The sequence below is a fragment of the Oenanthe melanoleuca genome, chromosome Z, assembly GCF_029582105.1.
Source record: "Oenanthe melanoleuca isolate GR-GAL-2019-014 chromosome Z, OMel1.0, whole genome shotgun sequence".
In the NCBI taxonomy this organism is placed as follows: domain Eukaryota; kingdom Metazoa; phylum Chordata; class Aves; order Passeriformes; family Muscicapidae; genus Oenanthe; species Oenanthe melanoleuca.
This window is the reverse complement of record NC_079362.1, coordinates 49251846-49540203: the sequence shown is the minus strand read 5'-3', so window position 1 is coordinate 49540203 and position 288358 is coordinate 49251846. Positions and strand designations below refer to the sequence as shown.

Below are 288358 nucleotides of genomic sequence, written 5' to 3'. Positions count from 1 at the left end.
TCAACCCTCAGCACATCAGGACAAACAATTTTGTTTGTGTGTCTGGAAATACAGTTTTGATTCTGTATAATGCACTAAACATCTGCAAGATACATCTAGATCAAAATATGAATTTTGATTATTTACTCTTTTTTTTTAATATAATGAAAGTGGGGAAAAAAGGGAAGAAAATCACAGCCGTACTTGTTTGTTTGTGTGGCAGCATTCAGAAGGAACCTGAAGCAGTATGGCTTCATAGAGAGATTCATAAAAGTATTTGTATTTAGGAACACATCTAAACATTCAGAATATGATTGGGAAACAATTTCTACTGCAGAATGTTTCTGAGCATTGATTATAAAAATCTACTTAATAATTCATGCCGCAAAGTTTATTATCCACTATTTTCACTTGATTTTTGGGACATAATTAATCTACATAATAAATTTTCAAAGAACACATCCACAGTGAATCAGGGAGCGACTAGGAAATTATATTTCTGTTTTTTGAAAATGTGTTTGTCAGGTTGTTAGTAAAAATACTGTTTTGCTTTGCAACAGTGTCAAGATCTTGCTCTAGACTTTTCTAAGCAATGATGTATGAATTCAAAGTGAAGAGCTATTTTGAAAGATCTGGCTTTTTCCATGCTATGTAGAGCATCTTAGAAGAACAGGGTATTAGACAAGGCACAGGCTTCTTAACAGTTTCTTACTCAACAAGAGGGTGAGGGGGTCTGGTGTAAAGCTGCACCACTAGAGGCTGGATGTGGCAGCTGTCTAAAAAGGTTTTCTTAGTGTTAGTTTAAAGTACAAATAAAGAATGAACATCTGTTTCAGTTTGCAGAGTTAAATAAGCATTGTTAGCAGATTTTTTTTAAAACTTGAAATTTACAGTAAGAAGTAAAAGGGAGTATTAAGAGCCAAGGAGAAGGATATTGCAGAATTCTATTACCCTTCTTTTCCCTTCCCATTCTCACAAATTTTTACGGAAAAGAGTAATTTTGGTCAGAAATTGTTGAATAGCTCTTGAAACATTGTAAGGAAAATATAAGAAATTACCAAAATTGTCACTTGTCTGACTGACACATGGAGTGAAAACTTAATCATATTTATGCTCATGGCATTTTTATCACTGAATCACTTTCAAAGAAAGAGCTGCTATGAAAAAACTTATGAAACTTCTCTTTTCACACCTTTCCAGAATTCAGTGAAGTCTCTCACTGATTTCCTCTGCCTTATGTCTTCTCCAGACAATAACAATGCTACTAATTAATATACTATTTGAATTGTTATTGCCAAGTCATAGGCATATAAATATAAAAAGGTACATTGTTTGCATTACACATAATGTAATTCTTGGTTTCATGCATTTTTATCCTCTGTTCCAAAGTCTGTGTTTTGGAGCACTGCTTTTGTGCCCGTTGTAGAGAAGAATGAAGTGACTCATTTGTATCCCACAGGGAGCTGGACTAAGAAAATATCAAGATTCACAGAACCTCAGGTCTGTGCAAACATTTGCCTCGCTTTATGATGGCTATAAGCTTTTTTGGGCTCTACAAGCATAAATCTCCCTGACTTTTTTTTTTTATTCATGTAGGTTTTGGTTTGAGGATGGTGGGGTTGTTTGGTTGTTTGTTTTGTTGTTAGTTTTGGTGAAGTTTTAGGTTCTTTCTTTTGTTTTGCTCACAGAATTTGTTTGGTTTATTCTGTATACCTCTGAAGACTAAATTCTTCCAATTTTACTTGTGAAAGCATTCCATCATGGTATATCCCTTTCTCCACTGATCTCTTCTCATTCCTCCTGTTATATCCACAGTCTTTGTTCTATTGGACAAGGTGGAAGAACTGTCCCCAGTATGCTGCACTGGGGCTTTGAGTTGCTATATTATTTCACTTCTCTGTTCCCTGTATGTACACTGAATCCCTCTGCAGGCTGTCCCCCTGGCCACTCACTCGGAAAACTTCCTCTCTTTTTTCCACTGGTCACTGCTCTGCCTCACTACAGGGATTTTCATCCAGGGTTTCTGAAATGGAAAAGTGAAGAGACAGATTGGATTTCTTCTAAATCTGCCCTAGTAGTTCATGCTGTGGAAACAAAGCATTGTCCTCATCTTTTCCATCTCAGAGGTCTCCTGAAAGGCTTGCCATCCTGAAAAGTAATGGTCTTCTGGCTGAATCCTCTGAGTTTTAAAGTGGAGCAAGAAAGGAAACTGAGCTGAACTCTCAAAAACAAAGTTTCTTGCTGATTGGCACTAACATGTATGCAGCTTTAAAACTGGTAGAATATTATGCTACTAAATGGACAATGAGCACATTCTTATAAAGTCCTAAGTCTTGATATAAAGCTCCAGTCATATGAAATTGAAAGACTTTATTCTTTTAGGACTTATGTTAAGGAAGCCAACCTAATGTTGTGTTTGCATATCAATACTGTGGGAGTTTCTGTCATTAACTTTCCACTGGTGAAAACCCTTCCAGCATTTCATCATGTAAGGTGTCTACCATTGCTACTGCAAAGACCATCTCCAACACGAAGACAAAGTTAGCTTAAGAGAAGGAGCTTAGAAGACTAGATAATACTTTTTATCTTGCTTTTCAATGAAGCAATGTGGGGAATAAAACTCACAAAAATATAGAAGCACACTACGAGAGTCTTTGTGTCAGGATAGAAGGTCGGGAACAAAACTCAAGCGCTCTGTATATGTTAAAAGTTACAGTTGCAGTTTATTATAAGAGAGCCCTTCTAAGAGCTGCCTGGCACAGCCCAGAGTCAGACAAAAAGAGATAAAAGGAGGGAGAGAAAGAGTAACGGGATAAAAGGGTGGTGGGGTAATAGGAGGGAGGTAAGAGAGGGGTAAGAAGAGAGAGTAAAGAGAGTAAGAGGGAGAAGAGAGTGATTTCCCGTTTACAATACAATAAATCTTCTTCCATGATGAATATTCTAGTTTCCACTAACCAATGTAGTACAAAATACAAATTCTATAGCATTTACATACCGCCTATAGGAATCCTTATATTAACATAGTGTGTTACATTTTAAACTCTAAAAACTGCTCTTTGGACCTTTGGGCTTGCTCTCTGGCAGAGGGCATTGTTCTATCAAGAGAGGATTACCTTCAGTGGGTCATCCTATTGTTTCATGGTTATTCAGTAACTAAGGCTTGGTATCTCAAACACAGCTTTCATTTCAATTTCGTTCATGGTTTCTATATTCCCAGCATCTGAGCATTCATATTTGTAAGATTTTCCTGTTTCATCTTTCCCAACACACACAATTGAAGAAACTAATGTAACTGTGTTACTGTTTAAATTATCTGTTTATATTTAAAATGTTTAAAGCTATTTTTAAATATTTTTATTTAGCCCACTAGAATTTTATAGAGGATAAGAAAAAAAAAATCCCAGCCTTTGCCAGAATATTTTGCAGCACTGGCTTATATAACAAAACAAGAAACACAGATGCTAAGCATAGTAGTTCAGTAGTTCTATCTCAGCCACCCTTCTCATGACAATCCACTTCTTCTGGTGTTACTGCAACTGCTAGCCAAATATTAAACTCAAACAGCTCTGTGTGGGGGCTTGTTAGTTTCACTTTTGAGAGTAAGCTGAACAGTGGCAGTTCCAAGTAGAAGCCGTTCCCTTTACAATTTTTTCAATTTACTTCCTCTGCCATTTACGGAATGGTAATTTCTCCATGCATCAGTAGAATATTTATTTCTGTTGCCTGCTGCAGCACCTCTTAAACACAAACTGGCTTCTGTTGAAACAATTTCTGGTAACCAAAAATATCTGTCTGGGTTTTTTGGTAGCTCTAGGCTTTCTGTCTATGGCTGACTCAATTCTGTAGCAGCAGAGGAAGCAGAACAGAAGACATTCAAAACCAGGAGGGTTGGACACCTGTGACTCATCTCAGAGGACTGGGTTTCCTCCACATCTCTGTGTTGGAGCCAGTCCCAGGGCTGCAGGGTATTATTGCAGCTTCTCTGGTTCTGGGAATGCCAGATTCAACACTGCTCAGCATTGAGTGAAAACCATGACAGATAGCTGGCTTTCCTTCATTTCTGTGGGTGAGAGCTAGTTCTACTCTTTGCAGCAATTAGATAAACACATCTAATTGCTTTGGTCCTTCACATGAAAGGTATCTTGGGAATGACACACTCTGAAGCTACTTCCTGAGAGGATCAAGTTAAATCCTGTTTCTGCCTGAGGTGCAGCTACCTTGACGATATCTTTTATAACCTAAGCTTTGAGGAAGTTAATGGCAAGTGATAAGTATGCTTTGCCCTAGGGAGAGCTTTTGTGCTTTATTTTGTATGTGTGCCTCAGTGTCAGAGAATACTTACTGGAATTGCTTATCTAAAATCTTCCTCCTCCAAGAAAAGGAGTTTGTGGAAGCTATTTCTAGATTCTTAAATGCTCTCCCAGAGAGCTACAATATGTAGTTTATTTCCATTACGCTATAAAGAGTGGAACAAGATATCAATGTTTTCAAATTTAATAGTTGCTGGGTGCTTTTTTTTAATATGGGAAATTAAAAGAGCTGAATTTGATTTATTGTTTTAATTACAAAGAAAGATCTTTAACTGATCTGACTGGAATTCAAAAACAAGGGAGGAGAAGAAAAGAGCAATTTGACATGGGCTTGATGTTGTTTGTACAAATATAACTACAAAGCAATAGTGAAAATTGTAGTTAAATTATATAGAGTGTGATCCCACAATTAATTAATGAAAGCTGTCTTACCAAAGCAGTTGGCTGTGGGACAGGCCTCTCTCAGAATTGCCTCTTGGCTGCTTTGAGGAAGTCCATAGCAGGGTATCTTTTTCAATTCAGATTAGGAATTTACTTCTTTATGAGGACTCTATACTACTGTTAGTTTTAACTGAAATTGGCCAAAAGATTCAAAAGCAAAACAGCTATGTGAAGGATGCCTAATAATTTATTTTAACAAAAAAAAAATTAATGTTACAGTCTTGCTGGTGTGCATATTCCATACCAACACTGATATCTAGTGTTTTCTGAAGTAACTTTTTCAGAAATATTGGATAAAGCAAAGGGTCTCATGTTTATTTTCATTTGAGCAACAATTACTTAGCACATTTGAAGAATCAGCAGACTGCATATTTTTATAATTATATTTCAGACTGGAATAGGTTTCTGATTTTAAACTCTGCTCATCCTTTTCCAGGATTGTGAATCAAAACACAACTTGCTGCTACTGTGTACTATCAATCAGAAGTAAAACTGAGTAGAAACAAAAGTGAAATTCAGTGTCTTTGCTTCATTATGAAATATTAAGATGAGAATACCATGTGGAAAAATTAACAAACAAATTTTTCACTTTGAGTTTACTGTAATCAGTTTAGAGACTTTTAGAATCAGTTCATAAAAGTTGCTTGTTTGTATATTTGTGTGTGTATATTAAAGTTTCTTGCTCTTACAGAATCATAGAACAGTTTGGGTTTGAAGAGACATTAAAAGTCATCTAGTTCTAATGCCCCTGTCATAGGTAGGGACATCTTTCACTAAACCAGGTGCTCAGAGTCCCATCCAACTTGACCTTGAACCCTTCCAGGGATGGACCATCTTCAGTTTCTCTGGGAAATCTCTTCCAGCACCTCAGTATTCTCATAGTAATGAATTTCTTGTTAATATCTAATCTAAACCTACTTTCTTCAGTTTAAAGCCATTTTGTCCTGTCACTATATGCCCATGTAAAAAGTCTCTTTCTAGTCTTCCTGTATGACTCCTTTACAGGAAAGTTGCTAAAACTGGAAGGCTGCTATAAAGTCTCCCTCAAGACTTCTTCTTGAAGCCTTCTCTTCTCCATGTGAAACACAAGAACTCTCTCTAAGATCTCTGGTGATTCATGTGAGTACAGTAGGCAGTTAGGAGAATGTGCAAGATACACTTGGTTCAGTTTCATATCATAGATTTCTGTATTGCATCCAAGTAGCTTAGTAATTGTATCTTAAATGTGTTTCAAAATTTAAAAAAAAAAAAAAAAAATTAAATATCAGAAAGGTTGAGTTCTCAAGTGAAGAAATTCAAAACACTTCAACAGTTGACCATAACAGGATTTTTGTTACCCCATTATGTTGTCTTTTTGTCCTTTTAGTTTCTAGCTGTATCATAGTCACATCCTGCAGATTAAATTACACAACAGATTAAATAACACAAAAAACCCTCCTAACCGAACAGGATGAAATGCTACTGATGGAAATGAATTTACATAAACATTAACTTTTGAGGCTTCCTGACTTTCTCAGAGAGATAACTGCTGCCAAACAAGCTCAGGAAGGTTAATTTTCCATAATAATGCACGGTAAAACAATATAGACAGAGCTGCAGTCCTTTGCATTTAAAATCAGATATTATTAATCAGTATATGATTAGCTTCTAGAAATACTAATTTTAAAAATCCATAACAGATGTTCTCATCTAAATCTCCATTCATGTATTGAGATATAAGAAAGAATTCTAATGGATGTACACACATGTGAAAACACTATTCAAAGAACAATCTTACTTTCCACAAATTGATGCCAGGTCATTACGCAGTCATGGACACTGTACACAATGAAGTCCTGGAGAAGGTATTCCCATGAACTGGGCTGGCAACCTATAATTATGCATTAGAGTATTTCTGGTCAATTTCTGAGTCTCTTTAAATATCTGGAAACTCCAAGAATGAATAGAGAAATACTAGTTCGTGTATATAAGGTAAGCAGGCTGTTTGCCATATTTGACTAGAGTAAAAGAGGCTGAGGTGATTTTGCTTTGATTTTTCAAAAGAATAAGCAGACCCTGGTCACTCCAAAATCTGTTTTGAGAGGTTTTCAATCTAGTAGACTTCCCTATTCCCATGGGATTTTCAAAGACAATTTATTTGTCATAAGTTATTTTCCCAGTGATAGGTAGAGGTGAGAAGGCACTTTATTATGAATATGAATAAACTTTATATAACAGTAGAACCGAAAACCTTTTGAATTCAGTGATCCCGGCCAGATACCTGGTATCTACCAAAGGTTCTCTAACACTTTCCTTCACACCTGGGATAGAAAATACAGTGAAAGGCTCACAATTTGAGATAAAGTCAGGAAGAGGTCACAAACCAATTACCATCTCAGGCAAAACAGACTGAATTTGGTCATTAGTTGAATTTATTACCCAGAAAATCAGATCAGGATAATTAGAAGTAAAACAAATCCTAAAAACACTTCCCCCCACCTGTTCTCTTTCCTAGCTTTTCTTAATCCTGCAGTGGTGCAGGCAGAAGGGGAATGGGGGTCAGTTCATCATGCATTTTTTTCTCCCAGTGCTCAGGGAGAGGAGTGTTTCCCATGCTCCAGCATGTCTCCCACATCTTTCCAGCATGTCTCCCTATAAATTTCTCCAGTGTGAGCTTATCTCACAGGCAACAACAGTTCTCCATGAACTGCTGCAATGTGTGTCACTCTTCCACAGGTATAATCCATGAGGCGCAGCCTGCTCCAGTGTGGGATTGCACAGGGTCACAAGTCCTACCAGAAAACTCCAGTGGGCTCCTCCCTCCCTGCATCTGCAGGACCCTGCCAGGACCTGCTCCAGCACAGATGTCCCATGGAGTCACAGCCTTTTTTGGGCATCCAACTGCTCTGCTGTGGGTCTCCTTCACAGGCTGCAGGTGGATATCTGCATCCATGTGGTCCTTCATGGGCTGCAGGAGCACAGCTGCCTCACCGTGGGCTCTAGGGGAATCCCAGCTGCAGTGTTTGGAGCACCTTGTGCCTCCCCTTTCACTGACCTTGCTGTCTGCAGAGCAAGACTCTGATCTATTCTCCTTCTGCTCTTCTCTGGCTGCAATTACATCTGCCCAATAACTTTTTTTCCTTCTTAAATATGTTATCAAAAGTCGTTGCCAGCATTTCTGATTGGCCCAGCACGGCGAGCAGCATGTTTTTCTTGAGTACGTCTGAGCTGGCTCTACCAGACATGGAGGAAGCTTCCAGCATATTCTGACAGAAGCCAGTAGCTGGCCCACTACCAAAACCTGGCCATGCAAACCCAAGACAAATTTGCATGTTATTACATTTAGATACCAGTTAAGCACAGAAGATACCCTGCTTTAAAGATGAAAGGGAAACCAAAGCAAAACAGAACCTATGCAAGCAGAAGTTGATTAGGAAAGAAAGTGTTACTTGTTGGAGACCTGGCATACTGATATACTCTTGAAGCATTTGCATTGCCATCACTAGGACTTTTGACAGCAGAGCCCATAACAAACACTGCAAGTTATCTTCAGTGTCTATGCTTGAAGGTTTTCCTTCAACTTCAGGCTGAAGTTTTATTAATTTTGTTTTATTTCACTCTGTTAGCAGATTTTGAGTAGAAATTCAGACTTATTGACCCTTTTCCTCATTGTGTGATACTAGTGTACCTAAATGTTTACTAAGTAAAAAAGTCACAGAGTGACAGCAAATTTGTGATTCCCTGTAATACCACTTATACCAAGCCATTTCCCGTCAGTAGACTGCATCTCAAAAATTTATTTTTAAGTTCTACAGTTAAACCAATTGCTTGCACTTACTTGCCTGCCTGCTTTTTCCAGATACAAAACTGTTGGCTGCACGCGAGGTTTTATCCTCTAATAAGAGAAGAGCACATGTTCCTTAAAAGGAAATCCCATGCTGCTGCTCCGTTGTGACTCAACTAACTTGGCAAGAAATGAATTTACTCCATTTCCATATCAGATCCACAACAACCTGTGCTGAGCCACATGGATGAAAGTGTTCAAGGGATTGCAACATTTAATAGAGCCACAAGCAGTATGGAGATCAGTGCAGGCCTTACTACTCACATGAGGCAATTAGCTTCATTAAACAATAAATAAACAAATAATTTAATCTTTGCAGAAAATCTATCAGAAACTATTGAAATCCACAAAAATGGAACAATTCAATTTCAAAGGTGCAGATGAAAATCTCATGCACTACATGTGGTTGACTTGTGCATATGCTACCATATGTCCATATGCTACCAATATTGGTAAGAAATACAGCAATACTGCTATACAATCCTTTTTTCAATGCCACTGGACATCTGGCACACCCATCCCTCATACAAACCTAGAATCTGTCTGGCAGAGCATTATTCCTGATCATTGTGGGCTACAAAGCAGCCTCTCTTGTCTTCTCCCTGTGTCATTTGGAGAGAATACCAGAGAGCTGGTGGAAAATGAAAGCTTAACCAGTTCCTGGAAACTTCAGGGAAAGGAAATGGCAGTTTTGGACACACAGGGAGCATTACCTGATTCCGTTCCTCTGGTTTATAGAAGTCACTGGCACTGCATTAGTCACTGTAATCTCTGAATGCTTTTTAGTTGCTCAGCAATTGAACTACTGCCGGTTCTTGTGAGGCTTTTTCCATGTTTGTTTCGGTTTTAAAACATTTTCTTCCTATGGGATTGCTGTGTAATGCAGCATTGCACCTGATCAAGAACACAGCGAGCTGTTGGAAAAGGAACTGACAAAGAAGTGCATCTTCCACCAGGAGCAGCAATGAGGGCACAATTTAGTGTCTGGAGAAGTGCCTTTTAAATTCTTACATGCTCCAAAAACCATCTTTGCAGAAACACACAAAAGGTATTTTTAGGAACTTTCTACTGTCTCTCAGAGGAATAGGTATCAAATGGATGTCTCAAAGGGGACAATCTTGCGCTTGCTGTTGAGGCCTTGGTTGTTGAAGCAAGAATTGGCTTCTTTTCCTAAGTTGTATTTTCCCAAAGGGATGAAATAAAGCGTGTCTTTTTGCAAGCCGAGTCATACACAAACCTGTACCTAAATACAGGTACTTTTTCTTCCATTCTCCTCCACGAAGGAGGTAAACATTCATATGATTTCAGGAAAAAGGTTTCAGAGAATGACGATAAAAAATCAAAGCATTTCCTTCAATGTTGCCGTGGAAGGATTACAGAGCGGCAAGAAAACGCAGCAACAAGGCACTCTCTTGCTTGGTGCAGAAAAGAGCAAGAGCAATTTATTAAAAGAAGCCATTGCCTTAAATAAGGCAGTTCGTGCAAAACAAAATACAGACAAATCATTGGTCAGAGAAGGAGACACCTCTTCTCCCTGGCTTTCTCAGGGATCTTGCAGGTGTTTGTCTCTGCTATGATTCTTTGTCTTATGTTTACAATAGAGAAAAAGTCTCCAGCCTGGGAAAAATCCTGGCTGGAGCTGGGAAAGTTTCATGGCCTGAGAAAAGGACTTAGAACTTAAGAAAAAGACCTGGCAGATTTTGCCTAGGCCTTCAGCAGTGTCCACACTTTAAGACCATTCTTTGTGCCATATATTTAAAGGAAAAGCATGGCTTTTTAACCAAAACATGTTTTTCTCCAAGGCAGGGCCTATCATACAAAGAAAAGGAGAAAAAACATTACAACATATGTACTTAGTAAACCCTACGCATTTTACATCCTACTACAAAAGTAGAAAGAAAAGAGAAATACATGCAGTCTCACTTCCTAGATTTGACTAAAATAAGTAGCTTCCTTAGTGTTTTGCAAAGAATTCCTGACTTCTGAACAGAGAATATACTTCGATTTTAATTTCAGCTGAATATGATAAATCAAAGGATGACTACAAGATTTTTTCAAGGAACTACTACAGAACTATTCCTGTAATTTTCAGTTTTTTGAACATGAAAATGAAACAAAGTCTATTTCCTGGCCAGCACACTAATCTTGGAATTTGGAAAACAGAAGTAATCAAGTAAATAAAATTAAGCCTTTTGTACAGATGGCAAGTTTGTAACTTGCTTTGAGAAGCTAACTAAATTTGAAGCTGCTACACCACTTATAGAAATAATGTTTTGTGTATAATTAGTGGTATTTTTATCCATTATTTGGGAATATGTTTACTGAGTTTATTGCTTAGCACCCATGTTTTTGGATTCTATGTTATGCCTGTGTTACTACACCCTACACATGATATTCACACACCCTACATATGGGTATTCATTTACTGTGAATATGCAAAATGAAATTTGAGAACAATACAGAGATAAACAGACTTAACTCCCAGCCACAGGCTGACACATGTGTCCAAGCAAATTAACATGCAAATGTATGGACACTGTATGATCACTTAGCAAAGAAAAAGGGAAGAGGGGTGCTTAAGTGGTAGGTAGATGCAAACCTACCTAGGTAGATGTTCACAGCTTTTGAGTGCAGATGCCTTTTAAATGATATGTTGAGAATTGATGTAGTATTAAGAACTCTAATGAAAGTAATGAACAATGTTGAACAGATTAGTGAGAAAGGGTATTTCATAGGACAATGCTGTTTCTTGCTATGTCATACTAAAACATATTTAATTATTATAGAAGACAAATAAAAATGTCAGGTATCATTAGATAAGCTGTAATGTTTGGAGTACAAACACAGATTGGGCTTTCAAAATTGATGCAAGTGATGGTGTGCTTTATCACTCCAGAGGCTGAGAAATTTTGCAGGTCCAACTACACCTGACCCTGACAAACTACTCAAACTTAACAATATAAGGATTTGTCATCTATTTCAGTAGAATTCTTTGCATTTGCAGCAGTCTGTCCACAGAAATCTTGATAAGCAGAATCTTACTTTATGTAGTGTACACAACCAATGTAGTACACTACTCTCCTTATCTTTGAATAGTCTGGATATCAGTGGCATATCAGGTAGTTATGTTTGGGAGGCATCAGAATATTTTTATTTTGGAGTTTCTTTCATTTCTCTACTTGAAAGAAGTTTCCAGTGTCACTGCAGCATGTTTGCAGGAGTTTTCTCCACTGTAGAGACATTAAACATGAAACACAAATTATTGGAGGATGTAATACTGCAGAAACTTTCTTTTGAGATGAAGGACCAGATATTATAAAAAAAAACATGCTGTAATTGTCTTTATTTTAAAATCACCAGGTGTTCTTTACACTTCACATTCAATAGAAACAAAACAATGTACCCACTGATATATTACCTAGTTCTGAAATGGCTTAGATTTTGTGAGATGATCTTATAGGACATGACACCTGTGATATGATGTTATAGCACTCTTCTTTTCTGAGCAAAAAACCATGTGTCACATCATAGAAATGACAGTGAAGTGACAAAGAAAGATTGTCCTTAAAGAATTACATTTTGACAGTACTATATTGCTAGGTGACAATGTTTTGCAAGCATTAATGTCATGAGCATGAGCCCATTAGCAGTCTGAGACTCATCATCCATCAAACTTTTACATGGCTTTTTAGTTCTTCCCTGTCCCAACTTGTGTTTCTCCTTTGTCTAAAAGACAACCCAGTTCCTGAGCTTTCTGGTGAAGCATTTTTACTCGGCACAGACAAGAAAACAAGGAACAAACTCATCACACAGGAAGTGACAAGAAAGTGTGCATTTCACAAGTCAGAACTGGGACAGAACTAGCACACACTTTGCTTAAAAAACAACCGTAGATTTTTTCTTTCAGCTAACACACTCACTACTGTGCAGCCAGACCGCAGCAAAGACGCACTGCTTGTTTACCGCGGCTGAACAAGGCCAGGTCTATTCCTCACACTCGCCGGTCCGGTGCCCTTTGGCTCACCGCGGTCCGGCTCTCACTCAGCGGCTCCTACAGAGACGGTGAGGGCGAGAAGCCCTGGCCGCCCGCACCGACTGTGGAGCAGGCAGCGGGGGCAAAGAGCAGCGCTCGCCTGCTCGGCTGCGGTTCCGCTTCTCGCACCGGCAAAACCCTGCTGCCCTCTCTAGTGCCGACGGAGCCTGACAGAACTCCACATGAGTTTCGATCACGCTCTCAAGCACGTACGTGACTGCTGGGGATGGTACTGTAGTAGGGCCAAGAGCTGGACTCGGCGATCCATGTGTGCCTCTTGCCCATTCCAACTCAGAGCACGCTGTGATTTTGTGACGAGGGGCTGTCGCCTCCACGGGAGAGCCGCCGTGCCGCGCCTGCCCTGCGGCCGCACGGGGTCCCCGCGGCCCGAGGCACAGCCCGCCCGGCCCGGCCCGGCGCAGGGAGCCCGCTCCGAGCGGCCGCGCCTCGCCGGGCAGCGCGGCGGGACCCGCCCCGCCCGCAGCCGCGCGATGACGTGAGCGGGGGAGCGCCGCCCAGCCGGAGGCAGCGGCAGGAGCGCGGGTCGGCGCGGAGCTGCCGCCGCGTCCCCGGCCGGCGCCGCCGTGCATGGGGAGGGAGCGGGCGGGACGCTGCCTGCGCGCCGCGCTGCACGGCCGCCGCCGCGGTGAGTGGGGGGGGCACTGCCCGGCCGGCGGTGGGGCCCAGGGGGCGGCCGGGGGGCGGCTGCAGCGCCGTGTCCCGCGCCCCGTCCCGGGGCGGGGGCTCTCCCCGGCGGGCGGGGGCGGGGGCGGGCGGCCCTGCCGCCGGGCGCTGCGAGCGGGGCACCGCGCTGGCTTCCTCCCCTCCGTCGGCAGAGCTCCCGGGGGGGCGGGCCGGGCCGACCTGGCGGCGGGGAAGCTGAAGTGTGGCTGCCGCGCCTCTTCGGTGGAGGTGCTGTGTGTTGCGGGAGAACTTCCTCTCGAATACTTATTTGTGCCGTTAAAAATTCTCTTCGCAGGAGGGCGAGCAGTCACGAAAAACCGCATCTGTGGTTTTTCTCTATATGTCTCTATTGAATTTGCTTCTGCGTGGGGAAATGTTCCGTTAGGTGTGGGTTGTGAATTAATGGATGCAGTTAGTTTTCGCATGATAATTATTTCTTATAAGAAAAGAATTTCTGATAAAACTTCTAAGTGTTTTGTTTTGGTTTTTTTTTTGTTTTGTTTTGTTTGTTTGTTTTTTGCGACTGACGTCTAATTAGAACGTGATTGTGGCATTGTCTTCAAATTTTTCACTTCTGCAGTCAGTGACAGGTGAGAAAATAACGTATTCCTTTGGTCATTTGTAAATCTGTTTTATGCTGAGAATTGTTGACTGTATTCCTTTTAGTTGCTGTACAGAAGGAAACTTAATTGGGGAGGTTGTAATGGCTATTAACAATTTTGAGTGTGATTTTGCACTTGAGATTATTTGCTTCGTGATCAGTATTTCTGACATCTTAGCTCTGTAAAGCTTACTAATTTATTATCTACTTCTTCATTTGCTCTATTGCTAGTTAAAAGTAATGTGTATGTAACAAGGTGAGAGAAAAGTATTTCTTAAGTTTCTATTCTATGGAAAATCAGTATTGATAGAAGACTATTAGAGAGATTCTGTGCACACTTAAAGGTATTTTGGATCAGTTATGGATTAACTTTCTCTTCCTTCCGTGCATCTCAGTCTTCTTCGTAACTGATACAATGCTAATACGGTTGTCATGTTCTTTGGGCATGCCCGTTTTTCTTCCCTTTTTAGGGTATGTGGCAGTAATTTGAGGATTCAGTAGGAATATAGTAGCCACTACTGTCTTGTGCTTGATGAGAATGCATCCAGAGTAACTTATGTGGTGTAAATCTAGACTTTTGAACTAAGCAACTTCAGTATTACTCAGTATTAAATAACAGGGATTTGAAGCAATGGTGTACTTTGCATAGAAACCTAAATTTGACCTATTTACAGATTTTCATTTTTTGTAAGTGCCAACGACAGCAACATGGGCAAGGATTATTTGCTGCTGGGAGGGGAAGTTGTAATGAGCAAGAAGTACATGGAATGCAGAAAATGGTCCAACATCCTTTTTGGTTGAATCAGACTGGTTGGAACTGCAGAATGGAAAATGAAAGAAGGCTGCTACCACTTTTTACTTGTAGCTGTTCAAAATTATGTTAGGCTAATAAAAAGTTGAAATCACTGTAGAATAACTATTTCCAAATTATGTGGTGGTAATGTTATACATGACCACAGAATAGTACTAAAGTGAATATTACTGCCATTTTGTACTAAGAGAGGCATCATCTTCCTGAAGTTAGGTAAAAAGGAGTTGCTGAATGAAGCTGTTGCTTTGCCATTGGTCCCTTTTTATCTCAGCTTTGGGACATTTTTACAGTAAATAATTTTTTTACAAAAAATTTTTTTACAGGAAGTAGTTTTTTACAAAAAGCTAAGTGACGATGTTTGCAGTTACAAGAAATAAACTGAGATCTCATCTGAAAGAGCCTTAAAAGAGAAATAAACAAAATTCAGAAATGTAGCAGTTTTAAACAGAGACAGTAATTAAATGGCGTTAATTATGAATATAAGAGTATCAAAAGTTACAAAGCTTGCAGTTAAAAGGCAGTTAAGTTTTAACTAATTAAAGTTAACTTTTTTAACTAATTAAAAAGCAGAACTGAGAGTGCAATGATAAGTATATGTTCTAAAAATGGTGTTCTTAAAAAAAAAAAAAAGAATGGAGGAAGGCAACGAAAATCTGGTGGCTTTTTTTAGAAAAGTAACTGGAACTTTTAAGTAGGAAGTTGAATTAGATGACCTCCTTGGTGCCTTTCAACCCAATTTATCCTATCCTAGTGCTCCTGTTCTGTTACAGGCTAGCGTTTTTCTTGTAACACACCTGCTACTTTTTACCTAGGCTTGCATGCAAATGTTATCACTGTGATTAGGCAAGTAGACAATTATATTATTTCATTTGACTTCCTAGAGCTGCTGTTTCAAAGCCTCTGACACTGGCCCTGCAGTGATTTTGGTGGGTTCTTTACATATTCATATGTCCCATGGGGTTCTTAGCATGAGCCCAGTAAGATGACTAATGTGAGTAATAAATACTAGCATGATTTGAGTCAACATTTGAACTCATGCTTACGTTTGTATTTTTTTAACTAGTTTTGGTTGCAAATTTCTTCATCAAAAGGTGAATGAGGAGCGCTCTTGAATTTCTGTATATGAGATTTTCAAAATCATCCTGCAAGATAGATCTGTCTTTATGCGGATGTGAAAAACTGTACAAAAATGTGAATATACAAAGAAGGTTCTTTGTGGTAGTTCTGCTGGAGGAACTGTAATTCAGTTTTATTTGCCGTGTACAAATAGATGCTTTCTGCTGCATTCTGTGCTCATCTACAGAGTAGATTGTATGTCTCACTTAAATTGATTGTGTGCATCGCAGTGACAGCTACAAAGTGCAATTGTAAGGTGGGTTGTCACTGTCAGTTGCAGCCTGTAAGATGCTCAAAGAAAAAGAGTGATGCCTCTCTCAAAACGTCAGGCTCTGTGGGTTCTGCAGTACTGGAGGCAGAGAGGTCTGGTTCACATGGACAGTGATAACCTCCATGTATTATGTAGAATGACTTGCCTAGAGGGTAATTGTCCATCTAATTTTGATTATGTAGTTACTGTTTCACACAGTCAAAGCTGAATCTTTAAATCTGATTTGTAGAGGGAAAAAAAAGAAGAGTCCAATCTGGTGCAGGCAACTATTGATTTAAAATCAATAGAAACGTTGTCTTCTTCTGAGGTGAGTTGTCTCTGCATCTATCTTTGACAATGACTTCCACAATAGTATTACATGGTTCCTTTTGTTGTTGGTAGATTGCTTTTTAATCATGGTTGCACATTTCCTTTTATTAGGAAGGGAGGTGTTAGCTCTTGGTGCTTTGATTTTCTTCTGGTTTTGTGTGGTGTTTTTTTTGCAGGGGTGGGGGAAGGGGGGTATATGTGTGTATTTTCTTTTTTCTTAGAGTCTTTAGTATTTGTTCATAGCTCATACAAATCTATTAACTGATTCTGTTTATGTGTGGTTTTTGCAATGTCATGAAATACAATATTCCAAGTGAATTGAGAATGATTTCAATACCTTTCCTCTTTTCATCAGAACACTTTTTCTTGTCTTGCATGTGCCTGTATTAAGCAGAGATTCTGTTGAGCTGCACATCCTGTGAGTGGTTGTTTTGTTTATCTGCTTACATTTGTCTTAAAAAGTAATGTCACGTGGGAATAACTGCAAGTTATTCTTTCAGGGACTTATTATTTTATGTTTGTTGACATCAGATGTTATCTGTCTCCTGGTTTTTTTTGCTTGGCTAGCTCTCAGTTTTGATCCTGCTCAAGTCTCATGTAAGCCGGTTATCACCAAAGTTGTTTTTAGGCTAGGACTTTGAAAGTGCTTATGTGCTTGCATAAATATATACGGTGTGGTATTTCTTGCTCTGCATGCAGCCTCATGTGGGATCTTTTCTGATATTTACCCCAGTTCTTGATCTATGTGTTGTTCATGGTGTAGGTTTTTTTATCGACAGTTCAGTGGAGCTGATTTTAGCTGGTATTACCTTTATCATTCTGCTTATGTGTTTGAGCAGCTGCAGTAGATTTCAGGACTTAAGAAAGTGTTTTACAGATGTTTTAAGAAAATTGATTTATTATACATGTTCAAAGTGTTGTGTTTAAAGTTATTTGCATGTGTAATTAAAATTTTAAAAATGCTTCTTTATGTGACTTCATTGATCTCAAGGATTTATTTTTTGTTGTGTTTAGTGAGACTAGTTATCTGTTTAAATGAGTTTTTTAGATGTTTTTGCACAGTCTATATCATCCTGTTCACCATAAATAATGCAAGAATTTTGTGGGTTTTTTTGGTGGGTGGATAATATCTCAGAGGAATAGTGTTGGTATACCTGTCTAGTATGCTTTAAATGAGTATTTTCCATCTCTGACATCCATTAGTCTTGTTTGACTACAAGAATTTTATAGTTATGATGAAAATGTTCATCAGTATTCAGTGTGTCATAACACTGGTTACAGCTTGGATTTCTAGTACTGTCAGGTATTTTTAAAGTAAGAAACCCTTTGCCTTCTAAATATACAGTACATTTGGTACCTGTATTATCAAACAGTTTTTAGAGGCCTCAGTTATTCAAGTGCATTTAGACTGGGAGGCCTTTTAATTTCAGCATGAAATTATGGGATTACTTGCATGGATTCATCTATGGAGATACGGCTGCAGGTGGTGTTTGACTTATGTATTAGGTAAATTTGGCTGGGAGACTCATGCAAGAACATTTGAGGACAAAGAGAATTGAACACAAGCATCAGTTCCTAATGAAAGAGGGGTTTATAAACCATAGAGAGGGAATTATAAACCATGAAGTCACAGAGATCTAAGAATAAGGTGGAGTTGTAGTTCCACTATGGGTATTAACTGTTCTCTTAGCCTTTCTTTGTTCTCAAGACTTTTCTTTCCTTAGCCTCTCACAAGCACCGGAATTTGCTGCTCCCTCGGTTGTGTAAATATAGCAGCTTCTTGTAGGGCTGTGCTGTAAACTGTATCACAAGTCACCTAAGTTAAAATTAATTTTTTGTTTCATTTGGAACAAGTGGCATGAGGGAAAGGGAATGGACAGGATAACTTCTTAAGCTGGTTTGCAATGTTAGAGAAAATGTTGTGTAATCACATCCTGGATAACCCCAAAGATGGACTGAGCTACAAAAGAAATGTTGGGTTCCCAGTGGCATCGGAGGGCACTGGATTGCACAAGACCCAGATCCTCAGCTGTGGGCAGTAAAGCATGTGCCAATCCAACAGCTGGCCCAAAAGACAGACTTTGGAACTACTCTAACAACTGTGTAAATAGGTGCATGGTTATCTTTTAATTGCCCTATACCTGGGTCTTAATAAACCTTTGTAACTATGCTCTCTGTCAGGGAGCTTGTGAAAATGTACTTCTGCTGGCTTTTCTCTTGACCTGGTTTCTTCAGTTAAAGGTGATTTCGAGGTAGTTGGCTAACGTTAGGGAATTCTATTCCTATGCATCTTCCCTAAAATTGGAGCCTAGCACATTAAAACCATGTTTTGGACATTGAGAGGATGATGGATGTGTACTGAATTTCTGCGAGTATTTCATAAGCATGCTTGCAGAAGTTGGGGATAGGCATATTTGACTTAAGTTTGTGACAACAAGAATGCAAAACCTAGTAAAACATACAGGTGCTATGCAAAGTGGATGTGAAATGACCTGGAGTCTTCACTTTTCATTGTTATGCATTGGCAGATCTAAAAGCAGTGTGATGAAAATAGGTGTGCATCAAAGTGGAGAATAAATAAACGAGGGGATTTATTTGGTTGAGGTTTAATGAGATTACACCAGTATCACTCAGAAACAAATTAATTTAAGCTATGTTTGCAATATAGTTGTATGTGTGATTGTAACACACATGGGTGTACCTAAACTTGCTCACATTTCAGCAGCTGGAAGCCACACCAGCTTAAACAATAAAGGACACTGAAAGTTTCACATGGCGTTTGCTATCCAGCTGGTTCACATGTATTAACAGTGTTTAGAAGGATATCTTTAGACTGCAGCACCCTTAAGCCGTGCCATAATTTTCTTGGGCTTTGATAATTTTTCCAGGTTTCTTTCTAAAGAGCTCTGCCACTTGCTGAAGTTGCTATTTTATTGTCCTGATTTCAGCCGGGACAGAGTTAATTTTTCTGCAGTAGCTGCGGGAGGGTGGAGCCTGGAGCCGTGTGGCAGTGTCTAGATTGTTATTCTATACCATGCACTTCATCCTGTCAGAACTAGGGTAATCTCACTTCTGGAAAGAAGGGTGTTGCTTCAGGTCAAGAAGTAGTGTGGTAGGCAGAGGGAATCTGGGACTTTTGGGGAGTGTTTTGCATGTAAATCACCCTCTTTTCTACATTTTTATTATTAATGCTCTTGCTGTTACTGTCCATTTTCTTATCTCATTGCTGTTTCCAGTAAATTGTTCTTATGTCAACCTGCAATCTCTGCCTTTTGTTTCTTTCAGTGGAGCAGGGACATGGGAGGGAGCAGCAAGGGTTTCTTTTTAGTGGGAGGAACAAGTTGGGAATTCCATTTGTAAATACCATGATACTTCATGCCAGTGAACTCTCAAAGCTGAATTTTAAATTCACTTTGGAATGTGCAAATGTTTTTACTTTGTTTTTTGAAAAAGATTGTAGTATTTGTCAGTTTTTCTGGTGGTTTGGTGAGTTTGACACATACATTTTTCTAGCTCTTGAACCCGAGGTAAAAATTTTTGGGTAGGTTGATAATACATCTTGTCTCTTATTGTAGTTTAAGTTGTTATGCTGTGATGTGATTGTGCAGTTGTTATGAATGTAGTGCAGTTATATATTTTAGTCAGACTTTTTAGAAGGATATTTGAAGTTTGTCATGATTTGTTATTACGGCACATTAACTGCATGCCATAATATGCTAGAAGGCACTGACTGGTTTCTTATCCTTCAAGCAGTCTTGTGGACTGCTCAACCACATTCTATGAAAGGCCTTTGAGCAGCTTCATATTTAGATATTTTGAAATAATTTATGGAAATACAGGAAAGCATTAGTGTTGAACAGCATATAGGGCACTTGGTGTTTTGTGTTAATTTGTCAAACTACTTTGCTCCCTCTCTAACATCTGTGGTATGTCTTGGATAAGAAACTCAGTACTTTTTTGAGTTGATGCAATGTAGCTGAAGTGTTCGTAAGTGAGAATGTCTAAGGGGAAGTCACCTTGAGTGCACTTTATCATGCAGTTAATGGGTGAAATATCTTTGAAGCCAGGAAAAGTGATAGTCCCCTTTCATGCTCAGGAGACACACAGAATGAAAACAAGAGCATGTCATCCCTGATCTTCAGTGGACAGGCAGCTAATAAATATGAAAAGGATTTCTTTAAATTCTTGTTTGTTTTTAAAGAAAACTTTGGAGGTTATAGTAACAACTCTGCTAAAGCCTAAAATTAGTCAAATAATGTAACTTTTAGTTGAAGACAGATATTGTATGTATAGAACCACAGAATAGTTTAGTGAAGAGGGGACCTCGGTTGGTTTCTGTTTTGAAGTTTGCATAAAGCAGGGTCAGTAAGGAGGTCATAACAGATATGAAAGCTGTATCCAGACAGGTCATAAAAGTCTTCAAGGATGGAGACAACACATCCACCGCTGGGCCATATTCTGGGTATCAAACTTTCTCTTTATATGTTTTCTGAACATTTTGTGTTTCAACTTGCTCCTGTCTCTTGTCCTGCGAATGGAGGACAAGAGCTTGGCTCCATCTTCTGAATAACTTCCGTGCTGGTACTGGGAACTGCTGTTAGGCTCCCCCAGTCTCCTCCAGGCAGAATAGAGCCTGTTTCCCAGTCTGTCCTCATAGGGTCTGTGCTACAGCCTCCACCTGTGTTGGTGGCCTCTGCTGGGAACTTATTCCTGTTTGCCAGTGTTTTTTTCTGTGTTAGGGCAGTGGAATAGAACCTAGACTCAAATTTAAATTCAGCTAAGATCTGAATGTTGGCAGATTTCTAAATAAAAGCCAGGACAGTAGGTGGCCAGAGACTTTTTAACAACCAAACTGGGAATATATTCTTCCCCCATTTTGTGTAAAAATAACCATGTGATGATGAACTATGATTGCTTTAAATCCTTAAAGGATATTGTGACTAGAAACAGGTTGTTCAGCTCATGTAATTGACTGAGCTTTCATTTTTTAATGAACTGCACAGTTTGAAAATATGTTTTGTTAAATTTATTTGGTTACATAACATTTCTTTGGAAGTATTGCATTTAATAATGTCAACTGTAGTTTTTTCCAAGAATTTCCTATGTTTTTATTACATTTTGATTCTAGAAATGCAGTATGCCAATGTAAGTTAAAAATTACTATAGTTGAAAATTATAGCCATTGTGCTTTTTGACATAAGGTAATTAACTAAAATTCCAAGTCTAGATTGAACTCATTAAGTTCCATATCTTCTTACATAAAAATGCACCATAATGTGTCTTATTTAGTAAAGAACATTAGTGCAGGGAACTACTCTGCTCCTTGAGTGATTAAACACGTGGAACAACAGTTTAAAAAGTAAACGTGCAACATAAGTGGTTTATGTTAAATGTTCTCTTTAATTTCCATCATAACTTAAATATATTTTTAGTTTGAATAAATAAATGTCTGGCCTTTAGATTGCTGAGTTCTTAATTATACCTTATATGCATATAACACATGTATTCCTATTTGGCAGTTTGTGGGTTTGTGGTGGGTTTTTTTATTTTGGTTTGGGATTTTTTTGCCTTTTTTGTTTTTTGTTTCGTTTCGTTTGTTTTCTTTTAATTTTCTGTTTGAGTCTCTAAGATTCATGGACTGTTAAACCAGCTGGAACTTTTGCAGTGTTATGGTCTTTTGTTTGAATGTCTTCTAGAACTGGTTACAAGGGTGTGCCAGTCAATTTGGTTCTTTCATCAAGCTGGAATCCTGAGTGCAAGTTCACAAATCAAGTTTTAGCCTTTCTTAACAACTTCTCTGTGATCTTGTTGCATACTAATACAGTTAATTGTGGAATGTAGGTTTCTTCCCTTAAGGAACATAAATATATCATGGATCAGTATGCCATTTTTTTGCATTACTTAATGATCTCTACATTTTTAATAGACATTTATTAAACAAATAAGTTTAATAAGAGCTTGTACTAGTGGTATTGTGCCTGAAATTCTTCAGTTCCTTACTAAGGTTTGCTCTTGTACGTGAGGAGCTAAGTATATATGTAATGTTAGAACACTTGCCTTCTGTGTCCACTTCTTTTTGGTTTATATTGCTTAAAGTTCAAATATTGGTTAAAGTCCACATTCCTGAATCTTTTCTTATTACAATGGCCTAAATTATTAGGCTTTCTGGATTATAAAATATTAAGAGGAAAGAAAAGATTTTTAAGAAATCCCGTTGTTAAGCAAAATAACATCTTAATTACTTCCCCTGTTAGACAGAGTCAGTAAACATGCATGAATTATCACTATGGTGTTATTGGTTGAAACAGTATTTTGCTTATTTCTGGTTAAGAGGAAAATCTAGTTTTTCATCTAACAATTCTTTATAATACATGACGGTGATTCTAGAATACTTACCCGTTGTTTGATACAGTATCTTTCTCATCTAGACAACTTCCAATTACTCACTGAGCCTTTGGAGGAAGAAAGTAAGCAAGCAAAACTGCTGCACATCCTTTTGCTGTCAGGGAAGTAAAATGGTAAATCATTGTCACTGATGACACTTACAGGAGAAGAAAGAGAAACAAAGGGAAGAAAGTATTAAAGCCTTCCTGGCAAAAACACAAGATGCAGCAAAGGGGTTAAATGGGCTTGTAGACTCATTTGGTAAGCTTACACAGCAAGTGTAAGTGTAGGGAAAAAGGTTTAGTTAAATTGTTAATTTGAACTTTCTTATATGAATGATACTGCACCACAAACAAGATAACTATTTGGAACTTAAAAATAGAAGGAGACGATCTTAGTCAAAGACACTGGAATATAATATATATAGAAAATATTTATAAGACTATAAGTATAATATAACATTGTTTCTAAATGGTTATATTTCTCGTGTTATTAGAAAAGGAATTTTTCTAGTTTAACACACTAGCAAAAATACTTCTGCATTCCTTTCTTGGAGTAATGAAGCATGAATTTACAGACAGAAGCAGGAACTCAGTAGGATTCTGGGAATAATATGGGCTTAAAGTAAGGAGGGAGCAGGAATGTAAACGGCTTTGTCTCATCATCACTCCTGATGCCTCTCTGTTCATTACCTTACTATCTCTTTACTCTTTTTCTGAACTTTTGTCTCATATTCATCCACCTCTCTCCTGTCAAGGCTTTGTTGTTTTCTTTCCTTTCTTCTTCTGGTCCCACTAATAAAACAGCCATTAGCTGTTCTGCTCTGAATCAAGTAGGTTTTAAGATTGCTTTCTGATCTTGACAGTAGTCAATGTCTGACCCACTTGGAATCCAACTTCATGGCCCAAATCTTGCCAAGTGTTTTGTCTTTCATTTCACATTGCTGAAACAACCTTTTGTCTTTCTGGATCAGTTGTCCTCAGATTTACTATTGCCAACTCCTGGTCAAGTTTTGAGTGCCTCTGGAAAGAAAATGGGAAGAAAATAGGATAATCAAAAAGCACTTTACATCACATTAAATATTATTAGATTTGAAAGCTGGGCTAAACTATATTAAAATTATCTGTGGGGCTGGAAAACTGATTTTCAGTTGGAGGAGAACTGTTGCTGGTTTTGAAGAAGAAATTAGTTTTGATTTGTTAGTGGAAAAAACAATTTGCTTGTGAGAAGCAGGTTGTGGAAAGACTCAGTTCTGTAAGCGTCAGTGGGTAAGAATGTGTTATTTTGATTAGAATTTCTCTTGAAGTGTGAGGAAGGAGAAGTATCGATATTTTGACTGGAAGGAAAACAGAAACTGGCAGGTTGCCAGTGGATGAGAACTGATGTTTGGTCTGAATATAAGGATGATGATAGGAAGACAAAATGTATTACAAATGAGGGAAAGAATATATAGGTGGTAGGTAATTAAGAAGGTTCAAGAAACCCTGAAATTAGTTCTGTTGGTTAGAGCATGATGCTGAAAATGCTGACCTTGTGGGTTCAATCCCCACACAGGCCATTCACTTAGGATGTGGGCTCAGTGATCCCTGTGGGTCCTTTTCGACTTAGAGTGCTTAGTGATTCTTAAAGTTGTAAGTGTCCTTGCTTCTTTGACTGTGAAGTGTCACAAAAGTGAACTGAATATTCTGTGAAGGTGTGGGTACATGAGTGGCTCTGTATGGAAATACAGACAGGTGCAAGTCCTTGTGTCTTTTTAACTTTAACTGCTACTATGCATGTTTAATTATTCCAGCAGTAGTAACTGTTGGAAAGTACTGTGTGATGTCAAATTTCAGTGAGGCTGCTGTGTTGAGAGTGGAGATATCCTTTGTGATAAGACTTTGGAAATGTTCTTTTATAACCTGAGTGTAGACAACTGATGTAGGACAAGATTGATTCTGGTAGGTGTTTGAAGCAGGCATTCATGCTATCTGCAAGTGTTTTGCTCGGTTTCGATTCACCATGGTTAAGATTCACCATAGAAACACTGGCTGTATGTGAGCATTAAAGATTTTATAATTTAAACTAAGATTTTCTCTAAATTTTTCTCTAGAAAATGCTGTATCTTACATGTGTAATCTTACACATTCCTTTCTTCTTTTTCTTTATAGTTTCTTTACAGAGGAATAAGCAGGAATATGTATTTCAGATTGTAGTCCTTTAATTTTTTAGGCCATGTGATCAAATAAAGTAGCAGCTTAATAAACCTTTTATTTATGACACCTCCATCTACTAACACAGATGTTGTACAGGATTGGTTTTGCAATTACAGTTTGTGATCTCTTATTTCCTGTTTGTTCCTGCATACTTTTATTTGAAAGTTTTATTTTACCTGTGTAATGGATGAGGCCCTTTTGAAGTCATAATTAAAATATTGGATCATGATACCTATTCACTAGGTGAATTGCTACATAATATAACTGTTCGTTACTGAAATAAATTACACTGCTGTAAATACAATGTTTACTTTAAATGTTACATGATTCTGTTGTTTTTATGAAAGGGAATCTTTAATAAGTATCATTGCATACATACATAACATTAGTTCTATATTTTAAATTATGACATGCCTCTGTTTCATGGAATGTTGGAGACAGTTCTCGGTGATGATTAGAATTTCATCATCTTTCAGAATGTAATAGAACATTTCAAATGTGTGATGGCTAATGCTACTGTTTCTGCTAGTTTCAAAACATTTATTGAAAAGTACTCTTGGTGTTCAGCAAGTAGATCATCAAAATTCTACTGTTGGACTAGTTCACACAAAGTCTGGCTTTAGCAAATCACATTATCTCATGATTACAGCCATACTTAAAGTGTTAAATTGTGTGTACAAGTAATAAAAGAAATGGCAGATCAGCTGTGGATTACACAGACTATGTTGGAGTGTCAGTTTGGTAATTTGTTTATATTTTCATTTTTGTTCTTGTAACCTGAAAATCCTCATTGATTTAAGAACATCATGTTTATTGTCAAGACTACTATGATAACTAGAACATTTATTTGGAACAGATGCATGATATCTAGACTTGATAACAGCAACACATTGTTTGACATCTGCAATGCTGTGTTTCTTTCACACAAAAAAACAGAAGATAAAAACCCTTATGTATTTTTTAGCTCACTAATAGGGCTGGAACTAATGAAACTGGTAATCTAAACCTAATCACAGACAGAAATGAAGGAACTTGCAGTACACGAGTAAGAAAAAATTGGCATGATTACGTTACTTTTCTAGAACCCTTTTCTAGATATAAAGAAAAAATTGGCATGATTACATGAAAATTACTTTTCTAGAACCTTTTTCTAGATATATTTCTTTGCATGTTCTAGGTTTTATATAAATTTTAAACTTGTTTCCCCATTAGAAGTCACTCTTTGAGTGTTGCCCGTTTGCTGATAATCCTGTCTTTTAAAGTTCAGTTGTCACATAAATAGCCTGATCAATAATTTCTACTTGCAGTGGTTTATTTAAAATTACCAACTTGAGAGCCGTTACACAAGAAGACACTGCAGATTATCAACTCTGAGAGCAACTTGCATGCTCTTGAGTGATAAAGAAATGAAATACCAGGGAGACATGGCTCTTTTGTCTTCTACCAAGAGGAAAAGAACCTCAAACCTCTCAAAGAGGCAGAACAAGTTCCTTTGAGAAGCCAAGCTGCTAGGAAATTAAGGAGAAAATAGGAAATGGAGAATGGCCTGAATAAACAAAGGAAAAAGAGCTTAAAGTGGGGAACTTTTACAAAATACAGAATAGAGCAGGGATACAGAGTAAAGTAGAAAGAAGAAAGGTGAGTTTCTTTTTCTCCTTCTTTTTTTTCTTTTTATCTTTTTCAGGGGAGGGAGAGGATTATGATGTACAAAAGAGAAGGGAGGACTAAAACCAGAAAAAAAATTGAAGAGAATTTAGCTGCCAGCATAATTATAGTACTGCTAGACTAAATGCTCAGCTTGAGAAGCATTTAGAGGTTTTGCAGGACCAGTACAAGCAATGTATTTGCATTTGTGTGGTAAAGGGAAAGGTATTTAACCACTTGCCCAAGTCAAGCTAATGCATTGAAAAAGCTCCTGAAATGAAGGACCAGTGAGGGGGCCCTCAGTAGCTGAGCAAAGGCAGTACAGAAAGGACTGATTAGAGAGCAACTATAGCTCTAGAAAGGCAGCTGGACTGCATGTAGGATCTCTTTGGATTTGCAAAAGAAATAAGATGTAATGATATTTCACGTGGTTTGGTCATAGTGAAAGACACCCTTGTTTCAATGACATGTCCATTCACCAGGATGTGGGCTCTGGTATGTGGAGCCTTTGACTGCCTAGCTGGTACCTCCTGTGTTAGTGAATTGGCAAAAGTTTCCTACCCAATCTAGTGGTTAGTCACAAACACATAAGAGCAGAGTGAAAAGGAAGACAACCATGCAAGTGTTTCTGTGTTTGCTTGGTTATAGAGTAGAATCGCTGATATGGTGAGGTAGACAGCATTAATAGGAAGGAGTTTGACAAGGCTGGGATGAGAAGGTCTGTGGAACCTTACTGTCACTCTTACCAGCACCTCCTACAAACAAGAGGATTGAGCTCCTTGAGCAGAAAACACTGAGGAGAGAGACGGGTTAAAAGTTTGGAGTACTGATACTTTCTTCTGTGTCAAAGACCTAGCAGATACATCCTTGAAGGGCTTCACAAGATGGGATTTTCAGTGCTGCAGTGATCCTCTTTTGACTGGATTGAAGGACAACTGAGTTAACTGAAGTCCATAGATGAAGAATGCCAGTAGGTTTTTATTGGTCACTGTTTTATTTCTAGTGCTTCTGCTGCAGTGAGGAGTAGGCATTAAACTGGCAACATCATCGCATCTAGTAACTCAGTATTGTTACAGTACTTGAAGCAATTTGAAGAAATACTTGTAGAGATACAACATATAGGTAGCTTTCATCAAAGCAAGGAGTCTGTTATTTGATTACATTCACTATAAAATAAGGTCCCTAAAATACTAAGAATGAAAGAATAGTCATAACTGCAAATGTTCTTACAGCCATTGGAGTGGTTTGTAAGGAAATGTTTTGAAGTGCTTGTAAAGAGGATCTGCATCTGGTTTTTTTTTTTTTTTTTTTTTTTGGTTCCTGTATATTGAAAAATAACCAGACCTATATGCACCTATACAGCTATATGCAAAAGATTCTATATTGTCACTAGAAAGCTGGTTTCTGCTCTTTTGGGATTCAAGCTGAAATTTACATTAGGCTAATATGAATAAATCAAGTCAACAATCAAGCATGTAAACTCCCACATCTTACTGAGCTGCAGCTTGTTTAATTTGATTTTTTTTTTCTGTGAGGATTCAAATACTGTTTCAGTTCTTGGGCTCTCAGTCAAAGCCTTGTGAAAACAGCAAAATTTATTTGAATTAATATGAATTAAACCCTTTTCATTTTTCATGTGGACATGATACAAATTTGAGTAATATGTGACTTGGGTAGTAGCTTAATAAATTGAAGCAGGTTTTGTGTGTATTATCTTTTTATTTAGCTTGATTTCTGAGTTATTCCTGAGTTAAATAGGTTACTGAAACATCATTGTTCTAGATAAAATAGCAGATGGAGCATTTTGGAGGCTGCCACCATTTAGCACCCACTGGATTTGTTACTTTGGCAACATTTCTGTGTAGCAGGTCCTGTTTATTGTTAAAACCTTGAAGTTCTTTGTCTAAGTATAACGAGCTTCTATGTCCCAGAACTCTCCTGCAATGTAAGCTGAATGTTGAAGAGGTATGGGAAAACTCCCATATCCATTTCCACTCAAAACTTCTAAAGGTAACAGAAGACTAGGGGCTGGAGGACAGAATGAAAAAGGTTATAGTCCTTGCTTGTACCATTGGCAGACTGGGTTGCAGAGACATACTTTATTGTCTAAGGGAAGAAAAACCTTTAATCTCCAAACATTTTGCGATTAGTAACATCTCTTCCATGCTAAAATGGGTTCTCTGAATTTTTTTTTTTTTTTTGTCTAATTGACATTGCTTGCTGGTTGATGTCATCCCACAATGTATCCTGGTTAAAAAAAAAAAAAAAATCCTTTTCAGAAAAAGACTATTTATTTCCAGAAATGATTTTGCATCTGTGTGTTAGGTTTTTTTCCCCATGTACAGATTGAATTTATTGGTCACTGATGTTACTTGGAGTAAAATATTACTTTCTCTCTTGTAGTCTAGCAAACACCCTTCAAGTTTGAGGAAAGGGGTTCTTTCATTTTAAAGTTTGGTCTGCGCTGCTTGGAAAAAAAAAATTATGTTAGCTCAGAGAAGGTTTAAAACGGAACCAGCTACCTTGTGTTTGTTTTTGTTTCACAGCAAAGTTACTATATAAAAGTAGAATTTTGTGTTGCTGTTCCTTCTTTCATATGCAAGCCTTGCAATTGTTTTGCAGACTTATGCAAGTTATAAGCTGTTCCAGCAAGTTTAGTGATTGTGTCAAATACGTACAAATTAACAGAGACAGCAAGTGCTTATGAATGGTAGCTTTATTCTTTAATGTAGTCCCAAATTTTTGCTGTTGTTAAGCATTCTTATGTTTGTAGTTTGTTGTCTAGATAGTCTTTAATTAGAATAATCCTAAATAAATGCAGATACTGTAAAACTGTATGATCTTTGTTTGGATTTCAGCCAGGTTGTATGTAAGGTCCCTACCCATGGAGACTGAGTCCTTTATGTATTTGAAGTATATAAGTAAAATAGAATGTGCATAATGCTTATTATATGTGTGTATGTATAAAGAACACGTAATCTGTTCCATATATGCAGGTAGTGTTTATAAGATAAGCTTACTGGTCAATTACCTTGAAAATTCATATTCAATTCAGCTCTCACTATACCAGGAGTTACTGTGATTACTGCTTTTCAGGGCATGCTAATTATTTCCTAAGTGTAGCCTGCATTTTTCTTGAGCTTTTAACTTAACATTGATATCACTGAAATATATGTTTTTTTAGAAAGAAAGTTCTGTTTGAAAGGCTTCTATCTAATTTTGTCTGATTTTGCATTCCAGTTCAAGCTTCTTAATACTAGATCATTCCAACTGGCATGCTGGAAAAAGCACAGTGAAGTACCGCCAAAGATGAATGCAGTGGGAGTACACAATATGCTGTGGGCTGAGGGAATTGTGTATTTTCATTTGGAGAATCTAAGGAGACATCTGTTTATTGTCTTCAACTACCTGATGGGAGGCTATAAAAATTATGCAGCTGGACTTTTGGTTTTTTTTTTGAAGGTACAGGGTGTTTGGGTGAGAGAAAACAAACACAAGAAGCATGGGAAATTTTTGTTAGGTATTAAGGAAATCTTTTTCAGCAGGAGGACGGTCAAACACTGGAACAAGCTGTTCAGAGAGGTTGTGAAATACCCACCTCTGAACGTGGTAAAAATTTTGCTAGACAGGCTTTGAGCCTGGTATAATTTGACCCTACTTTGAGCAGGAGTTATAGACCAAATGGCAACTGTAAATCCCTTTCAACTATATTAATCAGTGATATTATTATTATTATGCTAATTTTTTCATTTTCACGTATACTAATTGTGACTTTCAGTTTTGTTGCTGTATAAAAAGGGTGTATTGTTTCACACCAAAGAAAATATTTACTTAAATTGCACCTGTGTATGAATAATCATAACATTAGGATAAATAATATTTCTTGGTTTTGATTCCCTTTTGATTATTACTTTGAGATTCTAATTAGTGTATATGACCACCTTTCTAATGTGTGAGTTTTTTCCTGTTTCTCAAAGTGGAATGCAATGGGATATTAAGTCTAAATCCTTGTAAATATCTGCTGAACCTGTGTAGATATTTGTGGTTAAATTTAATGCCTCACTGTGTAGAATGTATGCTCATGGCCTCTTTTTCTGCACAAAACCTTTTCTTTTTGGATTTACTTGAGTGTCTTTCTAAGAAAATAAAAGTTTCCAGCCACAAACCAGCTTTTTCTTAACTCTGCTGGTTTTTCTGCAGATTTAGAGAAACTTTGATTTTCTGTGGTGCGTGTTCAAGTAGAATACATTTTCGAGTTGGTGTATGGCAGTTAGAGTGGAGCATGTTCCTATTCATGTCTCTGCATATGTGCTAGCAATGCTGTGTTTTTGGAGTGAAAAAATGCTGAAAACTTTTAAATAGTACTAACTGAAACAGGCGTACTGAATGTTGTCCCAGTACAAAGACAAGTGCTGAGCAAGAGAGCAATTAGGAATACCAGGTGAAAGGGAGAAAAAGACTTTAGCTTTCCATAATTTCACAGATTTAACCTAATGTGAAACCACCATACTCATAAATTAGACTGCTCTGTCATATTTAAGCCTTTTTTTTCCGTAGTAAATATAGTACTAGAGTTAGTTAATAGTTAAATAATTACAGTAATCTTAGGTTTTGGTGATGTTAGAATAGCAGTTTTTTAGACATTCAAAATTAGTTGAGCTTCTTGTTAATCTCTGAACATAGCTTTCTTACAGGTAAATTTTCAAGTAAGTGCCTTTGGTTTGCCGTACTTATGTTTCTTTGGTGTGTTAATAGAATAGGTATCTTTCACAATTTCTCTGATTTTTAATGGAATTTTAATGTTTAAATCTATCTGTTTATGTACTGAAAGACAGCATGTAGAAGAGTTATTTGGGAAGTTGAGGATTGAAGTGAGGTTTCTTTGGACAAATTACATGTTGATCCCTCATACATTCAAAAGATTTTGTTTGAATTTGCAGTAATGTTAACACTTGCTTCTCCTGCTTCCACAGCTTTGCCTCAGCTTATGTATTTCAGTAGTGTAAATTGTAGCAATGTTTTTAAAAGTGCCACTTTTATATAAGAACTTTTTCAGAACTCCTCATAATCGCATTCTTCTCAGGTGTTGCCAGGAGGCCTACCACTTTCATATGAGAATTGAACTAATGTGTTTCTGTGGGTTCAGTTCTCTTGCGGTTTGTCGATTTGTGTGTATATCACATCTGCACATCTTATATCTTACATTGTTAGTTAAATGCTGCCCTGCTGCTGTTCCAAAAGGTCTGTGTTGAGTGATGCCCCATTTGAGATGCAGGCTTCCCAGTTCATGCAGCTCTTTCTGCTGATCAGAAACCTATATAATCAGTTATGCCTCTATAAAAGCACTGACAGAATTTTTCCTTTAGTTTAAGCCGGTCTTTTCCTTCTTAAGGGTCAGGAGGCTTCACTGGAGAAGGTCAGTTGCCTTCCTCTTCTAGTCCTTTAAAGATCTCTAGATAATTAATTTAGGTAGTTCTGCCTCATCCCTTGTTGTGCTCCAGTGTGTGTCATTGTTCTTGCCAAATGGATTTGCAATACTGCCTGATTTTGCTGCCATATTCTGTGTCTTTCCTGGGAGCAAAATGGCCTACATGCTTTCTTTTCCTTTCTTTCCCTGTTTACCCAGTTATTTTAGTATGGAGTTATTATTTTATAATGATTTGTCTGTCTTAGGTCATGCAATGACTGCTCACATATGTATTTTTTCTTGTCTGAAAATACCTATCAGGTGCACTGCTTTGAGTTTGGTTTAATTCCTTTCTTTAATTCATGAGTGGCTGATCATCGTTCTCTGTCTTTTAAGTTAGTAAGTTACTCTGATTCCCTTTCGCTTTTGGGTCACAGAAGAAGAGTGCTAGTCAGCAGGATGGGAGAAAGAAGAAAACTGTAGAAAGTGATAAGAAAATATTGAGAAAGGAAGCAGAAGAAATTACATGGAAATGAGGATTAATGTTCTTAGGGTTAATCATCTGGGAAGAAAAAAGTCAGAATTTTTAACTTTATTCTAGGACCTTAATATCTTCCGGTCTGATGATTTTCGTGTCTGAAGGGACAAGAACTTCTATCATTTTTCACAGAATCATAACTTCCTAAGAATGGAAAAGATCTGAGATTGATTCCAACCATTAACCTAGTAGCACTGTGTTCACCACTAGATGATATCCCTATGTGCCACATCCACATGCCTTTTGAACACTTTCAGGAATGGTGATTCCACTATCTCCATGGGCAAGCTGTTCCAATGCCTGACCACCCTTTCAGTGAAGAAATGCTTCCCAATATCCAATCTAAATCTCCCCATGTACAACTTAAGAACATTTTCTCTTGTCCTGTTGCTTATTACCTGGAAGAAGATACCAAACCCCACCTCACTATGACCTGCTTGCAGGTAGCTGTAGAGAGGAAGGTGGTTGTTTTAATGTGTTGCTTGTAAAGCCCACAGAGCTGGTTTTTAAAATTCATCTTGGCTTAAAATATTTGTGAATCTTGGATCACTATGAAACTACCATGGGAAAGTACTGTTGTGGGCTTGGTCTACTCCTAAGCTCTTTTCTGGGCACTTGTTCTTGACCGCCTCTAGAAGAACTAGATGTGCCTTTGGTCTCATCCTATGTGCCTGTTCTGAAACAAGTGAACCAATGAATGGCCTAAAAACATGTACTGAGAGAGATTTAACTCTCAAAATCAAATTGCCTGTTGTAGTTTAGGTAGAGAAAAAATACAAGTAACAGAATTGTTCCATGGGCAGTTGAAAATTAGTCTGAAGTCAATGCACTAAACATTGACAGTAGCGGAGGAAAGACACAGACTCAAAAAGTGTTTAAAGCTGGAAGGGTCCACAGTAGGTCATGAGGTTCAGCCTCTCTGCTCAAGCAGGACAATCACAGAGCACATGGCATAGGTTTGTGTCCAGACAGTTCTTGGATATCTCCAGCAAGGGAAGCTCCACAGCCTCTCTGAACAATCTATTCCAGTGCACAGTCACCTGCACAGTAAAGAAATTAATCCTTGTATCCAGGTAGAACTTTTGTTGCTGTTACTCTTTGTTTTCTCATCACATTGCTGTTTCCAGTAACTTGTTCTTATCTCAACCTGTGTTGTCACCTTTTGTGCCTCCAGTTCTCAACTTAATTCTGCCAGAGTGGGAAGGGAAGATCTAACAAATGGTGTTTGTTTGGGAGAGTTCCAGTGGGGACACTGAACTGAAGGAGTACCATTCCTTAACCACAACAAATGTTTTGAAAAGGAAAAGATGATAAGTAAATCTAGTTAGCTTTGTGTGCATTAAATCAAAGCCACTTCAAAATGGCTGTAAATGTATTTTCATAAATAAGTAATAGAACCTTTATTGCTGTTGCGAAATTCTCTAGAGATATTTCAAAACTGGGATTGAATTTACAGGTGTCACAATTTGTTATATAGCAGTTTGAGGAAAAGAAGGAAGGAATGCTTCATATAGCTGAAAGAAACAGAAGGGGTAGACTAAGAAAGAAATGTTTCATAACCTGGTACTCCTTCATTGTAGAAGTAACATTAGCAGCTCAGAATACTAGGATCAGGAGACATGAAAGGCCAGAGAATGGTGAAGCAAGCATGTACTTAGGAATTCAGATTTTGAATCTTCAACAAAAAGAAGAGGAAAGGTATGGAGTTAGGCAAAGGCTCTAGTGCAAAATACATGTGGCAAGATATCTTTATGATGATGTGTCTGTCCAAAAAATGTGGCCTATATTTATTAGCTTTGTTGCCAAGTTCACATACTTGAAAATTATATGACCATAACCGCTAATTTATTTTTCTCACACTGTCTATGAATATCAGTCTGTAGAAGTTTTGTTGAAAGTTGTTGTATTGTGATATGACTTCAGTGGGCACTGGGTTTCAAGCAAAATCCAAGGAAGAATCAAATAGTAGTAAGAAGGAACTTGGTGGGCTTCACTCTGTCAGTTTCTTTTCCTGCTCAGTGGACGGTTGAATCTGGGCAGTAGTCAATAAGAAATTTATGTCACATACTGGTACTAAAGGGAAATTAAATTTTTCAAGCTCATCACATTGGTAGTCTAGGGAGGTTTAATAATAACAAAATCATTTGTGATAAACTGTTTTTTACTGTGATACCGATCACAAAGCTAATACTTCACTGATTGTAGAAATGCATACTATTAACAAAGAAAACTTTTGCATTTTAGGCAAGTACTTGAAGTAGAAAAGCAGTTACCTTTAATTTGAATTCTTTTGAAAAAATTTAAAAAAGAATATTTTAAAGGCAGATACAGGTATCTAATTTCTCATAAATCCATCTTATGTGTTATGATAATTGTGTGTAAAGCAACTGAGGGAAGGAGATGTGCTACAAGTGTGTTTAATTAACTTTGATGGCTGAATAGAGAAAACATGCGCTAACATCCCACATGTGCATTGTGGGAAGGTTTGTTGTGTGTTCAATGTAATACAACCCTTTTCAAACTTAAATGAGCAGAATGACTGAGAAATCACGCTGTAGATGGACCAGTATTAACTTAGCATTGACAGGTGAGAATCAGCTAATTGTGTTGCTCTCACTTTTAGTGCGTTTGAACATCTAGGTTTGTTTCTCTGCAGTGTGTGCTTTGACCTCTTCAATTTCTGTATGGCTGCACAGCCTTCAGACTCATTACAAAAGTAAGGTATGTTGAGGTGAAAGCTGTGACAAGACACAAGGAAATGACAAACTGCGTCAGGAGCTGTTGGGGGCTGACTGTCCTTCAAGACCACCAGTGCTTCATTAGGGCATTGAAACTTGTAGTAGTGATTTTATGTGTTTGGCTAGAGAACAAACTAGCTGACATGGATGTATTTTACAAACCAGTGTTGTAACAGCTGGCACAACTTGCTGAAGCCTCTTCACCACCCTGTTAGACTGAGTGTTTTAAAAGCACTGTAGAAAATTATGTACTTTCCTTCCATGAGGAAGCAAAACTGGTTTGTCTGAGCAAGTTGTTTGCTCATATTGCCCAAGAAAAATTTGAGCAGATGAGAAATCCATACCTCTGAGTTTGTGGACTGTGCAGAACTTTCTTCAATTCAATTTTATGTGTACTTGTGAGAAAACCAGATGTTTATTTATTTTGTTCATTGTATGTTCCAGGTAATAAGGAAATTACATAGCTACTTTGTTCTCTCTCCATTCTCTTTGAGAGTGGCAGATCAGAGCGTACCCAGCTGGAACCACAAGGATTAGAGCAGCTTTGTTCTTCTGGAGGATTGTGTTGTTAAAAGTATTTACTGTTCTGGTTTCTTTCAGTAAGGCTAGTTGGCTCTGCAACAGGTAGCATTTGCCAGTAGTTGAGACTAAATAATCTTTATTCTGTCATTAGGAATATGCAAAGCATGCTATAAAGACACAGAATCATAAAAGTTGGGAAATATCTCTAAGATAAGTCCAGCCTTTGACTGAACACTACCATGCCCCCACTAAAACCGTAGCATAAAGTGGTATGTCTACTCATTTAAACTCCTCCAGGCATGGTGAATCCACTACTCACTAAGCAGCATGTTCCAATGTTTAACCACTCTTTCAGTGGAGAATTTTTTCATTATATCCAACCTGAACCTCTATTTGCACAACCTGAGTTATTTCCCCTTGTCCTGTCACTTGTTACTTGGAGAAGGGGCTGAACACTGCCTTGCAACAGCCTCATTTCTCATAGCAGCTATAGAGAAATACCATCACCCCTGAGCCTCCTTTTCCTCAGGCTAAACAACCTCAGCTTCCTTAGCTGTTCCCCACGGATTTATACTCCAGACCTTTCACCAGTCCCGTTGCCCTTCTCTGGACATGTTCCAGCACCTCAATGGCCTTGTCATAAGAGGGCCAGTACTGACCACAGGGTTCAAGGTGTGGCTTCACCAGTGCCAAGTGCAGGGGGCAGCCAGTGCCCTGGTCCTGCTGGTACATGGCCTCTTGTGGCACGGTGGCTGAAGTTCATTAAGTAATAGCAGTCACTTCTACTGGTATTTTTTCTCACCCCACAAATGGTATGGTTAAAACAGTGATTTGAATGTCTCAGTTAACTTGGTCTTGCTCAAGGGCTTTATTGAAAGACTCCTTAAACCTTCTCCTTTTTATTTTCTTCCCCAAATTAACTCCTGTGGTCTTTGGATTTTTTTCCCCATTAAGGTATTTTCTCCTGGTTCCTCCAATTTTATGTCAGCTTTAAATATTATTTTTGTAGGTTTCATTTGTTCTAACTTCATGAAAAGAAGGCCTGATAATGTCAGCAATAGGAGGGTGACACTTTAAATGCTGAAAGGCATTAGCTGTACTTGTGCTCAAAGGCATGAGCTATCTTTGAGGTTTCCTTCCCATGTTTAAAGAGGGAGCAGTGACTGAAATCTTCAGCTTAAAGTTCCTAATCACCACCCCCTGAGGCTCAGCAATGTGATCTCTTCCTCCATCAACTTTTTCCAGCCCACTAAGAGAATAAGTAAATGCTGCTTGGCAAGTGACTGAAAAAATATTTGATGAGTCTTAAAATAATCAGTTCTCTCTCTGTGTAGATGGGAAGGGGGAGAGTGAGGGTGGGGAGGGGAATGGAATGCCCTGAACAACCTGTGGTATATTTTTGACTTCAGCTATTCCTGCTACTTGTTTCAGTTCACATGTAGCTGCTATTTGGACACCATGGGAATGATAAGTCAATTAATATCTTAACCATAGTACAGGAAGTGTTCTTTATCATGTGCTCTGCAGTATTTGATTTGTTGGCCTGGCAATGCTGGGCAGATTCAACAGAACCCAAGAAAACTGAAAAAAAGGAATGTCCTTGGTGGTGAGTGACATAGCATTGGTTTAGTTGGATGAGTCTGGGACCTGATGAGGAGAGACCATACTTACCAGATATAGTAGGGGAATGGAAGAGTCCTAAATACTCTTTTGTACAAGATGATTATGTAGAGGTGCAGGAGATTAAGTGGGAGAAACATCTATGCTTTTCCTGGTTTTCTTTATTTTTTCTGACATGTAACTCAGTGCATTGTCTTCATCTTCCACCTGAACTGACACTCATGCTTTTACTTAATCCTCCTGTCATGCAGTATCCCCCTCCTCAGGTGCCTGTCACTGCTTCCCAGCAAATAATCCATGAGAAGAGACTTTCTTTTCTGGAGTAGTTGGACCTTCCCAAATTTTCATTTGTGTTCAGTTATATTTCCAAAGTGTGTGTGTGTATGTATATATATATATAATGTAATATATATTATAATGTGTATATTAAAGCATTATGCTCTGGATGAACTTAATTTAGGCAGAATGCCTTAATTTCCTTCATCTTTTTGCATTTTTCTGGGAATCAAATGGCATCCAGACTTTTGGTCATGTTCAGTTTTCCTATGCCTAACAAGATGAAACAGGCTCCAACCTTCTAGTTTTTTTCATCAGCTTATACATCAGCATTGTTTTCACCTTGTGTATATAAAGATTATGCCTGCCTTTGAATCGTGAACTTTTAATTAGTTTTAGACAATGTCAATTAACTTTTAATTAGTTTTAAAGGAAGTAGAGTAATTACTGAGGTTATTTCAGCTAAAATGTGAACCTGGTTTTGGACCCAATTTTGGGGGTGAGAGGAGATGAGAATTTCTCTTAATTAGAAAAGCTTAATTGGGAGGGGAAGTGGGAATGGGGAAAGAGGAGAAGAAGCAAATGCTTTTGTGAGAAGTTTGTGCTCAGACTTGGCATACTAATCTGTTTTTGTTTTTTTAAAATTACTTTTGACCTAGTAATGCATTTTAAACTTGATTACTATTCAAGCAACATCCTGGTTTTAGAGTAAGTGGTATTCAGATTTTTCTGACAAATCTGATGTTCTGCTGCGTCACTTTCTAATATGTGTCATATTGTCCTTTCTCTCTCAATTCACTCTCTTTTTCTCTCAAGGATTTGCTTGTTTTGCCTGTTGCCCACTCCTTCTTCTTTCTGATGGAGACCATGTACAGCACATAAAATGACCTCACATCTTCAGTGTGACTTAGCTGCTGTGCTTACATTACTCAATAGAACATAGTCTGAGAGGGGGATAATTTGGTTTTAGGAAGTTTCCATATCAGATGAGATAGGATGCTTCATCAGAGGAGGAATCCTTCCATTATTGTCTTGCTGCCCAGAAAAGCCTGTGTCTGGTAAAAAGAAGCTCAAGAACCACTTACATTATTTTGATTTTAGATTCTAGGTTTCTAAAATTCTTTGTCAGTTACAAGAGTCATTTAACTGCCATAACTCCTACTACACCTCTTTGTATCCGGTCTGGCTGAGGTGGAGTTAATTTTCACCGGTGCCCTCACAGTGCTGTGCTTTGCATTGGTACAAAGGTGTTGGTGACACTCCTGTGTTTTGGCTGCTGCTGACCAGCTCTGCACAGCCTCGGTGCTGTCTCTCCACCATTCCACCCTCCCACCAGCAGCCTGGGTGGGCAAATCTTGGCAAACCAGGACAGCTGACCCAAACTGACCAAAGGGATATTCCATACCATATGGTGTCAGCTCAGATATAAAAAAAAAGCTAAGTAAAGGAGGAGGAAGAGGGAGCATTTTTTATTTACAGTATTTGCCTTCCAGAGCAACTGCAACATGTGCTACACCCCTGCTTCCGGAGAAGTGGCTGAACATTGCTTGGTGATGGAAGTGGAGAATAGGGATTTTTTTGTCTTTGCTTATGTGTGCATAAACTTTCGCTTTTGCTTTACTAAACTGCCTTATCTCAACCTATGTATTGTTTTCCATCTCTTCTCTCGCCTCTCCAGCTGAGAAGGGGAGAGGAAGAGTGGCTTAGTGGGCACCTGGCCCCCAGCCAAGGTCAACCCACCAGACCCTTCTTGCAATTCTGACTGCCTGAAGAGACAGGCAGACTCTATCCCAGCCTACACACCATCCTGAGATGTGGTCATGGTGACAGTGCTGCTTGTTCCTGTAGTTAGACCCAGTGTTAAATGGTGATCTTTGTCTATGAACAGTTTTCAGGGAGGTGGAAAGGGGAAGCAGCTGGTAAATGAAAACCTATCTTTCCTGAGTGCAGATGGAAGAATAACAAGAGTGTGGTTTTGTGAGCTTGTTTTATTTACTGCTTGAAATAATGTAGAGGGCATTATATCCTACATAGCAATGACATTTAGAGTGGAGCAGAATCACAGTTGCTAAAAATTTTGTTTCTGTTGTAGGCATGAGGAATATCTTGGTGTCACCTACGAGATACTGAATAATACACACCTACAGCTTTTGATAGAATTGTTCACAGTAGTGTCACATTTTTTACCTAATTATATATTTTCTGAACTCCGAAGAGTAATTGAGAATGGAGTTAATAAACACTGTGCAGAATCACTGTGTTGTGTTTCTTTGAGAGGTATTAAATATGTTGATATATTACATCAATGTGTTTCCCTCAGTGCTTTTTTTCTCTTGATATGATTTGGTTTCTTCCTTATTCATGCCCTTTGTGTTGAACTCTGTGTGTTCATGAGAGTTTCTTTCTTTTTCTTTCCCCTCTCTGACGTTTCTCTATATAGTAAAACTGAAAAATGAAACATGAGAAACTGTATGGGAAGAGTTACAATAAAGGTTGAAGTTTAAAACGGATTTTTTTTTCACAGTGTTCAAGCAATTTGAAGATTTTTCAACTATTTACTTTAAATTAAAAGAATGATGAGATAAAGCTGTCTTTGCAATGAAATTTTTTCTCTTAAATATTTTATGAAACAAAGAATTTTGTTTATGCTTGGTCTACCAGTGGTTCACAGTGTGAGCCTAGGAAATTATTTAGACCCTTGTATTAGATCCAGAAAGTAAGAGAAGTGGCAGTGTTTTATGTAAAGCATCCTAATATTGAGCTGCAGTGGAAACTGAAAATATTAGGATTATTTTGCATTGTTACAGACTTGTTCAAATATGTAGAGATTGTCTAGAACAGGAGAAGGGTTCTGGTGATGCTGAGGCTAAGTTTGTCCCTGGCAGAAATATGTTCTCTTTTGTAGCAAAGCCACATTGTGGGTGTTCGTTTTTAACCAAATTTGATACTAAAGAGTGCTATCAGGGATCTAAGAAATTAAGGCCTTGGTCTGACTTCTTCTGTCATTTGACTGGTTTTTTTAAAATATTTTCTTTTTGTCTGTGTGTTAGTCAAAAGGATGTAGTGTCATGTGACTGTATTTACTTTAATGACATGAACTTAATTTACTTATTTTTTGGCGGATTGGCAGACAAATATTGTTATGTGTAGTTTCAGCCTAGGTGTAGGTGGACTATTACTTGCATCTATTAGTGATCAAAGTCCTTTCTAAGTACCAAATTAAAAAAAAAGAGTATTTAAAAAACTTGCAACTGTTAGATGTGGCAAACTCCAAAGGGCCATAGAGGAGAGAAGGATGTCCATTTATAGGTACTGGAATGCCTGGTCAGAAGTAATCTACTCAGACATTATTAATTCCTGCCTAGGATTTTTAATTGGCTTTTGTTTACTAATTGGAATATATATTTGTCAAATCCAAGAACTACTAGTATTTACAGCAACTTGTATTTCTTTTAGAAGTATCCTTAGGACCTCAAAGCATGCATAAATAGAGCAGAGACCATGGTTGGTTTTAACTTCCAGTTCCTTTCAGCGGGGTTCAGCAATTTGTTCTGTAAATGCATGTACAGAACTTTACCTCTTAGAGCAACTAGGTCAGATGGAGACAATTCTTACTCAGTATACTCTGCAAATTACAAATAAACTTGTCTGTAATAAACTGTGTTGCACTTCTATTTTAGACTTGGTTCCAGCTTATCTAATTATTTTCATTCCATGAAATAAAAAGTGTCAAAGTGTTTGCAGTATCTTTTGCAGGCATTTTTGGGGGGCCTAGCTGGATTTTTCATTACATCATGGTCACAGCTTGCTTTTGTCACTTTCTGCTTTACTTGGGAAGTGTTTCTTGGGGTCCATGCTTCTGTGCAACAGCTAGTGCCAAAACCTCTCCTAGTGGAGAGATATGAAATTCCTATTTCATCAGAGTTGAGATGAAACTGCAAATAACTATGCAGAATAGTAATGCTGAAAAGTTCTGTAGAAAACAGAAGTGGCTTTTAAGTCTGAGATGATCTAGGAAAGAGTCTTTCTTTAGAGAATGGAGTATCTTAGATTTTTAACAAATCACTTTAGGTAAAATCAAATTTCCTATCCATGAGTAGGTGTGAAAAATAACGCTTCTGGACAAGATTAGAACAGTGTGATTGCTGATTTGGATTGGGGACTTGCAGGGAGAACTGAGGTGCCTTGGTTCACATTACTGAGTGCATATATCTGCAGAACTTTTTGGGTAAGTTCCCACAGTGCTAAATACATTGAAATGTGTGTGAAAGCCCTAGACTTCAGAGCTTAGAGGCAAAACTGGTGTTGGCGTTTGACTTATGTACTGAGAGACCTGAGAGTTTTCAGATTTTTTTTGTTAATTTTCTGTCATCAGAAAGAATTTTAGGAGGAGTTAAATAATTGTTCGATGGGAATTTCTCAATGTAACATTTTAATAAACAACTTATCAGTTATTAAATACTGTTGTGCTATAAATGCTTTATCTTTATTTTATAATGCTTTGTCATAAGGGAACTGATAATAGCACAATCTGTAACAGCACATTTTAAAATGCAGAAGAGAACACTGTATCTTCCTGTCTGATCTTCTGTATATCATAGACCAGTCAGTTACATTTGGGCTTTCTTCCTTCCTTGAAGTTCAGTAACATAGAATTATCTTAAACCTGTTTTGTAACAATGCATCTGCTCTTCATATTTCAAAACCAGAAAATACAGAATCTTCTTATTAGTTGTTTTTTTTAGTAGTTTGACACTCTTGTTTCTGAGAGAAAAAATGTTTTTTTTAAATAGGTATTTATTCTAAAGCTATTGTATATCTTGTATATCCCATTTAAACAGTTCATTGTTTTTCCACTGTGTTTTTTATTTCTCGAGTCTATCAGGTAGTCTGCTTTGATCTTTTCAGTCTGTGTGGGCACAATTTTAATGCCCTTCTCCAATTTTCTTACAGTGTTTCAGAATATAATTTCCAAAATCATGAAGAAAGGTCTGTGTCATTCTTGTTTCAGAGCTTGAGGGAAAGGCAATGTGAATGTAGGCAATTTTAAGTTTATCTCAATTTGGAATATTTTCTTTCTCTTTAAAAGTGAAGTGTACAATTGAAATGCTTAATCATACTCAAAACAGAGTCCTGTAAGTACTGGATACACATAATTTGGCTTTTCTGCAGTGTTTGGGGAAGCCCAGTCTCTTGTGTTTTTCAAAGTGTTCAAGAGAACACAGACTGTTTGAAATGTTACATTGTGAAGATATGTTTGTCTTAACTTAATGTTTCTTTCTCCTTGTCACATCTATTAGAATTTTGCAGAATCTCTGCTAGTGGTATATTTTATGAAAAACCTTTGTTTACTTTCAGAGCCTTAGGTTTTCTGGCGTGCATTTTTTTCTGACAATCTGCCTTTATAGAGATAACATGATCTTGGCAAAGCATGTAGTACAGTATCTTTGCAAAAACTGTCTGGTGTTTCAGATAGGGAACAAGTGGAGAACTCGCAGGCTATTGATGTTTAAGGAAACATTAAATAAACTATCAAGCAAGTACATTTTCCTGAATTGTGAAGATAAAGCATCAACATTGCTGTCATAAGTTATTCAGCAATACTGAGCATTAACATAGGATTTTAAAAAAGAATGTATTCTTTTGCAAAATTACCTCAGCCCTTCTACAGAAGAGTAACAAGAAGCTGCAATATTTGTTTTATAATATCTCTCTGTATAATTACAATGTTTATATATTGATATTGATTTGTATATTGGATTGAACTCTGAATCATTATTTGACTTGTGAATGCATTTATATAGTCTTGATTTTACTATTTAGTCAAACTTCTACAGAAATAATTTGATTTCATGTATTTCTGTGGCAGTTGCTTGAATATTTCTGATTGTTTGTTGTATGTCTCAGACCATCTTCGTTATGTTTTGTCATCTCATATTATATGATCAGTCCCTGACTCTATAAGGATTTATAAAGGCTAGTCATAGCCCTGTTAAAACTGTATAGGATCTGAGCTGGATGGCAGGGAGGGAAATATTGTGGGTTTGTTTGTTTTTCTTTTGGTTGGATTTTTGGGAGGGATCTTGGGTGGGATTTTTGTTTGGTTTTTTTTGGGGGGAGGGTGTTTTTTAAGGCAGGGTTGTAAATAATATTAGTGTCCTGAGTTCCTGTAGCTGATGTATCACCGTAAAGAGCTAGGCTGGTTTCCTTTACAAGACTTTAGGCACTTTTCCAAAGACAATGAGGAAGGAGGGCAATGACAGCAAAATCCCCTAGAAACCCCTGCACCTTGAGGAGGGAATTTATACTGTGAAATTTGCATTAGGTCTGACCTTTTGATATACAATTTCTTAATTGAAGCTGAAAAAGCAGGGTAGGCTGAAGAAAGTATTTCTGGAGAGTCCACTGACATCTATTGCTCTTGGCTGTTTGGGAGAGTTTGCTGATTCACTCTGACTTAACTGTTATCCTGTTTACATGCTGACAGTTATTTCTGCAAAGAGCTAATTTGTTGAAGCACATGTTTCCAGATCCTGTTCAGATAGTGTAGCTGGCATAGGAGTAGTTTCTTCGTCCAGATGTTTTCACATTTTTGATGTCTCTGTCTCAGATTTACTAGGTTTGTTTTCCCCTATATTTTTTCACAGAAAAAATATTACAGGAATCAAGGTAATGCATGTTTTATCATTCAGATTATTATTGCAATTTTCTTGTTCAAGACCACTTTATTCTTTGCTTTGGTCATGTGGTGGAAACTGGGAAAGGAAAGAAGCCAAATAACCTATGAGGCTGGGAGCAGCAGGAGTGACATCCTACAAACACAACATTGTGGAGAAAATTGTGGATCTTTGTGTGGTTACTCTCTTTGTAGGCAGACAAGGTGGTTTGGGTTATGATTATTATATTCTCCATGGTACTTTTTTGTGTATGGCAGAATATAAAAGTATACTTTTAATCTCTGTAGGTAGATATTTAGAAGTTTGTCAAAGAGTAGTAGTTTCAGTTGTGATATTCTGGAGTTGAAACTGTAGGCACCATTTCACCTAGAATGATTGAAGAGACCTAGTGATACTGTTCCATGGAATTATTTCTCACTTAAGTGGTTGCAAATTTCATTAAACAGTCTTTTAGGTTTGAGGAGTATTTTTTTTTTTTTTCTTAAAATATTCTAATTCTTGGGCAGGAATCAGGATCATTCATTCCTCTCTTTTTTTCTTCCATCTCTCTTTTCTTTTCTGTTACTAAGTGCAATCTGTGTTGAAAGAGAAAAGCCACAAAATAAACCTTGAAGGTGAAAGTATGTTTTTAAACATAGTTTTGACACTTCTTGCCTTTAGAATGGCTCTTCCTCTTTCTGTTTACTTCTTACTTGCCTAGAGGAGACTTAGTGATGTCACTCTCCTTTCCCCCTACTACATAATCTTCTGCTCCTGATGCTCAGGAGAATTCTAGCTCTTCAGACTTCTTGAGTTCTGCATGTAGTGTAAACACGTATGACAGTTACTGTAGAGGCAGTACTTTTACTAAACTCTGAGGAGGGAAGTTGCCGGACTGGGGAAGTGAGATAAGAGGGCAAGAAAATGAAGATGACAGAATTCAGAAGGAAGTCCAAAAGAGTTTAAGTAGGTCTTGGAAAAAGCTTCCTAAACAAATGGAAGCAGGGCAATTTATGCTAATAGCCAATGGGTCTGCTTGGTTTAACTGTTGTATTGATATTTGCTTAAAGGATCATTTTTTTAATAGATTCAGAACTCCAAGGTGCATCTGTAGTGGGAGAGGATGAAGAACTTTGTCAAAGATCTGATGTCTTTCAAAAGTACCAGACTACTGCAAGTGGTGGGTCTTGGTGTTCTCTGTTCTATTCCACAGTTAAGCTGCTAAAAACAGAATGTACCTGGGAAATCCCTGCCTGCCACAGAAGGCTGGGAGAAGGGTAACTGGTTTGAAACCTTCTCCATTATGATACAGCTGGTGCCTGCCGTGCCACTCTTCAGCACTCACTGACTGCAGTGTGAAATGTGTATGACTTCCGATAGCTTAGCATAGCCTGCATGGTTCTTGACAGCATCTGTAAATCAACATCTGTTGTGCAACTATTGATGCTATTCTTTGGCCCTGCAGTACTGTAACAACAAGTGCTGGTTCATGTTTTCACAAATCGCTCTTCAATTATGACAGCAGGAGTTGCATTTCGCAAGGAATAGCTCTTTCTTCAAAACTGTCTTCCAGCATCACCTCCCGACAGTCTCAATCTTGCAACATTTAAGAAAGCGAAGTATTTTCACAGACTACTTCACTGTTGTTGTAAATTTTGCTTTTGTTTGCATTCCCCGTATTTATTTTAACTTGTGAGTGTAGCTGTAACTGTCTTGTATATTCTCTAGAGATTGTTGAAGGGTTTTTCCCCAAGGCAGTATTTTTAACAAAAATGCCTTATAATAGAAAAATACTTTTTATTTCTGCTTGGGTGGTTTGTTGGAATATTTTTTCAACATCAAAGTGTTATTTTTGTCATTGAACCTGACTTCTTCATAATGTGTTGGTGGTTTTTCCTATGTTGAAACTGGTGCTTTGATTGTTCACTGTAGAACAGTAGTTCACTAATTTTTGTAACCAAAAGCCAACCAGGCAGAAGGAGTCCACTAGCAAGCAATACTGCTTTTTACTTCGAGTTAATTTCTTCCACGTACACAGGAGCATTGGCAACTCCTGTTTAATGTCTTTCTGAAAGAAATCAAAGAATCAATTGTTCCATGATCTGAGCTATTGAACAGTACTCAGGTTTCAGTACAGTTAACAAAAAAAATGTAGTATGATGTGGCATACTTGTGAAAATATCACTTAGTCCTAAGTTTGGTGTTGTCATCTTTTATTGCATCACTTTAAAAGAATTTGGGAGATATGTTAGGGAGTAAAGGTAAATTGGTGATATTTTTCACATGCTTCATGTGAAAAGTCTTCCAGACCCCTTATCTTTACTTTTCCTATGTCTTCTATGTATATAAAGTTGTGCACATAATGATGCCTCTGAATGGACTAAGGACCCTCAGATGTTATTATCTTGGGACATAATCTGTGCCAAATAATTGGGCAACTATTTGAATTGCTTGGAAATTTTCTGATGAAATAGACTTTTGCTGAAATTTATCACCATGGTGAAATGTTTTGCAGATATGGACCAACTTTTTCTAAAGTTCTAATGGAACCTAAATAGAGTTGTTGCTTCTGGGCAGGTCTTTGATTTGATTAGTTCTCTGGTAACTCACCAACTTGGCAGTTTACTGTGGTGTTGAGGCTTCTACTTGAGTTTGGTGTTTTTGACAGCAGCCCCAGGTAGTTTTCTTCTGCAATAAGTGCGGTGACTGCTTCATTCTGTTGTGAAGAACCTAGAAATCACAATTTTAAAATTTCTAATCAGAATTGAAAGGTCTTAATCCTCATATTAACAGCTTCTATCTACTTAGTCCCTGTGTGTCATGCGAGCAGATCAGGCCAGGACTATTTCTGTTTTCTTACGCAAAAGTTCGTGAGCTGAATTGTGGAAACTGGTTGTGGTTTTCCAAGTGAAAACTGTAAGCAAATGTTTTTTTTTTTTTGGTCATGTTTTGTCACTGATATGTTAATCTGTCACCATCCTTATGTATTTGCTTGCTACCACATGCACTCAAATTTTGGTGTATTAAAGATTCATGTGTGCTATTAGTATACAGTTGATAAACAGAAAAACTCCTTTGGAGGTGATTAACTTTTTAGGCTTGTTTCTTGTAGGAGCAGTTGTTTCCTTGTGTGGCTTTGTCTCATGGCAGAGCAATAGGCAAAGCATATTAGAAAAATGATTGTGAAAACTGGAGATACACTCCTTCTTCACTAAACATCTTTGAATATGCTTTAGGAAAATATTTAAATTTTTGTGAAAGCTGTTTTTAAGGTCAGAATGAGTATTACCTGAGAAAAGACAACAGAGTTTTAATGCAGAAGATGATGCATATATAGTGCAGATTAACTTTATTTATGGACTTGGCACCTGTTATCCAAATAATGGGAAGAAGTTCTCAGATTATCCAGATTGCTTAGTATTTTTAAAAGTATTTTTGAATATTTTGACAAAGTTAACCAGGAGAGTATTTTCTTATGAATATGTACTGGAAATACATGAATCTGTTGCTGTGAATATTTTGTGAAATTCTCGCTGATGTGGCATGTTCTGACTGAACAAAGATTTCATAACTTCTTGTTATTCCATTGAAAAGCATTGTCATTCTGTACGAGGTGGTTTTAAAAATACAGTACTTTACTGACTGTCAGAATAGTGTATGCATTTGGTTTCTTGAATTTAGTATAATTTTGTTTTTAAAGCAACCCACTGAAACAAACTTGCATACACAAAGAAAATCAGACCAGATTTGCAAAGATACCACGTCATATGCAGAATATGAAAACTATTGTTATTGTTGTAAGATTTTAAACTTTTGATAGCATAACAAGCCATGCTGAGTACATGTTATGGGCAAGCTTAACTGTGCTCCATTTGTCTGTGTATTCAAACTGAACTGCAAAGACTATAATTAAATATAAAGTATACATATTAAGCATAAACTTAATATCAAACAAACTAGCCAAAATAATAGCAAGCAGAAAGCTGACTGACTCTTTTTCTTAGTCAAGTTTAGATTTAGAGGTAAAAACTTTATTTTGGTTGTTTAGAACAAGATGCATAATAGTCCTTAGAATCTTGTGATGTTCTGTTACTGCTGACTAATGCAAGATTTGTTAGCACATTTTATGATACTTTGTTGCAATTTTAATCCCCTGTCACAGGCAAAGTGAGACCTTAAGACAAAGATTATTATCGCATTATTATGAGTCGCAAGGTGCAGAAGGGACCCCCTTGCCTTCTAAACTCCTTCTCAAAGAGGAGCCTGGTGTGGCTGGATCAAATCTTAGTGCCCAAGTAATACTTTTAGGTCTTAGAAATTATAGGGTTGTGATTGAACCTTTGTATAGCTTTGTCCCACAGGATTAAGGGAGGCAAACCAGATATATTTATATAAAAATGAATTATTTACTATAATAAATTATTAAACATAAAGATCTTAACCAGAATTATTTTATACCCTATATAAAAAGTAAAATTAGGATAGTATAGTGTGTACTATGTCAAAGCAATTATATTCAAACATTCCATTAAAGCTAGCAAAGAAACTACTGAAAAAATATTAAGTAGAGACTGAGGTTACTTACCCATATCAACAACTGTGGGAAAATCTGCTTCACTTAACCTGGAGGAGTAGAGCATCCTCACCCAAGGGAGGAATTTCCACACATACTCTCCAAGAAGGGATCCATTAGAAAAATGTGTTTGAAAGTGGAACTGGACCTTCAGAGTATAAAGTGATTGACTATCCATCATATCCAGGCCAGCTGTATCACCTTAGCATTTTTAAATAAGTATATGTTACCATATCTGCCACATATTTACCTCACTATCAGGATGTTTAACTTTGATGTTGATGAGTCAGACTGGTTTTAGCATATTTCAATATCAAAAGCAGCATGACACCCCCTTTTAGTTCACTACGGGTAGCTTTTCAAAATAGGGCATTGTTCAAGCTGATTTACTCCTTTCCAGGCAGAGCATCCTGCTACACCACCTACCCACCATTACTTGGGAAGGCTTTCATTATTGATGTTCATTCAAATTCCTTGAAAGAAGGATGTGTATATAAGCAGATGGAAAGTGTGCATGTTGCTGTCATCTTTGGCTTACTGGCAATAAACATCTTGAGTTGCTGGGAGGCAGCCTATGTCTTAAAGCCTTGCTTGTCAATAATAAGTTCTATTTAATCTTTCTACTTTCACTAATAGACTGAGTAGCTGGTGACACAGGCACAAACACTAATTGTATTTATAGCAGTTCTGGAGGCTTGTTGAAATAACAAATGCTGTATTGTGTTCTTTGCAGATAGTGGCCACTTGGAGATGATGGACTAATTTATTTTGACTGAAATTCATTAGACTCTTAATCTGTTTTGGAATTGAGCGTTTAAACCCTTGCAGCTACCAGAAATGTGAGATGGTGTAGACTTGAGGGAAGGAGAAAATAGGGGAGCTAGGTCACTGACAAGATGGTGCACTGTGAGATTGGTACAGCAGCTCTGCTTCTGAAAGAGTAAGTTGAGTCAAATGAGACTTAGTCTGAAAGTGTGTGGACTGAATAGTTTTATAAGGCCTTGATGCAGATCCTGTAAATGGGTATGACAGTAAATGTGCGCTGAAGAAAAAGTATTTGACTCTCTCTTAAAAAACGGGTGAGGGAGAAAGAGAGAAATATGTCACATGAGCCTGTTCAGCTTGGAGTTTTTCATCTCTTGAGTGTCTGTGCTTCTTATTCACAGCTGTAAGGTGCTCTTTCATAAGCAAGCAATCATTTTTATTTGTCATGTGAAGAATAGACTCTATATTAGGCTGCTTTATTGATTTTTTTTTTTTTTTTTTTTTTTTTTGCCTGTGAAATACAAGCTGCTATGTTACTGAGGCTATTCAAAATGTTGCAATCCTTTTTCTGCTGGATTTGTGGAAAAATGACACAGTTAAACATAGATAAATCTTCATGCTGTTTTGCTTGAAGTCAGGAGCCTGGCTGGGAATTACAAATGCTAGGCAGTCATGAGCGTGAAACTGCACTTTTAAAATAGAAAATAAATTAGAATACCCACAATGCTCCTTGATCTGAAACCTGCATGAACAGGTGGCTGTTCTCTGCTTTGTTTGAAGGTTGTGCTCTCAGATCAGTGTGCATGGAATGTGTGCTCAGTAGGTCAAAGATAGACAGCTCTCCCCCAAACAACCCTTCCTCTCTCCTTCTGGCACTTTATCACAGGTCTGGAAAACTTGCACTGACTGTGCTTGCCTTCAGATCAGATCCTGGTATGATCTGAAGCACTTGGAGGAGGTGCATACAAAATAACACAGCTGTCCAAGCAAGGCGAAACTGTCTGTCTGTAAAGCCAGTATTGCAAGAGGAGAAATGCTAATCGTTGCCATCAGTCTGACTTCTGTGGGGAAAGAAGCTGGATTTACTGCTCACTGAGATGGGTTTTTTTTTGGGGAGGGAAGAAGGGACAGTGTGTTATTTATGATAGACTCAGGCAACACAGCACATGGCACTGGGGAAGATGTGTTGAAGTCTTTGCTCCTGTTCAGGAAGATACCTGTCTGAAGAGTCATCTAAAAAAAGCTTGAAGAGTTCTCCGTTCTGCATTCTGCCCCCTTTGAAATTCCATTGTATTTCCCCCACCTTTATTCAGTTTTAAAATTAATTTTTGGTTCTCTGTCAGGCCCTTCCTGTGCTGGGAAGGTCACAAAGGGAATGTATATATTTTTTCACTGCTGCAGGAAGCTGCTGTTGTGCTTAAGCACTTTCAAATAGTTTCCTGCAACCGCAAAAATGTTGCGCAAAGAGAGCAGAGGGTGGGTGTGCGTGGGTGTGCCCTTGCCCTTCCTGCTACAAGACAGTTCACGTGAATTGAGATGAGTGGATATTGGCAGTTTTCAAACAGAATTAATTATTGTGGCTAAAGAGACTACTACATCATGAAGTGAACATACCATGTCTCTTTTTTGATTACTTTCCCTTTTTCATTTCTAGTTTCTCCATATAATGCCATCAACAACTTTCTTAAACTGATGCTGTATTCACAGAAAAGAAAAATATGTGTGCAAAAAAACTCTGGTGATTGTTTGAGGTGGGGTATCTGGCTTCTACACCACTTTCTTGCTAGCACCGAAAAGCCATCTCAGTACCAAAAATGCGGCTTAATTTTTTTAAAATTTTGTATTTTTAAAAGGCTAAATTTAAAAAGTTCTTGGCAAAGATGACAGGAATTTGGGCAAATAAGAAGGGGGGTGTCACTTTATCTGTATTTAAATCAAATACAGATTTGATTTCTTCAGTAGTCATGCATTATGTACTATTCAAAGCCATTAACATTTTTTTAATATTGTACTTTTAATGCAGATACATTATGTTCCACCTCTGCCTGTGTGCCTGCTTTGTCTGACTTTCTGTGGATTCCTGCAGCAAGTGGATGGCCTGTAACATGCTTATTTGAAGGGCTTCATCACTGTGAAGTTTAGTACAGAGATTGCTCAAGCGATAAAAAGGTAATTAACTGTTGGGGATTTATCTGCAGTAAGAGGATGCTCTCATTTTTAAACCTTTGAAGTTGTACCACGTGAAGTGGTATGGCAAAAGACCCTGGCTCAGGAGGCTTCGCTTCAACAGTCACCTACTGCCTTAAATGCTCCCTGTCCCCTGCCCCCTCAAAAAACAATTCCATAAGTTGAAAAACAATGTTTAAAGGCTCTGAATGCTGCATATTATTAAATCCTGAGAATTTTGTATGTCATCCATGTTTTAGTGAAATGTCTTCCATAAGCTATGATTTTCAGTCTCATTAACCAGTTTCTTGATGGTTGACTTAAAAAAAAACATATAAATTACTGCAGCCCAGTGTGGCTGGTGAAAATAATTGTCAGGTGCACTGCCAGTATAAAAGTCAACAGAGAATTGTATGTAGACATGTTCTGTTGTAAATGCTGGTGATTATGGTTAGAGCTATATATGGAATGATTAATCTTATCCTTTAGAGGCCGTGACTTAAAAAATTACCCGGATTAGGAACATAAAATAATTTTATTGAATCAAATAATCTGCTCATCCTTACCAGAATCACATCTCTTACACAGCTAGTAGTTTTCATCTCCAAAACATCATCCTTGTGTCTCAGACTTTGTTACCTATTCCTACTTATTACTTAGATATGTCAGACATCCACTCTAAGATGTGTTTGGACTTGGTATAGTTTTTTTTTTTTTTTGTTCAAACAAATACTTCTGTGACACTGAGTAACTTATCTACAAAAGTCACATACTGAATATATTAAATCCTTTCATACAGCTGTGAGAATTACTTGCATTCTTTACAGAAACAGAGAAATTATTTTGAACTATAGTATTATAACAAATCTATATGTTATTATAAATTATAAACATATCTATATATGTTATTATATATGTTTTCTATATGTTATTATAAATTATACTCAGTGTGTTCTGCAAGCAGCTACGCTATTGTCTCCCAGTATATTTACTCTCATAATGCTTAACTCCATCAGAAGAATAGGCCACATTTTGAATATACTAGATCAACAGCAGTTGATTTTTTTTGCCATGCTTAGTGTTTCTGTTGTGCTAATATAGTGGCATCTGAATGGAACAAAGCAGGGAAAACCAAGTGTGTCCAATTGGAGACTTGTCTGCTAAGAAAAAGAGTTGAAAGCAGCACGAGCAAGTGGTGACCTTGTGTTTAAGTTACTTTGCATGTGAGGCTCTGCCCATATAACTGCTTTAGTTACATGTATAAGACAGAGGCCAAGAAAATGTGTTTACTGTTTTCAGTGAAGAAAATTATATAGGAATATTTCTTGGTTTCATCTGTTTTGTCTGTACTTTGACATTAATGATAAACTTGAAACTTGAAAGTTATTTAATTTGAAGTATTTTAAGTCATTACTCAGTTTTACAAATAGTATCTCTCAAGATTTTTTTCACATTGTCACATGGAACCTTTGAAAGTAGTGCGACAAAGTACTGGAACAGAGTATTCTGTTACAGTATTTACTTTGCATTTTTTGCTGCATTTTGTTCCTATTACACATTCTTGGGTGTGATTAAGCAAGGTTCCTTTCTTGGTTTATTAAGTTTTTTAATGCAGAAACAAGGTGGGAATGATAGGAGTTTTTGAAAAGGACAAATATGTTGTAAAACACAGACTTTATAAAGGAGAGGCAGGCACAAGCACATGTGTTTAGTAATCTTCTGAATATTTCCATTCAGTATTGGATAGATAGAAAGCCAAGTGACCAAGACGGAAAGATCTGTCAGTTCAGGTCAAGGTTTGAATAAACAGAGGGTTGATATTGGAATATTTTGTGAAAGCTACTGTAGTAATTAAAAATGGCCCCCTGTGGAGATGAAAGCTGTGGGCTGAAGCTGTGAATATTTTATAAAAGCAAGTTGTAGAGCACAAACATTACGTCTTGCATAATGTTGATGGAAGTGGTGAGAAATCTTTTAAATATAATGTTTCTAGTCATATGGTAGTTATTTTATTCTAAAAAAACAGTAATTCCAGTTAAGAAGGATGCTTTTTCTCCTTAGTTAAAAATATACTTGTTAGCTGTGCTACCTTTGGAGCTAAAAGCATATATCTTCTCAGTTAAAGGTGGTTGGCTCTGTAAATGAGGCATAGGGAATCCATATATCCTCTATGTAAGGGCCTAAGGAATGTGGTGAATGACATTTGCATCTAGACATTCTTATTTGTATATCTGTGATACATTAATTCTTTGTGTTGCATAGTTTGGGAAGTAAAAGGGTACATTTTTCACTTGGTGATGGTATCTTTTTTCTTTTCTCTTTCCCCCAGAATTAGTGAAATGGTAACACAGTTTTATCCTCTTTTATTAGTAATTGAATATTTTTGTCGTCTCATAACTCATTAAGTTAATGTTTTCCTTATTTAAGATGCTCAGCCTTTTTTTTTCTGCTGGTATAACTGTTGTGATTTCCATAGCACACGTGATCTTTAGCTCACATATTCATACACTCATCCTTTCTTAAATAATTGTTGTTAGGAACAGAAAATTTAAAAAAAAACAAACAACGCAAACCGTGTTCCAAACAGCTCTTTTATGATAAAGCAACGTAGTTCAATACAAATAAAAGCTGATGAAAATAATGCATTAAGAATGTAACACCCATACACCTGTGCAAAACAGTAAATATATTTTTAACTTAAACATTAAGAAGGTGGTCTTGGAAGATCTCCCATTCCTAGATACAAACAAAGTCTTCTAGATTCTCATCTCAGTTAGCACTTGTTTTTTAAAGTAACTGTTTATGATGAAAACGCAGCTGCAAGCTGCTATTCCTGTCCTTTTCTTAATCAGTGCTAGTTTGCGACCCAACTAGTTATTTTGTCTTCAGAGTTTAAATTGAGAATAAAATGACTTGTACAGATCTCATTAAAGCAATTCTTTTGGCTTTCAGGTTTAATTAGATGGTGGCAAGTGAGCACATGCTGTCTAAAATCCAGTGAAAAGTGATAATCCTCTAGCTGGACTCCCAGTTAATATTTTGGGTTTTTTCCTGTAATACTGTCAGTTACTTTTCCTCTAGGGCTATGTAGTAGATAAAAGAGAAATGTAGCTTTTTATAAACCACCTAAGCTGTTCTCTTAAGTTTTAATGTTTTTTCAGAGTCAGAACAATACTGTCATTAAATACAAATATTACAGAGAAAATCAAATATAGTTAGTCAAGAAGTATTGCTTAAATTTCTTTCAGGCAGATGCTCTGAACAGAGCCAAAACAAACTATGGCTTGTCTTACAATGACAAATATGGAAAGAGCAGCAACTTCTACTGTCCACCAGAATGGTGACATCCGTGGGAATAGCAGTGCACCCAAGCAGACAGAGCCATTGCTTCAAGTGTACCTTTATCATTCTCCTGGGAAGACAGAAGGAGATTACCTTCAATTTTCAGCTGGAGAATATGTTGCAGAAGAGATTTGTGCCGTTGCCTGTAAAGCCTGTGGTAAGTATATCCCAAAGAATTTATCTAATTAAACAGTGAAATCCAGCTTCATACAAGAAGGTTTTTAACAATCCAAAGCTCATCCAAATGGTGGCATTTAGACAAAAATGCGAATTTCTCTGTTCTTTCAGACATAATTAGCACCAGACTGTAAAACTGTTTCTATTAGAATGGTTATGAGGCTGAATTGTGTGGCTGCCATATTTTTTTGAATAATTTAAGGGTATGCCATCCTGTAACTGAAAGTCTTCTTTCATTGAGCTGAGATACAGTTTGAATAGTTAAATCAAAGCAGGAGCTGTGAATAGCTTGAATTACTTCCTGATGCAGCCCTGCAAAACAGATTGGTTCTGAAAGTTATGCATATATTGTATATTATACATGCCTAATCACTTTGCAGAAGGAAACTGTTCTATTAGATATAACATGGCTGCTTCTGTGTGTGGTTAATGCTCTTCATAATAGTTTAGAAAATAAAATGTATAAATAACATGGTATATTTTAAATAAATAAATAATATATTGATATCTCAGAATGCCTTTGAATTGTTACATTTACCCAGAGTCTAGCATGCACCAGGGCTGAAATCTGTCATAAAATAATTTGAGCATGCATTTTTGGCATACATCTTTCTTTCTTTCTTTCTTTGCAAAAGTACATTGAATTTTTTAATAAAACAAATTCATTCTTGTAATCTCTGGGTATGAAAGTGACTGTCTTTTTGTTCTTTTTTTCTCTTTCATAACAACTATCAGTGCTTAAATCATGAGACATTGCTTCTTAATTTTTGTTTTCCTTTTTTTTTGTCTGAGACATTTTGTGGTTGTACAGCAGAACATGTCTTCATACAGTCAAATAATGTTTATGTTGGCAAGACATCTTTCAGGAGTAATCTATGAGTCAGAATACTTCATTAAGAAGGGAGTGACTTGGGTAGTAAGCAAGACTGAAATAGAACAAATTTGGTAATTGTTAATGAATTTTGTGATCTGAACAACTGATAGATCTTTTGATATCAGAGCTGATTACATCTAAGTGTGACTGCTGTTGGTGGCAAGCAGGACTGGATCTAGGCAAACATCAGCAGTCAGGGAGAGTCTTGTTATGTACCTTTCAAACAGTTCAGATAATTGAAGTTTTTCCAGTTGCCGCTACCTTGACATTAGATCTATTATATCTGGTATGTATTGGCTATAAAAATATTAGTCTGTCTAATGTTATTCTGCCATTTGATACTTGCATGCAAAAGTTCAGCCTTTTTTTTTTTTACTTTATTTAAAAACAGTTTTTGGTTTGGGAAAAATTTAATAAATAGAAACATTTTTGTGAGTTTGTATTTTTTAGAAGGAAAACTGTACATAAAAGTGACTATCACATTTTCCGAACAGAAATACAAACATAAATAAGGTGTCTTGAAATTAAATTTAAATTGATGACTCAGTCATGATTCAGTTCTTGCATGTTAGCAAGTTAATTGCCAAGCAAAATATTAGAAATGTCACACCAAATTGAAGAAAAGGTATTGCTCTTAGCCTGAGGGGGAAGGTGGTGTTAGAGGAACTGATGATGGAAATGAAATATATTAGAGAAAACATTCTAGAAGTTACAGAATCTTTGTGTTAGATGTATCTTCATTTTAATTGTCACCTATCTGAATCGCAAATATGTTGGAATTTTCATGGTACTACTCTTGAAATGTGTTTGTCTCTCTTGCAAAACCATAGAAGAGATTTTTTAATTATAAATAAGTAAAAACGCTATTTCAAAGCATTTAAATGTGACAAGTGGTGGCAGCATTTACAGTCAATTAAATCTTTTCAAGGGAGAGACGAGAGACTGCATTGCATAGTGTGATGATTTGTAGTACCTCTTTGCTCCTATGCTTCAGAAGAGATTCCATACTGCTAGCAAGGGAATTCCAGGCAGATTTTCCCTAACATGCTGAATTTCCAGAGTTGACATGACTCAGGGTTCAGACACGGCTCAGAGTTATCGTTGAGTATAAATGTCCACTGAGGGTTGTTTGTTTTTTTTTTTTTTTTTTTTGTTTGTTTTGTTTTGTTTTGTTTTGTTTTGTTTTGTTTTTTTGGTTTTTTTTTTTTTTTTTTTTTTTTTTTTTTTTTTTTTTTTTGTTTGGTGGTTTTGTTTGGTTTGGGGGGACATGGGGGTTGTGTGTGTGAGTGAGTGTGTGTGTGTTTGTTTGCTTGTTTTTGTGAGGTGATGGTCTTGTTTGGTTTTTCTTTATTTATCCTACTTTAGGTGATAGCCTTTCCTGAAAATCCACCCAGAACATGCAACCTCCTGCTCTCCTATGCTAGCTGGGGAATGAATTAATCAGAACTCTGCACAATTCTGTTTTTCCAGGAAAAGTAATATAAGCAATGATTGACTATTCAGAAAGCATTTTGTTGACAGGACAGTGACATTGAATGTGCGGTTAAGTGTTTGGTAAGCCTCCAGTTTGTATGAATGATGAATGCAAGATATTTTTATGTCAGAAAAGGCAAGCAAATTTCTATGGTATATATAAGACTACCTAAGTTTTAGATAGTTTACTTCAAATTGTGTGAGAACTAATGTATATATTAGACATTTTATGTCGAAAATTTGAGATTTTTTAAATTGTTTTAAATAATTCACATTTTGCTTTCATATTTTTCTATTTAACTACTTAGATGCTTGAATTGAGAGTTGCATAGGACAGTATTTCTATTGCAGACTCTGCATGGCCTTTACATGGTGCCATGGCTTTTTGTGATTCGCACTTTCTGTTTTTTATTTTTACTTAGAAGAGAGACATTACGTTACAAAAATATACTGTATGGGAGAAAGGGTTCCTAGTGCCAACAAAGAAAAAACTGTATTTTCTTAGGTGCTTCAGGATAAAAAAGGTAGTGAGATTTGTCTGGATGTGAAGCTCTAAAATCATAATTAGGAAAATAAGCATCTGGTTTTTTTTAGGTTTGAAACAGAAGTTCAAAGTATAAACTCGTGTTGTAGTCTTTTGTGATGTTACTTGACTGTTTAGTACAACAAAGCTCCTTTATTTAGCCTTTTGTAATAAATAAATAAATTGTAAAGAGATATTTTCATTGCAATAGCCCAGAAAATTTATTTGATAGCCCTTGCTGGAGAAGCAAAGCAGAGAAAATTCTGATTAATTAAGTCTGAGTCACTATCTTCTCTCCTAATTCCTCACTTATTGAGCTGATAGCATGGTTAATGCCCTGCAAAAATCCATGGGAGGCTTTTCAGTACCTGTTGTGAATGGCTTTTATGATTTTACTTGTGTTGAAAAAAACGTTTCTCCATTGAAAAATGGAGAAAAAAAACCATTTTCAAGTTTATTCTATTGTTGGCATGTCTAGGCTTCAGCAGGAGACTTTTATTCCCCAAGCCATTTTTTCAATTTTCATTGTTTCTAGAGAAAACATTTAAGAACTGCAGTTATCATCCCTTGAGAAGGTCCTGTAGTTAGTATTAGCGGTAAGAACTACATGAAAAGAGAAGTTTCTGGCCTCTTTGCTTTTGTCAGATTTTTGTGGACAATTTTCAAGACTGTTTAATAAAGGGATTTGCTCTGTTTTATAATTGTTGAGCATTAAGTGTAACAAAGCAATTGAATAGTTCTTAAGATGAAGGGATAAAAAAGTGAAACTCCCTTTCTTGAAAAATATTCGTGATCTCAGTGTCTTTAAATACTTCCAGTGAATGGTGCAAGTCACTATTCAGAGCTATAAATGCCAAAGTATGACGGTTGGAAGAGTGCACAGTTTACTTTTCATACAAAGAAGACTGTGGGTGGAGAGCTCAATATAAATATTTCTGACTTGTAGGGGGTGTACCACAATCATGTCTTGGTTAAAGTTTCAGAATGGCAATGATACAATCTTGAAATACCTGTGGAGTTTTTTGAGAGCTGGGGTGGCGTGGTGATTGTGGTGTCTATAATGTATTTGGTCAAATGCAGCAGTTTAGCATTTGGATTTAAGCATATGGTTTTGAAATGTTAATCAGTAAGCGTACATGGGATGATTAGTAGTTTGGCTAAATGTGTTAGGGAGACCAGGTAGGTCTTACTGGCTGAATAGTAAATATTCAGCATTGCCCTGAATAGTGTTTAGCAACTGGCAAGGGTCATAGAACAGGGTAGTGATTCTCATGTATATTACACTGTAATTGATCTGAAATTGGGATACAGACACTGCACAGCCTTAAAACTGCTAAGTTACTGCTCTATGGACAACGACATGTAGTATAGTATAGTTCATCCCACTTTACACGTCAAATGAGAACCATGTTCAGTTGCATGAGGTAGGTTTCTTTTTAACTCTATAAAAAAATTCTCAAAACTTGGATGGATCAAATACATCATATTGCGCCATAAATTTGCAACATTTAGAATTGCAGCCAATTTCAGTTACTTATCCCTTCAGTTTTATTCCCGTGGGAGGTTTGTGTAGTTTTGGTTTCCCTTTCATTGCCTTACATAATGCTTTCCATTTCCCTAGTTTCCTGTAAGTCTGTGACTCCTTTTCATAGAAAATCATGTGTTAAGACCTGCAACTCTGGTATGTTTTGTAGAGCTTTGGTTTAAGAAGGTGTCGGATGATTAGCCTACAGATTTCAGCATTTTTAATCTTTACAAGTACACAATAGAGCTCTAGTTCTTGGCCTTCTTACTGGACCACTATAGAAGAAAACCCTTTTTTATATCAAACTTAGTAAGCTAGTTGTTGTTTAAGACTGAAATATGTTCTATCCCAAATAGTTATGTAGTTTTATGTGCGGAGTTGATTGGTTGTTTCTTCTGCTTGTCTTACATTCAGTTTAGATGTGATGAAAGAAATGTGGGGTCTGCCCTTTTCAGTAATTACCTAGATATTGTTCAGAACAGAAAGAAATGGAGGATTTTTTCCTCCTGATTTCTTGTGAGAATTTCAATTACTTCATTCTAAGTCTGAGCAAGGGTGTGGTTACTTGGCCTTTTCTCAGAATTCTTGTCTCTTAACATCATATTAAGTTGCTTTTATTGTCTTTACCTGTTATTTTGTCTATTATTTTTTTTGCTCCTTACCTCAAAGTAATGTAAAATTTTCTTTAGATATGACCTACTGTGACTTTGACATTTTAATTTTTTGTCCTACTCCCTGGCCTTTTAACCTGTATCTCTTCCTGTCTTCATAATAAGTGTGTTGGTACTTGCAGTTCATCCTTTTGTGCTGTCAGTTTTCAGGCAAATCTGTTTTCCAGATCTAACACTGGCATCACATGGATGCAGCACAGTACAATGCTAAGTCACAGGCTGTGTTTCAGCTGGGAGTGTCAAATTAAAATTCTGGTGCTGCTGACGAGTTGATTTTCAACTGATTTTTATAGTGTCTGATTATGTAGGATTGCTTGTCAGTTACTATTAGCATAATTCAAAGTTGTTGAGGGAAAAGAATATTTTCCAGTTCTGGTTTTTTTAGCAATATATGTTTGGGTTTGTTCTAAGTGGAGTTACTAAGATGGAAATGGCTGGTGGTTGTCCTAGTCATTATAACTTTCTTTGTGTTGCTTTACTTCTAATTTTTAATCAGTCTAAAGTCTTAAAATCAATGCTTAGTCTTAAAATGAATGCTCAAATTAAATGATCTGGTTTTGGAAAGGCAGGGAAAAAAAATCTACTGTTGTAAGCTGTTTCTACCGGGGAGGCTAAGAACACATTTTATTTTTCTCCATACGGAGAAAATCTTGTAATCTAGCAGTGAGGTATAGGACAAAAGGTGAACAGTGTCTTCAGTCAGAAAACATAAAGGAAGCATAAGAAATTTAACCAGCAAAGCAGCCTGCAGGTTATGGGATCATGATTGCTGTGTTGTTGGCAATACTGCTAACTGTTCCTGATAGTAGTAGAGCACTGTGGCAATATACTACTTTTAACCCACAATATTTTTTTAGTATTTTTGAAAACAGTTTCCTGTTGATGTTTGCTTCTCTGTTCTTCATGCAGGTATCATGCCAGTGTATCATAACATGTTTGCACTCATGAGTGAAACAGACAGAATGTGGTACCCCCCAAATCACATCTTCCACGTAGATGAAACAACCAGACTCGTCCTAATTTATCGGATAAGGTAATCTAAATAAAATATTGTATACTTTTTGTGGTAAACAAGATTGTGTCAGAAAACAAACCAATATGATAATTAGTTGAACTATAGTTTCTCTGAGAAATTATGGACAGATTGCTGGCATTTTCTGGAAAACAGGAAGGAAAAAGAATCAAAAATATTGGAGTGATTTGAATTATGTACTTTTAAAATTTTCTCTATTCCATGTATTTGCCAGTTTAGATTGAAGAAACAAACAATAAAAATATACTAGAAGTAAAAAAAATATGTTTCTTAATAATGATACATCTCATCTTGTCTGTGCTTTCCTGTTTGAAGTAAGTGGCAGTTTCTGAAATGCAGAGTAATTGTCCTGCATAGTCAGGCTTGTTTCTGCAATACAACCATTTTTCCCTAACCTTATCATTTAATGTGTACAACTAAAACTATAGCCACAGTTTTCCTTTTGTAAATTGCTTAATTTATTTACATTATATAATTTGGCCTGAGTGTCTTTTAGGAACTGTTTCAAAAGAAACTAGAAGACACTAATAAAATTCTCTATTCCTATTAGTGAGAATAACTTTACAAAGGTTCTCATGCCTGTCGGTACAGTTTATCACACTGCTTAAATATTGTATACTTTTAAAACATCAAGAACTGGATCTGAAGTCTTCATTGAGTAACTGGGGTTTCATAGTGGTCCTCCAGATCAGCAGGATTAGTTATATGTATATGAGAGCAAAAATGTCTGATGTTGGTAACCAAAATGCCTGTTTATTGACAATTGCTTAAATTTAATTTCCTGCCAGGTTTTATTTTCCCCACTGGTATTGCAGTGGCAGCAACAGAGCATACCGGTATGGCATTCTTCGCGGCACAGAAAGCCCCGTCCTTGATGATCTTGTCATGTCTTATCTATTTGCACAGGTATATTTTGCTCGCTTCCTTTTGCATGCAGATTGGTAAAGGTTATTAGTATTTATTCCCTTTCCATCTTCTCCTAGTAACTCTGTAGGCTCTTGAAAGCTTGAAGCCCTCTCAAGCTGGAAATTAAATTCCATGTCTTATTGTGTGGTTGGAGAGATGAAGTTCAAAATAGTGCTTCTAAGCATGATAGCAGCTGGTGTTCCTTATGAATAAGTACATCTTTTTGTGGATGAAGTAGGTTATTCAATCTTTAAAAACCAAGCAAATAAAACCCCCTAAACAAATCAAACATAAGCAATCAAACAGCACAGCAACAGCTCCCCCTAACAGCTGCACCACAAACCTCTCTTCTTGATAAGCAGCAGTGCACCAGTTTTCATTTGCTTTCTTGTATTCTTTCTCAGTGGCGAGCTGATTTTTTGGATGGATGGGTACAGATGCCTGTTACTCATGAAACACAAGAAGAATGCCTTGGAATGGCTGTTCTAGATATGATGAGAGTGGCCAAAGAAAAGGACCAAACCCCAATGGCTATTTACAATTCAGTCAGGTGATTCTGTATTTTGTAACTGTTTCATGTGTACCTAATGCCTAAAGGATGTATTTTTAGACAGTAGTTAGGAGGAGGTCTTTAGCTCCTGGCAGTTGATGTATTCTAACGTAATTTTACCTATTATGTAAACTAGAAATTAATAGAAAAATTTGTGTCGTGATGGCCATTCATGATTTGGATACATGGATTTGACTCTCTTAATGAAGGGTAAGGCAGCAGCTTCTTATCTGAGAAAATATATAAGCAATAATTTTGAGTGAGACACCTTCTGGATGTCATCAGATCCAAGCCCCTGTTCCTGTCAGGCCAAATTCAAAGTTGCATGAGGTTACTTAGGGCCTCATCAAGTCAAGTTCTGAAAATGTCCAGATGTGGAGATTCCCCTTTATCTCAGCTGTGTCTTCTGCATGACCATGGTCATTGTGAAAGATTTTTTTTCTGTACCTAATCAGTCTCCTCTGTGATACTGATAATTCTCTCTTGTCCTTTCACATTATTAGATGACAATTAGCAGAACACCATACTTGAGCCTTCTTTTCTCCAAGCTGAACAAATCAAGCTCTCATTGCCTCTTCTGTCCTGTCATGTGCTCCAGGCTTTTAACCATCTTGGGCAGGTCTCTGCTAAACTTTCTTGAGTTCATCAACTCACTTGGGTGTATCAATCCTATCAGTTTCTTCTCCACCTGAGTTAGTTCTGTCCCTGACATAGGAACTTCAGTGACAGCTGACCACAGTTGTATTCAACCACCCGTGTTTTCAGCCATGAAATCTGTCCTTTATCCATGTAGTTGCCATGCAGTATCCTCTTTACAACTTCTGCACCAAACAAAGCAATTTTCTAACTTCTGCTGCCTCACCAGAACTTAACTTTGAATCTTTGAATTTATGGAAAATGCATTACGTAGTTTATGTTGCAATTGAGTGAAGGAAAAAATGGAGAATGTAAGAAAACAGGGGGTTTTATTTGAAAGAACATACTACAGATCTAAGAAAGGATCTTTGTTATCCTAGCATTGAAAAAATAGTGGAACATTTGGAGGAAAAGGTGTTTTCAATTTTGACTTGTTTAGCACAGAAAATGGGGCTCTATTTGAAAGAACATACTACAGATCTAAGAAAGCATGTTTGATATCCTAGAGTTGAAAAAATAATGGTACTTTTAGAGGAAAAGGTGTTTTCAATGTTGACTTGCTTAGCACAGAACTAATTATCTTTGCTGGATTTAATGGATAAAATTAGTAGCTTTTTTGTCTGGTTATGTATTCACAGCTACAAAATGTTTTTACCTAAGTGTGTGCGAGCAAAAATCCAAGACTACCACATTTTGACACGAAAAAGAATAAGGTACAGGTTCCGCAAATTTATACAACAGTTTGGCCAATGCAAAGCTACTGCCAGAAACTTGAAACTTAAGTATCTCATAAATCTGGAAACCCTTCAGCCTGCCTTCTATTCAGAGGTTTTTGAAGTAAAAGAACCTGGTGGAGGTCCTTCTGGAGAGGAAAGTTTTGCAACCGTTGTAATAACTGGAAATGGTGGAATTCAGTGTTCAAGAGGAAAACTTAAAGACTGTGAGACACTTGGAGAGCAGGTAATTTTTAAAAGTTACTTAATAACTGTGTAGTTTGTGATGGAGCAGAGTAGTAAGCTTGTTTTAGAAGTTCTGATTTACCTCAAGCAAATTTGGTAAGCAAATTTTACTTCACAATAATGATACAACTCCCGTATTGCTGAGGACCACAGAAATATATTGACTGAAACAGTACAAGGCTTTAAAACTGGATTTTATTGAAATACTAGAAAAAAGTTGTGTAATACTTTTCTGCTTGATATATAAAAATGTGGAAATGTAATGGTGCAGATAAAATGCAGAATTTCCCTAAATTTTCTTTGAAAGCAGGGGTCTAAGGACTCCAAACAACAGGCAAATTCCCCTATACCTCTTTCCTGATGCAGTTAGACACCTACCAGTGTCTCAGTTAGCAAGTTTAAAATGACATCTGTGTGATTGTGGAGTCTATATAGTCTTTGTTCAGAATTAGGTGCTTAATGGTTCCTGTAAGTGCTGGTAATCACGTACTGCTGCATTTTTATTTCTTGGTATTGTTTTGTGTGTGTGTGAGGTTTCCCATCACAACTGTTCATTTTGTTGAGTTTACGAAGACCTGATAGAAACTCAAAGCAATGTACGTTGAGAATGTGGGACTTTCCCAAAGGTAAAAGGAAAGGCAAAGTGGAGTATATGTGAGTTTTTCAGAATAATCACATTGGTTTGGTAGTTTTGATTCATAATATACAGCAGACAAGACCAAACTACAAAAAGTTGTATTTTTACAGTGTGCTGTAATAATTTGTAAAAAATGCTATGTGCTAGTGTGTTTTTTAAATACTTAGCAAAAAGTAAATCTGATTACATGCCCTTATTTTTTGAAGTGTGGTGTTATTAGAATATTTGTAGATTGACAGTTACCTCATTCATAGTTGCTACATATCAGTCCTCTGCCTTTCCTAATTTTCCTGTGAGTGTCAGTTGCTCTGGCGGGACCTATCATTAATGTCAGATTTTGCAATTTCCAGTTTTAGGTGTACAAAATGTATGCATACTATGCTGTTTGGGCTTGACAACTAAGTCTTTAGTAAGAGTTGTCTTTGAAGGAATCATATTTTTTAATAAAGATTGCCATATTATTTTTAAATAATTAAAAATATTATCATTCTGTTATTGACAGACATTGCATACATTTTCAATGGTAAAGAAACTATTTATAAAGGTAGTTTTCAAAACCAAATGAATTAATATGGTTTGTAAACATGTTCATAACTCGTTCCAGTAAACTTTACTGATGACTTGTGATTTAGATACTGAATTTTAAAATAATTTTTATTAATTTGTATGTAATAACATACGAGTAGATTGTAGAGAAATTTGTTTTGCAAGTTTACATTTTCAACAACCAGATGAACAAGTGGATAGGACAGAGAGGACAACCTTTTCTTCTGTTTTTTTTTCATTCCAATTACAGATTTTGCAGCTTGTATCATTCTGAATGAAGTAATGACATTTTGTATTGTTAACAGGCTTTCTAAACTGGTTTAATCAGGATGCCAATAATAAACTCACCAAAATAAAATCAAACCAAAGCCAAACCAAAAAAACTCTCAAAAAATAATCAAAACATTCCACTGTTCACAAAATACTACCAACTGAAGAAATATCTACGATTATAAAAGCCCAGATCCATATTTGGGTATTTATGTTAATGGTTCCTGAATCTCTGTTTGTTCTTTAATTTATGTTCCTAGTGATGATTTCATAGCGAATAAAAAATCCTTTCTTTGCTTATAATGGCATGTTTAAGGTTTTATAATCCTCTTTGTTGCTGGCTTAAGAATTCAGAGTTGTTGGAGTTCCAATGCTGCAAATAGGCGAAGCTTTTTAATTGCCATTTATGTTATACTGAAATTATAAAATATTTGTTGCAGGATTTACAAACATACTGTGATTTTCCTGATATCATTGATGTCAGCATTAAACAAGCGAGCCAAGAAGGCTCCAGTGAGAGAAGAATTGTCAGCATTCACAAACAAGACAGCAAGAATCTGGTCTGTTTACTTTTGTTACTGTTGTTTCAAATAGATACTGCTTTGAGCAGACTGTGTAATTGTGTATGCATAGTATTAAATAAGCCATGACTATGTTAATTAAGCATGAGATAAAACTAAACACATATCAGCAGTGTAAGGGGTGTATCAGAACACTAAATGTCTTCTGCATTCAAAGCTGTGCACTTGAAATGAAATAGAAATAGATATTTATATCTGAGGAAAATTTCTGGTACACAGATTGATTCTTTTGTTTATTAGTCTTAAACCTTAGTCCATGGTTTCAGTTCTCAAGTGTGCTGTTTCCATGGTGTCCTGATAAGCTGTCTGCTAGAGACCAACACATTGAAAAAGGCTTCAAAATGCTCTGAAGAATGATGATACAAAATAAGTACCAGGACAAAATTAATGTTATTGCTTTTACTGTGTACAATTCTTTGAAGAAGATCTTAAAGTATTTTATACACAAATGTAAAAAGTCTTTTTACTTGAACTACAACCTCACACTTGAATCAGGCTTTCTGGCAGGTTTAACAGTCATGGAGTTGTGGGGTGGGCTGACCCTAGCTGGGCACCAAACCTGTGCCCACCAAACCTGTTCTAATTGCACCCCTCTTCAGCTCAACAGAGGAGGGAAAATATAGTGAAAGGCTTGTGGGTCAAGATAAGGATAGATATCACTCACCTATTAACCATCATGGACATGAATTGACTCAGGGAAATAAATTGAATTTGTTGCCAATCAATTCAGTGTAGAGTAATCAGAAAAAAAAACCCTTAAAAACATTTTTCCCACCCCTCTTTCCTTCTTCGTGGGCCAACTTTATTCCCTGTCCTTTATCTTCATCTCCTCATCAGTGCAGAGGATTGGGAATGGGAGGTGTGGTCAGTTCATCTCGTGCTGTCTTTACCTCTCAGTCTTCCTCAACTCATCCCCTGCTCCAGCAAGGTATCCCTCCTATGGTGGACAGTCCTCCATAAACGTCTCCAACACAAATTGTTTCCACAGGCTGCAGTTCTTCATTAACTGCTCCGTTGTTGGTTCCTTCCATGAAGTGCAGTTCTCCAGGAACAGACTGCTCCATAGTGGTTCATGGGGCCACAAGTCCTGCCAACATGCATGTTTCAGTGTAGGCTTCCCATGGGCTCACAGCCTCCTTGAGGCACATCCCTCTTCTGTGACGTTCTTCACGGGCTGCAGGGTGATCTCTGCTGTACCGTGGGCTAAAGAGGCATAGGTGCCTCACCATGGTCTGCACCATGGGCTGCAGTTGTTTCCAGGCCCTCTTAAAAAGGAATTTGAGGACTCTAAACACTTACTCAAAACTACCAGCTCTTTTTATTGCTCTCTAGCAAAGAAGTTGCCAAATAATTATGTTCAGCTATTAGGTATGTCTCCAGTGTCACAGGCAAATGCATACTAAAGCCTGTTCTGTTGGGTTACACTACTGAATAAAACCTTGAGTGACCCAGAAAATGCTTCTCTATTTTTGTTTTATTTGCAGCAATAAGTATATTGTTGCGGATTAATTTAATTTTGCCCTGATTTTATCTGTTAATCATACTGTGCATAAGACCTCTTTCATACCCATTTTCCTTTGACCACACCATTTTTCTCCCTGCTCCTGTCTGGTGTACCTGTCTTCATAGTAGTAAAAGGTCATCTCCTGTCTATGATCCACCTCAGGATGTCTGTTTTTGCCGACTAGTAAAGTTTTCAGGCGGGTATTTTCCTGAGGATTTTTCTTTTCTACTTGAAGGCAGACATACAATCTCTTTGAGAAGTGAAGGCTTTGCTTTAGGGAAGAAAACAACACTGTATTGGCCGTGTCTGCATGCTGAGTTGTATCTACTAGTTTTTGCCTTTCAAATGCTCTTTCGTATTGGCATTCCTCTGCTGTTTCATCTATTTAGACTAAGGGTTTGTTTTTTTAATGGCAGGTTTCATAAAATCATGAAATGATTGGAGTTGGGAGGGGCCTTAAAGATCATCTGGTTCCAACACCCCCATCATGGGCCAGGCCATAGTCCATTAGAGCAGATTGTTCAAAAGCGTGTTCCAGGGATAAGGGCTCCACAGCTTCTCAGTTTTGTTCGTTTTGGATTTGATTTTGAACACTGAAGGTTTCTGTCAAGTGTTGAATGATAACAAGAAGGTAGAATATATAAACATCAGTAAAAATCTGCTTTTATTCATGTCTTTAATGTGTTCAGATATGCATATCTTTTATGGCATTAGCATATCCCAGAATTTTTTGTTGCCTATTAAAAATGGAAATTCTCTCTCCCTCCCTGCCCTGCATTGTTCTCTGGCAATTGAACAGGAGGCTGAATTTCAGTCATTAAGAGAAGCTCTCTCCTTTGTATCATTAATTGATGGATATTACAGATTAACAGCGGATGCCCATCATTATCTCTGTAAAGAAGTAGCACCACCATCAGTTCTTGAAAATATCCAAAGCAATTGTCATGGGCCAATTTTGTAAGTATTTTTTTTTTTAGTAATATGAAAATTGGGTATAATTTTTGGAAGATAAGCTTTAGTTGTCTGTGAACTGTGATAGGTATCTTAAAATGTTTTTTGTTGTTGTTATGTTTATGTAACATAAAATGCTTTATATTCTTCCTCTTATTTTTCACTTTGTAAAATACAGTGCCTTCTTGACATGTTATAAAGGTCAAGTGGAAAGATCATTCCTTGATATGGATAGAAATATTGAGTTAGCTTGTTTAAGAGGAAATTCATTCTTATAATAATGAATGCTATTTTATTTCAGCTCTTTTGTCCTGTTAGCCATTTTCCTGTTAAACCCACCTTTCTCACCCACACAAATGTTTGGCTAATTTAAGCTTATTTGTTAGGCAATTTTATTATAGCTTCTTTCATAATGCATGCTGAAAATCATATTATAAGCTGCAGGGAATATACATTTTTAGCCTTAACATTTCTTATTGAGTAAATAATTGTGATGGTTTAGTATTAAAAAATGTTGGTATCCTGCTCTCTACATAAACAACCATCCTATCTATTTTAAAATAAAGAGCAAAGAGATTAACTTTAAAAAGCTGTACAAACTGTAGTTGTTGTTCTATTAGATATTTGTTGATACTGCTCATTGCTCAACCTCTTATATCTCTGAATTTTGCAGTTATGCAATTTAAACATTCTCTTTTTACTGCAGCATGGACTTTGCTATCAGTAAACTGAAGAAAGCAGGTAATCAGACCGGTTTCTATGTCCTTCGCTGCAGTCCTAAAGATTTTAAAAAATACTTCCTTACCTTTGCTATAGAGGTTTGTATTCTATCTTAGTGTCTATTTAATTTTTTGCTGTGATATAACATGGAGCCTGAGATGTTCAGTAAATTATTCTGAATTACTCTGAATTATTATTATTTCCCTCCAGAATGTTTGTCTGATATATATATTCTATAGCTATTTTTGTCAGATGGGCCAACTTTCAGGGCCTTGTGAGAAACATCAGAGTTGGTACAGAATTGCTAATGCACATACCACATGCCTTGGAGACCAAGACAGGCTGAGGGAAGACAGATTCAGTGTTCTGGAGATAGTGACATAGATCTTGGGACTGTGATAAATTTTTGGGAGATGGAGCAATTTAATGGGTTTTCTACTTTTTTTTTTTTTTTTTTTTCCTTCAAGTTTCGAGGTTTTTAGTTGGGTTTTTTCTCTGGGTTTTCCACACACCTCTTCCCCCCTCAGAAGTGGGGCTTCATGGGATTGAGTGTACAGCCTTTGAAGATCTAAGAGTGTCTCCTTCACAAGTTCCTCTGGGTTTGGGTTCTGTCCCCATCCCCTTTGTCAGGGCCAGCCCTTTGGCAGCTGTTACATCAACACAAATCTCCTGGGTATAGTTGTTGTTAGCTAGAGAGAAAGCCACCCTGGAAAGGCATGCAGTTCTCATGCAGCCAGGGAACCAGATGTACCTCTTCTCTCTGACATTGCAGCTAGTGATAATGAAATGCTTTAATATTGCTGTTAAATAATTGTGTGATCTTGTTTCAAGAATGGATTTCTCTTGAATTACATTAGCAGAGCAGCCTTTGTGTTTTTAGCTAGGAAAGGTAATACATGAATTTTCCTGCTGGTGTATAGCAAGCTAGCAAGTTTGCTTATACTGTCAGAGATAGGTACATCTCTGAAAATGACCAAGTAGTGCTGATGTGAGAAATGTTATGTCCAGTTAATGAAGTATGTTTGGTAGGGAATTTTGTAGACAAAGAAATCAGTTCCTGAACAAGCTTAGGCAGGCAAAGTTGAGAGTGAAGCTTGTGAGAGAAGACTACTATTGCCTTTAAGTGATTTTGCCACAATGTTTTTTTTCTTTTTCTGAGTCTTGTGCAAGTCATTGGAAGGATTTTTTATATTCAGAATTTGTTGTAACATTTGCTGTAGCAATGAGATACGGGACCACAAAAGCACTAATAAGAGATCATCTTGTTTAAAAATGTTTAATGGTATCTTTTCAAGAGTCATTGTGAAAATAATTCAGTGCATATTTAAAATATGTATTAGGAAGTAATTTCTTAGAACTGTGCTGGAAATAACAGGAAAGCAGAACTATAGCTGAGATCTCCAAATGCCTACCAAACAAACGTGGCATATCAGGGCTATTGCTTCCAACAAAATTTTGTTTTGCTGTAACCCTATGTCAGGGTGAATAAGCTTTCATTAATGGCTCTGAAGGATTTTTCCTAGGATCCATTATCTATTTTCTCAGCTCCATCTTTTCTGATTTCATTAACATTTGTTTTTCTCTAGCATCAACATGCTACTTCCAGTGATGGGAGAAGAGTCACGTTTTCTCAGAATCAATATTACATATTGAGAACAAAACAACAAATTATGATCATATTTTCCTGAAGCATCCTTTCTTTAATTAGTAGAGTGCTGTACATTTAAATAAGCTTTCAAATATTAAATGTTAATCAATTTAGTTTTTAATGGAAAAATTTTCTGCAGCGTGACAGTACTACAGATTATAAGCACTGCTTAATTACGAAGAATGAGAACGGAGAATATAATCTTAGTGGAACCAAGAGAAGTTTCAGTAATCTTAAGGATCTCTTGACCTGTTACCAGACAGAAACTGTCCGTTCAGACAGCATAATTTTCCAGTTCGTCAAATGCTGTCCTCCAAAACCAAAAGGTAAGAGAAAGATTATTTCTAAGCAGAAAGTTTTCTAACTTCTAGATTAAAGGCTTAAAAATAAATTAATACTAAATGACTTTCACATAGCTGCATGATACAAAACTGGGAGGACCTGTTGGTTCCCTTGAAGGCAGGGAGGCCCCTTAGAGAAACCTCAGCAAATTAGAGAATGGGGCAATCACCAACCACATGAAGTTTAACAAGGAAGATGTCAGATTCTCCATCTGGGGTGGGGCAGCCCTGGATGTACAGACAGACTGGGGAATGAGATGCTGGAAAGCAGTGCCACAGAGAGGGACCTGGGGTTCCTGGTCTGTGACAAGTTGAACATGGGTCAGCAGTGCCCTGGCAGCCAGGAGGGCCACCTGTGTCCTGAGGAGCATCAGGCACAGCATCACCAGCCAGGCAAGGGAGGGGATTGTCCTGCTCTGCTCTGCTCTGCACTGGGGCAGCCTCACCTCCAGTGCTGGGGGCACCTCTGGGTGCCACAGGGTAAGAGAGAGATAAAACTATTGGGAAGTGTCCAAAGAGGGTTTTGAGGATGGTGAAGGGTTTGGAGTAGAAACCGTATGAAGACTAGCTGAGGTCACTTAGTCTGTTCAGTGTGGAGGAGACTGAGAAGAGACCTCACTGCAGTCTACATCTTCCTCATGAGGGGAAGGGAAGGGACAGGCATTGATCTCTTCTCTGTGGTGACCAGTGACAGGACTCAAGAGAATGGCCTGCATTTGTGTAAGTGGAGGTTAGGTTGGACACTGGAAAAAGCTTTTTCACCCAGACAGTGGCTGAGTGCTGGAAGAGGCTCCCCAGGGCAGTGGTCACAGCACCAAACTGAGAGAATTCAGGAAGTGCTTGGACAATGCTCTCAGGCACATGGTGTGGCTCTTGTGGATGGTCTTGTGCAGGGCAGGATTTGGACTTGATAATCCTTGCAGGTCCCCTCCAACTCAGAATATTCTCTGATTCTGTGACATATGTGTGGATTTTTTTTAAATTTCACTGACCTACTTATTCATCTTCTTAGTCATAGTTTTTCAGTTCCAGTGTCTGCCGAATTGTAATTTGGTTTAAGATAGTCTTTCAGAAGTAATCATGGTAGCCAGTTTCATGATTAGAGCAAAATTGATTTCTTGATTTCAGTGGATTGTCTGCAACAGCATTTCTTTTTATATCAAGTGTTTTCATGTCTTGAGAAGGAAGGAGCTACGAAATTTATCACTGGGAATACTTCCATAGGCAATGGAACCCACAATATCAGTGAATTTCTGTCATTGTTATCTTAGCTGAGTTATGCCAAGCCTTCAGCTCCTTTTTAACAGTGAAAAAATACACATGGAATAGAGCTTCTCCCTGACGAGTGGATTTTTCTTGAATTAGCATTTAATTTTTTTGCCTATTTTTGATATTCATATCTTTCTCCTTTATGAAATCTTTGAATATCTGCCCTAAGCAGTACTATGTGCAGTTAATATTAGTCTTTGTCTCTATCAAAGTTCCTATTTAAGTAGAAACTTGCCAGAACAAGAGTCTATGATAAAACTTTTACTTCTCTCAAATTTGATTGAAAATATCCAGCGGATCCAAAACCTTATAAAAGATGCAACAAGTAATATGTATGCTCATTATAGAGAATAATTTTTTAACATTGTTCCATTGAAATAAAAAATGTATATGCATGAGAATGATAAATTATTGAATAAATATAATAATGGATGTGAGCAGATACTTACAAAGACATACTTTTCAGATTTAGTTTTAGTATTAGACTTGTTCTACTTTGTATTATAAAAGAAGGTAATTTACATCCCCTTTTCCATTCCCAGTTGTTATTACAAATAGTGCAGCAGTTAAAATGTGAAAGGAGGTAGGAATATTTTCAGAGTGTTTATCAGAAGTAGGAATACTTAAAAAACATAAAACTCATTAGTCAATCTATATGATTTTGCTGGTTAGAAAATATCAGACTTTGATTTAAATTAAATACTCTGTGGCTTTTTAAACACACTGATCTCAATGTGATATCTTCTTTTTGTGTTGAATTAGAAGTCTCTAATTAATAATCCTTCTGAAACTATATTGGTTTAATTTTATATTTTGCATATTTACTGTGGTTTTCTTTTCCTTCTTTCTTCTCCTAGATAAATCAAATCTCCTAGTCTTCAGAAGCAACAGCGTTTCTGATGTACCCTCATCACCTATGCTGCAGAGACACAATAATGTTAATCAGATGGTCTTTCACAAAATCCGTAATGAGGACTTGATATTCGTAAGTCTGTTAGCTTTTTCCACTGCAGATGTTGGGTTTAATATGTTCCAGGTTTTAAAAACCTCTGTATGTGTTTGAAAGAATCTTATCTGAGGTAGGAGATTTTGCTGAAATCTTTCCTTAGAGTTGTGGACAAGAATTTATTTTATTTTCCAGTAATGCAAATAACTATTTTTTTATCATTAAGAAGCATCCTTTTGACTGCATTAGCAGTTATTTGGTTCTAGAGACGTCTAAATACATATTTAATGGAATTGCTTCCTCTCTGGTTCTTGTAGCAAGTTGAGTAGACAACAAAAAACAAGCAAAAATTTAAGATGTTTCTGATCCTTTCTTTCTCGGCTGGACTCTACTGCCAGCACACCTCTAAAGACTTGCATATGCTTATGCAGGGGTGTTTTTTTTAAGATGTATTTTAAAACAGGCAGATATTTTTGATATGCTTTTTCTATCTGTATCCTTCCTTCCTTTTAGGAGGAGAGTCTTGGACAGGGCACATTTACTAAGATTTTCAAAGGTATAAGGAAAGAAGTGGGAGACTATGGCCAGCTCCATCAAACTGAAGTTCTTTTAAAGGTGCTGGATAAAGTGCACAGAAACTACTCTGAGGTTGGTGTGATTGTTTACTGCTGTATAACATTTGTCCATGCTATGTTGGGCATTACTCTTCTTCTTTTCTTGAGCATTACCCATTTACTTCATAAATGAGTATATGGTAGAGAGTTGTGTGTTGAATCAAGCTTTTCCTTAGAATTGTGACACAGGAATATGGATTTGAGACTGGCTTTGGTAAGTACACCTATGTACTTTATTTCCCCTACTTCCACCATCTGTAAGAGAATCCAGAGCTACCTACTGAGAACTGGACAACAGGTCATTTATACAACTGAAGTACCAGGGGAGGGGTGGTATGGCCACAGGATTGTCTTAACCAGTAAATTCATTGTTTACAAACAAGGGAACACCATTTATGGAAAAGTACTTCCTCTGGGTACACTGTCTTCAGATTTTCCAGTAAAATCAAGTAATCAGAAGTATTTATGTATGGAAAAATTTTGCCATACATGGATGCATCCATAATCACTGCACCTTCTCACTTTTTGAGGGAAGCTTTTAGCAGACTTGAAATGTTTTTGTGCAAAAACTAGTAATCTGGTAGAGCAATCAAGTCTGAGACTGTGTATGTGAGAATTTAATTTTAAAAACTTTCACAAGATGTGGTAGTGTTTATTATAGTAATGTAACTTTATATACTGATTACTGTCTATATATGTAATTTATTCGATTTCTAATATCTAGCTATGTTACAGCAAGCCAAGACCAGTACACTATTTTGTGAACTTTTCAATTATTTAAGATAACTCTATATGAAAATGGAAGGAAAAAAGGAGGATTTCAGATGATTGGTATTCATAAGCAGTGTAGGTCTGAACTATTGAAGACATTTTTAAAAATTATAATTTTGATAGCATGGGTAATGCATTTATATTCTAAAGTTAAGTATGAATCAGTTGCTAAAAAGTCAGAATATAGAAATAAAAATATAGTTACCTAAAGGAAAATGTTCTTGTTTTCACTTCACTTTGTTGGGTGAATAATCAGTACAAAAGCAAGTGTAGGTGGAGACGCTACTGAATGGAATAAAAAACTAAAGAATGCAATAAAAGCATTCAAAACTTTCCTGACAGAGTTGGAAAAGGTCTTGCAGTAGTGAATGAATGACATAATACTTTTTGTCCTTTAACTTAATGTGCTGCAAAGAAATAAATTTGAAACTGAATAGCACATCATGGCAGAATAAATTAGAAAGTGAATAGTATATGATTAATTAGTCTTCAGTTTACTTTATCTACGTCATTGATACTGAAAAAAAAAAAAGAAAATGTTGAGATACACTTGCCCCAGGAAAAAGAGGTTGTTAACCTATCTGGAATGTGTACTACTAGTTATTTAGAAAAAGAAAATTTCCACAACCCAAAAATTGAAGCAAAAACCAACCAAACAAGAAACAGTTGCCAAACACAAACCAACAACAAACAATATAAAATATGTTACATGGGATCTTTGCAAAGAGGTAGTTGAAATATTTTTAAAATGGTTTTGGTAAATTTATTAGAATTTTGGGACTTTGTTTTTACTGATATATTTTCTTTATTGATATTTCTCTCTTTCCAAAAAGTCCTTTTTTGAAGCAGCAAGTATGATGAGCCAGCTTTCTTACAAACATCTGGTGTTAAATTATGGAGTCTGCGTCTGTGGAGAAGAGAGTAAGTAGAAATTAGTTATCTTTTTTTTGCTAATTTTTTTACACCTCTGTTAGAGTTTGACATTGGTTTTGAGTAAAACTTGGAAAAAACCAAACCAATGCTAGTTTAACACCAGCTGGACAGCTAATGCATGCTCACACTGCAGTAGTATTAGTCTTGGTATCTGAGAACCAGTTAACAGTAAAAACAAAGAAAGAGAAAAAATTGTTTAAAGTACAGTGAGTGTGAATAGTAACCTCTATAAATGACTCATTTATGTCTGTTCTATCTGAGATCAGTTTTGTTGCATCTCTGGAATGAGCTTTTGAAGTGCCAGAAAAATTGCAGCCCTACATTATATCAGCTGTGGTTATCTAGAAAGAGAGGGACTGTGCTACCCAGAAAGATCTTCAGTTGCTGTGATTAAAAACAGACATTTCTGTCCTTTTCCACATGTGCTGACTTTGTGAGCACAAATATAATTTTGGTAAGTTTGGTTTAGAGGTCCCATTCTGAAAATGTAAGGTCCTGGTAATTCAATAAACACACTGTGAAATTTTAGCAGCAGTAAAGTCTTTGCATGGTCTGCAAAAGTTGAATGTCTTTCAGTTTAGCTAACTGCTTTGTGACTATGTATTAGTAAGAACATGTGAAATACATTTATACTGTCTAGTAATGAAATTTTCATTTTGGATGGATGTCGTATGCTAATGTGTGTCGTCTTCAAATATGACTACTGAATCTCACTTTGACAGTTTTTCTTCTTTATTTAATCTTTGGTCTGAAATGTCAGTTTGCCCAAAACTCTTTTTTATCTCTTTTAGAAATTTGTATGAAAGAAAACATTTTATAATAACTGCATGAATATATTATGTAGGTGATTACCTTCATTAGAGAGAAAAAATTTCCAAAAGAGATGGTGGATTCTGTAATCAGAATTTACCTCTGTAATCAGAAATTTCAGAAATGCTGGAAAAGGCACAGCATTATGTTTGGCCAAGAACTTGTGCCAGAACTTGTCCCAAAACAACCACATGTTTGTGTTTGTTTTTTTTTTTTTTGTTTTTTTTTTTTTGTTTTTTTGTTTTTTTTTTTTGTTTTTTTTTGTTTTGTTTTGTTTTGGTTTTGTTTTTTTTGTTTGTTTTTTTTGTTTTGTTTTTTTATTGTGGTATTTTTTTCATTGTACCAAACACAGGGACTATATATAAAGTTTCAGGCAGAAAGTTTATAATTAAAAATAATTTGTTGGGAGAGGTATATGTTTACTTATTTCATCTTTAAATCATAGTCATCCTCTAGAAATTATTCTCTTTCCAAAGGCAGGAGACTTACTACAGTTTAGGGAGAGGCAGTTACTAAGAAATAGGAAGATTTTGATTCTGTGGTTTACACACTTGATGTACTAATTTGATAAAAATTGTTTCACATAATTGCAAAAAAAAAAAAAAAAAAAAAAGAAGGAATTTATTGTCTCTAAAATGAATTTGTTAAAAATCAATTTATTTGTTGCAGCCAGGTATAATACCAGCAGTTTCCAATGTGAGCATCTTGCAGCTGTGAGCAAGGGTTCAGTCATGTGATTTGAAATTGTGTTGAAAGTGATGAAGATGGCAGTTCTTGTTTCTGGAGCTATTTGCTAGATGGCTGCATAAAGACATATGTCATATACCTATACACAATTTTAGAGGAAATACTTGTCTGTTTTCAAGGAAAGCATCTTCTGTCAATAAAGCATTGCATTTTTCAGTAAGAGTATAGATTGTAAACAATGATGAAGTGAATGACTTGGATGTTATTTAACTCAACACATGGATTGTGCACTACTATGTTTCATCAGCAATTACATTATTGTGTCTTTCAGGTGAGGGTGGAAAGATGCTCATTGGATTTTACCTAATCTGTAAAAGATTAAATCTAAATAATTAAGCCTGAAAGATTAAATCTAGTAACTTTGCATTTGAGAAGAAATTAGGTGAACTTCCACATTATGAAGAAGTGTAAAGAACATACAGTATTTGTAGCAGTACTCAGATACCACAGAGGTTGAAATTTATAGTCAGATAATAATAGGATATCAAAAAAAGAGTAGTACTAAAGTCATGAATTTGTCCTGAAATTTTATAATTTGTTGTTGGTTTTAATTGTTACTCTTCTTATCATTATGAATCAGACATCCTTGTACAAGAATATGTAAAATTTGGATCCTTGGACACATATTTGAAAAAGAACAAAAATGTTATCAATATTTTGTGGAAGCTGGAAGTAGCCAAACAGTTGGCATTAGCCATGCATTTTCTGGTAAGTGATTCAGTTTTGTTAATGGCAGAATTCAAGTGATTCAGACTAATGCGTGTAGAAAGGCTGAGCTATTACCTGAATTCTTGAAACTCTGGAGGGTTTTGATAATGCAGCTATTTTGTAGATACCCAGGGAATGACTTTGTATCTTGCACACAGTGTAGTTGAATGTCCATTCTTTTTCAGTGCTTTATGTTTTATCATGAAGTATAAGCACATTTGCAGTAATGCTTTCCCCCACACCTCTCCTTTCTGGACTTCCCACCTCAGCTCATGATGCTGAACATCAACAATTTCCTGGTAGTGTTAATACTTAACTACTGGGAGGGCAAAACTTTACTGTTCACTCTGCTAGTGCATTCTAGTTGGGCTTTAGGTCTCAACCTTACAATCCTTCTAGTTAGATAGAAAGGCCATCATTCAAGACAGAATATGTGACTAGATAAGTTTTTCCTTTAAAAGAATGTAGATGTTCGTACATTAATTTTAAATGGATGGATGAGTATTCTTTGGAGTTAACCCACATCAAATTGTTTCAGACTTCAGGTAGAGAGGAATAATTGGCTGAAAACTTTGAGAGAAACTGGTGAAGTACCTGAAATTTGATCAACCCAATCTGTGATCATTATTTTATTTGCTGATGTTTTTCTCATGCTGTACAGTATTTGTTTTTAAATATCTCTTCAACAGTAAGACTTTTTTTGTCAGTTTGTAAAGGATGCATTTCTGTTTATAGGAGGATAAAGGCCTTGTTCATGGGAATGTCTGTGCAAAAAACATCTTGCTTATCAGAGAGGAAGACAGGAAGTCTGGAAACCTTCCATTTATAAAGCTGAGCGATCCTGGCATCAGTATTACAGTTTTGCCAAGAGATAGTAAGTCTTTGCATTAGCTTTCTTGTTTAGTGCTTCTGACTTGAAAAAAAAATTTGTGGTTGGGTTTTTCCTTACCACCATCTAAAATAATTCTCTTATAGTGAGTTCTTTGATCACTCTGTCATTTTATAATTATCTCTACAGTCCTAGCCAAGCAGTTTTGAGTGTATCTTTTTAATTAGCAAATAGCTACAGGAAATAAAGCCACAATTCTCCACTGTGGGAGCTTTTTTCCCTGCTGTTCTCATTTTCAACCCTTTTTCATTGGTATTACTGTTGTTATGTTATATTGTAAATATATTATATAGTCTGTTACATTTGCAGATAGCTACTGAACTTAGTGTCTTATAATTGATCAAGTCTTTTATAGCTTGCAAGAACTTTCAGAACTGAAACCAAATGCACTTTTGAAAATGCTGGCTGGTGGTTAAACAGCATCTTAAGTGCATTTCTTGGTGAATGCCTGGAACCACTTGATGTTAAAAATACTTGGTTATCATCCACCATTAAGACTGTTCCAATGCTTTACAAACAGCAAAATTAATTAAATGGAAAATATGTACAAGGTTGTTAAGCTAATGGAATGGAAGCAACCTTACTATTCTTTTTGTGGCCTTTCTTTTTAATAGAAGCACTTCATACTTGGTATTTTTGTCAATGTCTAAAGAAATAATGTATCTAACAGCCTATAAGTAATGCAGTGTCATTATTTGCCAGTAAACAATTTAAATTAATGTTTAATGTGAAGCTTCTAAGGAGTGCTAAATCCAAATAAGTACTTTTTATTGGAGTCATTAGCAATAGTTTAAAAATCACATAGCATAAAATTCCATTTCATGGTGACTTTTGCTTTGCCATAAGACACCAACCACTGGCAAAGTACTTTTTTATTCTTTGATGTCTTGGTTCTCTGTAGTAGGTATTAAGTCTTGGTAAGATTGGGGGAAATAGAGAAATCATGAGAAAAAAATGTAACATGGAATTGATATTAAGACAGTTTTACACCTTTAGGCTTATTTTACAGTAAACTAATGGACTTCCTCTCTGATCCACAAATATTACTTTTATTTTTGTCCATATTCCATAAATTGATTTTTTGGTGGGAGCAAATACTTGGAAAAGTATTATTAGTACCTTGCAGAATTAAATACCTATGTATATTAAAGTAATTTTTACCAAATCAAATATGTTAGGGAATTTTCTGGTCTCGTTATTCGTCTTAACAAGTTTCCTTTGTGTGATTGCACAGTTCTTCTTGAGAGAATACCGTGGGTTCCTCCTGAATGTATTGAGAATCCCAAACAGCTAAGCCTAGCTACAGACAAGTGGAGTTTTGGTACCACTTTGTGGGAAATCTGCAGTGGAGGAGACAAACCCCTGAGTGCACTGGATTCTTCAAGAGTAAGTATTAGTGGGTCTACTGTCATAGCAGTTCTTTGAACACTTCTGATTTAGAACATCTGCTGTTGTAGCCACTTCAGCATTTAAAGTGGTGTCGCATATGACCACTGTAGGAAGAAGACATATTATCTGGTAGATAATAGCCAGAAGAAATAATTTGAAGTTTGTTTTTATGTCGTTTATTTTGATTTTAGGGGAACAAAGTGCAGAATTTTCAGTATTATCTAGTTAATATTTTTGTTGCCTTGTTGCAGCAGTGTATTGCTTTAAACAAAAATTATTCCTAACAGTGTATATGGATTTTAATTAGCATTCTTGTAATTGAACATCTTAAATACAGTAGTATTTTGTATGTTGCAACAATGTAATATTTTAGCTAAACCAGAAATGTTAACTTTTATCTCAGGTAGGAACAGGAGATGGAGGGGAAATACATTCCATAAAAATACTAATTCATATGTATCTGTTTCCTTAGTTGGAAGCAAAAAAAAAATTTCACTATGCCGCAAAAGTACTGGTATATTATTTTTTTAAACATACTGTAATCTTCCCATAAAGCCTGATGTGATTTCTCAGGTATTTTAATCAGCTCTTACAATAATCTCCGAGGTTTACCTAGAATTAGCTTATAGATATCTAAGTATTTCAGAAGTTGCCCTACATTCTTTCATAATACTTACAGAGCTTTTCACAATTGTGAGTTCAGCCAGTTCACAGATCAGTAGAACTTTCTGCTGGACCTATCCAGTTGAGGATTTATGAAATTACCAATAAAGGAGATACTATTTTTCTTTAGCCTCTTATCTTCTACCAGTAACTGCCTGGAAATTTCTGAACTGATCGCTCTAAATTATACCAGCATTGCTTTTGATGAAAATTGGTGGGATAATGTACATTTGGTGAGATAACAAGTCTAGGTTTAGAGCTGTAATTTTTGGCTACTCTGGTGAGAATGTTAAGGCTTCTGCAACTCTTCATGGTTGTAAAATGACTTACCTGTTTAATTCCAGAAACTACAGTTTTATGAAGATAGGCACCAGCTTCCTGCTCCCAACTGGACAGAACTTGCAAACCTTATAAACAACTGTATGGATTATGAGCCAGATTTCAGGCCTTCTTTTAGGGCAATTATACGTGATTTGAACAGTTTATTCACTCCAGGTGAGTTTGCGATAAAACAGGATCCAAAATACTCCTGATTGCTATTGGTTCACTTTCTTTTTAGTTTGCTTTTTGCAACACATCATTGTATCTGCAAATTACTATATAGAAATAAAGGCAGCTATCAATATTCTAGTGAACTTGAAGTATGCCAAACAAAAGTAGAACATGCTGTGATTGTAATAAGGATCTTCCTTCTGTTGTTCACTTCTCTGTGCCTTCTGTTCCCTTTCTTCCCTTCTTCCTTTTACCTCTCAGATTACGAGCTATTGACGGAAAGTGATATGTTGCCAAATATGAGAATTGGAGCACTTGGATTTTCTGGTGCTTTTGAAGATCGGGACCCAACGCAATTTGAAGAAAGACATCTTAAGTTTTTACAGCAACTTGGCAAGGTAAGATGTTTCAAAATTCTGTAATAGCTTAGGAAATAACTATGGTTTTCAGTTATCTTTTGATGACCTCGTAAATATTATTTACAGTGAAACTTCTGTTTTAGAAGTTACTAATTTCAGTCACATCTGAGCAACACGTGCAGTTCCTTCTAGCTCTTTTTTCACTTTCACGGTATCTTAGAAGAAAATTAGCTAATCTCCACAATGAATCCAGTCACACCAAAAGGCTAAAATATTTTTCAGTAATGCAGAGCTGCCTGACATAAACTTTATATATATATATGTATGTATGCATGTATGAATAGATATATACACACACTTGGTATTCAGTTAGCAACACTTTGGAGTAGTCTTGCACAGAACTAGTGGGGTTGAGGTTTTTGTGTATGCATATTCTGAGAAATACGAGTCTCTAAATTCAAGAGGAAGGTGTATGTCTTCAAGATACATGTAAGCTTTAAACTTTTTGGCTTTAGAAATCAGCATTTGGTTACTAGTTTTGCAAGTCATTGCAGCCTGGCCATGTGAAAACATACCTAGACAGATGACCAAGTGCAGCTGACAGATCTTCACCAAGTACTGTTTTTCTAGAATGGTTCTTTGCTGTTTTGTTTCATTTTTACCAATATTCCTTTGGCTTCAAGTACTGAATCAACCTGAAAGTGAAGCAGCAGAACTACTTCTGTTGCAGATGGTTGGTTGTTGACTGTGATAACATAGCTTAGGGAGAGCAACAGAGTAGTAGGTGATGGCTGCATAAAAGAAGACAAAAGACAATATAAATGAAGAAAGAGACAAAACCAGAACATTGAAACAAATGGGAGAGGAAACAAAGAGAAACAAAGCAAAATTAAGAACCAAGACAAAGACATTTATGCAAGTGCAGGGAAAGTATTATGCCAGTGGAAGTGGAAATTTGTGAAAGGAGAGAAAATAGATGGACATCACCCTCTTTCCTTGTCCTCACTTCCTGTTCCATTTGCTTCCTTTCATGGAATATGTTTCTTTTGCAGTTATCCTCTGTCCTACACTTATTCTCTCAGGGAAGTTTTGTGGCATTTCACTTAAATAATTAATCACGTCACCTTAATGCTTATTACAGTGAGCACTGAACAAAAACTACACTCTACATGAACAGACATGTACACTATGAAACACAAAGAAAGAATGAATGATGTGGACTTGTTTTTAATTCCCAAATGTTTCCATTTGTAACCTAGGGAAATTTTGGCAGTGTTGAGATGTGCCGGTATGACCCGCTGCAGGATAATACTGGGGAGGTGGTTGCTGTGAAAAAGCTGCAACATAGCACAGAAGAGCACCTTAGGGACTTTGAAAGAGAAATTGAAATACTCAAATCTCTGCAGCATGATAACATCGTTAAATACAAAGGAGTATGTTACAGTGCAGGTATGTGCAATATTAAATACACCTAAATATGCATACTGAGAAATTCAGAGAGGTGTTTATGACAGTCGCTGACTTGTCCTAAATTAACCAGGATGAGAAAGTACAAAACAAATGAAGCTGTTTTGAAAGACGGTGACATTGATAACATGTTGATGCCACTTGCCATTGTGAGTTTCATCTTGACAAGACAGACATACAGACTTCTACTTTGCCTTAGTAATAGTAGCTGAAATATTGATGAGATGATGCTGATTAGTGATACATTGATTTTTCAAGCATATCCACATTCTTGTTGAGTTTCAATAAGTGGCATTTTCTGAGGAAATGCAGTTAATTAATATGTGAAAAGTTACATAGTGATGTGTAGATAATAAATTAATATTTTTGTATTAAGTCCGTTTTGTATTATGACTACTGATAGATGTTTTAAAATACTGATATTTAAAAACTCATCTTTGGAAAGTTACAGAAAAAATTACATTTGTATTTTTTGTTATTGCTGTAAAAGGACGTAGGAATCTAAGATTAATTATGGAATACTTACCATATGGAAGTTTACGAGATTATCTGCAGAAACACAAGGAGAGGCTGGACCACAAGAAGCTTTTGCTGTATGCATCCCAGATATGCAAGGTAGGACATTTCAAATTATATATGTTTTTCAACATAGCTTTGTCTCCTTTTTTCATGCTATTTGTCTCAAACCAACAATAACTGGTTGTTTTAGTATATCTTCTATAATGCTGTTGCTGCTAGCACCACATAACCTTAAGAAAATGTAGCAATATATTCATATAGTCAAGAGCTAGAAAAACTTCTGGGCATCGTAATACGGGATACTGAGACTGGCCTATCTGCTGACTGAGGCAGAATATACTCTTTTCTTCCTAAGGTGACCTAAGATATTGTAGGATTTAATATACTGAGGCAATCTGTTCATCACATTCTATGATGGAATTTTCAGAAATTTGGCGTTCAGTTATGAAAACACTGTAAGAGCATGTGTATGTTTAAACAATTTATTTTAAACTGTAATTATGAGCAAAGATACATGATTTCTGTAGGCCTTAGAAATACCCAAACCTGTAATAAATTATTTGGCACCAATAATTCATAAAATCCTGAAAAGGGGTACAAACATCTGATCTTTTTTGTGATATCTCATTTTCCTCATAGAGACAGTTTATGCCTTCCTTGGTTTTATTCTGTAATTACTCTTTAGATATAAGAAACTAGAGACACATAAGATTTCATTGCATATTTAGAAATTTGAGTAAAGAAAAAAAATGAGGTTAGGGGCAGAGAGACAAAAATAAAAAATATAACCACACCTCATCAAGGCATGTACCAGAAATATTTTTTAATTTCTTTTTCCAATGCCTTCAATAAAGACATGGAAACAGTAGGTTACGTAAGATTTCATAATCACAGAATCAAGTGGGCTGGAAAAGACATTTGAGATTGTTGACTCCAGCCTGTGAATGAACACCATCTTGTTAACCAGACCATGGCACTGAGTGCCACATCCAGTCTTTCCTTAAACACCTTCATGGATGGTGACTCCCTTACATCCCTGGACAGCGCATTCCAAAGCCCAGTCACCCCTTCTGCAAACCACTTCTTCTTAATGCTCAGCCTAAATCTCTGCAAGTCACTTCTTCTTAATGTCCAGCCTAAACCTCCCCTGGCACAGGCTGAGACTGTGTTCTCTTTATCCTGTCACGGGTTGCCTGGGAGAAGAGCCCAGCTCTCATCTGGCTCCACCCTCCCTTCAGGGAGCTGTACAGAGGGATGAAGTCCCCCTGGGCCTCCTAAACAGCCTCAGCTCCCTCAGCTGCTCCTCACAGGGCCTGAGCTCCACACCCTTCACCATCCTTGTTGACTTCTCTGGACATGCCCCAGCACCTCAATGTCCTTCCTAAACTGGGGGGCCCAGAACTAGGCACAGGATTTGAGGTGTGGCCTCACCAGTGCTGAGTATAGGGGGACAATCCCTGCCCTCCTCCTGCTGGCCACACCATTGCTGGAACAGGCCAGAATGCCATTGGCGTTCTTGGCCACCTGGGCACTGCTGGCTCATGTTCAGCTGCTGTCAGCAGTACCCCAAGGCCCCTTTCTGCCTGGCCACTGTCCAACCACTCTGTCCCCAGCCTGGAGCTCTGCCTGGGGCTGTTGTGGCCAAAGTGCAAGACCTGGCACTTGTTCCCATTAAACCTCATACTGCTGGATGTGGCCCGTCAATCCAGCCTGTCCAGGTCCTTCTGCAGAGCCCTACTGTACTCCAGCAGATCAACACTCCCACCCTTTCTGGTGTTGTCCATAAATTTACTGAGGGTATATTCGATCCCCTCATCCAGATCATCAGTGAAGGCATTAAACAGATCTGGGCCCAACACAGACCCCTGTGGGACACCCCGAGTGAGCAGCCACCAGCTGTTTGCAGCACCATTCACCACTCTCTGGCCCTGCCATCCAGCCAGTTCTTAACCCAGCACAGAGTGCTCCTTTCCAAGCCATGGGCTGCAGCTTTTCCAGAAGTGTGCTGTGGGAGACAGTGTCAAACGCCTTGCTGAAGTCCAGGTACACAACATCCACAGCCTTTCCTGCATCCCCCAGGAGGGTCACCTGATCATAAAAGGAGATCAGGATGGTCAGGCAGGACCTGTCCCTCCTAAATCCCTGCTGACTGGTACTGAGCCTTTGGCTGTCCTGTAGGTGCCGTGTGATAACACTCAAGGTGATCTGTTCCATAACCTTGCCAGGCACCGAGCTGAGGCTGACTGGCCTGTAGTTTTCCAGATCCTCCTTCTGGCCCTTTTTGTGGATAGGTGTCACACTGGCCAGTTTGCAGTCGTCTGGGTCATCCCCACTTGAGCCAAGACAGATGACAGATGATGCAGAGTGGCTTGGTGAGCTCTGCTGTCAGCTTCCTCATCATGCTAGGATGGATATTTTTTAGGGCATGTTGCCCACAGATATTCTTATGTCTGGTAATTGTGCCCTGCCATAATAAGATGCTAAGACTTAGCTTCTGCAATATCAACGGAAAAGGTCTGACAAGAATCAGAGGAGTCTCTGCCAGAGCCAAGCTCTTCTTCTAACATTCTCATGGTGAAAAGAGCTTGCTGGTTCCCTGCTTGAAACTGGACTAAACTTTAGCTGTTGAACCTCTTGCATGTACAAGGAATGCTGCACCCTTAACAGCTTATCTCACCTATTAATGTGCCTCACTGAAGCACAGCAATGTGGGTAGTCTCCAAAAAAAGCTCCATGATGGGCAAGCAGTGCAGAATGTGGGAAAACAAAAAGTGTTAGCAAGTCTATGGCAAACACCAGTCTTTTCGCAGAGAGGAAGGATTGAACAGGCGACCACCCACTTCAGAGGGTTGAAGAGCTCTCTGATCTTTGTCTCCAAAACAAGAAGTCATTCTCTGGTAACAGGCCTAAGAAACCATCTCATACTTACTTCTACAACAAAATTGCTGTTGTTATGCTGCTAAGTCACTATAAACAGTCTTTGTTCAAGCAGTGACCTGAGAGAGTCTTAACACTCAGCAGCATCTGTGAAGGTGGTGACTAAATCTTTCATAGAAGTAAGATGCAACATGGATTTTTGAGCATACAAAAGCTGCAGACACTTACTGATTTTATTCTGTGTCCATCTCAGCCTGTGACCTCAATGTGCTGACCTTGTGCATTCCCATAAGAAGCTGCGAAGCATGTAGAAGTCCTCAGGCTTTCATTCAAAGCCTGGTGAAACAACAGTGGCAACATGTCTCAGGGCCCTGGTCTAAAGTATCCATTGGGAGGACCAGAAGGTGGTTTTTGGCCTTTGATGGCTGTGCAAATATGGCAGAAATCTTTGGGAAAGGAACTGTATTCAGAAACTACAAAGAAAAAGGGACCTTAGTGTGTGTATGTGTGTGTGTCTACATACACATATATGAAAAAACTTTCAAAATATTACACGTCTTCAGGGTGGTGAGAAATCAGAATGGCAGATAAGATGATTCCTTCCTAAGTACCAAGTACTAGCCAAGAGAAAGGGAGCTAAAATATGCATCCTGCAGATACTAAAGCGGGAAAACGTCCTGCTTTGATAATGATGAACCATGGGGACAAATAGTATGAAAATGTGGGAAACTGCATAGAATTTGCTCTTAAAAAATGTCTTCACTTCTAAGGAAAGCAAAACCTGAGAGTTACAGTGCATGTGCCTTGCTTTGAAGTGTTGTTGCTGTACAATTTGCAAAGTAGAGGTTATATTGATTGCTTTAAGAATTCACTCTAATCTGTGGCATTCTGGTACTCCCAAACAACTTAGTTGTAAACATAGCAAGTAACTGATACTGTGAAAATGGAACATGAATGCTTTTTCTTCATTTAGCTGATCATGTTACACTTTTCAGATTTTCAGGTTTTATTTTTCTTGCAATATTTGTTCTTTCAGCATCTCACATCTTTCTGCTGTGCATTTCTGTCTGTAATCTTGGGGGGTTTTGATCAAAAACTTTTCTACCTCTGCCTTGATGCTCTCTTATGAAGTGTATGAGAGAAATTAATTGCCTGAGAGTTAAGATTAATGTGTTTGGTTGTTTACTGTTTTGGCTCCTTGCTATTATACTAGGAAAGGGCTTTCCTTTTCTTAGTGTTTGAAGTGTTTCAAGTGTCCTTGCTGGTGAACCCAGTTTTACAGATGGAAACGTTTAAAATCACATTTAAACTCTGTTGTTAGACTAATGCCACAGGACTATGATATACACTTAGATATTGCATTATTTCAGTTAAAGATCTGCCTTAGGTGTTTTCTAGGCTAACAGAGAAGTTGCTACTGTCATCAGACTTTAGGTCTGTTTTCAGAATAGTACATCATAGTAAGAAAGACAGAACTTAGCATTTTCATAGGCTAGTTGTACCAGAACCACAGAAGCCTCACTTTGAAGAAGTTAGGTTTGGTATTTATGGCAGTGAATAAGCTGGCAATGAGAAACAGGACATTTTTGAACAGTTTTGGAATGAGCTGTGAGAAAGCAGCAATGCCACCCAATGGTACTGGGAGGTACTAAGATCTGAGAGAAAGATTGTACTTCATAGCCAAACTTTGAGATTTCTTACATTAAAAAAAAAAATTAGAGAGACTGAAATAAGCCTTTTGGCATGACTAGTATGACATTGCTTTTCAGAACTTTTGAGATCACCAACACTATTAGTGTAATTGAACTTTTACGTTGTGTTGAAGGGGCGATACGCTTTTTTATAAAACTACGAAACTAACAACTTACTTTGTGATTCCTTTCATGTATGAGTTGGTTTCTCTCAACACTATGCAGCATCACTTTCAGTCCTCCATTTATCATTGCCCAAGCAAGACCTTTGTTTTAGTAATGCGACTACACACACTGGCTTCTTCCAAATTTCATTGTTAATGAAAGCAATTAGCTGCATTGGTAAGACGGGGTCATCAGCAACAAAAGACAACATGCCTTCAGACCAATGTTTTGTTACAGCAATCTGTGGAAATATAATAATAAACAGACTGTATTGGTGAATAATGGTCCATACAGAAGACCAAAGAGAAACAAGGCACATAGTTGGAAATACAGTGAGTCAAATGCAAGGAATCATAATACAAAATTATGTGGAAGCAATTGGGGAAACAGATGCAGAAAATGAAGAAAAAAGTGTGAATTAAATTGATAGGTTGGATAATCTTCTCATGTGCTCTGGATTGTGTAGCTTAGCCCAATTCTTTTCCTTCTGCATACTACCAGCCAACTGCATTTGGTCACAAAAAGGAGCTGTAGCAGTTATCCAGCTGCATAATCAAAAATACTTGGCTCTGACATGTGGTCAGTCTGTCTCACTCTAGTTAAGGGAAGTCCCTGAGCTTGGAAAAATTAACTCCTCAGAGAAGACAAATGTGGTTTTGGTTTTAACTTTGAGATTAATTCATCCTCTTGGGGAAAGTGCAGCTATGTAGTGAGAAAAATAACTCTCTTCCTGTTCTGTTTGTAACCTCTACACCTAGGGCATGGAGTATCTTGGTACAAAAAGATATGTTCACCGCGATTTAGCAACAAGAAATATTTTGGTGGAGAATGAGAACAGAGTTAAAATTGGAGATTTTGGATTGACAAAAGTCTTGCCACAAGATAAAGAATACTACAAAGTGAAAGAACCTGGTGAAAGTCCTATATTTTGGTAAGTCTTCTTTGGTATGTGAAATCATGGCATGTTTTCAGTTTTTGTCATTTCAACCAATGCATTTTGCATGTTGTGGAATTCTTACTTGCAAGGTCCACATCAGTTGTCCAGCATTGTGAAAGTCATGTGCTTGATATTGCACTTCACAGAGTAGTATCTAGGACTTTCAACATATTTTTAAAAAATCCAGAAAAACACCCAAAACAAAAATGTCAAAAGATACTTATTTAAAGGAAATAGCATCCAACAGAAAATATATTCAGAGATAAAGGAATTCTAAAATGGCCCATTTGCCTGGATGCTTTCAAATGTTCCCTAAACATTGGTCATTCATGTATTCCAGCTGAGATCTGTTGGATACACCCCAAGAGAAAATGCCATTCCATACACGCAATTTTAATCTGCATTTTAATCCTGACTCAGGCACTGTTTACCTAAAGAATAAATGATACAAAATGGAATCTTAGTAGATATTATAGGAGACACACAGTTTATTTCCAGAAGTGCTTACAACACAATTTAAGGCTCACTGAAAGTGATGGAAGGCTATAAATGTCTTTCTTTGCAGGTCTTATCAGATCAAATTCTTGTTTACTTTTACTACAAATAAGAAATATATCTACAACCTTGTAGGGGAAGAAATCAAACTTCATTATAGTTATCACTAACTGTGTTTGTTTAAGGTGGATTTGGTTTTTGAAACCAATTAATATTGTTAAGGGAGTAGTTACTATTTGAAGGTAACAAAAGGAATGAGAACAGGCTAATATCAATGAATAAAGAACACTTACTCATGAAAAAGAGATCTTAGTAAAACAAATGTTTTCAAAATCAAAATTATACATTTTGCAGAGAGCAATTTTCCTTGTACTGTGTGTTGCAGGTACGCACCAGAATCTCTGACAGAAAGCAAATTTTCTGTGGCCTCAGATGTGTGGAGCTTTGGTGTTGTCTTGTATGAACTCTTCACCTATATTGACAAAAGCAAAAGCCCACCAGCTGTAAGTATATATTTAATGAATCTCAGAGAATTTGTTTAAACTTTCAAAGTTGTCGTGCACCTCAATAGGTTGATGTTTACTGATCCTTTTCTGGAGATACCTTAGTATTTATGAGACACGTCCAGTCTGAAGCAGTAACTAAAAAGTACTGGTATAAAGCCATAAGAAGGAAACAAGATATAAAAATTACTTCTGTTTGAAAAATATTTATAATCTCTTATTATAGGTTGTTCTGTCCCATCCTTTGTGGAGAGTTATCCCAGATGTAACCATTCCATTGCATGACCTTTATTTTTATCATTGTTCCAAATTTAAGGCTGAGCCAAACACATACGTAATGAATTAAGTTAACTTAAATAAGGAACTTAAAGGTATTTTATGTTAGCAGAACCCAAGTTAGTAAGTTAGCAAAGTTCAAGAAAGAAGAGGAGTGGCTTTTTGCAGGCTGTTGACAGGTGTCTTTAAAGACAAATTTACAGTGGGTGAAGAAAGATATTATTATTCTCCAATTGAAAATAAGATACATGATCATATTTTCACCTAGCATTATCTGTGGGCATAACAGAGGAGAGTTTAGGCTTCTGTATTTACTGGTCCAGAGTGTCAGTCCTAACAAATGTGGTTTTGAGAGCTGAATAGTGATAACAGGCAAAAATACTCTTGGAGGATACCTCTGCACGGGCCTCAGTGGATCTCTTAGTAATTCCATACAGAGATATCAAGGAAGAACTCAGGACAACTCTTCCAGCATAGGAACATAAATGCTGAGACACCTGGAGTTTTTTAGAAGGATTATGAAATGAAAATTGATGGAGTAAGTTATGAGTACAGGTGGACTGTTATTTCAATGAATCAATCTATATGTGCATTCACATTTCATCAGGTTGGTTGTCCTATTGGTATGTACCAAAAAAAAGGTAATTTGGAAAATTTAACCAAAGTGGTTTGTTCACCTCTCGTAGTCTTTGTAATTATACACTGTTTTCACAACTTGGCCATTTGAACGTTCAACCAATGGGTGTTTCACACTTTCATGTCAAGGATCATTAAAGAAATTTTGTACCATTGGCAGAAAAATATGTCCTTTATGTTGTGCTTAGAATTTTTTTTCAGTTAATAGCAGATCCTCATTTACTTTGGCTGTCTTGCAGTCTGACTGAGGTTTTAATCTGCTTTTTGGGTTATTTTGGTTTTTTGGACAGCAAGGTCTAGCGTAGCCATTTTTGCTGGCTTAAATTATACTAATTTTTCTGCTCTGTAGTTATTGATTACTACTGTTTACCGTTTTTATTCATCAGCATGATAATACCTGTTTTCTATTTGGCATTTTTCAAAGCATTAAGTTATTTTACTGTATATAATATATTTATTCTATTTTATGTCATATTCCATTTTACATACAAAAAAAAATCTGTAATTATTGATATAGTCTCTGGACATGTAATTTATAATTTCATCATTGTTATATACTATTCATTTTATTCTTGCTATTCTTATAAAGAATTTTTGCTTGGTAAGAATATTGCAGCATCTTTTACTCCTCTAAATATTATATATTACAGTTAGCCTTTTGTTTCAGGAATTCATGCGCATGATTGGCAATGATAAACAAGGGCAGATGATTGTATTTCATTTGATAGAGCTTTTGAAGAATAATGGACGACTGCCAAGACCAGATGGATGCCCTGATGAGGTGAAGTACTATGTTAAAATATTACTGTAGTGTGAGGGGTGCTCAGTTAGGGTGAGTACCTGTAAATGCAAAACTTGTATTTTGTTCTGCTTGGACCACCAAAGTATTTATTCAAGTGAAATGGCTGTGCTGTCATTTTATCAGTTTTGGGATGAATATAATATTTTTTTCTGATTCTTTAGCTTGTACTGCCTCAGGAGCCCGGACTGTAGTCTTGATGAATATATGAAGTGGGACTGTTATGACTGACTGTTCTACTTGGGCACTCACACTTCTATTTCAAAAAGATACATGTATTAAGGCAATAAGATTAGTATACAGAACTTGTTCTGTGTAAGTCCTATATAGATTCTCATTCAAAGCTGTGAACTCTGGATTCTTTTGAAATCTGTAATATTTAGCAAAAATATCTTAATATCTTCCTGAGATTTTTCACATCCAGTTACAGGATTTAAAGAGCTTCTTGTCTTGACTATTGCCTTTCTGTTACTGTTCCCTTCTCAAGTGTGGAAGGCTCATGTTTATCATGTATATTATTCACTGTCAAGTATTTTCAACTTGCAGAGTGTAGGCACAATTAAGTATATGAATCAGATTTTCTATGTTTAGGGTCTTCAGATTTTTATTCATGTTCTTTGTAGATACTAAAGTATAGCTGTAAAGCTGTCGTCAGAGCACACAAATTGATGCAGTGTTCTATGCTTTAAGATGGTTTAAAAAACACTTTCATACTGCTTCTTAGTATAAACTGTACTTCAGAGCAGGATGCACAAAGCCAGGTTCAGTCGAACTGACCTGGTTGGGCTGTGTAGGTGAATCATTAAGGAAAAAAAAGGAAGTAAAATAATTATGGGCTATTATTTTTTACATATGTAACTTCCAGCTCAGATTAATGGCTGTGTCCACTTAAAGTCGAGCACACTTGGCAATAAGTCAAGAAATAATGCATTCAAAACTGGCGGAAAACAGCAGGGTCAAGTGACCTAGTAGAGAGAAAAAATGGTACAAGTGAGGCAGGAGGCCATGGGGGAAGAAAAAATGCACAGAGAATGGAAAGAGCCTTTTAAGAGCCTTTCTTGTTTTGTATGTACCAGTACGGCAACTGTTGAATTGCAAAGGTTTGGCTTTTTATAGATAACCTGAATGTCATATGTATAAGATAATACATAATCTGTTTTACTGAACCTGCATTTTAACTAACCCGTAGGTTTCAATGCCTGACATTTCTCCAGATATCAAAGCAAGGTGGAAATGTCTCTGTGTCAGAAGCTGTACTCATCTGCTTTTTATTCTGAAAGGCCAGTCATCACAGATAATAAATATTCCAGATACCTGTACCTTACAGCAGCTTATCTTGCAGCTTACAAGCTGCTTGAGACTTGGTTTTAAAGCAGCTTGGTCAATGCAGGTGTGTCAAATTTGCTAAAAGATAAGGTACAGTTTCTGACTTTTTTCCTGGTAGCTGTACAGATTGCTCTTAAGCAAAACTGTTGAAAGTATGAGAAATTAGGAATAACAGTCTGGATTGAATTAATGAGAAGAGTGCAGGTGAAGAGCTTGGCAAGTTGTATGAGGCCAGGTATCAGGTACATCTCTGGGCAAAAAGAAAACTGTTACCATGTGACTATTGTAGGTGAAATGTCTTTCAAAGTTGGTTCAGTTTGCACAGTAACTTTTTTTGCTTATTTCTGTTTATATATAAGGAATAATTGAGAATTTAATATACAAATATGGAGAAGTATATATTAACCTTGCAGGGGAGGCCTTATTATCTTTGTAAATCTGATTCCTGGTCATACTGGTGTTTGTCATGTTAAAGAATTTTTTAACTTTAAAAAAAAAAAAAAAAAAAAAAAAAAAAAAAGCAAGAAAAAAACCCAAAACCTTAGCAAAATAACCTAAGTCTCATAAAAGTTTCCATTCCAAAAACAGCTGAGTGAATTTTCATGCTAACTTAAAAAACATTGTCTTTTATAGGAAGAGCTGTTGCAGAGCCACCTATCCTAGGTCATTGCTGTCACTGGATCAAGTAGATAAAATGATGGGTATAGCAAGACTTTAGGCACACTCTTCTGCTGCTGTTGTTTGGAAGCATAACGTTAATCTGCATGTTCTTTAGTACAGTTTAAAGCTAATATGTATAATATCTGTTTTCCTCCTACCAATTACCTTTTTTTCTTCTCCAGATTTATGCTATCATGAAAGAATGCTGGAACAATAATGTTGCCCAGCGCCCCACCTTTCGGGATCTTGGTCAGCGAGTGGATCATATAAGGGAAAACATGGGTGGATGAGAAAACTGTCCCTCCTTCAGAGGACAAGTTGGAATGCAGAACAAAATGTACTTGGTCAGCTGTGTATATTTGACATATGTACATGTGCTCACATCTTATCCTTGCTGGAAGTAAAATCTGTGTGGCAAACACCCCATCTCAATCTACATACTGAGGAATCCTGCTAGGGCTTTTTTATCAGGATCTCTTTGTTACTGTGAGAACATGCTGAAATTCTCAATAGGGAAAGAAATTGTTTTTCTAAATTAAATGATGTGTGGTCATTCAGCAACACCATTATTTGCCTTACTTGGCAGTACAAAAAAGAGGTGACTTAAAATGTGATGAAATGAAGTGATATAAAAACAGTGTATTTCTGTGTTGAAATGGAGATGCCCAGATAAGACTTCTAGAAATACTTTTACACTGAGTATATCGTGACTTAGCAACCTGTTTTGTGTGTTGCACAAAGACTTTTGCCTGTTAATACAGTTTCTTATTTTTTCATTGTTGATGCAGAACTGGCTTCTCTGTGTAACAAAATAGAAGTGATTTGCTGTGCCTGTCTGAATCAGTTATCAGCCAGCAGTATATCCAAAGAGATGTGATAGACTGTGTGATGTACTGTAAGTATTTTGAGAGAAAGGGAGCAAATTGTGCTTTATTGGGAGAGTAAATTTATTAATCCATGAAAAAATTTTAATTTAAAAATGGAAAAGCAAAGATGTTGTCCTTTTTTTCTTACTCTTCCCTTGTTGATATTAGATTGCCTTTATAGAATTGGAGATACTGTGATAACACATAGAAGTTAATTCATTTTACACAAGGCAGTGTCTTCAGTTTAAATAGGGAAAAAATATACTCCTTTTACATGCTGCTCTGTTTTTTTTTCCATCTCTGTAGGTTTCATGCAGTCATAAGTGTATCTATGAACTGGAACTTTCAAAGCAGGATTAAAAAATCTAGAAAATTCCCTCACTTTCACAATTCCTCACTTTGCTATTAAGATGAGCATCTTAATATCAAGCCTGTTCTGTATTGAAGTGGCCCAAGTGTGTTTCTTTTTGTGGTAATACCCAACATGAGACTATTTGGAGGGAGGAGTTACAAGTGCAATTGCTCTGCACTCAGCAGAGGGCAAGGATGTGATTCCAGTTACTGAGAACTGGAAGGAGATCAGAGCTACCTGAATGCTGTATAATTCAGCTTTTGAAATAAGCAACAAAAATTTTTGGACAAGAGAATGCTTCGGTTCTGCCTTGAGGCATAAAACTTGGGGATAATCTCATATCTCAAAGCAGTATAATTGCAGGGTTTGTTTCTTTTTAGTTCAAATAATCTTGTTTGTTTGTTTGTTTTTACTTAAGCATTATTGTTTGCAAAGTAAAATGCTTGTTCTTCTTGGACTTCTACTGAGAGAAGTTCAGTTAAGGGGATATACAGCTTGGCAAACTGACCTGACATCCAGATTTATATTTAAAATGAAGTGTTAATTTTAAAAATTTGTGGCAGTGAGTTAGTGAAACAGAAGTTACTTTCACTGGGGAGCCTCCTTAATGTTTGTGGTTAGCTACATCCATCTTATCAGAAGTTGAAGAACCTCAACTTTAGAAAAAAACCTAAAAAAAATCCTTACTTAGTGTAACATAGTGCCAGTATAGCAGTATTTTGTACCACTATGATGTTTCTCTCCCACAATCACTCCTACAAAATTGCTATTTTATAGTACAAGAGAGTGCTAAATAGGGAGAGCAGCATCAGCCTTCTCTCTCTGCCCATTGCATTTAAAACTATTTGTGTTAGTGTTCTTGCCACCAAGCATTTGCATAAGTGATTTCTCAAACTAATTTCACAGTCAGTTTTTAAGCTGCAAAGAACTTTGAAGTGCTTTGTTCAACTTTGTTTTCTCAATTTCTATACATTGCTTTGAGGATTTGAGGTTTTGTGTAAAACATGTCTTTGCAATTGTAGTCTCAGTTATGTGTATGTTTTTTTTGTAATAAAGGAGATAAAGCTTTCAAGCATCAAGACAGCATTTTAGCTGGATAACATATGCAGGAATTATGTAAAATTTGCAGTGTATAACACTCAGTAGCTCACTGGTTTCAAATACGTAGTAGACTGAACATAATTTATGTAAAAATCTCAGGGAAGTTTGTGTAATGCAATGAAGAAATCTTCCAGTCTGTTAATTTTTGAAGTGAATTAAAGGTCTTTTTCTTGTTCTACTACAGTATGACTAATTACATACTCTATTTGATTGCATAAATGTAGTGGTGAACTCAAGGATAAGTGTCTTGTGGAGTTGTTGTTTTTTTTTTTGTTTTTTTTTTTTTTTTACTTTATACTATATAATTTTTAGAGAAAGCCATATCTTTGCACTGCAGTGTAATTGTATCAGAGACAGTCTTTTTTAACTACCAGAGGCCTGTGTGGAGGCTCGATTGTTTGGGTTGAATGTTTTTAGCTGGGAGAATAGGACCAAGTAGTGCTTAGGACTTGGGGGATGTATAGTCATCTGCAGTGTCAATATTTAGGTCCCAGAGCAGACCTGGTGGCTTTCTCAAAAAGCTGTTGAGAATGTAAATGTAGTGATTTTGCTGAATTTGCTACTGCCAATTGTGTAACCTTAAAAAAAGAGACACAAAACAACAACACCAAAAAACACCCAAGAACACTGTATTTTGTATTTTGAAAGCTCTCAGATCTACAGCATTGATAATGTCATATTTTTACATAGCTTTTGTATGAATAGACTAAGTACTTTGTTTAGAAACTCTTTTCAGTTGGCATTGCATTTGTCATACTTTAGTGTAATCATTATGCTACCCAAAATGCTGTTTGATTTTGTTGGTAGAAAAAGTGCTGGTTTATGTATACATGACTGCTACTACAGTATAGAATTAAAATATTAACTATTGCTTTGCACTTATATTTGAAGTGAAAGAATTTTTTAATAAGTGCACAATGTATCTTTTAGAATCTCTGCAATCAAGTATTGTGTTGTGTAGTATTGGTTTCTTGTCTGTCAGTATAAATATGTTAAGTTTCAAAGTTAGTTTTTAAATATATTCCACACAGTATTCCACAAACTTGCATCAGTCATGTAGTAAGCCAGAGGAGAAATTAATTTTCAGGAAAAGAAACCCGTGTTCTTGTCAAGTCCTAGTACTGGTTAAAAGCTTCCTCAGTTGAGATAGTTGTTTTTAAATGTGCTCATGAATACAACTGTGAAAATATATGTAAGAATTATATTTTTCCCCCAAAATTAAATTTTTAATTGTTGCATTTAGTTGAGATGTTGACCAGCTGCCTTGAAATGTATGAAGAAATGTAACTCTTGTGTAAAGAAAGCAAGCTTTTCAGGAATGTAGGATTACCAACACCTTGAGGTTAGAATTCTGAGAGCAAAAATAGAGGTGTAGAAGAAAAAGACTAAAGGAAGAAGGATGACATTCAGCATGGGAGAAGCTTTCTGAAATGTGAAATGCACAATGAATTATGAAAAACTGATGTCTACTGACAATGCCATACCATGACAAATATGTGCTAATATATTTCTAAACTGTGTATTATCTGCCTTAAGTCTGAAATATTCACAGACACCAAACCTGGCTGATAAAATTTCAATAATTACTATACCAAAATAAACTATTAAATGTTGTGCCATGCCAGACAACAATTCTGAAAAGGTGTTTGATTTAGAATTTTTGTTCTGAATTTTTCTTTTTTGAATAAGAGGTTTACAGTACTTTATATTAAAGTAGAAAAAGTCCCTTGGTGGTAGGGGGCAGGGAGGAAAGGATACCTGCTACTTATGATTGAAATGTAAACATTTGAACACATGGTTTATTGAAGAGAACATGAAAGGGATATTTTTAGAAAACTCTGTATCCATACCTGAAACTTAACTGTGTGTTTCTTTTGCATTTGCATAGTGAAAATAAAATAACTGAATACAATGAATGACACATGCCTGCCAGCATTTTCTTTTGTACACTAGAATTTGTTACTGGTGTTTAAATCGCTGCTGAAGGCAGCTATTCTGTTTGATGAGGTAGAACACAACACATACAACTTTCTGACCTTCCTAGAATAGCCTGGAAGCTTTTATCCTTTCAAAGAGACTTAGATGCATCGAAGTAAAGGTGTGGTATTAGGTATTACCTAAACAATAAGACAGGGCTTTTAATATCTTTTTTAATGAAGTGTTTCACTAGGCAAATTATTTTGGGATAAAGAAGCACTTCCTTTCATTTTCAGTATTCAAAGAGATGCAAGTCTGTAAGATAGAGGTGCCTTATACTACCTTACATTTCTTAAATTTGTTAGAATTTGCATTACTTTGTCTTTCCATATGACCGCTTAACTTCTACAGGAAAATTACCACCACTTTTAATGAAAATTACCCTCTGTAACAGAGTTGAATGATCTTATCAAATACACAGCTGGTCCCTCAGTGTTACTCACTAAATACACCTGTGTCCTGGAGCAAAACCAGTCCCACAGATGAGTTTGCCTTTGCTTGAGGCAGGACTAATCCAGAGAGTTTTCCCTAACACATTCCCCCATATGGACCACAGGGACTTTACCCCTTTCCACAGTTGTCCAGTCGCCCCAAGACAAGGGTATATAGAGGTTTTGTTTGGGCAGGGCACCCCCTCAATACCATGCTCTCTGGCCCAGATGTCTATGAGGCTGTTTTTGAAACCAACTCGCTTCTTTCAGGGGTGCCATGTCCCAACAGGACTTGCTCTTCAAGGCCCAAGATGGTGTTCCAGGTGGTGGCATCAGGCACAGGGTACCTCTCCAGCCATCCAGTGGTTGTGCCATATTTGTAGGCATGTGGTGCTTGCCTTGGCAGGTTTGGGTGAGTGTGATGTAATTGATCTGCCAGTGCCCCACAGATTTTTCTTTTGACCATCATCCAGCATAGCACAGGGGTTTAGCTGCTTGATCTGCTGGGTCACAGCACACATTTCACACTGTCCTGGTTACAGGGAAACAGAATGGAGTTTTTAGTGCTATGTGGGTGTGATGACTTGGTTTATTGCATACCACACACATATCGAGGGGTATATGGATTCAGTGGGAAAAGCCAAGGATCAGAAAGAAGGGGGAGTGCACCATCTTGGCTCTCCCTAGCTCAGAAGGTGTCAGGATCAGCCTGGTGGACTCAGTCCATCTACATCACTCTGGTCCCTTCTCTGTCCCTTTGAGCCCAGTGGAGTGAACACCCCTGGCTCTGGCAGAGCAGAAGCAGCCACGCAGAATCCAAAATCCCAGCTGAGCCAAGCCAAGCATCACTGATGCTGAACCCAGCCACATGAGACCAAGCCAAGCCAAGGGAACAGTGCCAAACACAGCTGAGCTCAGCAGTCCAGAAAACAAACAACAAAAAAACCACCAGCATGAATGATCCATTTTCCAAGACTGTTTTGTCCCAGCTCTTAGTTGTTCTCAGACTGGAGGAGGGAGGGACATAAAGCCATGGGAACTTTCTGCACGTTGCTGCTTTTGGGCACTATCTTAATGAAGTGGTTTTTTTTTGTTCACAGCGGTGAACACCCTTCTATATATTAGGTCTTCCTTGAAAGAATAACTTTCCCTCCCTTTGAGAGAAATCACTTCCAGAGGCTGTGTTTCTGTCCTCTTTCCGGTATCCTTGTCATTGCCCAAGTTCTGTGACAGAGATCCCATTTGCTTAGCTTTGCTACCATCTGATTTCATATCATGTGCCACAATATCCCAGCATTGGAGCAGACAATTCAGCAGGGCCTCTCCTGTCTGGTTGTTGAAATCTTTTCCTATGTCTTGCAGCTCACCCAGGGATAGGGATTGGCTGATTAACTCTGGCCCTACCTCTTCCACTTGTGGTGAGGGCCCTGCTTCCTCTTCATCTCTCACAAATTTGGCAAACTGATTTGGTTTTGGATTTCTTCTGTACAGGAGTAGCTACTAACAGGGATTGTTCCCCTGATTCAGCTGCAGTTTGAGTGGCCGCAGTGACTTCTGGTTTGCTTTCCTCCTCCTCCTCCTCCTCCTCTGAGGGGACTGATAATGAGCAACTGATAAATAGTAGCCAGAGTCCAGCACACTGGATGTCCCCAAAACAGCCAATTGAAAAATTGTTCGATTTGTTCCTATTGTTTATATTTTAAGATCCTCAAATTGAATGATTGAACAGAGAGGAAAATGTCAAACATTTTCTGCTTGCATAACAAATGACAGAATACAATACTTAAAATTTTCAGTCAGTCTTGGGTCTTCAACTAGTGTACCTGTGGAGGTAAGTCTGATTATACACATATCTCAAATAATTTGTTTTATTGTAATGAGGGACATCATAAGAATGTATTTATGTCAGATGACTTCAATAAAGGTACCTGTCACCTTGTAAAAGACTCTCAGAAGAAATAGAAACGTAAGAGCCAAAAAGCTAGATTAAATATGTCTGGAGAAAAAAGGATACTGTTGCAGAGTTGTATCAGAACTACCATAAATCAGACTACCTAAACAAGGAAGCAAAAAATTCCTGTTAAAGTTCAAAGTTATGTGATCAGTACAAATATTCTAAGTGTATATATAGTCTATTTTATCTGGGTGATATGTGGTTGAATGGTGCATGGGAAAAGCAAATAACTATTTTGTTTCATCCCCTGCAATCTTAATAGTGACTTCTTAAAAAGAGAGTAAATGTCCAACAAATGCAATAGTATTAGTGATTTCACTTTGACACTATAATCTTGTCTACTCTTTTACTGAACCTAGACAACTCATTTTACCTTTGGTCTTTATATTATATATAATGATTTTTGCATAACTTATAGGGAACATCATTAAAACATTGAACATTAACAAATCAATTATTTAAAATAGTTAAATTTATCTAACTATCTAGCTCAAGGGTATTGCAATTCATTTAAAATTCCAGTAATTTCTCCCCAACAAGAACTCCAGTTATCATTAAATATAAGTCTGTTATTGAATTTAGCTAACAAGAACAATGAAACAACAAAATTACATCAAGAGCAGTTGAAAAAAGCAGCTATTAAATGTGCATGTTGGATGTGTTTCCTGAGCTACAGCTGGTGAACTCTAATCAGATCAATGGACTTTTCTAACTATGTTATTAAAACTCTCAGTCAGGTCACAGGCTTCTTTCTCCTCAAAAATACTGATCTATAAATTAAAAAGGGAAATCAGCCTTAACATCTAGTCTGCATACAGCAGCTTTTGTGTGGGAAGTGTGGCACTTAAAAATAATCTTATGCAGATTCTTACCTCTGGAAGTGCCTCTGAAAAGATCCTGGGTTGAGCTTAAGGTTGAGCTTAAGCTTGACGTCAGTCTTCAGAAGAAAAGGACCTGTCATAAGGGTATGAATTCCCCTATTCACTTCACCAAAGACATTGCTCTTTAAAAGAATGTTTTGATAGCAAATGATTTTGATTGTTCCTAAACTCAGCAAGTTATTTAGCTAATTCTTGAAGACGAGTCTGAAGTCTTCCAATGTAATTCCAATCCCTTCCTTCTCAATACCTTAATAAATTCCTCTACAGCTGTTTGCCAGTTCTTTCTGCAGCTTCACTGTCTCCCTTCATGCAAGCAATTAATGCAAATGTCAAATCAAAAGGAAGATTCTGTGAATTAAGTTTGGTCTGTCTCTCCTCCTCGAAAGCACACCTTTGTTAGATAGCAGAAACATGATACTGAGAGGATCTGACAGAACTAATAGTTTTTAATAGTTAAGTTTGTTTTGTCTTACCCTGGTTTAATTGTGAGGATTATCAGTTTTGTTATAACATCTAACCACAAAATTTGATTTGTTTTTTTTAATCCATGTTGGTGGCTTTTCATCATCTTATAAGTACTCATATTGTTCACTTGATTGCTGCATTTCCTCTTGCCTCTTGATTTACAGTTAGACTGAATTACTGATCTGTAGTTTTCTGTCCAATCTTGCACAGTTTGTATTTTTTTTCCTACCACTGGAGAGCTCTGTCATCCTCTTTGAATTTCTACAGATTACTATTAACAATTTTGGAATCTATGCCTGGGTGAGGTAAACATCTAACTTAACAAACACTGGCCATCATGAAATGGCAAAAAGGTGATCTGGAAAGTATTTCAGATTTCAAATGGTGGTTTCAAAACCCAAAAATGCATTAAATCCAACACAGGGAACCCGACACCATAGCTAAAATCTATCTGTGTGCATCTATCTAGCTTCTATTATTCACTAGCAGTCAACTACTTCACTTATAGATATCACCATCAGGATGGACTCAGCTGGAGCACTGCCTGAACTGCAGCTGGACTGTGCACAGATGACTCTCCCCATGAGTAGGGACACTTCTTGGGATTTCAGATTCCTCACCTGACACTGACACATCCTGCCATGTCCAAGGCAGGTCATTAATCCACAACAGATCCTTGGTAAGTGACTTGGTAAGTGTGGTGAAATAAAATTAGTGAAATATATAATATATATATAATATTAAAAAAAAAAAAAAAAAAAAATATATATATATATATATATATATATATAAACCTCAATATTATTTTAAGCATTGTTTAGATAATTCCTTTAGACATAAACCATTGTCTAAGTCTGAGAGTAAGATTGGACCTAGCCCCACCTTGGCTCCACAAAGAGTTTAGATAATAAGGAGGTCCTCTCTAAACCTCATAACTCAATGATGGGGTCTCCCCTACTCTTGGCATCTCCTGTCTCTATGTAAAGCATTCTAAATTCTAAATCAATTCTCTTTTGTTTCCTCCATGCAATAATTGGTAAGGTGAACCTTGCCATGAAAATTACTGAACATTGTCAAACCACTCTTCATTAAATTCCTTCAAATTTATTGAAACCTGTCAAATTCCTATTTTACCTTAAGAAAACATATTGCTGCTTCTCTGTTTTGAGATGTATTCCACTCATCCACAATATTAGGGTAGTCTCTGTTCTCAGCCCAAGATCACTGGTGAAGTTTTGTAGTTAATTACACTTTTTTTGTAATTTTAGTGATCACTGGCTCTTGGAGAGAGGTACTAGAAACAGGGGTTTTTAAAAATTCTCTATGTCATTATTTGCTTTCATACTCCTTTATTTTCTGAAACGAATGACTATATGTTGATAATTTTTTTGTTATGATCTCCACTATGTCCACATTCTCAACTAGATCTTTTCTTAGGGGTAATTAAGTAACACACTTTCTTCCAGCTGTTTTCTCCATCTTCTGCAGAGTGCTTCAACACCTTTCCTGAATTGTCTGTATTCATTTGTGTCCTTTTCGATCACTTTCTCATCAAAATGGTAATTGAAATTTCCCATTAGTGTGAAGTTCTTCTGCTTTTTGAAGTCCTTTGATCACACAGAAAAAGACTCATCTCCATTAACAACTTTCTTTACTTCATAGTCCCCTAGATGACAGCAATATTCTTTTTACTGAGAACTGTTCATCATTCCAGCTTCCATAATCCCTTCTGGTCTAAGAATAAAGATGTTGGAAATAGCCTTTTAGTCCTAAATATCTTTCCTGAACAGGCCATACACACCTATGGGCATTTTCCAATCAAATCTCTATCTTGCTGATTAAGACATGATTTTGAATATGATTTAAGAGATCAAGCCATTTTTGTTTCTTGTCCTCTTCCTTGTTCTTGTCCATATTTCTATGTAATAAACTAATTATAGTGTATGTATAGATATATAAATGCTTGTTATCTGCTAGTATGTAATGAACAATATCACACAATGAATAAATATATGTATATAGGTAACTAAGATGTGTTAGTTTAGCTCTCTCAAGACCACACCAGGAAAAAACTTCCTTCCACGTGTTAGTCTTTATATAAATTGCTGTTTTGCATGTGGCAGCTTGTATCCTGGTCAGCACTCTGCAGGAGAAGTCTCATAGAATTCATGTTGAGTAAGGCTCTGCCCAGCATGCTCAGCTGCAGGGTCAGACCAGGCTCCTTGAGGCATTACCTGACATGGCCTGAAAATTCCTCAAAGCTGAAGGCAACTCAATTTCTCTGGACCCTGGCCCTGCTGCCAAAGCTACCATTGTCGGCTAAAGGCTTCTTTTTATCTCCATTTTGCACATCTTTGTTTCACTTTATCAATATTTTCTCTCATCCTCTTCTCACAATCTGCAGTGAAGAGCCTTCTGATGACCTCTTCATTGATAGCAGCAGACTGTGTCATGGGGATTTTTTGGATTCTCCAATTACCTATTCAGGTCAACAAATTTAGTTTAGCTGTAATCTAAGTTTATAGTTAAATTTGGTCTCAAAGATAAAATTTAAGAGATTATTGTATTAAGGAAACTTCCCAGACTGACCATTCAGGTATGGGCAGATACTTCCACAGCTGGAATCAAAGCTCCTCTATAGTGAGGATCTCCAGAGAGCCAGTGGGTGCCCTGCTTTACTCCCTGCAGACCCCACTCACATGTAGTCAGACTAAGTTTCCTTACTGGTTTGATTCCAGGTTTCCCAGAGCAGAGACTCCAACATCTTAATCCTTCATGTGATTTTTTCCTGGTGCAGTAGCACAGAAAAAGCCTGAGGTGCCTCGGAGGAGGGACCCTGAACAAAGAAATCCCTGGGCTCTTATGGCCTCACAGTCAGTGCAATAAAGGTCTTGCTATTCCGTCTGACCCCTGGGCTGGAGGCTGCAGAGCCCAGGCTGGCTCTTGCTGTGCCTCTGAGTGTCCAGTCACCCAAGCAGCACCACAAGTCCCTGTGCCCTTTTTTTGCAAGAGGTCCATACCAGTTCACAGCCTCTTGCTTTGGGTTGCCAGAGTCCAATCTGCATCTGACACTGCAGCTGCCCACCAAGATACCTGCACTGAATAACCCTTGGATTCTGCAGGTCTAAAAGAGGCAATAGTTTATCCAAGCGAGGAATGAACAGCAGTGATAGTTCTCTTACATACATACATACATACATACCATGAGCAGAACTGCTACTTCGTTTTTTGTTTTTAAGCCCAAGTCACTGGGATTTAATGAGAGTTGAGTTTACAATAGGTACAAAGCTCTGATCATTACTAGTATTTTTTTTTAGCTGACTGTCTCCTGATCAACAATGATTTTTGCTTCGTTTCTGTGTGGTCTGGAACTCTGAAAACTCAAACCTATCTCACTGACAAATTTTGAGATAGATGCTGTTGCCTGAGTATATTTTTGGAAAAGGTTGGAGCCACATGATGAAAAAACCACTTTTGTGTACTTGAAGGTAGATTCATAAAGCTGCAACTGCTAAGGATTTGACAAAATGAGAGTCAGAGGGAGTCAGCAAGAGCTTGGGAAGGTGTGCTACCTCATATCAATTTTGGAAAGACTGACAGGAATTGCAGAATGGTCTAAAAATCCATTAAAAGAGAATATGTAGACAATAAAGGATGAGGTTCCAGTGGGGAAAAAAAAAGTGCTCTCCGAAGTGAGTGTATCTCTTTGAAGATGCCTACATTCCAAACTTTTAACAGTCACTGCATTCAAGCAGCTGAGCTGACAGGCAGGAATGTATACTTAAGAGTCTTCAGTGCTGGGCTGGAAACCACATAAGTTTCCAACAGCAAAGCTGAGAATACTTGTCTTCAACACGTGAGTAAAGGCTGAACCAAGGTAAAAAGTTAAATTACATTAGACTCACATCTAGCAAACAAATTCTGACTGCTAGACAAATGGAAGAATACAGAAGGCTGTGCCTTTTCCCATGGCATATCCAGTTTCTGAGCCTTCTAATTTAGATACACAGAGACAAACACACAGTTTCTCTCTCATGTGGCACTCAATGAAAGTGGAAGACACCCCAGAGAGCTAGAGCTGAGAGATTTAAGATAAATGTTGGGAATGCAAGAAATCTGACAAGGTGTAAAAAGAACCAGAATTTCTTCAGAAGTGAAAGTACAGCCATCCTTACAAACCTTAAGAGGCTCTGAAAAGGTGCCTTGCTGTTCAAGTAACTTGGCCCACACTGTTCCTTGTACCAGGGCTGGAAGGATCTGTGGGATGCAGATGTCTCAAACCAGGAAGATGTCCTAGCTGCCATCAGCCCATCATAGAGCACACCAGCCACTCATGTTACTGAGAAGCTCCAAGGCAAACAGCCTCCACGTGTCAGCAGGACAGGAATTTTGACTTGCCTTTTGAAATAAGGGGCTGCCTCTCAACAGCTCTGCACAGAGGGCACAAGATTTCTGGGGTCAGCATGGCACAGCACGGGAGCTCTCAGCCTACTGCTGTGATGTCAAATGAAAAAAGGTCAGGAGGAAAAACTGATTGTCACACTGTTGCTACATGGGAAACACTTCATCTCTTGGTGCAGGGGCAAAGAGATGCAAAACTACAGAGACAGAGAAGCATTTCAACAGGGGCCTTTGGTGTCAGGACTAGCTGCTGCTGAGCTCAATGACTTCTGCAGTACCAGAAACATATGGTCACAGGCAAACTACACTGGGTTGCTGACACAGGGAAAACCTTCAATGAATTAACCACTGAGTAGTGATACCAGGAGAGCTGAAACCATAGGGATCCCATTCTGATTCAGAGGCATTTTGCTTTCAGCTTCTTTGGACAAAACAACTACTCATGAGGCACTCCTCAGTGCCAGAAGAGATGCATCATTTGCTGGCTGAGATCTCACAAAAATCAGAAAGACCTGCAGAGTTTCAGGTCAAACACTGCAGTCCAGGGAAGGCAATCCAGACAAGGCAAAGCAGCATGTCTGGCCGTGGGCTGTTTGGCTGGGCTATTTTGAAGGGCAGTGCCAGGAGTTTTCAAAGCACACAGGTTGGCAGCCAGGTTTTGATTCATCTGACCTTCTGTACATGAGAGATACACTGCATCACTCAACTGTGTTAACAATGACGTGCTCTTGAAAAATCACGGAGATACATCACTCTAAGGTTAAAACACGAGAGTGGGCTGCACTTGAGGAACATGTAGCAATTCAAATCTAGTGGGGGAAACTTCCAGGAAAAACTTAGGTAGCAGGAAGCTTAGATGAAGAAAAAGAATCTGATGCACAAGCTAGAGAATTTCCTTTCTTTTCCATTAATGCTGGTTCTCTAGAGTTTGTAGGTCAGAAAACAGCATGGGACAAGCAAACTGTTACAGTGCAGTATCTAACATCAAGACCTCACCAGAAAGCAGGTGGACGGAACAAAGCAGACTAACAGTCAAGTCAGTCTGTTGGAGCTAAAATCCAGGGGAAGGAACCAACAGTTCAGGTGTTTGTTTCCAAGATCCAGAAAGCTGTGTGATCAACAGAATTTGTTCCATGTGTGACGGCAGTGTGGCATAAATTAGGAAAGGACCCCCTTTCAGCTAACTGCTTATACAGGTGAGTGACTGCAGAGCAGGAAGTGGGATACAAATCTACCCAGGTACCATTCTGCTGAGTAGCAAAGGAGTCATCCATTTCTACAGACTCATTTCTTCACAGCTGGCTGAATAGGACACACGGTAGTCTCTCCCTTAAACTCCGAGTGCTAACTCTAGTTCTGTCTCCAGCTCTGCCAGAAGGCAAAAATAAGTTTTAATGTTTTTCCTGCAAATTGAGGCTAAAAAAAGAGAAAAAAAGGATACTACATCTCCAGTATGAATCTAGACATCTTCCTCTATTATTTAAGCAACTGGCAAAATAAAGAACTGGCCAAACAGGACTGGAGCTAGAGAGACATGTGTCTTTCAGGTCTCTGGAGCGTGCTACACAATCCTCTGTAGCACACTAAAAATTCTGAATATGGTCAAACTTACACATCATCACTACTTGAGGTACTGGGCTCTAGATGTACCACAATCAACACATTGCGTAGATGCATTAAGAGTTTTCCATCAGATTTAAAACAAGGCAAGAGCAGGGAATAGAGCTGGGAAACCTGTTATTACATACTGCTGTGAATTATTCCCATGTCTTCGAGCATTGTTCTGGAGGTTATAGTCAGTCCTGCATTAGACTACACCCCTAGTGAAAAAAATTCCCCAAGACATTCAGAATACACTCATGCAGACACAAATGGCAGTCCTAATTTGGGAATGTGCTGTTATACCACTTTCTACTCACGGACTCAAAAAAGTTGTTCAGAAGACTGCTCACACATCTTAATAGATTGTGCAGAAATTAGACACTTTCTGTGCAGTAAGACTTAATCAACAGGACTGTAAGGAATTTCTGTAAGCAGTATACTGCTAAAAAATTGTTTCCTCAGTACCCAATTTCTCCGTGAAAGAAATGTGGGAAAAAACATCAATTTTTTCCTCATTAGAAGTGTATACTTCTGAACAATTGTGATGGCAAGCAGAACATGTTTCCTTAAACTGCTGACCTCGTGTTTATGTTGCTGGATACACATGGCTGCACACCCCAAGGCACTTTCAGCTGTGTCCTTTTGCTCTGCTGTTGGGAACAATACTCACCTCAATCATTATTCTACATTTTGAGCTGTCTGCCCCAAAGTGTGTTTGCTTCAAAGTGTGTTTGCTTTCCCTACCTAGTAGTCAGACACCTCATTTCACATAAAAGGCTTGCTTCTCATCTTTAAAAAAGCACCTTTGGACACCAAGTGATGCAAGCAGGCAGGTGGCAGCCTCTAGACCTGTTCCAATTGAGTGACACATAATTGTCACCTTTGGCTACATTGCAAAGAAACCATTAGAAAATACAGCCTTGTGTCACAGAAAGGGGAAAGGCAAAGAAGGGAGAGGGAGAGAGAGGGAGAGGGAGAGGGAGAGGGAGAGGGAGAGGGAGAGGGAGAGGGAGAGGGAGAGGGAGAGGGAGAGGGAGAGGGAGAGGGACCTTTGCATGCTTTAATATTTACACAAATACTTTCTTACTCTGAAATACAATCCTAATTTTTGTCTGTGCCACCTGCCTGTGCCATGGCCTGCCTGCTAAAGTTGTTACAGATGAGACCTACTAAGAAACTGAATGAAACCACAAATTTCACCTTTTCTCTAGGTTGACTCATACCTCTGAGAAAAGCCTGTTTATATCAGATAAAGACTGATTTTCTATTTTTAATCCCATCTCAGCCTGAAACAGTTCCACTCAAACACTATTTCCACTTACACTATTTATAGTTTTACCAATGGCTTACATCTAACTCAGCAAGTTAAACTCCAGATTGTTCCATTCAAGGCTTAAACTCACAAATTTAAGGTTTTAACTACACCTTTGTTTCACTCAAGCCTGCTATAACCATAATCACCTTTTTCAATGTTCCTTTTCAAGAGCTTGGAAGACAGTTTTCTAGCAAGATGAATGCATACAGGATAATTTTTAGTTTCTTCTCACATGGAATTTTCCTGTTTTGGTATTTTGTAGGGAATCTATGTACCTCTTATTCATCACCTTAATATTAAGTAGTCTTAACTCCAAAAGTTCTTGATAGTGCTCAAAAATAAGGAATACTTCCCCTCCAACTCCTCATGTAGAATTCTAGGAAATTCTAATCTAAACTAGAAGTCTCTAAACCTAAAACTATCTGTGAAGAGAAGTTCCTGGAAGTCAAGCTATAGACATTTAGCTAATCTGTTGCAAAAACAAACTCACCCAAAACTACAGCAGAAAATCACACAGATGCTTTTGCCACTCAGAGTGGCAAAAAACATCTTACAGTCACTACAGCTAAGATGTTTAAGAAAATGACACATTTCTTCATGCTGTTACAAGAACAGAAAAGATAGTTCTTTTCAAGTGTCACAAAAACCAAAACCCTCACCTCATGAACAGTATAGCTGGAAATACAACTTTTACAGTTGAGAAAAACGTGCAGGCAGGCAAAAGGCTTAGAAACTAAGGATTAAATCAGCCATTCCTAAACACAGTAGCAATTAGCAGCTTAGAAGAACACCTGAATTTGTGCAGACCAGCATGCCTTAAGGACATGCAGAAAGATGTCTGAGTGTCTGTACAGCAAGTTACTTGATGCACTCTAGCACTCTTACTCAGCAGCAGTAGGGGAAAATGGAGAAGTAAAGCAGATAAGGAATGACTAAAGTTTTAATACTCTAAGTATTGAAGCCTATACATAAATATGGAAAAAAAGGTTCAGGCTGCAACTTTTGTGTTGCAGTAAACTTTCTGTAAAAGATAACACTGCATAAAAACAATTCTGCAATTACAAGGAAATGGAAAATGTGTGGTCAAAATAATCAGCAAGCTGAGTCAGTGTCAAGTGGAGTTTCAATTGGCAAGAAACTCTTTCTGGACAGTTTTGTACCATGAATCCCATTTTAATATTGTTGGATGTTGCAAGGACGCTGGAGTGGGACTCATTAGAAACTTAGTAGCAGTAGAAGTAAGGGGTTCAAACTGAAAGAGGGAGAATCTAGGTCAGACATTGTGGGAGAAATTGTTCCCTGTGAGGTTGGTGAGGCGCAGGGACAGATTGTCTAGGGAAGCTGTGGACGCCCCATCCCTGGAAGTGTTAAAGGCCAAGGTTGGACGGCACTCTGAACAACTTCATCCAGTGGAAGCTGTCCCTTCCCTGCCTATGTCAGGAGGGATGGAACTAGATGATCTTTAAGGTCCCTTCCAACACAAGTTATTGTATGATTCCATATTCATTCTTTTGACAGAGGAAGAATAATTTGGCAACACTTAGTATAATTACATTTTAATGAAATATTGAAGTTTTTCTTAAAGTGTTACAAAGATATAATACATTCGTAATATAAGTGTAAAAGCTCAACATTAAAATGAAAAGACTTAGTAAAAAATATAGATTAGAAGTTACTGCAGCGAAACAAACTCATTGCAATTACATTTATGTTTTGTTTGTTTTGTTGTTTTTGGGTTTTTTTTAAAGAAAACCAGCTATATTGACTGGCACATATAGACAAGATAAAATACAGCAAGAGTTTTCTTCCTCCATGAAGTAATCAATCAAGTAGTACTGCAACAAACACTAATTTCATGCATAAGTGTAGAGAGGATTTTAAACTCTGCATATGGTACTAATTTCAGCTTTTGTACAGCCCCATTTGCAACACATTCCTGCCAAACCCAGAGACTCCCGTTTTCTTCTGGGATACCTGGCCCAAAGATAGCTGCTTGATTCCATGGGATTTGCATTTCCTGTTCCCCCCCTGTCCTTCTGAGCAGCTTCTTCTACTTGGTGAACAACTTTTTTTAGATCCCCTGCCACAGGTACATATTCATTATAGTAATTTAAACTATACAAGTCCTTAAATGTCTCCCATCCAAGAAATGGGCTGCTTCTCTGCAGCTGCTCCACGTCAGGATCCAAAACTGATTGCAGGTTGAAGCTTCCCAGGAGTTTGTTACTTGCTGTTTGTGCAGAATCTGTTTTAAAGAAAAGACTTATCTTAGATTCAGACTATAGGAGCATCAAAAGGATTACACAGCTGAGAGAAATAGCAACAAGACTCATTCAGTTAATAGTAAGTGATATGCTATTATGCAGGAAAACTGTCAGTACTTCAGAGTCTCCACACCATGACTTATTTGTAGCTGACTTTTAGCAGAATCTATGTTTTAAAGCCTATACCTCCTGTTAGACATGCAGAGTACACAGAAACAACTGTAAATGAAGTAAAGGCATCCTGTCACAACTGCAGTGTTATTGACAGAGAAGTCTCAACCTATGCACAGAAACAGAATTTTGTTGTAAAACATGTATCCAGAAACACCACAGAGCTATATCACGTGTCTGATGAATTAGATCAGACCCCTCCTCTCCTGTGCACCACTGGTATCATGTGAAGAACAAATATAGAAAGGACTAAATAAGCAAAGATTGCATGCAAACTGATTCTTAGATTGCATCTTTCTGTAGCTATTTTCAATTCATGTTTTACACTAATTTCTTTCATTTCTCAAGGTTTGTGAAATTAACTTAAAACATTCTTCATCTCACTGACTTAAGTGCTCTCAAAAGATCTATTTCCTTTCACCTTACACTGTTTCTCTCAGTTTTACCTTTGCAAGGCAAGTGGTGTTGCTCACTTCAGCTAATGTGAAGAAAAGCAGCTTTTTCAATTCTTGATTTTAAAAGAATCCAAAATAAGTCTTTGTCTTGTGATCTTAATGCTGATATAGTTGATATAGTTACTTTTTGTTTCAGAAAGCTGAAAGAATGTGAGGACATCCAGCAAATTTTGTATTTACTTAAATGTGGCTAATTAGTATATAGAACCTAATTTTCAGGTAGAATTGCTGCCTGAGTATGTGCAAAAATAAAAGTAGGCATAGCTACTTTATTAATTAGACAGCGACTGCTAAATAAGAGTCTCTTGGGGTGGAGAAGCCTTCTAGTTAAACATCATGCAGCATGGTGGAGGCTCCTTAGTGAGTGTTGTTCTCAGAAGCTGCTGTTAATAAAGAGGAAAGCAAAACTTGCTGGCAAGGAACATAATCCCCACAGAGGCTGTAAATAACTGATTTGTTATAATTATGAAGGCTACTTTTATCTTTTACTCAACCCGTTGAGGTGGGGAAAAGGCAAAAAATTCCCAGAAAACCCAGAATACTGGCTTCATTAGCTGCCTGAAGTCTTAGATTATTCACTAAGGTGTCTTTATTCAGAAAAAAAATTCTCTCTTTCATTGCAAGTTTCAGCCATAATTCCATCTTTTGTCCTTTTAAAAACGTTATTTTTCAGTATTCAAAATATCAACATAAATTAGAGAAATCACTAAAAATTACTGTTACATTACCGCAGTTTGAAAACACACCCTAAAAGACATCTACTAACAATTTGTTAACACATGGGGCTTGGGACACCAGACAGTAAAACTACGAGGAATATTTTACCCATTAACAGTTTCACCATAAATCAGTTCTTGCTGAGTCGATTGTAACCCGGAGCACCGGAGCCCACTCTCCAGCGTGCCGGCTCTTGGATGCCGAGCAGCACAAGAGAGCGACAGCGCTGCGATTCCCCGCCCGCGGCGGTCCCGCACATCCCGCAGCTGGACGGGGCGCCAGGGCTCCCGTCGGGGAGGACAACCCCGGCGGGAATCCCGCTTTTTCCGCCGCACGAGGAATTGCGGAGCCTCGGGAAGGGAGAGACGCCAGAGTGACAGGCATTCCCCACCGCTTCCCAGGGCGCTTCACGCCTCCCCACATGGCCCAGGCAGGGGAGGAGTGGGATTTTTGGGGATCGTGTAGTAGCAGCTCCTCTGCAGCCGGCAGCCCTGCGCAGCCCCGCGGGGTCTCCGAACTGACCAAAAACTTTGCGGATCACCGCGGCAAATAACGCCCCAGCCCCTGCCGTCCCTTTCCCTCTGAATCTCAGGGCGTCCTTACAGAAGTCTCGGAAATGCCAGCTAGGACCTAGAGGGAAAGCGAGGGAGGGACGCGGACCTTCCCTCGGCGGCTCAGGGCGGGAGGAGCGAGAGGCGCAGCGGGACGCTCGCCCTTCCCCGCTCCCTCCCGCTCTCCCCATCCCTCCTCGCCCGGCAGCCGCCTGCCCTCGGCCCCGCTCCCGGGACACTCACCGGCCGCGGGCGCCGGCTCTGCCGCCAGCAGGGAGAGCCGCTTCCAGCGGGACCCGCCGCAGGTGAAGATGACGGCGCGGATGAACTCGCGGCCGCACAGCTTCACGCCGTAGCCGTCGCCCTCGCCCGCGGGCAGCACGGCGCCCGGGCGCCCCGGCGGGGCCGCGCACAGCAGCGCCACGGCGGCGCACAGCACTCGCAGCTTGGCCAGCCCCATCGCGTCCCCGTCCCGCGGGCGCGGCCCCAGCACACCCGACGGCCGCCACAAGCCCCCGACCGCGGCGCTCGGCCCAGCCCAGCCCCGTCCTCGCCCGCCGCCCGCTTTTATGCGCTGCGAGAGGCGCTGAGTCACCGCCCCGGCCCCGGCCCCGGCCCGAGCCCCCTCCCCTTCCCCGGGGCCGCGGCTGTCATCCCCCGCCGGCAGGTCGCTGTGCCCGGAACAGCCATCCAGGAGCCCTCGGGCAGCGCATTCCCCTCTTCCCGCCCTTGCTGCCTGCTGCGGCTCTTCTCTCCCCCGTGCACTTCAGTTCCCTCCTCGGGCTCCCGTTCCCCACCTTCCCAGAGACAAGCTCCTTTTTCTCCGTCGGCTCTGGGCCTCAGCTGCTCCTGTTTGTGGCTAGATAGCAGCGCCGATGCCCTCTCGTATTGCTTTGAAAACGTGAAAAACTTAATCTAGACTGTTTTTTCACTTGCAGGTCTAGAATCTCCGTAACTACCTCTGTGCCCTAAAAACGCTGGCTGACATAAAAAGACAGAAACAAGTGAAATAAAAAAGTACACTTTCAAGGAAGTACTGTCAGTGTGGACACTTGAAGGGGGATTTCAAAGCCTGGATTCTTTCAGGTTTGCTTTACTGGAGGCCTGAGTTCAGTGGCAACCACAGGCATCCAAGCATCACCTGGCTTCAATGTGGGCAGCCTAGAGACTTTAGAGCTGCACATCTGTGTGGCTGCTGAATAGGGCCCTGCAGGCTCTTGCTGACAAGGGTGGTGGTCTTTGTACTCCATGAAGAACTACACACTCACTGAAAGTAAACTTTACCTCTGTATTTGTTTGTCGGCTTGTGGTTGGTTTACTTTTTTTTCCAGCACAACAGGACAAGTGATTGCTGTCACCTTTTATAGAAAGTCATACTGTGAAGAACCAGAAAAGTTCATCTCTCTTAAAATACTTTGAAGCTGTTGTCAATAGATCCTTTCTCATGAGGGCTATGCTTTCAATCCCTTGGGTATTGTTGGCATATAAAAAAAAACCTCTCAAAACTCAATCTAGAAGGAGAGCATGGAGAAGACATACATCTTCAGACTAGAGTACAAAGGTGTATGATTCAGTTGTGCTGGCAGAGAGGTTACAGACTCCAGTCTCCTCTTCAAGGAGGACTTGGGTGTTTTACACTGAGCTGGATATAGAGCAAGGCTGTGGAGGGCTGAAATAGCGAGCAAAGTTGGTGTGGTTTAACCCCAGCCAGCTGCCAAGCCCTGCACAGCCACTCACTCATTCCCCCATTAGTATGACTGAGGAGAGACTAAGAAAAGTGAGAAAAGCCATGGCAGTTTAATAAGGAAAGCAGAATCTGCACACAAAAGCAAAGAAAAATAGGAATTGGTTCCTGTGGTCAGGCAGGTGTTCAGTCATCTTGGGAAGACAAATGCCATTGCTCCAAATGCTCCCTTCTACTTCTTCTTTTCCCCCCCACTTCATATACCCACCAGCATGATACCCTTTTGGTCATTTTGTCACCTGTCCCAGCTGTATCTCCTCCCAAGCACCCCCAGTCCCCTCACCAGTGGCAGTACCAAAAGCAGAAAAGGCCTTGGCTCTTATCTGTTCAGCAGTAACAAAAACATCTATTATCAACTCTGTGTTCCGCACAAATATGAAACACAGACAAATGCCAGCCACTGAAGAAAATTAACTCTACCCCAGCCAAAACCTGGACAGTTTTCTTATTGATCCAGTCTCCAGTGTTTAAACAGTGGTACCTTTTAAACAGTAGGCTACATCATCCAGAATGTTGCTAGGATGCAATTCACAGAAGTGGAGGCTGTTAATCTGAAATTCCTGAAGAACAAAGCCTTGATCTGTTCCTCCCTCAGCATAAGTCTTACTTCCTATACTATTATAGACAGAAGTTGTACAGGAATAATTACAACTAGCATTTTGAGAGCAGCACCTTACTTTTGTTGGTCTTGCGGACTTTTTCTAAAGATACTGTCACATCAGGTGGACTTCTGCATGGACTGTAGTCTTCTAGAAAACAAATTTCAGTTCTCAGTGACTGGAAAACTGTAGTAATATGAAAAAGCACTACTAGGACAAGGCAAGAAGGGAAGTACCTCCTGAGTTGGGCAGTGACTAGAAAAATCACTATTCAAAACAAAGCATGGAGAAGAAGATTAATAATATAAATTTAACAAATCTGAAGTAACTATATAACTTCTTGCTGTTGTTTTATAAAGATGGAAAAACAACAACAGAGCAAAGAAATTAATTTCCATTCATGATCTGTAGGATGTTTCCAGGCAAGTACATCCAGTGTACTGGCTCAGTGCAAGTATTGAGTATATTTTAATTTCTTTTAAAAAGGTAAAGATAATTGTACTATTTCTCTCCTGGCACTAAATTATTAAACTGTTGAGCAATAGCAAAGTTCATACACAGTAAAGGAGGTTTCATGAAAACTGGGGGCTAAATATAAAAGATATCCTTTAACAATATCTCAGTAGCCTTCAATACCTTGAGTTAAAGCCTTATTTCTATGACTCCCAAATGTCAGACAAAGAAAATCAGCAGTAAGTAACTTACTGATTTCATTAAATATTTTCCAGAGACTACATTTCAAATTCATACAATTCACTGCTGCAAGGACAACTTAGTTTTTGAAAGCTGTCCAAACAATAATTTAAAGTATTTCTAAAATTTGCTTAGTACCACACAGGATTCCGCAAGAAATGGGAAATACCACTGCATCAATGTTATTAGTGACCAAGCACAAGCATTACCCAGTCACCTTCATTGTGCAGTTTAGGAAAAAGCTCAATCTTAAGAAAGCTCATAATTAAAAACTTAAGAACGCATTTTTGCATAATGAAGTCCAAGGCCAATTAAGAAAATAAACAAAATTGCAGAAACAATCTTATTTGTATACATCCACATAAGTGCTTTCCCCTTCTTTTAAAAGCAGTGACATGCAGTCAGCAATAAAATAACTCCTGTAATACTAAAGCATGTAGGAAGGGGCCATGATTTTCAACTTTCTGTGCTGTAAGGAAGGGGCCCAAACTGGACTGTCCAAAGTGACTTTGCTTGTTTCTCCTCAATACTCATATGCACTATCACAACCAGATAAACAATAGTGAGGTGGAGCACTTGTGGATTGCAGGTGGCATGCACTTCCTTGGGTTCTGTGAATGAGGCATATCCATAATTAGAACAGCTTAATTTTGATATCCTAATCACGACTGACTTCTCACTTTTCCAGAACAATCCTCCTCCAAATGATACTGATTCAGGATATATGGCTATCAGACTAATGATATCAGAAAAACCCAGCAGAATTGAGGTGGTAGGAGTAGTGCCTTCAGGCCAGAACAAGTTCCCTCTAGAGTTGCTCTCTTTTTTTCCCCCAGTGATTCATGGAAAAAAAGACAGCTGTTGTGATATATTAAAGTAAGTCCAACAGCTGAGGCCAGTTGAGCACAAAAGACAGAAAGAAGCAGGATGTTTTAGGTGCTTTATTTTATTCTATTAAAAATATGACGATTAGGCAACTTGTGCTGTAAACATGAATTTTCCAAAAGTAAACCTTATCCCTGATGAGCTCCTGTTTTCTTTCATTGTTATACCATTCAATAATTCTGTGTCTGTCACTATATGACAGGTATGACTGCACACAGCACATGCAAGCATTTTGATTGATATATTGGCAATAGAATAACTAACTGCAACAAAGAACAAGCATCTTCAAAACAAAAACATTCATTAAAAAAAAAAAAAAAAAAAAAAAAAAAAAAAAAGTAAAGCAAACAGTAAAAAATAAGGGCAATAAAGGTGAATAACCCTCAACTCCTGGATCATTCTTGGAACATTCTATGCAGCCCATTGAAATCTAGTTCTAGGTTAGACCGTCTTGCTTAGAGCCTTTTCCTTAATAAATCTGGTAAATTTTACTGATACTGTTTAATAGTGAATTAAGCTTACCCCATTTCTGTCACATTTTAGAGTAGAGTCTTGCAATAGGTTAATTTTATTGATCTAAGTTCAAACTTTGGGAGAAAAAAAAATTGGACTTAGTTTGGATGGAGTAATATACAGCTACCCTATCATTCCCCAACATTGCTACCTGCACCATTATTTTGCTCCCTTTAACACTGGCTTTTGATCAAACACCGTAACAAGCATACAGATCTTGATTCCTAATTCGCAGTGGATATGATTAGGGTATTTCCTAATTTTCTAAGAATTATAAGTAAAACTGTTGCATGTTCTGTTACAACCATTCTCTTGTGAAAATGTCTTTCATAGGATTAAAACATGAGCTAAAAGGCACAGATGGACACATAGAAATACTCAGAAAGACTGGTTCAATTGTTCTCCTTTTTTTGGAAGAAAGATTACCAATAGATGACAGATACCAAATATGCAATACTTCTTCAAAATTAAAGGAAGGTGGACGTGAGAACTTGGGGGAAACAAAGCAAACGCTCTGTTACTCAAAGCAAAACAAGAAAGTGGAGTACTTGTGTTCATTTTATTACACTGACTATTAAAGCATCACACTTGAAATCAGTTACAGACTAGGCATTGTTAACATGTAGAGGACAGAACCAATTACAGAAGTGACAATGCAGAAGTGAATGCACTTTCAGAAGACAAACTGTGGAAACTGTGCTATTAATTTCTTCTATATTGAGAAGCTTTTGTTTCATTATATATTTGCCTGTCTTACTGTAACAATATTCTAAGTTTAGTTAAGTAGTCTTCAAAATCATATTTGGGGCATTTATCTCCAGTGGGAATTTAATTTTTAAGTCAACAAATTGTCAGTACAGACTTCGGCTTAATTAATTTTTGAATACTTTTTGAGCATTTGTTTTTCTTTCCACAATTAGATTAATGCTAGAAGAATTTCCATTCAAAACACAAAATAATCTGTTCCTGAACAAGATTTGCAATACAGAAAGATTCATTTTTTTCCAAGTGTGACATCAGAACATTAAAGTGTACTAAAACTACATTCTCGGTATACCATGCTGGAATTAAGGCATGCAAAAAAATCCCTCAGTTTTCCAGTACTTGTAAGGCCACTTGGATCTACCCATTACAAAAATATACATTAATAATTTTGCTTGCTGTTAGCTGAAGTTAATATTCATCTTAGTAGTGAAACTCTGATTTCAATTACCAAAAAACAAATTATCCTGAGTTTCAAAATATCGAACAAGCATTAAAAAGATTCAGGAAATAGCTACATAATTTATTTCCTCTTTTTCAGAAACTATCTCTGCTCATGCTTTAACACAGTTTTCCCCATGAGTAAAACACACAGTTAGCAAGTTATGTGTTTACTTCTGAACCTCCTTCTGATAAAAGCTGTTTATTCTAGAATTTGAAGCAGAGATGGTGCGTTCACTGCCTACAGAAAAGTAAATAAAAAGTGTCTTATTTTTTAAATAAATTATCTGCCTGCTCATGACTTCAAATTGAGCTATGTATCCTGAAATATATTTGAAAACTGTACATATTTATTTATATAATTTATATATTAATACAAACTTGTAACTACAAATTACCATATATTTATGAATTATACCGAGTTTGGTCAGTACCAGACATTTTTACTACAGGTGGAAGTTATTTTTAGACTCTGAATAGTCAATGCAAATTTAATATTTAACTATAAACAAGGAAAATATACTACAGAATAATGAATATTTTTAAGTGATCCATATAATATGAAACCAATTGTTTTAGAAAGTACTAATTCTTAAAAAATAATTCAATTTTGATTTTATAAGAGCTCATAATTTTATTAATTAAATTAAATTAAATTAAATTTCAAATTAAAATTTAATTATTTATTTATGTTGAAATGCAGTACTATAATCACTTTTCAGATATGTAGCTTTAATACCATCTTCTTATTTTTCTGTGAAGAAATTGCTCTGAGATATTCTGATTTTCTCCAAGTCTTCAAATGTGAGAGGTCCTTTTGGCAATTCTAGCAAACTGCTCTGTGTGTCAAGTATGTTCTCTGCTTCACCTTAAAAAAAAAAAAAAAAAAAAAAAAAAAAAAGGTCAATTTCCACAGCTCTACAGCTAGAAAGCAACAGCTAGAAAAAAACACAAACCTTAAGAAGCTGATATAGTCATTCTTGTTTGGACCACATTAGCAAAACAGCAAGTCATAGCTATGTGTTAAACAAGCAAGTTGATGTCAATATACCAGCAAAGCTGTCTCTAAGGAATTTTGGACTTGTGGGGTAATTGGGAATCTGAGAAGAAAGTGGATCAGACACACCCATGAAGGTGCACATGAGCTTTAACAAGTAAACTTGTACAGTGTCACAGATGTACCATATTTGGACACAATTTTTCTTTGTGCCTCAAGACTAGCCTAAAAGGTATCAGAATGCAGGCAGCATGGGACTTCAAGGAGCACTGGTCAAAGCACACTGCTCACAAGGAGATTTGCTAAGACAGTTGCCTAAACATGAAGCATAGCAGGAAAAAGCTGTAGAGTACAGAGTGCTCTGGGTAAGGCTGGAATGAAAACATCTAGGACAGAGGATCCAGAAAACAAAGATACAGACTGAACATCATACATAGGTTGTGGTGGTCTGATTTTGATATAAGAAGAGATGAAGATTAGGCAAAGAACACATTTGTTGTGGCTGATGCCATTTGGCACACTGCCAACAATCTTGTTTATCAATGCCTTACATCCCAGCTTCATGATCCTTATAGCAGTGGTTTGAAACTGCATTTATGTATGATCAGCCTGACTGAACATTGCAATGCAGTCAATATTAGTGTCATTCTACAGAACAGGTCTGAATGCTGACATCTCCCAGCTGTAATTTTTGTAGTACTACAGTGCCTGGGACCATTGGTAATATCCAACACTGGTTACCACTCCCACAATGTCAGTCATTTGCATATAGCATCTGATTATGAAATAGCAAGAGATCTTGGGGACAGAGATATAGATATGCAAATCTCTATGTCTGTCCCTCACATGCACTGCAGGACATTGCCCCAGTCACTGCTCAGGACACAAGGACTCTAAAATCTATCTAAATCTTGGAAAAGGTAGCCAGAGTTCCACTGCTTAATGGAGAGATTCTGTGTAATAAGAGACTGGTCATAAAATCCATCCCCTCCTCTAATAATTTGTGTGAAAAACACCAGCACTGTGTGCCGGGACTGGGAGGAAAAGCAAAACAGCAAGGCCAAGAACACAGACAGCAGGATGATGACTGATTCTTTGTGTCCTCAGAGGTTTAAAAAAGATAGTTTGATGGCTGCTCTGTAACCCTGACATACCCAAAAAATTAGGTCCTGATACAGCCCTGGAAACTTAGGGCTTTCCAACAGCACACGCAGAACTCAAAACAGATATTTCCCATGTCTTCAGTTTTGGGTTTTAATTAGCCCAAGCTATAAAGCTGAAAAAAATACCTTTCCAATATTTCAGTGTGGAAGAATACTAAAATAATGAGGTAATTTTTGGTCAAGTAAGCCAGAGACAGAAGAAATATTTAACTATAAGCAAGATTAGAGACAGAATGCCTAAAGAAAGAGAAACAATGAAACCTTCCAGGGGTATAAAATAATTCCAAGGGATGAAAGGCAGCAGATGCAGACCTATGTGATCAAGGTGGTTACAAGATATAAGGTTCACTGTGCAGCACAGAAATAATTGCAGATTGTCTTAGGAGAGAGAATTGTCTATGAGGTTGGTGATAGGTATGGAAAAAAGGGACCAGTTGAAGAAAGAACAATAAAGAGAATGGTGCATAGGTTCATTATTACACCAGAGAGATCAAGCATGGCATGCACCAAAAGACAAGACAGACAAGCAGAGAAGTGATTGAGAAGGCATGGGAGTGAACACAGGGATCTGCTGAGTATTGAAAATAATCATTGTGGCTGCAGGTCAACTGTGTCATAAAACCTTCTCTTCAACTACGTAATTTTAACCATAAAATAAAAATGAACTCCTGAACCTGATTTCCAGACCAGATTCATCCAGGCTATTCCACTTCCTTTTAATCTAGTGCTGATATTGGTAATTAGTTTAATTTCCTTCTCTTACTTTCCTTTATCCTATCCTGTAAGTAGGATCTGTAGACCCAAATCTCTCATGTCTTTTTAAAAAGCTAAACAATTTAATCACTTTTTTATTCTCTTGCAAGGAAGCAGGTCATTCCCTAATAGTTTTAGCTCTTCTTTATAATTCCAGATTCCCTTTTCAGAAGTAATCTAAATTACATGTAAATTTCCACAGGAGTTATTATTTTCTGCATCTTCCCATTTGTTCTCTTTTTGTACTAAGGCTGTGAAATATGCATCCCCAGATATATTCAAAAGCCTTTTGGACATTTTCCTGGACAATTAGATGATCTTGTCTGAGCAGGGGACTTGGACAAGACAAGCTTCAGAGATCCCTTCCAACCTCAACCATGCCATAATACTAGGAAAGCTCACTTGATGTTTCTAGACTTTGCTCAATTCTCAGTTTGATCACACTGCTGGATTACACCCATTCTGTGATCATTGGCATATTCAAGTTTTCCCATTTCCATCTGGTGAGCTCTGGTGGTAGAAATCCCTATTAGTCCCTAGCTTCTTGCTGACATTATTAAATTGAATCCTATTTTGTTGTCTCATTTCTTCAGACCATCAGCTTTTCTTGCACCACAGTTCATTTCTTCTCTGGTGATAAACTTGATTAAGTTTGCCACCCAAAGATTTGGTTAGGATAACCTATTCATAATTTCAGCTATAAAACAAATTAATATCCATAACAAATCTTGACAAATACTGTTAATAACCCTACTGAAGCCTAACCTTCCTTTTCAAACACAAAATTTGACATAATTTCTTTACCCCCATGCTATTACCTGTCTATTTATTTCCATGTCTTTCATGCTAACTTGATCTTTAGGTAATACCACATCAAATGCTTTCACAAATTTATACTGAATATGCCAATTTCTTTTGTAAAAAAAGATATTTTTCTGGAAAAGACAGACTTAGTTTGGCATATTCCATTTATTTTCTATTTGGCTCAACAGTTTCTTTTCTGCAAAACCTTTTCACATGCCTTGTATACTGCTGAAGTTCTCCTAATGGATCTGAAGTGATGAAGATGACTTGTATTTGGAAAGCAATAGGATACCACATTGCACCTCTTCAACTTATACAGGACCACAAGGTAGACAGCAAACACATGACATACAAATCCTAAATTTCAGGTGCTAATTTTGTGTGTACTAGTGTGTGCTAATCTCCTTTTCAACACTTTGATTTTCAAGAACTACCCTTTCTTCCCTATGTTTACCTGACTCTTCATATTAAAATCCAAAGAAGTTTGTTTAATGCTGTTGAGAAAATTCTCACAAGTATACATCACTTAAATGTATTTGCACCTACATGAAGCAGGAACTACAGCAGATTTTGTCTAATTAACCTACCACTGTTTTCAATGAAGTATACAGAAATCTAAGTGTTAGATCTGGAGGCTAAAGACCAAGAGCTGAAACAGATTTTTATTTGGTTTCAATATGGTTGTGCCAGTAGCAGACAAGATAACTAAGCTAGTCAACTAAGACAATTTGTGAAGGTGACAAGGCCACAGCCAGATGCTCTCTTCACTTACAGTCAACACTCACTGAGCCAGTCTCCTTCACTAGGAATCAGAGTTAACATAAATGCATCTCCATAAACTTCAACACAATGTGTATAATTTAATCACATGGACAAAGGACAGCTATGAGGCATGACCCCACTTTCTGGGACTCAGCTTTCTTCAGTCTTAGCAGGACACTGCTGTAAGATCATCACCTGATGTCTGAGTTTGGTCGTGAACGTGTAAAGCCATTATTCATGTCTGTATTTCTTTATCTAATAATCTCTAACCCTCTCCCAAGAAAACAGCATCAGAGTGGAATTCTGAAGGAAATCACTAGATCTGTCATTTCTCCCAAATATATAATTCTTACATCAGCTGTATTTAGAACCTTAGCATTCAAATACTTTGAAACAAGAGGAGAAAATGACAGTCTTAAATGAAAAGAAAAGCTGTAAAACTACAGTGAGTACCTCTGACTAGCAAAATATCTGATTTTAAAACAAATGAAAAAATAAGACGTAATATTTCTGTCAAAACCACCCCCCTTCCCCCAAAATATCTATTACAAGTTTTCTCACAGCCATTTAAAAAACATAACAGGTTATCTGTAGCTTGGTTCTACATGAGAACAGGACAGATTTACATACCTTTAATCCTTTGCAACAGCGTCCCATATCCCATATCATATTGATAGGAAAATACAAAGCTTAAGGGAAGTATTGGCAGTAAAACTGCTGGGTTCTTCCTTTTTACTGCTCTGTGCAAGAAAAAAAAATCAGGATATTCAGTACATTAGCATTATTACTTTAGGCTGATCTTGACTGCCTAGGACTTGTCTATCCTTCTAAAATCTCTAATCAAAGAGCAAGTCTTAGTTTTCTCAGAAACATTAGTCTTCTGGTTGCCCCCTTTTCAACCAAGAGTATTTTAAATATGCAATAGTGATTTTTGAATATATTTAACAAATATGGGATGATCTAACTCATTTAGCACGTATGTGCAGTCACATATACCCAGCCACTTGCAACATGTAACAATGTGGATTCTCTGTTCACTTCCAAATGCATCGGAGTCTACAGAGAACCGATAATGCAGAAGGTGCATTTAATCTTCACTTCGTACACAAAACCCCAAACGTTTCCTAAAGTCTCTCTAAACATGTTACAGCTAAAGAAAAACATACTATCAACCAAAGTATTGGTTGTTACAAATTGGTTGCAAGTTCTTCCCTATGCAATACAGCTTTATTAGCCAGGATTCTTTTTCCTTTTGGGTCAGTCGATTCAAATTTAAGTAAGTAGACTCCAGAATATGTCCACTTGTTCACTGCTTTTAAAAAGTTCAGATGGAGGATATGCTGCACACTAACAGTTAATTAAATGTCAGTACAGACAAGAAAATAGCATGGCTTTTAAAAACTCTCTCCTCTTCCCCACACAAATTTTATTTTACACCGGACTTTTGGTACTTCATACATCTATATACTTCATAGATATATAATTTTATTGTCAGCTCATGTCTCTGCTTTTAAATAAATCTACAGTACAGATATAACCAAAACACATTCAGAAGCAGACAGATTTCATAGTCTATTTTATCCATAGCCATTTGATCAATCTCTGAGAAATGACTGGATAAAAATAGCTACTTGTTGTAATGCAAAAGCAAGATCCAGCAAAACAGAAGTATGTAATGCAATATATTTATATTTTTTGTTAGGGAATAAACTTCATACCCAGTTGTTAAAACCACAGCAGCAAGTCCAAAAAATGTCCCAAAATATTTGAGAAATTCTCGTGTCCAAGCAATCTGCATGGCTGTTTGTCTCTCTCTCATCAGGTTCTGAAGTATTAATTGCCTTTCCAGCTAAAAAAGGGAGACAGCTTAAACAAAATTAAGTCATCCATTTGTTCTAAAGATTTTCTCAATCTCTCAGTGGTCTATAAATTCAAAACACTAACTAAGAAGGCAATCTTTCATGACTTTTGATTGAGAATGGTCTTCTCCAGTAACAGTTTCTATCAAGAAAAGATTTAGGTCAATTAGCAAACACTTTAATGCAGAATCTTTCTAATTGTACTTCTCAAGGTCCAGACAACCAAAACTCCAGTGATAGGTTTTGAGTGGTACCCAAGTCTCAGCAGGACCCTCTCAATTAAGATTCTCTGATCTTCCCATTTCCATGGTGATTTACAGAGTACCTGCTCTCCCAATTCATTCTTCTTAATTCTAATTTAGTTGTAGCAATTTTAGAACCAATCTTGACACCTCTTTGCCCTTTAAGGATTTCCTCTTCCTCATGATGCATCATAAAGCTAATAACTCTTCTGCAACACCACAGTTAAAAATATAGAAAAACACTATGAAGACAACATATCTTTTATAGATACTGAATATATATCAAAAGTCCATAAGGAAATACTTCTGTAAAATTAAAAACAAGAATGCAAAAAGTACAATCTAGTCAACATATTCACATGTCCAAGAACTTTCTATGGTAAAGACTATTAGATTTATTTTTTTTTAATTACATGCCCCATCTAAACCTACTGGTACATTTCCATTAAATAAGATAAATTCAATATTTCTCAAAAGTTCCTCTCAACTATACAGAACACTAAATGGAATTTCCTTCTTAGAGTCATGTAAAAGTAAGAATTGTGAAAAAAAACCCCAGTCTGAAACCAGTGGAGAAGTTAGTTAACAGAACAAGAAGAAGTCTTCTTCTTCCCAGCAATGTTTATAACTTATCTTTTGGGGGAAAAACTGAGTACCTGGGTTTGTATGTCTAGACTAACTAAGCAAGTTGGATGAAAAGTTCAACAAGGTAGAGGAAACAGAATACCAGCTCCCAAAAAGAGCGTATTCTAGGGAAGAAAGAACAAAGAGTGAATTCAGAAAGTTCTCTTCTAATGAATCCCTAAAAGCAATTAAATATGTTCTTGTCTCCTGCTTTCTAATTCAAGAACAATTTAAAGGATTTGTAATTACTCAAGGTTTCCGCCCATTTATTCATCTCCATTACTATTGATTTAACCTGAACAGAACAATTTCTGTTCAATTGTTACTAATTATTTCTTCAGACTATGTTGATTTTGCTGTCTTATTTACAAGTTCATTCAGTACTTAGATAGGTAGAAATAATTTTGAGACAGCATAATGAAAAAAGGACAGATCTAATTACATATAATTGTACACAGTAGGAAAAACAACATTCTCTATAGTCTCACAGTACTATTTAATCTGTTTCTTTTCCCTCAAAACGTACACTGCAATTGTTGTTCTCACAAAAAGTATCAACAGGCTTTACCTTTCTGATAGCCATAATTTTCAGATTGCTTTGTTTTGGGTTTGGTTTTTTTTTTTCAGAAGAAGTAATAATATAATGGCTGATAAAACACTTAATAAAATATCAAAATAATTAGATTTTATTTTGTCACCTACAAGACAGTTGGAAATTGTAAAATAAACAAGTACATTGCCCATTAATTAGACCCATTTCAGTCCCAAATACCCTAAGCCTGGTAAATTGCTGGGGGCTGATGTGATAAGATAAAATAATGACACGTAATAAGACATTTAATGACTTTATTTTCATCTTCAGTGTGATTATAGGTGTAGTTTCCACACATGTGAAAAGTATTAAGGGATCCTTTGTTTGCCTGTCAGCACAGATAAGGGCCTGTGCGTCCAAAATGCAAGTATTACCTAAATGAGCTTCAATTTAAAGAAGCACATGGTAAGGAAGTGGGACAAGGACATGCTGATGAAATATAGGTCATGCTAAAAAGGAACAATAGAGAAGAAGAAAAACAGACAGTTTAACATGCACAGTGTTTCAAAAGATGTAAGCATGGCATAAAAAGAAGGCTCTAAGTTCAAACTTATTAAGTAAACTAAAAGATCCTAACATGATTTCTTTAAAAACAAATACACATACAGACATAAAAATCCCCGAAAAAAAATCCCAGCAAAAACCCCCTAACACTTGTTTGACAGCTCTTTAAAACCCAAGTGCTGAAAGAAAAAGTTGTTGCAAGCAATAGTCAAACAAGCACCATCCTGCAGGAGACTGTCATATCAAATTCCTGAAGCCCAAGGTTACTTTCATGTATATCTACAAGTAGTTCATATAAATAACCTACTATAATTGAAAACAGCAGCAGCAAGATAACACTATCAAACATTTTTTGTATTCTTTTCTGACTAGATCTTTTTTTCTTTCACTTGAGAGAAACAACCCTTAACTTTCTCAATTCAAAAACAAGTAGTGGAATGAAAATGCATAGAAAAATGCCAGTTATTCTTTTCCTTTGAGCAAATTTCTCCACCCATATGTAAAATTTTAACCAGATGAAACACAATACTTAATTTAAATACACTTCTTAAAAATGTGTTGGAGGGAAGTTTTAGAATTATGAATCTTAGAGATGAATATTCTCTACATGGGTAAATGTGACAGCCAAGAAACAAGAGTTTCAGAGGAATACTAATCAACACAATGCAGTAAAAAGCAGGTCTACTGATATATGGCTAAAAGAATAATTTAATACTTGCTATAACTGAAGTTTCATGATATTACAATGAATAGTTTACAAGACCTGTTTCTTATAACTTACAATATAGCATCCGTAAACTTACAATATAACAACAAGAAAGCCCTGAGATGTGTTTGGGGATCCTAAGTAAGCTACAGTACTGATGCAGAGATTTATAAACCAATTTTTATTTAGTCAAAATTATTATCATAATTTATACAGAGAAAACTTAGTAACAATACATAAACAAGTGCTCCAAAATCCCTTTGTGGATTTTTGTGGTTTTATGCCAAACCTAGGATTACCTCTCTTAAATGCCAGAAGTTCCCTTTGTTCTGCATTCCTTTATGAAAAAAAAAATCTTCATTCATGCTTTCTATTTCCAATATCAGTTTTGTTACTTGTTAGTTTCATACTTATAGTTTCATATGGCAAAAAAAAAAGACTATAGTTCTATAGTTGTTAGGATTACAAGAGGAATCTGAGTAGTGAAGAGATTTATTCTTAGTGTTCTAAGTGTTCCAGGGCAATTCCACACTGACTCCACTGGATTTTCAAATTCTAAGGAAAAGATAAAACTGAGCAACAATTATGGCCAAAGTTATCCTACTACACATCATCAAACAGCTTAAACTTACGGGAATAACTGTTGAAAAACCAGACTGGAGTACAACTGAGCTCTTTTCAGGGAGCTCTGTAGCCACTGTGTAGCACAGCAGGGAGCACCTCTCAGGCATATTCTGACAAAGCAGACAAAAGGCAGGGCACCTGGCTGCCCTGTGCCATTACAAATGGCTTTAGCATGTCCAGACCTGACATTTGATCAGTTAAATAGGTTTAAAAGCTGTGCTTGATTGTAAAAGAGTATATACCTTTAGATTAATTTTGGATGCTCTAAGTGTCAGAACTAAACACCTACATGGGCACTCAGGCAACTCCTCTGAACTAGTCTTTTAAAAATTCAAACAATTAATGGGAATATCCTTATGCTTATCCATTTAACATGCCAATCTTAAATTAATATCTGGAGCTTGAGTAGTTTTGAATTATCAAGATATCCTGATGTGCTGACTTTACACTGGCAAACAACTACTGGTAAATCTTAAGGCAAAACCAGTGCCTTAAGCAGTTGCCATAAGTTGACCTTAAGCAAGTCAGAATTTGAAAACATATGTATACAGGAAAAGACTCAGGAGTCTACCATCAAAAAATGACTCAAAATTAGATGAAAGAAAACCAAACCATGTTTGACTGCAGTTCAAATCAATATCCCATTTTCAGCTGTTAATTTCCTAGTATTTGTGTCTTATTTTCCTCCACATGTGTTCTATTGAAAATGCCAGTCACACTAGGATAATGAAAGACTTTTGATCTATTAACATGCAGATTTTATGAAAAATGCCAAGTCCTACTCTCTTTGGACTTACTTTACAATAATTTTTAAAATTACTTTTCTTCCTCCTTATGGCAGAAGTAAGAATTAAGAACAGTAGGTATTCATTTTTACTGCAAACATACTGCAGACAAAAAAAAGTGTATCATTTAGATTAGCAGAGATGGGATGTAGTTTATTTAGAAAAGTGTTACTGATGGAAGAAGCTGACAATTGAGAAAACAAGCCACAGGTGCACACCACACACATTAGGTGAACAACCATTCACCATCCAAGTGACATGTTTTAGGGAATAAATTCTACTTCATTTTAAGTACAGAAATGGCCCATCTATATAGCCATAAAATCTTCAGTAGGAATGATTCACATGACTATACTTGCACTAAAAACTACAGAAAAATGGTCTCAAGAGCAACTTTAGCACAGGAGGAAGACAGATATTGCAATTTCCCTAGCCAGGTTCCTGTGCATTGAGCAAGAGAACAGAAGCTGTGATGTGGATGCATGGATGCACATCCAAGAATGCTTTTCAATTACTTGCATCCTATAACAACCAGACCATGATTTTATAGACACAGTTAATATCATAATAAAAAAGTGACAATAGCAACTTCTATATTGGCAAAAAATATTGATTGAATAATTTAAAAAATTTAGTATAGTATTCCAAAATAAATGGGTACTAGTAGCAAGTGACATTTTAAATTTTACAACACTCTCAAGAGGACCCAATTAGAAATAACTTTCCCATTTTTTCTTTAAATATAGCTAGTAGTTTCTCAACACTGTGTGAGCAACTGTAAGGGCTGATTAGGATTTTGAAGTCTGCCACATAGAAACTGTTATAGTAAAAGGAAATCAATTTTACAAAATGAATCATGACAGATGAAGAGAAGTGAGGCACAGAGGGAAAAGGTCAGTTACTGTGAAACTGATAATGCTAATAAACTAGTCAGTGGTAACCATCCTTATCATTTCTACTGATTATTCTTCAGACTGCCACAATGATGTCAAACCACATAAAACAGCATTTATACCATCATTTCATCGATTAAAATCCAGTGGGAGAAGTTCTCATCTGAAATAATTTAATCGACTTTGACAACTTGCAAAAAAAAAAAAAAACCCTCTCTGGATTACAAGCCACATCTTACTAGACTAGAAATTTCTCATACTTTGGACTCTTAGCTTGTGTTCTCTCTCCATGTTCAGATACTGTAGCTGGAATGGATACTACTTTGGTTTTGTACACCCAAATGGGATGGAAGGTGTGTACAAATACTCAACAGAAATGAAAAGCAGAGCCAGTGCAAAATGCTCTCTTCTTCACTGTCCACATGTATTAAATATAATTTCATTGGTGTATTTTGTGTGAGAGTATGTGTCTATGGGGAGGCAGACACAGTAATCACCCCTCAATAAAGTGTCAATTTGAAACCCAATATGCTTAAAGGCACTCCTGGGAGATAGGCTCTTTTACACAACCTGTGTAAATACTGGGCAGGACAAACACTTATCTTGAGAGCAGTCATGGTAGTAAACCTACAGAGAACATATTTAATGTCACTATCATTAAGACATAATTATACCAACATCCTTGTAAACAGATATTTAGAGGAAAGGAATTAACTACCTTATAAGAAATAATCAGATAAACACCATCTCTGCTTAAGTTATGAAACCCAGTATCTAAATCTAAGAAAACTGAAAGCTGAAGAAACTTTTGGAATACCCTTACACTCATGGTAAAAGAGCTCTCCAGTTTTATCACAGGTTAATACATCTGTTATAGGCCATGGCTACTCTGCCTATAATAGATTATTGTCACTTAAAGTTTTTCAATGTTCAGATCCCCTGAAAGTGTTCTTTATAAAAGTACTAACTTCTAACTTTTGAGCACTCAGAGTTGCAATGAAAAATAAGGCTTAAGTTTAAAAAAAAAGTGACAATCAGACATACAAAATATGTATGGAAGTTAGTGGGCAGATAGTACAGCTACATGTGGTACTTCATCATCAGATGAAAGATTAAAAGCTCATGTGACTTATCCTCAGTGTCATTCTTTCTAATCAATGGGCAAAACCAGAAGCTGCTGCAAGTGGTTGTTTGGCAAAAAAAAAAAAGAAAAATAGAATAGTGACACCTATCTCTACACCTCCATTGTAAGCCACCGGAGTGTAATACAGAGATGACAACTTAAAATAATTACACAGTGTCTGCTTGGTTCTAGGGCCAGTATGTCCACAGACATTCAGGAAATGGGCCTCTAGATCAAACAAAGTTAAAATAAATCAGACATAAACGTTTTATCCTGCTGCTTCAAAGCTTGTTTGCAGATATTTCTCACATCTAGTACACAAAGCAATTAAAATTATCAGCTTATTAGTTACTAATTATTACTGCAAGAAACTGCACTCTTTAAAAATTTAAAGCTTCCCCATGCAAAGGCAGATTACAAATTATTTACAAGCAAAGAGCTATAAGAAAAAGAAAAGAGTCTCACACAAGCCAGAATGTAAACTGCATTGGAAAAAAAATCACACAAAATCACAAAATATTCTGTGTTGGGAGGGACCCACCAGCATTGAATCCCAACCCTTGGTCACAGATCAAACCCATGACCTTGGTGTTACTAGCACCAACTACTTTATACTCCTTTTGTTGTCAATAAGGTAATGAAATTACACTCTGTATAAAGAGAAAATAGTATCAAAAGCCCTTAAATCCATTTTGGATTTAATCATCCATTTGGAGATTTTGTGCTGCACAAAAAATGCAGACTCAATCTAGTGGGCAAAACATGAAGGTAACATTTCTTGGCAGTAACCCAGCACTCTTGCTTTTCTTCTGTGTGGCTTTTAGGCAACAAACATGCAGCAGAGTACAGAAGGGTGTCCACCACCTGCGTTTTATAATCTTATCTACAAGAGTAAGTGAAGCTTTTAGGTACTGTTACCAGGGTTCAGAAGTTCTATACAAGCTTTATAGAGACAAACCAAAGTCATTGAATAGCCAGTTATGTAAAAAGCAGGGATTAATGCTGTAGGAATAGTAAAATAGATCAAGAAATATAAAACAAAAAGTTAATGTTACAATATCAAGTAATTTCAGTATCTGACTAATAACTGAATAAGAGCTTTGGTTTTTTTTCCCAAACTTAACATTCAGGAAATAGTATTTCATATAAAGCATATAAAAGACCAAATTTTACTTCATAGGACATAGCAAAAGACTAAAATAATAGGTTTGCTCTACTAAGAGGAAAAGAATTATGGCAAATTTGTTGTGACATAGGAAGCAGCTTCAGAAGGCATTTTTTCCTTTGGAGTCAGTTAAATTCTTCCAACAAATTGAGACTAAACATATAAAGGTAAGCTGGAGGTGCACCGCCAAGCAAGACAAAACTTGAATTTGAATTACATATCATTCACAATGATATGTACTAGTCACAGATATCCCTCCCCAAAATACTAGTATAATTGATTTAACTGAATAAATTTAATTAATATTTGTCCCACTACTAGAGCAGCAACCAGTCTGGTATGCATCTTTTGTTAGTAGTCACTGCATATTAGAAATAGCTATTAAAATCTGTTCTTTGTCAACCATTTCATTTATTTCTTTACAGTGGTCAGGCAGAGTACACAATCTGTCAGCTAATACCAATGAAACTGGCTTTTTTTCCTGCAAGACAGATGGTTCTAATCTTCCTCAGTACAGATATCATTTATCTTGTTCTGTTCCATTTGATGTGCAGAAACTAATAAGGCTATAGAATTGTTACCAGAGAGCATTTATTTCCCAGAATTAAGCCCAGATCACCTAAGGGGCTAAACAATTTATGTAATGCTTCAAGACAAATGCATTAGTGATGTCATAAGCGCTACTAGTACCTTGTCAATAGAAAACAAATCTAGCTATTTCCCACCCCAAAGGGAAACAGATGGTAGTAATCTGGAAAGGCAAAGCTTGCTTACATTTTACTTCACAAGAAAGAAAGGGAACAATTGTTTTCATTTTAATAGAACTGGAAAAAAAAGTCTCTTTGACTAAATTTCACTGAAAACTTTGGGGAGGAAAAGGTTAGGGATTTACAAGACCCTGAAGAAAATGACTCAGTGTCTGAGACATAAAGAGAAATTAAATTTTTCAGGTATCATCATAGAGGTGGTTGATCTTTTGCTAACAAAGATAAGGTGACAAATCTGTAGATGGAAAAATGTCATCACACAGTTTTATTAGGCACAGGAAGGACTGCAGAAACCTGTGTCAGTACTTTCCTTTTTTTATCAATGAAAGTAAAGAAGCATAGAAGAAGTTTTCTTGTTCAGAAACTCATTGGGATTTTAACATTATCCATGTTTCCTGCCAAGAGTCAAAACAGCACACATACACATATCAAGCACCACTTAATTTCAAGATGAACTGATAAATAATTGAGAGTATTTTGACTGAGTAATGGGCTAATTGAATTTATTAAGGAAAAACAAATAAACAAGCAAAAAACACAGAGCCCCAAAATTGTATTTATAAATATAACCATCCTTAAAGAAAAGAGATGTCATCTTCCCCCTGCCCTTACTCATACTTTCTCATCTCTCTTGCATTCCTACTTTTAGCTCATTACTCAAAAGGAGTCCCAGGATAAAGGACATTTGCAAGACAGAAGTCCCTACCAAGAATGAACAATAGGCTTATGAGGTGCAGGGCCACGAGCTGGACACAATGATCCTGATGGGTCCCTTTCACTCAGCATATTCTATGACTCTATGAATTCCTTTTACCTGTTTAAGACAGACTACTAAGTACTAGGTATCAAAAAACACATTAATGCTTTTGTTTTTCAAAAATTTCAGGTTTTCCTCATCCAATTTCCATTAACATTTTGCATTTGTCTTTACGAATGTGGCTGAGTGTCTAGTTTCTAATAAAACCCCCACTGACCTATCTTAATAGGTCTGTACATTCCTAATATATTTTTTATTTTAAGGAACTTAAAACTAACTGAGGAGAGGAGGTCAGAGGAGACTCATGAGCTGTCTGATAAATAAATAGATTTTCCTCATCTCTACCTCACAAAATTCTCAGTCTCTGTAGGAAAGGAAGTCCAGCAAAATACTATGTGTAGAATCCATGATTCAGTTCAAATATCACAAACCCAATAACTTAAGGAAGGTGTACATTTGTACAAAAACATTATCTTCTTAAATATGCAGGTACAAATACTGCTTGTACTTTATCTCTGCTAAATGTGTAATCTCATTTTTCATTTAAAGGTATGTTTAAAATGCTTCAGCTGTCTCTTTTACTATACATCCTGTCATATACTGCCATAGCAACTTCAGTTAGAGGTTTCTTAAGAAGTAAGAACTTCAAAAATCACTAGAGGATTACCCAGATTATCAAACAGATTCCAATAAAAAACAAACTTTAAAACCCTGCTAGAAGGTTCAAACGCAGATGTTTTGACTTCTTTGTACATTTTGAAAAAGACATTGAGGTGAAAAACAAACACCAATAATAAACAGCTGTATAACTGAAGTTACAACATCTTGTTTTGAGATACACACGAGTGTCTCGATATAAAGTGAAAAGTTGTGGGTTCTCTTCCATCCCTTATAATAGGTCTGTATTTTTAAATGTTTTTATGTTTTTATTAAAGTAAAAAGTAATTTAGTCAAAAGATATGGTCAATTAATAAGCATACTATGGGGTACTTCTATACTTTCATTTCAGATTTAAGGACAAATTGTTGAACATGAAGAGAAAACTGCCTTGTTACTTTCATTTACTGCGATTCAAAGCAAACCTCTTAAGGCAATACAATCCTGGCAGGAAGGTAATGTAATCATGCTATGGCCTGCCTCTAACCAAGCTGCATTTATCCATGCTTTCAGTGAGTTTTTGATCTTTTTTTTTCTCAAAACAGATACTTTTGTCACACACCCTTTGTAACATTAAATTACATTCTAATTATATTAATATTTATGCATTAGTATTTATGATGAAATAATATCCCAAAGCATTTTCTTACAAAACTGAGAGCTTTAGTGCCATTTGTGGATATAGAAAACACTCAAAAGCAGTCTCACTTCAAGCTGACTTGTGAGTGCATGTGACATGATTTGCACATGCAGTGTAAAACACATGTTTCTTGACAGGCAAGAGTTAAAGAACAGAGGAAAGCACAGAATATTTGAAAGTCATTTTCAGAAGTAGAAGTCTTATCATTTATAATTTGAATGAACTAAGTGAGATGGTTTTTTCTGCAAGAGACAAATACATTTGGCATTTCCGTTTTGTGTCAAAATAAAATTTAACTTAAAGAAGAAAATCCTGTATATTTTGTATCTATGAAGAGTCACACTATGCCTTACTGCACTAGAGAATGAGTTTCCCTAGCACTGTTTAATACTATCTGCCCACTTACTCCACTTTTAACTAACTGAGGAAGAAATACTTTAAGTTTTTATTTCCTTTATTAATTTGCATCACTGCCAAAACTTCAAAAGAAGCTGTTAAAGCAAAGTGGGAGGGAAAAAAAGACCATGAAAGAGAAGAGCATAAAAGTATCCACTGAGGTACAGAACTATATAGGATTTTCCATACCACCATCTGGTGCTCATCAGGATAGGGTAATGTAGTTGTATCATGGCTCAAAATAGACCTAGATGATATTAGGGACCCCAAAAGAAAGAAAAAATTTTTAAAAATAAGGAAAGATGGCCATGGATTTTCAGGAAAAAAATACTACCACCGCAGTGTCAAAACACAGAAAAATAAGCCCTTACTTACTTGATCCTGACTTTTTTTTTTTTTTTTTTAACCAAAGAGTATAGAATCTTTTCCATGCCCACACAGGGGGCATACAGGGAGCAAGTCTATAAACTCTCAAAGACTAACTGCTGTGAAAGCAGATCTATGACTGTTTCCTGGCTATCCAACATCACCTGGGGAGAAGAATGCACTTTAAAGTCTCACATAGTAAAACAGGGAGAGTACAGGGACAGCAGAAGGCTGGGATTGAGACTATCCAGAGATTCATGCTGTAGACAGGTTATAATAAAACACTTTTATTATTGGTAAGTACAAGATCTGTCAGAAGTATATTATTTTTTTTGCCTGTTTATATTCTTACAAGTTTAGTGGCTCCCATCAAAGATTAATTTGGAGGACTGTATCTGACTCCTGAAAACAATGATGCTTTCCCACCAAGAAGACTATCTTTTTGTCTGGTAAGAAAGTCTCTTGCTCGTTAGGAAAAAAAATCCCAAAAGTCTAACAAAATCCCCTTCAAATCACTCTGAACTGCAACCCCAAAACAACAATAAAACAATTATATACCCTAAACACTAACTACTCTCTTTTCTTTCCAGCATTTCAGTGATTCTTAGCTCTTTCTGTATAACTTATTCTTAAAAGTTAGATCTTTCAAGGATTTCAGTCCTCCAGTCTGACCCTGAAAGAGCCAAACTGCTGTCATCTCAAGGCAATACTTTTAAAATGTGTTTTGCTTAAATAACTTAGAAAGTAGTAGAAAATTATAACATTCTACTGAAATTTTTTATTTCAATGGACTCACATATGTGCTAATGCTGGATATATAATGCTATATACGTGTAGGGAAAATGTATCTGCTAATATAGCAATATATAATACAAAACTTCCAAAATATACAGGAGACTGAACAATTCTTTTTCAGGTAGATCATTCCATTCCCACAAACAAGATTTTTACTTTGTTTTTGCAATCTGCCAGGCAGGGCACACAGAGGTTTTAATTCCCGATTCCCTTCTCCATCCCTTGTGATGTTATTTCTGTATCATTATCACTCAATATACATCTAAAATGTGTCTGATAGCTGTCAGTTAAAAGTTAGACCAAGTCATATCTTGTTACCATAGATTGTTGCTGTGCACGTGGTGCTCAGTACGAGTGCAGACATCAAGCAGTAACTGCTCATAATTCTCAGTCTGGGAAGAAAGAGACGTAAGGAAATCCTCCCTCACAGAATCCACAACATACAGAGAGCCACAGCCTGCTTCCGTGGGAGTTAGAGCATCATAAAATAACTTGGGTTTAACCTCAGCAGTCCTGCTCAGAACAGGGTCAGCTATGTGATTAGACCAGGAGACCAGGCTGCTGAGGGCTTTTTATCCTGCCAGGCTTTGAAAACCTCTAAGGATGGAAGCATCACTGAGCCTCTGCTCCACTGCTGGACTGGCCTTGCAGGGGAAAAGGTTTCTCCTTACGCCCAGTTAGAACAGCTCCCCAAATCCTGTTTCAGTGTATACCATTACCTCTCACTTTCTGGCTGTGCTTTCTTGATTACTCACGGTTAGTGGGTGATTGCCCTTGGATCCTGCCCCCCAGAAGGCATCCCATTCCAGGCTAAGTAAGCACAGCTCACTTGGCCTCCTTGCAAGAAGTGCTCCAGCCCTTGCCCATCTTGATGGTCTGCTGCAAAAGCTGATCTTTTACACCTACATCATTCTTGCACTGGGGAAGAAGAGGGGCAAAAATGGATGCAGTATTTAAATGCATTTAACAAAGCACTGAACAGAAGACAACAAAAGATTTCGTCAATCCACTGGCTTCACTATTGTTTATAAAGCCCTCATTTGTCCTTTTGACTCTCTCCTCTGTCAGGGTACACTGCTGACTTATGCCTTTGTTGCTGTCTTCCTGCATCTCTACAGAATTGTTCCCATCTTTCAGCCCCCAGTCTGTGCTGTGGCCAAGGACACTTAACTGACACTTAAATCATGTCAGTTTTCCTAAACTTCTTTATCCTTCAAAGCTCCTATGGCACCTCACCTAACAGTTTCCCAAGCAAGATGAAATCCTTTCTCCAGTGTCCAAGGTCTGCAACTCATCTTGCTACAATCAAGTCTGCCGCTAATATTACAGCTCTCCCTTATTTGTAAATAAATCCATCTGTTTGTGATGGCCCTTGGAAGGCCCATCTAGTACATACACATCTGTATCAAGCAGTTATTCCTCACATTTTGTAGAAATGTACTCAATTGCTTATGTCCTCCTACTTATGCCACTTTAAGCATATTGTGGGGAGACTACAATCTCATGAGAATCAGTTAGTAATCCAGAGACTTTCTTCAGTTGTTGAAAGAACAACTTCTTGTTTCTTCATGTATTTTGTCACTCTGATTGGTGACCTGCAACATGCTCCCTCCACAGTGTCATGTTTTGTGGACTGTCTGACATTAACTCACAAGCTACACCTTCTCATTATTATACACTCTTCTCACTACTTCTTGTCTTTCCTGAAGAGCTTGTACCTGTCTTGGAGATTCCAAGATTCATGGCAGCTGTCCTACCACATCTCAGTTATTCTCATGATGTTGCAGAACTGTGACCAGAGACACAAGAGCTCTTGCTCTTCCTGCTTTTTTCTCAGGCTGTGTACATCAGTGCTTGAGCATGTACAGGCTTCCTTTCTCCAGAAATACTGCAGAAAATCCCAGCACATTTTCTCATAAAATCTTCTTTATTTAACATCTGCTGCAACATCAAAATGCTCCTTTTGTGCTGCTGTAGTAGAAATATTTTTTTTTAGGATGACAGAATGTGATTTATTTTTTGATTTGGAGAAAACACAGAGGTTTTTAATTTTCTGCAGTTTGGGGCTTTTTTTTTTTTTCAAAACCAGAGTGAAGTGCTCTGCAACAGCTTAGAGAACTCTTTGTGCTCTATTTACTACCCTATTTACTTCATTCCATTAGGCAGGCCCCTATGCAATGCAATTTTCTCTTCCATTCTCTGACTCTGAATCAGTGCTTCTCTCCTCACTGCTTTTTTGTAAAGTTTTCCCAGAAATCTATCTAGGTAAAAACTTCAGTGGCTTTTAAAACATCAAGAGATGCACTTAAACCCTAGGTCTGATTGTTACACATAAAGATATTAAAACAAACCAGTCTTTCCATCCATGCCTTTCCATCTATCATCTCATAATAGAGAAAAGAGTGATACAACAAAATTACAAAGTAGTCTTCAAATCAGATCTCATGATTAATGACGAAGCTAATACAAGAAAGAATAAAAAAAGGTCAGTCACGAAAGGATTCAGTGGATCACCAATTATTTGTGGAGTCCAATGAAAAAATTATTTTGATTAAGTAATTGAACATTACAGATATATATAGCTGAAAAGAGCTATAAAGTATTTTAAATGCTACAAGGACTTAAATAGTTGTATGGACTAGAAACTGATGCTTACTATACAGTATTATTCCTATACACATTAAGACATCTCCATGTAATTCAACTCTCATAATACCACTGAAAAAATAACCAAAAGCCCTGTTATTAAAACAAAATCCCAGTGTCCTCCTCTGTAGGGTTACATTTCAAGTAGTTCAGACATGCTGTACACAAGAAAACTGTGTTTCCTCCGTGTAGGGCTTCCCAAGAAAGGAAAAGCAACTTTTTAGAGGGAGAAGCACTGTTACCTCTATAAAAATAACAGTGGAACATAAAAAAAAATCTAACTGGTGGAGTAGGGTGTGGTGTCAGGGGAGGGAACAGCATAATACTGACTTGGTGGGGTTCTGTTCAAAATTAAAGAACGCATTTTTGATTCCTCCACATGTGTTAGGAAACCTGGCTAAAATTTGGTAGGAGAGTTTAGGCTTTTCTATACCTGCACCCTAAATTAAAAGTTTTTTAAAAATCGTACTTAGAATGTCTTTTACACATCCCTGCAAAAATACTACTCTGAGATGCAAAGTTAGTAAGCTCTGCTTTATGCAGTCCTAGAATCAAATTCATTAGCAGTAAATAAAAATTTTAATCTGTTCTGTGATGTTTTACCATGATTTTGCTTCTTATCACTCTAAATAACACTACACAGAGTATACAATGTTGTTTTAGTATTATTTAATATTATTTGAAGACATTTATTACTTGTTCAATGCACTAACCAAACTTAAATCTGTCTCCTCACAATAAAGTCTTTAGGAAGCATCACAGTTTGTGAACTCAGACAATTTTTAATCAAAAAAGCAGGGCTCTTGACATCTGGCTCTGGACAGTAAGGTCACTGTCTAGAAATATTAATAAGAAATATTTAAAGTGTTCTAATCCATACTGAGGAAAGCATAATAGGCCATAAACATTTCTGCATTCCTACTTGCCTCTTTCAGATATGTATCTTTTTCCAGGCTGCCTTGTACTTCTTAAAATGGCTCTCTTAGTAAATATTTATTGCAATAGCCTTCTTAAGGTATACATTCAGGATGTTAAAAATACAACGACAAGGACTAAAAGCCTCACTAGAACAGAAAGTACAGAACATAGCATTTTGACTAAAGAAATACATGAAATTCCTGCATTAATTGTGTTAAGAGGACACACAGAGCTCATAAAAAAAAAGTTTGCTGTAACTGCTCAGTGGCCTGGAGCAGAGACCTCCTCTAACCCATTCAGCCTCATTAAAAGCACTTTGCAAGGCCATATACTAGTCTGGAGCTGTTGATCTGATATATTAAAGTGTTTGAAAGTAATTTTGCAAACTACACTTTAAGAAGCAGGCTCATGATAAAAATGAAGCCTCAACAAACTCCTACCACTTGACACAGACTGGTATTTCATTCTGGAGCCACACAAAGACAATACAAACAACTGGCAAGTCCTTCGACATCACGGCAAACAGTTGAGTTTTTATTATTCTTCAAAAAAACATTAAGATATAATTTACAAGGCCACAATCCGTTCTTTTCAGAGTTATCCCAAGAAAGGCATAAAGAAAAAACCCATGCACAACATTTTTAAATAATGTCTTATTCTGAAGTAGTCAAGCTGGTTTGGCTGCCCAGCAGGTATCAGAACGACTCTAAAACTGACTGAGAGTTAGCAAGCACCAAGGTTTGGGATTTGGAGAGGTCTTTACCAGCTTCTATCAATGTTATTGCCGGTTTTTTTTGTTTTTTTTTTTTTGGTTTTTTTTTTTGCAACAGTCTCTTTCCAACCTACAACCTTCCACTTCAAATAAGTCAATCACTAAACAGCTTTGTATTTTCTCTCTGTTCAGAGGAGAGCATTTGGGGTTTTTTTTTAAAAAGTGTTCTATCACAGAAACTAATAGCACAAAAATCTTGTTCCAAGAACTTTACAGTAACATTATGACACTTGGTCATCTGCAAGGAGCAGGAGAAGTTTACAGGTTCTGACTGTCTCACCAATACCTACTGTGTTTCATTCCAGGTCTACCTAAAGAATTACTAGTTTTTTCTGTGCAGTGTCACACCATCATTGCTAGAGGGGAAGGCATTCCAGGTGAAACAAATTTGATGACTTCTTGACCTACCTACATCAATTGGCTTGGAGTGACAATTGTACCCTATTCCTTTAAATTCTTAATCATGGGACACATTAAGAACATTAAGAAGCTATGAAAAGCTTCAAGAAGTTTTGATCCCACATGTTGTTTTGGGGTTGATTTACATTTAAAACAAATCAGTAATTTTTTATATAGTATAGTAAGTCTTATAGAAAGTACATAATACTGCTTCAAGTGTAAGCTTCTATTTTATTAATAAATGTAATGGTTTTCAGAGAAAGATGGGTGAACTGATAGTGAACTAATCCAAGTCCCAGTATTTCACAGTAAGAATACATAAATGCTTTAAATTAAGCGGTTTCATTCTGGTCCTAGCATGATCTAACTTCTGCAAGTATTCCTAGTTACAATTTCTGCCTAAAGCAAATAAATCAGTTTATACCATTTTCCACAAATAGCCTGAAAGACTAGCAGTAGACTCCATGTCACAGGTTTAGTTACATATGGAAAAGACAAATGTCAGTCTTTCCTCTTCCCTACACTTCCCTCAAGCTTGAGGCAGGGCTACATTCTTCCATCCCTAATGACATAAAATCTAGTTCCCTCCCTCCCTCCACTTAATCAATTCAACTGTACACTTCATGCATGTCCTAAGGTGATTTTATAATGCTTATATCCCCAAACGTCTATCCTATTTGTGTTAATATTAAGTTCTACAACTTAAAGACTTGTTACAAAAATGAAGAGGTGCAGAGCTTGTTTTCAGAGACTGCACTTGCACCCCTGCATCTTTCTCACAGATTGTGTTGTCCGTAAGACAGCAGGAGAGAGCTCTCCTTAGCTTTTAATTAGTTTTTAACTAGCTGAGACAGAGAACTTCCCTGAACTCTTTTTTTTTTTTTTCTTTTTCTTAAAATTGTTCGAACTGCTCTGGACTGAAAACCCAGAGGAGCACCAGGAGCTCACACCTGTGGCCCACCAGGCCTGGCATTTCCCAGCACCAGAGGGACTGAGAACAGACTGAGTAAATCAAACTACAACCCACAAAAGGGACTCTTTCGAATTTATCATCTCTCCAACACAACAAAAAATTCTGTTGCTTAATATTGTTCATTTTTTGTGCTTTGCCTATTAAATAAAATATTTTTTTCCGCTTCTCTCAAAAAAAAAAAAATTTCCCAAAGCAATTAGGGGAGGAGCTGCTTTAATCTGTTTCCTAGATGGACCCCATTCAAAAATTTCCTCCCAAATTTACCCTAAACCAAAACAATGTGTTTTCAAAAGATGGGGGTTTTCTAACATGGCAGGTGTGTCTGCAAACACAGTAGCAATCACATATGATCAGGTGCTTGTAGTGCTAAACAGCTGTACTATTCTGACCACAAGTATTGTCAGAAAGAAGAAATACAATGCAGAACAACTCTTGTCAAAAAGAAGAAATACAATGCAGGGGAAGTTCCTGAAGAACATCTTGCAAAAAATTTGATATGTAATTTTGAAAGGGTATTTTTATAACGTCCCTCAAAATTTGTTTTTTATAAACACCTGAGCATTTGAGCTAGAACCAGCCAAAGCAAAGACTGGCATTCTAAGTCTGCAGCTACCTACAAGTGTTAGCTTGAATTCAAGCTCTTTCCTCAACTCTATTTGCCCAACAGAGAAGCAGTTTGTGAAGCAAGCTTCCACTTTAATTTCACTATTAATGTGCCAAACAGAAAATCTTCCTGTTATTTGGATTTCCAAAAACCTTGGGGGTGGGAGGAGCACCTCTGTTCAGGAGGAAAGGGAAAAAAAAAAGATTTCTACACAAAACTTGTGGTTGCATCTAAGAAACATGTAACACAGCACAGACAGAAAATGATGTCTACAAGCCGTGTGAAAGGCTGCTTTCTTTGAACAGTCAAGAGTTAACCACTGTTTTTTTATATCACCTTTCCTTATGCCGCCTGCCTTCTTAGACACATTTCCAAGGTCACCTTCAGAGTTCAGTTTACTTGTGATCCTACAACACCTACTATCTGCACGCTGTTTTGTAAACAAGAATATGCCATCTACTGGCAACTTAGTAAATTGGAAATTCGTCCATCACCACTTTAAACATCCTAAAAATTTAACCTGTGTTCTATTTAAATGCAAAACTAAAGGAACAAACTCCAGCTAAATCCTTCAGACTGCGTTCCAGCGCTTAGCATATAAATACCACAAGTAAGTTACAAGATATTTAACAACAAATCAGAAAGCCAGTGCAATACTGTAGGTCTGTTTGGCACAACATTCTGAACCCTAATCAAACTGTTTTTCCTTTCTCTCTGCTGCTATTTTCTTATTTTATGAGAGGGAGTAAAATCCCTATGCCCTAGTCTGAGGTTTCAATTAGCTGCAGTTACCTAATTGAACTGAAAGAACTGCTTGAAAATTTTTTTTATAGTGGAAGATTTAAAAACACTTAACTCGTGTATTTTAAGAGTACAAGATCCATTTTTTAGCAACTCAACTATAGCTGATTCGCTTTAAAACATACATGTTCCTTAACACTGCAGTGTTGCAGCGCAGCAACACAGCCCAACTTCACCATAAATGTACAGGTTTCCAACACTGTTCTGAGGGTCTGGCTACTTTAGTGACAGTTTCCACTTCTCCAACTCGTTAGGACGGACTGCTGAGGAAGTCCTTGGGCACGGAGCAGGTGCTGCACAGGGCTGAGCCCGCTGCTCCAGGCGAGCACCTTGAACCCGGGCGGAGCTGCCGGCCCAGCCCGGGCCGGGCCCGCGCCGCTCCGGCCTCCCTGTTACCTGCAGCCGCATAAACTCCTGCTGCCCTTTCAGGCTGTCGTTCATGGCCTTCGACACGACGAACCCCATGGCGCCCTGCAGCGCAGAACACACGGCTCGGGGGATACGGGGATGCCGGCGAGCCGGGAGAGCCGGACGAGGATCCGCGGAGCCGCCCCCGGGAGGAGCCTGTCCCACATCCCGTCCCTCTGCCCCGCCCTTGGCCCCGCCGGGGCAAACTGCAGTAAATTTAAAGAAACCCATCCTATTTCAATAGACCCACAGGCCCTGCCAGGCTCGTGATGTATCTAGGCAATACATATAAATGTAAATAAATGTAAATCAACAAGGACAATAATTATAAATTGCCGCTTAACGCTTCTTACCTTGCCCTGCTTTTCATCACGTGTCAGAATGTTTTCGTGGCATCACCATCTGTAATTACCGGCTGGCTTTGAAATCCAAAGGAACTAAATTTTCACACCTAAAAATATTAAAGCAGGGTAACAAATAAGTCCCAGAATTACAGAATATTGTGGGTTGGAAGTGACCCACAAGGATCATTGAGTCCAACTCTTATGTGAACGGCCCATATGGGGATTGAACCTACAACACTGATAATATTAGCACCATGCTGTAATATCCAGGATTCTTTTGGCACTAAAGAGTATCTCATTCCATTTTCCAGCTTGAGTCTCTGAGGATACATGGCACTTCAAGCACCACCTCATAGTGCAATTTGACATCTTGTCTTACCAAAAGAATTAATGTTTTTCCAGAAACAGTCTTTTATTTATTTGTTTGTTTGTGTGTTTGTTTGTTTGTTTGTTTATTATTTGGATGGTTGATTGGTTAGTTGGGGGTTTTTTTTGCTTATTTTGTTACTGGTAGAGCAAAAATGACAGAGAAGTGTGGAAAAACAATGAAAAAATAATTGTATTTCTGTTGTGGAAACTTGCTTAGCATTTTTACTTTTAGTAAAGAATTTCCAAGAACTTGAACTGCTTTAGTGATATTTTGAAAACGCCTGTGGCTTTTTGGAGTATTTAACAAGTATCTGATTTCTCCCCTGGATCTCTGGTGCAGCAGAGATCCAGGGGAGAAATTTCTTGGTATGCTCCAGCTCCACGCAAGATGGCACTGCTGCACAGGCAGCCACTGACAGGTATTACTTTAACTAGACTCCATCAGAGAGAATTGTGATTGATGGGTACCTCACTGATAAATTTGCGAGAATACAATGTTCTTTCAAAGCAGGTTACCAAAGATACCATCCACCTTTGCTCACTGAGCCCCTTGCAACCAAGCAAACCATTTTGGTCGGTCCAAACCTTTTCCTGAGGAGAAAGGTGTTTCAGAGTGCAGTAGACCTCTATACTGCATCTCTGGCAGACCTCTGAGCTACAGAGATCTGCCTTCTGGGAGTGGTTAGCACGATGGGATGGCAGATTTCAGTAATACAAGAACAGATAAGGGAGAGGTGCAGGGGCAGAACTGTGGCTTATTGCTAGGAAACAGTATTGGTTTCTGAAGAAAGGATCCAGGATTTAAGAAGTAGCATGGAGAATAGAGGCTATTTTCCACAGGGCAGAAGAAGCCACTGTGACTCATGGCCGTGGAAGGTAGGCTGGTTTGAGCTACATCAGGCTCCACTGGCAGGAGCCACCTGCAGCAGGGGCTGCAGCTCTTGCCTTTCCTTGTTGGTACCACTTGTGGCTCCAGACAAGAGCTGAATTCTGTGATTTCACTGATCTTGTCTCAATATCCACGGCACCACAGTGGGGGCATAACCTCTCCTGCTCCAATTCCCAATCTGTCAGGTCATGGTATGGAGACCACAGAAAATAACATTGGACAGCATCATATGTTGCATGGTGCTGTTAGATTGACAGCATTTTCAAATGCAGGCAGTGTTTCTCTAGTCCAGAAACTTGCAGGTATTGCTGCCATTAAAAAAGACCAATGCACAGTCATAAAGACATTTCATAGTAATGCAAATCCCACAACCATTAGACAGTCATGTCTCCTTTGTTCTTGTCATATTTTTAAAAATAATATTTAAATTATAAGATGTATTTTCTCCACAAAGGGCTGGTCCAAGAAAAATTGAACCTTGGAAGTGTTGACTGTGATATCTAAAAAAACCAAAAATTGAGTCAACTAAAAATGGAAATAGTTATAATTTGTGCCAATGCATATATTTATTAGGTCATCTACTTGTAATTTTTACATGATGAGGAACACAGAAAGAGGAACATAGAATTAGAACCAGAAGAAATATTTGAGAGAAATCAAGCACTCTTCCTCTTATCTTTAGATGTAGTGCACATGGAGGCATCAGTTTGAATTTTACCATAATGATTTGGGCATTAAACAATGCATTATTCTCTTCAATCATATAATACAGATTGAGAAGGAAATATATCATGCTAGAGATAGTCTGTAAAACCAGTATCTGGAAAGTAGCTTTTATCTGTATCAGTCTACCTGATTGATTTCATTGAACTCAAAAGATTATCTACAAAATTAAATTCCAAAATCTATCCATCAAAATAGTTAGTTTGAAAGGAATACAGATCAATGCCCTGAATTTGTAGTATTTAGCAAGTAGATTTCCTTGTTTTTCCATAGTATATTTACTTAAGGATGCTAGAAGTGCAGTGACTGTAAGCATAGATGACTGTAAGAGGTTTTAACCTCATAATAACTAATTATTTAACTTGCGACAGTTTGCTGTAGGGGAAGTCCCTAAGTTATTTGGTCTTCTTAGTTAACTTGAAGTGTTTATCATAAACTAGAAGCTTCCACTTCATTCTGGAAATGTTTCTGTAGTCATTTTTTGTTCTTACTGGAAAGAAACTTCACATCTTGGTTTGTGATTATTTTGTCTGGTTTTGTGACTGTTTTGTAACTCACGTACAACACATAGCTGTGCAAGTAAATTTGCCATTTACAAATGTCATATTTATTGCTAAACTATGTGAAGCTAATTCAAATATGAGATTCCTCTGAGTCATTATCTGGGCTCCTGCCTGCCTTGAGGCCTCTGTGCTCCTCTGCGCTTGTGGAGATGGATTGATATCCCCTGGGAAGAGCCTGGAAGCAGCAGGGTCAGCAGACATTGTCTGTCTGGAGGTGTGTGTAAGGGTGTGCAGAGGAGTTTTTGTTGCATACCCTAATATTGACATCCTTCTTCCTGAGGGACTCATGTTATATGGTTTTGGAAGATTTGAACATTATTAAACCAATTTTTGTTCAACACCTCCACATCAATGCACCATATCAACAGAATACCCGATGGCTTCCAGGCAGGGTTTCCTGTGGTTTCTCTACCACCTGGTGGCTTATGGGCCATAAAACCATTAACAACAGACTGCAGGTGGCAGTACCTGATGCTTAGGGCACAAGAGAGCACAGTGGTTTGGGTGTTCTTCCCTCCTTCTGTACACATCCCTGAGATGTGTATGCTACCATGGATCACAATTTTGTATTTGGTTTATATTTCACCCTGTAAATATACTCATTAGTAAACCATTCTCACAATGGCTTCTTTGCTCTTTGGTAATGTCCTGAGTATTATTCTTATTTCAGGGTTGCTTTCTTGCAGAAAAGTTATGGTTGAGATCTTGTTAAAGCTATGTTTCATACACAGGAAACTATCACTACATTGTATTTCCATATTATATTATCATGTTATTAAATTGGAGTTTTGTCTCCCAGAAGGCTCTTTAAGTGGCAGGGAACAGAGCTGTTTAAATAAATTGCTGCTTTGTCTCTGTAGAAGCAGGACATAGTTCCTGGAATTTACGGATATCCTGGATACTGTGTCATTTCCAGTCCTTTGACACCAGTCAACCTCTGCCTGAGTATGTATCAGTCATGCAAGCCATCCTTCTAGCAAGTAAATAAAGTGATCTCACCACGTTAAAAAAGAAGGGATAAGGAAAAGGTGAGGGAAGCAGGTGAGGTAGGGGACATACTGGTGGTGCCACAGCTGAAGAATTGGGAAATGTGAGGCTTAGGAGAACGGCTAGGGGTTTTTGGAATGGGTTTCCACAAAGAGCCACGACAGGGAGAGGTTCCTGGCATTGCCACAGCCGGAGCATCTGCAGCATGGGGGGCTTGGGACCAGCGTGTAACACACCTGTTCCCTGTAACCTGTGCCTGTAACCTGTAACCTGTAACATGTACCTGTAACATGTAACCTGTACCTGTAACCTGTACCCTGTACCTGTAACCTCTACCTGTACCTGTAACCTGTAACTTGTACCTGTAACCTGTACCCTGTACATGTTACCTGTAACCTGTAACCTGTCCCTGTAACCTGTACCTGTAACATGTAACCTGTGCCTGTAACGTGTAACGTGTAACTTGTACCTGTAACCTGTTACCTGTTACAGGTTACCTGTAACACGTACCTGTAACCTGTAAACTGTTACCTGTAACCTGTTACCTGTAACCTCTACCTGTACCTGTAACCTGTAACCTGTACCTGTAACCTGTAAGCTGTAACCTGAAAGCTGTAAACCGTAACCTGTACCCTGAGGATGCTCCAGGACGGGAGGAGGAGCCGGGCAGAGAGGGAGGAGCCGGACCGCGGCTCTGCGGGGCTGCCGGCAGCCGGAGCCCATCCCGGCGCCGCACCGAGCTCATCCCTCCCTGAGCCGACCACGGCCCGAGCCTGCCCGGGTGAGTTCTCCCTGAAGGTGTTTGCTGTCCTTAGGAGTGCCCGGTGACAGGCAGGACTGAGATAGGTGTCTGGGGAGCTCGTTGCAATACAGGTGAAAAACCCCAAAACTCAACCCCCACCACCGCAGTTTAGAACTGTGCAGCAAAATGTGTTTATGTGCATGCAGATGTGTATGTGTGCGTGTGTATATATAGGAGTATGTGTGTATATGCAACAAAATTAAATAATAAGAACTAAAAGAAACTCAACAAGACAAAACCCCACCTGCCTTGGTCTTTTATTTGCTGCTAAACATTTACATGAAAAATGCAACCCTGTGACCTCAAGGCAAGCTATGAAAAAGCAGAAACAAATTTCCTGACATTGAAAGGTCACTACATCAGTGGCTTCTCTGATCTCACAGTATTTTGTAAAAGTGTTTCAGTTTCTTTCTGTTGCAGTTTTTTTTTCCTTTACTAAGACGATATAATTTAGCCTATTTTTAAGAGCAGCAAAAAAACCAGTGGAAATTAACATTTATCTGTCTCACCTACTGCAGATATCCACCCCCTCAACCTCCTAGGGTTGTTAAAACCTAAATGTTACACTCAGCTATTTTATATACCATGGTTTCCCATTCATCTCACACATCAATAAAAACATTAATCAGTTTTATGCATTATGTGGTTTTTCTTCCATGACAAATACTAAGAGCGGGCTGTCAGGCGGAAAGAAGAAAACACTGAAAATTTTTAGAGTGGTCATTTCACAGTATTCTAACTCTTCTGAGAACTTCAACCCTTTTCTGAGATATGTGAAGACAACTTAAGGGAATGAATTTACACTGAAACACGTTTAGAGTTGTATTTTGTGCTGTTAACCCGGTTCTCCTACTACAGTCTACAAGTTAATGTGAGTACATCCTTTTGCTTCTAACACTTGAGGTGGGAATGGGAAGGGGGTTCTGTACTCTTAAATGACTTCTAGAATCAAGAAAATAAAAAAACCAGTGCTCTCCATTTTTTGCTAATATAGGATTAAGAATTCTTCTTTCACTATGCAGTAGGAAGGCAAAGAGCTTTCATTGTGTCCAAATCTTGGGAAAATCTTTACAAGAGGAGGGTAGGAAATGCTTTTCCTGTTATTCTATATTATTCCTATTCCTATGATCTTTATGGACATGAGGAAGTTCTTGTAGAAATTTCTTGTTAGCAGCTGTTTGTCACTGCTTGAGATTAAGAATCTAAGGACTCTGATTTTGTGTAGATGGATGAACACTCGTAATTGGTGTTCCAAGGACAGGTGCTCACACATAGCTTTGGTTGGATTACATGTTTCTTAAAATGCCCATGGCATTTTATGCTCTAATTTTTGCAACATTTATGTCTTTGGTTACAGTGAACTGCTGTTAGCAATACAGAATTTTCCCTACTGGGGAACTTTCCAATAATGGGGAAGTTTCCTAAAGAAGTAGGTGTAGTTACATCAACATTTGAGTTGTCACATGAAGTCTTTGACAAATAGTTCTGTTTTCCTGTCTTTTTCATTTGATTGTGGCAGAAACATGCAGCAGCAGTACTGAGGAGCAATTTCCACAGTGAATATATTTTGCTTTTAAAAGACTCTTTGCCATAGATGTTGGAAGCTGGCAGGAGGACAGAAGAGGCATTGTGGTAGGTTCTGCAAGAAAATCAGCAAGCAGATAGCTTTAGTAAAGGATTTTGATTGACATCAAGGTCTCAAACTGATCCAGAGGATTTTCTGCTCAGGGTGAAACAGGAGAAGGTTCTATAATGGTTATTGCTGTAGTTTTCTTTTTGCATGCACACCTGGATTTGACCTGGACCTGCGTTTTTTTTGCTCTGAAAGTGAAAAATTGAATACAGCAGCAAACTTTCTCAGTCTTGAGGAAATTTGTAAGTAATAGTCATACATCTTTTGTGTATTGTAAAGCTTGTTTTTCCTCTACACTGGGAGAAATGATAATAAATCTCAGCAATTGCAGGACATAAGCACAGGACTGTAAAAGCTAACTTGTTGTCATCTGTCTTCCAGAAGAACATCTCTCCTGGAGATCGTGCCAACATTTTTCCTGTCGAAAAGTTGGATAGGGGTTGCAGGCAGGAGTATGGGTATCTTTCAGTTCCTTACTGTAGTGCATATGCTGTTTGTTCCAAGCAGTATACTAGTTAACTTTGTTACAAGCAGGCTTTGTTACAAGCAGTCTAGAGCCTCTACTTAAAAAAAAAAAAAATACTTTGAGTCTGAGTGCACTGCAACTCTGGTCATTCTGACATGGGGAATGCAGAACAATACCCAGTCAGATTCAGTGGCAGGCTTGTCTCCAGAATAAGGGATATTATAGCATATTTGTGAGATTGGTATACCTCTATCTTGTTTGAGAAGCCTTACTTGGGGGCTTAGTTTGGTGGACTGAGATGCGTGTTACTCAAGCAGGGGAATCATGATGGAGACATTCCAATGCATACAGGTCCAGAGAAGCTCTTGGAGACCCACAGGATTAGACTGCAATTTTCTGGTGCTTTCAAGGACACCACTTGTGGGTAAGGAATAAGTCTGGTACCTAACCACTTTATGAAGCCTAGGATTTATCAATTAATCTGGTCTTGCATCCCAAGAATCTTCTTTGTATTTTTCCTGCACCTGTTTTCACACCATGTTTATATTGTTAACAACAAAATAAATTGGCTTCCTTTCTCAGCTCCATATGCATTGAGTGCTGCAAATCAACTATTGGGATCAGGCAGCAGCAATGTGAGGAAAAGAAGTAGCTTAAATCAAACTGTTGTAAGGAGTCTAGTTTCCTTAAGCCACAGCATTGTAAAGGCACATGTGTCTTATGAATTCAGGACTAGTTTTTTCACTATCATCCTAAAGTTTACAATCAGAGAAAGAAGGAAGAAACATCTTGCAAAAATGGTGAAAAATGGCAGTCAAGATAGAATTCCATCAGTTAGGAAGTGTCATGGGTATTACAGGTGTCTGATGTCTTATACAGATTCTGAAACTACCACTAGAAAACAGCCAAAGGCAATCCTTCCTTATTTTTGTGGATGTTTGGGTATCCAAAATTAGGACTTTATTTAGAAAAAAAATCTACCATTTTCTGTTTTCATGAAAGATGTCTGTTGTGGTGTTTGAATTTTTCTTAAGAGTAATTTGAAAAGTGGTGTCACTACTGGATATTACTATTGTTCTGACTTAAAATACAGACTTACCAAAAGCAGTGGGTGTGTGAAGATTAAATGTGTGATTTTATATTAATATGCATTTTAAATGTTAAAATATTGTGTAGGACTATAAAAGCTATGCCAGTAAAGAGGGGAAAAACTTCTGACAGAAAAATGAAATGAATTTTATATTCAGAGATAAAGCAGCAGAAATTCAAGGCAATAGATTCTGCTTGTAGATTGACTGGCTTTGTCACCGTTTTTAAAAGGCACTGTAGTGTGAATAGTTGCTAAATAGTTGTTACTGTGTAAATACATGTCCCGAGATGAACTACTGCATGCATTATTTCCATGGATTGTTTACACAATATGTGTAACTTTGTGAACTTTGCAATATATACTGTGGGACTAGAGTAAAAAAGCAGGGTGTATTCACAGTGTATTAAAGTAAAGCAAACAGGTGGGGAAGAAAAAAGTTCTATTTCCTTCACTGAGTATACAAAATACTTTCATTCTTCTGTTAGGAGCAATATTCCCTGCTACAGTTAGGGAATATAATACAGTTAGGGGAACAACTGCGTATTTGTGAGCGCTAATTTACTAATCAAAAATAATGGTAAAGCATCTATTTATCCATAGTGAAGAACAGATGTTCAAAGCAAATAAAGACGTTTTTCCTGGATCCACCCAGCAGGAAGTTCTCTGCCTGGTTATCTACTGGGTGCAGTTTTTAAATAGGGTGGAATTCATTGTCTTCTGTCCAGTTCTTTGGGTGGACTAACTATAAAGGGTATTTGACAGTGCAAGCCAGCAAATGAGTATGTATTTATATTTGTATATTACTTTATCATTTTAGGTTCAACCTACATCATGGGAAGGCCTTTGTTTTTGTATATATTTTTACTCTACTGGCATTTCCTAAATGGTAAGAAGCCAAGTAATAAAAAACAGTAGAACTATTTTAGCATGTTTTCTTTCCATGTATAAGCACACAAATATTTAATTTTCCCAGTTTTCCTTCAGCTGCTAGCATTTGAATTTTTTCCTTAATGTTTTAAGTGAAAAGGTCTAAGCATGGTTTTTCATTAAACTGGATGCATGTATTTTGATTTCAGGCCAGGTTAAAATCCCAGTCAGTGTTCCAGAAGAGGTACATTTCAAACATTTGGCATTAGACAAAAAAGTTTTCTAGGCTCTATCAACCCTGGGAATTGTTGTGTGTTTTTTAACATTGTGAGAAAAACAATTGACATTCATATAAACAGAACATTCCCATTGGAGGTGCTAACACTTGCCTGTTGCCACGGCAGTGTTCTCCAAGCAGCAGCTGAGGGGCTGTGCATACACAGTTCACTGTTTTTCAGTACAGCATCACACTGTGCATGTGCACAAAGCCGGTGTCTGCAGGTATAAGTGCCCATTGTGCGTGCACACAGCACAGGTCTTGTGTTTTGTCACACACTTAGACAACTACATACCAAAATGTTTAACTTTCCAGAACAGAGCAGATACTTCAGTCCTTAAAATTTCCTATGGATACGGTAAGACATGACTTGAAAGGTTAGGTGTATTACTGAAAAATTAAATTTTCTTCCAAATTTTGTTTTTCAGCTTTATTCACTGTTGAAGCTCCTCAATCACTCTTCACTGTGGAACATGGGAACAACGTGACCATGGAATGCACATTTCCAGTGAATGGGAAATTAGAGTTTAGAGATTTAAGTGTCAGCTGGGAAAAGAAAGATGAGTCAAAGCAGGTTTATGTACTTCGCAGAGGAGAGGAAGACTTCACAAAACAGCACATTGACTTTAGGGGAAGAATAAAATTGTTGAAAGAGAACTTGAACTTGGGACAGTCTCTCCTTCAGATCACTGATGTAAAGCTCAGAGATGCAGGGGATTACCGCTGCGTTATTTTCTATGGGGGAGGTGACTACAAGACAATCCATCTGAAAGTTAAGGGTGCGTGTGCTACTACCAGAGGTTCAATACTCTGATACTCCTAAAAGATTTCAGGGGAGATCCTGAAGTAAGACATATCTGGATTAGCAGTTAAAGAAACCTCATCAGAGACAGGAGCTGTCCAATGTTGCTTGTGCAACTGTGTAACTTGGCACTTCTGTTTAGGTTGAATCCATGTTCTGTCCTTTAAGTCCCTGATGACACATAAGGAATGGGGTTGCAAAATCATGTAGACAGTACACAAGCCATAAAGCCTACTGAGCTCTCCAAACCACATCAGAATTGTAATAAATCCTGCACCTCCAGTTCCAGACACAATAGCGTTACTCACTTTTCCTGTCAAAATCCATGCTGAAATTTGACCCTGGGGGGCTGGGGAAAAAAGAAAAAATTCTTGCATTTAATACAGACTGTTCTTCTAGTCTCCTATTGGTAATGATTTTTTCCTCCAATTGTTTAGCTCCTTATAGAATTATAAACCAAGGAGTGGTGAGCACAGGACACAATGAGTGGAAGCTGACATGTCAGTCAGAAGGGTACCCAGAAGCTGAAGTGATATGGCAAAACAGAAACCATGAAGATTTGACTGATAAGGCAAGCACAAGATTTGAAACTGGAAGTGACCAGTTGTATCGTGTGACAAGTACCCTTACAATCAAAAGTGGGATTGATGAGGTTTTTTACTGTATATTCTGGAATAAAGAGCTGCACGAAAATACATCTGCCATTTTACACATAGCAGGTAACACTTCTAAATTTAATTTATGGTGATACACTTCAAGGTGCTATTGTAATTTTGCCCCAGTAGAATCAGCCATGATTTGTTTTTATTTCCTAATTTTGAAGAGGCTACAAAGAAATACCTGTTAAGTTTTGTTATTAATGTTCACTTTCACCATAGTAACCAGTTCATCATGCATGTATGTTAGAATTTAAAGAAAGGAATTTTATGTGAACTGCAGGTATGTGGAAATTGTGTCAAAATGTTAAAAAATTCCATTATTTAGAAGCTCAGCACCTGCAAATTTAATCCTCAGATCTTCCAAGAATATTCTATTTTGTTGATGATTACTGTCGCATAAACTTGAACAATATGGTCTTTTCCTGCCACTAGAAACTTTGCTTTGAGCATGTTTAAACTTAACTAATCATACTCAGATTTTACTTTTCCCTCAGAAGATCTGAATTGAAAGAAAACTCATAAAAGGAAAAAATCAATACAATTCCTAATTTGACCTTTTAACTGGGCAGCTCCTCTGCTGCTTTTGCTTTTGGTTATTCATTTCAGTGTTGTAGCCTGATATGTTTTGAACCAGACTGGAGACCTGGTCCAACTCAAAAGTGGTATTTTTCTGACTGTTACTTAGTCAGGTAATTTCCCTGGTCCAGTTCACCACTTAGTTTTAAAAACATCTGTGCAGGCACATTTTTTGGGCCTGACAAGGGTTTGGAACAGGCAAGCTAGATTAAGAAAGCCAGTTCTTTCAACGGGCAAGTTTAATTTTAACAAGAAAAATATCTGGGATTCAAGGAGACCACTTACCCTTTGCATTTAGAGCTTTAACAGATTAAAGGATTCCTGTCCTCTGAGTTAGCTTTTTCTTGTAATCCTGTTGGGAAACTAAACCAGATGTAACACTTTGACAAGCAGAATTCTGATGAGATCAAAGGCACTATCACATGGAATTCAGAGGACAAATACTAATACTTTCCCCCTCTCCTCTTTATTTAAAAAAAGTGTTAAGTGCACCAATAGCACCTGACCTCAGACACAATCTATAAAGTTGTTGTCGTGTCTTAACTGCTCAGAGGAAAATAATGCAGTGAAAATGAAAGGCAAAGGGAGGATCTTATGCAATTATGTAATGTCTTCTCCTCCACTTGTTTTTCTTGAAGATTCAGCTGACGGCATTCTCCATACTGAGAGCAGACGCTTTGTTGGAGCAGCTCTCATTGCTACTGCTTTTATTGGATCAGGGCTTCTATTTCTGCTCTGCATAAGAAAAGGTATGCAGATTATTTATTTTAGAGTGTCTCAGTTATTATCAATCTGCTCTGTTAATTCATCCTTGCTGAGTAGAATGAGACAATTTTTTACCACATTTTATTTCTCTTTCTTTGCTGGACTTTATTAGATACTAGCAAGTTGAAAGAGTAAAAGAGGTTATCAGCCCATCACAAACCACTTACCCATGTATGTCTGCTAATCTTTCTTATAGATAAGGTTCTATCTTATAGATAAGGATGTATAGCAGTAAGATTAGTGTCTAACCAATTCCAACATAAAAACACTTTTTTTTAAACGTACTGGAAACTGAGATTCCAATTCTGTTTCCTCTCTTTTGACTGGGGACCAGAATCCTTTTTCTGCATTCTCTGAAAACTTCCATTGAACTATGAGCGCCTGTTTATTTATGAGAATATTCTCACTTAGTCTTCACACCATTTCATTGATTTCCTCCCTAAGTTTTGAGCTTTCTCAGTTCACTTCACAAATTAATATTGGACATTTTCAGCTTCAAAATATGTTGAAAAGCTAAAGCATTGGCAATGATCTGTTTTCATTTCCTAGCTAACAAAAGAAAAACTTGGAGAAATAATGTTTAGGTTATCTGAATACGATAAGACTATAGTTAGCACTCAAAATAAAGAAAAAAAAAAAGGTGGGGGGGTCCAAACTAGTTACTTAAATGAAAAGAAGTACTGTTAATTACTTTTTCTTTCATAGGTTGGGTGAGAGAGGGGGTTGGCTATGGAAATGTCCTAAGAGAAGTATTCATAAGCTTAGCAGGCTTGCAGGTGATGCTAATAGGCTGCAAAAAGTCTGTAGAAAATCTTTCAATATAAGAATATATTTGCCCTTAGAACATGATAAGAGTAGGAGCAGAACATGAAAGTGGAAGAAGAGATAACAAAATCCTGGACTGTACAAAATAATCCCACTGGGGATTTCAGTGAAGGTCAGAAGTTTCCTGTGTTGCCTGACTGATATTTATTATTCGTGTGTGTATGTAATAATGTCTGTCAGTCTATCTATCTATCTATCTATCTATCTATCTATCTATCTATCTATCTATCTATCTATCTATCCATCCATCAATCCATCCATCCATCCATCCATCCATCCACACATACATGTGTGACTGTGTCTGTGCATGTGATAGACTACAAGTTGATTCAAAAACTAAACTAGTGACAGCAGATTTTTGTCTTAAACCCTAAGCTGTCCTGGGTTACCAGACAAGTGATATTTTCAGAACAGAACCTTGCCGGAATGTGGGCATTTTTCCCCTCAGAAAGCACTGAAAAGATGAACGCCTTTTTGTTCCCTGTTTTCTGATATGTTCAAATTCTGGGTGAAAAGATGGATAACCGCTTGGACAAGTATTTTTCTGTGATGTTAGTGTATCAGTGTATCAGTGTATCAATGTATCAATGGAATTCTGGCGTAGAAACAGCAAAAGGAAGTGGGAAAGGAAACCAACAGGCTGTGAGCACTGAAGAATTTACTTTAAAGTCTTTGAAGAACTGTAGTGTTTTGAGAACAAATGATTATGCTATGCTAAGTGTGCCACTCCCACCAATGTGCTTAAGCTCCTCATTTGATCTAAAGCAAGTATCTGGAGTGGTTTAAAGATTTTTTTCTTTTGTTTTCTTTCAGCTAGAGCAAATAAGGACAACAGAACACCTGTGGCAAATTCATCAATAGCAAGTATGTATATATGACATAAATCTAGCAAGTGTGATTCTTGTGGAAATAATTGCTTGAGAATTAGCTTTGTAATGGTGACAGCCAAACGGAGATTTAAATACAATTTTGATTTTGCTTTCTACATTTCATTTACATAACAACTATAAATTACAGAGTGGTTTTTCATGGCTATGTCAAACTTTTGAAAGGAAAATGTGAAAGAAAAGCATCCAGGAACTGATGCACTTCTAATATGCACATGAAAAGGATAAAGCAGTATGCTGTGTTTTGTAGAGTCTGCAATAGGATGGGACAGGCTCCTTGGAACATGATACCTCAGAATGGCATCACATCCTGATGTGCAGACTTTGTGCTGCAATTTGAACTACATTGGCCAGCTCCTCTGTTTCCTCCAGTATCATAGCATGCATTTGAGGGTCTTTGTCACAACATTCATGACAGAGAGTTTGGCCCCCTTGAGAGAAACACAAGGAAGCCTTAGTTTCTGTGTTGTGATATGGATGCTATTTACCATGAGCAAAGCTCAGTGGAAGGCCAGAACCACCATGACAGGTGGTATTGAAGGAAATAAAGAAAAGAACAAAGAGACTTAATATTTACAGCAGGAGAGAAGAGATTAAAATCCTTTCGCTGCCTCTCAGGATGGTTAGTGGTTGATCTATTTTTAATTTGCTGTATGGTTTTTTGGAGACCACCACAGGTTAAATTGCTGTGTGAAAATTAGTTCATGCTGGCCATTGGCGTTTTTCCTAAGAAAAACTCTCTTGAGAATACTTACCCAAATGGACACAGCATTTGGTATTAATCTCATCCCTTGGTCTGCATTCAAGTCACTCTAGATCCTGGCCTGAGATGGTAGTTTCTAATACAGATTTATCACTATAGCAAAAGTTTAAGCTATGCTCACTGCTGCATGTATGTATGTCCTTTGCTTACAGAGCTGTCAAAAGACAGGGATACTCATGACTGCAGAGATGATGCTTTTGAAGACAGAGAGCTGAAATGTAAGTATAAATGACAAAGGAAAAATTAGTACCAAATTGCACACAGCATAAACCACCCCTGGTCACTGGAGAATCGATTCAAGGCTGGTTTATTTAGCCTGTTGTTTCAACAGACAGATCCTTCAAGAGAAATACAGCCTGCGTCTTGCAAACTCACCATCATAGCTCATTGTGTACTGTTTGTTACATCAGATAATGAATCTGGTTTTTAAAATAGAAAGTAAAGATATACAAAGGAAAATGTGATGTGGAGATATACAACAACCCAAATCAGTAGTTCTTTCCGGCTTGCACTTTTTGCTGTAGAAAGAGTTGCTCATGCACATCTGTGATGGCCATGAGGGACGAGACAGGAACCTGTCACAGCCACTTGAGCAGGTCTCAAGCTCTGTGATTCTGTCTCAACAAAGCAAGACAATGTATGATCAAATATCTCACATCTGTGAAACATCCCGTGGTGTGGAACAGGAGGGTGAAGTTACTGAGGTTTTTCTCTCACTTTCTTGCTGACTTCTAAAGCACTTGCATTAACTGCATCCCAAATCCCTCCCTTCTAAACTTTACTGCAGTAAAGTTACAGGTAAGTCTGCTGGTCCCGCAGATATAGATCTCCAAGCCAAAGTGTTAGGGCCTGGGGATATTCCACTGGGAATAATGACAGATGGAGCACTAAATGTATCTGAAAGAATTTTAAAAGGTTTTAAAAGAAAGGGGGCAATCCCACTGTATTTGCTAAAGAGCATTTCCCCCAGTATGTTTGAACTACCACTTTATTTCCTCCCATGATCATCTTCTTTTGATCTTTTAATTAATTTAATTTTAGAACTTTAATTTTGATAATGAAGGAAACTTTTTGATACCTCCAAACTGTAGGAAAGTGGCCCAAAACTATGAAGTATTCTGTGCCTTCCCCATTTTGTAATTAGATAATTTTTTCATGTAACTCTTCCTGTTACAGATATGCAAATTGAGAAGATCTAGAAAGAGCAGGGGAAGACTTTTTTCCTCTATTGTGAAGATTTGACAGCTCAAATGTTATGTATTCTAACTATTAAAGGGGATATTATTTTTTTTTTATTTATTGTGTGATGACAATTTTCTATATTGCTGTAATGAAGGAAAAATGTAATGAAGTTGAAATAATTATTATAGCATAAAAATTATTGAATGCAGTCTTCTGTATATGTGACTAGGTATTGAGGTATTTATTTAAATTTCCAAGTTTCTACCTTCTCAAATTTAGGCAAATGTGTCTTTGAAAGAAATATTTTATTGAAAATATCTTTCAGGTAAAGCACTCTAGGTTTATGACCATAATGAATTTCATAGCTAGTTCTTGATATGTCACCTGAACCATTTTTTCTTCCTTCTTCATCTCAATTTCCTGCATGAAACTGGTTTTCCATCTTTTGAAGAATCTTTTCAATACTTTGATCCTCATAAAAGACAAGACAAGGTGCCATACAAACAAAGGATTTTCACTCCTTAAAATACCAGATGCTCGCAGCTAAGTCTGGAAAAGATGATTTAAAACTCTTGGCAAGCATGGCTTGGAAATTACATTATACTGAGCTTTTTCATATCTTTCTTTGGAAAGCATTTTGGGCATTTAATTTCCTCATTATATAGATGGCACATCTTGTTTACTGCTCATTGTGCTTCTGATTTACAATAAGGGGATAATACAATTCTTTGGACATTCAGGAAGAACAGTCCTTGTTTTAGATGGCCATTCTGTTTTCTTGGGAATGGAAAAAAGAAAATCTACTTGCTTCTAGGACATAAAAGACATGCTTACATGTATATTTAATGTGTAATTAATGTTAAATAAACTTTAAATAACATTTAATTTACATTGCAATTAATGTTAATTAAAAAAATAATGTTAATTGTAATACATGTGATTACGTAGAAATGCTGAAGAAACCTGTTCCTGGATCCCATTTCACAAGTTACTGTTATATTACATTTTGTTAAGTGCATAGTTTTTTGGGGGACATCATACATAGGTGAAAAAAAAAGTATGATAATGGTATTCACAATTGTATTTTTTTAATAAAACACGTTTTTTTCTTGTGTTTTTTCCTGCTTTCCTTAACCTGTCAGCAAGTAGGGTAAGCTCTATTTGCATATTTCTGAGAAAAAACAGTATCTAAGATGTAGGTGTAGGAGAGAGTCTACAGTCATGACCTCCCTTTAATAGCTCCCACAAAGAACAGATGGAAGAGAACTGGAATCTCACTGGACTCAGGTCTTATTTTTTCATTGAAAACAAATTATTTATTATGCAGTCCCAATAATGTGGTTAAAGTCCTCCTTCATGAATACCAGGGCTTCACTGCTGGCAGTATTCAAACTAGCTAATGAAAGGTTGTGTTTAATAATCTCAGAAAGCTGTCCTATGTAGCAGAATAAAGAAATGTGTCTCAGAATCATAATGGGATTGGTCAACCCCAGTTGACCAATAGTTACTACAGAGTGATTTCCCTAATTTATTACAAACCTTGTGTGTTTGGATACAGATTTTTCCCATTTGACTCTTCAAGGTTACTATGTGAACTTGAATATTTCCTCCTGCTTCCCAATGTGCTTTTTGAATCTGAGTATCATTGAAAGTGATAGCCACATTTTAGTTATCTACAGAGGGTTTTTTGAAATATCAGGGCCATTTGTAGATAAAATACTGACTCAGTACAAAAATGCAGAATCATATGACCACATAAAAAATTTCTTTTCTGGACAAGATGACCTCTTCACTTTCTACTTCTTGTTTGAGACTGGACAAGTTGTATGCATATTACAGTAAAAATGAAGAAGCCTCCTTTGTTAGTTCTTATAAGCCTTTGCAAGGCAGTGCTGTTTGCAGTGCTTGCTTAGTGTCTTCATTGAAATCTATTGGACAGCAGGAATTGTTACATTTCTTTTTCCCTGTAGGAGAAAGGTCAAGTTACTGTTGAAAGTGCTGTATATCAGATGAGTAAGATAACAAAATGAGGGGACAAAAATATAAATTCTGTAGTTGAACCCTAACTTCTAAAATGATAGTGCTTGAATCCCTGAATGGTTGATGGAAGAAGAAAATTTTGCCACTTCCTCAGAAAAGCAGGACATGTTGCTGACTAACAGGTAAAGTGAAAAGACCTGCCCTTGCTAAATAATCTCTGTTTCATACTTCTCTGAAATACAAAGCTGAACTTGTCTAATCTTATTTTAGAAATTAAGGTTTTTTTTGTGGCTTCACTTTTACAAGGCCACATGTTTATCCTTCAATGCTTTAAGTGATTTCAGGTCAAGTATTTTCCACTCATTATAGAGAATACACACCAAAATGAATATAGAACACATTTAGTTCCTGAGAACTTGGTAAGTGGAAATACTTCCTATTCTAACACAAAAAATGTAGTTAAGTACTACACGTGTAATAACATTTTTTCTTCCATTAAAAATATTTGCATGATACTTCAGTGTTTTCAGAGATCTGGAAGACAAAATGCAGCAAGCTGGAGCAGACCAGCTTCGGTAAGCTGCATGTTACTTCCTAGTAGCCAAGCATTATTAGAATTCCAAAAATGCTCAGAAAAGCCTGGTTCATGTGTGCAATCTAAATTTGCTTATGGGTATTTCAGTGCAGGACTCATTTATTTGCCAAATCCAACTATGAGCCAGTGTGGTATTGTGATGTGACATTTAATTGTCTAGAATATGAAAGCTATTGCTAATTACAATGCCATTAAAGATCTAATAATATGAAAAACAAAATCATTGATTTTGACCTGCACAGCTTTTCACAGAGCAGAAGTGCAGGACTTTCGAGCGTGTCTCTTTTCCCCCCTGGCCAAAAAAATACCAATGGTCCATCATTCAAGTATGGGCTAGCCAGAAAAACAACAGAGATATTAACACTAAAATTTCTGCTTTTGCAGATGTTAACAGCGGGACTTCTGGTTTTTCAGCGTCTTGTCCCAGATTGCCTCTCCATATTTCTCTGATCCCACAAATATATGATTGTCCCAGAGAAAGCAGAAATTATTGGGTTCGTGTGATGCCAAGGCAAGTCACTGACTCTTGGGCAATTTCAGTGAGCTATCTTCTTGTTCCAAAATGGGAACACATGAAGAAAACATATTATAAGCAGGACTGGCTCAGAATGAGTAGAAGATGGTGATGGTGACTGTGAAATAACTTTAGTGTTTCTTTTCTGTCATCCAAATCATTGACTTCTGCCAAAGAAGTCATTGGAGCTTTTCTGGGAAAAGGTGACCTACTCGTGAATTACTTTTTGTGACATGATAAGCTTACTGAGGAAAAATAAAATAATGTAACAGTGGTTTTGTTGAACTAGTTTGCTCTGCATCACTTTTATGTCTCTTACTCATGATGTCATCATAAGTAAAAAGACAGAGTGACAAAAAATGAAAAGATGCATCCATTGATAAAGCTGTTTCATAGAGCAAAATATTTTTGTATTGGAAAGGGGATCTATCAGCCACCTAATCAAATCTTCCACTCAAAGCAGTAACATCTTCAAAACAATTGTGCAGGCTTTGTCTGGTAAAGTTTGAAAGTCTGGTGCATGCCTTTGTAAGAATTGAGATTCACAGCCTCAGTGGAGTGTGTTTGATTAGCCTCATAGTGATTTTTTTTTTTTTTTTATCAAATAAAAAATTAAAAGGAAACAGGTTCTGCAAATATTAGGTAATTGCTTGATGGATTCTTGTAAAATTAATCTGATAAAAGCTAAGAAAATGTCACTTTATAGTTTCATGAATGTAGAACAGTCAAATAAATACAAGTTCAGATGCCAATGCTGTACAGTGCTCTAAATGGTTATAAACTAACTGAAAAATTATGAGTATAATCACAAGCAGAATCTGAGCACATAAATTTTACAGAATGCTTTGTCTAATTTTTTAGAATGCATGCACATTCACAGCAATGTAGAGAAGTTAGCCCAGTACAAATCAGCACAAAGCTGAAACTTCTAATAATGTCCTAAGAAACGCCCTTTCAACATAGTTTTTTTGTGACATAAAGCCTGAAGAAGATCAGCCTACAAGCTGTGCTATTGGTGCATGTCGTAAGAGTTGGGCAGTTTCAGCTGTTGTGCAAATAGGACAGGGCTTTGAAACTCTTTGCTGTTGCATGAATCAGATTGCAATGACCTGCATAAAGATCTGATGTGAGTATAATACTGATAAAATGCAAATTGATGTTTCCTGTATTTCTTACTGATGGATTGCAGGTTTTTTTCCTAGATTCTTAAGGTTTACTTAAATTTATTTTCAAATTATTACTGGGATACAGACTTTGGTTCTAAATGAAAGACTGGATGAGTTCCTAAAACCCAGGTCCATATAATTTCTAACCCTGGTATTTTTAGAAGCTGAAACTCTCTTGCAACTCTATCTTCTGTCATAGGCAAAGGCAGAGGAGTGGTGCTGGCAAGCCTCTTCATCTTGTGCATGAGGATGTAGCTCTTAGTAAATATTTCATCCTGAATTTCAGGGAAGATTTAAATGGAGAAAAAAACCTTTGTATATATTTGTATCTATACATTCCTGTTTACTTTCTTTTAGTTGCTACTAACACACTACCTGTAGACAATAGGTTGTTTTGATTGCACAGCAAGTCTGGAGACTTTAGCCTTCTGCATCCCAGAAAAGCACAGGTTATGAAGAGGAGAGGTTCTTGTGCCTCTCTGAGAAGTCTTTCTGAGCTAGAGGTATGAAAGAAAATTTGCAGTGTATCATGCCAGAGTGTAAGCCTACATTCAGTAATATCTCAGCTAGGAGCTGAAAAGTTTTATGAGATACACAACTTCTTTTTAAATGCAACAAAAATTCATCCCAATTCTCTCCTATTATCTATAGAAAAAACAAAATGCAACCGTATTAGAATGATTGCATGTGTCATGGAACAAAAAACTGACGGTGGAAAATAGTCAACAGGTGACAGTTAAACAATGCAGGGAAAGTGAGAATTCACAGATAGTGTGATCAAAGGAGGAAGTGAGAAATGATATCTCTTAACCTGAAAGCAGAAAGCTGAAGAGCAGAGAAATGAAGCAAATCAGCTGTCACAGGTAAACATCAGGAACATAGCAATGGTCCCAACAATAAATAGCCTGTGTGGTGAGGTGGGCAACAAGGGACTGCAATAAGTGTGCAATAGACAAAGGAGGAAAAACTGAAAGAATCAAGAGGACAAAAGCAATATTTAGTACCATTTAGATCTTTGGTGGAACTTTAGCAATTTGTTTCATTGCCATCTGTATTTCAGTCAGCATTCACTATGAAAATTTACCAGAATATGTTACTTTTGGGCCAGTGAAGTCAAGTATGGGTTTCACTAAGTATTTTCAGTAAAGTAAAAAAGCTGTGCAAAACTATAAGATTATATTCCTCATTTCTCCTGATCACAGACATGGTTTTGTTTTCATTGGTCCGATTCCAACTTTTTGTCTTGGGCTCTGCATCTTCATTGTAACTATTACAACTCATAAAAAGTCATAATGATCTTGAGATGTCTGATGTGACGTTTTTCACCACCTCAATTATCCAAGGTTTTTTCAACTTAAATCACATAATCATTGAACACTGAGTGATAACTTGCTTTTTCTTCTGCAGATTGGTCTGGGAAATCAATTTACTGACTGCATCTCAATTGCTCTTGAAATATCATGCTACTTCTTACTGTTCTCATACAATAAGTGTATTTTTGATTCCTCACTTTACTGCAAGAAGCCTTGAGTGCTGATTTTTACGGTACAGAATTCCTTCTTTTATCCCTGTAAATTTGTAACAGGCATATGATGAATACATTTTAGAGGTGGCCTTCTGCTTAACAGCAAAACAAAAGACAGTGCTGTGAGCTTAGGACAAGTAAGGATAATTGTGTACAAGGAATACTGAAGAGCAGGGTATGGCATATGTTTTACAAAAAGCAGAGAGAACATGAGGGCTATCCTGTCACATGAATGATTAGTAGTTCAAGCTCAGAAGAAATCCCCTTCTGGTGCAGGCTTCTCTGTGGAAGTGTGTCAGAGTCACATGATGAAGTTGCATGGGTAGATTGCACTGAAGTTGCACAAAAACTCGACGTCTGCTAGTGAGATTACGAAAATAAAGAAGGATGCCTTCTAATACACATCCTTGCTGACAGTTCTTGATCTTTCTAATACACATCCGTGCTGATGGATCTTTGATCTTTCTAATACAGATCCTTCCTGATTCCCTCAAGCATTCTATGACTGCTGTCAGTATTACAAGTTAAAATGTTCTTGTGTTTGGGTTCTTTTGTGTATTTATATTATGTGTGATGCTTTTCTAAGACTAATCCCTCAGGCAAGATTTACTTGATATTGAATAATATTATATAAGATTATATAATTATATAAGATTATCTGTTGGGACTTTGATTCCATATATTCTGATTTTTACTATGAGTAATATGTATCTTTTTAAAAATCCTATCCCCTACATTAAAAAGTAAACATGCTTTGCATTTTTAATGTACCCTGAACTATAAAAGAGACAGCAGAATACCTAAAATGTATCACATAAGGTTAATCCAGGGACCTAAATATTGATGTGAAATACTGTTCCATTCTTCATTCAGTTCTTCCTCTTAATCCATCTTCTTCTAGGTAAGCTATGTGGAAAAGTGAGCATAGTAGGAGACTAAGGGTGGTAAACAGTAACAGTCTTTACTTCTGCATCTGGAAAATAGAGATTCTGATAATGTTTATTAGCTCCTTTCTCACACAGCCATAGTAATTATGATTCATAACACATTAAGTAATAATGGACTCAATCCTCTGATAAAGGTAACTAGCTTTCATTTACTTGTAATAAGTCTGCTTACAGTAGTTTGCATATAAACCTTTATTTGCAACATCATATGATTAAGGTGTAAATTTCCAGACCCATAATTTTGGCTGATAATTTGCTAAAGTTTGAGCCTCTCTTTCCAAGACACTGAAAGCTCAAGGGTAGAAGCAATGAGAGAATACAGCACCTGAGAAAATTGGAACCAGAATGTTTCAAGTAGAGCCCACAAAAGAATAGGGAAGTAAAATCAAACCCCTCCTCCAGTAAGTCTAGCTCTGGGGAAGTCTAAAATTACTCCTTCTCTTCTTTACTTCCTTGCAGCTTATTTCTGGATCTTATGCACTATTTTGTTTTTTCTTCCATATTATACTGCATGTTAGCAAGCTTTATTCAAAGTAATTATTCTGCATTTTCTATTATGTCATTATTACAGGAACATTAATATACTCATTCTAAAACTGTACTCCTTTTGCATTATTCCAGGGCTGTTGGTTTACTACCAGTAATACAAGACAATTTGCACAGGTCAGACCAATGCAAAGTGAAAGAATAGCAGCAGTAAATCTTCATTCTAATCCTTTCTGAAGAAAACTTCAATTTACCCATCCTGAGATTTCCATTGCCTCCCAATGTGTTCCAGATATTTCCTGGTCTTTAGGTTTAAGGCGATAAGAAACTTCAAGAAGCCCATGCAAAGCAGAGTTGAAACAAAAGCAGGGTTAAAAATCTTGTAAACTAGATCAGGTCTTAGTGCAGACAGTTAAAAAATCGTCCTGTGTTTGTTCATGCATCTCTCCTACATGCGAGAAGTCAATTGCAATTGATTATTATTTATGAGTAGTAAAAAACATAAAAGCATTTCCCTGTCAGACTATTTTAAACTGCCTTCAAGCTACAGATCCTGAAATGTAATGTGTGAAGTTGTGGATATCACAGAATTACTAGGTTGGAAGAGACCTTCAAGATTATTGATTCCAACCCATGCCCTAACACCTCAACTAAACCATGGCACTGAGTGCCACATCCAGTCTTTCTTAAAACTAACTCCACCTTCTCCCCCGCCAGACAATTTCAGTACTTTATTATTCTTTCAGTGAAAAACTTTTTCCTAATATCCAACCTGTAATTCCCTTGGCTGAACATCATGTCCTCTTGTTCTGTCAGTTGCTGCCTGGAGAAAGAGACCAACCCCACCTGATACAAGCACCTTTCAGGGAGCTGTAGAGAGTGATGAGGTCACCCCTGAGTCTCCTTTTCTCCAGGCTGAACATCCCCAGCTCCCTCAGCCATTCCTCACAGGGTTTGTGTTCCAGCCCCTCACCAGCCTTGTTCCCTCCTCTGGATGTGCTCAAGGGTCTCAATGTCCCTCCTAAACTGAGGGGACAGAACTGGACACAGCACTTGAGGTGTGACCTCACCAGTGCAGAGTACAGGGGAAGAATGACCTCCCTGCTCCTGCTGGCCACACTGTTCCTGATCCAGGCCAGGGGCCATTGGCCCTCTTGGCCACCAGGGCACACGGCTGGCTCAGGTTCAGTGGGCTGTTGACCAGTGCCCCCAGGTCCCTTTCTGCCTGGGCACTGTCTAGCCTGTAACATTGCAGGGAGTTATTGTGGCCAAAATGCAGGACTTGGCACTTGGATTCATTAAAAGTCATGTTATATTATATATAATATAAGAAACATATTATAATATGTTTTATTTCTATTTATTGTCACTGTTTCATTGCAATTGGTTCATATGCTTTGTGCATGCATAAGCTGCTCTAATAAGGACTTTCCTTGTTTCTGCTGGTAGTCTAGTATTTCTTTCTGCTTTTGCTACTTATGGCCTCTGATGGATTTTAAAGGTTAGCATGGCTCTGATCTGCCTCAGCAGAAGGTAGTTGTTGCAAGTTCTAATGCAATCCTACTTTTATTTCAGATCTACCTGAGAAAATGTTCCAGATCCTCACAATACTATTGCTGGAAACACAGCTCTTCATGGTTTCAGGTGAGAGAGAAATTGCCTTTCAGTTCCACTAGCAGAACCCATGCAGCTTTTAGTATTTAGCACCTCCAGCAATACTTGCATGAACGGTCAGTAATGTCTGGAGCCTCTGCTTTCCATCTTATAGAAGGCACTGGCACTGACTGAGAATAGGTGTCAGTCACTTTCCAGAGTCTGGCTTCTTTAACATATTGTGTATTGGCAGCTGAGGTATCCAGCATCAGTGTCATGGCTGTGAGAAGGAGGATGACCAGAGCAACCAATGCCCACTGGGAAGCATACAATCTCAGTGTGAGACGGAGTGAAGTAAAATCACTTATGTTTCCCTGTCCATGCTGGTAGCAGAAGCAGCTTGGCTGAAACCCAGAAGGAGCTTGGCACTTTTTCACATATTTTTTTCCCTTATTACAGTTATTCCCTTATTATACTTATTACATATAAGTGAATAAACAAACATTGCTAAGGGGAATCTAGCAATGCAAAGGTTTCCCTGTAAGTATTTCGGAGACACATACAATAAAAAGAATGGACTTCTCTTCAGAATGTCACTACCAACACATCCAAGTACCCCCAAATTGTCTACCAATATATATGGTACATCCAATATGGAAAGTAGTAACAAGGTATATGAAACTCTGCCATATCAAGTACACTTTAGAATGGCAACAAATTCATAACAATACTAATTTCAGATTGGGTCAATGGCTAAGATTATGTTGATATATTTTCTGTAATACTGCTACATGTATCTGAGAAAATGCATGAGATCAAATGCTACTCACATGGTTCCAGGTTTGTGGAGACTGTAATTGCTACATAGCAATTCTGAGCTATACTTGTTAATCCAGTGCAATTCTGATTCACAGGAACTGCACTGGTAATTCTTTTTGTAAAGGATAATAAAATTAGATTTACAGTTTCCACAATTAATAGTTGCTTTTACTACAACCTTAGAACATGTAAGAGACCATATCATAGTTAATCATAGGGATAGTTTATCATAGGGATAAAAATGTAACCACTTGCCTAGCCTAAAGTTACTCATAAACTATGAAAAAATAACACCAAGAAGCTTGGTCATTTTGCCCTCAGCTTTCAGATTCTGTAATCAATACAGAATGTAGAGGATTTGCTATAATTACTATATGCTACAAATACTAGTGTGAATATGAACAAAAAATGCTTAAAACTTTTAGTCAAATCAGTACCCATATACCTCTGACTATCTCTATTCAGTATACTACCCATATACTATCTGACAGTTTTGCCCAAATTTAAAGGAAATCAGAACATATTTTGATAAAACAAATGAAACTGTTCTCTTTTCCTCATATAGCTTTATTTACCGTTGAAGTTCCTCAACAGCTCTACATTGCAGAGTATGGGAGGAATGTGACCATGGAATGCAAATTCCCTGTGAATGGCTCAGTGGATCTAGGACTCCTGACTGTTGTTTGGGAGCAGAAAAGGCAGGGCTGGTTGAAATCGAAGGAGGTGTACACATTCCGCAATGGCAAGGCACTCCACCAATCCCAACATCCTGATTACATAGGAAGAGCGTCACTTCTGCACAGTGAACTGAAGTTGGGACGAGCCATACTTCAGATCACCAACGTGAAGATAACAGATGCAGGCTCGTACCTTTGTCTCATTGCCTACAAGGGCGTGGACTACAAGTACATTGCTTTGGAAGTAAAAGGTAAGTGGTTAAATTAAATGTGTATCCTCATTGAGGCATCTCTACTAAATCCTTATAAGCTGGTAGAAATTGCTTAATCTGAAGGAATTTGTTGCTAATTGTCTCACCAAGACTTTGCGCTCAGCCCCAGCTGAACCAAAGCATTGTCTTCTTGGTGGCTAGCCTTTGGCTCAACAGATGAGCTCCTCCCGGAGTTATGGGTGCTGGGGAGGGACAGCCTCTGTTCTCTTTCCATCCTTCTTCCTTTCCCCTTCTTTCTACAGCCTCTTCTCCAGTTCTTCCTCCCTCCTCTCCTTTGAACCCCTGCCTTGTTGGGCCACCCTCTGGTCATTCCCAAAAGTTTCTCAGAGATGCTTTGTTATACTTATGAACCCTGCTGCAATTACCCAAGCCACTGGGGATTCCCCAAGTGACTGCAGCTCCCAGAGCAAGGACATGTGATTTTCTGTGTTCATTGAAGCCAAGTGGGCATCAGTAATAAAGCTGTATGTTACTGGACAAAATGACAAACCAGATCTTTGAAAGATTTCTGGTGTTTCCCACTAATTGCATGCCTGTGTGATGCAAGGCAGCATTTGTTTCCCACCTAGATATTTAAATAGCAATCTTTATCAAATACAAAAATGGGCACAGACATTCTTAAGACCCACATTAGTTCCTCTGAAAAGTCAATTTTGTTCTAAGAGGATGAAAATATTACATTGCTTATAAGCTATGGTAGAACAAACATAAAAATCAGCCTTTCTGGAAGTGGCATATTCTAAAAATGAAAATAAGAGTCCCATAAGATTCCACTTGTCTCCTCTTTCTTAATAAATCATAAATTTAGTGTCAACTGCTGCCCTGTATAAAGTACCAGAGTGTCTTCTTTTGCTGTAGACAGGGTAAGGATTGAATAATCTATTTTGCATTGTTCTACAAAATATTCTTCATCATTTTAAATACGTGTCCCACAGATATAGCCAGAAATAATACATAGCATTAGAGGGAAGCAGGGAAAATGAAGTGGTAAAATGACTACTGTTGCATTCAACAATTTCACTCAACAACTTCTTATGCAGCATCTTACAAGAGAATAAACACTCAAGTAATGAGAATACCAGGTGAAGACAAGTTTGTTTTTATGTGCCAGTCAGAAGGCTTTCCCCTGGCAGAGGTTTTCTGGCAAAATGACAACTTCAATCTCAGTGGACCAGCAAATACCACCTATACACTGACTGCAGATGGCCTCTACAATGTCACCAGCATCCTGACATTCAAACCAAATACAAGTGAGAACTACACCTGTGTCTTCTGGAATAAAGAACTGAATGGAGAAACTTCAGCACACATTTCCACTTTAGGTTCGTATGACCTTGAACTTGTACACAACAGTGTTCATATATACATGAACTATAGTCCACCACTGGAGTTAATTTCTAGAAATCAGTATAATATTGATTATTGAGAAACAGAACAAGTCAGGATTCTTTATGTCTTTGAAGTCTTAGCTAGCTTCCACTCCAACAAACCAGTCTGTATTTTTTCCATAGATTTTAATTTTAAGTTAGTTTTCATTATTTTCCTTTCAATACAGAGGGAATTTTTTCAGCTGCATGGGTATCTTCCCTGATAGTCTCCTACATAATTGTTCTACCTAGTTGTCTGCCTTGACTTGAGGAAGGCTTTTGACACTGTCACCTGTAACATCCTCATGGGTAAACTCAGGAAATGTGGGTTAGATGAACAGGATCAAGAACCGGTTAAATGACATAGCCCAGAAGGTCGTGATCAGAGGAACAGAATCCAGATGGAAGCCTGCTGTCAGTGGCATTCCCCAAGGATCAATACTGGGTCTGGGCTTATTCAGTTTATCAAAAACCTGGACAAAGGTATCTTCCACAGGTTTGCTGGTGACACTAACCTGGGCAGAGTGGCCAATCCACCTGAAAGCTCTGCTGCCATTCCATAGATTTTGATTAGATGGAGGGTTGGGCAGAGAGAAACCTAATGAGGTTCAACAAAGTGTAAGGTCCTGCACCTGGGGAGGAATTGCCTCACGTACCAGCACAGGCTGGGGTCTGACTTCTGTGAAGTGGTTCTATGGAGAAGGACCTGGGAATTCTGGCAGACAAAAAACTCTCCATGAGCCAGCCAAGAAAGCAAATGGTATCCTGGGGGTGCATTAGGAAGAACATTGCCAGCAAGTCAAGGCAGATGATCCTGCCCCTTTATTTAGCAGTAGTGAGGCCACATCTGGAGTGCTGTGCCCAGTGCTGTGCCTAGTTCTGGGCTTCTCAGGACACAAAGGAGAAGAAAATCCTGGAAACGGTTCAGTGATGGCCACATGGATGATGAGAAGTCTGGAGCATCTCTCTTGTGAGGAGACACTGTTTAGTCTGGAGAAGAGAAGATTGAGAGGGGGTCTTATCAATATATATAAATATTTTGAAGGCATATGCCAATAGGATGGTGCCAGACTCAAATGCTATACAAATGAAAGATTTGACTGTTTTTTTGCAAGGCTTTTTACAGTAATATTTCAGAACAAATCATTAATAAAATGACTGTAAATCACCATGCTGATAAATTTTAAAAATCCTTTATTCAGTCAGAGCAAGACTTTGGAGAAACAGAACTGATAACTTGATAAACAATGCCTGTTTTGTAAGTCATAAATTTTCTCTCCTTTCATGTTTTTGACAGCTTTAATGAGTACACAGTATAGTGGACAAAAATTCCTAATCTCTTTAATCATTCTCACATGCGTGACTGTAGCTGTCCTTCTCTCTGCACTAATAATATTTCAGAAGAGAAAATCGTTCAAGAATGAGCAACCCAAAAAAGGTACATTTTGCTTCTGATAGTGAAACTTTTTACTGTTTCTTTATGTTCTCCTGTGAACAACCTTTAGGAAATTTTAGTAACTCTATGCACACTTGTGTGACTTTGGTCACATTTCATTTCTAGATGACAAGAGAGTAGAAGATGAGATCTTGGATAATTTGAGTTGGGTTTTATTTTCCTCTCTGTGTTACCTTCATGAGATAAGGTGTATGGAAAGATATATTTTTAAAACCAACCAGTTAGTATTCTGTACAGAGCACAAACAAACTTTGCCTTGTGTAAGGAGGACTGTAAAAGCATAGTTTGAAGGGTGCTTTCTTCACAGCTACAAAGACATTGTGGCTACAGTATACTACACTATTTTTCAACTCCATTATGGCTCTATAACTAAAATGGTGCAATAGAAGATTATCACAGTATTTTTTTCCTTGTTTGCATGTGAAGTAGTGCAAAAGTAATAAAGGAAACAGACTATTATTCTAGTATTTTCTTGCACATGAACAGACTCCAGTAAACCACACAAATATATTTACAGTCATGAGAGTCTTAACATTATGACTTCAGAATTTGATTCAGGTTTTGTAAAAGAAATGTAGAGTTTATTTATTTGATATGATTCAATAATGAACTTAACTGTGCCTACAGCTCAGTTTAATGTGAAGTTTTGTTGATTTGATTGTTTCTTTCAAATCTAGAAATGTTTAAGCTAAATTTGTATATATTTACTTTAACAGACAGGAAAAGAAAACTGAACCCTAATGCAAAGGATAACAGTAAGTCATAAGCAATTTTTAAAATTTACATTTACAGATTTTTCTTTCTTACACCTAAAATCTTAAAAAATATGTAGGTTGCAACCTAAATAATGTTACGTCAAAATAGAGGGTAGGGTAGTTTTGAGTTTAAATTATTTTTTTCGTGAGTTTTTAAAAAATGCAGTTTTTAAAGTTTTGACTTTCTCTTGGGCAATGTATAATTTATAAATATTGGTTCCTCTTCACCAAGAGCTTTCATATATAGCTCACCACACACCTCTGTATACTAATTGGGATTCTAGTAGTCTTGGCTGAGAAGGATACATCCAGAAAGCTGGTTGTTTTGGAAAGCATCAAGATTATTGTGGGAATAGTCTGTTATATTTTTGGATCAGGATACAGGTTTTAATAACAAATAAAATTATCCCTAATTTATCTGGAATGTTATATAATTTCCTAGGGTACTTCTTGTCTTATGAGAATATGATTTGTCTAGACATCTAGGAATTTTTACATTTCAGAGGGAAGATAATACTTAAAAAGCTGTCAGGATGCATCTAAATGTTCTGTACTAAATTTGAACTGAAAGAAAAAAAAAAAAAAAAGGTACCATCACAGAAAACTACAAATCAATTACAACAAGAAAAGTTTTAATATATCTACTTATATAAATCAGTATTGTTACCTATAGATAAAATTTTGAGAGGTTAATGCATTGCTGAGGAGAGAGGCTGTGGCCAGTGTTAGGTACAGAGGTAGTATGGCTCAGCCATAATTCCTTGGTGTCCACATGACCCTCATGTAGCATATTGAGGTCAGCCCTGAGACTGCCAAGGAGCACAAATTGAGTAATACTGAGATGCAGCTAACCAAGGGAACACAGAGACAACTCAGGGCTCTTCTAAAGACAGGATTTCTTTTGAGAATCCACCCCCATGTTTCTCACTGCTAAAAGAATACATGAAGAAGTCACCAGCTTAAAAAATTAATTTTGTAGGTTAAAGTAGAATTGGATGAAGAAGGCATGAATTCACTCATTTCCAAATCACCTCAGGTTGTCGTGTTTGCATCTTAACTGTAACTATTTGATCCACTGCCATCAGTAGATATTACAGTTAAAATAACACTTTCAGAAAAACACTTTCGCCTTCCAGAAACCTTGCTGCAGTCAAAGTCTCATTCTTATTTTTCATGTGACAGTGTGAAACTTTAGTGGCATCATGCCATGCACTAATGAACACAAGCCCAAGGCAAGCAGCATTCTGGAGGACAGCGTTGGTGCGTGTCCGGACATAATTCCAGTGCATATTGTCCAAGCATAGCTTGGCTTCCCCTGGCTTTTTATATTACTTTTGTAGAATTTTTTCCACTTTGTAGCCTCTTCTGTGCACTTGAAGAAAGGAGACTAAGCCACTATTTGCAGTTTTACTTCTTCATTTTAATGACAAAAAATCTTTGTCTTACTTGCAACGTGCAGTAAGTCAGATGACAAACATATTTCTCAGCATTGGATATTTTTAAGAAACCCTGGAAAGAACCTTTTTTCCATGATGAGTAGGTAGTTGAAGCATAAAAGCCACAGCTACTTTACCACAGTGCCTTGGAAATGACCCATACAGTTCTGGTTACAGGAACAAGGATTGTTAATGTTACCAGTTTTAACTTACAGCTCAAGCTGCATCAGAACTGAATATGTAGGACATTTAAACTCATCACTGAAGTCCCAGTTCTGCACACTTTTAATCACATGCACAGATTTACTGACAATCATTACCATGGATGCCTTCTAGACAGATTTCAGTTTTGTTATTTCATTTATATGGCTGAAAGTGAGTGATAACTTTGTTGTAATAGAAAATTCAGAATCTGGACTACAGATGAAAGAGATAATTCTTTCCTCAGAAAAGATTGCAGCAGATGTTGTAAATAGTAGTTGTAAATTGTAATTGTAAATTATGACAGCTTTAAGGAGCCACTGTAACTTCAGCATGATCCAGAAGATTGATCTTTCACTTTTTACCACTCAGTTGTTAAAATCAGGCTTATTATTTTCTTAAATGATTGCAGAAGTTTAAACTAATACTATTGCATTTTCTTTCTTTAAGGGGATGATTTTAACTCTCAGTCTGAGGCTTTATACTTGTCAACTGTCACAGCTTCAAGAGACAGTGGGAGTGTGGGCCTGTGAAAATTCTTCGCCTTACATGCCATAATTTGCACTTTTTCTATCTGTTTTTGGGGACTTCAGAAGAAAATTACAGCACTTTAGCCTTGGGATTAAACAGTGAGCTCATGGGGATGTATTTGCACTGCAGTGATGGAAAGCTATGCCTCCTCAGATACCACATCTTCTTGAAGTTACTGGGAACTACTCTGTCATGAAATGTGGTTTACCACTGTGGAGAGGTCATCTGAGTGCCTTTGACACACTTTACTTTTGGACTTACTGTTGTTTAAGGGATTTTTATTTAAGAATGCCTTTATTAACTGTTCCTGTCTCAGGAACAGTGCTTGGATTGAAACATGTGTAATTTGAATAAAATCTGTAAATACTATCTTATGTCAATTAGCTTTCAGGTGGAAACATCATTACATGCCCATATCCCATTTCCAAATTTTCTAACACATTAAACTGGATATTACCACAAGTACCCTCTATCATTGCAACATCTAGAAGATATCTCATATCACAGGAGCAATTAGAGGTTGACATTAAATCAAATAAGAGACAAAAAAATACCAATACCAGCAATAAATCAACATTATGTTGCATAAGAGAATTTCCATGTCTATTAAAAAACCTCACAAGTAAGTCAGGTAAAAACCATGAACTGTGATACTATACTACATTACAGTAAGAAGTTTCAAATTTGAGGTGATTATTCAACAGAATTTTCTTTAGGAGGAATTTGGAAGCAAAAGTGAAAATAAAGCTCAGACTTATTTCTGCACTGGTTATTTTTAAACAGTAATTTTGCCTTTGTTCAGAGGAAGAAGTGAGTCTTTTTCATGTAAGGCTGCTTTACTTCCTAATACTGGAAGGACAGATTTGGGAAAACATCCAAAATGAAACAACTTTGCCTCTTAGATAGTGATGAGGTACTGAAGCAAGGGCACTGGGTAGGATCTGTCATATTGCTTTGAAAGACCAGTGGCTCTGGAAAGCTGTCTTTTCTACTAAGATAGATGTAACAAGATTGAAGAAAGGTGTTCCCACGGAAGCTACCTCTGTCATGATCTTGCTCTTAGAAGAGTTCCACTGAATAAAGCTTTTTCATAGCACTTGCTCTGAATTTAGATGGGAACTACTTCTCCAGTGCCACTTTGCAGTTATCTATTGCACAAAAGTGGACCAACAGTGCTGCTATGAGACCAGAACATCAGCATTCATCTTCTCTTGTTTCATCAGGACAGGTGATTTTAAAAAGCAGGACTGCCATTGATTTTACTTGCGAAAGAGAAAAACTAATCTCTCTCTGACATCATCTGTAATTTAATATCTATGTATTGCACCTTTAATTGCCCATTTGTAGTCACTGGATTCAGCTGAGACAAATCCACACTAGGCTTGCTATGTCCTATGTCCTATGTCCTTGCTGACACGGCAAATCAGGCAGATGTCAGAGAATCAGAGGCAGCTTCCTGAAGCATTGGTTAGCTTAAAATGGAATAGCAGCTTGGGAACAGCACTGGCTTGCACCATTTAGCAATATTTAAGGGTCAGTGCCTAATGTCAAGCAATTTCTCTCTGTTCCACATTTGTACTCAGCTGGGAACTATGAGCCCTTGCCCTTCTGTCAGCCATGGTGAAATCTAACCCACTGTGTTCCTGGAAATAGTTAATTTTGCCTTTTTATAATGATTTTTTTTTCTCGTGAAAATGAAATGGAAGTAATTAAAATTGAATTTATGTGGATGAACATAAATAGTACACAGCAGTCTTTGCAATTAGACTGTGGTGATTATCATTGTTCCTTATGGAAGTCATCCTGTCATTATCTTATACTGGTGAGTAAATGCTGCCTTGGTGTGGGCAGCAAAGAATAAGCGTGGGTAGCATTTCCTGCCCATTTTACAGGCATAGCAAATGCTACCATGGTTTCCCTCTTACTGGATTGCACACTCAAAGGTTTCACCTGGCATCCCTAGGCAGAGGCAGTTTCACCACTCCTATGCTATATCCATTCCATTTCATTATAAATGGAACAACAGCACTGTTTACTGCAATTACTGTAAGAATACCTAGAAATGCATTTTGTCTCACAAGTTTTTATTTTCACCAGCTCTTGCTGGATGCTTAGGAAGCTGACTGTCTGATCTGAGTATGTGAAAGTTAGCTTGTCAGCAGCTTGGTCAGTCTACATATGTCTGTTGAATTTATGCAAGACTTGTCTTTTACTGTAAACCATTGAACATATGATACGTGTGTGATAATTATGTGTTTCTGTTCTTTCTGCTTCACCTACTGTTTTACATGCTGTTACCTCCAAATAGCTGAAGTGAGTTTTCATATACAGATAAACTGCCTGCAAAATGTTTGAAGGATTTGTGTTCTGTTTGTTTGGGGTGTTCTCTTTGTGCTTTGCTGTCGTTGTTGTTTTTTGTTGTTGTTTTGTTTATCTGGTTTTTTTTTCTTTTTTTTTTTTTTTTTAATTGGCTTGTTGGGGGGTTTATTTGTTTGGTGGTGGTGTTGTCTTTTTGTTTTGTTTTTTTATAGTTTTGAACTTAACAGTTAGTCAAGAGCTGATATTGTTAGACCATAAAACTATTAGGTGTTTTTAGAGTTTGACTTTAAAACTTGTATTGGCAGAGAGGATACCTTGCATAAGATTATTCTGTTACCCTTTCTAATATGTACTGCCTCTATTCATCTCCATGTGCTTGTCTCAACATGCATGTCATAAGCAATAGCATCTAAGTGTACCTAAAAAAAGTACGAATTCAACGGAAGTTGGTGGAATGATTGTGTGAAAACATGCAAAGAATCTAATCAGTGTTTTATAGTCATCTAAAACATAGTTCACTGAACTTTAATGATGACCATTTTTCATAAGCAAGCAGAGAAAAAGCTTGTTTTCAGTATTTAATTTTTCTGGTATGGCTAAGGAAAACCTACTTTTCCAATTTGCTGACCTGCTTCACTATGTATGAGTGAGGTACTTGCCATTTTAGCACAGGAGTGACTGGAAAATTGGGTGATTAGTCTTTCTGTTCATTCCTCACCTCTGCTATCTACCAGAGATTTTAAGGGTTTACAGTAGGTTTATTTTAGCTTTTCTACAACCGCAAATTTTTCAGTAGCTGTGAGCTGCAGCTTGCTCTGTGATTAATAGCACAGAGCAGAATATGATTAGCTGCTTGTACTAAGTTGGTTTTCATACTGGTAGCTGCCTGAACCCATAACATTTTCTTGATTCTCATTACCACAGACATGTCTGAAAGCAACAGTTAATATCAAGAAGGTTTCCCTAACATCTTGGGAAAAAGACAAGTAGAAGAGATATTTCTAATAGCCAGATGAAATGCCTTGCAAGATTTAAATCTTCAAATACTAGAAAATACTAGAAAACGACCTGCTGATTCTGCCTATGGGAGAAACTGCAAATACCTTTTAGAATTCTGGGTGTCAAGAAACCCCTATTCTCTCTTAAGAAATACTGCAGTCATCTTTTCTTACAGAATTTCTTCTTACATCTGACAGAACCATACTGTTTGCCACCAAAACTGGTATCTACCTACTCCACAAAATAATTACAGAGAAAGAGTTTACAAACCACCCCTACACAGGAAAGGGTCACTGCTATAGGAATAAGTCTAACTTCAAGCTTGTCTTTTCTTTCTGTGGGCAGGGGGATCAACTAAGCAACCTCAGAAGTCCCTTCCAACCCAAAATGACCTTTGACTGTAAACATGTTGCTCAAATTAACTTCCATATCCTTTGTAATTATCTGGCTCTGCTTTTTGCTCTGATGTACATATGGCCTGAAAGTACAGCTCCAGATCAATGACTACAATCTGGTTCAACAAGATATCCTGGTTTTCCTCACCACATGGTCAAGCATGCTACGTAATACTTTTTTATAGCCAGTACTCAAAATCAATATGCAGCCAGATGGTAAAACGTAGCTAAAAAGGTGAGTGCAATGTGCAAATATTGTTAAAAGCTTAAAGAACTGCAGAGTTTACTTGTGGCTTTATTTTCACAGTGTTTTTTCAGCAGCTAATATTTGTTTACTCACAAGTACATTCCTTAATGGGGTTTTCCAAGTGAGAAGTGAAACGTCTTTCACACGAACTCTGTGCTAGAAACTATTTTACATAAAGAATGATGCAGTAGAAATTTGTAGAATGGGTTTAAGCTCATTCCTTACATGTGTTTTTCAAGCAGTAGGGCGAGATGATTACCTGAGTCTCAGCTAGTGAAGGTGGGGCTTTCACTGGTGAGGTGGGGCATCTATCTAGTCAGAAATTTGGGGTTCTAATCACAACATTAGCAACTAATCACAAAATCAGGAAGAGGATTTCTGTGGTACTTGACAATAGTATTTGTTAATGAAATCAACTTTTTTCCAGGTGATATGATGAACATACTCTTTACATAAATAAAATAGATAATTTTCAGTCTTAACTATGCAAACCTGGCAAAACAGAGGCTAGGTACCAGTGAAGTGATATATACACTTGAGAAAGTCGCTGAGAAAGGAGAAACTATTGCTGAGAATAAGGAACAGGAGAAGGTCAACAATTCTTTTTTGAGAGGGACACAAAATGTTTGTGAAAATAATAAAGTCAGATGAAGAACTGTGAGCTCAAAGAACTTCCTAGTTCATATAAGAAGGTATAACTGCTGAGCCATGTTTCTGTACATCCTCAAAATATTGCAGTCCACAGATCTGCCTCAGACTGGTAAGAAAACTGACAGAGTAAGACAGCTGAAAATTTATTGAGCAGAAGCAACATATTTAGACCTCCATGCAAAGTCTTTGATCTTTTTTCTACATTTGCCATGCATGTACTTTACACTCCTAAAGAGTTATGAAGTAAAATGTAACTGACAGAGGGTAGACCTTTCTGAGATACTGGGGAAGACGTCGGAGGTTAGAGCCTGCTTCTAGACTAGCTAAATGCTCAAAACCAGGTGCAGAATCTAATTCATCAAACGTAAGAGATGAAGAATCTGGTGAATTCCCATCTGTGAAGCTTATTTAAATGAAATTTCACAGAGATGGATGAAGATTAGTATGTGTTGTGACTCAGAATGGTTTCTATTGTCCCATACATTCTTCTTTTAACCTAAGTTTAACAGTTTAACTTCAGAAGAGACTACTCACACCATTGTTTTAATTGCCACTATGTTAGTGTATGAGGGACTGTTTGGGTCCTTTATAATAAATTCCAAACTTCATTTCTACAAAGTTGTTCAGTTTTCCAAAATGGCTAAGCAAGGGATGTGTCCACAGTCATTGGTATAGGAGAACATTAATGTCTACTTAATTATTATTTTGCTAACTTTAACCTAAACAATATTGTCTCAATAAATAGTGCACTATACTAATACTTATAGCTATGTATACTGTGTAGCAAGTAATTCTGATTAAGATCTTTTAGTTTAATCATTATCATCAATTTGAAGAAATAATTTATTTACATAATTATATTTGGTCTGCCATTTTCAATCATTCAGGACAAAGTCACATAAAAGCTATGTAATCCTTTAGTCATAAAGGAATAAGTATAAAGTATAAAATATATGTAAAGAAATACGGATAATATAAAGTAATAAATTGTTGACCAGGTCTGGGGGTAGGATTGGATCCAGCACAGAAAGACTCCACTCTGAGAAGGAGTTTAGAAAGCATGCATATCCTTTCTGCATATCCTTTCTGCACTGAAAGGAACAGTCTCCTTGATCAACTTTGTGCAAAGGTTCCATTCTGCTCATGACAGGTACTCTGTCAGTAACAGCAGCACAACTGCATATATGACTTAGCTGCAGTTCTGGGCTACACTTATAAGATGCTCCTTGATATGCTATTTCAAAGTATAATCATAACAGATAATTAAACTTCCTGTTTACAAGCCTGCATAGTTTTTCCTTTTAGTCATTATCCTTTGTATAGTACTTGAGTACTCCTTGGAGTTTGCCTGCCTGTCCAAGTGAAGATAGGATTGCTGTTAAGTGAAATATCTCACATAGGTTATTGGAGAAATAGTCCATCAGAATGGAAAGGAATTGTTTAGAAGACAATACTGGCAGGGATACAAAGGTATAAAGTGGCTCTATGCTAAATGCACTGTAGTGATTAGACTTTGAGAGTTTTAGAGAAGAGAGGGTCAGAAGAAGCTTTTCAATGAAAGAAGTAGATTAAAACATCTACAGCTAGAGCTCAGTAAGTTTATGAAAGGAATTTTATGGCCTGAGTCTTGTGCCATTGGGGTCCTGGACGTGGCAATAAAGACACCTTCAATTCTGTGCTTCTGTTTTAAAGATCACAGAAACCCTCTTTAACACAACCTGAAGTCTATACCTGTGAAGACACCAGCCCTCCTGAATCTGAAACTTTTGAGACACTGTTTCTTCATGAAAAGAGAGGAGGTTCTTCCTCTGGCTCTTCGTAAGCTAGCACAACATGATTAGGTTTTGCTTGTTATCCTCCAAAACCTGATACCTGTAGATCTCAGTGCTGCAAACTGCATTTTGATATATTTACAGATGCACACTGATGTACAGCAGACTATACTACAGCAAATATCCTTGAAAACAGAGAATGTTCTGACTGCTTTCATAAAGTGACTGCCCAAAGAACAGGACATACACTCCACTATCACAGTACTATATTTATTTGAACTTTGGAAAACAGTTGCAGGTAAAAGTAGCAGGAAAATAGCTGACTATGTTTCTGAAAAAGAGAGAGTAACTGCATTGAGAACTCCAATGGCTGCTTTCAGAAGGAACAAGGTGGTCTATTTTGGCCCTGTATTCTATCCTCGGTGTGGGTTCTCCTAAGAAGACTTGAGAAAAGGACTACTTTTTTGTACTGAATCTTGCTATTTGTCATCTGATCTATTTCACAAGAAGTAAGAACTTCCTTAAAAGGGGATTTAATTAGCGGACTTTGGTTTTTTTTTAAATTGAAGCATCAACACAGTATCTCCTATCAGAGAATCTAAAAATGTTTTCCAAGTATATTTTACTGATGGAGACGGTAAATATGTACCTTAATAAAAACAGACTGAATGACATCAAAGAAATAAAAATCACATCTCTGAATTTTCATTACAATCCTCATGTAACTAGTTTTACTATCCTTGCAAGCTAAACTGACAGTAACTGCAAGACCAGGGCTGCCCCATGAGAGGCTATGGGCCAGGAAAAGAGGGCAACCTCAGCACCACATCCTCCCCAGCAGGGCTTAATACCAAGGTTAAGCAGGATGAGGGTTGGTGACACATCTCTAAACAACCCCTTCTCAGTCAAAGTGATTGAGTTAAGTTCAATACCCACCAGGAGACCTGGTTGGGCACAGCCAGCCAGGCTGGACACAGGACAACCTACACCATGTACCAGCGGCCCAGTCAGGAAAAGCAGCAAGTCAGGATGACAGGGGACAATGCTGGGCACAGACCCATCTACAGCTCAGCTCAGGCAAGGTGCCTGCGCATGAACTTAAAAGGGGGTTCATGGGCCCAAAGGATGCATCACTGGGGCCACCAGTGAGGCTGGCCAGGGTAGCCAAAGCCCTCTGTTAGATACAGCCACCCAACAATGAGGAGTCCATTGCCTTCTATAACACATCCTGTGTTCAATACTCCTAGTTTTAATAGCAATCATTTTTGTACTAGAGTAGGATGTCCCCTATAAGCCTACTTTCAGAGCAGCCACTTCTGGAGTAACTATGTTATTTCTGCTTTAACTGCAGTATTTAACCACTGTCCTGCATATGGCTATTTTAAAATATTAAATGGTTTGGAGTTTCTTTTGCAATAAAGAAAGACAGATGCTCATATATATTTAATCTAAATGTCTGTTAATGAAAGTTGAGTCAATTAATTTCCAGTTGTTCTTCATTGCACAGCAGCACTATTTTTTTCCTTGTGAAATTCAGAACAGTTTGAGTTCTCGGCAGAGATTTGGAAGACTCTGATCAGAAATATAGCTGACATGACCCTTGCACCCACTCAAGACTTTGTTTTTCTGAAAGTCTTAATCAAGGAAAAAACCCTTTCCCAGCTTCTCTTACAGCTAAGTTCTGCTGAATGACCACAATGCTGCTGACAGATCTTATCTCAAATTAGGAGGATTGGTTACATACTTTATCTACCTATTATCTTTTTTTTTCAAAATAAACTTGGTTATATCTAAGGAAGTGTCATCTGACATCTGCTTCTGACAGATACATAGTGTGACTTTGCAATTTTCCTGCTTCTCACAAGTCAGCAGACCAAAAGAGTGGTAGGGCTGATAACGCAATTGCAAGTGCTAGAGATGTTTTTTGCAGAAGTTCTGCCTTTACTGAATAATCACACTCAGGCAAGGTCTTCAAATTAAAAGACAGTGTTATACAAGGTATCACAGAGTACAGAGCCAAGTGATTTTCAGTTAAATAAATCATCAGCACAATTACCACAGACAGACCTATTACCAACCAGAGTAATGGAGAACTATAAAAAGTATCTCATAATAAGATCTCACTAGCTAAAGGAAAAAACCAACAAAACCAAACCGCAAAATGCAAGAGCAAAGCAAGTACTATTAAAAGAAGAAAATTATGATAATAACTATGATACTTTCCTGCATCATTTCCACCACCCCAAGAGGGAATATATTGCTAAAATTCTGAAACAAGTTTGACTAAAGCAGCCTGAGAATGTGAAAAGAAAATAGTTAAATAGCTAAAAAAGCCAACTGTATTGATATGCAGTTATTTAACTGCTGTGCTGGCATACTGTGTGTCTCAAACAGCTACAGGATTCTAATGGGGGTATTTAATCAGGAATTTGATAGTTAAATTAGTAAAGGTTTTCAGTCCTATTTGCTGTCTGGTTCTTCTCTTCTCCTGCTGCCCTCCTCTGCATATTTCGTATTTCAAATTTCTCTTGAATAGCATGTGCCAATAGCCACAGGGGAAAAAAAAATAGAAACTACATCATATTTGTTAACATTTTTACTTTCATAACTAATACTGAATCAGAGTACTATTGTCAGGCTGATGTTTCAAATAATCCCTTTCTTGCCAGTAAGTTTCTAAAGACTTTATTTTACTAATACAGAGATCTAAATATTTTATGCTATTTGACTAAGATGCTATTTCAAGTCAGAATTTATAAATACAGCCAGACAAGCTGTCTGATGCCCAGGCACTGTGCTTTGTACATGGATGTTGGGGGCATATGAGGGCTGTTTCTACATGCCATGAGAAATACAGCTCAAGTTGCTTCTCATAGGAAACACCAAGGGAAAACAACAATATCACTGAGAAATCCAGCCATCTTTCTCCTTCTTAAAAAAAAAAAAAAATTGCCTTTTTTTTTTTCTTTTTAAGAATATCTGCTGTGCACTAGCAGCACGGTGTTTTGCAATGTTTCTCCTCATCTCTTCCTTATCGGCCTCCTATGCAAAGAGAAAGCATGCACACAGGTGGCCTGATCCTGTTCCTCCTCTCTGGCTGATCAACAGCAACATATATGCAGGCTCTCACTCACATATGTTAAAAGTATGTTCACATTTGCAGTCCTTTTCATGCAATGTACAATAATTTTTCACATTCTTTTTGATGGATTTAACCCTTGGTCAGATCCTACCCAGCAGTCCTGAGGCCTTTAATCAGTTCTTGTTGCCCTTGCTGACATTAAAGGGTCAGCCCACTATGTTCATGTGACAAGACCACTCTGAACTTACTGACAAAATACTGTTCTTATTACCATCAGTAAAGTAATATTGAGCTGGCATCTGTTAGGGCAAAACAGTGACCAAAAAGTTTTAAAAAGCTGATACTGTAGTAGTAGCTCAGGAGTGTATGCTTCACTGATTTTTAACTTGTCAATAAGAACCTCTTCTCAGTACAGTATGTCACAGTACAAACTACAAAGTACCTAGCTAAACAGTTTAACCTATTTACATACTACTGAAGTCAATGTGAGTTGCTAAGGCACTTAAAGCACGTGCTTGCTAAATGAGTCTTCTGACTAAACATCCTCCTGTGCCTGCATCTGACTTCTGTAAGACATACATTTCCTGTCACAGAGATAATTTCAATATATTCATGGTTGATCAGAATTTTTCACTGATCTACATAAGTAAAGCAGAAAAATAACCCTAATATGAAAGTACAGTATTCTCAATAAAATATGATAGATACTCTTAATGAGAATGTAAGCCAGTTACTCCAAGACCTGTGCTCCCCACGATTACTTAAGAACAACTGAAGCTATGTTTCATCATATGATGCCTAAAGAGATGAGTAATGGAAAGTTTTCTGCATGTCCTTACTATAACTAAGTCATAAAGCAGTATCCAAGCTGAAAAACTGGCATCCAATGATAAATTACCAAAACAAGTAAGCTTTGTATTTTGTTCTGCCAGTGTTTCAACCAGTTTGAATATTTTTGTGGGTATGGTCTACAAAAGCTGAAATCCTCCTCTTTTTCTTATTAACTGGAAATGAGAGCTTTAATTACAATTACGAAAATATCTATTTAACTCTGTCAAGGAACTGCTGCAAAGTTGGCATGATTCAGTGACTGAAAAAATGTGACTATTGCAGTACAGCCTAAAAGCAGAAGCTCATACAGCACTTCTCCTTTTTACTTTGCTGTTCTGATGCTGATTTAAATCTCCTGAAGAACAAGCTCTACAGCTCCACACAGTGTTGATTTACCAACATCAAACCTCTGAACAGGCTACAGAACACCTTCAGATTTTTCTAAATGTGGGTAAAGTCAACAAACTTTCTATAATTTTTCAAGTGCATTCTTATTTAATAGTTTAATTTTTCATTTAGGTGATTTAATATTTGCCAGGTCTATCTAGGAATATAACTGACAGTATTCACTGCTTTTTTGTTTGTCTATTTTCAGCTATGTAGCTGATGCTACATCATTTGCTACTTCAGATCTCCAGTTTCTGCTGAAGTACAAGCTTCTGCTAGATAAAAACGTCAAATCTGTCTCTTTAGAAATAATTTACATACTTAAGTGTGTTGATGCACATATTCTTAATAAGATTTTAGCAACAAAGACTTTGATGACATCTCCAAGACCACAAATATGTCCCTGCACAGTCTCAGACTAGAAGACAGAACTCTTGGCTCGTAACTGTCCTCATTGTTCTAAGCCTCATAACTGGAAAACATACTTTGCCTAATGTGCAGGGCAGAGTCAGGAATGAGAACAATTTACTAATAAATGCAGTAATTAAAAGGCTCTATTTCATGTGATCATATTTTTGCACTGAAAGAGTTACCATTTAATCAATGATAATTTGGAACAAGCAATCAATTTTCATGTAATTCACCAAGAGAAAAATTATTTCCAAGTTCTCTGCTGCAACTGGAAGGTACTTTAAGCCATAATACATAGATTATTAACAAATAGGTAAAAAAAGAAAAAAAATTGAAATTAATTTCTTTTACATTGGACTTTTATGGGAAAATATGGCTTCTATGGCTCAAAATATGATGCCTTCCCAGACACTGACGATTTCCATCTACTAGCAGCTGTATTTTAGGACAGTTTTATTTCAGTTCTATTACAACTTGGCTGAAAGTGATACAAGTTGATTTTTTTATTTTTTTTGTGTGTAATCATTGTTCACAAAGAACCAAAAGCTGAATTCATCACCTTTTTCTTTCAGACACAGCCAGGTCAGTACAAGAGAAATAAGCTTCAAGGGGAAAGAGAGAGGGTAATTAGAATTCCTGTTGATCAGGACTCTGTATGGTTGCAACACAAACCAGTAAGAAACCAGGCTCTTTAAAGAAGCATGTAACTTGTGTGCCATTTCATGAATCACTTACAGCACTCTTGTGTATGCTTCCAAGCAGCTTGGGAATAAAATTCCAAAGTTCAGATGATGCTCTGATAGGAAAATATTTTAAAAAAACCAGCTCAACCACTAAAAATACATAACCAAGACAGAGTGCATCTACTACAGCTCTCTCTACTCACCATGAAAAAAGACTGCAGAGGGCACTGCTAAACACTGTCTGCATCTTAACATACTTTTAGATGTTATTTAATACACATCTCAATCCAAATAAGTGCATACAATGAGGAGACACAGAAGACAAGATAAGGTTAATATCCACTAAGAAAATAGAAGAAAATCACAGTGTTTTCTTTCTTCCTTTTACCTGTTCCTTATATCTGCTCAAGAAGAAATCTGTGGATGTGTTATACATCCTGTCACCCTGCCTCTTGGATACAGACTGTGCTCCATGCTGCAGAGGATGTTCGACAGACTGCCAGATCAGACTCCTGCCTCCAGCATCTGTTGTCCTTTACTACTCACCTTCAGACTGAAAACATTTAAATTCATCAGCACAGCTGAGGCATGATCTATTTCAGGTAACACTGTATTATACATGTGCTATGGATAACATGTGTGGCTATAATATGTATAGCAATATAATTCAAGTGCATTTCCTTTGAAATTCATATTATACAATAAAGCAGATGTTCACAAGATTTCAGAAACACCTAGTATAACCAGTAATTTAAATGTATAATATACAAGTCTAGGCCATCCTATCTACCAAAGCTTCCATATGCAATAGCTCCTCTCCCTCCAGCTCTTTAATCTGCTACTCCCATATCCGTCTAATACACTCTAATCCTACTGTGTAGCCTGTTTTTCATGCAGATGGTGTTACATGGTAAAAACATGTAAAAAATCACCCAAAAAAAGTTTCATCAATTTCTTTCCACACACAGCAGCTTACATTGTTCTTTGGTCAGTTTATTTACAGTGAATATAAAATGTCTTTCCAGCACTTGTTCATACAGAAAATTATGTTAGTAAATGCACACCAGAGTCAGTTAGTTCCTTCTACAATCCTTCTTCCTCTTGGAAAGTCATATATAGTTTATAGACTGACTCTTTATAGAGCAGCAGTGACCCAATGCAATTAAATGATTTGCTGTTCATTATGTGGATACTTTGCATAGGAGGCAGCACTGGCTGTTTCAGCATCTAAAATAATTAATTTCTTTTCTAAAGCTGATCTGTGATTTTGGATGTTTTGTCTTTCTAGTATCAAATATCAAAGGAACGCAGTTCTCTAGACATATTCAGAAACCACAATGGCTTTTGGCAAAGTAATTGTGTGCACAAAGCAAATACTTCAGTGGTAAGCTACACATGAAACTAAGAGCATATTCACCAGTCACTGAAACCCAGATAATGAAGTCTGAAAGAACAGACTGTATTTCTAGGGATATTTTTAGTGATGTAGAAGATTTTTTCGTAACACCCTCCTCCACTGAAATTACAGCTGTGTTGAAAACCAAATTGAAGTCCTCAGGCTGTATAATCTGAAGAACACAGATTTTCTGCAAATGTTATGCTAGCTATGTCAAATCTGACAGACCCTGGTTTTGGCATTCCAAAACTTTGAAATACTTTTCTCTGTTTTAATCTGGCTTTATATTTTGGTATGGCTGTTAATGAATGGAATGAGCTCTGTCATGATTTCCCTTTCTATTTTCTCAGAGATAATTAAACAAAAGAAAGTATTTTGGGCCCAAATTTATTTGATTTCTAACCTAACTGAATCACAACTTCAACTTTTTTCACTCTAGAATTCACTAGTAAAATTGCAAATTTTAGCTTTGGGTTCTTGAATGCTTGGTGAAAGCCACTTTTCAATACTACATACATTTAAGAAATTTAGAATACAATTTTTCTCAGTTGTTTGGCTTACCCACTGGGAAAAAAACTCAAAACAAAACATTGCAACACAACGTTGAATTGAGGGTGGAAACTGGGTTCTAAAACTACTGGTTTATACTGGTTCATGGTCACACAAATAGTTCAGTCAAAAACTGAAATGGTACCATGTGATATGTGTGAAATACACCATGAAATGGATGGCGGCATATAACATATAGTCAGAGAATTATCTGAAACCAAGTATTATTAATTGCATTAATTTATCAACTATCAAAGGGCAAATAATATTGCCAAATAAATTTTTGACCATTTGTGAGTGACTGATTACTAGAAAAATCAGGTAGAATTTATATAATTAATTTTATTACTTGCACTTTCTTAACTCAAAATTAGAGCTGTACTCTAATTTTACTGTATTTAAATGTAGCTGGGTACAATAAACAACTTTGAAAACTGTCATAAAGCAAATTTAAACATTAAGAACTATACTGTACTCTGCTCCAGAATTGTTTTTGTCCCAGTACTTCAGGCCATCTACTGTACCTAAGCACAAATTGCTGTATTGAGTAGTAACAATGTAATAAACTGTTCTTCCCCGTCTTCCCAACAGCCTCTTCACAGGAATGCTCCTTCCAGCTCTCTTGGCTGAATTCAGAAGTTGCCTGAAATAATCAATGGTTTCCCCCTTTGCCAACTAGAGGCAACTAGTCAGTACTAGCCTTAGCATCTAATTGACTGTTCAGTTTTCTTCCTTTCACTTTTAAAATATGCAAGATTTTCTTGTGGTATTACAAGAAATCACTTCCCTTTTAATGGGTTAATTTTGAAGTGTTTGGAGTCTTTTAAAATTTCTGATATTATTATTTTGATACTTCTTTGGGTTTCATTAATCATTAACAATCATTATAATTCACCCTCTGAGAATACCTCTGTGGATGGTCTGTGGGAAAATTATTTGAATATTTGTCCTACTTTGTCCTGTTTATCTGGAACTATTCTCAATGTAAATGTCGATTTAGTGGATCATTGGATGACTAACAACATGAGCAGTTTAAATAACAGACTAGTCTATGGAAATCCTCACACTTCATCAGCAGAAAACTGCAAGGTTTAAGACTCATTTGTGCCACAAAGTGAAGGTGACTTAATGAAGACATTTTAATGTACTTAACACAGATGCTACTCACTGTCACACACTTTCCATGTTTTATTTGACACAATGCCTGCATGTGTAAGTAGCATAGCAAAAACTTTATGACACAGACTCTCGTCATGCTTTACTAACAATCTTTCTGTGAATTTTCTTCTTTTATTTTGAGCTATATTGCTAGTAGTGACAATAGTGGGGGGAGGAGTAATTAATCTTTTTAAACTTAACATGCAGGAACTGACACTGTCACTGCTCACACAAGGGCTGCAGACACCTTAGGTGAGAGTTAGCTGCACAATCTGAAGAACAACTCAGGGCAACATCTGCATATCAACACCACGAATCTTAACAGACAAAACTACACAGAACAACTAACCTTGTCCCACATTTTCATTCCAGATCTGCTTTGCCACCAGCAGTGTCTCCTCCTTCCTTTCACTAGCCTGCTAATATCCAACCTTATATACCTAGGCTTATGCCATTCAATGTTTCCACAGCTCCACATAAGCTCTTCTTTTCCAGGACAAACAATCTCAGGAGTGCAGTTTTCCAAAACAACATGACTGTCACTGAATAGTCATCTGCAATCATGACGTTTGTTCAATTTGGTGAAGTTGATGATAACTGACAAATGGACCCTTATGTATAAAGAGCTTTCACAGTTCTGCTGAGCTTTGTTATCATTGTGTTGCCACTATCTCCTGTAATTGTGCCCTGGTAGCCACTAACAGAGCTGTGCAAGAATCTCTCTGAACCGGGTCTACCACACACATTTAATTTCTACACAACTTTTGCACCCTAGAGTATTATGAGTTGCATTCCCACACCACAACACTCAGAAACACTTTTCTAGACAAGTACAAACAGCCCATTATTAGAAAAAGTCTATCACTACTGATTTACCATTCTAGGCATTTAGATTTGTCCTTGATTCAGCCTACAAAAATGTACCAAAACCATTACATACTTTGCATCACCTCTGTATTATCTCTGTGAGGATTTTGGCTGTTGCACTTTCAACAACATACTGCCATCGTCATTATCTCTAATTTCAAATATGTGCCTCATTCTCTCCACAGAGAAAAGAACAATAGCAGCAATCCAAAAATTGCAAAAACTTGTCTCTACTTTTTGCACCATGCACAGTTACCAAAAAATCCTACCATGTAGTTGTTACTAAAAGCAGTAGCTGATTCCTTCATTAATGCTGGTCTCAGCACACAACCTCGCATTGGTCCACACGCATGCACAGCATGATCTGGAAGTATGTTTGCTTCTTACACAAATAATGCTAGGATGCTGCAGCATTAACTAAGGAAACTATAAACAAATATGAAAAAAAATGCAGGTCTCTTACTAACAGGTTTAATGGAACTTCTTTAACAAATTTCTTCTTACTTTCAAGTAAAATGAGCTTGGCTAAATGTAATTAATTCAGAAGAAGGATGATTCTATAGTTTTAACTACTCTTCAGCATGCATTTTGTACCATTTATTTCATAATCTGAGGAATAGGAGAGTCAGCAAAATGAGATGATGCCACACTTCTAACAAAATTTCCATTTCCTAATTTAGAAGACTAGCAGTCAAAAACACGGATCAAAAAGGATTCAGAGAAGACTAAAGCAAGAACAGTGTTTGTAGCATAAAGCACTGTTTGGCATATATTTGAGAGGGGTGAATTTGATTTAAAGGCATTTCCAACTTGCTCAGTTAAAGGCTTGAGGTATTAAACATCTGGATATTTTGTTCTTACAATTTTTTTTACAGGTTATGTTATGGTTTTCTTAGAATTCTAATATATGTGTCCTCTTAACTCACTTCTCTTTTTGTGCTTGTGTCCAGATGAAAATATTTCAGCTGGAAGATGGTATTCATATGGTAACAAAAATTCATATGGTAACATAACCAGAAAACTGCTGGGAAAAAGGCCTTAGGTGTGCAGATAATCTAGAACACTGGGCAATTTGTATGCAGTGAGACCTGTTACCAGACAGCTCAGTCCAGATGAACTCCTCTAACATGCAGTGCGAGGGACTGGTTCATAAACTCTACTGATTATTTCCACAAGTAGCTATTTCTTTCCAAGAGGCACTGCCCTTGCAATGACTTGTGGCTCTCTTCTATTTCCTTCTGTTTTATAGTTACAGAAAAAGACTAACAAGCCTCATTCGCCACCTCTAAAGTCACAGCTTCTATTTTCCATCCTTCACACCATGCACTCCTGCTCTCCCCAGCAGGAGAGAGAAGTGTGTTTTATTCTCAGTATGTGAATAAAAGCATTTGGACAATGATGAAAACATGATTAACAGGTAAAAATAACCTTGGATCCTCGATCCAACTCATCAGCCGGGAGAAATGTTTGTGGCAGCACCTGTCAGAAACCTGATGCCAAACCCAAGATGCAGCACCCACCGGGTGAGCAGCTGTGCCCTGTGCTCACGTCGTCCCTAAAACCACCTCAGTGGCAATGTTCACACCGAAGACTCACAAGGCTTTCTCACATGGATTTCATCACAGAACCACAGAACAGCCAGGGTCAGAAGGAACTTGAAAGGTCATCTAGTTCCAAGCCCACCGCCATGGGCAGGCTTCCTACCTTCCACTAAGCCAGGCTGCTCAGAGCCCCATCCAACCTGGCCTTGAACACTTCCAGGGATGGGTCATCCACAACTTCTCGGGGCAACCTGTGCCAGGGCCTCATCGCCCTCACAGCAAATGACTTCCTCCTCAGATCACCTCTAAACCCATTCTCATTGATTCCACTCCTCCTTATCCTGCCACCTCCGCTCTGGTTCTCTGTTCTCCCCGATCCTCCTCCCTCCCTTTGGACTCCACACGCTCCCTCAGCCCCGACCCCAGACGCGCCTTTTCCGCCCGGAGCAGTGACGCGTTGTTACATGACGTCATTTCCGTTCGCTTGGGGCCCGCCGCCACCACCCCTCGGGGCCTCGGACACCGGAGCGAGGGGACGGGGCGGAGGGAGAGGGAGGAGGAGGAAGAGGAGGAGGAGGAGGAGAAGAAGAAGAAGAAGGAAGAGGAGCGCAAAGAAGAGGAAGAGAACACGGAGAGGGAGGATCCGAAGAGGAGGAGGAGCGGAAGAAGGAGGAGGAGGAAGAGGAGCGGAAGCGGAAGGGGGAGGAGATGGCGGCGGGGGCCTCAGCGGCGGCGACGACACCGATCCGGAGCGCGGGCGGGCGAAACACCCGCGGGAGGGCGGAGCCGCTGCTGCCGCCGCCGCAGCGCCCCGGCGCCCACTCGGAGCAGTGACCGCCCGGCCGCGTCCCCCTCGCCGCTGCCTCCCGCAGGCCGCCCGGCCCTTGCCCAGCCCGCATCCGCCTCCGCCCCGGCGGCTGCGGCGCTCCCTCGTCCCCGCACCGGCGGCGACGGCCCCAGCGCCGGGGAGGCCTCAGCCCCCCGTTCTCAGTGGTGCTGAGCCCAGGGGTCCCATCGGTGTGCCGGTGATTATGCCTGGTCGGCCGCGGACGCTGTATCTCTCCTTCCGCTGATGTCCCGCTGTCCCCCCGCCTAGGCTAGAGCAGGCTGAGCGCCAGCTCCTGTGGGAATCTTCAGCCATGTATTTCCTCAGCGGCTGGCCCAAGAGACTCTTGTGTCCTCTGGAGTCCCCGGAGCAACCGCTTCACATCCAGACGGATCCCCAGAGAGCTTTCTTCGCAGTTTTGTTCCCATCTCAGCTAAGCATCTGGTACTGCAGAGTGAGTATTCATCGTTTTTTAAGCTGTCGGACCCTGCTCTCCCAGCTGAAAAGACCTGTCGTCTACTAATTTATTTTCTTCTTTCAGAAACGGTTGTGAAATGTGATGCTGGCTTTACAGGATATTCCAGTATTTGTGAAACTGAATGGTTATCCGCAATGTTTAGTGATAGCAATAAAGTCTTACGAAAATATGCAACATCAATCGGCTTGCAGTTAACACCAGTTTTTCCTAAAAAATGAGACTTCCAAGCAACTTCTTTTTTGAGACTGTACGTTCTGATTGTACTTAACATAAGGAGTATTTGTAGCAGTGTGGGGTTTTTTGCATATATGCTTCGCGTCTTAAACCTTTGCATTTTCTGTGTTTCATATAAAAGAATATATGAATATAGGAGATATGAAACACTGTGAAAGACAGAACAAATGCTATCACTACGTGGCATGTTATAACATAGAAGTTTGCAAACTTTTCTTTTTATGGAAAGTTTAAAGTTTTTGTGGCTCTAACAGAAGACTTGGCTCAAACACAGAAGTTATGGCTTTTGCATGGAAGGTGCTGGTCTAGCTATATCTAGTTTGAAATTGTGAATAATTGACATTAAGTGCCTTGCTTTTAATTCACATTGTATTAGTGTGGTAGCAAAAATGCTGTTTGTCAGTTTGATTTGATGCAGTCAGTTAAAACTGTGATACTGTCTTTAAATTTTGGTGCTGGATCCTTTTAAGTACTGCCTAGATTAGACCCTAAATCTGTCTATAAATATCTCTAGATCCAGGTGGTTTATGGAGTTCATCTCAGATTACCAGGGAAAACCAGCAATCTAGTTTTAGAAAGTTGATCCTGAAAGATGTCAAATGACAGTCATAGCCTTAAAATCTTGTTTTAAGTTATGCAGGTATTTAATCACGTTCTTTTTTATTGTGTTTAGTAAAGCCGTTCACTAGTTCCTGGGGTGCTGATGCTATTTTTAAGACCCAGATATCCAGCTAGCACATAACCAGCCCGGTAACTTTGCTGTGTGAACATCATCATCTGGCCTGTTTTCTTAGGTTCACGGCACACAGTGTTTATAAAGTGTACACTTTATGGTGTAGCTTTTGCCAGTTGTTAAACCTGTAGTTTTAGTCTGTCAACACAGCAGAACTGATCTTTTGCGTGGAAAATACATAGAAAACAACAGGCTCATGAAATGCTTTTCAAGATGTGCACTGTTGTCTGGAATGCAGTTTACTTTATGGTCTGTTCTCAAGGACAAGGTTCATTAGCTTGCATGCTTGGACTTGTTTTGAAATGTTAAACATTGTATGACTGGCTACAGATAGAGCACTAAAATAATTCACCTGGTGCAGAAGGGCTGACTAAACTCACAGGTCATTGATATTTTTAAAATAGATTTTGGTTCAGTTTGTAATGGGTGCTTTTGAGGAAGGTGCTGACTTTTCTAGGCCTGATTACTGACTGATATTAAACTGAAAAACGTGTTACAGTCTCATGACCTCTGTGGACAACTGGCTATTATCAAAAACCTGGAAGAATAAAGATTTTGGTCAAGCTAATTTTTAAAGGGATTTTCTTGCATTATTTTTATGTATGTAGCTGGGGTCCTGTATGTGATTTGTTGTTTTTTTTTCTCCCAGACTTCTTTTTTTCAGTTTCTTTTTGTTTTTGAGGGTTTTTGAAGCTTAAAATCATATGTTTGAACATATGTTGTTGACAAAATAAAATCAGTGCATTCTAGAAAATGTTTTAATTTGTCAGAAATATAGTCTTTAGAACAAGCATAAATTCTAGTCAAGTTGCACTAACTTGTCACAGAAAAGTCTTTAGGCTGGTGTTCTTGTTAAAACTTGTTACTATCTCAGCTATCTATCAAAGGTTTAATTTAAGAATGAGGTGATGAGATTGGGAAGGTTCTGTTTTGAAATTTTCAGAAATGGGGCTGTTTGAAATGTTTCTAGGTGAGTGAGTTTACATTCAGTATATGTATTTTTAAGGTGATATAGTAATGTTTAAAAGTCTTTTTCACCTACTGTGTGCTAAGAACTAGTAGAACTAAGGAAAGTTGATCCCAAAGTGTGGATTGCTTCCTGTTTTAGAATCAATATAGGTATTAAGACTCAAAACCAGATAACTGGTTTTGTAAAAAACCAGACAGAATTCTGCTTGGGTTTTTGAACGAAAAAGTTGTTGACTATTTTACATGTTAGAAGAGATTGGATTATGGATAGAGAAGACCACTCAGGTGAATGATTTTCATCATGCACCAATATTGGTGAAAGGTTGTTGAGCGCAGCCCTCAGTTACGTTGACATTTATTTATGAATTATATGCATGTGCTACTGTACTAGTATACACATTATCAAGCATACACAACATAGTCTGATTTTATTTCATCTGTTTAGAAGGAACCTACATTGGTCACCTAGTCCAACTGCCTGACAAAATCTGAGGGACCAGAAGATAAATCATGTTATTAAGAATATTGTACAAATGGTCTTATAGACTGGTTCACTGTGGGCATCAACCACATCTCTTGGATGCCTGTTCCAGAATTTTAAAAGGAACAAAAAAGAATGAGGTACTGCCAAAATGAACACTTTTTAAAATTTTTACTTTATTTTTTAGTGGTCCAAAAAATTCTTTCTTACTCCCTATTGGATTCTGTTAAAACACCCCACTGTGGAGACCTCTGCTTCAAGCATTTTCCTTAAATCAGAAGTTTTAGGTCTACATACCGCGGATAATTCCTTGACGTTTAAGAGCCAGCATAGCTGTGTTGATAGATAGCATGGAAAAGCTTGTCAAACATTTTCATTCGGGTACTTTTAAGTATTTGGATGCTTGAAATGAGAAGCATCAATGAATGATAGAACCTTTCTGAAATGCTATGATGAGATAATTGCTGTTTAATAGATTGACTTGTGAACTGAAGATGAAGTTTGCACAAGGCAGCTGTGCAGTCCTGTGTGGCATTTTCTTTCCTCTTGCACCTCTATTTTAATGGAGGTTATGGTGGACTGGTGATGTCTTTTTACAGATCTGTTAAGCTTAATGAACAAATAGAAGCCTATAGAAGTCTGTTTATTTAGTTGATGAAAGGATCAAAGGAACATTGTAGTTGGCCCTTTGAAGGTGTTACTCCTTTGACAGTTGTGGCTTCAATTTTAAATTGGTTTAGTTATCTGTTGAATTCTATAAGTTCATCCATAGGTATTAAGGGCCAAGGTAGGGCAGCAAAGGAAGAAGGTGTCACAGACGAGTGGAGTTCCCTGCCTAACCCTTGACAAGTGAGTTGTGTGCGACAAGTATAGTCTGCTGATGTAGTTGTACGTATAAATATGGTTCAGCGTTTCCTTTCTTTAGCATTAACAACCTTGTGACAATGACAGGAATAAGTACTGGACTTGAATACTTAATGAAAACTTCTGTAGGTTGTTGGGACTATCTGCTATCAATCTGTCAGTCAAAACCAGTTTTGTGAGGTCTTTGAAGCCAAGAGTAGCTTGTCCCATCTGCTCATTCAGAAGAGAATTCTTGGTTATCTATATGCTTCTCAACTTATGATTTACATTTACTTTCGTTTTTTGAACTTCTGTTTTTGTTTCTTTCTTTCTAATGATCTGATATTGAGTCAGAGCACGTAAATGAACTAAAATAAGCTTTTGGGAAAGCCTGCATGTCACAATCCTAGATGGTCAAATAGTTGGTATTCATTTGAAATGCTAACTAAATTGATATTCAAACAGCTCTCACAGACTCTCAAATGTGCTCTTCAGTCTCTAGCTGTTTCTGTATTAGAGTTGAAGTCAATGTGTGCTTTAAATCTAAGCATATAGTAGGACAAAACTGGGGACTGGACTTCTTTTGGGAAAGTGGTCTCCATAACCTGGAATTTTGCCCCACTGTAAAAGGAATTACTTGTGATACAGTGCATAGAGTTCATAAGATATATTAATAAATGCATTGAAATTATCTGGAGTTGTTTCTGTAGTCTTTTTTTACTTTAAAAGGCTGTTAAAAAGAAAAGTTTTCAGTATGCTTTTAAGATTGTGTTTTAATCTCAGAACTGTAAGCAGAATAATTTACAGAATTATTGTGCATGGCTTTTTCTTAATATAATTGGATACAGCCTCTGGAGGCTTTTTATCCAGAATTTGATTGCAGAGTGGCACAACAGATGTCTTGATATAAGTGGTTGTGTTGGCTGTGTAGTGTGAACAATATGACAAAGATAACATCAGTGCATCTATCAAGTTAAGATTGCCCACTGCTTCTGCTGTGTTTTCTTCCTTAGTAGTTTAATCCCCAAAATGCTGATTTCATATTTATGCCATTTAGACCCTAGTCTGAGAAGGCCATTTCATTTTGTTTGTGAGTAACTGTAACAGTTGCTCTGTTGCTTCTGTTAAAGAAATGCATTTGCGATTACATAATGAAACAAATGTTAAATTGATAAATTTATCTAAAGAAATCCAAAATTGTCATGTGGTTATTCAGTAGGATGTTCAGGCTTTCCGTGTTGCCTGCATTATAAAATAGGTGACCCCTGAAAGCTGTGTCATAATTACATGCATTATGGTAAAAGGCATTCTCAGTTATGACTCTTCAGTGTCCAGTTAGTTGCATGTAACAGAAAACCAAAGATGTATGGAATATGCCTTTGCTTTTTGGCAGCATTTTTGGGCAGTAGGTTAACAGAAAACTTCCACTGGGAGAGGTGGTGGTTGACAGTTCTGCACTTTGGTTTTCTGAATTATTTCACAATAGACATGAAGCACACGATTGGAAGCTGTGTCTGCTCTGTTGGGCGGATACTCTGTTGATTCTAAGCTTCCAAACACTTTCAAAATTAAGTTAAAGGAGTTATGGTTTTATAATTAATCTTGCTTTTATAAATTAATTTGTTATCTCCTTGTATCTCTGTTACTGACAAAATGGCCTTTTGTGATCTATTTATATGAATTTTTCTGTTCCTTATGCTTGCTTTTCTCAATATAACCTTTCTGTTTTATTAGTTTGTAATTTTACAGAGCTTCAACATTTTAAGTGAAGCACAGACCATATAGTGACGAAAATGAAGTGCACAGTGTCACCAGACTTCTGTTCTGTTTTTTCTATTTTCTCCCAGCCTTATCTTTGTCACTTAGATCATAAGCTCATCTGAAGAGCGTTTTTGATTTTTGTCTTATGCCTACAGCCTAATGAAGCATTGAAGTATTTAGCGTGTAAAACTAAACAGAAATTAAAATTTCTCTGTTTGTCAAATAAATTGCTTTTTTAACCTCAATGAGATGGATTGTTGATGTGTAGAATAATATATATTCAGGAGATGAGAATATTAGATTTTAATAATTATCCACAACCAGGTTCTTAGATTGATTAAGAAAGCCAAAGCCGTATATAAGACCATGTTGCGTATGTGCTGACAGATCCTGTGTTTGCTTTTCAGACTTAGTCAAGTAGTTTTCTATTCTATTTGTTGACCTACTTGTAAAATCAACAGTTTGCACAGTTTGTCATTAATGTGCAGTCAAACCAGAGAATCTGGTTCAAGAAAACTATTTTTTCATTCTTTTATATTCTGTCAAATGATTGTACCTCTTTCCGGTTGGTTAATGCGTCATTTTCTGTTACACTCCGTAAATACCTCAATTAGAACGCTTGCTTCTGGGAGGGCTGTTGTTCAAGTCTTTTCAAGGCTACTTGTCCTCTTTAAAGAGGGCCTTTGCAGAGCAACATTCAAATCTTGGTTAAGGGTTTAAATGTCAGCTTAATTTGAATTTGCATCAAATGTGGTAGAATGCTTGTGTTAAGGTAAGTGAATTGGTAATTTCCTCTATCTAAGCTTGCTGAGAGAATGTGCTGCAAGGATTGTATACCTTAATGGATTTTTTCATAAAAACTGCATTGTACGTGGCAAAGTGTACTGACATGGGTTATGCTGCTAACACTTGGTAAGTGAACAAGTTACTGTATTAGGTCAGGTAGAATTAAGTAAAACAGTAGCAATTTGGGATTATTTCATAATGGGTTTGCGGTTGTGTTTTGTTTTGTGTTGTAGATTTTTTAATTGTTTACACAGGTATTTTGTCCAGGTGTTGATACAGAGCTCGTCTTACATAGTGGAAAGTCCAGAGGGATTCTTAATGTACAATAGACAATGAAACAACTGTGAGTTTTTAGGTAGTTTGAATTTCAGTGACTTTGTTGATAGAGCTGTCTTGCTACCTTACTTTTACAAACAGTGCAGTTCATTTCTGGTAATGCAAACCAGATTTGCTTTCATGTTATAATCTCACATTAGTAAAAAAGAGGCATCTTTAATGCTAGAAAAACATTGTGGTGCAGCATAAAAACTTCTGAGTAAGAACTGTGGAACATGTTCTTGTCAAGAGATAGCCAGGGTAGCTGAATGATGGAAGGAGATAAAATTTAGCTATGAGAACAAGAAGTTTTGTTTCTTTTCAGTAATATTAACTAGTGTGCTAGGGAGTTTGTTTGCACTTTAGTAATAGTAGTGCTATATTCTTTTTAAGGTTGCATTTCTTATTTTTCTTTTCACCAATTTTCTTATCATGTGAGCATCCACTGACACAGTTCCTATTGTAACTGAGTGGCAGTTTCTGTTTTGCCAGACATCAGGTTCCTCCTGGGAGACAAAATGTACTGTATTAAAATGCTAGATTTTCTTTGCAGCAGATTAAAAAATGCTAGATGCTTCTTATCTATTTTGGGAAGCTTTTTTAGATGTTAAATTGTAATTTGTATTAAGACTTGCTTGCTCACGTCTTTCTTCCTTATCAACTGAAGGTGTTTACTTCTTCCTCTAAACAAATGTTTACTTCTTTTTAAACAACTCTTTATTGGTTAGGTCCTTTGCTATGTTTCTGGAATCCAGTTTTTCCTAAAGCTGTGGCTCTACCATTAATATTTCAGCAAGTAGGTTTTAAGCATTGTAAAGAAGGATTAATTTATTGGCTTATTTGAGACAGTAGGCATAATTCATTAGTTGAGTTTAGCTGCATTTCTTTATAATTTTAGTAGCTGCATGCAGAAGTGTGAACAGTAAAAACCATGGAATTTTAATGAAGCTTATATGAAGATTTAGGGGTTTTTTTTGACAGAAAAAGAACCGTAAAGATTTAGGGAAAATTCTAATTAATAGGATCTAAACCCCTATTGTTTCTATACAGAGTATGAACTACAACAACAAGAGGAGAGTATCTAACTAACAAGCCTTCCTCCCTCTTTCTGTTTTGTTTCGGTGTTCTGTTATGTTTTGGTGGTTTTGGTGTTTTGTTTTGGTGTTTGGTTTTGGGTTTTTGTTTGCTTTGGTTTTGGTTTTATTTGTTAAAATGTGTTAAATATGTTCAGTGGCTTGCTGTGCTTGGGTCAAGTAGTTAGGTTGATATATATTCCTGTTTACAGAAATATTCCTGTGCCATTATACACTGTCAGTCACTTCAGATACTTCAGATGTAGAATTGCTATTTCTCATGCATAAGCAGAGCAGGATCCTGAACTCTCCTTCTATCTTTGTTAATCCAGACCATTCACATATCTGTGGAAAGCTTTTAAACAGAGGGGTAAATTTGTATATTAGGGTTTTCCTCACATCTGAATTAATGCTTTTGAGCTGTGGAGTATGAGGAAATGAATAGTATTGTTGTAATAATTCCTCATTTAACCTCTACTTAGGTAGCCTTTGTGACGTATTTAATTTGAAGTGGGTCTGCTTTCTAGTAAGAAGGTCCTTAAATTACAAAAAAATAACATTATGAGTGCAAGCATTCATTTTTAACTCCTTAAGTCCTCACCTGTGAGGCACAGTGCCTAGAAATCAATTTGTATAAATTTTTTAGCTGATATGTAGGTAGAAGCTTCTTCCAGCTTTGCAGGCGTAATAGCAGCATTCTTGTAAATGAATGTCACAAGAATTCTGCACTATAAATACTGTAATTATATTCTGTAAGAGTAGTAATATAGAAAGCAAACTGTGTATTCTAATTTTGCCAGCTGCTGAAATGCTTGAGGCACAAAAGTGCTTTAAGAATGATCTCTGGGTTTGCAGATTATCAAGACACTACTTTTTCTCAGTATTCTAAGGCAGCTAGGGTGGTTCTAACTCAATCATTGAAAGGCTGTGTACTTCATTGAGAACAATCAACAGGAAACTGCTCCTAAGAATAATTATTTGTCTATTTAATGTTAGATAACTAGATGTAAAAGAAGCCACACAAATTGAAAAAGCCGGTTCTTTGGGTAAAGATTAGTGTGTTTGTTATACTTCACAGATGTTTAACTTTATTTTTTATAATTCAGTTCTGTGTGGGCTTGAAATTTAAAGAACGCTGTTAGAGCACACCAAGTCATATTGTAAATTTACCAAGGCTAAGGCTGCCCATGTGGTACTAATTCAGCTAGTTATTTACATGCATGATGACAACATTTCATTGCTTTGTTTTGTACTATTTAAAATTAATATTCAAACTTTAAAATTAAGTTGTTTGTAACTCTACTTTTTCTGAAAGGAAACTGAAGGAAGTGATTCCAAATAGGATGGTAGTACTTAACAAATTCTGGAGTGGTGGACACTCACAAGATTTGTGGGTAGAATTAATGGTTTGATATTTATTGTACTGCTTCTCCTGGTCCATCAAGCAAGGCAAGAAACTTCATTCACCTGTGGTTGTAGGGGTGTTTGGGTATCTTTGCCTGGTGGTGTGGTTAATTTCAGTAAAATGAGTGATTATTCTGTACCCTCTTGGTTCTCTTTCAGTGTGCTTTTTCTGGTACAATGTTTTGTGCTCCAAATCTGCATGAAAACTGAAATTGATAAAGTTAGGACAGGTTATGGTATGAAGATGAGGGGTAACTTTTTTAACAAAGCAAAAAGTGTGTCCTGCTTAATTTAACTTCCACCTCCCAGGTTGGAGGATAATGGAAGGGGAAATACCCACATAACCTGAAAACTATTATTGATTCAAGAGCAAGAAAATAGAAACAGTTGTGCTATATATTTAAGGAGAATGAATGTTTCTAAGCACTAGAACAAGAAAAGGTAACTTTGCAGTAGGTTTTTCTGTTGCAGCTCTTGACTGCATTTGTTAAAGAGAATGAAGGTTTAGTACCTATGGTAGCTTTGTCTGGTCTTCGTCATCCCAAAGCTTTTCTCCCTTCCCAGAAGGAAAGGTGCCAATGGGTGCACCTCATTACTTGAAAATACTTCCAGCTAACTGTAGAGGCGGATTTTCAGCAGGTTCTGACAACTTATATGTGGAAAACAAATTTCCTGATTATCGTTGTATTTAATACAATGGCCAACCTATTTAGTAGAAGCTAAGCAAATGGACTCTACCAAATATTCTATTGTATGTTTCATCCTAATTCATTTTACAGTTCTTGTCATTATAGGAGCCTGTTTAAGGTGGGTCTGTTCATCTTAGGCATCAGTCACCCTTTATCTAAGTTGGAACTACCTCTGTACTCTGTATTGACTCCTTACTATGCAATTAAGTATTTTATTTGCATGTGGGTTTGAAAGAGTGAGATTAGGAATGACAGTGTCGCAACAGTTCTCCATGGACTTTCTTTAAAAGCACCATTTTCTAATGGATTGTCAAATACATAATTGATTTTTTTAACCTCCTTTGAGGTAAACACATAGCTGTTAAGGAGACATAGTTCTTTACAGGTATAGCACAATGTATAAAACATCCCGTTCCTTTTTTATGTGAGATGTAATTATTTATATTTTTTTCCTTCAGCCAAGTGTATTAATCGTAAGCTACAAGGAACTTTCAAAAGCAGCTTCTCAGTTTGGACCTTATAAACAAGCAGAATGGCGGCCTGACAGCACAATGATAGCTGTTTCGGTAAGCAGAATTTTTCCTTTTACTCTGGTTAAACTATTGCAAACAGAATTTTTTGTTACCAGTTTCTGTTTTTATACAAACTTGCAGATCATAAATACATTTAATTGATACTTGTCTTCCAAAAATATATAATCGTACCAAGAACTTTTTAGATAATATAAGCTTTCTCTTGTAGTTTTCATTAATTTTTCTCTGTGACAAAGAACTACAGTTCTTTGTTTAAAAAAATGGTTAGATGTGTTGGCAGGGGTGATGCAACATCTCATTACTTTAGTAATCTGGTAACAAATAATACGGTAATGTAAAGTTATGTGAATGAAAGAAATAGTTGTGGACTTAAGTAGCATAATCGTATTTAACTTGATAAGTAGGGTTTAAAGGTGAGAAGAGATTAAACTATGGCCTTATTACTGGCTTTTGGTGGTAAAGAAAAATATTGCAAGTCACTGGGGACACAGAAACAAGGGCAGTGATAAGTGATACATAAACCCTTCTGTTAAGAATCTTAGGGATGAGATCTTGTCTCACATGGAAATAAAGTCTTGTTTCATGGCTGGTGCTGTATTCACAGCACTTTGAACTATTTCAGCAGCAGTATTTAAAGTTTGCAAAGTGACCACAAGAAAGGTGGGAGTACAATTTATAAGAGTTGCAATATGAGATAATGCTCTTGATGTCTTTTGGTCAGGTCTTAACATTAGGACCAGGTCTTAAATTAGATACTGTTATCTTAGTGGAAAATACCAGATGATTCATGGAGTAGTTCATGTCTCTAGCAATATCATGATAATCATAAATCAGCTAAGCTTTCCATGGTCTAGTCTTCTTTTGTGTAATGCAAGTTAATGCAAGCAAGTAGTTAGTCTAAAATATTTAAATATTTTTTTAAAAGTATCTCTTGAAATCAATGAAGTCAAGCATTTCTGTTAGTGCCAGATTATATTCTCAGTGACTACTAATAATCATCAATAAAGTCAGAAAGCTTAGTAATTTTTACTATGAGTCAAAACGAGTTATTCAGTTTTATATTGCAGCATGTACCTTTATGTAGTTCAGAGGAAACTTGAATTTCTGTATTTAAGTACTTTGCATACTGTGGGGTTTTTTTCTGAGATGTTGTGATTCCTCTGCTCAGGAGACCTTGTGGTTTAGCTGGCGGTCAGATAACCTTCAGTTTCTGCCACTTTGGTCACTGCACTTCAAAGTTTTTCTGCAACTAAATGTACAGCATTCTTTTTGGCAGATAGTGTCAGAATCTAAATGCCAATAAAGTCTCAGTTTGTAAACTAATGTTCTGTGAATTAAAATTCAAAATGGTCATTGCTTATAAAATAGTGAGTGTACTAAGATTTCTAATATCCTTCGTGTTTCTTAGGAGGATATTTCATCCCTGGATGTATGCATAGTAGTTTTTTTCCTGGATACTTTAAAAATATATATATATATATATATATGTATATATATATATGTATATGTATATATATATATATGTATGTATAGTTTAATTTGGAACAGTTAGTCAGTCCTACTGAAAGACCACATTTACAATATTGCTGGTGTTGTTATAGTGAGACAGAAAGTCAGTTTTTTGACCTTAATGAAGAAGAAGATGTGTGATGCTCTCATCCCCAAGGAGAGTTCTGTCCAAGTGAAGTTTTCTCTCTTTTCTTAACTAACACATTCAGATGAAGGAGAAATAGCAAAGCAAGCTTTTAATTAAAAAACCCAGTAATTTTGAACTGCATTAGCTTCACTTAATTACTGAAGTCCTGTGCAACAGCTAAAAATTTTAGTTTGAAAGCTGAGTTTGTGATGTTTCTCACCTGTTACTACCTGTGCTCATGAGTACTTGATTGCAGTAATTTTTTGTAATAAAACTTTTTTTTAAGAATATGAACATAAGGTTTAGTATGTACTTATTAGCCAGTGGTGCATTCCTTTTTCTTTCCTTTTTTTTTTCTTTTGTTTTAAATGACATAATGATGGGGAGTGTAGTCTGGATTTTACGTCCAACAGTCAAGTGATATACCATGTTTTTTGTTTCTGACAGCCCAAATATTCAGTGTGTCTTTATGAAAACAACTCACTTTGCAGCATATGTTTTGAGGTAAATGTTATTTATATTGCAGGCAGACTTTGGGCTACTGTATCAGGCTTTATAAAATACCTCAAGTAGCTTTAAAGGTATGCAGTTAAACAAGCTTAAGCAGTTTTTGCAGTGTCCTGTAGAAATTCTGACTTCTTTTTCTGCTAGTATCTTCTGTTGTTAAACTGTTGGCACATTTCCTAGGCAGTTATTATTTTTTCCCCTTATATTTTGTAGTTTCCTCATTTATATTGCTGCCTTCGTAATTTTTCCACTGTTACTAGCAAATACTTTTTCTTGTCTAGATTAGTATGTACATCTGAGGTAGCTAATTCTAGGAGTAAACCAAACTTAGGAACTGGGTCAAGATACTTCAGTATGGAGAAGTATAGGAGGCATTTTGGTCCTTTCCCTTACAGGCAATCCTCCAATATGGACTGCTCTTCAGCATGCATTCCCATAGTTAAGGCAGTGCTTTATTAATCATGGTAGCATACAAGAAACCATGTTGTGAAATCCCTGGCAAGATTCTCAGTGTTTATACTTCTGTCTGTCAAAGTTCAGCATGATCAAGGAATGGATGACAGCGATGATTACTTATTTAATAAATTTCACTCAGACATTTTTAAAGCATGAAACCTCTGTAAATGAATATGATCAATTTACTGGAAGTCTGTACTTGAATGCTTCTGCATTTCATCCCCCTCTTGATGGAATTTAAGGTTCTATTTAGAAATGAACCTGTAACAATAGCAACTTTGTGCTTTGAATAGTGTTCAGTAAGGCCTTTTGTACCTTAATATCAGTATAAAGATACTTCACAGTATTGTTTTACTTGTCTTTCCAGGATAAGGTAACTTCCGTATTAAATAATTAATGATGTAATGGAAAGAACCTGTAAAGATGTTAGAAATGAACACGTTTCTTTATCACATAATACCTGAACATGATATTACAGCACACAGAAAAGCTTCCATTTATTGTCACCCTGTCTCAAGCTCACCATTATGGTTCAGATTTTATTCTTGCTTGAAAAAGATACTCAGTTTGAATGAGAATAATAGTGTTTCTTGGAATTCGAAGCCAAAACACAAATTCTCTAAAGCAAAATGTTTGACTGAGGAAAGCCGTGGTGTCTATGAAATGATACACTAAGCTAACAAGAGTGTTGCTTTGTTCAAAGAAAAGGAAACCAATCTTGCAAAGAAACATGAAACTATTCATTTCAGTGCTTTTTGTCTCCAGTGCTTTGGATACGTGCCCAGCCTATATTAAAATAATTGGATGAAAGCACTATTTAACCAAAATACATTTACGAATTTGTCTGGAAAATAAATTCATGCTGTAAACAAATAACACTTCTTTGAACACTTAACGTTATTGGTCATTTTCTTCTTTGATGCTTATGCAAGCAGCTTCTAGGTATGACTGGAATATCATGTAACTAAATAATTTGTGTTTGTTCCCTGGGTATAGTCATTCTTCCAGAATGACTGAATAATGTGAAGCAATGATGGTGCCTAAACTCTTTGCACTCAGTAGTGTCTGTATGTGTTCAAACACATGGAGAGTTTATTCAGGTTCTTCCCACCTTGTACTTTGTTTTCTGCATTAATTTATGTAGTTGGTTCGAATTATGTGCCCAGGTTCTAAATATCTGAAAGAGATTGTCAGGTTTTATAGATTTGTATGAATTAGAGAAAAATTTCTGATGGACTTGTGTATAAACAGCATTGTTTTTCCATTTTTCGGCCTCCTGCCTGATCTATTCACTTGACTTTAAGGGCAGGTGTGGATTTTACCTGGAATTAATATCAATGGCACAGTATTTTAAATGTTTTAAATGTTTGCATGAATGTATATTCAAGTTCACTATATGAGATATACACAAAATCATATAAAACTAACAGATTTTATTCATGCTGAGACTAGTTATGTATCTTATCAGTATTTCTCTTTCAGACTGGAAATGGATACATCTTATTTTTTGAAATCCCATCAGCAAGAGACAAATACCTTTACGAGCCAATATATCCCAAGTAAGTATTTTAAACTTTGTATCCTTAGAATGTGAAAAATACCATTAGAAAACTCCTAAGCAGTTTTTATGACAAAAGATACTTCCTTAGAGAGCATGTTTTAACACTTGATGAGTATATGAACCATTATTCCTATGAGTTAGAGTCAGTACAGGGGAGAAGTCGTGTTTAATTAGATTGCTGTGTGCTGGTATGATTCCTTAGGTCCATCTTATAAGCTCTCAAAATCCTTAACAGCGGAGTTAAAATTGTTTGATTTTATAATTTGAGGTAGTCTGTTGCATTCATGATCTGCAACAAGATTTAATAATTCCCTTTGAATAACTCAGTTGAAAAATCATGTCTTAGGACCTATTGAGGTGCAATTCAAAAATAGATCCTGTCCCCAATGTTTCATAACTTAGAGATTTTTTGAAAAACATGGGAAATAACAGCCCAGTATTTTTGAAAGCAAATCAATAGTTTTTAGTAAGAATGTACAAGTATTTTTGGTGCAGTGTGTTATATTCAGTTTCATCTTATTTTTTCTTATTGTGAATAATAATACATCTTATGCATTTAAAATGTGACTGTATTTTGGGTGTATTTGTGGTTGACTGAGCTGATTTTGGATTTTGCAAAATTGGGAAATGCCTAGGACAAATTAAAACTTTGACGAGCATATGTCTGTGTTTAGATAGGCAGAATCTTTAGTCATGGATTGGATTGAATTTGTCCATGCAAATAATAACATACTCTTGATTTCTAATTGGCTAGATACTTCTTTTTTAATATGTCCCTCTATATATCTTCATAATTATGATAATACTAGTCAGTTTATTTTTTTTTTCACGTTCATAAAAAGGTTAAAACTTGAATTGTGGGTGTCTCTGGTCATCTCTGAGGAGTATTGGATAATCTAGGATGTCATGTGAGAGGATGACATGTTGACTTTTTTTCTTTTCAGTGTAAATGTTAAACCATGAACAACAAAAGGAATTAAAGGGGTTTTCAATAGTATTGAAGTTCAAAATCTGCCTTCACTCTCAAATATATGTAGGAAGAAATTACTTAGCAGGTAGTAAATGATTTCAGAGCAAACTTTTCTGTATTGATTCAAAATTTTTTTTATGTCTTATGGCTATAATGCATCTTTTGACCTCTGAAATAGCCATCAAAACTCTGGAATTAGCTGGAATTTATTGTTGCAATTTACTTTTTTGTTTTCCAGAAACTTAAGACTAATGTAGACAATTTATATTATTTCACTTGTCTCTTTGGAGAACTGAATAGCAGTTTTCAAACTGACTCTTCACATCTGGCTTACAGTCATCAGGGAAAAAAGGCAGACAAACTGTTGCTGCAGCTTATCTGAATAAATAATAGTAGTAGTATATCCTAAGCTATACATTAGATAATGGAGAAAACTAAGCAAGTAGTTTATTGTGTTTTTCTTGTTCTTTTCGGAAAGTTGGAGGATATTTTAATTGGAAAAATATGAAAACTTATGGAAATACATATAAAACGCATGGTGAAAGTTGAAAAGTTTTGGAAAGTTTGCTTAGAATATCACTTGTAGGAAGGCTTGAAAATACCTATTAAGCCATCAGTGATTAACCATTCTAACTTTTACATAAAATTTCTGTAATTGATCTGAATTGTTGACCTGAAAATGGATGTTTTAGTTGCGTGTTGAGCAGTTAGAGTTCTAAAATACATTTGTATAGCCCAAAACGGATTTTAATGCAAATTCTGTAGATGAGTAGGACAAGGTGTTTGTCTCTGCTGTGTTTACAATAGGTTGCTCACAGTCTCCAAAGACTAATTGCATGTGCTTACCTTTAAGAAAATCAATGATCTCACTGAATTTACTGGAATTACTAGTTTGTCTGTACTTAGCCCTCAGTTATGAAAACCTAAATAAAATTGCTACTGTTCTGATTATATTAGATCAAAAGAAAGACACAGTCATTTGTGGGTGAGCTGAGCCTCCTATGATTAATGTCAAATGATTCTTTAAGTTATTAAAACAGAATGAACTTTTTTTTGCAGGTGCGGATACACAGTGCACTGCCTGTAGGCAGTCTCACTAATTTACATTGTAGAGCAAATACTTGGCAGGGGGTTAATCAAATAAAAAACCTCCAATCTAAAATGAACAAACAGACAAATGAGACCCAAAGCAAGAATTGGAATTTTTATCTTTCTTTTGACATATGTTCATTTTCCAAAGGCATTATTTCAACGAAATTCTTGGATTTCACTTCTGCTGGGCTGAACAATACCAAATTAGTTTTCTTCACTCTGAAGCCATTACAGATCAGTGAAAGGCCTTGTATATGACTTGCCTCATGCTTGAAAGGGGACATCTTACAGTTTTCTCTCCCCATAACAGTGTGTTCTTGGCTCCTTCCTCTGTGTTGGCAGCAGTGATTATGCAGCTGTGCCTTAAGTAAAGTCGGGTTGCTGACCTGATGGGGAAACTAAACCTGCCTGTCTCCCTTTTTTACCCCTCCCTGTCCCCTGCCCTGGATTCTCATAACTTAGTTTGCAAGTTGGCATTTAATAAAAGACTGGCATTAGAAAATAGTGACCTTGAAGTAGCACTGAGTAGCTACCCTGAGAGGTTGAAAAGCATGAAGTGACTGTTCAGTGATACTTGTATAAATCTTTTAGTTCCTGGTAAAGGAATTGCTTGTAACATTTTAATTGTCATGGAGATATTAATTAGGACTCTTCAAGCTCTATCTTATGTGGTTATTTACGCACGCTAGGTGAAGCGAGAGAGTTTGATGACTTTTGCAAAAAGTATGAGGCTGTCCTTGCATTGGCAAAGTAATAGCTGCTAGAAGCAAGTCAGTAAAAACTGAGATGTTCAGTCGTGTTCTGCTTTTCAAAATTATGATTATTAGCTGCCCATATCTACTAATTTTTTAAGCAGAATAAAGTCTTTTAGTAGTCTTTCATTAAATGGCAGTGGCAAATTTTGTCAGAAATACAGAATTTCAATGAGAAGTGACTACAATGAGAGAGGGAAACCCTCTTAGTACAGCTTCGTCTTGAATAGTTCTTAAGCTGTGCATGTCAGTATAACAAGGTGCTCGTGCACTGGGGATACACACCAATAATGTCCTCAGCTGCAGCAAAATACTGGTCCAGTGCAAAATTTCCTAGTTTAGCCAGTATCCTGAAGTTGAAATTGCAGCTAGGTTTGTTAACATGCAGGTGAAAACACTGAGAATGGTTGTATTTAAATTTTCTTGTCATCTTAGCTCTCACTTAAACAAAATGTGCATATTTTGCCATAAATGAAAGAAAAAGTTGGTAGTCAGAAAAGCAGGTAATTAGGTGTATGATAGGTAATTTCTTGACTTCAGTAGTTTTTTGCAGTCTTCAAGATAGGGACACTGATAACTGGTAAAGTACCTTCATGTGGTATTGGTATTTTCTTAATAACTGCTTTAAAATTTACTTGATAGTGGTTTAGCTTTGATTTGAAGAAAAGGATCATATGAGTTGCTGAAAGTCAAAATCACTCATCATTTGTCTGTATGGGAGAGGGATGTTTGTGGAGAAAATGTCCTTCCAATTTATAATTACTTTTATACAGAATTGTTACTGTTTGTAGCTGTTGAGCAAGATGGTCCAGAAGAGCTTGCCTGTATTTGGTGTGTTAACAGAACTATTGTAGCATACAGCTGTGGTGATACTGTAATTGCACTTATCTTCCAATTTAAACAAAATGCTTCAAGGTGGAAAGCAAAACAAAACTGTATGAGAAGTGACAGAAACACTTGTGCTGTTTATAATGGAATATGCACTGTAGTATAACTAATCACAGTATGATTTATTTTCAGGACCAAGTCTCTTATTTTCTCAATCTAATCAGTATACCTTTAGTAAAAGAGCTGAAGTGTGAATTGAGGCTAAGATGCCATCCTATTTGAGTGCCAGAGTCTTTGCTTTTCCTTATCTTTCAGTATTATGAAACATGGAGATTTTGGAAAGTAAGGCTGAGTGAACTTCCATTGCACCCTGCTATTGTTTATTTTAAACCAGACAGAATTAGAGCCTAGGAAAATTGATTTTCTGTTTAAAAATGCACATTTGGCATGATTTCCTCCTTTTCATATCAACCAGTTGTAATGGTCTTTATATTCTGAAATTTGGTGTTTTAATGGAAGTACTGAAATCCAAAATTAACATTTGTGGCTGGAGCTCACAAAACTGTTTAAGTTTGTTATATTAGTAACTGAGGACGTAGCTCTTACAAAATCTCGAACATGCTAAATATTTTCAGAAGGGAAACTTCTTAAAGACCATTTTATGTCTTTAGAGATTTAATCTGTATAAAATCTACTCATGTTGGTATAGTAAGAGTTAGTCAACTAACCTATTCAGTATTATGAATATTATATGTAAAAGCCTGTTACTGGATTTGTATGATAAAACAAGTGCTTATGCCGTAAGTGCAACACATGAATATTTATATATCAAAGAAGACTTTTTATTTTTATTGCTGGAATCCATTGGTAATTTTTTGTCAAATAGTGATATTTTAGGAATGTAGTTTTTCTGTCAAAGAAAATGTTTCTGGCACTGTTGATGTTTGGCTAGGAATTGCCAGTCTGTTCTTGGAATGAACTTTCATTCATTCTTAATGAAAACTTATATTTTCCTTCCTAATTTGTGAGACTGAAAACAAGGAGGAAAAAGCAGTAATTGTATGGTGTTTCATTTTTTTTAATTGAGCCAGAGTAGTCTGCAGTTTCATTCCAGGTCTTGGATGCTTTGCTCCAGTTCAGAGCAGATTTGGAAGAGACTCAGTATTGGCCATTAGCCCACATTCTGAAATATTTTCCTACAGTGAGCACAAGTACAAAGTTGTGCTTCAGTTAGTTCAATCTGGTTTTACCATCTAATTACTAAAGAATCTAAAAGACAAAACATGAAAAATAATGTATGTAAAGTAAGATTGTAGCATGCTAAAATAAAATTTGTCTCTGCCTGCAATTTCTTAAAGAAAGTGGTAATGCTTAGAAGCAAATTTGCAGCTTTGTAAGCTGTGGCAAGGTACAGTGGTAACTTTTTGAGGAGTTTCCAGATGAATTTGTACAGCTATTCTTATGTTTGTTTGACAGTGAAGAGATGAGTAACACCGTTATAGTAGAGGCTTCTCTGTACTGAACTGATTGATCTTTCTGTTTAGAGGTTTGCCAAGGAGAGTAACTGAAGTTTTCTCACTTGAAGATCGTGTGTGACTTAGTGCTGAGGATATTTTTGCCTTTCCAAAAAGACATAATCAAAAAGCTTTACATGGGTAATTAACTAAATGTGGTAATTGGGGTCTTTTATGTCAGGTTTCTTCATATCCTCAAATGGAGCCTGTATTTGGGGAGTGGTATGACTGTTGTGTAAATTTAGAATGAGACCTCAGTGGTGTAGATTATTAAGTCTCTGAAAGGCCTTTAAAAATTAAAGTTATTATCTAACCAGTATCAATATGTGAAGAATCTAGTTCATATGCTGGCTTAGAATGCCCTATTGCTGCTTATACGCCTGGTTACTGTATTCATGTCTTACTCTTTCTGTCATTTTTGAAAGCTGTCTCCTTTTCTTTAGACTGATGGTTTATAGGTGCTATAAATTACCTCATCACTGGCCTTTTTTTTCTGATTCAACAGACTGAAGATTAGTATGTACAAAGGTTTTGAACTTCAAACTCCGTGAGGATAATCAATGAGGTGTATGGTTAATTAACTTACTAGGTAATTTTTGCTCAGAATTAAGCTTCTGCTGAACTTTACCATTGTGCTTTTCCCTATAAGATATTGGCATTGTTTGGAAAATAAATTTTTTAAACTAGATTAGCTGAATAACTTTTTATTGACCATTATGGCACTTGCAAACTCATGATATGGTTCAAGAGGTTTTAACGTCTTAATTTAAGGGAAATTTAGGTTGGATGTTAGGGAAAAAAATTTACTGAAATAGTGATCAAGTGCTGGGATGGTTTGCCTGGGGAGATGGTGCAGTTACCATCCCTGGATGTGTTTAAAAAAGACTGGATATGGTACTCAGTGCCATGGTTTAGTTGAGGTGTTAAGAGTGTAGGTTGGACTCAATGATCTTGAAGGTCTCTTCCAACCTTGTGATTCTGTAACTGTTGTCAAGAAATCTTTCTAACTGAAATAATAATTTTGTAAACCATTTAGCTGTTTTTTATATGAATAGTTTATTAATATGCTATCCGGCTGTTTCTTTTCTCAGACTTCAGAAATCTGCTACTACCTAATTGTGTAGTACAGGCTGTACTAAGAATTACTGTTCTAAGCACTTACTCTTTATAGTTGCTACCATAAATTCATTTTCATTTTATTGGTTCAGCTCTTGCCAATGTGTATGAATACAGCTCTGCATCCAGCCAGACATATATAATCCTCAGTTCATGGCTGCCTGCAGTTTGTGATGGAGGATGCAGGTTTAGGGGTGAGAATATGCTATTTGCAGGAAAACCAAAGCTCACAGGTGATGATGCAGGCTCTTTGAATCTGGTATAAAAAAATGAGGTCCTCAGCTTTTCAATGTGAACATTAACTGAAATGTTCACATGAACCACTGTAAAACTAACCACTGGTTAGTAAACATTGTGTAATTGTTCTGATGCAACGATAATGCTGTTGTCAGTTTTTTTGCCTTTCTGCCTTAAAGGAGAGCAGCTTGGAGTTCTTGGTGATGTAAATTATTTTAGAAGTGCTGCCCTGGTTTTGCGATATAAGTATTGCCATTAATTGCTGAAGCATAATGATTTTTAATCTTTTTGTCCCTTCCCTCCCACTCCAAGTACTGCTGAAGAAGCAATTTTATCAGGAACGACTAAGAATATCATGGCCCAGAAGTAGTGTAAAAATACTTTACCTTGTTTGTATCAAACAATTGTTCTAGAAATAATTTTTAATTGTCTGAAGTCTTTAATCTATTTTTAATGAAATGTCTCCATTACTTGCATGGTTTAGCTAGTTAAAATGGATGCTGCTGCCTTGTTTGTTGTTTGTTTGTCTGTTTAAGTAATACTTTGTTTGCCACTAGCCACAGTTATTTTTTTTTAAGTTCTGTGTTTTTTGACTCAGAGCATTTATGAATTTTTCTAAACTATTATCCAACAATAACTGCGAACTATATTACTATGATTACCACAAACACTACAGTGGAAACTTAGATATGAATTTAATGCTAATTCTGTCTTCGGACTAGAATTCTCCCTTACTAAGCAGAAAACAGTGGACATTATTTTTAAGTACTTAGAACAGACTTAAAAATAATATGTGTTATATACCTTAATTGCAATTATAAAGAAATCTTTAAGTACATGTTTTCAGATTCTGCTATAATTAACTTCTTAAGTATTTCTTTGATACTTTTGGTAGCAGTGACAAATTTGTAAATATTATTTCTGAGTGAATTTTGTTTGTGTGTCATGTTGTATGACTTAATTGCTGTGCAGTTAGTGGAGGCCACAAATGCAGTACCATGCACCTAAAAAAATTAGCTGGCTGGTGTCCTGTTTCCTCTCTGAACTTCCCACCATTTCAGATAACAAACTTCAACGAAATTCTTTCTACCAATTGAGGAGTCTGACTCTGCTTTTGCATGGTGTTGCCTCTTTCTTGAATTTAGGATACTTCTGAGTTTCATGTGGTGAGGCTTTTAAAAACAGCATCCCTAATCTTTCCATACTTGAGGTTTTCTTGGGTTGCAGATTTTCCTCAGTTCTGAGTTTTAAGAGATTTATTCACAGGCGTCATTACATTAACAGATGCCATGCAAATAGCAATGATTACATTTGATTTGATGTGCAGCTGGTGGTCACTGGAATGTGTTCCTCTCAATTCTTTGCAAAAGTAAATTGCTTAAAGTTTGGCTGCAACCATAGCAGATGCTGATGTGGCAACCCAGACCAAACATTCTTTCCTGCCTCAGTCATCTGTGTGCATTCTTCGTTTAAAGGTCGTAAGAACTCAGCCAGTAAGGCTGACTCATGCAGATGTGGACTATATGAACACAGTGTACTTTCAGTAGCAGTTCCTTTGAACCCATACTGAGGATTTCTTTTTGAATTGATGAATTAGACATAATCACAGGCAATGAATTCAAAAAGTGGCATTTTTGGAGTTTCAGTCAAGGTGATGTACTTCAACTCTCTGTGGGTTGGCCTCTTGCAAGTTGGATAAAATAACCCTTTTTGGTACAGGAATGATTAGTGCCCCAGTTGAAAAAATAAGATGCTACAGGTGGTGACCAATTTGCTAAAATTGTCCTGTGAAACTGAAAATATTCAAATATTCTTGTAAGCTGTTGTTTTTATCAAAGGTGTTGCAGGAAAAAAAAGCCAGCCCACATGAAGACTTGAAATTTTTCTTCCTGCAAAAGATGTCTTTTAGATTATGTTGTTACCATTCTGGCTTTGTAATTTGTGCTGTGCAGAAATACTGAGTTTTGTACTTTGGTCAGTTAAAACAGACATGTTAAGTTGTGTCTTACACCTGCCTAACAGTAACATTTCTGCATTGCTCAACCCTTTCATCTTAGTCTGTCATTTGTTTGCATTATTCAGTTGTACCACTGATTGTTGATAAACCAGAGTAATTTCATCTAGTTTGGGAGTATACTCTTTCTGAATTGTGTGTCCACGTGAGTTGAAAAGCCTATCTCCAAACACCTGGTGTTTTGTAAGTTTTTAAAAAACACCACAACAACCCCACCATGCCAGTATTATTAAAAAAAGAAATGACTTTTTTTTCAGGGCTCCTGTCAGTTCATGATAGCTAGCTTACATGAATGGCTAGATCTTTTCTAATACAGCTGCTTTCTCCAGTTAATTTTTGTTCAAAATGCAAACCAAACATTCTAATAATTTAAATTTTTACAAGTTGCCATCTTTTGGTGGTAGATTAACTAACCTTAAAGTAATTTTTCTACTTTTGATGCAATTTTTCACAGCCACCATAGTTTCATTTTGGAAAAATGATGCTGCTTCCATCTGCTAATTCCAGATTTTCAAAGGTTACCTTGGTCTTGCCTTAGCTGGCATAAGGAAAGGTATAGTGCCCATTAAATAATAACAGATATGAATTTTGCATTGCTATAAAATGGTAATGAATTAAGGAACCTGATATCTACTAAGATAAACAAGACAGGAAAGAGACTGATGTATCCTTGTGCTGTCAGACTTCTCTAAAGCTGCATCTGCTTTAGTTTCTGCCATGTCTTAAGCAGTTATATTTGCTACCCTGATGTAAATTAGAATAAGTGTTTTGTCAGTTAAAATGCAAGTAAAGATTTCATGAATTTGTTTACATATCTGTTGTTTCTGACGATTGAAGTTGCTATAAATTCTGACTTGTCTGCAGTGCCTGTTTCACTCATAGTTTGCTTTGCTTACTAGCATAATGCTCATTAGATAGGTTAGCTTGATGACATGTTACAATACCTGGGAGTGTAGGTCAGTTTTCATGGCACATCTGATAACCCAGATACATAAGGAATGCTTTAATGATGCTGTACAGGAATATATAATGATGTTTAAAGTAATGAATGAAATGTGAGATTTAAAATGAGGAAGATAAAAAGCTTTCTACATCTGGAAATTTGTATTGTGTAATGGTCATTTAAAGGGAAGGAATTAGTGTTCAGTCATTTCTTCTTAGTAGGTCTTAGGTTAAAAACTTGTTAATTTGCTGCAGGGAGGAATATTCCTATGAAATATTGTGATAGATGCCTACTTGTTTTATGAATGCTGAATTTATATTATAAACAGGGATCTGGCGAAAAGAATGGGAGAAACATAAACATTTTGCAGTGTCTAATATCTGTAATTCAGCTTGAAAAAGAATGAATTTGAGATACGTAAGAACATATTTAATTACTGTAAAAAAATGAGTAACAATTTATTAAATCAGATTTTTCACTAATACATACCACTTATTTTAGAAGTATTAAGGAAGCCACACAGCTATTGTAGTGCTCAGTCTCTGCTCATTGTCTTATTTTGCCTATATACTGTAAGGACATAGAGGATGATATGATAGACTAAATTTTTATCACCAAAATTATATCCTAGATATTCAGTGCTGTTTGTGGCAGAGTGCATGTGACTGGTTGGTGTGGGGGTGTGTATGAGCATATATACATATATATATGGAGGGAAAAAGACCATGGGAGAAGTCTAAGTCAGTAACCCTTGTGTCTTTTGAGGGACAGCCTGTTTTAATTGTAGTATTTCTCTTGTATTTTAGAGGAAGCCCACATCTGAAGGGAACCCCACATTATAAGGAAGAGCAATGTGCTCCTTCGTTAAATCTAGAAATGAAGAAAGTGCTGGACTTGCAAGCCTCTATCACAAGGTATGCTTAATGAGAATTTTTCCATGTATACCAGTACGTTTTAAAAAGTGAAGGGAAAAGTGGACGGAAGAAAAGGCTTCTAGTAAGTTTTTAGGCCTATTAATAGTAAGGACTAATATTAGTGAGTTACTATTAGCAACTATTAAGTCTGAGGAGGTAAGAAAGTAAATTGCTGTTTAAGAGTTCTTTCTGTGCTTGGCCATACTGATATTTTTGGCATATATAAGTATGTAGTATGCTCAGTATTACAGTGTATTCCTATTCCTATAAATAAGTTTGTCCTTAAGTTCAAAGTCTTTATTAGAGATTTCATGGAGGCATTGGTAGGTTAGAGCAAAACTGTATCCAGCATTTCAGCATTTCTCCAGATGGCTGCAGAGAGTTCAGCTTTGTCCTTTTTCTTAACCTCTTGCTTTTTTGTGGTGATTGCCTATCCTATAAAGAAATTTTGAACATGCTACGTAAACGTGTGAAAAGTTGGTGAAACTTCATAGCATTGGAGGGAGGTGGAAGAGTAACATAATGAAATTGGGGAACAGGCTCCTGAGGAGAAAATAGGTTTTGGAAGACATGCAGTATACACTGGAAAAGGCTTTGAATGCAAGTAGATTAACAGTAGTTGTCAGGATTTTAAAGATGTTTAACGAATAATTTAAAAGTCTGATTTCTCCTTCATCAGTTTGTTTCAATTATGGATTAAAGTGTATTGTGAATTATTTACCGCCTAGACTGTATTGTTAATTTTCTGGGATAGATGAATAATTGTTTGTTGGAAGTGATGTCTTATGCTTAGTCAAAAGTATTGTAAAGATCTTCAGCAGTTAGTATACCAGTTAGGCAATTACTCTAGCAATACAGACCTATTCATGAACTGTGATTGCTGGAGAAAAGTTGAGTTGTATACTGTATTTTGTCAGCATGGTACATGTTTGTAATTTATGTATAACTTTATGATGCAGTTGCTGGTACAAGAAGCAGTAATACAGTGTTTATGACATTAGCTGATATTTCTGTGACATGACATTGATATGAGATGAAGTTTTTTTAGGGATTAACAAATATCTTTTATTAGTTTGCAGTCCATGTTAGAAGATCTACTTGTGGCTACTGCTGATGGATTTCTCCATCTGATTCACTGGGATGGTATGACCAACGGAAGGAAGGCCATCAACCTGTGTACAGTTCCGTTTTCTGTTGATCTGCAGTCTTCTCGAGGTAGATTTTAGGGATTGTATTGCTTACAATAGTTATCTCTTAGTAAAATACTCTCTCTGTTCTTAAGCAGAGATGGGGAAATTTTGCCATTTGTAAGTGGGAATGAAATAGCTTGCTTAAATTAGGTTGTCTCTTTGAAGTAATAAGTAAACATCTGAAATGTGTTTTGGCTTGCACTATTTCTGTGTTCACATATTTTTAAATTACTGATACTTTCTCAGCAGGTTCACTTTTGGGATTTGAAGATGTTTATATCAGAGATATGGAATACTGTGCCACGCTTGATGGCTTTGCAGTTGTTTTTAATGATGGCAGAGTTGGTTTCATTACACCGATGTCAAGTAGATTCACTGCTGAGGTATGTTTCCTTTAGCATTTCTACTATGCACAATAAGTGTGTTTTCCTTGGTATTTGCATTTCAGTTTGTTTCCTACTTTAAACCTTGTTCAGCTGAAAAGAAACTAAAATATAACATCTGCTTAAGGGATGACGTAAGACCAAGATTTTGTAGCATAATTTGAGCTAGATTTTTATAGGGTTGGTGCCTCTGGGAGACCATAATTGATAGTAGGTTTAACTTTTATGTATTTGTTCAAATTATCATTATAGACCATGTCTCACTGTGTCAGACCAACAGAGTTCCTGTTAGGCGTTAAAAGTGGGATGGTAGGAAGTAGTTTCCCTATGGCTAAGTATAATAAGTACTATGTCTAGGACTTAGTCCTAATCAAGTCTCTCTCTTTCTTATAGTGACAAGCATACTTACGATTTTGTTTTACAGGAATGTTTTCCAAGTTAGGTGTTTTCTTACCTGTAATTCAGTCTAAAAACTATTACATTTTGTTGTAATATCTTTATTTTAATTACAAAAAACCAAAAATAATACATCTAATGTCAGACTCCTTCACCCACTTAAAATACCTGTGATCTCAGCTGTTGCAGATGGGAACTTACTTTCCTGTCTTTTTTTTTTTTTCTCTTTGTTCTTAATACCATCTACCGATTTTTTTTTTTTTTTTTTTTTTTTTTTTTTTTTTTTTTTTTTAAATTTTTTTTTTCACTAGGCAATGTTAGGGACTTTTTTGCCTTATAGGTATTGACTTATTTTGTTATTAAGAGGTCTTATAAACAGTTTTCTTGCATACTGATATCTTTCTGTAATTTATATTAAGAAGAATGAAACCAGTTTTGCATTTACTGGATTTTGTTTGTTTGAGCCATGTCAGTTGATCTTGACGTTAATAGAAATTTTGAGATAGTGAAGGCCAACTGGCAGATGTGTAATATGGTGTACATGGATAGAAGCTGACTGTTATTAATATAAGCAGTATTTAACAAAAAAATCTTCTGAATTCCTCTCTCTACAGCAGCTCCATGGTGTTTGGGCGCAAGATGTAGTTGATGGAACTTGTGTGGCAGTGAATAACAAATACAGGCTAATGGCGTTTGGATGTGCCAAGTAAGTTTTTAAAGGCTGATTCAGAGCAGGGGGAGATTGTCTCATAATAAAGCTGAATTTGTAGTTACTTCTTACTAAGTTGTGTTGCATGTACTGTAAAGATGAAAATAATCAGTCTGCTAGAGATTGCATTATGTGCTGTCAAGAAGGCAGGAGAGAGGTGGAAAGAACTGGTTGCCTGCTTGAGCTGCAATTGAAATTTATGTTTGGTGTTCCAGTCTGGGGGAAAAAAAATTAAAAGGTGGCTTGACCAGTAGCAAGGATTATCCCAGCTAATCTCAAAGTATTATAAAGTAGTTATAAGTAGTTAGCAATAATAATACTGGACAAGAATCAGCACTTCACACTCAACTGAGAAAATGCTCTGTGCAGTCCTGATTTGTTCAAGAAAAATATTGCCTGTTTGAATAACTGAATATTTGTAAATTAAATATTGTGGAAGTGCTTTTAGTTGTGGTATTTTGCTTGCTGCTCCTTCAAGTTACCCCTGTATAATACTGCTTAAGATGGCTTTAGAGTGCAGCTCTTTATTTTCTTTGATTGTATTTTGGGTTTTGTTTTATAAAATATTTAAAAATCTGGTTTATTTTTTCATCTGTGTTCTTAAGAACTTGTATTCTTGTTTGTAGTAACAATACGGTGTGTCAGTGTTTTCTCTGAAACAGGAATAGTTACTTCAATATACTGACCTTAATATGCTTTATAAAATTTTGGCACTGACTAAATACTGCTTTCCCTGACAATTGGAAGCCATAAATGTATGAGGATTGTGTGTACATACGTATTTTAGGAGAATGAAGTTGTTTTAATGCATTGATTATTCTAGGACTGGTATTTTGGGTCCTCTGAAGCCTTCTGGAAAGCATCTTAGGAATTTGTTTCATAAATTTTTGACTGTTACTTGATTCAACATCTCTTTTTATCTGTTAGATGAATTTGTAACTACCAAGAGAAAAAGTAGTTTTTCTTAGCCTCTTGAAACTGATAAGAAATCCAAATGGTCTGTAGTCTAAAGCATGTGTAATGTCTTCCAGTGGCTCTGTGCAGGTTTATACGATAGATACCACCACTGGCGCCATGCAGTTTTCTCATAAATTAGAACTGACACCGAAACAATATCCTGGTGAGCTACTTTTATTGCTAGAATTTTCCTGCTTTTTTTAGAGTCTAGTTTATTTTTTATCCTTGGCTAGTTAACTTCTGTTTATTTGTTTGCATAATCACTGATATTAATAGTATTTACTTCTGTCTGTTTATAGTAATTAACTCTTGTGTCTTGGCACTTTAACTGCTTGCATTTTAATTAATTTTTGGATATGTTTTGTATATGAGGGTTTGGGTAGGTGGTTTGTGGTTGTTGTTTATGGGGTTTTTTAGCTAATTCTTAATCTTGAAATTATTTTTTCAATTACCTGAGAAAATAAGAGGTTACTGTCAAAACTGATAATAGATATAATAGAACTGTGAACTAATTTGAAACAACTGACATGTAGGGTACAGAAAAATACTGAGTAATGCAGCATCCTTTCTGCACTACAGGGTATTTTTTCATGTAGTATTCTGTGCTTGAGTGTGAGGAACATACCAAGTGGTTAAATTGCATCCTCAACTGAAAATGTGTGTCAAGTTTTACAGTTGTGTTAAGTGCCTCTATTGTCCGAAAAATAATTTAATCAGAATTCTGGCTCTGTGGTTGTGTTATAGCAGTATATGTACTTCTGGCATGTTTTCTTATATTCTTAGCTTTTATGAAGCCAAGCATGGAAGAAATAATTTTTTGTTTGCTACTTTCTCATTTTGAGATTGTCAGTTTGATGAATGCATCAGTTAATTGAAAAATCAAATATTTACTTCCATATATTTTTGTTTATACTCTTACGGTGAAACCAGTTGAAGGACTTTCAGTGCTTTCACTTATTTTATTGTTTGCTTTTAAACAGATATTTGGAATAAAACAGGACCCGTTAAACTAATCAGATGGTCACCAGATAGCTGTGTTGTGATGGTGACCTGGGAATGTGGAGGTTTGTCCTTATGGAGTGTTTTTGGTGCTCAGCTTATCTGTACTTTAGGAGGTGATTTTGCGTGAGTATTTTTAATGACATTGTAGAGTTTATTAGAAGTTTTTGTTTTTCCAACTGAAACCATATAATTAGAAATTAATTCACCAAATTAGCTTTTAAAAAATATTTTTCCTTTATAATTTCTTAGGTATTGAGATGTCATTGGAAAATATTTAGGAGGGGATCATTTAAATATAAGCAAAAATGTATTATTTTCATTTTTTACTGGTCTTCTTATCTGTAAAAGATTAACTTAGAAGCAAGCTTGAGCAAGCAAATATTAAAATTCTCTCAGTGCCTTTATTTCAAATAGTTTATGCTAGACATCTGACAGTTGCATTGCCTTTTTTGTTGTCATGGATGTACCATGTGAGATAAGGTTCAATATAGAACCGCATGAAAATACAAAGATAGGAATTTAATTTACTTTTCTGATGGAGTTACTTGCAAACTCAGACTTGTTCTGTTATGTTTTTAAGGTATCAATCTGATGGTGCCAAAAAGGACCCTCTAAAAATCAGTTCCATGGTAAATATGAATGTAAAAATACTGTAATAGCATGGCTCTTAAATAGGATAATACTGTAATAGGGTAGTTTAAAATTGTTTCTAGTATAACAGATTTTCAGAAAATCTCTTTTGCTTAATTCGTTTTCATATTAAGATGCCTTTACTACACTTCTTAACTGCAATGTTGCATTGAAGGCAAAAGGGACAGCTGATGATTTTTTTTTTTTTCATTATGTATGCATGACATGCCTTTTCTTGCCTTTGCTTTTAATATTAAAAATGAAGACTTTGTTTTTCTAAATTTTTCTTTTTTATCTGATGTTATATTTCAGAATGCAGATCAACACTAATTGTAAACTCTCTTCTCTCAAATTACTAGCTGGCCTTTGATAGTTAAAGTAACTTTACTCAGATACTAGTTAACATTAAATCGAATCCTGCTAGTCTATAAAATAAAAAAATAAATAGAATAAATTAGAGTAAATTTTAAATTAGAACAAATTTCAAACACATTCTACGAGGCCTCATACAAACCATGGTGAATTTTGTATAGTATTTCTAAAACAATTTAGTTTATTTATCATGACATAGTTTCTGTGAATGTTGACAACTCTATACATGCATCCCAAGTGGAGGTACATATATGCAATGACAGTACCTTTTAAATGTACCTTTTAAAACATTTCAAATACTGAAATTCTGATATAATTGAATTAGATTAAATACTGCCAGTGTAATTTTGGAAATCAGGATTATTTCACATCCGGCTCTGTGGAATTTTGTTTGTTGCCCTAAACTGCGAACTAAATAGTCTTCATTACTTACGTGGGTGTCTTTGCATAATGATACTTCATTTAATCATTATTTTTTACATAAGACAGGAAATAATTCAAGCTAGATTCCTACTGTACCTTGTGAATTTTACTGTTTGATTCATATAATGATACATTTTAGGACAACAAAATGTATGGATTTTTTCCAGGCTCATGTATATTATAAGATGAGTTACAGTAAGTTTCTGTAGTTTTTGTTTTATAGTAATATATAGAGTTATATTTATATATATGTATGTAGAGTTGGGTTGGGGATTTTATTGTTGTTATTCTTTTACCTACAGACCTGGGGATCAGAAGGGTATCATCTCTGGGTTATTGATGGGAATTCTTCTTCAAACATTAAGCCTGAAAGAAATGCAAATAATGAAACTCAACAGTTTGGTATTCTGCAGTTTCAATTCATCAAGAGTGCACTCACTGTTAATCCTTGTATGGTAAGTATTTTGGTGATAAATATATCCTTATTTTAGGTCATAGTTCCTGTTTTAGGTGACCTCCGAGTTGTTCTCTGCAGCCATTAGAGTAGTCTTTCTTTTTTGTCATAGAGCCTTTAAAGTGACACTGAAAATATTGCTATGCAATACTATAACATAAAACCTGTTAGTACATAGTGATACAAAAACTGAGAACTGCCTCAATGGTTGTTTTTCATATTGTTTACTTAGAATCGCTTAATATATTGATCATGTGTTTCCCTTTGTCTTCTGTATGTCAAATTCAAAGTTGCTTTTTTTCTTTTGTTTTGTTTTGGTTTTAATATAGAGTAACCAGGAACAAGTCCTCCTTCAAGGAGAAGATCGCTTATATTTGAACTGTGGAGATGCAGCACAGACTCAGAGTCCCCGAAATACTTTGGCACACTCTGAACATAACCACAGCAGGGAAAGAGGCCCATTTTCAGATGGCAGTTTAGATTCTCAGGGTTTAAGCACTTTACTAGGACACCGGCATTGGCATGTTGTACAGGTAATTGATCCTGGTTGCACGTATGTGCTTTGTGCTTGCAAGAGTTTGTAGGAGTAGAATATGCAGCTGATCTCCTCATTCTCTGCCATACCTTTTTCCTCTGGTATGGGACCATTACCTTTTTATTGTCTCTGGGGATTTGCCATGGTACAGCTTTTTCTTATTGACAAAAGGTAAAGCAACATTGGTCCTGTCAGCTTTGTGGCTGTGAGTTTGCCTCCTAGCCGATAAAAAGTCTTATGACTTTGGGAAGGAGTAGTTAATTACTTTCCTGTGCTTTGAAAAGGAGAATATGTGCAACACTCAAGAAATCATTTAGGTATTTGTTTTGTTATTTATGCTTTAAAACATATTCAGCTGATGAATACAGCCTTCACACTCCAGCAGTATTTTCAAGCATGAAAAATGGCATCTATTTAAACATGTAACTAAAACTTCACAGTATCAGGCTTTCAAAGAAGTAATTGCTTCCAGGGTAGCAATGGGACTTCTTCTATTTTCACTGTAATATAAATTAAAGGATAAATATATTTTAATTTGTAATACTAATGTGTGTTCTTCCACGCTTGAATTGGTGACACGTTTTAAAAGAAAGGTTTCTGAAAGGTCCCCAATATTTTCTTCTTCACTTAGCACATAAATCAGTAGTATTAAAAAGTATTTGATTCTAGGCATGTAAGGCAGGTTCTAGATACTGTTGAATTTCCACTTTAGCTAGGTAGGTAGCTCTTCTGTCTTCTGAAACTTGTATAGGAGGGAGAGGTCTTTGTTCTGTGGTAAAAGTAAAGCTAAAACAATTAGAATTACTGTGGGGAGCAAGATATCCATGAAAAAGGACAGTGGCTGGGTCTCAAGAGTACCTACCTGCCTTGTGTCAGATCAGAGACTGCAGTTTGAAGCTGGATTTTTATCATACCATGTGACATGAAAAATCCAGCATTGAGATTTTATCTGACGTATTCCAGCCAAGTTCTCTCATAAAAAGGCTTTTGGATATATTGGTGTGTATATGTGACAGGATTAGAAATTTCATCCCTATACTGGAAGTCCTGCCTCAAGACTGTATTTATCAAAACCTTTATGTTCCTGTGAAAGATTCCCTTGGAGAGGGAAGTAGCTGGGAGGAGAGATGAGCAAATTGTGACTATTCATCTGAAATATGGTATTAGGTGGTGTATGTTGTTAATACATTTTGGTGTTTCGTGTATTGAAAACAGGGTAACGTTTAGGCATCAGTAACTTTTGGTGTGGGGCCAGTAATTGCATTTAAAAACAAAATTTCAATATTAACTACCTTTTTGATAGTGTTTTGAAAAAAATTGCTGATATTGTCCAAAACCCTTTAGAATATTACAATTTATCAGTACTTTAATTGTAGTTGATATAGTCATATAGCAGTTTTGGTTTTCTCTCTTTTTTTTTTTTTTAGATTCATAGTACATATCTAGAGAGCAACTGGCCTATAAGGGTGAGTTATTTTAAGAATACGTTCATATTTATTTAAAAATGTTGGAGGGTTATAATTGTCCATTAGGATTGGCTGAATTCTGAAAATGAAATCATTATTTTACATTACAGAAAGAAAACTGTGTTAGTAAAGTATGAAGCATGAAGATACTTTACATGTTTTGAGTCTGATATTATATTGCCTTATGTGCCGTATTTGGATAGGATATATCATTTAAATAAGTTTTCTTTTGAGGTTCTGGTAACTTTTTTTTTTTTTCTTTTTTACAGTTTTCAGCTATTGACAAACTTGGACAGAATGTAGCTGTTGTTGGCAAGTTTGGTTTTGCACATTATTCTTTACTCACCAAAAAATGGAAGCTGTTTGGAAACATTACCCAGGTGGGAGGTTATGGAATTTTTTTCTGGTGCACAGGGAAGATTTTATTTGTTGGGCTGTGAGACTTGGACAAAATTGAAAGAGTATCATTTTCAAGTAAACAGCCTGTAGACACACTTGGGATTAGGAATGCTGGTTTTACATGTGTTTCTCATAAAGTGTCTGAAACACAGATCTTGTGGTTTTGACACACTAATTTGTGTCTGAGTATTTGCAGAGTATTCCAAATTTGAGTGCGTATAGTCAGACAGTTAATTCCATTTGTCTTATCTGAGAGTTCGTGTGACAGCTTTGGATGCAAAGCTTGTAAATTCTGGTGAGAAACACATTTGAGAGAGTTCAGGGATGCCATTAGCATAAAGAACTGTGGAACTGTATTTTGTAGGATGAGGTTTGTCCTTCACATACTACTCTTTAATACTTTGGTTTTTTAAACATTAAAAACATATACATATACATAGTCTTGCCACTCTGAGTAAAGTTTATAGAGATTATGCATGTCTTTCAGAAATTTCCCATACAATGTACATGTCTGTGTGTGTAAGTATATAAAAATACATACCTGTATGTCGTCTGCTTGCTTTTTTCTTTTCAGGAGCAAACTATGATGGTAACAGGTGGCTTAGCATGGTGGAATGACTTCATTGTTCTTGCATGTTATAATTTAAATGATCACCAGGAAGAGGTGAGATACTTTTCTTTAAAGTAAATATACAACGATTAGAATATCTGATCTGTATGACAGTAGTATAAACATGAAAAATATTGTGGTATTATAAGCATGTTTATACACTATAAACTTTAGTAGCACTTGGTCATATTCAGAGTTTATATATTAATATATAAGTCATTCTTTGCAGAAAATTTTTGTTATTGCTATTAAAAACTTTTCTGCTGACTACTGTGAATATACTCATTGTTTTGAAAATTTGGTGACATTTTTGCATGTTAGCACAAAGTATGTTGTGAGATACTTGTTTACATTGTTTTGGGACACTTTTGCAAGCTTTTAAACCTTGTGGGCAGAGGAGATTTACTTACTTATTGCTTTTTAAAACTGAATTAAATTCCTTCCTTATGATTGTTGTTCAGTACTTCAGATTTGGCTGTACTGTGCTTTAGAGGCTTCAGATGTAATTATAAAATGCAGTAGGTAAAATACTTGATGAAACAAAACTCAGTAATATGTTTTGGTAGAAATTCTTGGCAGCCATTCTACAATAAAGAAAACAACCAGAATTGGAATTACTATTAGCTTGTTGGTAAGCAGAACTTGTATTCAGACTACTCCTTTTCCTTGCAGCTGAGAATCTACCTGCGAACGTCTAACCTTGACAACGCGTTTGCTCACATCACCAAAGTGCAAGCAAACACATTACTACTGAGTGTTTTCCGGGACATTGTGATATTGTTCAGAGAAGATTGTTCCATTTGCCTTTACAGTATTGAGAGAAGGTCTGAGGGGTGAGTGTCACTGTTAGAGTGCTTTTGCAGTAAGGTACCTGTTGATGTCTTCTCAGTCTGAGTAAATTCTTACAATAATACAAAAGTGTGTGATAACTGGTGGAGTTGGATTTTTAAAATACAGTGGTAAATGTTATCTCTATGCACAAGTTCATGAGTGTTGTCACTTGCATGCTGATAGGCACGCTAGGTGTGGAGGTAGGTAGTGACTGATGCATGCACATTTCCAGCTCACTAAACAAATGTGTTTCAAAATTATAAGAATTTGAAAACTGAATATGAATAGGAGAAAAAGGTACTAAAAGACACCCACATATTTGAATATTTTAAAATAAAAACGTGTTTCTAACATTAGAAGCCGTAATTAGTGAAAGGAAGGTGGCAGCAGGCTTGCAAAGATGAAGAGAGGAAAGGTTTGGTCTTGGTGTGGTCGGGAGGAATTGTTTCAGTGCAAAAGAAGTAGCAACGTAAGATATGCCAGATACTCTCAGACAATTAAGGTTTGTGAACCTAAGGAGGAGATAAAGATTCAGAGTTAGGGGGGTTTTTTAAAGTTCCTAGGTAGGTGATTTTTCTTACAGTTATGGTATCTTCTTTTTAGCAAGAAGGGATCTTTTTGTGGTAGAAAAAAGCAAGTTGTTGATGAACTTTAGAGAAAAATATTTTCAATGCTTTTTAAGAAAGCTCCTAACAGAACCCAGCGCTGGAACTGTCTTGGAAGGGTTGATAGAGTCATATTCTGAAGTGTCTGGTATGATCTTCTACGCACTCAAAACTGAATTTCCCAAACTATCAAGATAACTAACCCAGTTTAGGTTTGTTTGGTAATTTTACATAGAGTAGCTATGTGGGCATTTCTGCTGATGCCTGATTAAAGGAATGTCATTTATTCTGTAGAGCAAACTGTTTGCTAAGGGTAAGTTGCTTATTTTCATTAGGTTTATTTCAAGGTAGTTATTTCGTGTTAAGTACTCCTGTAAAATTTCTAAATGTAGTAATTTTCCTTTCAGTCTTAATCCTACTGCCAGTATCCAAATTCTTCAGGAAGTGTCCATGTCTCGGTACATTCCTCATCCTTTTCTTGTAGTGTCTGTTACATTGACATCAGTGAGAACAGAGACTGGCATCACCCTGAAGATGCCTCAGCAGGTAACAAGTCTCAAAATTTGAATTGGTGCCTGAAATTGTTAGCTTACTTTTTAAAGGTTACGTGGTTGATAAATCAATCATAAATTAGTTGCTCTTCTTTGTGGTAAAATCCAGAATGTGTTTTTTTCTGATGTTCATTATATAGACATTTTATCTTTGAATTGGGGGTGAGGGGGTGGATAGAAGAGTAAGAGTTTAGATTTTATTTCATACCTTCTCTTGTTAACTTGAAAAGTTTGGGACCAAATCTTGGTGGACAAATTAAATTTAACTCTGTCAAGGGTATGTTATTAAAAGTCAAAAACCAGAGCAATCCATGGCATTAGGAATTTCTTTTTTTGCAACGTCTCCATTACTCAAAGAATAAATAGAAAAAATTGAGTAATGGCATGACGCTATAAGGTACTCTTTGACAATTCTGCAACAGCCAAACAACGGCTTAAAAGGTAAAGAGCCCTGTCTTAACTTTGAAATTTAGTCAGGGCACTGAAAGCACATTTAAAGAGATTTTTGTTGTCTGGGTTGCAAGCAGAGGATGCTTAACTGAGCAGAATTCTTGCCTTTCTTGACACACCTTACTAAAACAGTTCTTCTTTAACTACAGCTAAATAAAAATTCAAGATGCTGTACAAGTGTAGCTCAAGTCTTCTTGGCTCAGCTCTTGGGTTGCATACCAGTGTTAGTCTTTGCAGTCAGATACTGACAATCATATTGTGATGATAAGAATACAGAGCTTTATTTTTCTTAGAATGCTGGCAGATTGCCCATTTTAAGACACATAGTTGGAAAAAGTCCATGAAATGAGTCTGGTGAATAAGAAACCTTCCAGTATTTACTCCTTTCCACAAGAACTGGTTCTTGATTTTTCTGAGTATTTCTATATTGAATGCAGTTGTTAGTCGTTTCTGTAAAGTGGCACCTTTAATTTGCACTTTTTTTCCTGGGTTTTTATTGTGGTTATGAGTAAAATTGTAATTAAAAAAACTTAAATAATTTGCATAATATTCTTTCTATCCATAGGCTTGTGAAGCTGAAAGCATTATGCTTAACTTAGCAGGACAACTCATCATGTTGCAAAGGGATCGATCTGGACCCCAGATACGAGATAAAGATAATAATCCTAATCAAAGAAAGCACGTGAGTAAATATATTTGGAGTATTGCATATGTCTTCAAAGATGTCAGTGATGGAAGAAGCCATGCAAGAGAGTGTTCCAGACATAAAGAAAATAGGACTACAAGCAAGGCAGCACACTTACAGACTGAATTGTTATCTGAAAGTATATTAGCATTTGCTTGTGTTTGCTAGTTATATTGAAATGAAATAGACAAGCTTTAAGAGTAAAGATACTGCCCAAAATTTGGTATGTATCAATAACAGAAAATTTCTAGTCTGTCTAGAACTGTTTTATTTGTTTATGGAACATTATCATTTTTGCAGACTATGTTTACAAAGTTTTTGGAAACAACAATATAAATCAGTTATTGAACTTTCTTCTGAGCTGTTGAAAACAAATTCTATGTGAAACAAGCACACTGGGAGAGTGAAATTTGGGAAGTTCAGATAAGGATTTGTCAGTTCTAGATTCAACTTGTGGGCTAACTGAAGAAGCAGAGAGCAGTTTTTTATTTTTCACCTTTATTCTTATCTCTCTGCTTCCTGACTAAGTATTAAGGAGGTTAAAAAAATGGAAGAAATGTCTTGAGTTAACGGAATTATTAAGTGGTCTTTTGTCACATGCTAGGATGCATATAAGAGGGAAGCAGATTTGTTTCTTCTTTGTTAGAAGAATAAAATGTTTGAAGACAGTAGTTCTTAGCTGAAAAATAGAGTTCTTGTAAATAAGGTAAAAATAAAAGGAATAATGGATACTGATTTTTTAAAAAAAAATTTTATTTTTCATTTTAAACAGCTGCCTTTTTGTGCTCCAGTTGTCCTAGCCCAGTCTGTTGAAAATGTATGGACTACTTGCAGGATTAACAAACAGAAACGCCACTTACTGGAGGCTTTGTGGCTCAGCTGTGGTGGGGCAGGTATGAAAGTCTGGCTTCCCCTGTTTCCCAGAGATCATCGAAAACCGCATTCGTTTCTGTCAAGACGGATCATGCTGCCTTTCCACATCAACATATATCCATTGGCTGTTTTGTTTGAAGATGCCTTGGTTCTTGGTGCTGTTAATGACACTGTGCTCTATGACTGTTTATACACTCAAACCAGTGCTAGAGAACACTTAGAGGTTCTCTTTCCTTTCTCCATTGTTGAGAGAACCTCTCAGATCTACCTCCATCACATTTTACGCCAGCTCTTGGTTAGGAACCTCGGTGAGCAAGCCTTGCTTTTGGCCCACTCGTGTGCCACATTACCATACTTTCCTCATGTACTAGAACTGATGCTTCATGAAGTGCTGGAAGAAGAAGCTACCTCGCGGGAACCCATTCCCGACCCTCTCCTTCCCACTGTGGCGAAGTTCATTACAGAATTCCCCCTCTTCCTGCAGACAGTTGTTCATTGTGCTAGGAAGACAGAATATGCCCTGTGGAATTACCTTTTTGCTGCTGTTGGAAACCCGAAGGACTTATTTGAAGAGTGCTTAATGGCCCAGGACTTGGACACAGCTGCCTCTTACCTTATTATCCTACAGGTAATGGCATCAAATATATTGCAAGAGTGATGATATTTACTAAAATTGTAGTATTTTAAAAATAATGTCATACCAAAGTTGTGCATGTTCTACAGATTTTTAATTTAACAGTTTTCTGTTGATATGATGTCCAGTTATGAAGGGTGGTAAGATCTTGAAGTGTAAGTAGTTAGTTTACTGTTTTAAATAGGAAAACAATAGCATGACATTACTGTTTATAATCTTCGGTATACTTGAATGTGAAGCGGTGTGGCTTGACTAAATAGAACTTCGGATGCTCTATAGTAAAAATAAATCACTTAATTATGCTTTGTTGCTTGCAGAATATGGAAGTTCCAGCAGTTAGCAGGCAACATGCTACTCTCCTATTTAATACTGCCTTAGAGCAGGGAAAGTGGGATCTCTGTCGTCATATGATTAGATTTCTTAAAGCCATTGGCTCTGGAGAAACAGAAACACCCCCAGCTACACCAACAACTCAGGTTTGTGATGAGAAAAGTAAATACTGTACATCAAGCCTTTTATGATTAATCTTGTTATATATCATGTTTGAGTGTATGTTCTGGTTTTCTTGGTTTTAGGAACCTTGTTCAAGTGGTGGCTTTGAATTCTTCAGGCATCGCAGCATTAGTTTATCCCAATCAGCAGAGAATCTCCATAGCAAATTTAATTTGACAAAGACACTGAGTATGCCCTCTGGCCCATCTGGAAAAAGGTAATGTCCTCTCCTTCCCCACTTTATTAGGTACAGGACTAACTTTCTTAGCAATTTAAGGTATAGAAATAAATTATATGATAGATTTGTCATCATCTCCTTCTACATCTTTTGCATTTATCACTTCACAACTTTTGTATTGTTTGTGTCTCATAACGTGCTTGGGAGAATATGTTCTCACACATGTAAATATATGTATGTGTGTTTGTTTGTATACACAGGCATGCTTACATAGATATTGCTGACCAAAAGACTTTGGATGTGGTGGTACACATTACATGTGTAGTAATTTAAGCAGCTAGTGAGACCACATGCTTCAGATTTAAGGGATCTGTTTTGCTGAAAAATACATTTTGGACGGCTCACAGTTCACAGCATCATAGTGTACTGCTCTGCTGCTCTGTACATCTTGATGTGGCAGTGCATTTCCATGCTACAAATAGAACCTTTTATGCCTTGGGGTGTACCCTCTAAAGCTTCTGTATACAGAATTGATGTTGATAAGGTATTACAGTTCAGAAGTAGTATTGAACTGAAATTGATTATTCTCTTTTCCTTGGTGTTTTTCCCCCATCCTGATTTTTAAAACAATCCTAGTAGAAATTCTGAATTAATAATTTTTAATAGAGAGTACGGCCTTAAAGGTTTTGATAGGAAGGATTCTAGGCACCAATAGCTGACTGTTTCTCTGAACTTTGAAACATCATCTGCTTTTTATCTCTTTTTTATGCATTGCTAATAGTTCAATGCTCAGTAAATACTGCAGCTGTTGTAACTTAAATCCTACCTGTTGAGGCAGTGGGATCTTTTAGAGAATATAGACAGCAAGGAATGAGGGAAACTGATTCTGCTGTTATATAGAAAGCTCCCCTTCTATTACTCTGGTGTACTCTTGATGTTCTGCAGTTGTGGCCAACAGCCTTTGCAACTCAGCTTTATCAGTGTTCTCTTGGCTGTTCTGTGCTGTGTGTAGGTGGAGTAAAGACAGTGACTGTGCCGAGAACATGTACATTGACATGATGCTGTGGCGGCATGCTCGGCGTCTGCTGGAGGAAATCAAGCTGAAGGACCTTGGCTGTTTTGCTGCACAGTTGGGCTTTGAGCTGATTGGCTGGTTGTGCAAGGAGCGAGCCAGAGCTGCCCGTGTGGAGGATTTTGTGTGTGCTTTGAAAAAGCTACACAAGGATTTCCTCTGGCCATTTCCAGTTATACCAGCATCATCCATTAATTCACCTTTCAAGAATGGAAAGTACAAGACAGGTACAATAACATCTGTTTGGTATTAACTAGACTTACCTCCTGCAATGCTACATCTGTGAATTTCACTTTGTTCTGCCTCTGTTCAGCCAAGATAAGAACAGGCTGAGGCTTGCCACCTGCACAGCTTTCTCACACAGTGTATTATTTGAAGAGATTCTCTTTAGAATAGACACTATCTCTTGTGTTATTATCATTTTTGTTGAAACCTGCTTTCTCAGGTGTACTGAATCAGACATCAATGCAGATGTTGAACTGAGCAATGGAAATTGTCCAGTGTAAATTCTGCTGCAGAAAATTACTAAAATCAATATCCTTTTGTAGTCTCTAGTTGAGCTTTTGATTAACTTTTTAAAAATTAAATAGTAATGTAAAGTTTGAAATCTCCTTTATAGATGGTAAGAACTTTGAAGACTGCTGTAAACCTCCTTTATATTATTGATCTCTCAGTTCACTACCTTATCTCCATATGGCAAGGTTGGCATTGGCTGCCAAGTCTTTCTCTTCTTAGTAGTAACATCATTATTTACTTCTATTGTTCTAACTCTTTATTACATCATACTTCTTTTATGCCAGTGCTCACATATAAAGCTGATCAGAAATTGCTGAAATGCCTAACTTGCTGCATTTCCTTGTATTTCATTGGTCCCCTGAATATTGACTTAGATGCAAGTTTTAGCTTCCTGAAATGCCTGGAGAGAACTGTCTAAATGTCCTTTTGGATAATTACATGACTTTTCTATGGTGTGTTTTAATTTTTTTTAGCTGTGGGGGAGCAGCTACTAAAATCTCAGTCTGCAGACACCTTTGTAAACATGGAAATGGATCAGGGGGTTTCAAACACACCTCGCAGTCGTAGCTGGCTTGGTACTATCAGCTCTTCTCAGCGAGAGATTGACACTGTTTCATCCCATGGTCCACACATGCAAGATGCATTCCTTTCTCCTTTGCTAAGTAAAGGTTAGTCACTCTTCCTTCTGTCTTCTCATTGGAAAAATGTGAAGTGTGTGCCTGTATTTTGATATTTGTGTCACTGCTGCATTGTTGCTTCTCAACTGCTGGTAAAAAAAATTCAGGGAAAAAAAGGACTTACTGAAAAGTGAATTGAATCTTTTACAACAGAAGGATAATGCCCATGTTGTGCATCACTAAATACATGAAGTTGAATATGAAATAGATATTTACTGAAGTTTCTGTCTGTGGTGACAGCTTCAAGCTCAGTATTTTTGCATCTGGCTAGGAAGACTGCCCTGCATTGTGGATTTTTGTTCCTTTGTCTCTTGCATGGATCAGCCTCTTGCAGGGGTTGGAACAACTCTAATTGCATGAACTTTGTGCGTTTGGGTTTCTTAAGAGTGATATTAAATACATTACTTATTGAGGAAGTTGAGGAAATTAGACACCTATATAGTTATGGTTTTTTCCTATGGTTTTATTTAAATTGCTTTTTAAAAGCTGCAGTGTATGATCAGCTTACTAAAAAAGAGAAAGTGTACTTGGTATGTATTTTTTCTGAACACAGAAAGAGATGGGAAAAGTTTTTCAGACCATCCTAGTATTTTTAAAATCTAATTTTATTTTTTCTTATACTTCCTCTTGTCCTTGAGCATAGAGCAGTGTTTTTGACAGTATCTTAATCGTGTTATTCCCACTCTATTAGGGCAAAGATCTAAGTACACAGTGCGCGCTACAATCTCTTAATTTAAAACTGTAGAGCCTTCTGTGAGATTCAGACCATTTGGAGATCCTCTCTGTCTGCTTGGGCATGGTCTCATTTTATTTTCACTCCTGTTTCTCTTGTTTTTTAAATCTGGACACTGCAAGAAAATGAGTGTCTCTTTTCATTGCACTGATTTTACTGCTGTCTGCAGTAAAATTTAGCAGTTTACTACTGCTCTTTCTATAAACAAGTATATTGGGCTGGATGAAGAACCTTTGATTTCAGTGGACTTCGGTACTCATTTTGAAGCAGTTATTTCTAAAGAAAATAAATTAATAGCCTTTAAAACATTACAAGCTGAATTCTAATAACAATTTCACAAATTACTAATGCAGCACTGGTATTCAGGGGCAAGAAGATAATAAAATAACTTTTTGACTTCCTAAACATTTCCAATAAAAGATGCATCTGCTTTAATATGAAAATCATTCTTAAGAGTTGGTGCCTTTGTGACTCACCCCTGTAATGGTTTTAGCTTTGACGTTGCTGTTCCTTTGAAAATTCTGTTACTGCATGTGCTATTCATGTTTGTACTGGAAATACTTCTTTTTGTAATTCATCCAGGTAAATATTTGCATTCCAAAGCATTCAAAATCTTCATGGTTTTGTGTGAAGAAAGTAACTTTATATTGAAACTTCATTTTAACAAAATTAAGTAAGCAGAATTTTAGACAGACTGTAACCCTTCCTAGACTTAATTCTAGGACTATAGTATGCAAGATGCTGTATTGGTGCTTTTATGATGATTGCCAGCACATACCTAGGATCTCTTACTGATAATAATTCTCCTGAGTGATTTTTACTGGATAGAAAAACTGTTGCATTCCTGCAACAGTAGTTCTGCCGTCCAGTGTGACAAGAAGAAAGCTGAAGCAGGATGGACAATATGCCTGAAGTAACTGATACTCCATAAAGCATTACTGTTTGCCAGTTTTTATAGGAATTAGTTCAGAAGTTCTGGGTCTTACTAAAGTAAGTAGTTTCTTTTTTCCCTTATGTTTCTGAGTGTTTTTGATAGGTGATGAATGCAGCATTGGTTCAGCAACAGACCTGACTGAAACAAGTTCTATGGTGGATGGAGACTGGACCATGGTGGATGAGAACTTCTCCAGTCTAAGTTTAACTCAGTCAGAGCTCGAGCAGCTCTCTCTAGAGCTGGCCAGTAAAGGGCCACACAAGTCACAGGTGCAGCTGCGGTAAGTAATGACATGTGTGCCTTTGAGACTGAGAATTGCTGGCATGCAGCATTCAGAGAAATAAATAATCTACACAATCGCACTGCAGTTTTTGTCTTGGGTAGAAAAACAGACAGTCTTTTTTTCCATATAGGTACTTGCTACATATCTTCATGGAAGCAGGATGTCTGGATTGGTGTGTTGTCATAGGCCTTATTCTCAGAGAATCTTCAGTTATCAACCAGGTTTTCAGTATCATGCAGTCCTCTGATATTGATGGAGACATCTGTCAGAATATCAAGACTGGCCTAGATGCTGTTGACAAGTGGGCTTCTACGGATTGGTAAGTGTTACTTTCCACCTTCACATTCATTTGAGCTGTAGATGGCTACCTAAAAAGTAACTCTGCTTTATTATGTCAGCCTTAGCTGAAACCTCAGCTGAAACTTCAGAGAGTTGTAATTGAAGAGGGGAAAAAAAACCCCAAAACATAAACCAACCCAAAGCAACCAGCTTTCCAACTTTTATTTTTTTTATTAAGGTTGCACTTTTCTCTGTTTAAAAGCACTTCTGCTTTTCAGGCTCATGACAGAAGTACTGATTTTAATTCATTCATGGTGGTCTGTTCCATTCTCTTCTTAGCCCTGGGTACAAGCCATTTCTAAGTATCATCAAACCACAGATCCAGAAACTAAATGAAATCGTGGAAGAGCAAGTACAACCTGAAGCATTTCAGCCAGTGAATCCTTCTAAGGTTCCTGAACAAGCGAACCCAAGGGCTGAGGAAAGCAGGACTTCATCTAGCCATGGCACTAATCCTCAGAGTGATGGGGGCAGCAGCAGTGCAAGCAGACATGAAGAGGACAAGGCTAAGACTGAGGATGAGGATTCATTTCAAGAAGGCAGTTATGACTGTGTTGTGTCTTAAATGGAAGGTGAACAACTTCCTAGCATCAGGTGTGAAAGGAAGCAAACCAGCTCTTAGATCTGCTTCTGTGTTTTGGATTTGAACTCTTTTTTTAATTTTGTTTGTTTTGGTTTTTTAGTATTTCAATCTTTGAAATTTTTAGTGGGGATAACTAAACATCAGCTTAATCTAATAATTTCAAAAGGAGGCATGACTCTTTTTTGATGCAACCACCAGACTGCAGCTTTACATTTTGATACTTTAAATAGTGTTGGAGAGACAGTGAATATACACGGAGACAGATTCTGTCAATGTTCATCAGTACCTTTATATCACCAACAAGGTCTGAAGAAACTACTTACATCTTGCTTGAGTTTAAAAGGCAAAGAGGGGATTAAATATAAAAACTGTTTTCTTTGTGGCTTGCCTGCCTAATAAATGTCTGATCAATGCAGTTCGGATTGGTTTGATACCAATATTTTGTATTAAAGGACTGTAAAATATATTGTATGTTTTTGTGAATAATCTTGTATAAATACTCAAGACTGTACCATATTTCGAGGTACCTATATGTATTTGCATGTTTCTAGATGACTAGTAAAGTTAAAGCAGAGTTGCACTTCTTTCTGGATGAGGCATACTTTACTGACCTAACACTGACAAAAAGGTGGCTTACCTGTTTTTTACTGCCACTTAACAGATCTTGTAGTTGGGTTAAGGGACTGCTGAAGGTTATTTATTTCATTGTAAATTCTTTTCTGATAAATGGATTTTTTAAATGTAAATAATCATCATATACTCTTGCTATGGAAAACTAGTTTAACAGCTCATACTTAAACATTTTTCAAACATTTTATAATATGCATACTTCTAACTAAGACATATTTAACTTTCATACAATGTTATGAAAACCTGGCTGCAGAAGTCTGTTGCTTTGAGGTACTTATTTTTTCTAGCTGCTGTCCCTATGTAATAACTACCTGTAACAGTATTAATTTAGATATTAGCTTGTTTGTACTGTGCAATCTGAACAAAAATGCAACATTATTCATTTTATACATGATAAACTAGTTTATTTTTTATAACATCACTTGATTACTGACATGGACCAAACTAGTCATTGTAGGGTAGTTACGGCATCTGTTGCTTTTCTAGTATAGTTACTAAATGCACATCCATTTAAACTCTGAAAATGAAGAATATTCACAATTAAGTTTTAAATGAATTGTGGTTTCATCATCTTTATTTCCTTTGTAGATAAGATCAAGTGCTTTAAAATGTACAAATATTAAACTGTTGCTTTAGAATGGCTTTACTAAGCCAATACAACCAGTACAAGTGCAATAATTGCGAGTATTACGTGGAAAGCTGGAGCTATTAATGAGTGCAACTTGAACTTCATTTTAAGAGTTGAAACTGAGGCTGAAGTTAGAGGAAAGAAACTCAGTCTGAGTCCCAGCATTAAGCTTATTCTGCATTGTAGCTACTGGTTACAGATAATGTCTATCATACCTACAAGCCTGTTGTGACCTGACGTCAAAATTCATTATTGTTTTAAGGGGATAATACTTAAAGCTTTTTTTTTATGATAAAGAAACCTGCTTAATCTATGTTAAAAGAAATAAAAGCTGTGCTTCAAGTTAATATTTTTCTGTGGTTCTGTGGTAATGATGTACGTCAAGCCCACCTTGGCCAGCGTTCTGCTGTTCAGGTTTTGGATCTGTGCAAGTAAAACATACATTAACTGATATATTAACATTCTTAATATTCATATCTTACTACTGTGCTACTGTTGTTTAGCAGGTAAATCTTTTTAGTTGTGAAATTCTAGAAGTTTGTACTTCTTTAGTAGTAATTCTTTCTATGCAAATCTTACGTGCTAATTTTGTATTTTGACTTCACTGCTGTTACACTTGTAATTAAAAGACAAATGTATTCAATTTTATTTGAAGTTACTCCTGTGAGAAATAACTATTTCTGACTTCAAGCCATTCAGGTCATCTTAGAGGGACAATGCTCTCAGAGAAACCACCTGATGAAGACTGTTTTTTATACTCCTACAGCTTGTTTTTTAATGAAGGATGAAGGAATCAAACCTTAACCTTATTAGTGCATCTTTGAAGTTATGTCCACCTGCTGCTGTGAAAAGAGATGTTGTGGGTTTAGGTGGCAAGGGTGTGGTAGCAAGGATGGCTGTGTCAGACAGAGCCAGTTCCAACAGACACAGGGAAACCTGTCAGCCAAGCTGGTGCCTCCTCTCATGTATTTAATAAGGGGTAAAAAAAGCTGTGGGATATGAGTGAGGAAGAGTCCTGCAGGCAGCCAGGCCCGCCTGTGGCTCTGTGCACATTAAATTATATACTAACAGTCTTGCTGTTAGCCTCTTACTGCTGTGGTACTGTTCAGCAGCTTAATCCTTCTAGACAATAGGGAAGCAGGCTCTCCACCTGAAACCCACTGTGGTGCACAGTGGAGCAGATACCCACAGTGGCAGCCTTGGAGCACCCACACTAAACAGGTGGAAGGGTGAGCCCTGAAGGAAGCTGCAGCCCAAAGAGCCAACACAACAGCAGGTTTCTGGCAAGAACTGGGGCCCACAGGGGATCCATGGTGGAACAGTCTCTTCCTGAAGGGCTGCCCCAGCAAGAGGAAGAGCCACTTTGAAGTAGTTTAAGAGAGACCGTGTCCCATGGAGTGGACCCCATACTGGAGCAGGGCAATAAGGAGAGGAAGTGGAGACTTAACTGACCATCCCTAGTTCATCTACACCACTGTGAGAGAGAAGGTAGAAGAGCGAACCTGGGAAGAAAAGGGAGGTTGGAGAAATGTGTTCTATCATCATATTTTAATTAGTAATAAATTAATCTTCCCAAGTCCAGTTTGTTTCATCTGTTATGGATACCAGTGAGTAATGTCACTGTCTCAACCCATGAATTTTCTCATGCCATTTCCTCCTCCTGGTCTGCTGAGGGGAGGGGTCAGAGGGCAGTTTGGTAGGTACCCACCAGCTAGCCAGGGTTAACCCACCACAAAAGGTTTATTCACCTATAAATCTGCACTATTTAACTAAAGATAGGAAAAACTGGCCACTTAACCAATTGAGGATCAATATTTTCCATCTTGTTGGAATTCCAACATGTTGACACTTTTCACTTTGTGTATCCAGCTCACATAAAACTGATGTCAGATTTCCTCCTTCACAATTTGCATATCATCAAGTCTTCTTGATCTGTTTCTCATCCTGTGCAAAACTGCCACAGAAAAACAGGAACAATACACTGTATTCTTTGCTGCCAATTTAACAGATCCTTTCAACACTGGGTGTACTTGCAAAACTGCTTCAATCAAGTCACATTTCTGAAGGTAATTTCTCACAATCCCTTTTGTCAACCCAAGTAAGCTGGTTTTTCCTCAGAATGTTTTAGGTCAAAGAAACCAGTTCAGATGGTTTTAGAGCCAAAGTGTCTCTAAGCAACAGGTCTGAGACCCACTGTTAAGTAAGCAGAAATACCTAAATTCATACTATAGCCAGAACTTGTACAAAAGAGGTCCTTTTCATAATAAACTGAGGGGAGAAGTTGTCTGTGGCTATAATGATATTATGGAAGATGATGGGTAACTTGCTGAGGGTGGTAAGCTGGTTTCAACTGAAGGATGGATTAAGGGGGAACATAAAGGCTACAGAGAGCTTACTGTCTCAGCTTAGTTTCCTATCCTAGAGCTGAACACTGTTTGAAGTACTCTAGTAGGCAGTGACAGGAATGGCAGCATAGGGTGAATGGTCCGAGTTATCCCAGTGTTCATGCAGAGAAAAGAGAGATACAAACTTGTTGAGTATTCTGTTTATCACTGAAATAGGAAAACTCCTTGGGCCTACTTATTCAGAGAGCACTGAGAGAAGACTTTCAAGAGTCCACAGCTGGAGCCTGAAGCTACTATACAGCAGACATAAGGTACCTAACCACTCTTTATTTTTCCAAGTTGTTTCCTATCCTAAAAACTCCAAACTCCCCAAAAAACCCCAACAAACAAAAGACTAAAACAAAAAAAACCCCAAACAATACAAAACAAGAACCTCTAAACAAAACAAAACCCAAACCATCCAAGAACAACCAACCACTCCCTCCTCTGAAAAAAAAAAAAATCTCCAAATAAACTCTACATGGGTGGCTTTCTAAGATGGTTGCTTAAATTCATCTCTACATTTACTGGCTTTGAAGCTTATATTTGTTCCATTCTCAGAACAGATTCAAAGAACTGTTTCTTTTTAGATTAATTACTGCTGGATTTTAGGACAGATTCCTTCAGCTTTCTGAAACTGAATTTAAAAAAAAAAAAAGTTTGCTAAGGACCACTGATGCTTGACATCCTGCTTGAAATACACACAGCAGTGTCTAGAGTTCCCTAAACTGGCTTGTACTTCCTGCTCAAGACTCTGCTTTAATGCTTAGCATGTTCTCAAGCTGCACTCACAGCTTTGACAGAACCATGAAGAGCTGCAACCCAACAGAACCTCTTCCACAGTGAACAGGGGAGCCCGGCTAATTTCTAGGATCAATTTATCCCCCAAGACTGACAGGGATTTTCATGAAGGCTGAGAATGCATGTTCTGTCTTCAAAATGGAAGCCACAGTTACATAAACTGACACTAACCACAGAACATAGGTTTACTGATCTTGCATGTCTTGCATTCTCCACCAAGTTCTGAAATGGGTCATGCTCCAGGCCCCTTCCAGGTAATTGCCAAAAGTCAGATTATGTTTAGCCTTCAAAGGGAGAAAAGTACGGAACAGCTTTGCCATGCAGACAAACTGTTCTCCAGCTATGTCCCACCTGCTACAAACAGCTCTGCATAGACTTGTTAGATCTTGTCTCTGGTTAGTGTTTTTCCAGAAGGACTGCAATCCAACCCAGACCGACAGATGTTAAAGACAGGTCTTGTTAGCACAGAACAGCCCCACTCAGCTCAACAGTCTGTCAGTTTGTGTATGATAGCTGAAATTTTCCTGTTCACTGCACCTATCCCAACACTTTCTTCAAATGCATGCTTCTACTTGACAGACAATCCTGAAGGTATGGTGGCACACTGTAAGGATGCACTACATTGTATAACCACAACATACAGAAACCTCCTTTGCTTAAACTGATGAAGTGCTTAGTACTCAACTTCAGAAATACGTATTTTAACAGAGAACATAGTAGATTATCAAAGCAATCAAAATGAGAGAAAAATAGAAGAAAGCAGTTCAGAAAACGCTGTGAATGTAAATTGTTGCAGATGAGCACAAGTTTATGCTAATAAACTGTTTACTGCCTCCACAAAGAATAATGTTTCTACTCTATGCCCTTGTATCCCTGAAGTTACCAGCTGCATGCACTTATTTCATACACTTCAAAGAGTAAGTCACACAATGCTTTTTTAGGAGAAATAGTAACCCACCGTAGCAGATGACTCATCTGCTTGTACTTGAATAGGGAAGCAAACACAAACAGCAAATTTCTCCATCCTGTTTTTTTTTTTCTTAGATCAACAATAAATTTGGTCTCAACCATCAATTTTGCAAAGAATACTTAGCTTGGCTACCAGTGACTGCCCTGAATCACATCTTATCTCAAGACCACCTTTTCCTCTCCAGGAAACCAGCCAGAACTCACATTTTCACTTTTCTCAACTCAGATGATTTTGCATTCTTTGGCCAAGCTTATCTTCCACACAGCTGTAACAACAGCTGTCTAACCCAGCACCTCTTAGCAGTATTTCTACTGCAAGCTCAAGTAAAACATTAGAGCAATGAATGAAAACAACTTAAATATATAGCCTTTAATCATGCTAAAAATCAAGTGCCACCAATCAAGTTTTGCTTTTATTTACAAAGACAGAAAATTGCAACAAACCAGACACACCTCATAATTAAATTATTTAACAAGGATTAAATCCTGAGATAGCAGAAGTTATTGCTTAACTTAAAGTTTCAGAAATTGCCAACAACAGGCATTTCTATATTTTTGGCTCCCAGTATGAATTCTTCACACAGCACTTTCAAAGCTTTAAATCATAGGCAAAACACAAAAATCAAAACTGAGGAAGATGGTAAATATCAGTGCAGCTTTAGTTAACTAGCTGTGCATCAGCTAGAGTACAGTACAACACATTCCTTGAGATTCACAGGAGTTTTAGTTCATAACTCTGATCTTTAAATCACTAGTAGCACTTTTAAATAATACAGGGATTGTACTTTCAAATCAGATACAATCAAATGAGCAATAATTAATGCACATTAATGTATAAACCCACAGGTTTTAAGATACTTATGGCCAGTTCATTATGATTACAGTAATTAAACCTCTTACCCTAGTCTATGAGTGAGCTGACAATCTTTGTTAATGTTCCTTGCAACCAATGACACTGGTTCTTTCCACTATTACACATAGAATGATCCAAAGGAAAAACACCTGACTGGAGAGTTGTTATCCATCACACCTCACACAAATTAACTGTCACACAATTTTCTTTCATGTGCTCTGCAAACTTACCAGTACTAGCATGTTTCTACTTGAAATGATGATGCTTGCACAAAATCTCTGCATGACATTAGGCAATACTCATGAGATTAACAAAAAACACTTAAATTTGTAGCGTGGTATTGATACAGCAAAATGTTTTATATATAATTTGGAAAAAAACCCATGAAATTCCTTCAAATATGCCAAGTTCTTTGAATTTCAGAAATTACCTTTAACTATTAACCACTGCACTAAAAAAACCCCAAAACCTGGGAAGTATAATAAAAGAGATCAGTAGCTTCTGATTTCAAAGCTTGTCAATTAAAATTGGAAGATACTCTAAAACACTTACAGTCATTTATAAAATCCATCCTATGAAAATAAAATAAGAGCAACCCAGAATATTAGACATATTTTCAAGATTACTCTTTTAGGTACTTTTCCTTATGAAAAGGAAACCTTATTTTTAAAACAGTAAAATGTATTAGCAAGTGCAATACTGACAAACTACCAAAAATTTCTCCAGAGGAGATACCAAAATTAGCCAATTCTAATAAATTGGAAGGTAACTTAAAATTTAGAGTAGATTAATTATAAGACCCACTTAAAGGAGTATGGACTTTGGACTCTCACATATGAGTGAGCAAGTCACATGTTCATGTGCTGATAGTGAACTATCCCAATAAGAACAAAATCACAAGGTAGTTAGGTTGAACTTAGCCACTCATGCTGTAATACCAAAGAGATAAGAAAAGGGGTAGAACTAAGATTTTAACAGAAACATACTATTTGGATAAACAATTACCACATTCCATCATAATATTGATTTCTCTGTATTGTGCATTTCCCAAGGACTCAATGCAACCTACATGAGTACCACAGCTTACAGTGAACTTCATCCAGTGACAAAAGTAATGCTCAGGACTTTGCTTCCTCTGCCCTGCTCCCGCAGGAACAAACAGCTTATAGCTGGAGATCAGACTTGAACAGGACGGATAGGATTGGCAGGTGATACTCCATGTATCAATGAATGTACGGTTTTATTTTACACAGCATCAAAATAATTCCATAGAGCCCTTCCATTACAATTGCCACCATTTATTATGCTAATATTACTTTGTCAAGTGCAGTTTTCATTTTAAGAAACCCACTAGCCAAATTGTCACTTCAGTGGAAGAGCCAAGGTGAACTGCATTCAGAAAAGTATAATTATATCCCCAAGATAGCAGTAGTCTTTAAACAGTCAAACTGCCAAAGAAACACCATTTGCTGAAGTATTTTAAACTCTTGCTGAAGTCTCTGGCATCTTGTTAGAAAGTGCTTGCCACAAGGGCATTCTGCATCAGAGATAACCCTATCAGCCCTGCAGCATTGCTGTCAAAATTAAAAGACAAAAAGATCGTAAGTACAGGACCAGCCAGAAGAAAATGTCCAGTTTGGAAACCTCTCCAGTAAGGCATAGAGTTGAGGTGACTTTTGATCTTCCCCAAAAAAGTAATGTGCTGCTATGGCAAGGGAGACTATTCCATCAGAATGCTTTTCTGGGGCCTGAAAGTGAGAAAAGGATAACACAGTTTTTATGATTGTTCATGACTTTTCAACATGGGATCAATTTAGATGCACTTTTCTACAGACTGTACCTATGCAGCAAAATCCACCCTGCAGCTCTTTGTCCTCTATGTTTAAACACTTCCTATCTTCAATATACCAGTCTGATTACAATACGAGTTCAATTTGAAATGAACTGGCAACCAGATGTTTAGCTCACAGTGCCTCTAATGTGTTACACAGCTTCCAGACAAACAATGTTTGTATCTGTTTTGCTGACAAATCAAGATATGGACTCCAACACAATACTTACACTGATCCTTCTATGGCAAATCCTGAGGATATAAAGCCCCTTTTGCCTAGCTTTGCCTCTATCAGTCTTGCAAGGCTTGTCACACTTGAGACTCCAGTCTGCCTTATCTGCCTTAATAATCCTTTGAGGATTACTTGTGTTTAGACTGCCTGGTGCAGGAAGGAAAAAGGGACTTTCTGAACTTTCAAACATACTTGTAATATTTACTCAAAGGATAAGACACTGTTAAACCTATAGTAAAAACATACAGGTCTGCAAAAAATTATTCCTTTACAAGTTAGAAGGGTGGGGAAGCAGATCATAAATCCCACTGAAACAGCATAGCTGGAAGCAAGGCTGAAAATACAAGACAGGTAAATTTTCCACCAATTTCCCAAAACCATGCAAACAAGAGAAGAGAAAGAGAACTACTTATAATAATAAAAATCAACTCTGAAATAACAGTCGTAAAGATAAAACTTCAAGAACTGTGAGGTTAAGATCAGAGAAATCCAAACTTTTGATCAAAGACCATGCAGACAAGCAAAGTATTCTTCCCTTGGCTGCTTGTCAAGTTAGCATATTATGCATGGAAAACACATGGGAGCTGATCTACAAAGCTGATGTATTAAAAGAGGGATATTAGAATTTAGATCCAGAAAATAAAGCAAAGCTTTAGGAAGTTCCTGTGACATTTTTCACATAGGGATGCAGCGGTGGTGGGAAGGGGGTGTTCCAAGGCATCACCAGGCTTCCAGCGGTGCAGCACTCACCGTCAGTTCCACCCAGAAGTGCCAGGGAGCCGCCTGCAGCCCGCGGGAGTAGAACACAAAGTAGTCTCCCCCCACGCTGGCGACCGGCGTTCCATCGCCGAGGGACCAGCGGGACAGCGCCGAGCCCGCGCGCGGCCGCGCGTACAGCGACATGTGGCTCGGGCCTGCGGGGACAGAGACGCGCGGCCGCATGTATCAGCAACCACCTGCTTCCCCACCCAACACCACGGCATCCTTCAACTACTACTCATGCCTTCCAAAGCATGATAGAAACGTCTTCTCTACAAAAGATGCTTTAATTTTTTCTAAGCACTGGGATAAGTGAGATGATGATGCAATAGAGGAACACAGGACATTTTATAATAATAAATATAATATAGTCTTATATATACTAACATATAAAATGCTACAGATTCAGTTTAAAAAGCACCTGCAGTAAAACAATCAGGACTTACTCAAGACAGCAGAGGTTATCAGTCCCAGAAATAAGAAGTGCAAGATACCACTCACAGTTTCTAGTATGCTATGAAACTGAATTACTTCATGCTAATCTCAGAAAGCTCACTATCTTGGGAATGGTACTAGAACCTGCAGTACTGGAGTCAAAGCCTGATTTATTATGGGCATAAAAATAAAAACAAATCATAAACCAGAATCTTCAGTCACTCACCAGATACTTCAAAGCTTAACCTCACAGAGTTCCACGGCATCAGCTGCTTGGACAGAAGTTTAAACTGAATGGGGCTTCTTGGCAAAATTTCTGGAGCAGGAAGATACCAGTTTTTCCTGTGAAAAAAAAAGCTGCAAGTTATTCTCAATGCAACACCCTGAGGTACTAAACATCAGAAGACAAGAAGTTTCCCTGTAATACAGCTGATTGTGCTGCTACGACATGAAATATTCAAAAGGGGTTGATTCCAGCAAAAGGCAGGTAAAATCAGCCTGTGGCCAGACAAATATTTAAAGGGCATACTAATGGAAAAAACAGTCACCACTGTATTAATTCATTACCTTCATCTGCCTTAAATTACATAACAAATGAGTGAAAATATTTTCATCTTCAAACGGCCAAACTTTCGCTCTCAAGATTCTTGAGGTGTTAGAAATAGCCACAGCAGCTGTTTCCTTCTGTGGAGACCTGCTACTCTAGACATCCTCTGCTGTCAGCTGTGATGAAGGAAGGGAAGAAGGGAGGAGACATATATCCTCCTACTCTGAACTGCCCTTCAGGAGACCCTTCACCTTTTTCTCCACTGGTGCTTACATCTATTTCCACCACATCAATTTCTACAGATCCTGCAGCACACCCATAAATCTCTTGCAGAGATTGTGGCAGAAGACACAGTATCCAGGTAGAATTTTGTCTTCTGAAGAGGAAGGATTATTCACTTTTAGACCAAGATGATTGTTAGTTTTTCTTCCCTTACATAAATGAAATTGTGTAAGTGACCCTCGATTTTGCAGTGAAGTGCTCAAGTTAAAGTGAGCTCATACGAACCGGAACATGAAATGCACTGGCAGAATCCAAGGAAGGCCACAGAAGGGAGCCTGCTCATCACATGGAGTTCTAATGGTGTCATTGATTTCAGGTACATGGGGAGTTATGTGAGATATTCCATTATAATCAAACCCATTAATCCATATACCAGAGTCACTTTTAACCACATTTCCATCTAGATCATGAAATCTTCTGCTTGTGTGCTAGAAGAAAAAAAACAACACAGAAAGAAATTGGAGCCTCTGGAGTTTGTAAATGTCAGAGGCGATTCTGAAATGTCCTTCGTGTGAACCCTTAACGTCTACTGCATTTTCTGCAGACCTTTCAGCACTGAACACTGAATATATATCCGAGTATTTATGAATATAAATGCAAGAATTACTCACATAAGAAACATACCATAGAAACACAATCAGAAGATGACAATGTTGGCCCACTACAAACCACAGCCACTTTTTAAATTTGAATTGCTTACACAATTCACCCACTTAAAACTCCCTACGATGTCCTACTCTTCTGACACAGATGAGTACACTGAGAGTGAACTAGCGAAACATTACCAATTGTTTCAAACCCAAGAATAATCACCAGAGCTTTTAAACCAAGAAAGAAAGAAATATTAAGCCTTGAAAAAACCAAACACTTCTGCAACCAAAAGAGGCAAAACTTTTCTTACCTGGAGAAAGACTCGCTTAGGCTTTGGATTAGCTGCATCAGAACTGTAAGGAAAGAAGATTCCACTACAAACGAGAATCAGAGTAACTACAAACACAGTAGTTAAAGTTACTAGCGTCGTTTTTGTACTTTTGACAAGGTAAATGAAGTTAATCTAGAGAATAAAAAAACAGTCCAGTTATAAAACTGCAATACTTACATCTAAGACACCACTTGTATAATTCTAAAATTCAATTACAGAACTGAGGATACATTAAAAAGACATAATTGCAAGTATCACCTCATACATGATACTTCTTTTTAATCTTAGTATTTAAAACCAGGATTTTTAGGATTATTTATTTTATAAAAAAGGAATAAAGCGAGTGCTTCCTGCAGATTTTCAAACTTTCCTGTTTTTAAAACGCCTACCAACAAAAAAAAACCCCAAGAGAATCTTTCCAAGTTTTATGGCAGCAGAAAAAGCTCACAAATCTGAGAACTCTTTTTGAAGTTCATAAATGTATTGTTCAGTCATACGTTACATCTAAAACAAATCTCTCCTCAAAATTCAGCATTACATTTCGTATTTACATCAGTTTTGCATCAGATCATAGAGCAATATAAGCTCGGCTTCAATGACCTTTCTTTGACTAACACAAACCGTGCAATCTTTGACGTATGTTCTAGAACTTTCCTGTAACATTGAAGATATTGTCAAATTATCACTAACTTCTAGTATTAACTAAAAAACCCATCTTATTTTAAAGTACAGAGAAAATGTAAGGGTTTTAAACAACATTTACAAATTATACTTACAAAATAGGAAGACAGGATCATAGTGAAGATCACAATAAATCCTGCTAACACCATATCTGGTGGAATTTCTGAACCACTTCGTCCCATGACAGGTGTAAACATTTCAAACACAGTCCAACTAAGATACAGCATATACAGATAGGGAACAAACATCCCCAGCATGTACATCACAATAAACTTTATTGTGGCACCTGTACAGAACAGGAAAAAAATAAAAGACAAAAAAGTAAAAGTTTAAAAGGACATAAACACATAGCTTTACTGATATAGTAAAGCAAGGATATACTGCTGCAAGGCCCAATACACAGTACTGGTCCTTACCCCTGACATGGATATGGAAAGGAGATCTCATTTTGCACAGCCAACACCAGTATAATTTTCAAAACCACCACAAAATTAATCTTGTAATACAAAAAAAGTTCAAACAACAAAAGTTCAAAAAGTTCAAAAAGTTTTCTGTCCCAAGCATTCTTTAAATACTACAATATTTTTATGAGCCTCCGCTGTTCATCAAAATTCTGATCACTTATTAATACACTCACATACTGTTCTTTTAGCCTGAGACATGGGATGTTTTTCAGTGTATTTTTTTAAAGCTTCTCACACTTTCAAACCGTCTTTAGTTCAAGAACACTTTTTTCATTACAAAAATGTGACAATTAATTTGACTACTCAAAGGCAATGTTTGCAATTTCTTTTGCTTAAATAAGGGTATAAGTTTTGAAACACAATCCCTGCCCCTGAAAACCCATACCTTTTTGGCTGAATTCCTTGTGGATCATCAGCTTAGTGAGTAAAGGAAATGCTACCCATAAGGTACAAATGAATGCTGAACAAAGGCCCAGCTGAGTCATCACAGCCAATGCTATTGACCAAATCATCAACGAGGCATCAAAAAAAACATCTCCCAGGTACTGCTCATTCACATTCTGTAACAAAAAGAAGTAAATACATTTCATTACTGTGCACATTCCACAGATCACATCTCATGAGAACACACAGAAAAATCCATATTTCTTGTATACAAATTTTTTCCTTGGGCAAAACAATTTTGACAAGCATCATCTCACCATTCTCTTACCATACAGAAATATCCATGACAGAATATTTTTTTATAGTTAGTTTTCTAAATCTGCTGACATAACTTGAAGAACAGATTACACAGACTGGGGAAGAAGAATGTACAAATGACAATACAAAAGAATACAAAAGGCAAAAATGGCCTTTTTAAAAAAAAATGTAACACAGCACATTAAAAAATTATGCAATATTTATGGGGGGAAAAAATTATCTGGACCTCCTGAGAGCATAAAATTGTTTTTGAACAGCTGTTAACAGACTTCTTACACAAGCACTGTTATTAGTGCACAAATATTATACTGGTGCCTTTTTAGGTCATGCCACAAGCTGTCACTTCAGAAGGATGCTCATTAAAATACGATATCTGTTTTGAATAAAAGACATCATAGGTGAAACAACACCAAATATGTTTCGGGGGGTGGGGGGAAGAATAAATTTAGCCATCAAAAATCTGATTTGCTTTGGTTTTGGGGGTATCTTTATGTTACATGGGCAATGCTGCAATGTTTGCAGTACACGATTCTTAACTGCATATAGCAAGAGGGACTGCTTACAGGAACAATGATTATCAGAAAGCACCTCCTTCAGTTTCGGGGTGAGAAGAAAAAAAAAGGAGGAGAGTGAAGAAACATACACGTTGCCAAACCTATTTCAAAACATAAAGCTTATCAACTCACAAGCTGTTGAGCCACGAACAGGCACTGATAGCCAAGGAAGACTGACTTCCAAAATTTTTATGCAACTTTTAAGTCAAACACAAGTTACAGAAGCAAAATTAACTGTACGTTGTAGTGCAAGCTACAGCATGCAACATTTTTGATTTTCAGAAGGCTGATCTGATTAGGCAATCAGCAGGCATGAAGTAGATCCAGAAACTGAAATGTCTTAACAGCTAATGAAAGTATCAGCCAGTTCATCCAGAAGACTGGAAAACAGTAACATTGCATCTATTTCAACTTTTCCACAAAGAATAACTTGGTAACATGCATGCACCAGTTAACACTTCCCTTCCCCAAAAAATGTTTTAAAACTCCACTTCCAGAGAAAGACATGATGGATACACTTAGAAATTTTTTCATACAATCAAATGGCACCAAGTTCTTAAAACTTTTTCAAACATTTGTATTTAGCTGACAACTAAGGCTTCCTAAATTCCCTTGTCCAAAATCCACCCAAAAGGCTGAGACAGTAAGTAACAGCAAGCTGAATGACTAATTACTACTGCACCTAAAACCTCAACCTAGCAGGCCTAGCAGGAGTAGTAAACTTCTGCCCTGGAAGAGCGCCATCTATCAGACACCTCAAGACTATTTGTATTTAACACAAAACCATATGGGACTGTTATGATCTATAATTATGAAATTATTATACAAGTTAAATCACACTGGTTAGTACATAAAAAAGCATCCTAAGCAAAACAGGTACACAGACAGTAATCATGACACATGACAGCAATGGAAAAGTAATGCACACCAAAACCTCACTGAGCCTTGCAGGGGCTTAAATGAGTTTCATCTATCACAGGAACACAGACAACCAAGAGCTCTGTTCTATCTCCAGCTGTGGTTAAGACAACTATAAATCAGAATAATCATGGAATTGTTTAGGTTGGAAAATACCTTTGAGATTATTTGATCTAAGCCTTGCACTGCCAAGGCCACTGGTAAATCATGTCCCTACATACATGCATCTTTTAAATACCTCCAGGGATGGTGTCCTAACCCTTTCCCAGGGCAATCTGTTTCAGAACTTGGTAACCCTTTCCATAAAGAAATGTCTCTTAATTTGAACCTTCTGTGGCATAACTTGAGGCCATTTCCTCTTGTCCTGTTGCTGGCTGCCTTGGAGAAGAGACCAACCCCACCCGGCTACAACCTCCTTTCAAGCAGTTGTAGAGAGTGATCAGGTCCTCCTGAGCCTCCTCTCCTCCAGCCTAAACAACCTCATCTGCCTCAGCTGCTCCTCACAGAACTTGTGCTCCACACCTTCCCCAGCTCCACTGCCCTTCTCTGGACGTGCTCCAGTACCTCAATATCCTTCTTTTACTGAGGGACCCAGAACTGAACACAGGATTTGAGGTGTGGCCTCCCCAGTGCTGAGTACAGGGGACAATCCCTGCCCTGCTCCTGCTGGCCACACCATTGCTGGAACAGGCCAGGATGCCATTGGCCTTCTTGGCCACCTGGGCACTGCTGGCTCATGTTCAGCTGCTGTCAGCAGCACCCCCAGCTCCTTTTCCTGTGGTAGCTTTGCAGCCACTCTGCCCCAGCCTGTGGCACTGCCTGGGGCTGTTGTGACCTAAGTCACAAAGGCTCCTGCCTTTTGTCTGAAACATCTCTTAAAGGTCAAAGCTGCCTTAAATCACATAGCTCTTACCTCTCTGATTTAGCAGAACAATCGCTATGTTTAGATGAAGCAATTTTTTACAGCAACATTTTAAATACTGAAAACTTTTCGCTTTTTTTTTAAAATGCAGATCAAAAGGTAAGTGTTCCACAGATTAAACACCTCATTGCCCTTCAACAATAACAACAAAGTTTTGCCTACCTTGTAGAAGAACTTTTTGGCTAGCATGTGCACAAGAATGAGCTTAGCTGCAGCTGCAGTGCCATAGAGAGACACAGAAACATAGAAATGGGTGTACCAAGAAAGAGCCCGTCCAATGATGGAGACAAACATTGCCACCATGAGGACTGCCACCAGTGTGCACACCCAGCTCGTCAGGGTTACGCCGAATGCAGTCAGCAACTTCTTCAGGTTATTAATAGCTATGAAGAACAAAAAGAAGTTTCATTCAACACTTGTTCTACTGTAGACTGTCATCAAAATATTAATCATTCCATAGTGTAACTAATTTAATAACCAAAATAAAGGGGTCTCCAGTGAAGAGATCTTAATGGCATAGCTTGCATCACTTAGCCTGCTTCTTTGCATGTCTATTTGCACACATACCTGTTGCAAGGTTTATTCCCAGAATGCTGATGTATTTTGCAGATTACAGCTTTCTTGACAGCAAAAAATTTACTAGGGAGTGCAGCCATCATGCCACTTTTAAGTATACAAAAATATCCAACAAGAAACCCAACAAAAAACAACAACAAACCTCCAAACCAAAATAAAAATTCCCTCAACAAAATACTAAACCAAATCAAACAAACAAACCACCAAAAAAAAAGTTCCCCTTCTCATTCCCCCAATAAACCCCAACAACAACAGAAAATTTGAGCTTTTTTTATTGGAACATTTTCTTACTCCAAAACTGTTTCCTTGATTTTGAAGACAAGATGGGTGTTTTCTTAAGCACCTTTTTTTTTTAAACAGGCATGTTCTTACACATACGAAGAAGGTCTAAATAGATTAAAGTTGATTTATTAAGCATTGCTATCATTTTCCTCACTTTTATCTTACTTGGTTCTGTCTACAGACAGGTGCTGAAGAAACACGGTTCTGACACCATATCTGAATTAACAAAATAAAAAAAAAATATGGATACTAGGCAAATTTTTTTTCAATTTCCAGATCTTTAAAAGATTTAATTTTAATATTCAAGAAATGATAAGAGACAAAATCATGATTCATAAATGCTAGACATCTAGGCCTATCATATTCTTTCACCATTACAAATACTCAGATGCAAGATTTAAATACAAAGCAACTCCTATGGCATGCTGCACACCTAAAATTTATTTCTGAAGTTCAACTAACCAGATGCTGTAATGGCCTGAACACTTTTTCACCCACATTTTTGCATCTAGTAAATTGCATCTAAACAAATTGCTATCTGTTTAAGTGTCATACAATTTTAAAAAAACTAATAATAGTAATAAAAAACCCAGCAACAACAGCAGAAACAAACAAACAACCAAACAAACCAAAAAAACCAAACCAAACCAAACCAAACCCCCCAAAAAATCCTAAAAATCACCTAGACTTACCTCTGGGTTTTGGCTGTAACACTTTTTTGCTTAAATAAAAAAAAGCAACTGCTGCTGTAATGTAGTTCATAATTGTGCCAACACGAGCAGGATAAGCCAGAACAAACAAACCAAGTATATCAAAGAACACAACATTTCCATGTCGATACTCAAAAGACTTTGCCAACTTTTCTGATGTAGCTAGGTATTTTAGGACAGCTAGAATATTGTCACCTAATAAAAGAGCAGATACACAATATAATTATATGAAGTTTGATAAATTACCACACAGCTTTTTTAATATAGCCATTCTGAAAAACTCTATGGAAATATCCTCATTGAAGACATGAATACATTAATAATTGTTCTCAAATTGGTATGTGACAGTACGCACATAATCATATTTTCATGAGTTATTCTATCCAGATGTCAAAATAAGTGTATTTGGGAAGTCTCTTGCACTTAGACACCCCAACAGTGAAGGCAACAATCAGGCTTTCAGCCCATAAACTCTTTACTTCTGATATTTAGCACTGGACCTGAAGGCTAACCCATAGAAGAGTTCATAATTTCTTGATCTTCCTCCTCTTCCCACCACTAACCCCTCCAGGTTTCCATGACTATGAATTACCTGCCTTTCTTTCCCTAGAGAACTGTAAAGACAAGGCCACTATTTTCCTTTGTAGGCTCCAGGCATCAATCATCTTGTCCTTTTATAAAGTACAGTTGAAACACAGGTAACCAAATGAGAACAATCATTCTCAGCTTTCATCTTGCTTTTATTAGACCATTAGACCATTACTGGCTGTGAAGTCTGTTTTGGTTTTGATTTTGTTTCTTTTAATCTGTGCTATATTTAGCAAAGTTCTACATAAAACCACCACGACTATTAAAATCATCTTTCCAACAGGAATTTAAAGGTGTTACTTTCTGTCCTCCAGCTAAATTTGTGCAACAAAGTATTTAAAACCCTTATTCATGCTAGTCATCTAAGACGGCTTCTATATAAACTTGAAGAGCAAATAATCAAAATCCTGGAGGCATTTAGGATTATGCTAGCTTTTCCTGCGAAATTAAATATCTTCATAATTTTCTTTACCGCAGTCTGTCACAACCTGTTCTAGAAAATAAATTATGCTTACCCAGTCTGTGGGCTACCACATTAAGTTTGACCAACGTCCACTCTAATACAAAAACCTCTGTTAGCAGATCAGTCTCTATGCCACCAACCCACTCAAAAGCTCCCAGTGAGAAACATTAACCAATAATGGTACTTAGTGAGATAAAAGGAACACAGAATGCTGAATAATCAGGTACTAGTGGACAGACAATAACTTTGGTTTGAAAGTAACTGTGGAATCTAATTAACATCACCGGATGCTGATAAAGTTTATCTTCCCAAGCTGACCAAATATATTTCCTTTTTTATTTAAAAGGCTTGTATTCAGTTAATTCTTTGTTCTTTAGAGCATAACCAATATGTACTAAATGTGTAATTAAAATTATTAATTTATCACTACAGCAGTCTTACAGCAAAATGAAAAAGCAGCTACAATACTACTCTTTGGTAAATTACTGAATTCTTAAAATACCAACCTGCTCTCTGAATGGAGTCCGTCAAAATTCTGTCTGATGTGTCATATTCTGTATGGTAAATGTACCCATTTTCAATAAAAGCCAAATCTATTCCTACAAAAAGAGAAGCAGCATTTTTAAAATCTATGCAGTCCTAAAACCCCAAAACAAATACGCGAAAGCCTCCATACACTTCACAGAAAATGCTGCTCTACTTTGTAACTCAGTCATTATCCTTAGAGATGAACAAAATAGTCTTCTTTGCAGAAGGAAAACTAACTGACTTCCAGTGTCTTTAAGAGAGAATAGTCTTAAAACATTTTAAAGTATCTGTCCTTTCGCAGGTAAGGATTCCCATGACATCTGTATGCAACTGGAGAAACACATGAAAAGGCCGGATCATCTCAGCTTCAGAAAAGATGTACAAGGTGCTTGTCAAATATTTACTTGCAACACTTCAATAAATGTTCATGCTGAAAAGTAATGAAAAGCAGCACTGTGAAACTAGAGAGCACCTTCTCAAAATACCAGGTGTGCTCTTTGTACTTCTAATGTGTAAACAATTTTTCAGAGAGCAGGTCTGAAAATGCTTCATTTCAAAGTCCAAATAATTTGTTCAAACAAACAAAAGTATTTACCAAAACCCAAAGGTTATTCTGCTTCATTAGTTATATATTCAGTGTATCCCATTCATCTGTTCAGCTGCATATGCAAAAAGCTGGTATCTGCAATCTGAATTCTCAGAATTTCTGGCAAATTAGGTCTCAATTCTGAGGAATTAATCACTTTTTTAACTTAATTTTTATTGGTTTATTAAAAAAAACCCCAGAGGTCAGTCAGAAATCATTTACCATCCAGGTATGATTTTGAACAAAGAAAACATTGTACAAAATCAACTACTTTATTTTCAGACTAGGACTGTACTTCAGAACAGCACAGAATATGCCAGAACAATTGCTTTGTACTAACAATTAATTAAAAAATATAATTTTTCTTGAAAGTGACTTCAATGACAACCTGTCCTGGACAACAAGGACTTTACAGAAGTTTACATACAGTCTTTTGAACTGTGTTCACACTTAGTGAACATTTCACATTTCTTTCCCACTGTTCATTCTCCACAGAAAGGATACCAATCTGTAAACCAGCAAAACTAAAAAGCTTCCGTCCTGCCCTTGATTATGAAAAACACAAACAAAACCCACCAAAAGGCCCCCCAAAACCAACAACCAAATCCCCCAAAACAAAACAATGCCACCAGTAAGGGAAAAAAAACAATCCATAAGAACCAAACAAAAACAACAAAAACCCCAACAACAACCAAAACATCCCCAATTAAAATAACCAGGGGTATTGAAAACGCATTAATGACTATGTCACTATCTCTAAAGGTGATGATTTTGATTTATCCATTAGATATAAACATTTCATTCCTGCAAGCAGGTTATTAACATCATGTACCAAAATGTTTCTAAACAGAGTATTTAATACAGTATTGTTGATTCCTGGAGTATTTTCCTGGTTTTCAGTAAACTTTTCTACCATGCAGCTTCTTTCTTGAAAATACCAGCTGTCCATAAACATTGCTAGCAAACTATATGACAAACTCAACCTAAAGACTTTTTCCTTAGGAAAGGAACAGGGAAATTCCCTCCCAGTGTGAGACAGACCAAATTTGAGGATGTTCACATACTCAACCACACAACAGTGTCCTTGTCATAAATGTAATATGTATTGACGTGCCTTTTGATAACATACCTGGAACATTGCCAAAATCCCTGTAGATACGGAAGTCAGTATCTGCCGGGATAATACCACTCTGAAATATTTCCTGTGCCACCACAGAGGCAAAGGGATGTTTGGCCGCAACTACATACGCTTGTACCAACCAAGGGTTCTCAGGCCCTAACAAAAGATGAGCAGAAAAATTCACAGCAAATATTTTTTGAACTTCAGTTAGGATAGCATACTTATGGTAACAAATAACACAAAGTAACTCACTGGAGATTTAACACTGGTGCCCTACAGAGCATAAAGTACAACTGTCTTGGATGAATGACTCACACTTGAGAGAAAGAATTAGCTACACCTGGGGAGACAAAAACCGAGCCACTGTTGCCTCCCATGTTCAGTGACAGAGCAGATAAGCCATGTCCCAGAAAGACCCAGCATTAATGGGTCTTTTTAGCCAAGCTTCCAATCCATCATACAATGCATCACACATCAATACCATTGTTTAGAAAAAGCCTCTCCCCCTAAAGCACTCAGTGCAAGTAAGCAGCCAAGCAGCTTCAGCAGTACAAGTCCACAGTCCAGCTAGGATGGGGCAGAGGTCTAACCATAGCCTACAAAACACAGAAGTTTTGCTGCTTCCTGATCATGAGATGGAGTTCTAATGCCAACATCTTCCTGCAAAGATTTTAAAAGAATTGCTGTGAAAAATAAATAGAAAATATGAAAGTATGAGTATTAAGATATATGTACTATTCAAATGTTTTTCTCCTTTTTATCTTGATATAAAAGGGAAACACAACTTCTATTACTTTGCCCTTCACAGACTCCCCACCTATGAAGCAACTTCTGTGGCAGTGCTTTACACTGTAACTATCTAAAGACCGAGAACAACTTAATTGCAACATAGGACTGGGGAAAAGGCACAGAGGTTCTCTTGTCTTCTTCTTGTGAGTAATTTTCAATATTATCAAATTATCCTAGTGTAGAAATTGGACACAATGCAAGCCCATACCTGTTTGAAAAACAAGTTCTTTTCCTCCTACACCTGCTGCCTCCAGGTTAATAAAAGCTCTGATTGACTTAGCCCACTCATGTTGTGTAATGAAGCCATGACTAGCCTTGATGGGAAAACAAAAAAATATAGGTCAAATATGTACCAGACAAGCCTAAATGTTATTTTCCATCATTCAAGACGGCATGTAATTCAAGATTGCACAAGGCAGATTACACAAAAAGATGCAGAAAATGCAAGTCTTCTACTTAAACTAATATAGACAATATTCTTAATCCAACTGTATTTTTCCCTTTGAAATCATAAATATTTTCCTTAGAAAGGACAGGTAATTAATGAAAATTTCAAGAGATTTAACACAAACTATATCTTTCATTTGTTAAGAGTTTTAATATACTATTTTGATGTATAATTTATAATCATGACACATTCTCACCTGCAAAATATTTTCTTCTGCACCATTAAATAAGAATATGACAGCATGCTGCAGGGACTCTGATGATTTTGAAAGCGTGTTAAGTATTTCAAGCATCACTGCACAGCTAACAGCATCATCACTGGCACCTTAAAATAATCAGCAAAATAATAAGGTTTACAATAAACGCACAGATTTGCAACAAAAACAAAAGAGAAAAAATGGTTCATGCTATTTCAGTCACTTAATATAACTGCAGTACAATTGCGTTAAGCTTCAGTATGTTTTCTGGTACTGGTTGTACCCTCTGTTTATATTAGTTGAAAGCAACAGCTGAAGGAAAAATGATGTTCAGAAGTTGAGCAAGTGAATTACAAGATATCAGATCAAACACTATGGCTCAAGAAAAGCAGACTAACCAGGTTACTAGTAAAGCAATGTGATCGTTATCTACTTTCCTAAATAGAACATGAATAAATAAGGATGTAATTTTCATTCATTTTCACTTCATAGTACTCAAATTTTAAAAAATAAACGTTCCCACACAAGTCACCCTTAAAGCATTCTACACCATTAGACTGCATTCAATTAGAAGGACAAAACCTCAAAGTAACATAAAGCTAAGACCGCAAAATAAAGTTAAGGAAGTATCAGAACATCTTTAAAAGCCTCCATAAGGTATGTATTATAATAAAAGATTTTCATGATCAGATGCTTTTCACAATCCTTCTTTCTCTGCAGAAACCGCTTTCACTCTAATCTCTGTTCTCCTTGAGTTTCTCATCCAACACTACAATCTCACACCTCCCACGCCTCACTGTTTTTTATCTTGATTAAGTATCTAGTCAAGGTCTCCCATTTTCCCACTTGCCTCACTTTGGTGCAAGCTGTAGCACCTCCCTATCCCGCTCCAATAAATAATATTTGGAAGAAAACAGAAATTTAAACCTCATCCCTTTTGTCCTTGCTTGCGTACGCTGCTGACATGCACTGAGATGCTGACAATAGTGTGTTCAGGCCCCGGCATGCTATTTAGGTACACTTGTTAGCTGCTCAAAATATTCAATTTACACATTAAAAAGAACAGAGCAGCTTTTCCAAAGCTTGTCATCAGGCAAAACTTAAGAAGCATCTGCTATGAAAAGGGCATATTCCTAATATAAACATAAATCTTAGTCTAGATTTTAGCTTTAGTTTATTGCACAGAATAAATAAATTTGAAATCTTTCCAAAATACCTCTCCTATTTCTCAGAAATTATGGCCTTTATTCTGACAAAAGCTTTCTATAGATCGCCACCCAACTACCTGATTTAAAGCCCTGACTGTCACAGGTTTTCACTAATTTCACAGAATATCACAGAACATTCTGAGTTGGAAGGGACCTTAATTGCTACCCAAATTTATCAGGAGTCTGCTCTTAGCCACACTGAATTCTTTTATTTAAAATGGTGCATTGAAAACTCACCAGATGCGTATTTACAGTCAGGTAAGTAATTTATCTGCCTTGCTGCAAGGCTAAGAAAAATAAAAGTTGTTGGCTTCTAGAGTCATACAGATTTACATCTGATAAAAGCAGCCATGTTGCCATAGACTATTACAGAAACTTGCAGAGAAAATATACCCCAATACCTCACACACAATAAAACTGACAGGAGGTTGTAACAGACTTTACAGCAGATACCAGTAACTTAAGAAAACCACATTACGTCTGCAAAGCCCATCTTTTTCTGTAATGCAAAAACGGGCTGTAAACAAACAGCTAAAAGAAATACAGAAGAGAAAACAAGAGGTTCTTGCTTAGGTAATGTGAAGTGGCATACTAAGAAAACAAAAGGCAGAGCAGCTCCTTGATGCTATAAAGAGGTAGGCTGCTTTGTGATGAAGAACAAGCACACAGGCTGATTTCTAGCTCCTCTGAAGATTTCTGTAAAATCCTAACAAACCATTATCGTATTTTTTTGGCACTTCAGTGAAGGTTGGTGAAATATTTTACTGTCTGAGTAACTGAAAAGAAAATAATTGATGTAAACATAATCCTGATTTATACTCCACAGAAATTGACACACAATTTACACACGACATTAATTTGAAAACAATTTTTAATTATCATAATACTATGCTTGTGAAATATTCTAAGTCTAGACAGACTATACATACAGTAATTAGCACCTCTGCAGTACCTCAATCATACAGCATGTATCATAATCATGCATTTATTAAGCTTAATTTAGAAACTCATGCTGTACAAATATGATTGAGGAAAAAGAGAAGTTCTGTATACTATTTATGGACAGAAAAAAGGCAGGAGTCCAGCAAAAGCTTTGTTTCTCTAGCTCATACTCAACCATTTCCTTAATAATGAAGACCAGTCACATGTGCTAAAGAACAAAAGGTTCACCACCAAAAAGTAAAATAGTGCGTGGGATGTAAATGAAGAAACTCCAGTAAAAGCTGCACCGTTGGTGAGTGCCATCTGTGGGTGTTTTTCAACTGTAATAACAGGCACACACCTGTGGCTGAGTGTTACAACAAACTTTGTTTTTTTTATATCCTTACCTTCCCAGCTTTGTTAAACCCACAAATTTACAAAGCAGTTTACACCCTGATACTGCAGTAACAATTTAACAGGATTGTATTTTAAAAATACAGAGGAACAAAAACAAGAGAGTATGCAACAATGACAGTCAAACTAATAGTAAAAGATGTACCCACTACCAAGGCAACAGCACCCCAGCCTTTGATCACTACAGTCTTTTGAGACTGAAGCTTTGAATGTGCAAAGAAAAAAAATCTGGCATATCTTAAGCATATCAGACTGAGGTACCAGCAAAAGGAGGGGAAACCAGACTCGTTAGTGGGGGTGGGCAAAGTCTCTGGCACAAAGCATCCGGTGAAAGCAAAACCAGGATTGAATCAGTACGGAAGTATGAAAAGACTTGGACGATGGGTGGAAACAGCACATGAACTATATGCATAAGCAGTGAATTATAACAAGGGTAGATATAACCAAACTTCCCAGAAATCTAAATAAGCATCTGCCTACCAGAAAGTGAATGTGAAATCCTGAGTTTAACAGGATCAACCTGTCACTCTAAACAATGAATTTCACTGAGACCAAGATGACACATGCATTATTCAAACGTGGCTACTTGGTAGCAGAAATCCATGAGCCAAGCTCTGTGGCTCATGTAACACACAGAAACATGGAACAAACACACGGACCTACCCGGGGTATTTGGTACGCAATCAAAGTGACAATTGGATAACACTGCATGCTCAGCTCCATTGCGAGGTTCCAGCTTCACTACCACATTGGTTATGTTTGCATAGTAACTAGTAAAGCCTCCTAAAAAGTCAATGCTGAAGGAGCCCGTGGGTCTCTGTATGTCTATAGATATCTTGTGAGCATCCGTGCTTTCTCTTTCTATTCCCCTAATTTGTTCTAAGAGGTAGTTAACTGCAAGAACTTCATTTTCTGGACTTCCAACTGTTCTGGGCCCAATTGCTGTAATGTTGTCAAGATACCCCCTGTAAGACATAAATTAAAACTTAAGCATCAATACTTTCAACATTTGGTATGCAACTTATCTACAACTGTAACATTTTGTACATGGTTCTATTTCAAAACTCAAGGTAAGCAAAAGAGGCTAAAGCCAGTTAGGGCAATAAGGGGCATATAGACCTGATTCTTTTACTCAGGACTCTGTATTTTAACTATGATATTAAGCCATTGTACCGGTTTTCTGGTCTGAGCACATCAATTCAAAAATAAACAAAAGCATGGAGAAGCTAAAGATACCTCTTCAGAGAGGTTCTGTATACACATACATGCCCTTTTATGAATGTCTGAAAAAACACACCTTTAACAAAGCATACACGGGGCACTACACGAGGCTACTAGAACTAAACTATGGGGGACGCCCTGTTCCATCGGCTCCGAGCTCTCGCCAGGGCACAGCACGGCACGACCCCTCTGCCGGGGACCGCCACCCAGCCCGGCCGCGTCCCGCCCGGCTCCCCGCCGTACCTGGCGCGGGCGGCGCTGAAGTCGCGGGGCTCGTCGGCGGCGGGCGGGCGGCTCAGCAGCTGCCGGTGCGACACCTGCGCCAGCGCCCGCAGCCCCAGCAGGTACAGCAGCACCAGCGGCGCCCCCCGCGCCTCGGGCAGCGGCAGCAGCGGCCGCCGCCCGCCCCGCTTCTTCCCGCCCGTGCCGCGGTCGCCGTCCTCCCGCGGCGGCGGCTGGCGGCGGTCGCGCTGTGCGGCGGTGGCGCGGAGCCGCCACCCGCCCGTGTCCCCGCCGCGCTCCATGGCCGCGCCGTGCGCCCGCCCGCCGCGCAGCCGCCGTACGGGCCCGGGCCCGGGTCAGAGCGCGGCCCGGCCCGGCCCGGCCCGGCCCCGCCCGCCGCTCACGTGGGCCCGCGGCGGGCCCGGCCGCGGCCCCGCCTGCCCGGCGCTGTCGCCTGGCCTTGGAACGAGCAGGCGGAACCCGGTCCGGCCTCCCTGCCGAGCAGGGTCATCCCAGAACGCGTGGCAGGGGATTTGTCCATACTGTTCTTCAATATCCCCAAGTGGGGGAGACTCCACAGCTTCTCTGGGCAATCTGTTACAGTGCTCAGTCACCTGCACAGTAAAGTTCTTCCTCATGTTCGCGTGGAACTTCCTGGCCATCATTTTCTGCCCGTTGTCCTCTTGTCCTCTTGTCTTCTGCCCTCTTGTCCTGTTGCTCACAATCTGAGAAGAGCCTGGTCCATCGTCTTGGCACCCCCCCCTTCGGAGACTTACAGACACTGACAACGTCACCTTGCAGTCATGTTTTCTTGAAGCCAAATAAGCCCAGCGCTGGCAGAGATGCTCCAAGTCTTTAGTTACCTTCGTTGCTCTCTCTGGAGCTGCTCCGGGAGCTCCTTGTCTCTCTCGTCCTCAGGAGCCCGTAGCTGGGCATAGCCCGTGCAGCTGGGCCTGTCCGGCTGCACGCGGAGCTGGCATCCCTCAGCAGCCGGTGCCTGTGGGAAGTGGTGGCCTGGCAGTGGTGAAGGCCTGGTTCTCTATCCAGTCACAGCACCAGGGTGAGCATCTTCCTGCACCTGACCAAAGACTTCCCCGTGCATTATGTACTGCATCACCTTGCAAAGGTTTGCAAGGCTTTCCCTGGTTTCCTGCTTCATTTAGTTGTTTTGGTTGGTTGGTTGGTTGGTTGGTTTTGTTTTCTTTAAAACAGAAAGGAGAGTTCACAGAAGTAACAGTGGTGTCATGCAGGGGAGCAGCAAAGTGCAGCAACCCTACCTCTAACCCTAAAAAACATGAGATAACAGCACCAGTGGTTCTTGCAGGGTTTCCCACTCCACTGTATTATATCTTTGGCATTTTGTAGCTGTAGCAGCGCCCAGACTGGAGCTCAGGTAGGCTGGGGTGCAGAGCAATAGTGCCAGGAGGTGCTAGTGAATGGTGGCTTCCAGTGAACTCATGCCAAGGAGAGCCCCGCGAGGATGGGGCCCGAGCCTGGCGGGAACCATCACTCATGCAGCACTCCACACTGTTCTCTTGGGGAGAGAACACTTCTGCCAGCCCTCACACTGTCTTTGCATGATGGCACAGACCTGATGTCTATCCTACGGTTTTCCAGTGTTCTTCACCATTTTTTGAAGATATTCTAAACGATACTTATTTTTTGCTGCTTTGTGATGTAATCTGGAAACAAAATATGTAATGATCTAGAGAAATGGCAGTTTCAATAAATCCACTGAACACTGCTGCTTTCTACCCTGCCCTTGTTACCAACTGAAAACTAATAGGATTTGCAATACTCTTTGAAATAAAAGAGTCTGAAAAAAGTGTTGGACTGAAAGGTGATGACTATGCTCTCTGCACACATCAGGTTCTTTAGGAAATTTCCACACTCAGGCTTAGCAAGTTTTCTCATTTGCTTCAATATATCCTCAGTACAATCAAGATTATTGATGACAATTTATGATTTACAACTCCAGATTATGCTACAACCTGGTAACATAGTTCTAGGCTGAGAGATTTGGTTTATTCTGTTTTGTTCAGTTTTGTCTTCCTTTCTGCTTTTGTCTCATTTACCTACGTTACCTCTCTCTTCACAAGCAATCAAACATACCTACAGATTAGGTTGTCAAAAATAGATTTTACATTAGAAACTAGTATCAAAAATTCTAATGTAATTTTTTTCTTAAAAATACCAGCACAGTATTAGTCCAGTAAAAGGCTTGTAATACAAATAACAAAACAAAAAAATCATATGTGATCCCCCAATATGTCATGGAATGGAAACTGCCCTTTGATAATGTCATATTAATAACCTTTATGATGTTAAGGTAGTATTATTAATATACATAAGAAAATATGGTTTTAAGGAAAGATGGGCCTGCTATTGAGTGTAGGTCTCTATTTCTCCTTTGAAATTCTTATGTAGGTCTTGAAGTTTATACAGAGAAGGCAATCAAGTAATCAAACATGGACTTTCACCTCTTATTTTGATTTCATGAATAGTCAGTGGATTTCATGGATAATCATCAGTGTTAACGCACTGGGAACCACCACTCCTGAAAGATTCACCTAAGCAATTTTATTCCGTTGCAGTTGCTCTCCTGTAACAAATTTTGCTTCATATCAATTTTACTGTGGCTACATTATTGGTCTGAAGCATTGTGCACAGTTTGAGAAATAGGAGCTACACATAATTTATTTCTTTTGGCTCTAGGCATACAGGAGGATTGGAGCTGTAGAAAAATGTCATTGTTTTCTTAATGGTCTTCTGCTTTTTATTCTTTGGGCAGTATTTGAACATTAAACCACACCCCCATTAAGAAAAAATCTTGATTATACTAATTTTTAAAGTTCTGGCAATTCAAAATTCAGAAGTAATTTTCTGCTTTAGATCAGAAAGACTTTGTATGTTTGAAAGACCAACACCCCTTTTATCATCTGTTCTGAGCACAGCATTTGGGAGGGCACTGTGCAGTATGAATTAGGCTGGAATTATAGTGCTTACATGTTTTGCCATGATTGTAATATCAGGGTCAAATACATCAACAAACACACTGCCCTTTATTGCTCTGTTAGTCTGAAGTCAGCAATTTAATATAACTGGTTCTAATTTTTGATCAAATTATTCAGCATAAATTCAGTTTGAATTTATGTCGAGAAGGCTGGTGTCTAACCTAGTATATTGCAATCCAAGCTGGTTCATTTTGTCAGCTCACAAAAGAGAAAAATCCTGTATTCACTGAGCCTTAGTTATACTTGTAAAACTTTGCTTTAAGCACAAAAAGTAAAAGACAATTCCTTTGTTGACTTTGGGCTGGGTTTGTTTTATAGTTTAGTATCAAAAAAGTCATAGCAGGTTAGCATTCTTTCTTAACAGAAAAGTACACATATGACTGTTTTATATGCTAAGGCCAGCATCAGCTATTTAAGGAGAGAGAACTAGAACACTGTCTTCAGAAGAGCATTCAGTTTTGATTAAAAATAAACAGTAATGAAATAATAGGTAAGTTGTTCCCATTGTCACCTTTCTTATTCAAACATGACTTACTTGTGGTATTAATTTCTTAGCTTCCATTTTCTAACCATCTTCTTACATGATTGACCAATAAATTGAAAACACCCTTGTTACAAGATTTCTAGTCCAATGTAAGAATTAACACATCATTATCAAGGACCCTCTTACATTCATCTTCAAGCTTAAGTTTTATAAACTCTTGATTTTTCCAGCCCTTTCATCCTTATGTTAATCACTCTGATGATTTCACGTTTTCTAGCAACTTTCCTGAATTGCTAAGCTAAAAGAAGTAGTATTGCAGCACCTACACCAGTGACATATACAAACGTAAAATCATTGCTACTCTGCAGGGAGGCAGAGATGTTTATTTGCTTTAACATTAGCGTGTTGTCACAGCTTTGAAGTGACAGTTCTGTCCAGCTGTCTTGGGAATCTGGTTTTGTCACTGCAGTATGTTCCAGCACAGACCAGCTATCAATGAAATTTGGATCCAGCAGGAAACCCTGTGAGAAAGAAGAATCAGATTTTACATTCTGAGTTTCCAGGGGATTTTGTCAGCCTTATGTGAGCCTTTCCTTAATGACACATGTGGGCTTGGAAAAATCTTGCTTCCCTGCACAGAAGGGGGTGTTGGATCACTGAGCCTTCCTGCTGCAATGGAGCTAGATCTTTACTCCTCCCTCAGGCACAGATCTTTCATCTCTTCAACCATATATCCAGCAGTTACCTCACTCCTGTAACCACAGTGTTGTAACTAGAAGCTCATATTAAATCAATTATCTGCCCTGTCTTCAAGGTGGGTTTTTTGGGCACTACTACCAACAATCCAGTTCCCATCCTTTAATTGTGGCGTGGTTCTCATTCTGTGTACTGCAAATGTTTGCCTTGCAAACTTTGTAAGCATTCAGTATTGCTCTGAGTCAACACATATTCTTCTTCATTATCTGTTGCCATCAGTCTTAAAAATGAAACTAGGAAGAATATTTTGAGAATTCAGTGCATGAATCTGTCCTTATAGAAATACAGGGCAGCCTTGTGTAGCCTTGTATTCCATTCAATATAAGCAGCTGTTCATTCTGAAAACTCTCCTCTACAGGCACACTTCATGCTGTCAAGGAAACTGGCACTTCTTCTTGGACTTTATTTCCTCACTTTAGCATAACTCCACAATACAGCACCTAGCCATGGATATCACAGTAAGTCACAGGCTAGTTTAAGAAAATAACACAAGAAGTCTAATGAGCTTATATCCCTTAATGTCTGTGCTCTCAGCTGAATCCTTGTAAAAATCCTTCCCAGACATCAACCAGAGGACATTTAAGGCTAATTTAGCCAAACACATCCATGTCTCTCCTAAAGTACAAGGACAGAATATGTCTCCTTGACACTCCAGACATACCCAAGAATTGGGCATTTTCACCTTTATGCTATAATTAAAACTGAATGATTAAACATTGGTCACTCTTTTCAGAACAGGAAGTGGAAGAAACCACCCACAGATGCTAGATTGATAGGGCACAGAGTCTTGTTTGCATCAGCTCTTACCATTTTGTTTTGATAAGCTTAAGCAGTACATTTACCTCCTCTCTGTTTAACAGTACTCATTGCCTGTGCCCCCCCTCCTTCTTACCCTATAATTTTGTAATGGAAGCTATAATCACAGCCAAGAACTACACAGAGAAAATGAACTGACTATTGCTTGTTGAAAAAAAACCCAAATAACCTTTGTTCAGATAAATATACCCTCTCCTTACAGCCAGTTCAGGCTCTGTGTCACCCTCCTCCCTGTAGATTCTCTACTCCCCCCCCCTTTCCCTACAGCCTGAGCATTCCATTTATTATAAAGGGAGGTGAGGGATTGATGTTGCCCTGGGGAGGGGAGCAATCAGCACACCTGACTGTAATTTCAGGACAGAAGGATTTTTCCCTTTGCTTCCAGCTTGTAAAGCCTCAGTCAACCTTAAAGTAATAAGAACTTGTTAAACTGGTAATAGGACAACCATAACCCAGTCCAAAACCAAGCCACTTATTCTTCCTTTATCTATTAAATAGCTTACTTTTTACAGTCTGACAACTTCTGACAAGCCCTGATCACTTACTTGCTTATTTGCTACCTCTTTCTGCTCTTTAGCCCCTCTGATATTAATTCCAGCTATCCTATCTCCACAAAACACACCTCCTTTGTTATGCAAACTTTATGCAACTGAATCACCATCCTGGTTCTTCTTCTCTAATCACATGATCACATCAAGATTAAATTTTTTTTTTCCTTCAAGACCTTAAGTACCTCCACACTCATCTGCACATCTTACCCAGGTTCATTTAGCATTCCGTGTCATCTATTTTGGCAGTGATGTCAGCCTGTTTATTTCTTACGTAATAGTTTTCCACTAATTTCATATGCTATCTCTTCTGCACACAGTCCTGAGAATATTTATGTTCAGGCTACCTGTGTTACATTAGTAATCACTTAACACCACAAGTCAAACACAGTAATTTTGATTTAGTCATTTCAATCAATATTTATCTTGGCCTACTATCTCTTTGTCACAGCTGTCAGAAGGCTTTGGTCAGGGGGAAAAAAAAAAAAAGAGGATGTGTGTGATAAGAGCAGGTAGTTCCAAGTGGAGGGACAAGCATGATCACCACCAAGGACTGATGAATGCAGGAGGCATGGTTTCATATGCTCTCTGCCTTTCCATCTGAGCACGGCTGACTACAAGGAGACTTTGCCAGCATCCGTGCCAGGCTGGCTTTCTGTATTTGTGCAGTTTATTTAAATAAGAACTAAATTTCAGAGACTTGTTTCCCAGATTTTATATGTACTAAAATAATAAAAATAAAGAAGCAATAGATAGATATGTTGTATCTTCTTCAAAGACAGCCCTGTTCCCATTGAGCAATCAGTGAAGAAATTCCCTGGTGGTGAAAGGGGTGAAGTAATTTTGAAATCAGTGGAGCTGAAATTATTTACAGCAGCAGAGAACACAATCACTACTTTCAGTTTTGAGAATACTGAGAAAAAGGCATTTTAGAAATGCTTGTATACCAGCCTCTGTTTAAACCATTGCTGATTTCATTCTATGAGCCTGGTAATAAAAGCCAGGACACTAACTCCTGAATGGTTAAATATTTCTTTATGACTTGATTGGACACAATTTAAACATAATCTCTTCATAATCATGAATCACTGTTATTATCTGAAATACAGATGTTCCAGGGAGATTCTCATTTCAATCTACACCAAATATTTCATGGAGCAGTGTACCTGTGAATGCATTTTGTGCTTACTCAAGCATTTAAAGTGGAAGCTAACTTTTTGAATTAGTGAAAGCTGAACTGATAAACTAGATCTGAGCAGAAGTGACTCTTCTTGCCACCTGGAATAAACTTTTTCTCCTTCAGTATATGAGTGGAAACCTGAGAGTTCTTCAAGAGTTTTCTAAGGTGCTTAAATGTTGAACAAGAAATAATGCAAGCAGTTTAATACAAGTGCAGTCTATAAATTTTTCTTATTTCTTAAGTAGAAATAGGAGACACTTAAATTTCATTTGTAAATTTAACATGTAGAGAAAATAAATAGATGATTAAAGAGAAGTACTGTGCACAGGTATAACATAAAGTTTCCATATATTGACAGAAAATTGTGAAAATCTTTTAGCCTGATCAGATGAACAAAATATACTATAGTATTAATGCATAATAGTAGCTCTGGATAACCCAAAATAAATGGTATGAGTAAAGACTAAATGTATTTAGTAGGAGTGACTCTAGAAAATGAACATTCAGTTAGTCCTGCTAAGACCATTCTGGTTTTAAGACAGAGCCATGACAGGCCATGACAATATTCCTTTGCACATAATGCTCAGTTAGGTTATTTCAGTGAATATAATGTTAAAAATAATCTGATGGACTGACCAGAGAAATATTCCAGACTTCATTATTTTGTCTGTAGATTTGAATTCCCAAGACTGTAATATAATATTCAAGGGCCACCTATTCCAAGCATCCCAACAATGTGGAAGTCAGGCAGAAACACCAGGAGGCTCGTCTGGATGGATGGGTTCTGAGGGAATGAGCAGAGGAAGTGGCTGAGCCACAATGTCACATTTGAGAAGTAAGTTGTGGCAGTCTGGTGAAGCTGTCAATGACTGGCAAAGGGGAAGCATAACTACTGTTTTTAGAGAAGGAGCACCAGGGAAACTATAAGTCAATCAGTCACACCCCTGTGCCCAGCAACATCATGGGTCAGAATTTGGTGGTCTCACAGGGCATGTGAATACATTAATTGTATACAATTGCCATGTGAATTTCTCCTCTGGATTAAGCAATCTCATCTGCCAAACTACTTTTTTTCTGCCTTCTGCATTGTAAAAGCACACAATTTGGGAAAACTGCCCCAATGTAGTGACTAGCAGGGTTAGTTCACCAGTCTAGCTCGCTGCATGAAAACCTTGTGGTAGCAGGAAGGTGAAGTAAGCAGGGGCAGCAACTTTTCTATGAAGACTGCATGCTAATTCTACTTCAAACTCTACCCCATAATTTTCCTTTGCCACGATTTTGTCTTCTCCAGCCCTAAAACAATAGCTCTAGAGAATATTCCCAGCCAAAGAAAATTAGAATGTCACCTCACAAACTTGCTGGCTTCCCATTCAAATATGCCAAAAGTAAGAAATATATATATTTCTTAGTTATGCAGGTCAACTGCATATTTATACTTCCCCTTAGCACACACAAACTACAGAGATTACTGATCAAGTAATGAAATAAGTATACAAATATGTAAATTAAAAATATTACAAAAAGCAACATGCTACTGCAACAACCCACCCTGCCTTTCCAACAATTACAACAGCAGTATAGCCACCACATCCTTAGTGCAAGGCAAATTGGTAGAATAGGGTATAAGATACAATAAACTAGCAGTGAGAGCTGGGAGAGAAAAGTTTTAGGAGGACCAGCAGTATTTAACCGTGGGATCTTAAATCACACAAGTAAAGGTCTGCTCTGGTGTGGTGAAAGATTCAAATATGTACCATGCTCAGGAGAGCACATTCAAGCTTCCTGTAACTTCTGTAGTTGCTGCAGGCTATGTCATGCTCACTGGAGCCAACATCTGCCCAACAGCACAACCATAGGGAAGCCATGAATGAATTTCAAATTTGAATAAACATTTGCAGTAAATGCCCCAGAACATAGGGGAATTTGACGTCAGCTGATACATCTGAACTTTCTGGTTGGTCCAATAGTTGAGTTCAGTAGAAAACATGGACAGTAGTCCAAGGCTAGTATAAGCATAGTGCAGATAAATAACAAAAGCTGCATTCCTCCTCTAGGTTTCCTCCACCCATTCCTGATTTTGTTTCTCTGATCACTCGTCAGGACAGAACTTTGTTTTTCTGATTATAGGTGGGGTCAAATGACTTTTGAGAAGGGGAGGAGGGGATTCTTATAAAATCCGATGCTTACACATCCTGAAGGAGACAAATTGGTTTGTTCAGCTAGCCAGATGGTAGTTCAGATGAGAAACATGACCTGGTGGTTTGCAGCACAATTCAAGAACTTACATACAACTGGAAGGAAGAGCTTCATATCACATACAAGCTTTGGCTACCTGAATAAGGTAATTTTTTGCTGCTATACTTGATTTTTGGTACTTCTAACTCATTGCTCATAGTGTTCAACCTCTCTTTTCCATTCTAATATGCGTTGTCAATAAACTGCTATAGATCATACTCATTAGACTGACTCCTTCTATAATGACATTATGAGGTTAGAAAGGAAAATTTAATAGAATTCCTCCTGAATTTGTGTCTGAGGAGCAGTAACTAGTATGACTATTGTAGTTGAAGCTCTAGTGACAGATGAGCATCAGCAGAGCCAGTCTGAGTGTTAGATGAAAATCATAAGATATCTGAATGTGACAAACATAGTGCCTGTTCCTTGCCTGTGTACCAAGGCACATGCATAGAGGAAGTTTCAGCATAAATTACAATTGATTTCCTTGTTTCTTTCCATCTTTCTTCTAATACAACCAATAAAACAAGACTGTATTATTTAATCTGTTGTTAATTTATTAAAGATCTATTTTGTATTTAGTTTTACATAGTTCCTGTTTCAAGGTATCAGCCTTTAATAAAAGTTTTGTGTCTATGTATATTAAGTATGTTTTTCTTCCTTTTCTCTGTTTTTGTTTTGGTAAGTCCAAACTCAAGGTAATAGTACAATGTTTGTACTGCAAACCCAAACCAAACACATATTACCAAGTCACATTTCTTTATCTAAGTGTGGAAAAACTTAATACTTGCCCTTTTTTGTCTTCTTGGGGAAACTGTATCTATAAAGTATCACCAGGTCACAAGGAGCCCACTCAGCCTCCATTCAGAGAGACTGAATACACTTACTTGGTGAGTGTTAAATATGAGTTGCATCGAAAAATGAAGTGTAAGATTAAACAATTTTTTCTTGATTCCACTTCTAAGTTGTTTTGCAATGTGCAGCAAATGTATTTTACTCATTTGCTGTCTTGTAAAAGGTAAATTAGGGCATGGAGCACAAGATAACCAAGTAGAACAAGAAGTAACCATCTTCAAAAGTTTATGTGGCACCCTAAAATGCATGCAATGAGATAAGCATTTTATAAATTATTTTTATGATTGTCTGATAAGCTTTTTTAATCAGTCACATGAATCAAAGCAGAAATAGCTTGGAGAATTCGTAGATCATGGATAAAGGAACACCCCCAGTGCCTCAGAAAATGCTTTTGTAGCTCTCCAGGTGCAAAGATAAAGGCTGCACCCTTGCCTGTGTGTTCTTGCTGGCAAAATTCGCCATGAGCGTAATAACACTACTCACAGAGATGTCTGCTCTTCTGATGCACACACCTAGCACAGGCTTTTCCAATGTAAGTCCCTGTCTCACAGGACATCTGTTCCAGCTGCCATGAGAAAACTTGGAGATAGGAGTCAGTGGGATGTTAGACAGAGTGCTTATGCTTCCAGGCACAGCTTTACATTTTTGAGGAATCTTGTGTATGGCCAGGCACAACAGAAGGAGCACCTTCCCTACAGGTCTTTTCTCCTTTTTATTTAGAAGGTTAGCTCCAGAGACAAAATGAGTAAGTGAAGATATTAATACCTTACTGTTTACCATCACTCAATAGCTAAGAGCAAAAGGAGACCCTATGTAAGTTTTTTCCATTTAGAGTGTTTGCAATTACATCATCTTATAATAAAATTTCTCTTGCAAGTGAAGGAGGAAGAAAGCAAAACATGGTGTCAGAAACATGTTCCCTTATTGCAATATCTGTGCTTTCTTCTACTCTGTTCTGGCATTCCAACAGTTCCCTATAGTATGGAGCTCCAAAGCTTTCAAATCCATAGGACTGCTGGAAAATAACTACCTCATTAATTAATAATTCAACCAAAATGGTAATTTCATTTTGGAGTTACATGGAACACTGTGATCACTAAAAGGAGCTCAGGGCTGAATTCTGAGCTGTGACATAAAAGAAATATTTGTTGTCAGGAAACATGCTGTTGATTTAAGTTTTGTGAGCAGTAAGGGCCAATTTATACTCCTCCTGGGACAGTTTGCCTAATGAAAGTGAAGGGTGCTGGGTGGTGTCATGCAGATTTTATCATGCCTGTTTTAGTCTGGGTGTTGCCTGGTAAGGAGCAGGATTTCTTCTATCTGTCTTGTGGCACAAATCATAATCCCTTGCCCAGGCATGTCCATGGAGAATGCAGAAATATCAGTATCACTCTGCCTAGGCAGGCATGTTTAGCTTGAGTGGTGCATCCTTTTTATGTTCTTCCAGGCCTCAAACAAAATTATGACCATGCTACTTGAACTCAGCATTGTCAGAAGACATGGCTACAGCTTGATACCATTTCTATATTTTCTTATAGTAAACTGAGCAGTGATACAGGTATTGATGCTTCCAACTTTACAAAATTTATGACCTTTGAATGTATTAGCTACATTTGACTACTGAGAAAACAGGCACAGCAAGATCTAACAACTTGCTTGAGGTCACCCAGAAACGGTGGGAATGAAAACCAGATTCTTTCATACAGACCTCAACACAAGGCAGTCTCTCCTTCTCTTGTGGCTGGTCTAAGATTTCTTAAGATGTGCAAATGTGTCCAGTGCCATGTCAGTCCTGAAACACGGCAGTAGAAAGATTTTGCTTCTGATCCCTACAAGCTCTGATGGGTTATTTTCCCCACTTTGCTGCAATGATTCAGATCCTCCTGAGATCATGTACCTCAATGGAGCAAATCAGGGAACTAGCAACTGTACTGGATAATTTCAAGTGGTATGGATCCCCTCATGTAACTCATTTTTCCCAACAGTATACAGGGTAGATAATTTTAAGTATAGTACACCTTCAGCTATCTCAAGTTTCCATTCTCCTCATGAGATAGGTATTTTTTGATATTCTGCATCTTGTACAATATCCCTGCTCAGAATATAGTGTCCATGAAGAAACCAGAAAAATGTATGAATGTTTCTCACCCTCCAGCCAGATCCTGTGTCCTCCATGCACTGCATGATTACTGCATGTTTATCATAAAACTTTTAAGGTGAAATATGCTTTTAAATTATGTTTAATAAGATGTTCTTGCCTACAAATATATCTTTGCAAGGATGGATGTGCACTATTTTGGCAAAAATGCTTGGTGTTGCAGGAACAATTAATATTTATAAATGCTAAAATGTTGCAGACCCTAAAATTCTTGTATCTTTGAAAACCTTCATGTCTGAATATTGTCACCTTGTCTTCACTCCTTTGTTCACATTTGCATGCTTCTTTTGTTTTCTTAACTCTGTACTTGAATTGTTTTTTTTTTTTAAATTTCTTTATTCATTCTTCTCTCTCTTGGGGCATCTCTTCCCTGGTAATATTTTCAGTCAAACTACTGCAATTAATGTTGTATTTTAACTTGGTAATTACTTGTGTAAGTCATTCCTAAAATATTTTAAATAATTTCTCTAACAATGGGCCTTCTACCAATTTTCAGGTCTGTTAAAATACCTCACCACCATCACTACCACTCCAGGAAAAAAAAAAGAAAAAAAAAAAAGAAAAAACAACCCAAAACGCAGAGAAGATCTAAGAATTAGAAAAGATGCAGGCTAAAGACAGCAATCCACCAGATGGTGGCTATGGATGGGTTGTGGTAGTGTCAGCCTTCATGGTGATGGGCTTCACTGTTGCTGTCCTCAAGACTTTTGGTCTGTTCTTTGTTGAAATCCAGCAGCACTTTGATGAACTTGCAAGCTCCACTTCCTGGATCACATCAGTAACTATTGTCGTCTTTCATTTAGGAGGTAGGTAGTAGTACTCCTCTAGCATTTTATTTTAATATCAATTACCCAAGCAAGTTTGGAAATCTTCCTTAAAAAAACCCAAACCCAAAAATATGTCAGATCTAGACTTCCTGCTTCTCTACAGAAAAAACAGAAAATTTTCAGAAAATTGGCATTTGCTGCCTCAGATATGGAATGGGTTAATACCAGAACTCTATGGACACAGGAATCTGATTGCCTGAAAAAAACATCATGTACCTGAACTCATGACTAAGTTTTGCTACAGGCTTTGAGTTACACTCATTAGAGATAATTCTGATAGCCACAGTGCTTGTTGAATTAAGCTCTTAGAACAGTTTGTGCAAGTTCACTAATCTCAGAGTGACTGTCACTTTTTCAAAGTACTTCAAAATGCAAGGATTGTGACCCCATCTATCAGGTAAGCCATCTGCTACCAAAATTATTTTCAGTCCTGCTTTTTCTCACTTCTTTTTATCTTCATCAAGATCCCTTTTCTTTGCATGTGTTACCAGTTCTATGTCTTCTGTACCCCTCTTAGTATGATTTCAAGTTATTGATCTACCAGAAGACTCACAGAGGGAAAAGTAAAAAAAAATAAATCAATTCACTCAGTGAGAGACCTCAAGACATGACCATGCAAGCACAGAACAAATATCACATCACACCAGATGAAGGAAGGAAAAATAGGAAACATATTGTGTTTGACTCAAATTGGTTGTTTAGAGTCTTTAGTGCCCATATAAACTCCATGATCCTTCACATGATGTAAGGATTCCAAGCATGTGCAGGCTTGAACTGTACAGAATTTGTGAAGTCTGCTCTCATATTCTCATTGAGATATGTGGTTGCAATAGCTAAATATCCTTAAATAATAAATGCTGCCATAATATTGTTTCTGAAGACATTTCATTGCATAGACACTGTATAATTGTATGTTGTATATTGTATGACATTGTAAATTACATGCATCCTACTCAGTCCACACCTATTTGCTTGGAACTGCAGGACTTCAAAACATCAAGAGCAACTGATCTTTCTTTGAAAAATATAATCAGGAGGTAAAAAGAGTAAACCAAAGTCAAAGTAAAAAGATAAAACAAGTAATGAGTTGAAAAGATTTTATGAGTTCCATAAACTGTTATCCTTGATGCCTGCTTTGCAGTGACAGATAAAATTAACTGAAAAAAACAATTTAAAAACCTGCTTCACAGACCACAGAAATGAATAAATGGTAATCTATCTATTTGGTTTACAAATTAAACTGACATGATACTACTTTGTCATTCAGGCATTTGAACTTCATGAGAAGAAAAAGCCAGCATAGGAGGGGAAAATTTAACTCACTGACTCCAACAGTCCTGCTTAGTTAGGTTTTGTTTTATTATAGCATATATTCACATTCTATAGGAATGTACCAAGGAATAGAGCATATGACACAATAATATCAAGTATAAACCAGCAAAAATATATTTGTCTAGCCAGGAGCGAGGCCGGCTTACTTCAAGGAAGGCGGTTAAAATTTTCAGCAGAAATTGTTTTGCATCCTTTGAAATCTTTTGAAAATAATCCTCTTTCAGTGAATAAAGCTTGGTGATCAAACATTCCAACCCCTCTCTGTATAGTAGTTTATAAATATAGTCTCCAGTCAATACATAATTGTCCTCATCTTTTTCTGCCTTTGCTTCATTTATAGGGACCACAAGACTTCCTGATGAAGATCACCTGAGCCTCCAGTTCTTTGAGCATATTTCCTGGCCTGGCTTAGTCTTTCTTAATGTGTATCTCTGGGAAACCTTAAGTGTCACTTGGCTCAGTATGGAGGATGATCACTGAATTATTATTTTTTCCTATTTGGATCCTTTCAACAGCAGGTCTGTTTCTTGTGTCAAAGGAGAGCATGTGCTTTCACTCCCAAGGTCTGCACTTGCAACAGGCTGTTCAGTTTACCAGAGCAAGGATTCTCCCCATCACCTTCACCAGCCTTCTCTTGGTACTGATGTACACCTCCCAACACCTTTCTCTTTGAACTCTGGTTGTCATCCCTTTCCATTGCTTGTACATTTTCTGTGTGATGCCCTTATCCTTTCAGACTCTGGAGTCAGGCTATTTTACCCATTTCCAGTTATGTGGCTATCTTCTTTTTTATTATTTATTTCTGCCTGTTTATACTCCTTATTTGCAATTTAAAGATTGAGATTTGGTAATATTTCTGCTCCAGCTGCAGATCTTTTGCTTGTCTTTTGTAGGCATTATCCTGTGTCTACTTTTCTCTTCTTTTTTTTTATCATATTTTTTGATTCACCAACTGTGTGTGTACTTTATCATGTCTCATCGACTACATCTTAAGATAATGACTGAATTTCAGTATCATTTTTACATGCTTATAAAATTATCAGATTTTTGCTGTAAAAGCTGATGAGACATTTGAGGTTTTTAGAACTCCTGCCAGGTCAACTTTCTACTGATAATAACAATGCACTGCCTGCAGATTTTGCAACAGTACTCTGTCAGGTTTATTTCACTCATCCTAGCTACCAAATTCTCTTAATTCTGATCTTAACACAGGTGAATGTACCTGCCCCCACAAACTACTACAAAACCTTTCTTGTTGGCTGCTCTCTCTTAATCATTGTCTTGTGACTTATTTCAATTTAGAAGCATGGTCCCCATTAACTGAATTCCATTTTATGCATGAGCTTCAGGATACTTATTTTTATTTTTATTTTCCCAGAATATTTAACAGATTGTAGGGAGCTGGTTCATGCCAGGTGGCACTTGAGAACCCCCTAGTGGCCATTGCTGTTTAGAGAAATCCTATGGCCTTGACCTCGACCCTGTGATGCTGATGGAAAAAACAGCCAGGCAGTAAAACTGATCCTTAATTAAGCAAAAATATTCCTGACATTTCAGGTGTTTCCAGTCAGTGACTAGTGACCAAAGCAGCCGCTGCACATCAAATCTGTACCACCTGCACCTTTGCCCTTGCGTTGAAGAGCCCCTGAACTCTGTTCAGAGAAATTGTACACTAAATAAAGATTTAAGAAATAAACCGCCAATTTTCTATAAAAACTATTACCACAAAATAAACCCTAATTTTTGGCCCTTTATAAACTTTTATAATTCCACTAAGGGTTCATTTTTGCAAAATTCTAGAAAACAAAAGTTAGTTTTCTCCAGAAAGATATCATGCCAGACATATCAATAATACATTCTCAACAGTACAATTTTTATAGATGAACCTATAGGTTCTCTGGCTGAAGTTTCACTTTCTGCTAAAACTGTCCAAGAGGTTCTGTCTTGTTGGTAGTTGTATCCTTACATGAAAATCAGTAGAACTGTCCTACTACAAGGAAGGCACTTAAATGCTCTTTCCCTTTTAAAGAGTCTACATATGTTGAATATATTTTCAAATCTGTTCCTCAGGAACAGTCATTGCTCTATCAGCAAGGATACAATTTTGAAATTTTGGTTGACCTCCTACCCCATCCAGCAGAATTAAGGCTGTTTGTGTCAAGCATTATAAGAGCAGTCTTCCTCAAAATGTTTTCTTTATTTGGCCATGTTGATCAGATTAATGTTCCTAATGTGTTTTTCTTTCTCCAATTTTTCTGCTGATCCAGCCCCTGTTGCCAGTTCACTGTGTGTACAATATACCCATCGGACAGTTGTGATCACTGGAGGACTTCTGGTTTTTTCCGGAATGGCACTGGGATTTTTTGGACTTAACATGGGGTGGATGTATGCAACAACTGGATTCCTACAGGGTATGAATTTATGGCTTTATGGCTTTCTTCCACCAGCAACTTATTTGAGGGTGCTAGTGGTAGGATTTTTAAAATCTGGTATCTATTTTGACTTTATGAGCAGCCAGAACAAGCAATGCTCTTTAAAAGTGATTTCCCACTTTGGAAATAAGAGTTTGTACAGGAAACCTGCAACAACAAAAAAGACAAATATTTAGATGCCAGTAATTTACACCTGCAAATTATATCCAAGCAGAAAATTAAGTGTTTTATTTTTCATTCAGATGTAAGAGCTTTGTGAAGTTTTAAAAAGCTTTTCATAAAGGGTGCTGAAGTAAAAAGACACAGAGATCCCAAATTCTATACTTTCTCTCATCTTATGTTTTGAACAAAGTCCCAGGCTTTCATTGGATTTCAAACCTTTCCTTTACTCCTGGCAAAACCAGGCCAGAAAATTTTCTCAACAGCTAGCAAATTTTCCTGGAACAGGAAGCAAAGCTAGCAGGGAATAAAATAAACCATTCTGAATTCCACACTGGATGCCTGAGAAAATGTCTGGAATTTGAGCCCTTTGGCAGTGCTGGGCTGCCAAAGAGTCTAGGGAGCCATCAAAATAACAAAGTTACGGCAGGTTTGAAGTTTGCTCAGAGCAGTCGAGCAAGAAAATGAAGAGCAGAGGCAATACACCAGCTTCCTTCATATCCCACCTCATTGTCTATCCTGAACACAGCTCAGCTTAACCTGCTGGTCTGACCTAGTACCAACCTTAATGCAGACAGCATGGGCATTGAGATCTGTCTAGCTTCAACTCCATGTGATTTCTCATGCACTGATTAAGTTGTGAAACCAGATTTTTTTCTTCTTTTCTAAAAAGTGACTATATAATAATGTGTATACTTCATGTTCTGCTTTTTCACTTGAATATACACAACTTACAGAATATGATGCCACAAATATACCCTTACATCTACTCCAGCTAAGCTCATGCTTCTTCTAGGCAAAAATGTTTTCCTTCTAACACATTTTAACTTTGCAAATGTAGAGGCACTGACTGCTTTGATTTCTACCTTTGCAAAATACCTCAATAATGTTTAACCAACTACTTCGATTGGTGTTTTTCAGGTCTCGGCATTTCTTTTTCATGGACACCAGCCATTAGCATTGTTAGCCACTATTTCTCCAAGAAAAGGGCTTTGGCCAATGCTATTGCCAGTGCTGGAGAATGTGCCTTTGCATTCATGTTTGGACCATTTTTCCAGTGGCTGATTAGTCAGTACGGATGGAAAGGTGCCCTCTTGATCATAGGTGGCATCCAACTCAATATTTGTGTCTGTGGAGTACTGATGCGACCCCTGCCAAGCAGCTGCCTCCTTAAGGCCAGACATTGTGATACTGAAACACCACCTGGCAACAGTGCATCCAGCAGAGACAAAGAAGATAAGTCTTCCATCATGCACAAAACCTTCAACTGGATGCTTGTGAGGCAACCAGAATTTGTAATTTATGCCATTTTTGGTATATTAGCTGCTATGAGTTTTTTTGTTCCTCCATTATTTTTAGTTCCACTTAGCTACAGCCTGGGAATAGAAGAATCATGGACTTCATCCCTCCTATCCATTTTGGCTATGGTGGACTTTGGAGGCAGACTGCTGTGTGGCTGGTATGCCAACCTCCATGTTACCAAAACCATTCATTTGCTGGCAATGACGATTACATTGATGAGTACTTCCCTGATGTTGTTGCCACTGGCTAACAATTACCTATCTTTGGCAATATTCACTGGCTTCTATGGATTCTTCTTTGGTACAACAGTTGCCATTCACATTACAGTGCTGGCAGACGTTGTAGGCATGCCAGAATTTGACAGTGCTCTAGGGCTTTTCATGCTCATTCGAAGCATTGGAGGTTTTCTGGGGCCTCCTCTTGCAGGTAAGTTAAGACAACTCGCTGCCAAATACAGCTTACAAAGAGGAAGGGGAATGGTAATCCAAAAGATCTGTGTCTGCACTCAAATTTCCCCCTTTTTTAGCTCAGGGGTATCTGTGCCAAGTAGTACATAAAAACAAATAGTCAGTTTAAATCCTCTCCAAAGTACCTTGCTCCCTCTCTTCTGTGTGATTTTAGAGATACCATTTCAACAAGAAAGGAGAGATGAAAGGCAGGGTTCCTTAGTGGTCCTCTTCCTGAATCCCACGTAATGTCTCTTGATGGCCTCCAACTATCTTGTTGAGAAAGTGTGCCTTTGGGACATGTAGCACACACACAATTTCAGAGAACAAACTGAAATTTGAGACTAGTGATGTTGCACAAATGTTGGTGCTGTTGGGAGGTTTTCTACAGAAGTTCAAACTTAACAGCCTGAAACATTAGGCTATGCAAACCTCAAGGAAATATTTGGATAAATGCCTGCTGGTTTTAGATAGCATTTGAGCCAACTAGCACAATAAATAGGGGAGGCAGCACATAAGAACAGTGGGAAGAGAGAATAGACAATGAGACAGCACATTTATGGGATTTATGGGCTGGCAACAAGATATAGTCATCTTGGAAAAATGCAAGACAAATGAACTGCAAGCTGTAGAGACTTTAAAAAGTGATACAGCAAAAAAAATTGACCAGTGTGACTTGTACAATGCAGATCTGAGTCCTCACCCAAAGACCATTGTTCACTCACTACAAGTAATTTTTGTGGAAATGACATCACTAATGGGTTGCAAATGTGTCAGACTGAATACTGGAAAATTTTAATTCACTTTTGAAAATACAGGAACCAGGAAGATTTGTAGAGGGTTTGAGACAGAACAGTATTGAAATATGTGTTGGAAAGATCCGAATAAAATACAATTTATAGTGGCTAGTCACTAGTACTGATTATCTGGGAATCAATGCAGTCTCTTTTTGCATATTTAGTAAACTACAAAGAAGGTATGGAAGAGCAGGGAATCCTAAGTGCCTCTCAAGCTCCCCTCTTCTCCTTTGAGTGTAAAATCTAAAATACTTGAGCTCATGGTTCCTGTGCCTATATACGGCTTAGCTCAGTTTAGAATGCGGGCTAGGGAGTACCCTAAACATGGACAAACTTTTCACAAGCAAGCAACCTTCATCAGCCCACAAAGAAATGTGCCATCATACCCACAGGGCAGCTGACATACTGCTGCAGTGCTACTACTGTACTAGAGATTTTTCAGTGTAATACACAATGGCATTATGTATTTTGGTTGGCCTAAAGCTCCATGAAAACCAAGGGTTTTTTGTTAACATCTGCGACTCCTTGTAAAATGACAAACCAGAAACCCATAACACGTTGGACAAATTCTCCAGCTTTGTCTCCAGCAGTTGGATCTCTTTTCCTTCTTTAAACTCACTCGTGCTGTAGTTATGGTCCAAATTACAGCACCTGGTGACAGCTACACCACAGAACATGGAGCTACTCTCACACACGGCTGCATGGTCATTTTTTTCTGCCAGTACCTGCACTGTCTGCCACTTTAGGTTGAAAAGTGCTTCAAACTGTGTAATTTATTGTTTCACTAGCAATTCACATATAAAAAGCAATGAAACGTGAATTGTCTTTCAAACTGAAATTTGCTGCAGTGGGGTGATGTTCCATGTGCTCGTGCTCATGATGTAGAAATCTGCCAGACAAGTATGTAGCCAGCACAATGCCTTTGTAAGAGGATATATTCACACTGCTGAGCTAATTCACATTAGCCTGTTTTCCATCATTCACATTTCTGTCATATATTTCTCTCCAGGTCTGATTGTGGACATCGCTGGAGATTACAGAGCAGGCTTCTACATGGCAGGAGCCACTCTTGCTCTGTCAACTGGATTTTTAATTTTTTTAGATCGACTCCAACAGAGAAAAAAAAGAGGAAGCAAGACTAGAACTAAACCAGAAAAGTCAACATTACCCTACCCCTCCCTCCATATCCTAAAACATCAAACCAGAAGGTATTGAGAGGACAATGTAGTGGTGTGACATGAGACCTCTGACAGCACTTCAGGACATATGGAAGTGTTTTATTTTTGCCAAACTCACTATTACTAGGATTTACAAAAGAACGGAAGTTTCGGGTAAGAATGTCTGAAACAAAGGAAGAAAGTAATTTACATGCAAACTAAAGCAGTAACCATTACCATATTGTTTTAACATTGAAGATGCATTTTGGCTACGCAAGTCTTCAGTAAAGTCCCACAGGCCGTGCTAAATGAACTGGGGAAACCATGGTCTAAATTAAACTGCCATGAAGCATCTGTGCAGCAGATAGAAACCCTACCCCCAATTGCAGCTATCACTAAAAAGAGGAAGAGGCATCAGCTCACAAATGCTTACTTGCGGAAGTAGTGCCCAGGAAACAAATATTTTCAACAACTTAGATCTGAAAGCACAAGTAAATAAATACAGTTTTGAGCTAAAGGGTTTGCGGGTACTCTACAGAGCCATGCTGGAATATGAGAAATAAATAAACCTGATAAAAGGTAAAAGTTACATGAGCGATAGAATCATATCTGTGAAGAGAAATGCAGTGCTAAATACCAGAAGTAAAAAGCAAAATACAACCACACAAAATAGAGAAGGACTGATGAAGAGTAGAATACCTAAGGCCACGGTGGACTTCAAACTGAGTAAGAATCCCAAATGCAACCCTGTGTGAAAATAGTGAATGTCTTTCTGTGTTATGGTAATATAGAGGAGATAACAATGCTTGCAAGGCTTTAACTGGAAGAAGTACATGAGTTGCAAAGAATTAAGTGGAACATAAATGAGAAAATTAAGAAAACAGTCCAAGGAAAAAGTATAAGAAATAAAGTTTGCCCGGTTTAGAACACAAAAAGTTTTACAGAGAATGAGAACAGCCATAATATGAGAAATCCATAATAGGCTGGGATAAAGAAAACATGATTAATTTCTTTCCTTGTTAAGACAATTGGTAACTGATATAATTCACAGAAAGGCAGTCATGTAACAGGGAAAAGCTTCATTGTAGCCTGTTAAAGATACAATGCAGACTATGAATGCAGAATATGAAAACACAGGGGTATCAGAGAATAGGTAACACATGATCAAGGATCTAAATATAAGTGCTTCAGAGTAGTAGGATGGGCTAGATGACTTCCTGAGGTTTCCTTCAGTCCCACATTCCAATTATCCTAAGGCAGATACTTAAAGTAAATACTCTATTTATAAGAATAAAAAAAAAATCTGTATCCAAACAACTGGGTTTTTTGTAATTTTACTTTATCAGGGGAAGACAGAATTTAAGGGAGAAAAGGCTGAGTAACATATAGAAAGAAACATTGAAAGGGAAAAAAACATAGCACTTTAAAGCCTTCAAACTATTATGAATATCATATCTACCCCTACTTATAAACTTCAGACATTAAAACACTTCCTCTGTGAAGCTGAGTTTACATAAATCCCTCATCTGAAATAGTTATTTCTTGTCTTATAAGAACAGGTATTAAAAAAATTTAACTTAGAGGGAATCAGCTGAACCATTAATAAATCAACTACCTGTGAGGGCTTGATTGAAGAACACGTATTGGAAAGAACACACCTGGCTGTGCAAAGTCTTGTAGTAAGGCTCTGAAATACCTGACAAAGTCCTTTTCAAACTATTGAATTGGAAATTTTGGATTTTTCTATGAGTATTATTCTTCATCTTCTGTAGTGTTCCACTACTTAAGATAACTTTTCATTTTATACTGGAGGTATTACTGTATTACTGGAGGTGGGAAGAATGGGGAAATACTTAATAGATGCAGTTTCCACCTCTGGCATTCTGTTGAAATTCTATCTTTGATTTCCCCTATCACAAATTTATTTTGGCACGTCCTGATGTTTGACATGGGCAGTAGAGAAGGCACTTAGTGGCACACTGTGCTGGAAGAACACAGACACATGGTCACTTTAGGTCAAGGGAGGTGATTGTGTGTCCCCTCTGCTCCACAGTTGCGAGTACAT

At 37.3% G+C, this 288358-nt stretch overlaps 8 protein-coding genes across 16 annotated transcripts; 5 read left to right on the top strand and 3 right to left on the bottom strand.

The window, feature by feature from the left end:
* Positions 1-13107: 13107 nt before the first annotated feature.
* Positions 13108-98908, top strand: JAK2 (Janus kinase 2). Of its 5 annotated transcripts, XM_056513193.1 has the most exons (27): positions 13108-13232; positions 13809-13860; positions 16299-16376; positions 51720-51865; positions 55111-55361; positions 61357-61480; positions 62269-62386; positions 62791-62936; positions 64211-64532; positions 66425-66544; positions 68869-69026; positions 69727-69838; positions 71528-71714; positions 73856-73983; positions 74458-74592; positions 76163-76250; positions 78400-78527; positions 79263-79401; positions 80651-80802; positions 81813-81963; positions 82222-82358; positions 83579-83768; positions 84277-84401; positions 89797-89969; positions 90856-90973; positions 92553-92666; positions 94853-98908. In XM_056513193.1, the coding sequence occupies exons 5-27, from the start codon at positions 55142-55144 to the stop codon at positions 94958-94960; spliced, it is 3393 nt and encodes a 1130-aa protein (XP_056369168.1). In that variant the 5' UTR covers positions 13108-13232; positions 13809-13860; positions 16299-16376; positions 51720-51865; positions 55111-55141; the 3' UTR covers positions 94961-98908. The 5 variants fall into 5 exon arrangements, with proteins under 5 accessions (XP_056369168.1, XP_056369170.1, XP_056369167.1 ...); XM_056513195.1 differs by lacking the exons at positions 13809-13860; positions 16299-16376 and having other exon boundaries at positions 13117-13232; XM_056513192.1 differs by lacking the exons at positions 13108-13232; positions 16299-16376 and having other exon boundaries at positions 13798-13860.
* Positions 98909-111557: 12649 nt separating this feature from the next.
* Positions 111558-114708, bottom strand: LOC130265135 (relaxin-3-like). Its single transcript, XM_056513976.1, has 2 exons — positions 114417-114708; positions 111558-112260 (listed from the first exon to the last, which is right to left on the bottom strand). The coding sequence occupies exons 1-2, from the start codon at positions 114631-114633 to the stop codon at positions 111893-111895; spliced, it is 585 nt and encodes a 194-aa protein (XP_056369951.1). The 5' UTR covers positions 114634-114708; the 3' UTR covers positions 111558-111892.
* Positions 114709-119147: 4439 nt separating this feature from the next.
* PLGRKT (plasminogen receptor with a C-terminal lysine) lies at positions 119148-149925 on the bottom strand. Its single transcript, XM_056514580.1, has 5 exons — positions 149745-149925; positions 145294-145511; positions 126008-126138; positions 124920-125029; positions 119148-120678 (listed from the first exon to the last, which is right to left on the bottom strand). The coding sequence occupies exons 1-5, from the start codon at positions 149923-149925 to the stop codon at positions 120557-120559; spliced, it is 762 nt and encodes a 253-aa protein (XP_056370555.1). The 3' UTR covers positions 119148-120556.
* On the top strand, positions 149861-161886 carry LOC130265266 (programmed cell death 1 ligand 1-like). Of its 3 annotated transcripts, XM_056514229.1 has the most exons (9): positions 149969-150748; positions 151808-151857; positions 153989-154057; positions 154744-155094; positions 155555-155836; positions 156991-157101; positions 158756-158806; positions 159745-159810; positions 160769-161886. In XM_056514229.1, exons 1-9 carry the CDS (start codon positions 150639-150641, stop codon positions 160789-160791), a joined length of 1113 nt encoding a protein of 370 aa, XP_056370204.1. In that variant the 5' UTR covers positions 149969-150638; the 3' UTR covers positions 160792-161886. The 3 variants fall into 3 exon arrangements, with proteins under 3 accessions (XP_056370201.1, XP_056370203.1, XP_056370204.1); XM_056514226.1 differs by having other exon boundaries at positions 149861-152505; XM_056514228.1 differs by lacking the exons at positions 149969-150748; positions 151808-151857 and adding an exon at positions 149866-149961.
* Positions 161887-164912: 3026 nt separating this feature from the next.
* On the top strand, positions 164913-177463 carry LOC130265265 (programmed cell death 1 ligand 2-like). 2 transcript variants are annotated; one of them, XM_056514224.1, is made up of 7 exons: positions 164913-164989; positions 169563-169631; positions 170965-171327; positions 172389-172670; positions 174013-174153; positions 174888-174926; positions 177014-177463. In XM_056514224.1, exons 2-7 carry the CDS (start codon positions 169577-169579, stop codon positions 177094-177096), a joined length of 963 nt encoding a protein of 320 aa, XP_056370199.1. In that variant the 5' UTR covers positions 164913-164989; positions 169563-169576; the 3' UTR covers positions 177097-177463. The 2 variants fall into 2 exon arrangements, with proteins under 2 accessions (XP_056370199.1, XP_056370200.1); XM_056514225.1 differs by lacking the exon at positions 174888-174926.
* A 17681-nt stretch (positions 177464-195144) lies between these two features.
* RIC1 (RIC1 homolog, RAB6A GEF complex partner 1) lies at positions 195145-241028 on the top strand. Of its 2 annotated transcripts, none has more exons than XM_056513218.1 (26): positions 195145-195662; positions 205433-205540; positions 209589-209665; positions 219940-220047; positions 221120-221262; positions 221487-221620; positions 222631-222722; positions 223757-223845; positions 224663-224807; positions 225265-225313; positions 226412-226564; positions 226893-227096; positions 228526-228564; positions 228834-228944; positions 229538-229627; positions 230246-230406; positions 231417-231555; positions 232576-232692; positions 233468-234196; positions 234520-234678; positions 234778-234911; positions 235885-236171; positions 236934-237128; positions 238907-239084; positions 239218-239406; positions 239706-241028. In XM_056513218.1, exons 1-26 carry the CDS (start codon positions 195522-195524, stop codon positions 239989-239991), a joined length of 4257 nt encoding a protein of 1418 aa, XP_056369193.1. In that variant the 5' UTR covers positions 195145-195521; the 3' UTR covers positions 239992-241028. The 2 variants fall into 2 exon arrangements, with proteins under 2 accessions (XP_056369193.1, XP_056369192.1); XM_056513217.1 differs by having other exon boundaries at positions 221484-221620.
* A 4779-nt stretch (positions 241029-245807) lies between these two features.
* ERMP1 (endoplasmic reticulum metallopeptidase 1) lies at positions 245808-266141 on the bottom strand. Its single transcript, XM_056513219.1, has 15 exons — positions 265817-266141; positions 265016-265317; positions 261810-261937; positions 261374-261479; positions 260386-260532; positions 258649-258741; positions 257074-257286; positions 255686-255906; positions 252813-252987; positions 252059-252249; positions 251262-251414; positions 250586-250788; positions 249758-249873; positions 249088-249251; positions 245808-248022 (listed from the first exon to the last, which is right to left on the bottom strand). Exons 1-15 carry the CDS (start codon positions 266095-266097, stop codon positions 247858-247860), a joined length of 2658 nt encoding a protein of 885 aa, XP_056369194.1. The 5' UTR covers positions 266098-266141; the 3' UTR covers positions 245808-247857.
* A 12304-nt stretch (positions 266142-278445) lies between these two features.
* On the top strand, positions 278446-286738 carry LOC130265481 (monocarboxylate transporter 13-like). Its single transcript, XM_056514579.1, has 5 exons — positions 278446-278647; positions 282268-282411; positions 283513-284319; positions 286146-286344; positions 286552-286738. Exons 1-5 carry the CDS (start codon positions 278446-278448, stop codon positions 286736-286738), a joined length of 1539 nt encoding a protein of 512 aa, XP_056370554.1.
* The last annotated feature ends 1620 nt before the right edge of the window (positions 286739-288358 follow it).

What these genes read in the sequence shown, in the direction of transcription:
- LOC130265265 (XM_056514224.1), top strand. Translation starts at nt 169,577, where the DNA reads ATGTTCCAGATCCTCACAATACTATTGCTGGAAACACAGCTCTTCATG. An exon ending in ACAGCTCTTCATGGTTTCAG is followed by an intron (nt 169,632 to 170,964) that starts GTGAGAGAGAAA and finishes TTCCTCATATAG; the next exon opens with CTTTATTTACCGTTGAAGTT. An exon ending in CATTGCTTTGGAAGTAAAAG is followed by an intron (nt 171,328 to 172,388) that starts GTAAGTGGTTAA and finishes CTTCTTATGCAG; the next exon opens with CATCTTACAAGAGAATAAAC.
- RIC1 (XM_056513217.1), top strand. Translation starts at nt 195,522, where the DNA reads ATGTATTTCCTCAGCGGCTGGCCCAAGAGACTCTTGTGTCCTCTGGAG. An exon ending in ACTTTAGGAGGTGATTTTGC is followed by an intron (nt 224,808 to 225,264) that starts GTGAGTATTTTT and finishes TATGTTTTTAAG; the next exon opens with GTATCAATCTGATGGTGCCA. An exon ending in TAAATGATCACCAGGAAGAG is followed by an intron (nt 229,628 to 230,245) that starts GTGAGATACTTT and finishes TTTTCCTTGCAG; the next exon opens with CTGAGAATCTACCTGCGAAC.
- JAK2 (XM_056513193.1), top strand. Translation starts at nt 55,142, where the DNA reads ATGGCTTGTCTTACAATGACAAATATGGAAAGAGCAGCAACTTCTACT. An exon ending in AATTGTCATGGGCCAATTTT is followed by an intron (nt 69,027 to 69,726) that starts GTAAGTATTTTT and finishes TTTTTACTGCAG; the next exon opens with CATGGACTTTGCTATCAGTA. An exon ending in CAGATGGATGCCCTGATGAG is followed by an intron (nt 92,667 to 94,852) that starts GTGAAGTACTAT and finishes TTTCTTCTCCAG; the next exon opens with ATTTATGCTATCATGAAAGA.
- LOC130265135 (XM_056513976.1), bottom strand. Translation starts at nt 114,633, where the DNA reads ATGGGGCTGGCCAAGCTGCGAGTGCTGTGCGCCGCCGTGGCGCTGCTG. An exon ending in AGAGCCGGCGCCCGCGGCCG is followed by an intron (nt 112,261 to 114,416) that starts GTGAGTGTCCCG and finishes TCTTTAAAACAG; the next exon opens with ATTCTGCACAAACAGCAAGT.
- LOC130265481 (XM_056514579.1), top strand. Translation starts at nt 278,446, where the DNA reads ATGCAGGCTAAAGACAGCAATCCACCAGATGGTGGCTATGGATGGGTT. An exon ending in TCTGGGGCCTCCTCTTGCAG is followed by an intron (nt 284,320 to 286,145) that starts GTAAGTTAAGAC and finishes ATTTCTCTCCAG; the next exon opens with GTCTGATTGTGGACATCGCT. An exon ending in CTAAAACATCAAACCAGAAG is followed by an intron (nt 286,345 to 286,551) that starts GTATTGAGAGGA and finishes TTAACATTGAAG; the next exon opens with ATGCATTTTGGCTACGCAAG.
- PLGRKT (XM_056514580.1), bottom strand. Translation starts at nt 149,925, where the DNA reads ATGAGCTCGGTGCGGCGCCGGGATGGGCTCCGGCTGCCGGCAGCCCCG. An exon ending in GTACAGGTTACAGGTTACAG is followed by an intron (nt 145,512 to 149,744) that starts GTACAGGTAGAG and finishes AATTTACTGCAG; the next exon opens with TTTGCCCCGGCGGGGCCAAG. An exon ending in GCTGTTGCAAAGGATTAAAG is followed by an intron (nt 120,679 to 124,919) that starts GTATGTAAATCT and finishes TTTTTTTTTAAG; the next exon opens with GTGAAGCAGAGAACATACTT.
- LOC130265266 (XM_056514229.1), top strand. Translation starts at nt 150,639, where the DNA reads ATGACAAATACTAAGAGCGGGCTGTCAGGCGGAAAGAAGAAAACACTG. An exon ending in TCTCAGTCTTGAGGAAATTT is followed by an intron (nt 151,858 to 153,988) that starts GTAAGTAATAGT and finishes TTATCATTTTAG; the next exon opens with GTTCAACCTACATCATGGGA. An exon ending in CTACTGGCATTTCCTAAATG is followed by an intron (nt 154,058 to 154,743) that starts GTAAGAAGCCAA and finishes TTTGTTTTTCAG; the next exon opens with CTTTATTCACTGTTGAAGCT.
- ERMP1 (XM_056513219.1), bottom strand. Translation starts at nt 266,097, where the DNA reads ATGGAGCGCGGCGGGGACACGGGCGGGTGGCGGCTCCGCGCCACCGCC. An exon ending in CAGAAGAAAATATTTTGCAG is followed by an intron (nt 261,480 to 261,809) that starts GTGAGAATGTGT and finishes TTTCCCATCAAG; the next exon opens with GCTAGTCATGGCTTCATTAC. An exon ending in GTTAAGCTTTGAAGTATCTG is followed by an intron (nt 249,252 to 249,757) that starts GTGAGTGACTGA and finishes CTGTCCCCGCAG; the next exon opens with GCCCGAGCCACATGTCGCTG.